The sequence below is a fragment of the Xenopus laevis genome, chromosome 2L, assembly GCF_017654675.1.
Source record: "Xenopus laevis strain J_2021 chromosome 2L, Xenopus_laevis_v10.1, whole genome shotgun sequence".
NCBI classification, from domain to species: domain Eukaryota; kingdom Metazoa; phylum Chordata; class Amphibia; order Anura; family Pipidae; genus Xenopus; species Xenopus laevis.
This window is the reverse complement of record NC_054373.1, coordinates 160,936,999-161,198,692: the sequence shown is the minus strand read 5'-3', so window position 1 is coordinate 161,198,692 and position 261,694 is coordinate 160,936,999. Positions and strand designations below refer to the sequence as shown.

Below are 261,694 nucleotides of genomic sequence, written 5' to 3'. Positions count from 1 at the left end.
ATATATATATATATATATATATATATATATATATATCAATAGTGACAGGGTAAATAGTGTAAGTGTGTCCTGTCATAACCTTTTAGCAATTGATTCAGAAACACCTACTCAGAATTTTGAAGTGCCTTCATTATGAGCTTTGTAATTAGATATGGGTCCATCCTTCTGATGAAACAAATAAAAGACAGGGCAGCGGAGATGAAAAGAAACGAAAAACGAAAAGAAGTCAAACACAGATACTAGAACAAATATGGAATCTCTTAGAATGAAGAGAAACTCCACAGGTTACTTATCTATCCTAAAATGCCCAGATTTTTTTGGAGGGTCACAATGGCCCAGTGCTTATAGAAGTCTTGTATCACTAGTATTAGAAACAATAAGGTTGGGAGTGAGGTCACAGGGGTGGGGCAGTGACATCAGTGCACAGGGAATGGGCAGATCACAGGTGACAACCCTAACTGTCATAGTCAGTGGATCCGTGCATAGCGATAACTACATGTTTTGGATCACAAGGGTACACAGGATTTCCTGCGTAATTGTCACAAATGAACCTGATGCATCAAAATGACTGCATTGATGTGCTTACATTTTTGAAAATTGAGTGCACATTGTAGCTAATGCTGTTTCTGGTGCTTGGGCAAGGGCACACGGGCAGATTCAGAGAGATTTTGTCGCCTGGCGACTAATCGCCTCTTCTTCCCCCATCCCCCTGCCTTCCGTCTGCTAAAATAAAAAATCACCTGCGGTAATGCACTTGCGGCGCTTCGATTTCCGAAGTAACCCGAAGTTTCCTCGTGGGGCGACTTTGAATTTCCCCGAATCTGCCTGTGTGCCCCTGCCATAAAAAGGGCAATTCACCTTCATTAGCAAAACTGTAATAACTGGAAAAAAAAACACAGAAATGTGTTCAAACTTTCATAACCTGCCAAAGTTTGTAAAATGAACATGGTAATTAGGGGGTGTGTGGCCACAAAATGGGCATGGTCCAAAAATTGTCACGACAACTCTTTTTGTCCCTCTTTCTATTTCCAATGGTCATTATTTTCCTTTTTATTCACACTACCATATATTTTATTTCTTTATGCAATTGAGAGATTTTGGGTGTTGGATTAGGGCAGTGATCCCTAACCAGTAGCTTGTGAGTAACATGTTGCTCTCCAACCCCTTGGAAGTTGCTTTCAGGGTCCTCAAAGCAGTGTTTTATTTTTGAATTCCAAGCTTGAAAGCAGGTTTTAATTGAATAAAATTAAGTATAGTGCCAAGTGGAGCCTCCTGGAGGCTGCCAGTCCACATAGGGGCTACCAAATAGCCAATCACAGACCTTATTTGGCACCCCAAGGGAGTTTTTGTGTTTGTGTTGCTCCCCAACTGTTTTTATATTTGAAAGTGGCTCACAGGTAAAAAAAGGTTGGGGACCTCTGGATTAGGGTGTCTGGAGATCCCCGACCCAGTCGCAAGCTCCTCAGAGAGGTAAACCAGATGCTAACCCCCCCATCTACCATGTCCCACATACCTGTGGCTTCCTATTTGCATCCATAATTGGGGAGGGGAGTGGGCCCACAGTATCACAGGAGTAGGTCTGGGTCATTGGAACCCACTGGGTGTTTTCCAGCTGGTCCAGTCCGACGCTTGATTTGGAGCTTCAGTGTCAGCTACTCATGTTTCTGTATGTTTCAATGGTTACAGTTATAGGCTCCCTATGACTGGTCTCCAATTTAGTGTATTAGAACCATAAATATATGAAACATTTTGTCTATGTGCTGTACATAACACACAGTGAGTTTGGAGTCTATTTACAGTAAAGAATGTGAGCAGCTATACACAGAATTTGGCTTAAAGGAATGTCAGTGTTATTGTCAAATGTAACCTCAGGGTTAGCTGTAAATGCTAGCGCTTATATTTACCATGGATACCCTATGACCATTGCAACATAGAAATATGTCAGCCTAGAATATTTTTCTGTGCACTCAAAAAAAAAAAAAAAGGAAAGTGTCATTCAGAATGTGCAGAGAAACGAAATGCTGTTCTCTATAGCGAGCATAACAGATCTACCCCAAAGGCACAGCTGATATTTACAGTGTTGCTGCCCAGAGCTGGGGAAAAGGTTTAAGAGCCATAAACATATGCCCCATCCGAGTCCGTGGCTCTGTTTTCTTTTTGCTAAATATTTATAATATATTCCTATTGTTCTGGTTTTTGCTATTTATTTAATGTTAGCCTCAAACAGGAAACTGGTGCCATTGAGAGGATTGGACCACGGAATTCTAACAACACAGGCTGAATATTAAGGACGATAAACACCATGTTCTGCATTGGGAAAATAAATCGGGCTTTTGTTGAAAATGTTTCCTGCTTATTGCCTCTATGCCAAATCCATCATTGTTTTCTTGTTAATATCTCTCCCTCCCACTTCCCCATAGCAAAATGAGTCTGTATAAAAATCCCCTTCTTGCCCTCAGCTACTGCCTGTGTCTCAGCTTAAAAGATAAGGAAGAGTTCTTTATTCAAGGGGGAGGTGGATAGGGAAATATGATTAACCAGCTTCTTTTCTTCCTACAACTGACCTGAAGAACCAAGGAGGTGGGAAGAAGTGAACATGAAAGTGCTTTTAGCTTCACTGTTCTGCCCTGTTCAGAAAAGCCATAGATGTTGATAATGAAGACAATGGGTAGAACGTAAGGATGCATGGAATACAGGATTCAGTTTGGGATTCGGCCATTTTTAGCAGGATTCGGATTCGGCTGAATCCTGGGGGCAAATTCACTAAGATTGGAAGTTGCGCCAGGCGCAACTTCGCCGCACTTCGCCGCACTTCGCCAGGCGTAGTTTCGCCAGCGCTCCGCAAATTCACTAAAATACGAAGTTGCGCACAGGGGTAGCATAAGTTTGCGAAGTTGCGCTAGCGTTGATTTGCCAAGCGAAGCGAAGTTTCACTAGCGATGGTTCATTTGCATACGGCGCCAAATTCAAATTTCAATGGAGGAATACGTATCAGCACTACAAATGCCTGGGAAACATTCAAAACATCAAATAAAATTTTTATTTTGCCCTACACATGTGCCCACTGTATAGTTAAGTTGCCATGAGTCAGGAAATGTAGGGGGGAAGGAGGGGAGCCCCAAAAAATTTTTCGATCTTTTTCAGCCTATCACCCATAATGTAGAAAACACGCCAGCGTTTTTTGGGACTTAGAAAAAATTTTGACTTTTTTTGAAGCAATCCCTATCTACTCTATTGCGCTTCGCCTGGTCTGAGGTGGCGAAGGAAGTCTAGCGTAAAAGGTAGCGTTCAGTACACTGCACGCGTTAGTGAATTTGCGTAGTTACGTCCGTAGCGAAAATTCGCCAGGCGTAAGGGTGCGAAGTAACACTAGCGAATCTACGCCAGCGTTCGTTAGTGAATTTGCGAAGTAACGAAGATGCCCAACGCTAGCGAATTGACGCTAGCGTTCGGCGCTTCGGCGCTTAGTGAATTTGCCCCCAAGTCTCTGGCTGAACCGAATCCAAAAATGAATGTGATTTTTCATCACATCAACAAGGAAGTCAAACATTTCTTTAACCATGCACTGCACATCAGGTTCTCTTTCCCCCTCGTTTGCCTACTTTACATATGCAAATTAGGGTTCAGATTTGGTTCAGTATTCAGCCTAATCGTTCACCAGGGATTCAGCCAAATTCTTAAATAGTGGATTTGGTGCATCCCTAGTAGAATGCACATCCGACACAACCAGGGTCGGACTGGCCTGCCGGGGCATCGAGAAAAGACCCGGGGGGCCCCGGCATTGGCGGGCCTTAGGCTTTGTACTGACTTTTTTTCTCGCTCCCTTGGAGCTTTTCTTGTCTGCAGCCGGACTTTTTTTTACAGCTCCCCTGGTGCTCGCTCCTTCATAGTCACGTGCCCTGCAGCTGGATCACATGACTCTGGCTGGCTGTGACAAGGAGAGAGCTAGCAGGGGCTCATTAGCCAGCATTGAAAATACAAGCCTCCTTTGGTTATTTGATTTCAGTGCGGGAGAAAGGGAACCAAGGTAGGAACTACAACTACAGATCATACTATAGGCCGATAAAAGCTGCAGACAGACCGAGACGACCGTTTAATGGTCCGTATGCAGGGCCATCCCACGGGCTTTCCCGATCGATATCTGCCCAAAAGTCGCCCAGATCTCAACCGGGCAGGTGAAAAAATCCAGTCGGATCGAGCCCGCATCTGTGCATTTTTGCCCGCCTGTTTTGGATGCATTATGATTCAATCGTTGGGCCCTTGGGCTCACGATTGGATCAGCCAAATATCGCCCACTTCAATGTGGGCATATCAGGGAGATATATCGCTCATTTAGCGACATCACCGAATGAGCAGATCTCTACGTCTAAAGCCACCTTAAAGCCCTGCAGTCTGCTCACCACCCTTCCAACCACATGTTGGAAGCTCTAGATGGGGGTTTCACAGCAGGTTTCACTTAGGCAAAAAAGGTTGAACTAGATGGACACGTTTTTTTTTCAACCTCATCTTGTTACAGGCATGGGATCCATTATTCAGAAACCCGTTATCCAGAGAGCTCCGAATAATGGGAAGGCCATCTCCCATAGACTCCATTTTATCCAAATAATTGAATTTTTTTTAAAAATGATTTCCTTTTTCTCTGTAATAATAAAACAGTACATTGTAATGGATATAGTCTGACGTATGATGATTTTAAGTGTTAAGAGTTTGGCGGAATATGAGTGAGTGGTATAGTTCTCCCTAAGCATCTATCTTATTGTATTTAAACATTTTCACGGATATTTACTTTCCTTGAGCTATTAGCATTGTTTATTTCTGGAATAATAAATGTATTGTAAAGCCTTTTCAGTGTTGCACCTCTCTTGCTACTATGGGATAAAGCACCCCCTGCTGTTAGACAAAAGCATGACAGAATTCGCAAAGTTCAGTTACCATATTAAAGTGGATGTAAACCCAAAAATAACGATTGCCGTATAAAAGAATGATGTAATTCTAAAGGTACAATCACTAAGTATATTTGTTTTAAAGGTAAATATAAATGGTACAAATGTAAACAGCAATTTTCTCCCTTTCTGCACTGCTGGTTCTGAAACTGAGACTTGCATGCTTCTTCACAGGTCAGTTAATTAGCTGGCTTCAGCTACATTGTTTCAAGAGTCAGAACCACCAGTGCAGAAAATAGAAAGGGACAGACAGTTCCTGCTTTCAGCTGTGATTACTTTTATACATAACTGTTTTTCCATCATTGGAATCACCATACCACAAAGCCTTCCAAACAACATTAAACATTAAATTAACCCAAAAGGACAGTTTTGCCACCAATATGGATTCATGCCGCTTAGTTACTATCAAGAACAAACTATTGTTTTATAATTATAGAGAAAAAGGAAATCATTTCTTACAATTAGAATGGACTCTATGGGAGATGGCCCATTGCAGTTTTTTGGATAACTGTTTGCGGATATGGGATGATGCCATACCTGAGTGTGTGTTAGCAGGATGATAGTTTATTGTGTCTGTAGAGAGGAGAGTTATATAAAGAGGCAGAAGAAGTGGAGGCAGAAAAAGATCGTATTCATATCATATTCATGTATAAGGAAGGTGTTCCCAAACTAACCTCCAAATCAAAGACAAGACATTCTTATTTGAAGCAGTCTGTACTATTTTTATGTGAATAGTAGCCAGTTCTTAAGGTGGTTGTACATGAGCTGCTGTCTTGACCCCTTCGAAGTCAGCAGCTTATTGGCCCACGTAAGGAGCCTTCCCAATGGCCTGCTGGATTAATACAGCAGACGCATAGAAAAGGCCTCATCAAGTGTCATCACTATTAGTAACCAAATCAGGTAAAGATCCCAAACAAGCAGATCTTATAGTATATGCCCAGCCATACCCAAATTATTGCCTAAAGTGAGTCTACCTTATATGGCAGCAAGGCACTGACCAATGGAGCTTAGTTTAGGCTATGGACACACATATGTTTAACTGTGGCACCGCGGTCCGTGCATAGATTTTTAAAAAAGCCGACCACTGCGTAGCTGTTTCAAGGTTATGGCACTTCCACTAGAGTATTCACGCAGTAGTCGGCTTTTTTAAAAACCGTAGTGCTAACTGCCATGGTTAAACATTACACAGTGACAAATGTAAGGATACACTGTGTGTCTAAAAAACTTATATCTTAATATAAATACCTAACAGTGCCAGGCTAGCCAGGTGCTGTAGGCAACATGCTGGCCACCTTACTCCACCACAGCCCCTCCAAGCACTTATGGTGATGATAACAGGTCAGTTATGAGCAAGCATTGGGAATTGGTTGGAAGTGGGGGGATGGGGATCATGAGTGGAACTGGAGACCCTAGACTAGGGTTAGGCAGAAAAGAGGTACATGTCTAGCTCCCCCACAGCACCCTAGGCACATGCTTCTTCTGCCTACCCCTACTTCCTGCCCTGCTACCGACCTTCCTACATAAAAAAAGCAACTCGTAAGGTGACCATACACAAGCGGATTTCATCTTGTGAAACAACCCGATTTAGGGCCATCTGATAAAATTGTCTACTTTGCATGACGTTGATGATTTGTAAACGATTGTTTCGATTTACCGCTCGGACCACATCGAATCAACAGGGTCTGTCTCATCACCCGGGTCTTCGTGTCCTCGGCACTTTGTGAAAAGAGCTGACCGATATCGGCAGAAGACTTGATAGGGTACCAAGACACAAGACCCCAGGCTGAGAATCCCTATGAGCAGCACTGCCCAGGAGCGTGGTAATTTATATGCTGTTTATTTACCCCTGAGAGGGATTGGGATTTCTACATTTGACTTTGCTGTACCTGAAGCGAATGAGAATATTTTTACTATCTTGTTCCTGTTAATTAACCAGTTATTTTGCTGTAAGAAAACCTTTCTGTGACTGGATCCTTTGCTACATGGATTTTTCTACGACCCAAGGTACTGGGAGTTGCTGGGAGTTACTTAAGTACAGCTGTAGTCCTGACCACACTCTATTATTCGCACAGCTAAAGTGCACTCAAGGGTGTGCTACATAACTCTCCGCTTTTTTCATCTGTCCGCCTCCCTTAACCCAGTTTATCTAAAACTTCAGGGAAAAGGAAATGCAAATTTCCATGTTCTAAGAGATTATAAATATTTAGTTATTGAATTAGTCTCTAGGAAATTAAGCCTCAATCAGTGTCCTTTTAATCAAAAGCTAATTGTGAGGTCTGATCTTTAAAAAAAAAAAAGAATTTTGCCTTAGACAATGGCGAGTCCACTGAGAAACACGCTTCAATCCCATACGATCCTCGGCCGTCTCTTCGGCTTGCAAGAAGAAAGTGTCGTTTAATTTCACACTCAAGTAATCCTTTAACAGTTTTCTTTCAAACTGAATATAAAAGGCTAACATTATTAATTCCCTAATTAAATAAAATAAGTCATAAAGAGATGTCTTCAGCCGCTGACAGTTAGAAATAAGATTTTTTTTTCCAGAGCAGACAAAGCCAAATTCTAATCAGAAATGATAAATTACCCTTTATTTTATTTTATTTTTTTTCCTTTTCATTTTTGTACTCTCAAAGTCTGTTTTGTTTGGACTTGAAACAAGTTTTGAGGAATGCAATTTGTCCATCAGAGCTTGCAATATATTTTAAAGCAATAAAACAGAACAATTAGCGGCACAACTAGTATTTAAAGGGCCACTTAACCAAAAAAAAAAATCTAATTTAAACACATTGCTCTATTAAGACTCAATTGTTCTTGGTGCTCTAAAATCCCTGTGTTGTAAGTATAAGACTTTCCCACAAAGTCTGTAGAACTGTGATCTCCAACCAGTGGCTCATGAACAACATGTTGCTCACCAAGTCCTTGGATGTTGCTCCCAGTGGCCTCAAAGCAGGTGTTTATTTTTAATTTCCTGGCTTGGAGACAAGTTTTGGTTGCATAAAAAACATTTATATAGCCCTCTGTAGGTTGCCAGTCCACATATGAGCTACCAAATAGCCAGTCACAGCCCTTACATTATTTGGCACCACCCAGGAACTTATTTCATGCTTGTGTTGCTCCCCAACTGTTTTTTGAATGTGGCTCATGGGTAAAAAAGATTGGGGTGCCCCGTTGTAGAGAATATGCATTTATTTCTTTTTTGCCATGTATAGCAAGACCCCCTTCATCACCTCGGGTTTCCTTTCACTTTATCATCTGTCAAATTACTATGCACTGGCAACATGGCGCCCCAGCAGATGAAACATACAGACCTGCCTAATCCCCAATCCAACATCCAAAGTACAGTGATATCAGTGGGTATTGATGGGCATGCTCAACAATCTGATCCTTCTCTTAAAGTTTTAGAGAACAATGATGGAAGATATTGTAATGTCCTGCCTCTGAATCTGCCTCTGCACTGTGTAAGCAGACTGCAAAGAGTCTAGTTCCTTTTCTATCCTGGCCTTTCAAGTATTCATGGCTTGTTTCAGCTGCTATTAATCTGGCCACATATGCTCAGCTATCAGTCTGCCTTTAAAACTCCCTGACACTTTCCTGGTCCTGCCACTTGTGTTGACTTTCTGGTGTTGACCCGAGCTTGTTCCTGACTTTGAGGTTGGTTTTCATCAGGTTCTGAAATTGCTACGTCCAGGTCTGTCCTTACCGGCTCCTTCGCTGCAGTATATGTTTGGCCTGTTCCTGTGGAAGTACTGGATTCTTGTATGGTAAATCCTGATGGCACCCGAGTAACTGAGGGCCAGACTCGAAGCCAAAGGTGGCTGTTATAGGCAGAAGACCAGTGATCCCCAACCAGTAGCTCATGAGCAACATATTACTCACCAGCCCCTTGGATGTTGCTCTCTGTGGCCTCAAAGCTGGTGCTTATTTTTGAATTCCTGGTTTTTAGGCAATTTTGGTTGTATAAAAACCAGGTGTACTGCCAAACAGAGCCTCCTTTGGGCTGTCAGTCCACATAGGGGCTACCGAATAGCCAATCACAGCCCTTACTTGGCATTCGCTGGAACTTTTTCATGCTTGTGTTGCTCCCCAACTCTTTTTGCATTTGAATGTGGCTCACGGGTAAAAAAGGTTGGGGACCCCTGCAGAAGAGCATGCCAAGACAGGAATCCAGTTACTCCCTGGGGTTTGGGTTTGCCATAAATGGTATGTATGTATAGTATATAAACGTTTCCAACGCTTGAGGAAAGTTTACAGTTATTTGCTTTGCTACAAACCAATGCTTTCTGTAGGGTCAGGAAACCTCATTTATGTTTGGTAAAGTCATATGTGCATGGAAAAAATGGCCCCATCTATGATCATTTCATTATTTGAGATATTATTTGGGTAAGCTCCTAAACTTTACGTCCTCTAGCCATGAATATTACTGCATTTGCTGAGCAGTGAGGAATCATGGCCTGTGTGCTAAATGTCTCATAATGATATTGACTGATCACTAAGGAGATGTGCATTTGTAATCATTTGTAACCCTTAGTTTTCTAGAACTTGGATCTGGAATCCTTAATCTGTAGAGTAAATGAGGACACCTTACTTATATTTAGGTGTGTTTCACATCTTGGGTAACTACATAATGATAGTGCTAAACATAACATTTTGCCCATTGAAAGAACTTGTTATTTTTAAGCAACTTTCCAGTATGCACCAACTACATATTTTCAGTTATTTGATATATAAATGCTGCTTATTTCATGAAGTAAGCGATGTATCGGTACAGCGAATGTGCCAAAAGTCACTGAAATTGCAGAAGCGTCAGAAGAAGACCCAAAGATTAATGCAGAGAAGAAGATGGCGCACGTGAACTCTGATGTGCTGAATCTGCAACGAGGGGTAAGTAAAGATTTAGGGGGATTTACCAAGGGTAACACCTAGGCTGGGGGTGTGAGCGGGGAGGCGGGTCTATGTAGGGTAGGGGATTTTAATATAAAGAGTTTGGTTCTCTTTTAAGACTGGCAGTTGGAAACAGGTTATAAGATTGTGTGGCGAGCAAGCTAGCGCTAAGACTATACTTGAATACAACTGTACCAAGTTGAGGATGCAGTATACTCTGTGTACATTCCTGGCTGTCAATTAAAGGTTCCTTCCCATGTTATTAATTGAAGAGGTGTCTCGGATATAATAGCGCATTTGCTTCTAGTATGTAGGAAGAACTAGGTGTGTTAATGAAAGTTAAATCACATCGTTTAATGTTGTTTATCTGGCTTCATGCCTACCTTCGCTGTTTTGCACCCTTGTGCTCTTGTAGCTCTCACTAGGGATGTCGCGGACTGTTCGCCCGCGAACTAATTCGCGCGAACATCGACTATTCGCGTTCGGCGAATGTTCGCGAACGTCGCGCGACGTTCGCCAATTTGGGTTCGCCTTAGCTGGCGCTTATTTTTGCCCTCTCACCCCAGACCAGCAGATACATGGCAGCCAATCAGGAAGCTCTCCCTCCTGGACCACCCCCACACCCCCTGGACCACTCCCCTTCCATATATAAACTGAAGCCCTGCAGCGTTTTTTCATTCTGCCTGTGTGTGCTTGGAAGAGCTAGTGTAGGGAGAGAGCTGTTAGTGATTTGAGGGACAGTTGCTAGTAACTTTGCTGGCTAGTAATCTACTTGATACTGCTCTGTATTGTAGGGACAGAACTCTGCAGGGATTTGAGGGACATTTTAGGTTAGGTAGCTTTGCTGGCTAGTAATCTACCTTCTACTGCAGTGCTCTGTATGTAGCTGCTGTGGGCAGCTGTCCTGCTGCTGATCTCTCATCTGCATCTGTTCTTCAAACAACTGCCACCTAGCTGTCTAAATATCAATAATAATACCGTCTCCAGAAACACCACCCGAGTGACGTTTTTCAAGCAGCAATAATATATTCCGTATCCAACGGCTGTAGTGTATACGTTGACCTTGCAGGCATTATTTGCCCAGTCTTTAACCAAGTGCCACCTAGCTGTGTGAGCTTTTTCACATTCCGTGTCCAGAAACATCACCTGAGTGACGTAGTGTGATTTCTGCCCTTTACAGCACAAAACGCAGCGCTGTGTCAACAATGGATTTTTCAGATACATTTTTGCCCTTGATCCCCCTCTGGCATGCCACTGTCCAGGTCGTTGCACCCTTTAAACAACTTTAAAATCATTTTTCTGGCCAGAAATGTCTTTTCTAGCTTTTAAAATTCGCCTTCCCATTGAAGTCTATGGGGTTCGCGACGTTCGCGAACTATTCGCATGTTTTGTCGCAAGTTCGCGAATATGTTCGCGAACATTTTTTCCGCCGTTCGCTACATCCCTAGCTCTCACACTGTGCAAGCATTAAGAGGAGAGGCTGCAATCAGCAGTATCAGATCAGTGTTGAGGTTTTGTTTTAAACAACCAACCTCTCAACCTTTTTTTAAATGTTATGTCAAGAAACCCTTCATTAAGAGGCTCATAGCTGCTCAGGCTTGCACCAACAGTCCCATTTATGTGGAGGATGTCAATATAATGGATGGCAGAACCCCTAATATGAGCTGCCCACTCCCTGGTGTAGATTCATGTTGGCAGTGGGCACAATTATACTGGGAAAACAAAGTTCATTGTGGATTAAAATGCTTGGTGGTTTAAGCAAGGTTTTTGCATTCTGAATGATTAATGAGCCCTATAATCTTCACAATCCCTCTTTATTGGAGGCAAAACAATCCTATTGGGTTTATTTAATGTTTAAATTATGTTTTTGTAGACGTTAGGCATGAAGATCCAAATTATGGAAAGATCCGTTATCTGAAAAACCCCAGGTCCCGTGCATTCTGGATAACAGGCCCCATAATAACTGGTCCCATACCTGTATAAGGTGTTCCACCTTCATTGAATTCCTCATCAGGAGTTTTTATAGGAGAAATTATAAGGCTGCTTTTTTATTTTTTTTTTTTTTTTTTTTCGGCCAGGTCTTGTTGTAGAAGTGAAGTTTTTTTTAATTTTGCCATTGTTTGCATAAGTAAAATGTCTATGGCACTTTCTTATCTAGCGTTTGACTAAAAACACAATTTATGTAATATTGACTGACACAATAGTGCTGCCTCTAAATGTAGGGATTTTTGACATAACATTTCCAATAGTTCGTTAATTACTGATCTGATACTACTGATTGAACTTGTTCTTCTCTGTGCTCTTTAGAGTATGAGAGGGTGAGACACAAGGAAGCCTCACCCCCTGCTACTTTGAAGCATATAAAAGAGATTGCAGGCAAAAACTGTTTGCCAATCTAAAATCCTTTTATTTTAAAGGAAATGTAAAACTTCTAAACAAATGAATGTAAAATTCTTCTAATCACTTTAGCAATTTACATTTTTTTCTGGTTTATAAGATGTTTTTAAACTGCTATTGTAACGAATTTGAGACAACAGCACCACCTGCTGTTCATTTTGGCCAACTAGCTACAGTGTGCTGAAAATTAATTTCATGAGAAAAGAGACGTCTTGTGATGTTTACTTAAAACTGACAAACACTTTTCTGCTCACTAACTTCTTTTTCTTAGCAGAGCAACACAAGACATGATCACGTGTACACTGTACAAACTGCAACTTGATTAACACAATCAATGTGACCTTGATAATTACATTGTGTCGAAGTGTCCCCAATTTTACTGATGGTCGGGTAATCTGAAACGATTAATCTCAATGGGTGACACTAGCCTAATGGGAGAGATCTCAGATTTCTATACAAGATCAATCTGCTTGCTTAGAAACCAGATCCAGCTGCTGGAGAAGGCCCATAAAGATTGCATCAGTTGACTAATTTCTTTGAAGGGAAACTAGACAGTTCCATTTTTTTGCAGAATAATTGATTAGTAAATTATGGCATTTCCTGTTCTCTAGAAGAGAACCCTTTTAATCTATTACTTGTCAAAGACCCCAGCACCCTATCTGCAAACAGCTGAGTGAGGTATTGCAACTCTCTGTTTAAGTCTCTGGGACTCATTTCCAAAAAAGGGGTATTTCTCATTGGTCCATGTACTTTCTGCCCAACACAGTTGCCTGATGTCTTGGTGCAATAACTGTTGCAATTTGCAGTAACGTTGACTGTTATACTCTATTCGAATTACTAGTTGCTATGTGGGGTAGTGATGGGCGAATTTGGGCGGTTTTGCCTGAAAATTTGCGAATTTCCCATGAAATTTGTGAAACAGCGAAAAATTTGCGAAACGGCTCTGGCGTCTCGTTTATGATGCCGGCATCCGAAAAATGGATGCCAGCGTCAAAAACGAGACGCCGAAGCAATTTCGTGAATTTTTCGATGTTTTGCAAATTTCACAGGAATTTTTTATTTGCACATTCCCCGGGAAAATGCACCGGTGTCCAAAAAACTTTTCGCCAGTGAATTTTCGCAGCCATTTTGCAAATTTATGGGAATTCACCGAAAATGTGGAGGCCTATTTGTCAAAGGTTGGATTTTAGTGGTTTCTTAAACCACAACTAAACTCAGTTTCTCTAAAACTACGTATGTCATGAAATTCTTTTGGAAAACCGAACCTGGTTAGGGTAAGAAGGGCTGAAAGAAGTCAAAAAGCCTTTCACAAGCAATTGCATGCAGAGTGACGCCTCAGAAGGGATTTAATTGTCCCATGCCATATACACAGCGCTGCCTAGATACCAAAAATGAGAGATTTCACTCTGCATGAAATTTATTAAAAGAGCAAAATAAAAAAAGTACGAATGGAAAATAACCTTGAACAATGTGCTAAAAAAAAATTGAAAACCTCGAAAACTTTGATTTTGTCGGACAATTCCTAGCAAATAAAAATGAAAACCCTCGAAAGGTCTGAATTGATATAAAATGGTCCAATAGCATAAGTGCAGCTCCCATTGACTTCTATAAGACCTCAATGACTTTTACCTGGCAAAATTTTGTATTAGTGTTTTTTTGCGGGTTTTTAAACTTAATGAATGTCACATTTTTAGAGATTTTAATTTTTTTTAGAAATTGGTGGAAAAAACCTAAATTAGATTGCTAGTAAATGGGCCTCCGAGTGTTCTATGGGCTATGGGCATATACTGTAGGTCTCACCACCTTCTTTGTGATGTTATAGACCATTGTGGTCTTCTCTTACACTTTTAACATTACCACACTTTTAATAGGGCAAAATCACAGAACTCTTTACATCATCCTTAGTGAGTTCTTATATTATGGGAAAGAGCAATATGTTTCAATGTAAACGTTTTTCCTAATTAGTGTTTAGGTTTCAAACTGTTGCCGAATGGTTGGTTTTAAACTGCACTTTCCTGTTTGACAAAATTATGATCTGGTCCTACATGTCCACAGTATTTTGACTTATATTCCTGATGATATTGAATCATCCTTCCAAGTCCTACCCGAAGGCATGGGCTCCATTGCCCAAGTGTCCCAGGCACCGCCCGCGGTCCTGATGCATCACTAGTGGCCATGTGGAGAGATGTAACAAACTTGCCAGGGTTACAATTGCTCTTTACAAATGGGTAAAGCTTGGAGCAACATTGTAGAACACTAACTTACCTTAGTAGGTGCCCCAGATTTGCTGGTGGAATTCCCGTTGACTTGCAAGGACCATTTGATCTTGGACACAAAAGTACCAGTGACCAATGTTCCCTCTAAGATGTGAGTTCATTTGCATGCATACAAATTTTGAGACCAGCGAACACAACAAATTGTGCACAAAATTATGTATCAATGACCTGAGCACACAGTCTTTAAAAACTGTGCACACAAAGTTTAAAATGTTTGCACAAAATAATTTTTTATACACACAACTGAGCAGGAATTAGAGGGAACATTACCAGTGATATAGGCAAAGATCTGTTAAAAGCCAGAATGCCTTGTGCATATTGCAGAACTATGAGAATCAACATGGAATGTGCAAAAAATAGTGGGGGCATGGCAATTGGCACTGTGCATTTTTGACTTCCATCAGTTGATCTTATTCACTTGAACATCTTCATTGAACACTCTGAATGAGGAAAGTCCTATGATTCTATGTGTATCACTTTATGGGCCAGATTCAATCCAATTAGAAAAAGTTATCTCATGATTTATTACATGAAAAGTCAGGGATGAGATTCAATTTGAGGAGTATAAAAGTTGTCTCCTAATTCAGTTCCATTTTTTCCCCATAGACTTCAATGGAGTTTTCATGTGATAAACCGTAAGATAAGTTTTTCTGAATAGAATCTCATCCATGGCTTTTCACATGAACATCTTTTTCTCTCTGAATTGAATCTGGCCCAATATTGGATTCCATGAAGTCAGAGTCTCAAGCAGGGGACTAGTCTAAAAAAATAAATGGTAATTGACATTCCGGGAGGGCATATTTTCCTTAAAAGGCAACAATTCCTATAAGCATTGAATTATGCACATCATAAACAATCTCATCTATACTGTTATGTTAATTGGTCAGTGTCTAGGAAACTATTTGGTGTCACCTCCCTCTTCTGATCGTTTGTTTTGGGCTGATTAAACACATGACCACAACCTCTTTAGGTCTGTCTATACTGTTGCCCTCATTTGGCACATGACTAACAAGATCTTTGGAGGCAAGAGTGGCCTTTATATCATGAACAAAATCCACAAGACCAATTTCTGACTTGAGGAACTTATAGACACCCAAAACAAAACCCAGAAGACCAATTTCTGACTTGAGGAACTACCTGAGAAACCAATAGACAACCAGGTTAACCTCAGTGGCTATTAGTTCCGCAAGTCAGATGTTGGTCTTGTGGTTTTGTTCATGAAATACCATCATAAAGTAAACTCATACATCAATCCCAGAAGTTCCTGTCACTCTTCAGTGTTCAGTTCTTCTACTGAAACTATCTTAATACTACTAATTATTAAAGGATAACTAAACCCCAAACTAATGAAAACCCCTACCCTCCATAGTCCCCCTCCCTGTTCCCATAGTCTAATTACACCTCGATGCAGAGTAAGCCCAGCGGAGCGCACGGGCGCCATCTTCACCACTTTGTGAATCTTCAGGTCCCTTCGGCAATTTCCGTGGCTGTCGGCGCATGTGTAGTTGTTCGGGACCGAAAAATTGCTGCAACTGTGCATGTGCCTATACCCGCTTACTTACTGAAGACTCCCGCAGCGGTGAAAATGGCGCCCATGAGCTCTGCTGCGCTGAATCTGCATCGAGGGGTAATTAAAGACTTAGGGGCATTTACAGGTATTAACACCTGTGCAGGGGGGACAGGGAGGGGGGATTTTGGAGGGTAGGGGGTTTTCATTAGTTTGGGGGTTTAGTTCTCCTTTAAGTTACAGCTTTGGATTTTTGGCCAAGAGAAATGATTTCAGACTGAAGAAACAATACACAAGGTACATTTTCAGTAAAGTTTATTCACAGGTTTGGCTTTGTTGAATGTAGTATGCACCACATATACTTTAAGATGAGGTCTACCGTAAAGTAATGACATTTCCTATAATGAAAACCTCACTCTCCCCTCTAACAGTCTGAAGCAAGAAATGTATTGGTTGATTACCAATCTTTGCTACAGTTTCAAGATTTAAGTTCATTGGCGTGAACTTTTTTTCTTGTTTTTTTTTTTTTTTTAAATGGCTTACACAATGGAAGTAAATGAGCTTTTTTTTCTCAACTAGTGCACTACTGAAAAGCTAAATTTTATTGATGCTCTCTTGAGAAAATGGTGTTTGGAGTTTGAGCAAAACAAAGACATTATCAGTCACCTATGTCACCATCTACGCAGAAGGAAACCGCGGAATCAATTCAGAGAATGCCCTATGCAAAATATTTGTACATAGATCCCCGTCATAAAGAAAACTTTAAATCAGATTTATATTTATTTGGTTATAGAAATCCCTTAAACATCAACACTTGAAATATTTTATTTCAATTTATTTTTTTTGTCTGAAAAAATTGAACACTTTCCTATAAAGCAATGCAATTCTTAAACACCAGCATGCCTTGTGCTTTACTGTTAACCCTCTGAGTGTTTCCCCTGTTGCCCAGGCAAAATGGTATTATGTAATATAATGAAAACACCTTACAGAATTATAATATTGTATTTTCTTACACTGAAAATCTTACTTTTTTTTTGAAAAAAAAAATTAAGGTTTCTTAATATATTATTGCAAAAACGTCAGGTTTATGGCATTCTGCAAAACAGTTTATAGACTATAATTTGTTGAACTAAACTTGAGGCCATCATGTCTCTGCCAGGTCCTCCCATCAAACTAAGTCCTCCCCTCTAGTACATGTGGGGCCATTAAACACACTATAAATCTTGAGGATTGGGCTCTTATTAGTAGTGATGGGCGAATTTATTCGCCAGGTGTGAATTTGCGGCGAATTCCTGCGTTTCGCCGCCAGCGAATAAATTCACAAAACTGCAGCGAAAATTCGTCGGCGACCAAAAAACGGATGCTGTCGTCCAAAATGAGACGCCAGAGGTGTTTCATGAATTTTTCACCGTTTTGCGGATTTTTTGGGAAATTTGCAAATTTTTCTGCGAAACGGGACAAATTCGCCCATAACTGCTTAACGGGACAAATTCGCCCATAACTGCTTATTATGTCCGCTCTTCATTTAAGCTCTTTCCAAGAACTATAAGGTCTGCCCCCCTTATTGTTACACCACACTTCGGTTCGTTCCCACAACCTACCCTATATAAAATGAACTGGCTAAAGAATTTACATGGAAGAAATATACTGTGAGTATCAAAATCCCTAATACCAAATTAAATGAAAACCCCATGTCTTTCAAAAGTGATACTGTAATAACGTATGGATAGGGAGATAATTTCTTCAGCCATTGACTCAACCAGTCATCAGGTCCCAAAGCCCAATTTTTTAAGAGTCATGGTCAGGCCAGTTTTAGAGAAGAGACGATCTGTACATCAGTCAGGAACCCCAGTGGGAATTCTTCACTGTAAGGCAGTGGTCCCTAACTAGTGGTTCATGAGCAACATGTTGCTAACCAAACCCTGGGATGTAGCTCCGAGTGGCCTCAAGACAGGAGCTTATTTTTTAATTCCAGGCTTGGAGGCAAGTTGTGGTTAAATCAAAACAGATGTATTGTCAAACAGAGCCTCCTGTAGGATGTCAGTCCTCATAGGGGCTACCAATAGTCAGTCACAGCCCATAATTGGTATCCCCAGGAACTTTTTGCATGCTTGTGTTGCTCCCCAACTTTTATTTACATTTGAATGTTGGGGGATCCCTGTTCAAAGGCCTCCAAAAGTCACTAGGTCTGCAGTATTGCTAAACCTTAATTCTCAGAAAGACAGAAGCCTAGGCTGTTCATTTCCACACTTGAGGAGTTTAGACATTTGAAAAGAAAAAGGACACAAAGTATTGCTTTCAAATGAAACTGATAATTTCCAACATGCTTTTCTAGTAGAACATTACATTTTATTTCACGGATATCAGAAATAAATATGAATTCATGATAATAATGACAAAATATGTCAAAGGCAATATCTTCCTTAGAATTAAAGGTTTATTCATTCTTTATCTTGAATAACTGGAAGGACATACAGTACCTTATAATCAAGGGCGGATTTACATAGCGGGCACTCCTAGGACCGCTGATGTTCATCACCCCGTCCCCTCCCTTTTATTCGTGCACATTTTCATCATCAGGACCGGAGCAATAGGGATTGGCGCACAGGAAATTAAAAAACTATTGTATCTTCTGTGCATATCTAGGGGCTCATTTACTTTGCCCGAGTGAAGGAATAGAGGGGGAAAAATACGAATTTCGAATGTTTTTTTTGGCCACTTCGACCATCGAATGGGCTACTTCGACCTTCGACTACGACCTTCGACTTAGAATCGAACAATTCGAACTAAAAATCGTTTGACTATTCAAAGTACTGCCTCTTTAAAAAATTCTTCGACCCCCTAGTTCGCCACCTAAAACCTACCGAGGCCAATGTTAGCCTATGGGGAAGGTCCCCATAGGCTTTCTAACAATTTTCTGATCGAAGGAACATCCTTCTATCGAAGGAACATCCTTCGATCGATGGATTAAAATCCTTCGAATCATTCGATCGAACGATTATTCCTTCGATCGTTTGATCGTAGGAATAGCGGTAAATCCTTTGACTTCGATATTCAAAGTCGAAGGATTTTACTTCGACCCTAGGTAAATGTGCCCCCAAGTGTTTCTGAACCAATGTGGGTGTGGTTGGGCAACATGCCGCCCCCTAAAATCCTGCCGCCCTAGGCCCGGGCCATGGTGGCTTTTCCACAAATCCAGGCCTGATTATAATGCTCTGCTTTATGTATAAATGAGGATACCTTGAGTCTTAGAAGACTTTGGTAGAACCTCACCATCTAGTAGCCATAAACTGAAGGTACTGTTCCTAGCAGAGGCAAGCAGTTTAAGTCTATATGTAAAGGCAATACGTTGTGCATTAGTTAAGCCATGCTCTAATACTTTACTGTCTATTAGAGGGAATTATTATAAAGTACATTTTGTAAAAAAAAAAATTGGTAAAATTTTGCCTTAACTTTACAACATTTGCAAAGTGCTCGTGTGGTTCCTTCCTACCCCATCTCAATTTCCAGTCCTGCAAATGAACTTCTCGTGTTTTCTGTAAAATTGAAAATGGTCTTCAAAAATGAGGCGCAACATCTAATCAGTCATTCAGGAATGTCCAAGTTTCCTGAAAACACTCAGAGGGCTAACATTTGCTAACATGAATGTCGCATACCCGAGCTCAACAGATGAAATAAACATTCATTGCCCATGTTTTCCTTTTTTTTTTTTGTTGTACAAAAATCAAAAATAGGCTTAACCCTTCAAGGATCACGTAAGCAGTTGCTTGTCAACTGAACAGAGAACATGGGTCACTTTTGTCTTTGATCTTCAGCATTATCATGTTCTACATACTGTACACTGAAAATCAATACAACATAAACCTTTTTGTGAAAAATGATGGAATGTTTTGCAGGTCTAAGAACCATGTATATATATATATATATGTATATGTTATTGTGCACTTTTGTACTTTCCTTACACTCTTGCACAAAGCAATTGTGTATTGAATTGTCAATCTAGAAATACTGTATAAAATTATCCTTAAATTAAAATTTAATTTAATCTAATCTAATTTTCATAGATAAAAAGTAGTCATTTTAGAAGAGTCTTCTAAATGTGGTCATCAGAAACCCATATTGGCCTGTAACTCTACTTAATTCACTGTTAACTAAGGAACTAAATGAAACTCTCAAGATATTTTGTACCTCCCATAAAAGGTCGTTGCAAATCACATGATGCAGGATGTTTGCATAATGCCCCTTTTAGAGATGTAATTCATGAGTCTCAGGCCCTTGGAAATAAATCTTAAAACGCCACTTGAATGCCTGTATGTACATTATGACATGTATTTACAAACTAGATTAATCAACAATGTGCCCAATATTATAATTAAAAGACTCTTTTGCACATATTTTTTTTTTAAATTGTGTACCCTTTTAGTATAACAGACTTTTCTTTACAATTCATTCACAATATGTTCTCTTAATCACACCTAAAAACATTAGCGGATTTTTTATTTCCCCCAAATGTCCATGTTCGATATCTAGATGGTTGTCATTCTTGGAGGCTTGGAGGGTTAAGCCCATACGTATATACTTTTATACTATACAATTTTCTTAAAAGGGTGAATTAGGTGAGCGAACAGTCTCAGATGAGCTTGGTGAATAGTCCTCCGACTCTGAATTGAATTCCGGTGCAGCTTGCTGTGACCCATATCTGTACCTCACATCCTGGTTGCGTCTTCGTCTGAAAATCTGCCTCTCCTTATCAAGAGCGGTGGTCTGGCAGGGGCATAAAATAAAAAACGAGTTCAGTAAATTTTTGATTTTCATCTTTCACAATTAAAGAGCACAGCAGAAAATACTTTGTTTGGAAAGTACATGTCCGCTAAACTTGACTTTTCCTGTGTCAGTGAGTGTGATGCCATCTGGATACTAACCATTCAAATTCAAAAGTTTATCAGAAATATAACCATAAAATATACAAAGCACAAACAATGTATTTTCAAATATAATGTTTTTCACATGTGATGATGAAGGGTACAATCTGGTTAACTGAATTATGAAAGATGACAACTGAATAAAGGGCCGAAGCACATGCTTAGACAACATATGGTAAGCATGATATTGACAGTCACAATGGCTTCAAGCAGCAATTTTTTTTTTATTCTTATTATTAAATAAGGAAAAACAAAACAAAAAACCAAGGTTACAACAAAAATGACTAAACTAGGGGTTCAATATCTGGCTATGCAGAATTAATAATACTAGTGTTTGTGCTATTACCAAAACCCATATAATGTTAATCTATATTTCATAATTTATAATCACAGTATTTATAGTTATTAACATTTATTTTCTGTGCAGATTTTACTGGTACATATTATGGTTTATTCCAAGTATACAAGTCTGGTCACATAAAGTCTAGATGCTTCCCATTTATGAAGCATCTAGAAGGTAACACCAATACAGAAGGTGATAATGCATCTTAGAGCAGGTGTTAAGTTCAGGGCTCCCTTGTGCCCATAAAAACTAAATAAGCCCTAAGGTGTTATGGGAAAGATTGCTAAAGAAGCAGCAGCCTGGTTTTTAGAGAAGTGGGGGTATATACTGTATATTAGAAAGAGTTTATAAGAGTTGTTGGACAACCATCTGAGCAACCAGCAACTGAAAGTTTACACTGATATTAACATGTTGGCAGATGTATCAAGGGTCGAATTTCGAGGGGTTAAATCCCTCGAAATTCGACTGGGGAATAGAATCGAATAGAGAATTCTGGCACATTTACGCGCTGGCGAATAGTCGAATTAGCGAATAGTCGCACGATCAAATATTCGATCGAAGGATTTTCATTCGATCGAATGCCTTTTTATTCGATCAAAAACGTAGAAAAAAAGCCTATGGGACTTTCCCATAGGCTTTTAAAGCAATTCGGTAGGTTTAATCTGGCGAAGTAGACAGTCAAAGTAATTTTAAAAGAGACAGTACTTCGACTATCGAATGGGCGGATAGTCGCAGCATTTTTTCGCTCTATCTATTCGAATCATTCTACTCAGGCGAATTTACGCCAATGCGATAGTTTGGCTGTGGCCCTATACTGGTAATTTAAGTGCTTGTTTTAATACCTTATCAAAATATTTTTATTCAAGAGCATTTAAAAACTATTAAAGGGGAACTATCGCAAAAATGGAAATTTAATATAAGCTTCAGCATACTGAAATACGACGTTTTCTAAATATAATGAATTAAAAATTCTGTAACGTTTCTGAAATAATCAAGTTGTTCTCCACTATACCACTCTGTTTCTACTCATTCTCTCTTCATTCAGAAGTTGGGACCCAGATATTCATTGACAGTTGGATCCAAAATATCTTATAGGGGGGCTCCTTTTGCCTTAAAGATATATTAGAGCTCAATCTATTAAAATCACCAGATATCATGTCTCTCTACATGCAGGAGTTGTGAAAAATGCAGTTATTTTATTAGAATTTCTTTGTACTGGAATCAAATATTTGAGTGAGCTCTAATTCATCTGCTAGGAAAGGGAGCCCCCCGGCCCCCTATAATGTATATTGGATCTTACTGTCAATGAAAATCTGACACCCAAATGCTGCATGAAGAGAGAATGAAGAGAAACAGATGCTGAGAGAGGGATAGTGAAGATAAACTTGATTATTTCAGAAACGGTGCAAAATATTTAATTGATTGTATTTAGATAATAATATAAGTATAAGTTTCTTTTATTGGTATGATGAAGCTTATATCAAAGAAGAAGGAAAGTCTGTTTGCACTTGGGGGTGCCAAATGTTAGGCACCCCCAAGTGATTGTATTGACTTACCTGAAAACCCTGGCCGGTGCTCCTATCGGCAAAAACTGCTATGGCTCGGGGTTATTCCAGCAAGTACCACGGAGAGATCTTCTTCCTGCTTACTCTTTCATCAGGCAGTTGTACATGCGCAGTAGAACGAAAAGCCGAACTTTAACTAAAAAGTCGGCTATTTCGTTCTACTGTGCAAGCGTTTGCCCGGGGAAATATGAAGAAAGATCACGCCTGAAGAGGATTGCTCTGTGGTGCTCACTGGAATAACCCCAGGCCGGCCAATAGGAGCACCGGCTCGAGGTTTCAGGTAAGTCAATACAATCACTTGGGGGTGCAAACAGACTTTCTTTCTCCTTTAAATTTTAATTTCCACGATAGTTCCCCTTTAAAGACCATTTCAAATACAGACTGCTGCTCCATCTGAGGACAATGCAGAAGTAAATTTCCCTTAGAAAAAAAAAATGATCGTGCAAGAGGTGTTAGGAAATGGCTGGTCTGTTGAGAGGCTTCATTCCATAACCATATACTAATCAGAGATTTTATGGGTAATCCTAATAAACTTTTTCAGCAATACACAACCATCTACACTATGTTAAATCAGATATTGATAAACTTGATAAGACATTCAAAGGAATTTTAACTGAAAGGGCAAAATACAGAGTCACTAATGCTGAATACATATGATATTCTTTAGTACGAGACATATCCTGTATAGTTTTTTTCCACTGTAACAAAGCAAATGCCGGTTACTTAATATGTATTATTATCCATGTATTCACCATGTGGAAAAGATTGGTGTGTATTTATCAAAAAATGAAAATAACAAGTGCTGTTTATACCCTTTATCAAGTGCTGACTGATCCCCAAAACATGACGTATGTAAAGATGAGAGTGTGTATATAAAGGATTTGTAGTGTAAGTCTTCCTGCCACATTTTCATTTTGGGATTTCTATGCATATAATTCCCTACTCAACTCTCAGGTTGTTCCCCAGATCTCCTTTCAACGGCGAGTGCTAGCTTTCTAGAGTGCATTCAGGCACTGGCACTCACAGAGTGGTCATAATAAGCGCTGATCATTCTTGACTTGATGACTCTGAATAAATGCCAGTGCTAAAAATAAAAGTAAGTGAAATCTCAATTTTATAGGAACATAATAAGGAATTTGTTAATATTAACATAATAAGTTGGGTTGAAAAAAGACCAAAGTCCATACATATATATATACTCACACCGACCCCTCCATACACCAATATCTATACTAATTGTACATTTTAGTATCAGAATAGCTTTGGATACTATGTTTGCCCAAAAAACCATCCAAGCCAAGAATCAGCCATCATAATATCACCCAGCACCAGGGAATTCCACAACCTCACTGTCCTCACTGCTTCACATTAAAGTTATGTCCCTCTAGAGTTGGCCTCTTTGTAATTATTTATACGTTTTCTCTCATGTTACACAGTATTTTTGTTGCCCCGTCATAATGCTTTTTCCAGTAATCTGCCCTAATAATAATAAATACTCACTAAAAATAACAACAAAGGGTATTGAAATAACAGATAAGTGCTTCTCCTCTTACCAGTTGATGAAAAAGGCTCCAAATCTTTATAGAAACAATGAGTTGTATCTGTAAGTTAATTCTACAGTTCTATGTGCTTTATTCTAAAATTTGAAAGTAAATAGGATACCAGAGAAATCATTGACTTCAAACATATTAACACAATATAATCATGTTAAACCATGCACAACATTTCCCCAATGAAAACTACAGTAACCCAACTTGGACAACCTGCCTTTCTCTTTCATGTCCATATTCATTTACTCAACCTTCTCTGGACTCTTTGGTTCCAATATGTACAAATTGACAACTAAACCTCGAGAGGCCCATTTGTCAACATATCGATTTTAGTGGTTTTAGAGAAATCCCAATGTTAGTACTATGTTACTATGTTACTATGTTACTTACAAAGTAGACAAAGCCTTTGGCTTCTCTTTGATTACATGTATGTCTGGCTATCTTTTACCCTAAATAATAACTGAGTAACTTCCTAGTTATTAAGTCTAGTACTCATACTCCCACTAGCAGCTAATATGTGAATTGTAGTTCTATGGTATGTAAGTGACAAATGCCTAGCCACCAATGTAATAAACTCAATTACATTATCCTTCTCTAGCAAGATCCAATTTAGATCGTTAAAATCCTTGAGAATTACTCAAGCCATATTTCTTTGGTTTAACATAACTGACATATAATTAGTATTATTAATGTACGATACCCAAGCTTCTTGAATACATTTGCTCTTGATGCTACAACTTAAAGTAACTTTTTAAACTAACTCAGCCTGTTGGAACAATTTCATATGGTCTCTCTAGTAACTTGCTTGTGTGGACATTTTGGTTAAGGGCATTCCTGTGGTTTTGCCATCGCCTGTTTCCTCCTTCTGTCTAAGCTGAGAGCAAGAATTGAGCAGGCCGGTCTTACCTGCCATGTTGTAATAAATGTACCAGAAGCTCCTGTGTTTGTCTAACTGCTTCACCTGAACTAACACAGTAGAATCATTTAACCCACTGCTAGCCAGGCAGTTTATCATAGTCTCCATGTTGACCCAACAAGGAATTTGGGCATTCAACTCTTTTGTGATCACTGTGATGAGACAAAAAAACAAAGCAGGCTAACTGGTGACCAAATTTAGTGATTATATTGGGACAACTGCTGGCCTGAAACTGCCAGGCACTTTGACATAACGATACAGCTATGGGATCCAGAATGCTCTGAACCTGGAGTTTAACGGTTAAGGGATAGTTCTGTAATTTGAATCTCCATACCTCAAGTCTACTAAAAAAAACTTTAAAATAAACCCAATAGGATTGTTTTACCTCCAGTAAGGATTAAAGAGCAAGTAAAGTCTAAAATAGAATAAGGCTAGAAATGCTGAATTTTGTATACTAAACATAAACATGAACTTACTGCACCACAAGCCTAATCAAACAAATGATTTATGCTTTCAAAGTTGGCTACAGGGGGTCACCATCTGGTAACTTTGTTAAACATCTTTGCAAGACTAAGACTGTGCACATGCTCAGTGTGGTCTGGGCTGCTTAGGGATCATCATAAACGAAGCTGCTTGAGTTCTGCATGGCTGGGAAGTAAGGCGGGGGCTCCCCCTGCTGTTCATAAGTATGATGGTTTCCCTGCAGAGCAGTAAGGGACCGTCTGACAATTCCTATCCACAGCAGTAAATGAAGGGAAAATTTCACTGCATACAGTCAGGTTTCTTATAAAAATGGTACACATTTTTTAATTAAAGTATATTGGAGATAGGTTTCTTTTTCATTAAAGAAAGTAAAAATGGGATTTTATTTTTTTGACTTTACATGCCCTTTAATGATATCTTAGCTGGGGTTATGTACAAGTAACAGAGAAAAAGTAATTGTTAAAAAAAATAATTTGATCAAAACAGAGTCTATGATAGATGGCCTTCCCCTAATTTAGAACTTTCTGGATAACAGGTTTCTATCCTATAACTGTAAAAGCCAAAGACTGTATCCATTTGGTTCATTGCAATGTGTATAATATATCTTGAAATTTGGAAAAGGAGGCAGCTTTACTGACAGCACACTATTTAGAGGACAGTCTCCAGAGTGTTAAAAGCATTATTGTTCATAAACAGTAAGGGTAGTGAAGGGATAAATAGAAGGGATTATGACTAGGTCACTTATATAAAGCCTCTGCCAGCATTGTTCTTTCATGCTACATTGAGTTAACAGGTCATGGCAGTATCATCTCTATGTCGGGCAAAAGTTGAAAATGGTTATTTCAAGAGTTAAAATCCCAGCAAACCCAACCATTTAAATAGCTCATTTGTATTTTTCTCCGAATATTGACATGGGATCTCAATGCGAGGCTCAGTTTTCATATAAATCCAGGCGTGAACTGGGATGAGCCAAATCCCTTCTGGCTGTTTGGATTCAGATTTAAATCAGATCCTTTGGGGTCACCGTACATCTCTTTGCTATTGCTGGGAGCGGAGCTGGACTCAGAAACGAGCCGTTGTTTTCTTCACCACGTTAACCCTGAGAGGCTGAAATTTACTGCTAGGTTGTTATAGAAAAAAGCAACATTTTTCCTGTGTGCATGTTAATTCTACTAACACGGGCTCTGCTTTGAATGGCATGTCCAGCAGGATTTGCGGCTGCTAAATATTACATTCACCACATTCTTTTCTCACAAAGCGGCCCTGAATATGATTTTATTCCATGAAATGGCAATGCCTGCTAAAGGGACAGATGCACAAGCGCCGAACAGCATTAATGCACCATTTGCAACTAAACCCATCAATCCAATGGCTGTTAATAGAGAATTCACATATTCCCACTGTGTCACTGCTGTGAAAAATAACACCAAAAAATGTGCTAATTAAAAATCGTAAGCGTTGCAGCCTCTAAAGCACAAGCACATCCATTAATGTATTATTTATGAAAGAGTAAACTATGGCATGCATGCAGGTGCAGAAAGTATATTCTCCTGGTGCCTCGGCGCTGTTCAGAATCATTTTCATCAACATTACAGCAAGCACAAACATGCCCTACATCTATCTATCGTCTGGGTATTTATAAAAGAGATATAGGTAACCTTCATCCCTTCAGGTGTTGTGGGTAATGCAAATCCTAGCATCCCCCTGACAGCCAAGCAATGTTATACGTCCCTGATAAAAAGGTTTCATAGAAGAACACAGCTTTTGTAGGAGAATATTGTTCCCACAGAGCAACTTACTGCTTGATACTTAAGGTTATAGCCAGCAGAACATTATCTAATCACACAGCAAAACTGTATAATCTGGCAATACGCTAGAAGGTGACAGACTTTAGTTCAGGCCCCATGGGCCTTACTATCAATGAAGATGGCACAATGATTGTGGACAATGTGAAGCATGAACCAAATAGTCTGAAGGCTGAAGCCAACTTGCTGGTTCCACACTTGTTAGAGGCAGTGGCGGGCCCACGTGGGCAGGCGCCCTAGGCAGCCTGGCCGGGCAAAGCAATCAATACGCGAGAAAAAACTAACGTGCGCATGCGCAAAACAAAGATACACGCTAGAGAGATTGCACACATTGGCCACAGCAGGGACTGGACTAGGGGATAGGAGAGGCAGAGAAGGTGTGTGCCTGGCGCCCCTCCAGCTTTGCGCCCTAGGCACATGCCTTTTCTGCCTACCCCTAGTTCCAGCCCTGGTTAGAGGGTCTGGACAGTCTGTGGGCAAAAAAGGGTGGAGCCTTTCATTAGGGATGCAGCAATCCAGGATTCGGTTCGGGATTTGGCCAAGATTCGGTCTTTTTAAGCAGGATTTGAATTCGGCTGAATCCTTGTGCCTGGCCGAACTGAATCCGAATCCTAATTTGCATATGTAAATTAGGGTTGGGTAGGAAAATCACCTGACTTTTCACCACTTTTTCCTTTCCTGCACCTAATTTGAATATGCAAACTAGGATTCGGATTTGGTTCGGTATTCACCAAGGATTCGGCCAAATCCAAAATAGTGGATTCGGTGCATCCCTACCTTTCATACTGTAGAAGAATTAGCAGTAGTAAGAGCCAAATATCTTGCTTACAAAAAAAGTTTGACTCTTAAATTTACAGAAAAAACTGTTCTCCAAATTCATTTCCAGTTTTTTCCCATAGACTTCAATTGAGTTTTTACGTGATTGAATCTTAAATTGAATCTCAAATTGAATCTCAAATTAAATCGCAAATTGAATCCCAAATTGAATCTCGTTCATGACTTTATGTGATAAACCCTTTTCTCACTCAATTGAAACTGGTCCTTTATCACTTGAAAACTTGATTGAAGTCTATGGGAAAAAACTGGAACTGAATTTGGAAGTTTTTCTCCTTGAATTGAATCTCGTCCATGAGTTTTCATGTGATAAATCATGAGATAACTTTTTCTCACTGAATCTGGCCATTTATTAGCTGGGTCAGTATCAGCACCACACTATTTAAACAGTCAACCCCTATTCAAAATGTATTAAAAGGCTGGGGATGTTATACTACTTAAAATCTGCCCATGTAAGAAATATGTAAAGGACTCTATGAATCCCCAACTTGTTTTGTAGAAGGGTGTATAAGGGAGTGTGTATAAGCCCCTTGAAAATCCCCATTTCAATGCTTGTGCAGACTATAAAGTGTAACAGACTACGGATAAATAATTGTCAGTAAACACAACTGTGACAATTTTTCAGTGCAGTCTCTAATACAAGAGAGAGCTCGGATAGAGTGCTGAGTACGCACATTAGGCATTCCCTCTGAATGGCGAGGAAAGGGCTCTGTTTATGTTGACAACAACGTTCCTTTGTGATGACTATGAATAGGAATGTCTGAGTCCCTGGCAGGGTAATCTGTTTTAATGCAGACATTATTATCCATCTGCTATTTTTCTATTTGTAGCTGTATCTCTCTGTACACAAACAGCACTAATGTGTCAGTCTTCTGCCCGTGAGTACTGTCACCTGGTACATAATCTCTGCGTGTCTTGCTTGTCACACTGACTGCCGGATGCCTAAATTGCCAAGGAAATGCCACCTTTTTAGGATCTGTTTAGTTCCACGTTCTGCACGAGTGTTGAAATTATTCATTTTTATTTGTGCCTCCTGCGAATAACATGCAAATTGTTACAAGTCGTAAAAAACAAAAACAATGCAGTTTGATCGCTCTGTGTTACTGAACAGCTTTCTCTGTGCTTTTATAAATCCAGGTTTTATTTACTGGCTCTCTATCAACATTTGCAGAACAACAGGATTGTTTTATAGGCGGAAACTGTTTATGCAATTGCAATGAATTTTCCTACAGTATTCCACTGTAATTGCGGCTGTGATATGGAGTAGTTGTGGCCAAAGCATCAAAACTGGCACAGTTGCACTTTGATGCAAATCAGGCATTGAAAGTCCAGTTAGTGTATTCCTGGTGTTTGCTGTGAGTGACACAAGCTTGATTCTTGAGGTGCAACTGTGCTGCTGCTATTGAAGCAGGCTTCTGTGTTAACCCTAAAGCTACCTCCTGGTTTGGAGGTGGTGGAATCTTTCCGGTTCCCTGATTAAATAGGCACACTTGCACTTTATTCAGAACAGGAGACAAGAGGAATGCAGCACATTGATGTTGAAGCACTTTAAATGAATGGGTTTTTTCATGCAAATAACTACGGGGGCAAATTTACTGCCCCACAATTGAGGTCACCTCTGTTGTGTTGCCAGATGTAGGCCAGGGGAATTTTATTTTACAAGATAATGGTTAAGTATTACAAGATACAGATTGAGTTTTATACTGATCACTTTTGTTGTCAGCCTTCTCAATATTGTAAAACCATATCTTCACAAAAAGTAGATAACTGGATTGATCCGTGCATTCAAAGCTTTCATTGCAGATGGAACATGCCTCCATGAGAAGGTTTAAGTTGGGCCAAAACTTCAGGTATAAGTGTCTTTTTTGCACAGAGAGAGACTATTGTTACGTTGCATCTGTTTGGCAAGATAAGTCATCAAGTTTCGGGTACTTCGACCATTGAATAGGCTACTACAACCTTAGACTTCGTTTCAAACTAAAAATCGTTTGACTATTCGACCATTCAATAGTCGAAGTACCGTCTCTTTAAAAAATACTTCGGCTACATACTTCGGCAGTTTAAACCTACCGAGGTTGAATGTTAGCCTATGGGAACCTTCCCCAGCACTTTTCTAAGTTTTTTATGATCGAAGAAAAACACTGGGCCAGATTCAACTGAGTGAGAAAAGGGGTTATCACGTGAAATTCAGAAAAACTTATCTCACTGTTTATCACATGAAAACTTTATTGAAGTCATATAGGAAAAAAACTGAAACTGAATTTTGGGAAAAGTTTTTTCTCCTTATAGAAAAAAAGAGAGATAGCAACTTCCCTTGACTTTTTTTTGGGTCAAACTAAATCAAACCTAAGAGTTTTGTGAGCAAGATAAAGGCACTTGGCCTGCAGACACACACACACACACACACATATATATATATATATATATATATATATATATATATATATATATATATATATATGTATATATATATATATATATATGTATATATATATATATATATATATATATATATATATATATATATATATATATATATTTATTTATGGAGCACCATTGCAGTTTGTAACACCCAGGCAATTTTATAGTATGTTATACAAAACTCCCAAATCAACTGTATTGTAATGGCATTGGTCCAGATTCCATTCAGTGAGAAAAGGGTTCATCAACGTGTCATGGACGAGATTCAATTTGAGATGCAATTCAATTCAGAAAAACTTTTTTATCACGTGAAAACTATTAAAATCAACGGGAAAAAAAAAATGGAACTGAATTAGGAGAAAGGTTTTCTCCTCGAATTTGAATCTCGTGAACCATGAGATAACTTTTTCTATCTGAACTGAATCTGGCCCATTATGTGTAAAGATAGTGATGTCATCAGTTATAATGAGTATTTAGAGATAATGTGACTTTTGATAAAATGTATCAAAGGGCAGCTTGATGTTCTTCAAACCATATAAAAGCACATTTAATAGCGATAAAGCACCGCAGTGAAGTTTGATATCTTTAACATTGAGGGTTATTATTCTTGTTTCCACCAGCTGCAATTACATTTTTCTTAGCCTCCAAAGGTTAATTAGCAAGTCTACCCATCTTGTGTCCTGTGCTACTAATGCAGTCTGTATTAACCTGTTATCTGTTAACCTGCTCCATGAATAAAGCACTGGCTGCTCCCAGCAGCACTGTATTCATGGGAGTTGGGTGATGGAAGGCACATAGGCGCCCCCTCCTCTCCCTTACTCATCTTCTAATGTGCACGTCTACATAACTTGCAAGTCAGGGAGCACCAATGGGCACAGGCCACAACGGAGCCTTGTACTTACCATCTGAGATATGGCAGGCGGTGAGGACAGGGCCACCTTAAAGGGGACCCATCACCCCAAAAAATTATTCCAAATCCTATTTTATCATGTTCGTTAAGAAAAATGAACTTTAATTACACTATATAAATTATATGAATCTTGTTTCCATCAGTCTGGGAATTCATAATTATAACAAGCAGGCAGGAGCCATTTTGTGGACACTTATTAAGACAAGCCTTGCATAATCTCAGAATCTTATTTGTGCACCAGAATGGGGGACCTGATGTCCATCCCCATGTCCTGGTTACACAATTAAATGATTAAGAGAACTGGGGGATAAGGATGGGTGAATTTGACCTGTTTTGTTTCGCAAAAAATTTGCCGCCGGAGAAATGTCGCCAACATTTTTTTTTTTTTTACGCACAACGCCATACAAGTCTATGGCCACCATTTCCGCGGCCAAACAAGGTGAAACAATTCACCCATCCCTACTGGGGGAATGTGTGGAGAGCAGTGACATGTAGGAAGTGCTGAATGGAAAGTGAAAGTAATTGCTTGCCCCGCCTCAAAGAGGAGGGGCAGGCAATATTTGATTGACAGCTGAGATTTTTAAACAAGTTTACAACAGCTACGAACGCTTTAATAAAAGAAAGAATTTGGATTTCATGTTTAATATGAAAGGACTTTTATTATCCAGCTTTTTATGTCTGGGTGACAGCTCCACTTTGAGGACCATGGTGCTTTCTAACTTGCATTGAGCTGTGTAAATGAACACAAAGGAGCTCATTTTAGCACTCCTCTTGCACTTGTATCCGGGGGTCTCAGTAAATTACCCCTACAGTCTATTCACTCAGACTTTAAGAAGAGTTCTTTATGGTATGAAATCTCTGTGCATTTTTGTACTAGAAAATTGCTTTCAAAATAGGAAATAACATCTATTTCATTTAAATGCCTTTATAGGTGCATCTTGTTGTACCTTCTACACAATGTACCGGTATTGCATCGTTGTTTAATAAAAATATACTATACGGCCAAGAAATGTGTATTCATTTACATAGTCCAGATGTTTAATCTCAGTTTATCATAGGTCAACAAGTATTAAATAATATTTTGGGTGTGAGGCTCAAATCAAGTACAGTAAAAGAAATGCACGTTCAGATTTTACAGAATAATATGACAGTATGGGAGAAAACAGGCCAAATTTAACACCGGTTAGGTAACCCAAGTCAGGATGGACCAGGAAAAAATGTACTCTACATTAGTGCATTAACCCTATAGTATATTAGTCATAGAGACATTTTATTTAAAAAAATCATCTTTTTTGTAAAGAGGTACTATCTCCAAAATGAAAATTTATTATAAGCTTCATCATACTTGAAATGTTCTAAATATAAACAATTAAATTAATTTCTGTGACCATGTCTGAAATAATCAAATTTCTGACTACCCCCCCATCTGTCTCTCTTCATGCAGGAGTTGGGTGTCAGATATTGATTGACAGTTAGATCTATTATCTTTGGGGGGCTTCCCTTCCTAGCAGATGTATTAGAGCTAAATTAAACAACAAATCTAAAAAACAACTGACTTTGGCACCAATCCTGCATGTAGAGAGACATTATTTTGGTGATTTTAAAACATTGAGCTTTAGTGTATCTTCTAAGCAACAATATTAGATACAACTGTCAGAAAAGCAGACTTCCATTGCCTACAGGAAGAGAGAACGAAGAGAGACAGATGCTGAGAGGGAAATAATAAAGACTAACTTGATTATTTCAGAAACGGGTCTGAATTTTTGATTTATCATTTAAAAAATATCTTATTTCAGTGAGATGAAGCTTGTATTATATTTTCATTTTCACAATTGTTCCCCTATAATATTATGTATATTTAATCACTGCCAAATGCTGTGTATTGTGGGATGCTATGTAAAGAAAGGCGTGCATTGATCCCGCTCACAAATATACTACTGCAATATATGAAACATTGTTAATATAAACACTGTTTAAAATACAATGCATTTATATTGTTTTAAAATGGTACTTACATATTAAAGGGAGGTGTGAAGAATGTTAAACTGACCAATAGAATGGCAGCTTAGGAGCTTGCATTGATACAATGGTCCAGTGGTTTAGCAGTTTATCATTATTATGTTAATATAAATGCATCCAATTGGTCTCCCTCTACTACCTAAGTACCTTTGTATAGAAAATAAACTTGGAAACAAAGCAAAATACAGGTATAGGATCTATTATCCTAAATGCTTGGGACCTAGGTTTGCAGATAAGAGGTCTTTCCGTTATTTGTATCACAACACCTTAAAGGCAAAGACACACATGAAGATTCGGGGAGATTTAGTCGTCCGGTGACAAATTGTCTCTTTTTCAGGCGACCGAATAAATCCTTCCCTCTGGCTAGAATCTAAATCACCGGCCGGATGGCACTTGGAGCGCTCACGAGGCATCTTTGGGTAACTTTGAAAAACAAAACATTCCGAGCCATTTAGTTTCTAGCCGGCAGGAAGGCAGTTCGGGAAGATTACCCGCCCGAAGAAGAGGTGATTTGTTGCCGGGCGACTAAATCTCCCCGAATCTTTGCGTGTGTCTCTGCCCTTAGTCTGATAAAAATCATTTGAACATTAAATAAAGCCAATAGGATTTTTTTGCCACCAATATGGACTTATGCAGTTTAGTTACCAGCAAGTACAAGATAACAGGAAATTAGTAAAATGAAGAATTAATAGTTTGATACTGATTCATTTGGAAGTTTTGCGGGAGAATGGATTTCCGGATAATGGATCCCATACCTGTACATGCAACAAAAAAATAAATATTGACAATAATAAAAGAAAAATTTAAACACACATTACATTTTTATATAGCACATCGTCACTAAAGCAATCGTAATGTTCAATGCATTGTTCTCCTATGCATTGCCAATTGGTATAAGGTAAGGGTTGTTCCACAGAGATTTAAAGGACAGTATATATATTTACGCTTGTATTTTTTTTTGGTACAATTCCCGTGCATACCAAAGCAAAAGCACTCGATATTTGGCAAGTATAATGGTCTAAATAGAAGAGATTTACATCCAAACGTATTTAAATCAAATAAATAAATAAAAAATATATACTGTCTTTTAAACTAGAGAAAAAATTGTAAGCAATGTACGATGAAGAAAAGCCGGAAACGTTAGCGTGGATAATGGACATATAAAGGAATAATGGTGAGGGTGTTGCATAATCTCAACAAAGAACAAGATTAAACTCATAAAGCAGCATATGGACTGGTTGACGGTTCAGAGGAGGCATGTGTATCCACTGAAGGGGGGGACGGGACTGGTTGATGGAGGCAGGCAGCACGTTGCCATGGAAACACTGACTGTTGCTGCTGAAACCATCTCATACCTTATCCAATACATTCCTGGTTGTTGGTAGTAGTCCAAAGACCCTGATCTCTTGATGGTAAACCCGTGGTCCAGCTGAGCAGAGAGAAATGGGGCAACTCAGTGGATCAACATTTTGCTAAAGATCGAAGACCTTTCCAAAATAGCATTGTTTCTGCTAGAGGGCCAACAATAAACATGTATTCCCAGCCAGGAATGGAGGTGCTCTACAATACAAATGGTGCCATCCTGTATCTTGTGTGTATTCATTTCATGAACTAAATAAAATACAGATGAAATACCTTTTATCCATGTGGACTGAATTAGAGTGAAAAATAACTTATTTTCAGTCTATGTGGACATGATTTTAAGCATAAAAGTAAAGGGGTTTTCTTTTGTTCCAGACAAATAATTTCAGTTGTTTATCTTCTACTTCTGAATTGAGAATAATAGCGTATTAGGGGTTTTCTATGGACAAATGAGTAATCTCTTATTTAAACCGTACAGTTCTTTGTCTACAAATGAAATTTCGTGGAGGTTTTTCCCATCATCTAAAATGGTACAATGCTGCCATCCGCTGGTTAACTGTGCAGACCGCCAATGTACGCAGAAATGCTTCAATTTATTAAAAATGAATAAAAAAGAATCTGATTTACGTAGACACAAAGAGGTGAAATCCCTAATTGGCTGAAATATGTTATTATATAGACGTTTTCCTTTTTAATTACTTATCAATAGACATTATTAACTCTCACATGTAGCAGAAATTCTGAGTTTTCAACAATTGCATTTAGACTCTGGACACATCAGTGGTGTTAAAATACCAATTGCTCTGTAAATACTTACCCAACTGTCTGCTATTGCAATACATGACTATATATACTGGTATAAAATAACTGTATTCAAACCATATTGTACTTGGCAAATATTAATAGTAAGTAGATGTATCTATACCTGAGGTCAGTCAGCTGTGTAGAGTGTGAGTTCAAATACACAATACAAAAATCACCATAATGCAGTGGTTGTGTCATAACAGGTCCCTGCTTTTCCCTAATTGACAATGGGGCGGGGGGGATTTAGGTTGCAAAAACACATGTAAACAAAAGTGTAAAGGCCATAAACAGTAAACCAGTGGACTGTGCCCTCTTAATAATGTAATAAATGGATTCAAAGCTACTCATTGGGTCTTAAAATGATAAGGGGCAATCTGAAGGCCACATTAAGCCTTTTTTTCCTGAACCTTCTGCAAAGGTGCCAATTACAACATTAAATTAAAATAAAATGTTTGAACAAAACTGGAAAATGTAGACTAAGTTATACCTTTTATTGGCTAACTTGGTAAATAAGAGAACTAATCTGCAGCAGGAACTAATGAAGTCCAGAAAGCTTGCATTTCCTAATCTACTAAATTAGCCAATAACAGGTATCACTGACTGTATATATCCTCATAGGGGGTTATTTATTAAACTTTCGAATGCCAAAAACTCAAAAAATTTTATAGTTTTTTTTACTTTAAAAGAAGTCCTGATTTTTTGTAGGATTTATTATATCTCGAGAATGGAAAAAGTCAGAATACAAAAATCTGGCATCTCAGACCTGCCGAGGTTGTATATAAGTCAATTGGAGAAGTCCTGAAGATATCCTGATCTGGGCTGGGTTTCGTGCAATAATCTTAAGATTTCGTAGTTTTCGTGCAAAAATCCCAAAAAAAAATCATATTTTTCAGACGGAAAATCCAAAAAATGTATATGATTTGAATTTTTATATGATTTTCACTCATTTTTTTTCCAGTTTTTTCCAGAACTGGAATTTTTCGGGAAAAAGTATTGATAAGTAAGGGGAAATAACCTGTGCAGATTTGATCGGAGTATATTTTAGAAAATAATGAGATAAATTCGGATTTTGATAAATAACCCCCATAGTTTTTGTTTGTAAGTGTGTCTCATGTAGAATTTTCTTTGAATTGCCAGCAGTGGATCTTTCCCAAAGTTAGGTGATAATGGCTAATGGACATCAGTGAACCAAAAGACAGCATGAAAACATGCAATGGCGTATGCCGAGGAGGAAGCAATGGGCCAGGTATGTTACCATGTTTTAGCAGAAGCAAGTCAATGAAAATAAATGTAGATTGCCTTAACACTGCATTAAATACTATACATTTATCTTTTTATTAAGTAAATAGTTGGAGGGTTGGAGCTATCTACTATATAATAAGAGCGCCTCTCGTGCTGAGCACATTCTGTATTCCAACAAGTCAGTGGGTGCATAAAATGCAGGGTACTGTGCTAGGTGCATTTCAGGTACCCAGAGGTCCCAACAGGCCACAAAGAGTCCCAAACAGCCCCCCACCAGCCCACTAAATAGTGAGTGTCTATGGCATAACCAGAACCCACAGATTGCCAGTCCGGGCCTAGCTAGGTGGCACAAGACAAGACCATAATCTACCCAGGAGACATGTCATTTAAGGGCCACTCTACCTTTTTGTATATGTTCAACCGAAATATTAAGAAGGGAGAATTTCTATATTGTTATTATTTTCCCCAAGCTTCTATAAATGTGTTACTGCCATTTTAACCATGCCTAAGTCACCCAGGCAGGTTTAATGTTTCTTATCCCCTCTCTCAACTCTCCTATTGTGTTCTCATTTCCAAACAAGATGCCAGAAAGCAACATAGCCAGCCAAATAGGGCCATACGTGGACTACTCCACAGCATAGACAATATCCTATGCCAGCATGAATATTCCCTACTATTATGCTTAATTCTACAAAATATCTTAGTGACCTAAGTGACCGTAGTGATCTAATGCCTATTATACAGTAGGGCAGGGATCCCCAACCTTTTGAACCCTTGAGCAACATTCAGAAGTAAAAGGAGTTGGGGAGCAACACTAGCATGAAAAATGTTCTTGGGGTGCCAAATAAGGGCTGTTAATGGCCATTTGGTAGGCCCTATGTGGATTCTCAACATACATTGAGGCTCTGTTTGGCAGTACACTGGTTTTTATCCAACTAAAACTTGCCTCCAAGCCAGGAATTCAAATATAAGCACCTGCTTTGAGGCCATTGGGAGCAACATCCAAGGGGTTGGAGAGCAACATGTTGCTCACGAGCTACTGGTTGTGGATCACCGCAGTAGGGTGTAGTTGCAAGAGCCAATGAGCAGTTTTATTAAACCTGTGCTTATTATTAGACCTGCCACCATTAATAAGATGACCTCCAAGGTTTCTTAAGTAGCCATGGAATGTGAGTTTTGAGAGACTCCTCTTGGAATACAAAAGTACATTTTCATTGAACAGATTGAATGATCTGTAATCAACCCACATAAACATCAGCCAGTTTAATATTTACAGCTATAAGAGCATTAATCACATCGGGGCCAGCAATGTCAAGCACACACTTGGGAAAATCTTAAGAGGATCACAATCACTGCTGACTTGGGATTACTTGACTGCAACAGGAGATTCAAAATGTCATTAACTGTATCTAACTCTTTAGAATTCAGGGAAATAAGGATAGGTAACATTTAGAAATGCTAATGTTTAGGACCGATGTATGAGCTGCTACAAGCTGAACATTCTATCAACTGGCTTTCATTTCTGGGTACAAGTGCCTAATTTACAAATCCATCTTTCTTTCTATATGTACATTAAACATGACTGATATACTGTATATATATACTGGTGTCCTTTCTGTCCTTTCATACCGAGGAATATTTGACGTAAAAAAGAGGCTACACAACACACATCTCTTGCCTTGTCATCACAGGCTTAAGTGAGACAACTTATACCCTCCCCCTTTTATAGTTCCACCTATATATTATGCATAATAAGTACATTTCCTGGATTTTACACTACTTTTTTCTGGTCCCCTGAAAATGTAAAATGGAGGTTCTACTGTGTATATACAGTAAAAGCATCTAAAACTTGCACACCTTAATGTTACTAATAAATATAAAATATAGTAAACAGCAAAAAACCTGAAAATCACTACCAGGAACAAGACACAACCCAACAGCAAAATACAAATAGGGGACCTGTTATGCAGAATGCTTGTGACCTGGGGTTTTCTGGTTAATAATTTGTATCTCTGGCTACTAAAAAATAATTTAAACATGAATTGAACCCAATAGGGTTGTTTGTCTCCAGCAAGAATTAAATAAATCTTAGTTGGGATCAAACACAAGGTACTGTTTTATTATTAATTATTGTTTTTATTATTATTATTATTAATAAAAAAAATAGAATAATTTGATTAGAATGGAGTCTACGAAGTCTATGGAGTCCTGTATTCAGAGCTGATAATGGGTTTCTGGATCCCGCTCTAATACCGGTACATCAACTAAAGGCATTGTTTTCAAGTACCTTTCTAGGGAGGTCTGCTCCTCTTTTATCCAACCCTACTTTTTCAGTGCTAAAGGAATTTTAATACAGGCGAAGCTCCTGATCTCTTTGTAGGAACATAAGAATTAGGCATGGAGAGATGATATTGGAAGCAATCTCAGAAGGTCTCAGATTTCTGTATTATGAGACATTGGAAGCTAAGATAGAATACAATACTTGATCATAGCTACAATGTAAATTTATATAATCTTTATAATATTTGGATGTAATGTTTGACATGAGAACACATTCATTTTATATGATGATTTTATTATTCGTGATCCCTGTCTAAGAACTAGACAGCCCTGACCCTCACTTTATGAACAGGACATAATGCTTGCGGTTTTCACCTTATGTGTACAAGGAGTACAATTTATGCTGCAATGTATAAAACATAGAATAGCTTTTTAGATTTCCCTTCCTGCAGAAAAACTCTAACTGGTAAAAGACAGGAGATGGTTTTCACATTGTAATGATAATCCATCCAGGCATGTCGGTGTATTGTTCTCAGAGTAAATATGATGCAAGCCTTGTGCAGGGAAGGGATGTTCTTGTTTAGCCAAGATTTCAGACCTCACATAACCTTAGCAGAATGCTTCTATTAGTATATTCTTAAAGGAGAAACAAACCCTTAATAAAAAAAACCCTACCCCCCTACCCTACATAGACCCCCTCCCTCCTCCCCAGCCTAGCTGCCCCCCCAGACAAATGATTATTCAAAATATTAATGTATATCAAAAGTTGCCTATAGGTCATGTCAATTGTTTTTCACTCATTATCTGGATGAAATGAAGTCTATGGGAGATGACCATTCTGTAATTCGGAGCTTTCTAGATAATGGGTTTCTGGATAACAGATCCCATACATGTATACACACACATCTTTAAATTATCTTTAAAAATAGCCCCATTATTGAAGCTCCCTATAGAGGTTCACTGGTCCCTGTCCCTGTTTTAAATGAGGGGTGGGTGTGTCCTAATGGTCCCTGCCAGAAGCACAGTAGGAGGGGGGCAGCCAATCACAGCACTGCAGTCACATAAGCAAAGACAGGCTTTAGTTCCCTATCAGGTCCTGCTAGCTGCTGATTGGTTCCTGTCCTGCATGAAGTGGAAGAGAAGGGAGGAATTATTAGGGTTTTTGCAGAAATATTCAATAAATCAAGCCGAAACACTACTTCTTTAAGCACAATTCTTCTATATCTAAATAAGTATTACGCACTGGTACATTCTTATTTTTTGCACAAAATGTCTCCTTTAAATTCAATTATCCTGCGTTAAGAATATATTCACTCTACCCAGGTTGCAGGCACTGTTTGTGCAAGGGAAAAAAAGATAAATCCTTTGAGCTTTTTCTTTTAAAAGAAATTTAAAGTAAAAAATACATACAAAATAAATGAAGACAATGCAGGCAATACAGCTGATGGGGGGCTGCCATTTCCCATGTCCCCTTTTTCTTTGTTAAATAGAAATATTAGAAGCTGAAAATATTTTTTGGTTTGTTTTCCCAAGCCTCAATAACAGTTGAACTGACTTAAATCATGCATAAGCTGCCATTCTGGCTGCTGTCTTGCACACCCTTCCTTATCACCCCCACAGCCCTCCTATGGTGCTCTAACCCTATGCCAAATTTGTAACCATCCCCTTTGATTTTTGAACCAATATAGTAATGTCTGAGACATTGCAGGATAGAGCTCTACTGTGAGCACTCACCCTGGTGGTCTAGCAGGCCAGCAGGGACACCCGCCGCATTGATCCTCTCTCCTCTGTTGCTGGCTCTCTATGGCACGCGAGGCGCGCACTTCCGGGTTTTAGTGCGTTGCGAGCATCATGATGTCATCGCCCTTGAGCGAAATTCAGATATTTAAAGGGGCTCTGTACACAAACTCATTGCCGTTGTTAGGTCTAACTTGTTAGTATCTGCGTGTGATTCTTCTACTGTTTCCTATTTTGACCCTTGCCTGCCTGACCATTCTGAATTCTGCCAAATCTGACCCTTGCCTGCCTGACTACTCGTACCTCTGATTATCCTGACCTGTGCCTGCTGACTATTCTGTTTCTACCTATATTGACCCTTGCCTGCCTGACTATCCGTAAATGCTGCCTATACGGACCCTTACCTGCCTAACAATCAGTGAACGCTGCCTGTATCGCCCCCAGCCTGATTGACTTTGCTTGTATTCTGCCAGCACCGACCCCGACCTGTCCGACTACGCTTTTGTCTGCTCCTTGAACTGTATCTCCCGTCCAAAACCTTGCTAACGACCGTGCCCCTTTGCTCGTCCATAACCTTTACTTGGCTCATTTCTTATTAAGACCTGGCGGCATCCAATTAGCTGAGGACTCCTCCCAAAGTGAAAGGCGGCTGTTAAAGGCAGAAGCAAGAGCCGAGACCAGGGAGCCTAGCACTGGTTCTGGATTTAGGGTGCCGGTCATGACATCTACGTTCAATACTGGTGCTTCTACCAACAAAAGGCTGTTGGGCAAAACTGAGTCCATGTGGACATTATGTTTGTGCATCTTCATTACAGTGATCATACTAAAGGCTGTAACCAATTCCAGTACAGAAATTAAAAATACCCCTATCATATAATTAAACTTAACCGGTTTGAAGAGAATATGGGATTAATACAAAGAAGTGCTAGAATATCAAATGTGCAGCAGAATATCACAACTCAAAACGGGACCAAGAGCAGAAGAAGCGCATAACATCAACAAGCCCTATACATATATTTTATGACTCAAGTCTACACTTGCTAATCAAGTACCACCATCAATATACTAGCTGGCATAGCTAAACCAAAAATCAAAGCCCTCAGCAGTCTTTAGAGCTAGAGTCAAATGTGCTTTTAGAATAGGTCAAAAATATATCCTTGATTCCTTGAGAAGCATCAAATTTTGTCAACTATTTTTGCATTCTTTTTTCCTTCTCCTCTTTATCTGCCAGCACAATCTCACCAGACAGAGCATTCAACATCCTCGCTGGCATCACAGTAAAGAAACCAATTGCATTGCCTTTGATAAAAATGTCTTTGCTCCAACAGGAAGGGGTTACCTCATGCCCTTCGCACGTCTCCACATTCAATATTTTGTGATGTCACAGATCTCACTATTATTCTTGTGCTTCATTCACAGTCTTCCCCTGCAATATACCCATTATTTTTTAAATTTCTGGTCAGTGACCCAATTTAACACTGAAGGTCAGCTTTGCAACCCATTGAACATTTCAGAAGAGGGGGTTCATTAGCCTAACTATTTGTGGGGGCTTTGATTTATTTACCCTTAAACTAACATTCCTTTATAATATATGCCTATTTCCTTTTGAGACTTTGTACATTATTTCAAACTCTTTTTTAATTCTTCTGGTACAGTGTACACATGCACACAGTAATACCCCACAAGCCCTTTGCCTACAAACCATGTTCTTTGACAGCTCCAGCTATAATCTGATGGCATAGTTGGTAATTGTTACTCCCTGATCATTTACCTGAGCTGGACTTGGTTCTAAGAAGGCCTCACACTAGGATTTCAAATGAAAATGAAATAAACAAATACACAGATAACACCCCTTTCAATATAGACTTTTCTAATAAATGATGGGTCAACTTTGCATTCTCAACATGGACACATCTTATACTATCAATTATATAACACAAATCACAGTGACTTGAATTTTATCCAGGCATAAGGTTAAAGGGACTTCTCGTTGACTTTTTAATACCCTTATGGTTTGCATTATCCACTTAATTTCAGACCTGAGTTTATGCAAGAACGCATGCCATAATGTATACAGCATAGTCACCCAGAAGAAGGACATTGGTCTATTTGGAATCAGAATAAGTAAAAAGTATTACTGTATAATTAAGCCATTAACTAAAGTACAGCCAAGCAAGATGGAAGCTACGATGCCTGCTACACTAGATACTGTGAGATTGGGAGCAGTAACAGATGACAACAAAAATGTCATTATAAGAGGTTGGTGTCATTTAAGATTAGCCTCTCCATGTCAGTTAATTGGGTTAGGGGAAGAGCGCACCGTGTTTTCTTGTGATCCAATTTAATGCAACTATTTTTAAGCATAGGAGATTAATCACATAAAACAAAATCTATAGAATAAAGTGGTTGTTTGCATGACACTTATATATAAATAATTCATAAGCTTGCCTGGATTCATAGCTAAACCCAACTTATGCAAAATCAACTCTAAGGGCTACTTTATATCTACATAACAATAGCGGGACATTTTGTCCACTGAAGTGTGTGGTGTCTGGGCCCAGTATCCTGAAAAGTCTAGTTATTATCGGGGCTACATAAACAGTAAAGCAGGCGGCATCCTGACTTCTGGCATCTTGTAGTTACACTGGCCTAGAATTTCACAGGATATAAAGTCATGGGAATGTCACAATTCAATAATACATTTCAACATAAAGAGGTAGAAGCCAAGGGGCCGATTCATGAAGCTCGAGTGAAGGATTCGAATTAAAAAAACTTCGAATTTCGAAGTGTTTTTTGGGCTACTTCGACCATCGAATGGGCTTTTCGACCTTCGACTACGACTACGACTACGAATCGAACGATTCGAACTAAAAACCGTTCGACTATTCGACCATTCGATAGTCGAAGTACTGTCTCTTTAAAAAAAACTTCGACCCCCTAGTTCGCCAGATAAAAGCTACCGAAGTCAATGTTAGCCTATGGGGAAGGTCCCCATAGGCTTGCCTAAGTTTTTTTGATCGAAGGATATTCCTTCGATCGTTGGATTAAAATCCTTCGAATCGTTCGATTCGAAGGATTTAATCGTTCAATCGAAGGAATAATCCTTCGATCGTTCGATCGTAGGATTTGCGCTAAATCCTTCGACTTCGATATTCGAAGTCGAAGGATTTTAGTTCCTAGTCGAATATCGAGGGTTAATTAACCCTCGATATTCGACCCTTCATACATCTGCCCCCAAATGTGTTTTTGTTCCTTACGAATACATAAACAACGAATGTTACATTATAGGCTAGATTAAGCTGCAAGAATTTCTTCACAGAATTCAGGGTTTTCAAGAGATAATTTTACCATGGGCCTTTGTCTCCTACAAGTGACCCTAATTCTTAGATGAATTACTGTACAGTAAAGATAATTCAGTTAATCAGGATTTAGTTAATACTGATTTCCTTTAAAACTTGAAAGGAATGGTCTCAGACAAATGTGCTGCAGCCATGTTGCCCTTTATTATAACATAGGTTTCCTGGCAAGCAATGGAAACACAGTGCATATGAACGATGCATATTTTTATTAGAATAACTGAATATTCAAAAGACTAAGGGGTATATTTATCAAAGAGTGAAGTTAATAGTGAAGTTCCGCCACTAGAGTGAAATTCCGCCACTCTCCATTCATTTCTATGGGATTTTTATAGGCGTATTTATAAAAGGGTGAACTTTCACTTTCCCCCATTGATAAATACGCCTTTCAAAATCCCATAGAAATGAATTGAAAACTGCGGAATTTCACTCTAGTGGCGGAACTTCACTCTTTGATAAATCTACCCCTATTATGCATGATAAAAAGGGTGAATATAAAGCCACTAAAAGGAGAAAACAATATTTGCCTTTACATGGACCTGGACCAGACTTTTCAAAAGCTGCACTGAGGGCCACAAAGTGACTTCTGCTTCTGCCATTACTCGGACTTGGAGTAGTGCAAAGAGAATTGCAGGAGCACTCCAAGGTTTATTAAAATATAAGCAAACTATATGACAAACAACACCCTGTCTTGTCATGGTAAATAATGCCTTGAAGTAAATGCATCATATGTAGCTTATCTATTTATTAGGAATCCCACACCCTGTAAAAGTGCCCTTCTTCTCCAAAGCAAGGTTCTCACCTATCCTCACCTCATGGGACATTACCAGAGGTGGCAATAAGCCACACAAGGAAATCCTCCCTTTCTCTCACTGTGGTGAAAATGTAGGAGGTAAGTCCTGGGGGTAGGAGGTGGTATTCTCAGGTCTGTATTAATAGCTACACTTCCCTAGGTTCTAGGACCCAGAAGTTGGCTTGCTGCTTGGTTTTACCTATGAAATCAAGCAACATACCAACTTACAAAAGTCATACCAGACCTTCAGGCTGCTGTAGCTCTGAAAATACAGCAATTGATTTGAAAGAAAAAGTACAAACAAGGATATCTTGCTGCAATAATGGCATAAGAGGAATTTTGAAATTGTGTAGGTATACCCTTAATCTGCATGATTTAAAATCAGTTCTATTTAGGGATGCACCGAATCCAGGATTCGGTTCGGGATTCGGCCAGGATTCGGCCTTTTTCCGCAGGATTCGGCCGAATCCTTCTGTCCGGCCGAACCGAATCCGAATCCTAATTTGCATATGCAAATTAGGGGCGGGGAGGGAAATTGCGTAACTTTTTGTCAGAAAACAAGGAAGTAAAAAATGTTTTCCCCTTCCCACCCCTAATTGCATATGCAAATTAGGGTTCGGATTCGGTTCGGTATTCGGCCGAATCCTTCGTGAAGGATTTGGGGGTTCGGCCGAATCCAAAAAAGTGGATTCGGTGCATCCCTAGTTCGATTAGGGATGCACTCAAAACTCAAATTTTGGCTCATTGCCCATCCTCCCCAAAACATGAATACAAAACCACGGCATCACTATGAGCTCTATGTTTTTGCCCCAAAACCGGCCTGCACCAGTTTGCTGCTCCACATCAGAAAGCTTTCACTTTACCCCCAGACATTAAGCCTAAAAAAGTGTATGTTAAATATTCTAACACAACACTGTCCAACATTTCCCATGTCATAGGCCAGTTAGCTGTTAAGTTACATGTTTGTGGTCCAGGTTATATCAAAATAATAATGCCATATACAACAATCTCTGCATCCCATAGAAATACATTGGAGGGCTACATCCAATCAGTGTCTCACCATTTGGACTGAATGGCTTTAACAGGATTTCAGGTAAATCAGGCCCTGCTGGACCTATCAGTATTACTTTGAGCTCAGTCAGTTAGTAGCACATGTAGATTAGTCATAAGCATATATGGTTTAATTAGTAACAAGCGGCTGAGTTTGCAGCATGGTGGGTTTAAGAAATAGGTGGCTCATTAGTAACATGGGTGGCACAATTAACAGTTATTAGTGCAAGAATATCAATTAGGAACACAAGTCATTACATCAGCAGAGGAGGTGGGTGCTTCAGCGACTTGGATAATTCAATGAGTGCAGCAGCCCTGGTGGTTGGGTTAGTGGCAGTAGTGGATATACCAGTAGCAGAAGTGGACCTGCCATTGGAACAATGGATGCACCAGTGGAATACTTCAATTAGTAAGAAACAGCTGAGTTATCGACCAGTACATCTGAATGCCTAAACACTATACCGTAGTTGCATGGCTAATATGTAATTTGCAAGGCAGAGTGTGTATGAGGCCATGTTTGGAAATTACTTTTATACTTTTTACATTTCCACTTCATGTCTGCATTCTAGTTTCTTACTGGGCCAGTAAGATTATAGCACTTTAGCAGTAATAAGTCAATGGAGCCTTTACTTGTTACTGGTCATTCACGGCTGGGATAGTACATTTGGCAATAAAAAGATGGTAAAACAGCTCGCTGGAGTGCCATATTATACAAAATGTGTTAAAGCTGGTGATGAAGCTGCTTGACTGGTTTCTCTAACCCTGCTGGAATTGATGTGTAGAGTGCTTAACATAAGCATGAAAATAATGTATTTATAATAATCACAGGCAGAGTAGAATTCATAACTGTATATACAATAAAGCTGAAGTCATAATGATTATGTTGTTATACTTTAATTCCCTAGAGTAGTATTAATGATCACCCTCATGTGTGTGTATGTGTGTGTATGTTTGTGTGTGTATCAGACAATGGGGTCACAGTAATGGTACAAATTTCTATAGGAAACCAAATACCTAAAAGTAGAATGTGTAAATAATGTCTATGCTTACTGCTATCACGTTGACACCAGCAGAGGTGCAGTTTGGTTTAGGGCCTGTGTTGAAATGTTTCTTGATTTTTCCAGCCACTGAAAGGGGGTACTCGTTCTCTGGTAACCCATCATCCTGCAAGCCAAAACAAAAAAAAAGATCATGATTGATGGAGGCAACAGTACAAAGATGGAGATAGAAGTAGAAACTCGTTGTTTTCAATTAATAAATGCTCCTTTTTGCTGTTGTGCTAACCAGAGTACAAATACCACATGGCCACGTGCAAATATATTTGCAGCTTGAATGATAATGCTATCTATACTAAACACTACTCCTCTGTGCATTCAATGGAGAACACTCAGCTTATTTCAAGAAGCTTTAGATTTGCAAACCTTGTTTAGTAACACTTTCTAATTCCACATCAATTTAAATTTTGGTACAGAAGCATATCCATCCCGCATCACTCTAGCGAGCACACTGAGCACTGGGGAGCTGAGCGTCCCCAGTGCTTCTCAGCAAGCGTCTGGGCAGCCTGCCGCCCCTAATAATTTGCTGTCCTAGGCCCGGGCCTTTGTAGCCTAGCCAAAAAATTTGAGTCTGTACAGAAGTACTGTAATTGTAAGCATGGTAGGACCAAGTCTCAGGCTTTAGCGGCTGTGACAGCCTTTAATGTCTTCTACAGCCTCAACTCTCTCCAGTGTTGACAGAGTAGGACTTGCCAACCATTTATACCCGTGAGCCACATTCAATTGTAAAAAGAGTTGGGGAGCAACACAAGCATGAAAGAAGTTACCGGGGAAGGCAAGTATGGGCTGTTATTGGTGATTTGGTAGCTCCTATGTGGGCTGGCAGCCTATGGGAGGCTCTGTTTGGCAGTACATCTGGTTTTTATGCAACTAAAAGTTGCTTCCAAGCCTGGAATTCAAAATTAAGCACCTGCTTTGAGGCCACTTTAACCCCTCTGTCAGGATTGCATACATCAGTGACCCCAACCTTTTGAACCCGTAAGCAACATGCAGAAGAAAAAGGAGTTGGGGAGCAACACTAGAATGAAAAATGTTCCTGGAGTGCCAAATAAGTGCTGTGATCGACCATCTGGTAGCCCCTATGTGGATTATCAACCTACATTGAGGCTCTGTTTGGCAGTACACCTGGTTTTTATACAACCAAAACTTGCCTCCAAGCCTGGAATTCAAAAATAATCATCTGCTTTGAGGCCACTAGGAGCAACACCCAAGGGGTTGGAGAGTAACATGTTGCTCACAAGCTACTGGTTGGGGATCACTGGCATATATATTATCTTGCCATGTCATCTTTCACTGCGAACTAAACACTTACATTGACCCAGGGATGTTCAAGAACTTTCAGAGCAGAAAATCGCTGGTCCACGTCTACTTGAAGCATCATAGTGATAAGTTCCTGTAACAGATACGGGCAGAGTTTATTCCAGAGCAAGGTAGTGATCTCTCATGTATATTGTTCCATGTTAACAAGGGACCTTTAAAGCCATGCAAAATAAACTCTATGAGCTGAAACAAATGACTTGTGGACAAAGTGCAAACCTATACTTATACTGCAGATGACTATAGCCAGATACAGCATTTTTTTATTCAAATTGGTAATTTCTAATAGAAGAGCATGCTCAAAGTTCATGGGTTCAATATGATAACACCACAGTTGATTAGCTAGCAGTAAAAACCAAGCTGGCCTCCATCAGAATATTAATGATCAGGCAACCCAAAAATGAGAGGTCAGTGCTACTATGTAGAGTTCCAACTGATCAACACTTGGGTCAATCAAACAGTAAGCCAGCCCTTGTGTGACCAACTTTACAAATACAATGATGTTAGGACCTAGGGATGCAATAAATATATCATTTTAAAATTCAACTATATTTTGTATGTTTTGTAATAAATTAAGAAACCAAATCCAACCCCTAATTTTCACAATGAATCATTTGGAAGGAAGAAACTGGTAAAAGCCAGCTCTGATCTTTTATCGCTTATCTCATATGAGCAACAATTCGTTTGCTTGTATGCCAAGCAATGTGCATTCATGTTGCAATATCCTATCTGCAAAAATGGGGCAGATCTTTTCAGTGAATTGGCATTAAAATGGAGAAATTCTAGAACAAAGCATTCTGATCATAAGTTTCATATTTTATAAAGTCCATTTAATTAAAGGAAAGTAAACCTTTGAAAAAGTAAATGTAAAGTTGATGAGGGTGCTATTCTAAGCACCTTTGCAATGTACATTAATAATTGAGTTTTTTAATTCCAAGATATTAAGGGATACATGTACTCTTAACAAAGATTTGAGAAAGATTTCTCTTTTTTTTTCCTAACCAGAAGAACATAAGATCAACCCTACTTCTTTCTCCTGACAACTTCCTGGTGGTCAGAATGGTTGGAAAATGACCAGCAGGTGGTGCTGTTGTAACAAAATTCATAAACGTTAACATTACATGTATCCCTTGTAGTGATGGGCGAATTTTTCGCGAATTCGCCACAAATTCGTGCCTGGCGAATAAATTCGCCCATCATTAATCCCTTAATATCTTGGAATTAAAAAAATATAAATAATGAACGCACATTGTAAAACTTCTTAGAATAACACCCTCATCAATTTTACATTCACTTATTTTAACGGTTTATTTATCCTTAAATCTTTTTTCTTCTGCCATTTCAAAATTTGCAATCATTTTGCTATGTGACTTTTCTAATTCTGCTTATGACTATTTAAATGCTGCTTAAACAAAGGCTCAATTTGAAACAGTCTCTGAGTCTCATTTCTGAAAGAAGAGCAGAGTAATTAAATTGCCAGCAGCAGAACCTTTCCTTGTGTTCTTTACAGTATACCGGATATAGTGCCAATCATAATTTCCTATGGCGCACTTAAAGGATAAGTAAACCTTTAAGTGAATGTAAAATTGATAAGAGTGCTATTATAAGCTCTTTTGTCATTTACATTCATTATTTATTTTAATATGTTAATATGCTGTTAATAAGGGGTAAGGGGTCATGGGGGAGGAGTGAGGGGGGCATACAGTTTACCAGCTAAGGAGGTCCCTCTGTTACAAGGAAAACAGAATAATACTAACTTAACGTATAATTCTTCACTAAGTAATGCACATTTCAAAAGTAAAAGTAGTAACCTCCGCTGTATGCTGGCAAATGCACGGAGTTTGTCAGGTAAAATGGGAGACCTAGAATTAATTGCATGCTCTAAAAATTATGATATAATTGGTATCACTGAGACCTGGTGGGATGAAACATGTGACTGGATTGTGAATTTAAATGGTTACACCCTTTTTAGGAGGGACAGAGGGATTAAAAAGGGTGGAGGAGTGGGTTTGTATGTAAAGCCTGAATTAAAGCCATGCGCTAAAGAAATAAAAATAGCTGGCACTGGTGAGGGTGTAGAATCACTCTGGGTAGAGATTTCGACTGGGCAAAAGGTATCAAAAAGAATTATCATTGGTGTATGCTATAAACCACCTCGTATAAGTGTCGAGTATGAAGCCCAGCTACTCTTGCAGATACAAGCGGCTTCACAGCTGGGTCAAGTTGTTGCTATGGGTGACTTCAATTATCCAGACATTGACTGGGGTAATGGGGTTGCTAAGACAGAAAAAGCTAGTAGGTTTGTAAATATGCTGAATGACAACTTTTTATTCCAGCTCGTTCAAGAACCTACTAGGAATAACTCTCTTTTGGACCTTGTAATAACTAACAATACTGAACTCATCTCTAACATTTGTGTGGGTGAGCATTTAGGGAATAGTGATCATAACATGGTCTCCTTTGAGATTCTGTTGCAGAAGCAATTCTATAAGGGAGTAACTAAAACACTAAATTTCAGACGTGCAAACTTTGACAGTATAAGGGCATCTCTGCAACATATTAAGTGGGAAATGCTTTTCACAGGGTTAAACACAGAACAAAAATGGGAAGTCTTTAAAATGCTGCTTAATAAATATACTTGTCAGTATATTCCACTTGTAAGCAAGGAACGTCGTTGCAAAGCAAACCTTTTTGGTTCAATAGAAGCGTTGGTGTTGAGGTGGGTAAGAAAAGACGTGCTTTTAAGGCTTTCAAGTTAGCTGGTACAGCCGAAACATTTATAAGGTACAAGGAGGCCAATAAATCATGCAAAGAAGCTATAAGGCAAGCTAAAATTGCTATAGAAAAGGATATTGCAGCAAGCAGTAAAAAAAATCCCAAATTATTTTTTAAATATGTCAATAGTAAAAAAATGAAGCAGGAAGGGGTGGGACCCTTACTATCAGAGGGGGATCAGCTGGTTGATGAAAACAAAATAAAAGCGCAGATTCTGAACTCGTATTTTTCATCTGTTTACACAAATGAAGAACCAGTAAGTGAAGGTTTCCTTCTTAACACTCCCAATTCTAGTAATACAACTAATGATGCATGGTTCACACAAGAAGAAATTCAAAAGAGACTTGAACAGGTTAAGATTAACAAAGGTCCAGGGCCAGATGGTATTCATCCCAGGGTAATTAGCGAGCTTAGCTCTGTGATTGCCAAACCTCTTTACTTAATTTTTCAGGATTCATTGAGATCTGGTATTGTGCCAAGAGACTGGCGAATTGCTAATGTGGTGCCTCTATTCAAAAAAGGATCCCGTTCTCAGCCTCAAAACTATAGGCCAGTTAGTCTGACGTCAGTATTAGGAAAGCTTTTCGAAGGGTTAATAAAGGATAAGATACTGGACTTCATAGCAAATCATAATACTATGAGTTTGTGCCAGCATGGTTTTATGCGTAATAGATCTTGCCAGACTAACTTAATTTCTTTTTACGAGAATGTAAGTAGAGACCTCGATTCTGGGATGGCAGTGGATGTGATTTACTTAGACTTTGCTAAAGCATTTGATACAGTGCCACACAAAAGGTTACTGGTTAAATTAAGGAATGTTGGCCTGGAACATAGTATTTGTACCTGGATAGCGAACTGGCTAAAAGATAGACTACAAAGAGTGGTGGTAAATGGAACATTTTCTAATTGGACCAGTGTTGTTAGTGGAGTACCGCAGGGCTCTGTACTAGGTCCCTTGCTTTTCAACTTGTTTATTAATGACCTGGAGGTGGGCATTGAAAGTACTGTTTCTATTTTTGCAGATGATACTAAATTGTGCAGAACTATAGGTTCCATGCAGGATGCTGCCACTTTGCAAAGTGATCTGTCTAAACTGGAAAACTGGGCAGCAAACTGGAAAATGAGGTTCAATGTTGATAAATGCAAGGTTATGCACTTTGGCAAAAATAATATAAATGCAAGTTATACACTAAATGGCAATGTGTTGGGAGTTTCCTTAAATGAAAAGGATCTAGGGGTCTTTGTAGATAACACGTTGTCTAATTCTGGGCAGTGTCATTCTGTGGCTACTAAAGCAAATAAAGTTCTGTCTTGCATAAAAAAGGGCATTAACTCAAGGGATGAAAACATAATTATGCCTCTTTATAGGTCCCTGGTAAGGCCTCATCTGGAGTATGCAGTTCAGTTTTGGACTCCAGTCCTTAAGAGGGATATAAATGAGCTGGAGAGAGTGCAGAGACGTGCAACTAAATTGGTTAGAGGGACGGAAGACTTAAATTATGAGGGTAGACTGTCAAGGTTGGGGTTGTTTTCTCTGGAAAAAAGGCGCTTGCGAGGGGACATGATTACACTTTACAAGTACATTAGAGGACATTATAGACAAATGGCAGGGGACCTTTTTACCCATAAAGTGGATCACCGTACCAGAGGCCACCCCTTTAGACTAGAAGAAAAGAACTTTCATTTGAAGCAACGTAGAGGGTTCTTCACAGTCAGGACAGTGAGGTTGTGGAATGCACTGCCGGGTGATGTTGTGATGGCTGATTCAGTTAATGCCTTTAAGAATGGCTTGGATGATTTTTTGGACAGACATAATATTAAAGGCTATTGTGATACTAAACTCTATAGTTAATATAGGTATGGGTATATAGAATTTTAATTAAAAGTAGGGAGGGGTGTGTGTATGGATGCTGGGTTTTCATTTGGAGGGGTTGAACTTGATGGACTTTGTCTTTTTTCAACCCAATTTAACTATGTAACTATGTAACTATGTAATATGAACTAATTTTGTTCCAACAGCTCCACCTACTGGTCAGTTTCTGACTAGTCTCACCACCAAGTAATCAAGAAAGAAGTCAGGAGAAAGAAAGAGGCTACTCTGATGTTCTTCTGCTAAGGAAAGATTTGAGAAAGGTTTTCATTTTTTTTCCTAATAAGAAGAACATCAGAGCAGCCTCTTTCTTTCTCTTGACAACTTCCTTGACTACTTGGTGGTCAGACTGGTCAGAAACTGTCCAGCAGGTGGTGCTGTTGGAACAAAATTCATTCATATGAACAGCACATGTATCCCTTAATATCTTGGAATAACAAGAAAATAAATAATGAATGTTAATAACAAAAGTGCTTAGAATAGCACCCTCATCAATTTTACATTCACTTATTTTAAAGGTGTACTTATCCTTTAAAAGGAAACTTTACCCCCAAAATGAGTACTTAAGCAACAGATAGTTTATATCATATTGTGACATTTTGAAGAATCTTACCAAACGTATATAAATATTGCCCTTTTACATCTCTTGTCTTGAACCACCATTTTGTAATGGTCTCTGTGCTGCCTCAGAGATCACCTGAGAGAACTCTGTCTTTTAATTGGCTCATGTGACCTAACATGTATGGTTTGTTTGTGTGCACCGTGAATCCTACGATCCCAGTGGGCAGCCTTAATTTTTAAAATGACAATTTTCTATTTAGGATTACCCAATGGCACATACTACTAAGAAAGTATATTATTATGGAAATGGTTTATTTACATGAAGCAGGGTTTTACATATGCGTTGTTTTATGCAATATATTTTTATAGAGATATACATTAACAGATGGTATAGTTTTCCTTTAAGAATGGGCACAGCCTGCAGCCACCTCAAGGGGTAGTTACATGGTTCTTTGGCAAACTAATTGTACCGTATATACTCGAGTATAAGCCGACCCGAGTATAAGCCGAGGTACCTAATTTTACCTACGAAAACTGGGAAAACTTATTGACTCTAGTATAAGCCTAGACACAACTACAGCTCTGTCTCCCAGCAGCGCACATTCTGCCAAAGCGACCCCCCAGCGATCAACCGGACTTCTTTGCAAAGTTGATGGTGACAGAGAATTGCCAAACGGATTACTGTGTGCATTGTACCACTGTCCCACTACCATGTGCAGAGGGTGCTGTTTGATATTGCCATCACTGTTAATCTTTCGTATAACCAACAGAGGGCGCTGTGTGATATTGCAGTCACTGTTATTCTTTCATATAACCAACAGAGGGTGCTGTGTGATATTGCAGTCACTGTTAATCTTTCATATAACCAACAGAGGGCGCTGTGATATTGCCGTCACTGTTATTCTTTCATACAACCAACAGATGGCGCTGTGTGATATTGCAGTCACTGTTATTCTTTCATACAACCAACAGATGGCGCTGTGTGATATTGCAGTCACTGTTATTCTTTCATATAACCAACAGATGGCGCTGTGTGATATTGCAGTTACTGTTATTCTTTCATACAACCAACAGATGGCGCTGTGTGATATTGCAGTCACTGTTATTCTTTCATATAACCAACAGAGGGTGCACTGTTATTCTTTCATATAACCAACATAGGGCATTGTGGGATATTGCAGTCTCTCCCCAAGTGTACTGTTGGTATAGGAATGATTAAAAGTGACTGCAATCTCAGCTACTCGGGTCGGGTACCGCTGTATAAGCCGACGTAGACTTTTTCAGCTCATTTTGGATGCTGAAAAACTCGGCTTATACACGGGTATATATGGTATCTCACTGAGCATTGTACTGTAACTTACCTGCATTAAATGGATTTCATATAAACAGAAATATAGTAATATAATAAGTAATATATTTATAATGTATGATGATTATTATAAAAAATATTATTAATGTATTATACAGAAAATATCCATCTTGTGAATTGCAGTCAGACAGTGAAAGCTAAGTGCTAACAGGTTTCTTTAATTTCCTTTTATGAAGGAATGTAATAACAGTCCTAATGTAATGAAAATTTGCAAGTATCAACAAAAAAAGTTCAGCAAATTTTAATTGGGCATATTGTTTGTATTAAAGGGGTGGTTCACCTTTAAGTTAAGTTTTAGTATTTTATAATTGCTAATTGTAAGTAACTTTTCAATTAACCTGCATTTTTTTTTATAGTTAATTAATTTTTTGCCCTTTTCTTCTGACTCTTTCTGGCTTTCTAATGGGGGGTCACTGACCCCATCTAAAAACAAATGCTCTGTAAGGCTACACACATAGGGCGTTATTTACTAAAATCAGAATTTATCTAATGTTTTTTATTAAACAAAGCTCAACCAAACTCCCATCCACGATTTTGCCTTATTTATCATTAAAATAACTTGAGTAAATCGTATAAAGGCTCGATAAAATCGAGCGAAACCCTGAATCATATGATTTTTTCTGACTTTTCTCCCGAATTACTAGATTTTTTCATGTTATTGCCAAAAAACCACACATTTTTCAGACAACATCCAGCACAGACCACGATATCTTCAAATTGGGATAGGGACATCTGCCATTGACCTCAACAGGTTGGAGATACCGGATCGGGGTATAATATATCTTTAAAAATGTGAGGTTTTTTTTCCACAAAAAAAAAAAATTCAAGTTTTAATAAATAACCCCCTTATTGTTATTCCAGTCGCCCATACATGATTGCTAGAATAAATTGGTCCTTAGCAACCAGATTGCAGAAATGGCAAACCGGGGAGCTGCTGAATAAAAAGCAAAATAACTTAATATATACATAAAAAATAATATAATCAAATAATAAAATATGAAAACCAATTGCAAATTATCTAAAACCATACTAAAGGTGAACAAGCCTTTTAAGGCATGCTTGAAGGTGGAATTGGCAATGGCATTCTATTAAAGGGGACCCGTCACCCAAAAAAAAACATTCCAAATCCTATTTTATCACATTATTCAAGCAAAATGAACTTTAATTACACTATATAAATTATTTGAATCTGTTTTCCTTCAGTCTGGGAATTCATAATTATAGCAAGCAGGCAGGAGCCATTTTGTGGACACTGTTATTAAGACAAGCCTTGTATCATCTCAGAATCTTGTTTGTGCACCAGAATGGAGGACCTGATGTCCATCCCCATGCCCTGGCTACACAATTAAACAGTAAAGAGAACGGGGGAATGTGGGGAGAGCAGTGACATCTAGGAAGTGCTGAATGGAAAGTGAAAGTAATTGTCTGCCCCACCTCTATGCCACTGGCATAGAGGAGGGGCAAACAATATTTGATTGACAGCTGAGATTTTTAAATGAGCTTACAACAGCTATGAATGCTTTAATAAAAAATAGAAATTGGATTTCATGTTTAATTTGAAAAGGACTTTTATTATACAGATTTTTGTGTCTGGATGACAGGTCCACTTTAAGAAGTATATGTAGGGACCCTGAGGCGTAAGTTCCCCTTTTCGTTTGGAGCCTAATCGTGTATACAGGGTTTCCTAATTGGTGCAGCATGGCTGATCACAAAAGCAGCCACAAGGTGTCACTGCTGTGCTATATAAAAGGAGATTGCCATGTGCTCGCAGCCATTACTGCTGGAGGATTCCTATTTTTACTTTCATGGAGAAGGTGGACAGAACTCATGCAAAGATGTAAGGGGCTAAAAGGGAGTTCGATAGCACTGCGGGCTGATGCAGGGTACTCCAAAAACCTGGAAAGCTCACACCATTCAGGTTTGGAGTTTTGCTGGACATCTTTTGTGCTTGCACTATGGATAGTGCTGGGAGCTGTAGTTCTGCAGAGAAAGATATTTGAGTGCTCGCGATAAAGCAAGATGCTTGTCCTTGGATAAAAGGATTCATCGCTGTGGATGCCCATTTCAGCTCTAGGTGAGCCTGCCGGCTCTGTGTGTGAGCCCTCGGGTGAGTTGTGCCTTAGGGAAGGTAGAAGAGAATAAGGATCCAGCGTATCTCCTGTTTGTGAAACAGGCTGGTTGTGTGCCTGCCACGTGGAAGCCAATATCTTGTCCAGTGGGAAAGGTATTTGCGGCAGGTAGCGCTACCCGGGGACAAATGTACTCTTTGGGGAAAAGGGACTGAGACTCTTTGTCTGCCAAAGGAGTTGTGGGACTTTGCCTGGCATTGAGGGCCAGGAAATGGACTGCCACAGGTTCCCATGGGAGTGGGTTATATTTTGATATGATGTAAATATGTTTTACTTCTCCTTTAAATTACACTTTCCTTATATAAAGTTATTGTTTTTATATAATAAAGTGTGTGTTTCACGTTATTCCTAATGGGGCCATCTGCAGGTGCATTCCCGGATCCCATTAAGTGGAGGCACTGCCAGAGAGAAGAATTCCCAGTACCCTTTCACCTAGCAAAGGGGACTCAGGACCTGTAAGTCAGTAAATATTGTGATGTACCACTTTGGCACCAGGGGGGTGGCCAAAAATGGGTTACATATACTATATGGTGCATTGATGCAAATATCTTTACTTTAATGGAGGATTGCTATATACCTTGGAAAAACACATATGAATTCTACAAAAAGGAAAAATATGCTTGCATAGAGAAAATATAATTTGCACAGCATAATATTGTCTGTTCCCCTATTAGTATCATATTGCAAGTCTAACAACCATTGTTAAAATTGTTGCATTGAGCTAAATATAAAAGTTCCTTAAACGTATCCGACCACTGTCCACAAATATAACTAATAATATATCTCAGTGGAACTGCAAGAAGGACATCCATGTGTTGCAGAACAAAAAAGGAATATTCACCTTTGCTGAATCAGAAACATTATCCCAATACGGTGATGGGAAATCCATGTGTCCCATTAAAATCTGATCAAAAAGTACTTCCTGGTCATCCCCGCTTCTACAGAATATAGAGAGGAAATAACTGGTTATCGAATTTAACATCCCAAATATACAGAAGTGTTTTCCACTGTGAAAGCATTTCAATACACATTTATCTACGGCTTACGCACAACTATCCCAACCCAAGAGGCTTCTGTAATATTGGCTGTTCCTGAGTGAAGTTGAAATAAAATTGTACATCAGTTTCAAGCTGCGTTCAGCAGATACGACTGTTGTGGCTTCTCATTAGTCTTGTGGGATTGAAGAGGAACAACAAGGGCAAAGTACTTTGGCAGCAGGAGAAATTAGAAACTTCTTCCTCCACCTGCCCTTCGGCTCAGCCAATTAGAAGCAACAACCAACGTGACCAATGTTTGTAGCATGAACATAAATGTCCCAGAAAAAAGCAACATGCAAATATCTTGGTGGATAGAATTTGTTGTTTTTTTTTTAATGTATTTTTTATATATACCAAAATATAAAAACATTACAATACCCTTTTTAATCTTGGTGAACCAGAGTATCCATTTACTAATATAATTTCAAACTATATGGATAATAAAAAAAAATATTAAAAAAGCTACTTACAGAACTACTATATGCAACATACTGCAAAGCTTATTTTCATGTGAAATTGGCTTAGGCTAACAGGAAAAGTGGATAAGAAAATATGAATTGGATCTTTGGAAGTTACATTCCTATAGGAAGTTTTCTTGAACTTTTGCCATTTTGTCAAATTGGACCGTTTTAGTCCAATTAAATGTCAATCAAGAAAATAATGCAGATGGTGAATTCATGCTGTCAGTTAAACAGATGTCTGCCTGGCCGTGTATGGAATGCAAATACATATTGCATTTTTTTTTGTACATACCCACGGAAAGGAGGGAAGCCACAAAGCAGTATATATGTGATAACACCAGCTGCCCATATATCCACTTTCAGGCCGTACCTAAATAAAAAGAAGATAGAATAATATATTAAACAATGCCTACCCACACACATGCCTGTATACTGACCAACTTTATTACATAATGGGACCCATCTAATGTCTCCCCTTAAAAAAAGAAACCATTTCTAGTGATGGGCGGATTTATTCGCCAGGCAAACAAATTGCGCGATTCGCCACCGGCGAATAAATTCGCGAAACCACTTTGAAAATTCGTCAGCGAAAAAATGGACTCCAGCGTCAAAAAGGAGACGCCGGCGCTGTTTTGCAAATTTGAGGAATTTCGCGGGAAAATTCGCCTATCAGTAACCATTTCTACAGTGTCACATTTTCCCCTAAGTTTTTCCTATAGGTTCCAGTAATTTCTTAGTCAACGATGCTCACTCACATAAAATTCCTCACCGAATTCAAGGTTCATTTGGCCCCCGAGGTTAATACTGGATGGCACACTATTCCCATATTTTTCGCTTAAAGGTCAATTCGCAGCAACATCACCTATTTACTAAAAATCGAGCAACACCCTTTGCTAGCGAAATACCTTGTTGTTGGAGAACTTCTGCTGCGTTTCGCCAGTCGAATTTTCGCTCAGGGGAATGATTGCTCTTTTATCAAATCGATTCATTATACTTTTTCCAAAATCTATTTTGCCAAGCTACATCCTCAAAATTATTATGTCATTGATATCATATCCTGTATTCAAAAAGCCATAAGCCAAAACGCTGGTATTTTTTCATATCTATAGTAGAATTATTTTTACAAGTTGTAACTGTTAAAAATATCTTATTTACACTTTTTTTTTAACATTTGAAGCTCATGCCACAGGGTGGGCTAACGTCTAGAACAATAGAGGATCTCTGTCTTCCTTTTACTTCCTTGGACATTTTTAATAAGAAGTGGCCAATTCCAGCAATTTCCCCAACATCACTTATACTTTATACACCCACTGAATTTAAAATGACGTAAGCATAAATTAACAAAGTTTCGCTAGGAAGAAAGTAACGCTAGAGAAAATTTGTTGTGAAATTTTCATGCCAATGAATCATTACTGATGGAAGTACGCCAATATTCTTTTGCCGAGAGTTAATTGCACATTTTGATGAATACATGTATTTGTTACGAAATAACGTCTGACGTATTCAGACTTCCAAAGCAAAAATTCACAGGTCAGTAAATATACCACATAGTGGGTTTGGCCACAGACCACAAAATGTATTTTACCCAGTTTCAGCAATGATTTCTGGAGCTACATATGTTGGGGTTCCACACACAGTGTAAAGAGGCCCGTCAACCACAGTTGCAAGTCCAAAGTCTCCAAGTTTCAGCGATTTACTACCATCCTGGTGTTCATAAACCTAGAATAACATAGAAGGAACACATTTACTATCAGTATTTTTTTCTAACAGAATTTCACAGATTTGTAGTCAGACCCCACTTAAGACATTTTGTTCAGTTCTAGTGAGTTAGTAAAGTAGTGTAAAAATGTACAAGAAAGATTATAGTTATGAGTCATTTTTTTTATAAAGGGTTGTCTCAACATGTTATTTCATGCTTGACTTCCTGTACTATTGGAGGGGCCTAAGAATGTTTGGTATTAGTCCATCTATAATTAGAATAATTTTTTCCCTTCATAGCAAATCAATACAGTCTAATCAAAAGCACAATTTCATAGGGCAATCAGCCATCACCCAAATGAACCACTGCTGAAAGACTTCAAAGTGTTTGATATGCCTCATTATTGTTCATTCTTAGATATAAATACACAGAGAAACATATGTCAAGCAGACCGCTCAAAAATACACTGAAAAGCATTTTTTAACTACATATAAAGGTAACTTCATTTGCAGGAGGAGGACTTGGTTCTGGGGAGGGACACTCTGCTGTATGAATATTTCAGCCAATGGAAATTGACAACAGAATGGAACCAATTGATGACGTGCAGTCTCATCATTTTTCAGTCCAATGGGTTTTCATTTGTTTTGATACAACTTAAATGTTCATGGTTATTGTAATAGGAGGGGGCAAGGTCCTTAAAGCTATATACATTTCCACACAGGGCTGAGGTTGCAATAAAAAAACATGGATCTAACAGTCTCCTAAAGTAACGTCTAGCTTCTCAAGATGGTACATGGAAGGCAGGCAGCATGTTTTTGCACTTCAGATGGTCATCACTCACTAATTTATTCATCTGTAATATCTCTAGGATCGCTTCTCGGCCTTTTGGCTAAGATCAAGTGTAGTACCTTTGGAACCACTTGGTCCTCTGGCTGGCAAGACCAAAGAGGAGTATCTGTTCTAATGATCCTATCTGAAGAACGGAGAAACCATTGGTCCTCTGGACTAGGCTGACAAGCAGAAGCTTGATGAAAGCTGGGCCGCTGTGCTCCCATGAGGGTGGCCCCTGACTTGCATTTTGAGTCGGGGGAGATGCACATGCACCCATGCTTAATCAAGCTTCACTTCCTTTGCCCTTGCCATTAGGTGGGCGGGAAGTCTTTTCTTTTTCTGGCTGCCAACCAGAGCCTTGCAAAAGGCAACCAATGGCCTTGCACCGCCCACTCCAGCACCTTTTTTGTGCCTGGTTTGAGCACCCTGGATGGGGTCACGGTCTTTTGGCTGGACTCGCAGGCCATGACACGCCCTGGGGGAAGCTTCGGCAGAACCCAGGGTAGACGGGACTCCCCCTAGCTTCGGCGAAGGGGAGTCCAAACGTCCCCAAACCCCTTCGGGGGGGCGGGGTGGTGGGCCCTCCCTAGCTTCGGCGAAGGGGGACCCACCCGTTCGAGCTGTTCGCTGGCGGTAGCTGGGAACAGCTTGGGCAACGGAGCCCATGCCTTCGGGTAGGACTCGGAAGGATGATTCAATATCATCTCTAGGAATGTTGAGCCACAGTTATCACTCAATAGCCCCCTTTTATGCCTGGCACTATCCAACACTGTTACTATTCTAAGGGGTTTGTGTAATAAAAGACACTAAGTTAGTCCAGGAGCATTAACACTTAGGGGCAGTTTTATCAAGGGTTGAAGTGAAAATTCAAATTTTCAAGTTTATTTTAGTATAATTTGACTAGGGAATAGTTAAAATTAGTTTCGAGTTTTTTTAGAAAAAAAAAATCGAATTTAAATTTTGAAATTTATTATGTACTTCGACAAAATCGTCATCTATTCGCCACTTTAAACCTGCCGAATTGCTGTTTTAGGCTATGGGGGATGTCCTGGAATCAATTTGGAGTTGTTTGGTGGCATCTGGAAAATCGAGTATTTGGGTCGATCCTATTCACCAGAATTGAAAAAATTTGATTTTTAATTCAAAATCGCATGCGATGGAAATAAGGTAAGTAATGGAAATGTCGGAAATGCAGCTTCTGCATCCGACAGTCGTGTCACATCGGATAAACGCTGCGACACCATCCGTCAATGCATTCACTTACCTTATTTCCGTTGCATGAGATTTGACGCGGGCAATTTTGTTGCAGTGCGTCGGATCGCGTTGAAAACGTACATGTAGTCCTACCCTTTAAGCAAACATCTCATTGGTTTCCATGGGCTACTGCTCCTGGGCAAACTTAGTTCCTGTTTTATTACATATGAGGGTAAGTGTCTTAAATAGAGGGACATTCACAGCTATATCCTCTACTATGTTTAATGCACTTCTATTTTACGCATGGTGCAAAGTGAGTGAAAACTTCCAGAAATCTTTGTGAGGATACTATCAATATGCATATATTCTAATGGGTTTGAGTCTATAATTCCAATAAACCAGCAAGTGAAGAGGATGCAGAGCTCATACAGAATCCTCTATTACAGAGTACAAAGTAAAGTGTATGGGTACAAAATTTAAGCCAATAGAATATTCCTATTATGTAAAATAAAATGATCAAGGGGTTACCACCTCTTCTCTAGCTTGGACCCTCCATTAATTGTACCTTTATATAAACTTTCACATGGATCAGGGAGCATAGTGCAAGCTGCTTGTTTTTCGCACCCCTGGGCACCCAATAACGCAGGTCCTGGGGCTCCAAATCATTACACAGAATTATAAACACACGCAATTTTACTGTACAATGGTGTTTTGTGTATTGATTTTACACATCATTAAAAATATGCCCCTTTGAGGGCATTAAACGGTTTCTGTATTTGAACTTATCTTGAATCATTAAGAGGGATGAACGCAGAGTCCAAAGATGAGCCGTACAACTGGTGTGATAATATAACACAGTACTTCATCCACCTTCATTTCACCTAATTATGAGACTCAAGTATCTGGGCACATGCGTTTGTAACAGGGTTACATAACCACTATTAAGTCCCACTAATTAGATTGCAAATTGCATATCTGGCAAAGGGATTGAAATGATTGAAATAGATACGCTCTGAATGAAGTAAATTTGTACAAATAATGTTTGTCAGTAGATAGGATATATGAATGTCAAGGCTGCTGGAACATTCAATATGAATCTTATGATGTATAATTTTAGAAACTGTATATCATTAATAGGGACCATCTGTGCTGCTGGGACATTTTTTCTGAATTCAGAACCGTACTTTTAGGAACTAAACAATATATTTACTTTATAAATATATATATATTGCAAAAAGGGGATCAGCACTACTCAGGTCTTAAAAATGAAATAGAATTTATTTAATAATAACTCAGTAGTCTGCTGCTATTTTATTGAATAAATTCTGTTTTTGCGATTGTATGGAGATGTTTGCTGATCGTGCACCCAGGCAACTTACTGCATCTTATCGAGAGTGCCGGCTCCACATGGCTTGGTTTTTATATAAATAAATAAATATATATATATATATATATATATATATATATATATATATATATATATATATATATATATATATATACTGTGTATATGTGTATATATGTGTATATGTGCCTACCTCAGTCCGGTCTGCTGATTCCGGCTTGTTGCGTTTGTTTGCACGGTGACGCTGCCGGTTATCGTGTATGCATGCTCATGTACGTGTGGGCGGCAGAGGGGAGATGCTGCCGGCCAGGTCGCGTGGGGTGCCCAGCCTGTCCCGGCCCTGATCACAATAAGGACCAAAATACTGGACAGTTTTTTGGTAAGCCTGAAATGCACCCACGCAGCTACACCCCCAGTCCTTGTTAAAATTGTCTTGCTTGAAACTAGTCCGTGGTGCAAAAACGGTTGGAGACCACTTTCTAGTTACTTAACAAATTGATTAATGCAAATCTCACTTTTTGACCTTCTGCTCTACAATCAATAATCCAGTCCATCATGAATGCCACCACCAGACTTATACACCTCACCAACTGCTTCTTCATTGCCAAGCCCTACACTGGGTTTCACTGCCATTCAGTGCATTCCATGTCAGTGCAGATTTGTACACAGGCATGGGCAACTACAATATAGAAGCTCTCCAGATGTTGGTCTATTCTTAATCCTATCAGCACCTGAAATGCCACATATTGTCCATCACTTTTGTATAAGGTCCAGATATTTGTAGCACTCATTTATTTAAGACCAGCTCTGCTTATATATACTCCTATATAATTTTGCCTTGCTCTTATATTGACACAGGGTGAACATGCCATTTCACTATCAGCAAACTCCCGACTGAGAATCTATTTCTGCTGGTGGACTTTGCATAGCACATATTCACCGACAGAAACAAAATGTTGATACCAGAATAGAATAGAGTAATCTAATCAAGACATGGGATTGCCATTGATTCTGTATGATGTATTGATTTTTATACAAAATTTGGGTAGACTATGGGAGGATCATGGTGACATGTAAGTTATGTTTCACTACAATTGGGACTTTCTTGGCCTCCAGTAGGAGTAAATTCATAATTTTTACAATTTCAGATGAGCAAATGTCGAAGAGGTGCATACATACTATTTGAACCATTATACTCGTAAAAACTTTTTGCAAACCCCAATTATTCAACCCTTCCTTTACTTTATTCTGCTGTCCAGAGTGGACGGGGCACAGATTATTTGTGAAGCAGAGGGACATCAAGTCCTTGAATCCGTTCACTTCACAATGAAACAAGGTCAAGGAGGGGTAGCATGACACTGTGAGCCTAAGGGAGGTTTGGAAATTGTCCCTCTGAGCACAGATATACTATCATGGCTTCCCTTCATAATAGTGGAATTATATAAACCATTCCTTTAAATACACTCTAACCAGGGTTATTATACTAGTTTTATTGCATGCTTTCTTTCTGTACATATTCCACTTGCAGCCTAGAGAGCAAACCAGTTCATGTATGCCTGATGCAGTTCTTGGCATGCCAAAATTTCCTTTAATGAGCGACTACAACTGGATCCCATCAAATCTATTAGACTGATTTCTGGCATGATCCACAGTTGTCTGTTTTAATGCCAATGTTGGGTGGGGGTGTCTGCAAAAATGACACTTAACAAAGTAAGACCAATTACAATTCTTTTGAAATTTCATACAGTTTGCTAGCTGTGCCAAAAGAGACAATTGCAACGCTCGCCATGAAATTTCCCTTTGAAAACTGAAAATTCTTTTGGCAGCACTACTCTGGGCTGTACGGAACATATGGATCTGTTTCTGTGCATTGTCAGGAAAGAAGCTTCTTTATTTTCAGTTGTGGAGACAAGGGAAATGTTTATAGAGGGGCTTTTGTTTGCCAGAAAGAAAGAAAACAAGCTGAAAAAAATTCAAGGAAATTGCATATGTAACTTTGGAATTTTACTATGCACAGAAGCTCACTAGGATTGTTCGGCTGAGGAGCTTAGTCTTGACAGAACAGTTTTACAACCAAAGGAAGAACGTGAAGTAGTAGAAAGCACTGCGAGGAGAGAACATACTCTTTACTAGCAGATGACATGTTAATGCAACAATCATATAGTATACAGGTATGGGACCTGTGATCCAGAATGATCGGGACCAGGGGTTTTCCGGAAAATGGATCTTTCTGTAATTTCATGCCTTCATATATTCAAACCTTAAATCTACTAGAAAACCATGTAAACATTAAATAAACCCAATAGGCTGGTTTTGCTTCCAATAAGGATTATTTCTTAGTTGGGATCAAGTGCAAGTTGGGATCAAGAAAAAAAGCAATCATTTTAAAAAATGTGGATTATTTGGATAAAATGGAGTCTATGGGAGAGAGCCATTCCGAGCTTTCTGAATAACGGGTTTCCGGATAATAGATCCTATACCTGTTTATGAAGCTTGCATATCCAACAGAATTTATTGTCGGCATCGTTCTTGCTGTATGCATGTCAATATTTGGACATTTACAGGACACAAATGAAAAGAAGGCCATAAGGAATTCAAATATATGTGACAGTGGTGGGCACATCGATGATCTTGTCCCCAGCAATAACAGGTCCTAGCCCTTCGCTACATACTGAGGACACCCCTGACCCTGATGTAGAGAGTGATAGTCTGAGACAATTTGCATTTTTTTTTTAATTATTTGTGGTTTTTGGATTATTTAGCTTTTCATGCAGCAGATCTCCAATTTGCAATTTCAGCAACTGGGTGGCTAGGGTCCAACTTACCCTAGCAACCATGCACTGATTTGAATGAGAGAATAAGAAGAGGAGAGGGCTGTATAGAACAATAGCAATAACAGTACATTTGTAGCCTTGCAGATCATTTGTTTTTAGATGGGGCCAGTGACCCCATTTGAAATTTGGAAAGAGTCAGTAGAAAAAGGCAAATAATTAAAAAATAATTAAAAAAGGAAAAACGAAAGCCAATTGAAAAGTTGCTTAGAAGTAGGTATTCAATAACATACTAAAAGTTAACTTAAAGGAGAGCCACTCTTTTAATAAGCGAGGAAAACAAATAAAGTTGTCGAGTTGAGAATATTCCCATTCATTTCTAAACAACAGCTTTTACTTGCAGAGTTTTTCCTGGTGACTTTTTGCAGTTTGTCCTTTAATAAATCCCAAACTATTCAGAATTTACTTCAGTATATTTTTGGTGTCTACATTTTTTTTTGCAACGTTTTTCTCAAAAAAGCGAACCCGATTCTTAAAAAAACAGTCCCATAGTGTCCAGTGTACTGTATATACCTATTTGTCATCTTACAGGTGGTAAATCCCAGCCAGTGGTCTGGTTTTGTTTTTTTTTGTTTTTTTTTACAGATGCCAGAATATAAAGGTTAATGCAGCATTGTTACTTTAACAAATAAACCAATGTCAGTCAATGTCTGCCATCTGAGGAGCAAAAATAATTCCAAATTAGCAAAAGTCATGCCCATCACCAGAACAGCAGAAATCCTGCCCATCACCATAATAGATGAAATGAAAACATTTATTTTAAGTTTACTAAGTAGTAAACTGAGCTATAGAGAAATACTTTCCCAGTGTTTTAGCGTCTTAGAGGGGAAAAACGTCCAATGGGGCATCATGACTTTTTAAATGGGCTTTCGCCAAAGGCAACAAATGCTTCAGTTTAATGAACCATTTTGATAATTAGCACCTAAATAACTCAGCAGATGAACAAGACCAAATGTCATGTCTAGCAATGTGTTCCCAATAAACACCCCTGTGTATCTTTAATTTTACACTGCAGTAAGCCCCATAAAGCAAAAAAGAAATTCATTTAAGTGACTTACCGGGTAGCGAGTGCTCTGACCTCACACAGCAATAAAACGGCATAACGGCACAACAATAATTGATGGCAACTCTATATAATTGGGCTCGGCCATATGTGAACTATTACTCAGAAGACTTTAAAGGTTTCATAACATTTTGTACTGATGGAAACAGATGGGAATCTGGCTGCTGCAGGTTTTTGTACAGCTATAAAAATATTCTGCTATTAAACCAAACGGATGTGCTTTTAGTGAACAAGACAAACACCAAATAAATACCGTTTGATTATATATTGCAGAGAAACAAAGGGAACAAAAAGGAATATTTACATGTAGGAGTAAATAATGATTACTGCCACCTGCATAAAACAAAATGGCCAGGTTGGCTTCTGGGATGAATCAGATTTCAGCATTCAAAAAAGGCATTGGAGGGAAATCTAGAAAACCCGCTCCAATTAAAGATGGCAAGCGGAGATAGGTATTTCAAGTCTTTTATCATAAGAAGTAATTTACTATTAATAGAGTGGATCAGCTTTAAGTTAACATTTAGTAAGTTATAGAATGGCTAATTCTAAGCAATTTTTCAATTGGTCTTCATTTTTTCTTTTTTATAGTTTTTAATTATTTGCCTTCTTCTTCTGACTCCTTCCAGCTTTCAAATGGGGGGGGTCACTGACCCCATCTAAAAAATAAATGCTCTGTAAGGCTACAAATGTAGTGTTATTGCTACTTTTTATTACTCATGTTTATATTTTTATTACTTATCTTTATAAAAATCGTGAAATTAGAAGGATTCCACTCAAAAATCATGAAATTTGAAGGATTTCACTCAAAAGTCATGAAATTTTAAGGTTTTCACTAAAAAATCATGAAAATCGGACGTTTCACTCAAAAATCTGGAAATTTTAAGGTTTTCACTAAAGGTTATCAATCTACGTCATATTAAAAATTAATTCAAAGGTGAACAACCCCTTTAAGAAGGAAGTGTGCAAAAACAGGGAACACTATGCCAATAAGATGTAATTATTTGCCTTCTTCTTCTGAGGGGGGGGGTCACTGACCCCATCTAAAGAACAAATGCTCTGTAAGGCTACAAATGTATTGTTATTGCTACTTTTTATTACTCATTTTTATCTTTAGGTCTAGTGATGGGCGAATTTCTCCCGTTTGAAAATATTGAAATCTAAAAGTTCCCGAAATCGAACGTTTTCACGAAAAAATCGTGAAATTAGAAGGATTCCACTCAAAAATCATGACATATGAAGGATCGTGAAATTTTCACAAGAGATTCACAAATTTATTAGGGTCTACAATGCAAGAAGAAGTTTGGATATACGGGATTCAGAAAGCACAGGAGGGATGCTCTAGAGCTGTGATCTCCAACCAGTAAGTAACATGTTGCTCACCGACCGCTTGGATGTTGCTCCCATTGTCCCCAAAGCAGCTGCTTAATTTATTTTCCTGGCTTGGTGGCAAGTTTTGGTTGAGCAAAAACAAGATGTAATGCCAAACAGAGCCTCCTGTAGACTTACAATTTCCACAAAGGCTACCAAATAGCTAATCACAGCCCTTATTTGATACCTCCTGGAACTTCTTGGATGCATGTGTTGCTCCCCAACTCTTTTTACAATTTAACTGTGGCTCATGAATAGTGATGGGCGAATTTGTCCCGTTTTGCCATGAATTTCACGAATTTCCCGTGAAATTAGCATAAGTGGTGAAATATTTGCGAGACTGTGATGTCGCCCCCTCCCAGCAGCGTAACAACAGAACAATGGGAAGGTAACCAGATAACAGCTCCCTAACACAAGATAACAGCTGCCTGCTAAATCTAAGAACAACACTCAATAGTAAAAACCCATGTCTCACTGAGACACATTCAGTTACATTGAGTAGAAGAAACAAAAGCCTGCCAGAAAGCAGTTCCATCCTAAAGTGCTGGCTCTTTCTGAAAGCACATGACCAGGCAAAATGACCTGAGATGGCTCACACGCCCCAATATTACAACTAAAAAAAATACACTTGCTGGTTCAGAAATGAAATTTTATATTGTAGAGTGAATTATTTGCAGTGTAAACAGTGTAATTTTGAAATAAAAAATACATCATAAAAATTATGACAGAATACCTAGTAGTAGTTCTGTGATAATTATATAATCTCAAGCACTTTCCATACACTTCCCAATAGTATGTCATTCTTGGTCCACTTATCAGAACATGACTTTAGTCGGAATACAGTCACTTGTCCGTCAGAAGTGATTTTTTTAAATTTGCTACTTCCCTACATAATCTGCGGCTAATATATATGATTCTCTGCTTAGTGGTTGTACCTAAATCTGTGAATATTTAGAAATGGCTTGAATACAATTGTGTGTGAGTGGCTGCTGGCCAGCTATTTGTCAGTGCATTAAAACACGCTGCAGGCACAGGCTGTCAATGCTGGATACCGTGGGACGGCTGCCTCCGAGCTCCTGCTCTATGGAGAATATGTTTCACATTCCGACCAATGACGGTAATGAATCCTGACGTTAGTGCTACAGTTCTACCATAAGTCCCGCTATCAGCAATCCCACAGGGATAGAAATATACAATTGACGGGGAGGGCTGGGAGAGTTCTCTAAAGCTCAATGTCATATGAGAGTCAGAGCTTAGTTATTATGCTTTGCTACAAACCAGTCCTGGTGAGATTTGTTATTTAAGTCTTATATATTCTCCAGCCTCAAATTATAGGTCATATCCCACCTTCAATAGATGAGAACATAAATCGGTGATAATGTGAGTTTCACAAGCACAACATACTCAGTGATCCTATGGTTACCGGTGTATTATGGAAATGATTAGTGTTGAGAAGCAGTATGTGCTTTCTGCTTGTATAATTCCTTAGCTGTGCATGGGGTGGGTATATTAATATCCTTCTCATTAAGAATTCACAGTATCTTAAGCATTTCACTGTACAGCCCTGACTACAGCTATTTTAATAGTGGAACAATAAACTTTATGGGGTCCCATTGTTAACGTGAAAAAGGACTGTCTCCTGTTATTAAGATACTCTTTCCAGCACCAAACTGGTAAAGGCTGGAGACTAGTGATGGGCAAATTTGCAGCGTTTGGCTTCGCCGAAAAATTCTCGAATTTCCTGCGAAATGGCAAAAAATTTGCGAAACGGCGCCGGCGGCTTGTTTTTGAATTTTTTTACGCCAGCGAATATTCGCTGTGGTTTAGCGAATGTATTCGCCGGTGGCGAATCATGGGAATTCACCACGAATTTGCGCCTGCCGAATAAATTCGCCCATCACTACTGGAGACATGATTTAAAGTATTAAAGCCCACATACACGGGTGATAAAAGCTGCCAACAGACAGCTTATTGGCCTATATGTCGGTCCATCTGACGGGAATCCCCGATCGATATCTGGCAGAAAGTCTGATAATTATTATCCCCCTCTCCAGGGAGGGAGGTTATATGCAGCCTGGGACAGGGTAGATGTGACTGTGCCAGGCCCCTTCAAATATTTTTCTTGTGGGGGGTCTAGTCCTCTATTTACTCTCCCCTTTACTCTCCCCTTTACCTTCTGCCCTGTAGGATTCTAATGTGTTTAGGGGCCTAGACAGTTGCCACTTTTTGTAACCCCCTAAAGACAACTCTTATCCTGGCAAAAAAAATGTATTATTGGCAATGCAATCTGGGCAAGTTTAAGTTTCTATTAAAACAGCAGAGGATGTTTCTTTTTTATCCTTGCAAATTGTGGTGCTGGCTCCCCTAGTTTAGGGCTGGAGCAGTGGATGGGGGGGGGGCAGGGGCTTAGCCTGAAGCCAAATTAGGATGAGATTTGAGTAGATAATCTATTTAGTCTCAAAGGGGCAGATTCACTAACTCATGTATTTTCGCCAGCGTCATCTTTGCACCCGTCACACCACTTTGCCGGGAGCAAAAGCGCTACGAATACGATAACTCACTAAAATGTGAAGTTTGGTCCCAAGCATTGAACACTAGCGACTTTTTGCTAGTGTTTCTTCGGCTGTGCGAGCATTTCATAGTGAAGGTGCAATAGCATTCATTTGCGCCTATCGAAACTTCGCTAGTGTTCTTGCACTTAGTTAAATTTGCACAGGGTGGGAAATTTAAAGTTGTATAGACGTCTTTATTATAAATGTTGCTGCAAATGGTTTGTTATCCTTTTTTATTACATATTGTCCAGGGAACCTTAATAAAGACAAGAGAGTTAATATATTGCCCTACACAATATGTAATAAAATGTGTTAGGACTTTTGCAGCCAACCCCGCTTAAAAAAAGGAAAAGTCGCCAGCGTATTTTGAACTTTAATGCATTTTTGGCACACAAGATATGATGTAAGTGACAGAAGATTCAGGAAGATCTAGCTTCTTTTTAGCTTCTGGTCTGAGGTGGTGAAGTCAACTTTAGTTAATTAGCGGAGTAGCGCCCATTCCCTGGAGCAAAAATACGCCTGGCAATAGGGTCTGAAATTGCTCTAGCAATGGTCTGGTTCGCTAGTGAATTGGCGCTGTCCCTGCAGGTGGCAATTTAGCCACTTCGATCTTAGTTAATCTGCCCCCTAAACTGGAATATTAACATCAAGGTCAACATATATTTATTGTTCTGTATATTGATGGAACCACGGTTGAATGGCTAATATAGCTATTGAAAAGAATATAAGGTGCTGCAAGTTTGTGGGACGGGAGTTCCAGCCATTTTGTGCATGAGCATATTAATGGGCACATTTCCGACACTGATACATGATTGCCGGTACCAGCACCCACTTGCTATCAGTTTGTATTAATCTCTGAATATGGTGTTTTCTTACCAGTAGGTTCTCCGGCTTGATATCCCTGTGGACTATGTTGAGGCTGTGCAGATATTTGATAGCACTCATGAGGTTATACAGCATCCCATTGGCATCACGCTCGGTGTACTTGTTGGTAGAAGTGATGGCATCGAATAAATCTCCTCCCTGGATGCAAAAAGCACAGATTACTGTTAGAACTTGTTGTTTGTAAATTCTCTTCTGACTTTCTAACTCCTTTATTCATATGTAGCCTATTAATACATTGTTGATATATTTGCCTCGTTCCTTTGTGCTCCCTAAATAGCCACCTCCTCCCGTGCTAATAATTCTAGTGCTAATAATTCTAGCGTGACTGTTATTAGACATTGTTAGATGGACTTATCTCCATGAAGAAAGCTTGGTCGAGTGCCACCAGATGATGGAAATCCTTCCGCCCCTACTCACTCTGTGTTCATGTTGGTTTATGGCCGCTAATTAACCCGCAGCTATTCAGATGCCCCCATAGGGTGCACAGCCTACAAGTTTATATTAAAACATGTCTAGAGTACAATGGCAGTTTTATATTAGTCAACTTTAAACACTATGGAGGGCATTTAACCTTGTGCCAACATCAGTCTTCTCAACTTTTTTAGACTGGAGAACATTGGGCTGACAGCTGTTTTAGTCTGTAAGCTCAATGTGGCAGGCAGGTGACACCACAAGCTCAGACCTAAGTAAGGCTTGAAGCATTGCCAGCTTTCATTTTAATATTAGGGTGATGGGAAGAAATATATCATTTAGAACATTTAAAACATAGGTGGGTTTCTTAACCTTTTCTCATGGAATCAAATGAAGTTGCAGATTTTTTGGCCCAAATTGATTTACATGTACCTTGTTTCAATTACTATCTTCAACCAAAGGAAAAAGAATAAAATACATATACTGCACAGGTATAGGATCTGTTATCTGGAAACCTGTTAGCCAGAAAGGTCCGAATTACAGGAAGGTCATCTCCCATAGATCCTTTGTAAAAATTTTTTTAAAGGATTTCCTTTTCTCTGTAATACTAAAACAGTAGCTTGTACTTGATCCCAACTAAGTTACAATTAATCTTTATTGGCAAAACTATCCTATTGGGTTTATTTAATGTTCACATGATTTTTTAGTAGACTTAAAGTAAGAAGATCCAAATCCCAAAAGATCCCTTATCCGGAAAACTCCAGGTCCCGAGCATTTTGGACAACAGATTCCATAACTGAATATAATTATGATATAAATCATAGCCATGGTCAAGTTGAAATAACAGGGTTTCTTAAAATCGTGTGCAAGTTGTAGCTCTGTAAGCGAATGCCAACCAGACTGTGTGACTTCATGAACCACGTCTAGAATTGGCCACTAGATGGCAGCAGTTACTATCTATACATTTGTAATTGTTGTTCAAAGATGCATTATGAGTGGGAATAAAAAGTAATGAAATATTAATCTCTGAGGGTGAAGGTGATTCCACTCAATTAAATTGTGATTCCTACACTATTCCAGGGACACTGAGATTCTCTTTTGCAAGAGTAATATTCACATGGGCATCCTAGTTGTTCAACTTTCTGAATCCCACCATAGTCTTGGGCTGCTGGTGCACTTCTGGGAGTTTTAGTACAACAACATCATCATCTGAAATAATGTCAGAAGAAGAAGGATATACAGTACCTCTTACCGCAGTCATGCCAAGCTTTTCCTTCAACTAGCAGAGGATGCTGGGAGTAAGTAGGTGGAGTGCCACAGTTTAGGGTCACTGTCAGGAGGTATATAAATAAAGCACTTACTTTCACAAGTTCCATGACAAGGTAGAGTTCACTGGGCATGTCCATCTCTTCGATAAGCAGAACGATATTGGGATGTTTCACCCTCCTCAGTATAGAAACCTCATTCTGAATCATATGCTCCTGTTATAGGACAAATAGAATGTTGCACTTAATTCCTGATAGGGAGAAGACATTGACAGATTGATTGACTGGACCATGTCGCAAGGAAGACCATAAACTGTAAGTACTGAATAACATGGAGACAGTGACATGTATACCAGGGCAAGGAATGACTCCAGTTGATATGTTAGGGTAACTAACATCAGAGAAGACTAAGGCAATGCTTCTGATATTGCCATCTTTGGGCCAGATTCAATTCAGTGAGAAAAAGTTATCTCATGGTTTATCACGTAAAAAGTAATGGACGAGATTCAATTCGAGGTGAAAAAAACTTTTCTCTAAATTCAGTTACAGTTTTTCCCCATAGACTTGAATAGAGTTTTCATGTGATAAACTGTGAGATAAGCTTTTCTGAATTGAATTGCATCTCAAATTGAATTCCGCCCATATGACGTGATAAAACCCTTTTTCACTGAATTGAATCTGGGCATGTATCTCTTTTCTGCATTTGCATGGCTTCTCCCCAAATTGGATTCTAACTTGGTCATCCCACTGTCGGACTGGGGGGCCCAACGGGACTCCTGTACAGGGCCCCCCTCCGGCAAAAGGAGCCATGTGTATGCGTGAACATTTTTTTTATAGGGCCAGGAGATCGGGAGAAGGGGGTCTGGCCCGGCGGGGGCCCATGAGGGCCAGGGCCCAACAGGTTTTTTTTTTACCCTGGGGTCAACCCAGTACACACCAGTCAGAGAACTTTGGTTGGCATGGTGCAGCTTATTGACCTCTGCTCTCTGGGGCGTCTCTGATCAAGTCAGATATTAACTGGGAAGGTTTGAAAACCCCATCAGGCCAGGGCCGCATTAGTCCAGTATCCAGTACTATACTAGCGGCTCTGTATGGGTCCCTCATGCCATTCACTCATTGATCCAAAGGCCAAATGATTGCAAATGATAAGGCAAATATCTACTTATTTGAAGACCGCACCGCATAAATGCTTAGGAATGGAATGGGATCTGAGATGGGTTGAAAACTCATCCTGGAAGCAAGGGTGCAGGAGCCAGAATGGATGCTGGTTGCTGTGCCTCCATTCACATACAGCAGCCCAATGACAAAGGTAAAAAACTTAATTTGTAAGAAGCTTGTACAGAAAGTGAAAAGGCACCTATCCTGCATGTGCTTTTGGTAGGGCAAATGGTAAGTTCAAGTGCAGGGGACCCAACACTGTTAGGGAACTACTGAAGGCTGACCATGTTAATATTCAGCCAAATGCACTTGATGCATTTGTGGAAGCAACTCCTGTGGGGTTATCAATGGTAAGGTGATGGTCAGACAATATTCCTGCACAATAGGCCCCTTGCTGCCCTGTTATACCTATTGTAATAAAGGGTTATCAGTTATTAAATATCAACTAAGCATGAAATAGTGTGACATTTCTCATCTTTAAGGGTTCTGACATGGCTTTATGGAACTGCCCTTGGAGACAAAAACTTACTTTTCCTCTGCATTTGCTTTTATTAATGATTTTCAGTGCATATTCTCTACCAGTGGATCTAAAGAAGAAAGCAGAAGAAATAAAAGAGAGAGTCATCATTTTAATATGAAGGAGCAAATCAGCAGCACATCCCACAAGCCTCTGAGCAACAAGCAAGAAGCTCGGCTCTGCAGGGAAAAGGTGAAAAAAAATATAATAATGGGGCAAGTGTTATTAAGGTTCCTATGCTCTTCATAAATATCCTTTATCACTTTATATGGCTTTATTCAGTTAATTAAAGGATTAGGGCCAGCTGTCCCCAAACCTCATGGAACATAATCTCTTTTGCAAATATAAATATATTGAGACTGCACCCCGGCAAAGACTCTCTGTGGTTCCCTATACTATGGGGCCCTCTAGAATCTGTTGGGTCTGATGTTGCTGTTGTTACACCAATGGTCAAGAAGTTCAGCAAAAGGAAGGAAGATCCTTCTTCTTGCCCCCTTATTTGTATACAATGAATCACACCTTTATCAGCCTTCCTCCATTATCTCCTTACAGCACGTAAGCCCAGTAAACAATATAAACCAGTACCAAGCTAATGAACTAAATTAAGATGAAGCTGGATGTGAAATCAGAGACTAATTACAAATTGCCCATATATTTCCACTCGTGCAGTGATTAAAAAGTAATGTAATTAAATCACAGCTTGAACATGCAGTCAGACTGGCAAAAGCTGGTTTTGTCTCTCAGGATTCTTGCTTTATGCGAGAATATAAATGTACCAGAAATAATCTGTTGTGTCTCTCCAAAGCTCAAGTTTCAGTTGGACGGAGAAGCAATGGGAACCAAGCAAAAGAAATAACTCAATAATCAACTGCATCATTTCTCATTTTTACTCTGATTTTCCCAGTCCCATCCCTGTCCCCTTTCCTTAGTGCCACAGAATGGGAACTGTATTGTGCCACATTTTGTGTCCATCCTGCTGCAAAGTGTCACAGCCACAGGCTCCATCACAGCATTGTCAAAAAGGTCAATATGGCTGATTTATGTCCATACCATCAGCGCGCCACTACTAGGGTACAAACATAGGTGCTCATGGAAGTGTGACAGGTCTGGATTATCAAAAATAGCCCCTCCCCAAGCAGTAACAATGCCATTGCAATAACTACTCACCTCTCTATACACTCTTTCACAATGGCGAAATTTCCATCTCCTATGGTCCTTCCAACCTTATACCGTTCGGATATGGAAACTGGTACTTGGAAACCTTCATCCATAATATCTGTATAGTTCATGGTGGTACAGTTCCAAATTAGAGTCATTTTAGAGAAACACATCAGCTGTGTTATTACTGCATGGGAAACTTAAGGTACTGAAGACCCCTTACTCCAGGTCCTGAGCATTCTGGATAACAGGTCCTATAACTGTATATGTAACCTCTTGGATCTCTATTTAGCAGTCAACTTATCAGGGTTGACTATTGTGTGTTTAAATCCTGAATATAACCTGCGTTTTATTGCACCCTGCTAATGCAGAAGACTTTATGCCAGGAAATAAAAAGATATATCTGGTGATATCTTACCTTCTACTACAATATCACTTTCATCCATGGAGCTGCAGACTTTGGTGGATGCTAATGAGGTAGAGGAGCCGCTGTGCTGAGAGCCCTGAGAATTGCACAAAAACACACAGCACCTTATAAGAAGGCAACATAGCAAGTGATGGGCCGAGATACAAAATATATTAGTATTCACTAGGAGAGGTTTGCGAGAATCATTTCCTGCATGCAGGGAGGTGCGACTGAACATGATAATCATTGCTGGAAGGTGAAAGTGACTGGCGTTTTAAAAGCCTCCTTTCTACCAATGCAGGACAATTGCAGGCTAAGAGGACAAGTAATTCCTGACTGCTGTCATATACAATGGTGCTACATTTCCATTGTGATGGATATACTATAAATGTGTTTATAGAAAATAAATATGTATGGTTTAACATGTTATATATTCCAGGTTACAAAAAAAGTGAAGTGGCCTTTAGACAGTAGCGTAACTAGATGTGACTGGGCCCTACAGCAAATTATATTGAGGGCCCTGCCTTAGGCATGCATTGGCCTGATCACAAATGGAATCACTGTGAAGTATATCCCACTAATAAGGCCACAAGGCTATGTTACATACAGTTTGTGACTTTTCTTATTAAGGCTCCTTGTGCTAAAGGAGATGTTTAAATGTAAATAAAGCAGGACAGATAATTTAAAGGGAAATTAGAACTTTCTAAAGATTGTATATTTCCTGAAGAATGAAAATTAATATGGCCAAGCAGAATGTAAAATACATATTTAGATCTGGGACAAAGCAAATGTATAATGCATGTATAAGTCATCTGTAGATGCAGGAAAGGCAGTTGGACCTATAGGTCACATTACAATGAGGGGAACTGAAATGTCAGCTATATAGAACATTTTCAAATTGTACTTTACTGTAAATGTCAGGCATCTAATACTGAAACACATATTGATCCTAACAAAGGAAACATGAAGTATATATACATTATCCAAGCTTTTACAGTTTTAAAGTATACATACGTTACCATCTTCAATTACTGTAATCCTTTACCCAGAGAACCAAGGGGATTTTTGTATTAGAGTAATGCAGTTGCAAGGATTTGAAGAAGCACGCCAAGGGATTATAACGTCAGAGGGACTAAGTGCTTGAGTATAGGCTTAGAGCATCATTTCTTATGTAAAAGAATCAGGATATCTACACAGGTAGTCTCTTCCTTCATCCACTCTAGAAGGTCAGTGAGAAACCAGTTAATATTTCAGGTTGGGCTCTTCCCACCGAGAGTAAGGCTCTTCTACAGACACCTCCTCCTGAAATGATCTCTTCTTTCTATATTCAAAGCCGAATCAGTCAAATCTGTATTTAATTCAGACTTTTCAATCCCTGTCATATACAGTATGTCTTTAAGAGAAAGAGCATTGGCTGTCTTCAGCTTTACTTCTTCTTTTCTTGATTGGAACTACAAAACATCGGAGATGACAATACTGTACGTGGGCAATTTAAAAAAGGCCTAATTTTAGACCTTATCTCAGAATGCCTTTATCTTTTATTTTTATTTATTTGTCTGATGAAAAAGAGAGAAACCTCCATTATTGTCAGATCTTTTTCTGTACTTCTTTGTCAATTCTGTAGTATTATAATCCCATCACAAGTAGGAGACATAGCCAGTTGAAATGGTCAATTAACAATATATAGATATATAGATATCTATAGTCATAGCTTCTCATAGCTTAGCTAGAGATATCAGAAAATGTTGCCAGTGTACCTTTACAATCACAATATTTCCGGATTATCTAAGAATACAATGGTCCTTTAATCCACACAATGTGGAAGGCTACATGTTTAGACTCGACCCCATCTCCCCACACTGAACTAGAAATATTGAACACAGGATAGCAAAGCAGAGAAGATATGGACAAAAGTTAAGAGAAGGTGAAAGAGCACTCACTAGAGTAGTACAGCTGAGTGGGAGCAGAAGAAGAAAAAGGAATATGGGTGAAATAGAAACTCTTCTCAATAAAGGGTTGTAAGAGGGCAGAAGAGAAAAATAAATAAGGAAGAACATAGCAATGGCTGGCTACATGAGAAAGCAAAATGGTGGAAATTGTTAACAGTTGAAAAGAATGAATAGAAGAACCCTAGTATATGTATAGGTTATAGTTAAGCTGTTTAAGAAGGGAAGAAAGGGTGACAAATGACTTACTGTATTGAGAGGATTACCCCCTTAACATTGCACAAATGCTAGGGGCTTGCTCAGCCTGGATCCTTTCACGGATTGCAAAACTAGTTCCAACCCCCTCCCCCAAATGTAAATTTCATACACAAACTTCAGAAATAGGGAACAACAGCCTTGTGCCATAAAACTAAGGAAAATAGGGTTGGGTGTGGGCTTTACTTGGACTTTAAAGGGGTACTTCTATAGGGGTTTTTGTATATCCTTATTCCTTAATAAGGTAAGCCAAAGTCTCAAAATATATATTTACAAACATGGAGAGCTCAACCTAACCCCAACACACTTGTTGTAAGTGTAGGGTGCTTATCCGGAAGACCCTTCCCTCGCTTAAGGGTCAATGGGTAAATGACAAAAGAAATTCGGATGCACACCTATTAGTTTCAATTGTATCCAAATGGTGATTTATTTGAAGCCCAAAGTATACATCACAAAAGGGCAACGTTTCGGACCCCGCCGGGTCCTTTATCATGCCTTGATAAAGGACCCGGAGGGGTCCGAAACGTTGCCCCTTTGTGATGTATACTTTGGGCTTCAAATAAATCACCGTTCAAATAAATCACAGGTGTGCATCCGAATTTCTTTTGTCAAAATATATATTTGTCTTATATCTAACAAAATGTTTTGTTTTTTTCTACAAAAGTTGATCAGAATAAGTTTGTAAAGAAAAATAAATACCATACTTATTTCCATGTTGTGGATAATGAAGATGCGTTACCTTTTGTTAGATTCAGAAACCTCTCCTTTGTTCTGCTTAATGCTGGAGATGTAATTGCACAGTCAATGACGGTACTAGGCAAACCAGCCATTAATGGGCTCCCGCGTAATTAGAGGGACATTAGAAATGACATTAGTACAATGGGATGTTTTCATTATGCAAGAAAATTACTCTATTCAACAAAATTACTCTAAAAATGTTATAGATACTGCCGGAGTTCTGTTATTGCTTGAGTTAGGCAAAGCTTGTATATATAGAAGCAGAACAATGTATTAATTTATGTAAATTACATAATACAAATCATCCTTAGCTGTGTCCAGACTGGGACTCATAATAGGCCCCACCAGGCCAATAGCCCCCCCAGCCCACTACATGACTATCAATGGCATCTTACAACAGACCCTCTGGCATTTGCCAGAATCCAAAGATTGCCGGTCTGGTGCCTGGCCTCTGGAAATCTGAGCAAAACCGAATATACTGATTGAAGAACAATCTTTTCTCCATTGTTGAGGAGAAGAATTTACTAGAGAGAACGCTATATTAGGAGCATTCAGGATTCTGTATTCTAGGGGCTGTCCAACTTGAGACCTGCAGGCCAGAGATGGCTCCAGTGATTTCCAGTGCCGGATTTCAATGTGGGGCGCCCCTAGGCCGCGCGGTCCGACCAGGCGGCCGCGCGGTCCTAGCGCCCACCTCACCTCCCCTTCCCAGCGCACCGACGAAAAAACGCCAGCGCAGCTGCTGTAATTGAATGGGGACGCACACGTCCCCATAGTGCGGCTGGGCGGCATGCCGCCCCTATTTTTTTGCCGCAAATCCGGGCCTGGTGATTTCTGTAATAGACCCCATGAAACAGACTCATTTTAATAACATTATTTTGCATGGAGGTTAGATATAACAATCCCCTCCTTCACCTTATAGAGATCTACTTCAGTCAGTCAGTAAACACTTTTATTGTGGTTATGGGCTACCTTATTTTCCCAACAGAGCAATCATACCCAAGCACCAGATTTCTGTCCCTTAGGTTAATGAAAAATACTGCACATGGACCACAGTGTGGCCTTTGTTTAACACAATAGACTATAAAAAGTCTATTGCTTTCTCCTTTTTTCCCCCTTTTGCTAAGATCTACATAACATTATTTTTTATTTTTATTTATTTTCTAATATAGACACGCATACTGCTTTTATGTTTTAGATTCCCTTTGATATAAGGAGGCAAGATGAGAATCTAGGGCTATGGTTATACTTTTATAGAATAGTTACATAAAAGTTATTTACTCACAGGATGTAATCACACTATGGTCACTGGACAAAACCATTGGCCTCTTACTCTATTACTCTATTTGCAAGGTAAGGAGGATCTTATAGTTTTATCTCTCAACCCACCTGCTCATCGTCTACTCACACAAGATGGGAGGGTGAAGTGAACTTAGTACAAAACATATCTAACATACCATAGGTTATAGGCCTAGTAAGTGCTCCTGGAGCATGAAATGCGTAAGGCCTAGCCTATGGCAAAGTGCTCCTGGAGCACAAAATGTGTAAGGCAGTTGAGATATTGTATTAATAAGATTTTTGTTTTAATATACTTTTTGGAGACCCATATGGTTTTCTTACCTACCCTCCTTTGTGGTATATATGGTTTTCCCCTTCCCTTGCTGGGGGGTTTGGGGTTGATGCACCTGGACCATGTTTTAGATGAGTTTTAACTTATTTTTAATGCGAAAAACATATTATTGCATATGAATTTTAAAAAAACATCTAAGTCACATTGTAATAACTGAATTACAAAAAATATCTCCTTCTCACACAAAAAGTTTCTGTAGCAGATTTGAACACAGAGTAAAAAAAGATCTGACTTTTAGAATCTTACTTTTAACATATAAGTCTGCTATCAAGCCTCACAGCCAATCTCAAACTGGGACACTGATGCTTTAAGCTGTTTTAATGTAGAGCTGCACTTTTCTGCTGCCGTCTTAACTTTCATAACCTACTTTACCAGCAGTTCTCTAGAAATGCTTCAGGCAGAATGTATTATGGAGATTTGACTTTAATCACATACATGAATGAATGCAATTTGGTTTGTAAGTACAACAAAAAAGATGTGAATTTGGGCATGACAAAACATCCAAAAATATGGTAAGGTGTCTGACTGCAAAATGTCTGCACACAGAGTTCCTACCATCCAATTGAAAATTTAGGAAGTATACACATATCTGTGTATTCTTTCTATAAAACATGTATAAAAAAATGTATTTTCATTCCATAATTAAACATTATCAGTCGGAGTCTGATAACATGCATTTAGGAAATTTAGATGATTCAGAACCTCAATATACAATCTAGTTGAGAAGGGTGGCCTCTTGTCCTTTTGTGAAAAATCCCCCACTATTTGTCTGTATTGTCATCTAATGCATTTGTAAAGAGCATTCATTTCCCCTCACAAGCATATCTTATCCAGACAAAACAAACACAAATTTGATTTGTTTGTTCCCTTCACTTTTCCACTAAGGGTATGGACACACAAATGTTTTTTCCACGGTGGTTTTTAATAAAGCTGACCGCTGCGTTAATACGCTAGCGTAAGTACCATTGCCTAAACTTGAAACTGCTAAGCGTATTTACACAGCAGCCGGCTTTTCTAAAAACCGCAGCGGTGACCATGCCGAAAATGTTGTGGATAAACGTATGTGTGTCCATACCCTTAATTTGCCTGCCTCTACACTAATTCATGTTAATTAATATCCTTACTATGCACAGGTACCTAAACTGCACTGCATACTCACGGTCTTAGAAAAAATCTATAAAGGAGTAAAATTCAGTTTTAACCCTGTAGTCAATGAACTTCTGTATAGAAGAAAGAGTTGCATTAACACTAGCAGACACTGACACTGCCTAGAGTTGCACAGTCTGTTATCCACACTCACCCCATTAGTATTATCAATTAAGAAAGACACTAACAACTCCATTTGGTGCATAACAAGCATTCATGTTGTTTTTGTATAAATGTAACTCTGCAAAGTGGATGTATTTTGGAACGAATCTATGGAACAAATCTATTTTATTTTGCACAATTTAGTATAATCCATCTAGTACATCACCTAACAGAGACAGTACTTACAATTCCAGCCTCAAGGTCACTTATGAATACATTAAAAACAAAGTATCAAGGAAAGAGTTCTCGGGTACTCCTCTTACAACACAGGTTCCTTTAGTAAACATTTCACTGATCACCACTGCTTGCAATCTTTCTTTCAGGCAATTCTCTGTTAGTAAAATAAAATTCAAGGCCGATATTCCTTAATTTAATCAGTTACCCTCTGTACAGTACCTTTCTGTATTTAAAGGGGACCTGTCATCAAACACATAAAAAGCTGTATAATAAAAGTCCTTTGAGAATTATACATAAAACCCATTAAGTCTTCATTAATATTCAATGCAACCTTTGTCTTTTCCCTGTTTCATTGCCAAGTTCACAAATACACTGCATCCCAGACCTCTTTTGGTTTTTTCCCAAAATTTTATTGGTTATATAAAATAAAATAATTCGGAACTTGCTTTTCTCTTCCCAGTTGTACCCTATTCATTTTTGACTTGCCTTACTGGCTTTTTTCCATACTGGGTTGGAGGCGGCACCATCCTTCCATAGGCTGGACATATCAGTGTTCCTTTAAATACACATTTTATTATTACCAAGATATGCTTGGTTAACAAAAACAAATCAAACATAGAGTAAATTATATTAAAGGGAAATATATATATATATATATATATATATATATATATATATATATATATATATATATATATATATATATATATATCAGGTCTTGATAAAGGTCTTAGGAGGAGACCAAAACGTTGGCCTGTTTTTAAATGGATCAATAAAAGTAATATGTTTTAACTTTGTTTAGAATACCGGTGTGCTCCAACTCTTTTGATATATATATAACAGTGACTTTATTTTTCAATAAATGTTCATAAAAGCACATTATCTTTTTCTACCTGAACTCATGGAGTGATTTAAATGTGGATATTTTTGTTGTCATACTTTTTCTCCCCAGAGAAGTCATTGAAATTTCAAGAAAGGATTCCATGGAACAATGGCATATAGTGGGAAATTTGTTGCTTAAATGTTTTAGTGGACCATTTTTAGAATATGGGGACATTCTTGATTCCCTTTGCAAGATGTATGATGAAATGATTGATTATTATCACTTTCAATGAAGTTGACCTAGTAAAATGTTTCCAAAAAAAAGAAAACCAGCAAAATTATCCTTGCATGTCCAGGCTGGGAAGGTCTGCATTCGAAAACAGCAACTGACGAATGGTATTAACCACCATGTATAAATTTAAATTCCATATTCGTTTCTATGGGTTTTTCAAAGACCTATAAATCACAATGTGAACTCTTACTTTTACCCCTTGATCAATATGTCTTAAAAATCCAATAGCCAATAATGCAGAGCGTCAGTTAATGATAGATTACAGTGGTAATAGGCTTCATTATTTACAATTTCTTTAATCTACACTAATGTCTACTTTATATACCCTGAGAACGCTGTTTCTTGGATCGAAGTTCTTACAATGGTGTAACTCAAGCATTAATAAGTACTTATTATAATCCATTAGAAGAGCATTAAGTGGAGCGTTAAGTGGTGTTTTTAAAATATGTAATCTTCTAGACAAAAAAACAGCAAAATACAGTCTTATGGCATTACTACAAGTAACATTTTGTAGTTATTTTTCTAATTATAATAATGACAAATAATGGTGCCAATAAACAAATAGCATCAGACATAGTATATTTACAGACATTTCAGTGAACACGCAATCATGTAGAACAAAGGTTGGCACAAACTGAACCTCAGTCAAAAAATTGCTGCTTTAAACAGTTTTATTAACAAAAAATTATTACATCTTATTGTGTTGCAAAAAACTTATTTCATGCCCCTCCAGGGCACTTACTCATAGGCATTTCAGTGAAACCAACTGACAAAAAGAGAGGAGGAAACAACCTTGGGAGTAGTGATGGGTGAATTTGCGCCGTTTCGCTGAAAAATTCGCGAATTTCGTGCGAAATTCTTGAAATGGCGAGAAATTCTTGAAACTGCGCTGGCGTCTCGTTTTTGATGCGGCGTCTCGTTTTTGACTCCGGCGCCCGTTTTTTGACGCCGGCGAATTTTTGCAGCGAATTTTCACTGGCGTTTTGCGAATTTATTCGCTGGCGGCGAATCACACAAATTCACCGCGAATTCGCGCCTGGCGAATAAATTCGCCCATCACTACTTGGGAGAGTTGACACAGGGACAAGGAAGCCATGAAAACAGAACGAGACACCAAGTTACCTTTCATTCCACGTAACATTTTGGTTTTTCAGTTCAAAATATGTATAATGCATCTAGGCTGAACAAACGGGGCAATGATTTCATAATGTTTCAATTGGGGTCATTCCAACAAAAAACTTCTTGGGGTAAGAATTCTCAGGTTTATTTCAAATTCCTCCTATCCCTCCAGCAATTGTATGGAGAATGAGTGTACTACATGATCCTCTATGGATAGTGGGAAATATTAATTTAATCTGTGTAAATAATTATTATGTTTTCTGGGGAGAAGATTGTTGCTGTGAAAATGTACTTCCTGAAATAACAATGGATTGATACTCTAACTTTGCAATGGTTATTTAGCAGAAAGATAAAATGTAATCATGTGAGATGGAAACTGAAGGTTACATGATTTTTAAGGTGAATCCACCTGCAGTAGAACTTGCAGTCTCCTAATTCCTGTTCAATATATTCTAATACAGGTATGAGATCTGTTATCTAAAATGCTTGGGACCTGGGGTTTTCCGGATAAGGGATCATTCCGTAATTTGGATCTTCATACCTTAGAGGGGTTATTTATCAAAGTCCGATTTTATCTCAACATTCTCTGCTACAAACTCCGATCAAATTTGCTCGGGTTTTTTTATGCTAATTTATTATTGCATTTTCCCGAAAATTTGCTTTCGGTAAAAAAGACGATTTTCAAGATTTTTTGGATTTTTCACCCGAAAACTCAAATTTCTTATGCTTTTGGCCGAAAACTTCAGGGTATTGCACAAAACCCAGCGCACATCAAAAAAATCATTAGGACTTCTCCCATTGACTTATTTGCAACCTCAACAGGTCTGAGATGCAAGATTTTCTGATTCAGAAAAATTTGTGATTTTTTAAAAGTCCGATTTTTTATACAAAAAAATCACAAATTTTTCAGGATTTTTGCAGTCAGAGTTTAGTGAATAACCCCTAAGTCTACTAAAAAATCATTTAAACATTAATTAAATCTAAAAGGATTGTTGTGCCTCCAATGAGGGTTAATTATATGTTAGTTAGGGTCAAGTAGAATATACTGTTTTATTATTGTAGAGAAAAAGGGAATCATTTAAAAAATGATTTGATTAAAATGGAGTCCATGGGAGATGGCCATCCTGTAATTCTGGATAACAGGTTTCCGGATCATGAATCCCATACCTGAACTGTCAATGCAGCTGTGTCAAGGGCCACATTTTTAAAATAAATTAACAGGGATTGTATGATAACCAAACAGAACACAATAGTGATATCATTTCAGAGCTTTTCAGAAATAAAGATGCCCAAACCCAGCATATCTCTTCAAAAGAAAACACCTGCCAGCATGTGGTGTGATGATAGACCTTTGATGATAGAGCTTTTCCTGACAATTTCTCATTATAGCAGTGACCCCCAACAAGTGGCTTGTGAGCAACATGTTTCTCACCAACCCCTTGGATGTTGCTCTCAGTGTCCTCAATGCAGGTGCTTTATTTTTGAATTCCAAGCTTGGAGACAAGTTTAAAACCCAAATGAGGAGGAGGGGGCAAGAATACAGAAAGCCCAGTGGAGATCGTGACAACATTTTCTGTAAAATAAATCATCTTTCCCAAAGAAAGGGGATTCTACAAAGAAGTGATAAAGGGCTGTCTTTTTGTATGTTCAATTGAATTGCATTGTTTTGTATTGTTTAATTTTATCTTTAATTGTTTACTTTCTATTGATGCATGAAGCAATTTATTGTATTTGATTTGTTTATTATACCCCTAACCTTCTGCAGTTTATGGAAAACGAATCCAAACAATATTGGTGTAGTTTCACCCCTGTCATTACACAGCAGAACAAATTAGAAGATGTGGGGGAATTTATTTTAAGTATTTATGTTATATATATATTATGTATATTATTATATTAAATATAAGACATTGGGGGTCATTTATAAACTTCGCGCAGGGCAGATTGGTTCGCAAAGTGAATATATTTGCCCTGCGCATGGTTATATTTATAAAGCTGAATAAGAGGCTGCATACAGAATTGCGATTTTTTTATTCACAATGCGAATGTCTTAAAGGGGCTTTATAAATATGTCACAATTCGCAAAGTGCGAATCGTTATGCGCACACTCTGCGACTCAATTACGCCACAACTTTGGTGGCGGATAAAATATTCGCAAAACAGTTTTGCAAACTGCGAATTTAACGCTATTTTCGCGCACAACAACCTCGCACATTGGGTGCGCTCGCGCAAACTCCTGTCTCATTTGCGCGCCATTTGCGAAAATTTATTCACACTGCGAATTCGCAAAAACCGGAAAGACGGGCAGAGCAGTGCAATATATTAGCGCTCAGCAAAAAACATGTGCAATACAACCATTTGCGAAAAATATGCACTGCGCAAACTTTATAAATGACCCCCACTATCTTCTAAAAACACAAAAAAGCAGTGTACGTTAGAGAGAGTTTGAATGCTGAAGGCTGAAAGTTATATTGGGGCACAAGATTAGAGATTAGAGATTTCCAGCCTGAACTGGTTCTCTACAGGCCAAGACAAAGTGAGGCTGAAATGTTTTATTTTAATCAGTGCCATTTCAAATGGGGGAGCTATATTGGCTGCAAAGGGGTCCCATGGGGAGAAGTTGAGTGAGCCCAAGAAATGTTTTTTTGCTGGGGTATCTGGGCACATTAAGGGGCAGATTTATCAAGGGTCGAATTTCTAAGTGGAAAATACTTCGAAATTCAACCATCGAATAGAATCCTCCACCATTTGAAGTCGGAGGATTTTATACATCGTACAATCATACTCCAATCGTACTTCAAATCGTACGATTCGAACGATTTTATCGTACGATCATACGATTTTCCTTCGAATGCAAAAAACTTAGCAGGTCCCCATAGGCTAACATAGCACTTCAGCAGGTTTAAGTTGGCGAAGTATTGAAGTCAAAGTTTTTTTAAAGAGACAGAACTTCGATTATCAAATGGTCGAATAGTCGAACGATTTTTACTTCGAATCGTAGTCGAAGTAAATTCAAAGTCGTAGTATCCTATTCGATGGTCGAAGTAGCCAAAAAATTACTTTGAATTTGCCCCTAAGATACACCACTAGTAACTGTATATTATGTACCTATAAAATATACAATTTTACCATCTACTCAACTGTGCCTCAATTTCATTTAATGATATTCTTAAAGCACTTCTTTACACTAAGTGGGTGATTAATCAATGTTCGAATTTGCATTTTAGTAGTAATTCTAATTATTTTGTGCTAAAACTCAAATTATAATTTTGACAAACATGTTATCCCAGTCTTTGTATATTACCCCCCATTTCTCTTATTCTCATTTTTTGTTCCTCATCATTTATTAAGTATTATAAATAATCAAATGGTCCTTAAACATATATAAACAAATATCGGTAAAACTCCATAATAAAATGAAAGCATTTCCATTTTGCTTTATATCTTTATTATTCAATATCTTTCAATCATTTTCCATGTGACCCAAATAAAAACAGACTTGTAATAGAGCATAAGCAAATACATTTGGGTACAAAATTCAACTATAAAGCTCAATAAAGTAAACAGGATGTCCCACACTGCATTGCACATCTCTCAGCAGTCACAGAGTTAACAAATTACATTGGCATCTCCATATTGTCTCTATTTTTCTATAACAAAGGTCCAGAATTTTCTCTCTTTTACTGCAATACTATTTTCCATGATGGGCAGCCTGACATTAAGGGGCCGATTCATCAAGCTCGAGTGAAGGACTCGAAGTAAAAAAACTTCGAATTTCGAAGTATTTTTTGGGCTACTTCGACCATCGAATGGGCTACTTCGACCTTCAAATACGACTTCGAATCGAAGGATTCAAACTAAAAATCGTTCGACTATTCGACCATTCGATAATCGAAGTACTGTCTCTTTAAAAAAAACTTCGACCCCCTAGTTCGGCAGCTAAAAGCTACCGAAGTCAATGTTAGCCTATGGGGAAGGTCCCCATAGGCTTGCCTAAGTTTTTTTCATCGAAGGATATTCCTTCGATCGTTGGATTAAAATCCTTCGAATCGTTCGATTCGAAGGATTTAATCGTTCGATCGAAGGAATAATCCTTCGATCATACGATCGAATTTTCTGCGCTAAATCCTTCGACTTCGATATTCGAAGTCGAAGGATTTCAATTCCTAGTCGAATATCGAGGGTTAATTAACCCTCGATATTCGACCCTTGATGAATCGGCCCCTAAATGTATATATTACATGACACATCTTACTTATAGGGGAATAGGGAATGTAATATGTGCAAATATAGTAAAGAACAGATGTGCAACTAAATTGTAAAATTACAAATCTCATTTAATAATAAGAATTACAGGATTGGCCAAGTCATTTTACACTAAGGGGGTCATTTATCGCATTGTTTTCTGAAATATACTCCAACCAAATCCACACGGGCTATTTCCCCCTTATTTGTCAATACAAAATTTCTAGTTTGGGAAAAAACTAAAAAAAATGTGAAAATTGTCCGAAAATTCGAATTGTACAAACTTTTCAAAAAACCATGAAATTTTGGATTTTTGCAAGAAACACAGTGCAGATCAGAATATCTTCGGGACTTCTTCCATTAACTTATATCCAACCTCGGCAGGTCTGAGATGCCGGATTTTCAGATTCAAACTTTTTCCATCCTCAGGGTATAATAAACAACAAAAAAATTGTTTTTCACTAAAAATTCGGGTTTTATAGTAAAAAAAAACTATTATTTCAGGATTTTGACATTCAGTTGGCTGTAACTGCACTTATTTAATATAATATTATGCACTAAAAATCCTGGAGTTGCTGGTCATTTGGAACATTATACGAAATTTTACCGTGCACCCGGGTGACATGAAAGGAACGGATATACAAGTATGGGATCCGTTATCCGGAAACCCATTATCGAGAAAGGCCGTCTCTCATAGACTCCATTATAATCAGATAATCCAAAACTTTGAAGATGATTTCCTTTTTTTCTGTAGTAAGAAAACAGTTGCTTGTACTTGATCCCAACTAAGATATAATTAATCCTTGTTGGAAGTAAAACAAGCCTATTGGGTTTATTTGGGGGCAGATGCATCAAGGGTCGAATATCAAGGGTTAATTAACCCTCGATATTCGACTGGGAATGAAAATCCTTCGACTTCGAATATCGAAGTCGAAGGATTTTGCGCAAAAACTGAGATCGAACGATCATAGGAATAATCCTTCGATCGACCGATTAATTCCTTCGTATCGAACGATTCGAAGGATTTTAATCCAACGATCAAAGGATTATCCTTCGACCAAAAAAACTTAGCCAAGCCTATGGGGACCTTCCCCATAGGCTAACATTGGGTTTGGTAGCTTTTAGGTGGCGAACTAGGGGTTCGAAGTTTTTTCTTAAAGAGACAGTACTTCGAATATCGAATGGTCGAATAGTCGAACGATTTTTAGTTCGAATTCTTCGATTTGAAGTCGTAGTCGAAGGTCGAAGTAGCCCATTCGATGGTCGAAGTAGCCAAAAAAACACTTCAAAATTTGAAGTTTTTTTACTTCGAATCCTTCACTCGAAGTTAATGAATTGGCCCCCTAATGTTTACATGATTTTCAAGTAGACTTAAGGTGTGAAGATCCAAATTACGGAAATACCCATTATCCGGAAAGCTCCAGGTCCCGATGATTCTGGATAATAGGTCCAATACCTGTTCATATATATCCCTCTAAAAGATTATGTTTATTTGGAATTGAATATGAGATAAATTCGGACTTTGATAAATAACCCCCTAAGTATAATGCCCAGGATGAATAGCTGGTTGAAGATTAAAGTTAAAATGCAAGAATAACCAGCCTTATTATCGCCTCCTCAGCAGACAGAAGAACAATGACTTGACTGAGCAGGCATATGGAATACCACCAGATTGCACCAATGTAAATGAATACGTTTATAAAGGCAGAAAATTTATGAATGATGAGCAGAATGAGATACCATACACCCTATGAATCTCCTTGTCCTTGGCATGGCAAGTCTAGAAATATAAACATATGAACCATTTGTTACCAGAGGGATGTACAACCCATTACAAAACTCTGAAAAGTGACTTTTATTTTAAAGAAAAGATTGGTTCAATCGTACTGCCACCTGGTCTCAATGTAAGTCATACACAGACAAAGAGAAATGAAAGTCACATTCACAAGGACATCACATTATTTATTTAACATTTCCATTATGGTCATTGTAAGACATAACAAATATGGTCATTCACATTTATTTTAAATGCATTTTTTTTAAAGATTTTAAAACTTGAGTTTTTCATCAAGGCACCATGTCCCCCCCCCACTACTAGTCTCAAAATATGCATTAAAAATTATGTTATTGTGAGATCTTCCTGGTTGCCAGATGTGGTCATGAGACAATTTATAAGCTCTACAAATTCATACTTTCAGTCTTAATTGCATAAGTATGATTAGTTTGAAGAAGTTTATTGCAACATTAGGGTAACAACATGGCCTTCTGCGTTTCGGAAAACATTCCCTTAATCATAGGCATGTAATTATATTGATCAACAAATTTAGAAGCATTCAAAAGAAGAGACAATATTTGCATACTCATGTTAATAGGTCATTGTCCCACCAGGTTTTTTTGGGAGGATAAATTATGAATTGAATTAGACTTTGACATTAGACATTGGTGGCCAAAGCCATGTACTTTCAAATGGGTAAAAAATTAACTGTAAGTTCTGTTTGGTTCATGTGTGGCTGCAACTATGGCCAGCTTTAAGAAGATGGTGTCCACCAATCTTACTCCAACTGCCATATAGTTACCAAGCAGTGCTTAGTAGTGCAAAAGTTATGATAGCATGCATCTTCCAGGGGGAGCAGAAGGGTAACTAACCAGGGTGTCACCCACCAACATACGTGAATTGGCTTGGGGAGGGACAGAGCCAAAGAGGTGCACCAAATTGAGGGCGTGTCCCCTCTTCAGCAGGGAATAAAATACATTATATTAAGACAATTTAGGAAGTGAATATACACTGTAAGATAACCTGTTGAAATGGTATATTGTGAAGTACCAGCAATAGAGAACTGTGCTTTTAAGAACTACTGGGGCTCAAGCTATTGAATAAATGCCTTACATATTAGATAGGAGGCAGGTCTGGACTGGGATTCAAAATAGGCCCTGGCATTTCACTATCCACAGGCCCATATAGCCTCCCCACCAGCCCAATTAATAATGACTGTCTATGGCACCTTACAGCAGCCCCTCTGGCATTTGCCAGAACCCACAGATTGCCAGTCCAAGACTGATAAGAAGGTTTTAATGACAACAAGGGCGTTGTAATGATAATATAACGTTTATCTCTAGATAATTTGGTGATTTTTGGTTACATTAAATGGATGGAACTTGGTCGTTGCAAAGAACCCTGGTGCAAGGTCCACAGTGTTGTAATGGTGCATTAGAACCTCAATCAGCTGTAAAAAAAAAATGACCAATTGCACTGAGAGTCAAGCACCAGGGAATCTGCATATCTCTGTGCTCTAATTAGACATATTCTGCAAAAGTGTTATATTATTTTAAGGGTAAGTAGTTGTCTCATAGTCGCCCTGGCACATCAGGAAGATATCAGAACTGGGAAAATGAGGAAATATATGTAGCATGTAGTTCTTTATTAGAAAACTTGTATTACATAATATCAGCATAATGAATTAACACTTTCATCATAGAACTGCTTGCTTTTTGAATAACCCTAAATGGTTTCATTTTTTTGTGTTCTCAATTCAGTAAATGACATGTACATGTAGCAGGAGTCATATAAACATATAAAGGTGTTCTGTTTGTCTCATGAATTAGACCAGATCTTTGCTGGTGATTCTATCTAGAATGTCAGCTTGATGGTGATAGACCACAAGCCTTGTGCATCATTAATACATTGACAACAGGTTTCAGTGATGTTGTTTCATGTATACAGGTATGGGATCTTACTGACAGGCTCAGCTTAGCCCATGCCTTAAGGCCACTAAAAACACTTAAAAATATAAGTAATGCAAAAGACGTGTTTGGCCACCACGATGGATTTATACATCTTAGATAGCATCAAGTATAAAATGCTTTTTTATTATTTGAGAAAAAGGTAAATCAGGGAAAAATAAAGAATATCTTGTTTAAATAGGGCTGTATGGGAAATTGCATTGCTGTATTTCAGATCCTATACATGTATTCAATAAAAGCTAACATTCTATTGATGACATATTCTCCAAAATAATAGCACATATCCTCTGTGGAAGATTTACAAGCAGGTAAAGGACTATGGGACACTAATTACCGCATAGCCCTATTATAACTATAGCCAGTCTTCAGTGTTCCATATGCTGAATGCATACAATTCCCAGCAACCACTGCTGGTAAAACACAGATCTATGAATACCAAAAATTTGCACTTCTCTCTGGCAAAGAACATATCTCCACTTTTACATTTCATCCCCGCGTGAGCAAGATAACACACAGATATATGTATTGCCATAAAACAAAGGTCACAACAATATTCAGAGCAAATGCAGTAAGTAATTTAGTGGATCAGTAACTCAGCAACTGTAACATTCAAGATGATTTTGAACATGACTGGTTGTCACAATGCACTACAATGACAAATCTGGTAATAGTTTTTTTAAGTTTACATATTGTTATTCAATGCAAAAGAAATACCAGAGACGTTAGATAAAAGAGAAAAAAAAAAGACATAAGCTGCCTGTCTGGTCCATAAAGTATTGGTTTATGGGTGAAAAGGCTTATAGGTAGAGTATCACTTGGAAAGAATGGCTCCTCCCAAATCAATTGATGTCAAACTAGTCATTTTTGTACTTTAGCTCCCAGCCAGATATTAGCTAAAAAAGAGCTGAACACTGTATTTAGCAACTGATGGAAATGACAAATGTAATATCCCTTTCTTTGGGCATCACTTGGTGCATGGCAGAGAAAAGGCTCGGGAAAGACAAATAAGGTTTGTAAATAGAGAAAGACTTGAGATCTACACTATATGGCCAATGGTATGTGTACACCTGTTTATTCCTTATCTTCTTCTAAGATAAAGGGTATCATTAAAAATCGATCATCTATTTGATCCTAATCTATTTTCCACTAGATGTTGGAAGGTTGGTGGCATTTGCTTCCATTAACAAATAAGAGTTTGGTTACTTATGTTGGGAATCAAGATTGACTCACATTGGCATTCCTGTTCATCCACAGGTATTCAGTTTGGTAGAGGTCAGGACTCTGAGCAGCCCAGTCAAGTTCTTCTACTCACATCACTTCAAATCTATCCTGTCCATACAATGAACTTTACTTTGTGCAGGGTCATCATTTTGCTGAAATATTATTTTCCATAATTCCAGGTGAGGTCTACATAGTTTTTAGGGGAAGAAAGGTTTTTAGGTTGGCATGACTTTATTCAATATGTCTCCAACCTTTCAAAGCAGAATGTTAAGATAGCTCCCTGCTTAACAGTGGAATTTATTTTTTATATTGCTTTTTCAAAAGATTAGGTGGGCAAGTCCTGATCATTAATGGCATGTTGGGACACTGGGAGGAAAAGTCTACTTTCTGGACCTACCAACTTTGTCAATGCAATGATTTATAAATTGACTGCATCATGACTAGTCAGGGGTTTCATGGTCAAACCTACCCAATAGCCCACCAGTATTTCTAATATAATCCTGGTGTGGTATTGAACTAATGGCCGGAGCATCAGCTCTGTCATCATGAATGTATAGAGGAAAGAAGAGACCATAAATTGTAAATTATGGCTAGTAATTTGACAGTTGTTTCCAAGTGATACTAACCCATTATATAATCTTCATGAAATCATTCCACTGCATGGGTGTGTCTTATCCTCATCTTAAAATAAGTCTATACAATAAAATATGCTAAAGAACCTATTTACCAGTTATTAGATCACATAACACCTCTTTTAGCATAAGTTGAGCGACTCATATCTGGTCGAATTTTTGCTCAAACTTCTGCTTCCCAAATGTGCTTTCCAGCTGCCCCAGCATGCACCTCTGCATGAGTATCCACATGGTAGAAGCTTTATAAGGGCTGCACTGAGGGTTCAGGCAATGAAAAGCTAAGTATACTCACTGAGGAATTTCCTGAGTATAGTGTTTTCTTGGTATTTATGTGGCTAATCAATAAGCACTGTTTTTGCAGATGGGCTTTGTGAAAGCTTGCCCTTCAATTCTTCCTGGCGGGTGATTTATGCAGTTTTTATGATCCAGACTGCAGAAAACTGCATATATTAATAAGGACACAATCCCTGATTTTAAGAGTCCTGGACAAGAGCCTGAACATTACCAAATAAGTCTGCAGACTTAAATGCTGTCATGATGAGATCATCTTTGGAAACTCTGCTCAAAATGCGGTTTTATTTGGGCGCTCACTTTATTTATAGCCATACATTTAACATTGCTGCAATGGCACTAAGAAGGTCCTTAATGGAACGCTAATCTTAAAGGGAAAGTATACCCCCAATTCTACAACAGCATTTGCTTTGAGAACTAAGCACATCATGATTTCATGCCTTGGTGCCATGTCAATACCAACTTCTATAGCCTTCCAGCACTTCCATCTGTATAAATTTCTATCTTACAATAATCTTCCTTTATAAAGGCAGTGAATTATGCAGCATTCAGATTAATTATGGCCTCTTTACACATATTCTGTCTGTACCTAGGCACCACAAGGGGTGATATTGCTATTTATGCAATGGGAAAATCTCCCAGTGAGTAGTAGCGACATGACAGATCAAACCTAAATGTACAGTAAAAATATAAACATCAACAATATTCTGTACTTATAATAGGCTATGCTCTCACAATTCATTATTTTACTCTACGGTTTGGAAAATAAATAGAATATGGTAGATACATGTACAGAAGATATGTGCTTCCAAACCTTGACTAGATATAAAGTCTATGGTACAAATTCACTAAAGGGCAAATTTTTACCAGCAACCGCTTCGCCACACTTCGCCAGACACAAATTCGTTACGACCACGCTAATTCACTAAAATGCAAAGTTGTGTCTCAGCAGCCGAACGCTGGCAAATTTTTGCTAGCGTTACATTGGCTGGGTGAGCATTTCATATTGAATTTTCTCTAGCTTTAATTTCTACCTAGCGAAACTTTGCTAGCACTCTTGCGCTTGGGTTAATTTGAATAGGGCTGGGTATCTAAAAGTGGTCTTGTTCGCTAGTGATTCGTCCTCTACACCTGTTGGTGAATTGCAGATGTCCCTGCAGGTGAGATTTCTGGTGAATTGTCGCTAGCGACGGCCACTTCGCCCTTTAGTGAATCTGCCCCTATGAGTGCAAGTAAATTAAATGCATGGTAATTTAATATATTGTATCTTATAGTCTATAAAGAGAATGTCTCACACTTATATCTACAAAACATTACACAATACTTTTAATTACAGCATTCCCATTAACACAACAACACAGTTTGTGAACCCCCAAAATAGTTTATGGACCAAAGGCACCTTCTGCTTTACTTTTTTTTTTTTTAACGCTTAAGATGAAATCAGTTGGAATGAACTATCACCGACTCACAAACCATAAACACTGCTCCATTTTCTCTTTTAAACTGAGTCTCCTACTGAATCCAAAGCATCCGATGACAGGTGACGATACAGGTCCTGTAAGATGAAGTGCATTATAGATTTGTTTACCTGTGATGCTTTCATGTCTTACTTGTACAAACAAAAACAATTAGTGGTTACACATTGCAGGGGGGGTGCAGACATTACTGCGCAGATGTTATCTAGTGGAATGACATATGGCAGACATGGTAACAACAGACAGACAAAGAGATGGGGTATAGTTATGCCCATATATTTAGATCTATTTCATTAACATTTATACTCTAAAGCTGGCCATACACATGAAAGAACAATAGGAAGATGGCTATAAAATATTGTACAGTATATTGTAAGGTATCCATCTGTTTGCTTTCAGCCCAATCAGCCAGACATTGTTGACCAGTGTATGGTCACATTAATGTCTATGGAGCTTGCAGACTATAAAGTAGTGATGAAAATCTGTAAATGGCTGTGGGGGTGCTTCCCAGTCACAGTACTGGTGCACATATTTGGGTAGTAGTCTCAGGTTGAGGGCTATTTACAGGATTTGCCAATCCCACTTTCAATAGGAAGCAATCCATGGGGGTCTACAGCATTGATTCCTTAGCAGGAGAAATAATATGTCTACAAGAACCATAGTCTTGAAAAAGGAAGTCTGCTCATACATAGAAAAAGTACAATTTTGCATAATGAAAATAAGATGTAATTCTGCACAACTTTATATACATTTATTACAATTGTCAGTGAGTTCATAATGATTGTGTTGTTATTTCTATTAAACGCACTTTCGATTCCCTGCACTGCTTTTCCTGACTCAATTTTTAGCAGAGCAAAAGCACAGTAGAGTCCTGCGCAGGTATTGGGCAAACCAGTGCCCGACCTGGACCCGAAAACCTGCAAGCCGACTAGCACCCGCCACCCACTAGGCTCTGCTACCCAGACCCACTTCCTGACCAACCTGGCACCCGCAAAACTGGAAGTGACATCACACCAGAGCATATTCCGCTAGGTAGGGTAAAAAATTTACCCACAAACGCAGGGGAAACAACCAGTCCTGCAACTTAGCCAGGTGCCCAGATGGTTTTCCTGCGAACTACCCGCTCAGGCAATCAGAGATTTTTGCCCAAAACCTGACCATATTGTGGATATTTCGTGAGTACCAGACCCTATGCAGGACTCTACAGCACAGGACCTTCTTCCAACTTCGAATAATAAGTACAGCTACTATGGTGACCTTCATTTAGAAATGTGAAAGGTACAATGTGAGTGAAACCTTTATTCTGTTCAATGACTCAATAAAAGAAGTTAAAAAAAAATAAAGATATGTTGACTTGTATTACTGGTCAGTGAATGCTTGTATAGTTTGGCTAAACTCCTGTGCTGAGCTGATGTCAGAGACATCTTAATTTTTGTTTAGGGAGGGAGGTGTTTTGCAGAGAAAGAGACGGGTCAGTCAAGTGGAGGAATAAAAGGCTGATATTTCTCAGACAGTAAAGAAGCAGGAAGCCCAGGGGGTCCGCTCACCATAGAAACATGGAAGTACAAGAAATCCTCAGACAAACACAAGGCTAAAAACCGTAAAAATGTGAAACATTCCAAAAGTACCCCAATTCCTCAGAACACAACTAACACTTAACCCCCCCCCCGATCTGCCTAACCTTTTAGCCATTTCAGGTCATTGTGCCTGATCCTGTGCTTTCAGAAAAAGCCAGAACTTCACAATGTAACTGCTTTTAGATAAACTATTGTATCTCCAACTCACTCATGTAACTGAAGGAGTTGCAGTGGGACTTGGATTTTTACTATTGACTGCTATTCTCATGTGTACCAAGAAGCTGTTATCCTGTGTTAGGGAGCTGTTATCTAGTTGCCATCTCATTGTTATGCTGATGGCCTGCTTGGGGGGGGGGTAAGGGAGGAGTGTGATATCACTCTAACTTGCAGAGCAGCAGTAAAGCGTAAACTTAAGTTTAATCACAGCACATGACTGACAATATGTCTAGCCCCATGTCAGATTTCAAAATTAAATATAAAAAATCTGATTTCAGTGCAGAATTCTACTGGAGCAGCTTTATTAACAGTTGCATTTTGGGAAAAAAACACGTTTTCCCATGATAGAATCCTTTTAAGTCACTAAAGCCATTTTCTTTGCCCGCTGCAGCCATAATAGTAGACAACTGGGTCTTCATTGCATTTTATTAAAGAACCTTAAGCAAGATGGGAAAATAACTGCCTAATTACTTGTAGATAATGTTGGGTACTATATAGTACATTTTCAAGTTAATATTCATTCAGTGCACATATGATATAATGAAGGAATATATAGGGAAGTATTTATCCTGTATTATAAAATGTAAGAATAGCAGAACTCATTGACGAGTTCCATGACCATATAATGGCACAAGGCCAAAGTTCAAGTGCTTTTATACAGGTCACAGAATGCCAACAGGGAGTACTTTATTATTTATTTTATATGAAGGCCATCTCTTAATAGACTTTTTTAAAAATGATTTCCATTTTCTCTGTAATAATAAAACAGTAACTTGTACTTAATCCCAACTAAGATATAATTAATCCTTATTGGAGACAAAAACAGCCTATTGGGTTCAATTAATGTTTAAAAGATGTTTTAGTAGACTTAAGGTATAAAGATCCAAATTATGGAAATACCCTTCTGGAATACCCCAGGTCCAAAGCATTCTGGATAATAGGTCCAATACCTGTATTATAATATTTATGATAAAATTAAATGGAGTTATATTCATGATATCATTTTCACGTCTGAAGCAAAAACATGTTCATGATTAAAAAAATCTGTCTATATGAAAATATATACAAGTTCTACAGGGAAGAGGTGCATTACTTCCCAGATTAAATATAAATTTGGATTACTGCTGTGTAGCAACATGATGGAACATTTCAGAGCAGGTTGTTTAGCTCAGCTCAGTATGTCCTGTACATCTTATTGCTATCAGCAGGAAAAGGTTGCCTACAGAGGAAAAATATTATACAGTAGAGCTGAATTAATTATTTTATCTTGAAACTTTCCAAGTGTGTAATTACTTGAGTACATTAAAGAAAGCAAACTAATGCTAGAGGGGACCGAAGCTGCTTAATATTCCCATGTGGATCCAGCGCATGTGCAACTGTCATTAAAGCAGCCCTGACATCAAAGTCTGGCAAGAGGATTTCTTTTGAGTTGTAGCTTTCACTGCGTCAAAGCAAATCAGCTGAGACTTCTTTTTACAATACAGCAGCAAAGTAAACCATGGTCGGAAAAAAAATCCTGCTCAAAATTGGGGCACACGTTGTTTAATAAAGGCCACAGATTTCTCCCTGGCAGCTCGAGTTGCTAAGCAACCTGGCGGAATGCATACATTTTTCACAGCATTCGCATTGGGTTTTTTTTTCATGCTATAATAAGCTAATGATGGCAAGTTCTCTGGACATCGTGGTCTCTACTGGATAGGTAGATGTCTGGAAAAATATAATACTCTCATATTTATTTAGCAGTTTCATATACTGCAGTCGAATTGACTTATAGACATACTGTATGTATAGTCCCAGGAAATACACTCCTTCGCCCAAAACATCTCCAAGACATTCTGGGAGATGACTTGACCATTTTGCTATTGTTCACCACTGGACATGTGGTAGATGGTCCCAAGTAAACATGTTCACCAAAGGTAATTATGGGCAGGAGGGATAATTTGGCAAACCCTCCAAACTGGATCTTCCATGATAGGCAAGGGAGTATTAACAGCATATAATGAGTTTCACCAGTCTATAACCTTCAGATCATTAGAAGGTAGAGATGTATCCAATCCATCATATTGGGATTCAGGTGAATCCCGATTGTTCGTGAATGATTCGGTCGAATGCCAACTTAATCTAAACCATAATTTACATAGGGCTAGGAAAGTTGAAAGGGAACTGTGTGCACAGTAATTTTTTTTTTAATTAGTTATTTTATACAGGGCTCCTAAAAATACAAGACATTTTAAGTAAAAATCATGTACAAATTTTAATTCTCCTCATTCCATTTTGCTTTTGCTAGAAAAACCTGCCTTTTCACGTAGACATGAGTAATATGTCTGAAGAGACAAGCAAATGATATATATGTATATAGATACACCAGTAGCCTTTATCTTATGCGGATAAAAAGGCAACTTGGCGGAGAGGGACATTTGGATAATCCATTAAGGGAGAAGATGGAAACTTATACCCCTTTTCCTTGAATTTGAAATTCGAAGTCATTTTTTGGTTACTTTGACCATCGAATATGATACTACGACTTCGAATTTACTTCGAATTTGATTCGAAGTAAAATAGTTTGAATATTCGACCATTCGATAATCGAAGTACTGTCTCTTTAAAAAAACTTCGACTTCAATACTTCGCCAAATTAAACCTGCCGAAGTGCTATGTTAGCCTATGGGGACCTTCTAGACCAGTTTTCTAAGTCTTTACACATTGAAGTAAAATTGTTAGATCATGCGCTAAAATAGTTAGAATCATTCGATCGAATGATTTTACTTCGATCATTCGATTGCCAAATTCAGTGAAAAATCCTTCGACTTCGATATTCGAAGTATTTTAATTCGATGGTTGAATTTCGAAGTATTTTTTACTTCCAAATTCGACCCTTGTCTGAAATGGCAATCTCTATTTTAAATGAGCTGTAACCCATAAATAAAATAAAAATGTGCCAAATAAAAAAATGTGATTCTTACCAATTTTACAATATAAACTCTAAACATATTTTCAATGTTTTTTTTTAAATGTGTAAATATAATTGCAATTCAAATTAGTATATGACTGTCCCATGCAATTTTGGCACTGGGTTCTGACGACTGAATGATTACGGATACACTGAATCTAGGATTTGGTTAGGGATTTGGCCTTTCTCAGCAGAATTTGGCCAAATGCAAGTGCTTGGCTGAACTAAATCTGAATCCTTAAAGGGATACTGTCATGAGAAAACATGTTTTTTCAAAACACATCAGTTAATAGTGCTACTCCAGCAGAATTCTGCACTGAAATCCATTTCTCAAAAGAGCAAACAGTTTTTTTTATATTCAATTTTGAAATCTGACATGGGGCTAGACATATTGTCAGTTTCCCAGCTGCCCCCAGCCATGTGACTCTGAAAAACTTTAATCACTCTTTACTGCTGTACTGCAAGTTGGACTGATATCACCAGAAGCCTAACAAAAGAACAATGGGAAGGTAACCAGATAGCAGCTCCCTAACACAAGATAACAGCTCCCTGGTAGATCTAAAAACAACACTCAATAGTAAAAGCCATGTCCCACTGAGACTGATTCAGTTACATTAAGTAGGAGAAATAAAGCCTGCCAGAAAGTAATTCCATCCTAAAGTGCAGGCACAAGTCACATGACTGGGGGCAGCTGTGTGACTTTTTGTCACACAAACAAGGAAGTTGAAAATCGCTGTTCTCTTACAGTTTGTATTCTGTTTCAGGATTTGATTGAATCTTTCATGAAGGATTCAGGATTTGGCCAAAATAGTGGATTCAGTGCAACCCTACTTAAAACTGTGCTGTAAACCATTTGATTAACATGCCTGAGCAAGGAGGGAATTTGAGCCTTGACCGGATAAGAGTTGCCTTCTTCTACAATTTCAGAACCAGCAGTTCAGAAAGGAATGCAGAAATACTGTTTTCATGGTAATTATATTTACGAAAAAAAAATAGAAAATAATTTAACATTAAATAAACCCGATAGGATTGTTTTGCTTCCAATAAGGATTAATTATATATTAGTTTGGATCAAATACAAGTTACTGTTTTATTATTCGAGAGAAAAAGGAAACCTTTTTTAAAAATTTTAATTCTTTGGAAGGAAGTGTCCTTTCCAAAATGCAGAGCTTTTTTTGATAATGGGTTTCTGGATCCCCTACCTGTACTGGAAAGTTGCTTAAAATTACATTTCTTTTGTTATGCAAATATTTATTTTTGGGGTTACATCCTCTTTAATTTGAGTATCCACTTTCAAATAAGCAAGTCTCCATCTCCAATTTGCAGCCAATCAGAGCATTAGAATATTTGTAACTGAAATGTGAACAAATACCCATATTGGAAAGATCCTTAGAATGATATTGTGCAAAAAACAGGGTTTAAGTTGGTTATTCAATTTAAGTTGGGCACATTTGAAGGTATTTTTATACAGATTGATTTCCATTATCTGTTTCATTAAAGGAATAGTCACAACATGTCGTGGGCCAAATAATTAAATTAGTAGATCAAATTCTAAAGCTGATCTAAAGACTCAAATATAAAATAAAATTTAAGAACTTTAGAAGACAATTTGAACATTTAAAACTCTGTTTTTTGACAACTCTATTGCTGCTGGAATTTTTCTTTTAAATAGTTACTATTCGTATGCTCTGATTGGCTACAGAGTGCAACAAGCTTATCCAAATAAAACTTACTGACATTAAGGGGCAGATTTATTAAGGTTTGAGTTGTTTTTTTCACAAAAATTTTTTGGTCAAAATGGACATTTTCGGGTTAAAAAAACTTGGATTTTTCAAGTTATTTTTTTTAAAAAAAAGCTGCAACCCAAAAATATACCATCTAATACCTGTCGAGGTCATGTAGGACTCAATGGCAGAGGTCACTTGAAACATTCGAAGATGTTAATAGCCTTCATGATGTTCGAGGTTTTTTGGAGGGTTTTGCCTGAAAACGTTAATGATTCAAGCGATTCGAGATTTTTTTGCCAAAAACTCAATCAATTTGAGTTTATGGCTTTCGTGACTTAAACTCGCAGAATTGGGTTTTTGCAACTGGAGTTTTTTCTTAAATACAATACCATTCAAGTTTCTAGTGAATAAAAAGCTCTAACATTTTACTTTTGATAAATAACCCCCTTAAACTAATAAGGCCTTTAGGCACCAACATGTAGGTTAGCAACTCAGTCCTTTAATTAGTGCACGTGCATAATAAGTAAATTAATTGTGATTAGAAGTTCTCAGGCAACTGAGTCATGGTGAATAAAAGAGTATTTAATTTCACCAAATAGAACACTATCAAAAAAATAATAATAATAAACATTTGGGCAAAAAAACTACTGTATATAAAGAGTATTTCCAGAGTACAAATAAGTATCACATTCAGAGAATTGCATATTAATACATTTAAATGTATATACTGTATGCTTCTATAATAGGTGGGGACAGGAGACTAGACAACACACAGAATTTTTGGCAATAACAGAGGATAAACTGAACAGATTTCAGCAGGATGAGTCTGGCTGTTTGAGGGGAGACAAGAGGAGAGAAATATGTTTCCTTCTATGATAGTTATAATAACAATTATATATTAGAACCAATAATGCCATATTATACTGTACAAACATACTAAATTGACTATTCAAATGCCTTTATTATTTATAGTGATGCACAAGCCCCTCAATCGCCAAGTAGAAAACAAATAAAAGGAGAAGAGAAGGATAGCATATTGGGAATTATAAAATGGCAAACGAACTCCTAAGAGATACATTTAAACAAACACATTATTAGACCATAATTGTTGGCCTAGTGGATTTTCTGAAATGAGAAACTGTATATGTCTTTGTTCTTATAATTCTCTTTGAAGTGTAGGCGCCCTGCTGTTCTGGCTCCTCATTTGACTGCCTACAAACAACGAAGGAAATAGGAATGGCAAGTTGTTACACGTAGATGAGTTGCTAAGGGAAACGCAGACGAAAGGTCAAAAAGTCTCCATTCACTTAGCAACTTGTAACTTATCAGTTAAGAAATATTCCAAAGCTTTCATACTTGGAGTGCCTTAGGTATTGTTTGTTGCAGTTTCTGGTTTATTACAAATTATTTTTGTGTTTTATCACAGCCAACGCTCTTCTAGCTCAGAATTCTTCAAATGTAGTCCCTTGAGGTGCTTGTACTAAATTCTGCCCCATAAATTTGTGGTTATAATAGATTACTCAAGATTTCAAGATTTCTTCTCTGTTTCTACTCTATAGGATATTGCTTCCTCATATTTGATAGGGACATCTAAATAATTTTGATTAGTGATAGGCGAATTTGGGGAGACACGGTGCAGGCGTTCGGTTTTTGGATGCCGCCGTCTGTTTTATGGACGCTGGCGCACATTCGCTGACAAAAAAGTGCCTGCATCCAAAAAAAATGGACGCCGGCATCCATTTTTTTTACGTTGCCGAATTTGTGCGGCGGTTTCGCAAATTTATTCGCCAGCGGCGAAACGCTGGAATTCGCCTCAAAATTGGTGTATCATATAGAAGGGTGCTGTAAGTGAGGATGAAAAATGAAACACATTTTCAAGTTTGATCAATCTAAAACGTGAACTAGATCTCAATTGATTTTTAACCAAACCATTGTTTTTTTTTTTAAAGAAAATTCCATAACTTGGCTACTTTGTGCTGGTGTAAAAGCTACACTGGCCTCACTGTGTGCCTCCCTCTCCTTTGCAGGCAATATATTTGAAACTACCATATACTTATCTTCAAAATGGCTAAATAATTTTAGTGCTATATTTTATGGTCTTACCATACATTTTTCAGTTTGGTTTGTACATACTCCATACTTTTCTGGCAGATTTGGATTTACCTTGTTGTACCAGGGATCTCATAGGCTTTGGTCCTCAGGAGTACATATATATTTATTTATAATACACAAACGCCATGAATATCCTGTAAATTATATCCTTATAAACGGTGAGTAGTGATGTCATCAGTTATAAACGGTGAGTAGTGATGTCATTTCTGTCACATGACTTACTAAAATTTGTGTATTATAATAAATAAAGTACCCCCAGTTGTAAAATATGAGGATATTAGAAGTTACCTCGGAGTTCCATGACCTGTATAAAAACACTCGGCCTTCGGCCTCGTGTTTTTATATGGTCATGAAACTCCTCGGTAACTTATAATATCCTTATATTTTACAAGAGGGGGTACTTTATTCACTATATAAACTGAAAAAAGGTCAGCACTCACAATTTAAAAAATTAAGCAGTGTTTTATTAGATGGTGACTGAAGTTTTGCTTGCAACCTAGCCTTTTTTAAAGTGTTCAAGCATCTAACACAAATCATAATAAACCCCAAGTGGCAGGAAGGATCATAAGTAACGCCATGATACTCCACTAGTGAGGGACTACCCACGTATTATGACATCACTTATAATCCTCCCACCACTTGGGGCTTATTAGGCTTTGTGTTACATGCTTGAACACTTTGAAAAAGTCTAGATTGCTAGCCGAAATGTCAGTCATTATCTACTAAAACACTGCTTTACTATAGTGACACTGCACCCAGGCAAAATGTTTTTATATATATTACACAAACGCCATGAATATCTTGTAAATTATATCCTTATAAACCGTGAGTTCTGATGTCATCAGTTATAAACCGTGAGTTCTGATGTCATTTCTGTCACATGACTCACTGGCCTTCAGCCTCGTGTTTTTATATGGTCATGAAACTCCTCGGTAACTTATAACATCCTTATATTTTACAAGAGGGGGTACTTTATTCACTATATATATATATATATATATATATATATATATATATATATATATATATATATTTATTTTTTCAACAAAAAAGCGGCAGCAGCAGGACTTTATCTCAACAAACAAAATCAGGTTTTATTCAATGTTTCGGCTCTAACATTGAGCCGTCTTCAGCAAATGAAACACTATGCACAAAATACAAACTATTTAAGCACAAAGCAAAAGGCGCCAAAAATGTTGTGATGTGAGTGGGCGTGATCTCCTATTGTGTAACATCATACCCTTATTCAACCGAAAAACTAAGTATACATAGTAGCCCATAAGAACATTTTGCTCATGTGTTTCCAAGTGTAGCAGTGAATATTAAACGCATGTGATGGAGATTATAACCCCCATTCTTTGTAACTGTAAAAATACAAAACATCCGTCCTCCTAACAAAGAGAACGAAGAAGCACTCAATATACCCCGCTGGGAAGCACACTCAGTCTTATCATACCTGCATCTTTGTAGCCATCAATCCGAGTAATGGATTAAGCAGTAGATCTGTCAAGACGGCTCAAGTGTTAGAGCAGAAACATTGAATAAAACCTGATTTTGTTTATTGAGATAAAATCCTGCTGGTGCGGTTTCTTTATACAAGTGGCTAACAATTTATACCAATTAACTAGAAAATGGTTAAAGGGGAACTATAGCGAGAATGAAAATGTAATATAAGCTTCCTCATACTGAAGTAAGAAACTTACTATTACATCAATTAAATATTCAGCATTGTTTCTGAAATAATTACGTTTATATTCACTATTCCTATATATATTCCCCCCCCCTATATCTTATAGGGGGGGCTTCCTTTCCTAGCAGATGTATTAGAGCTCACTCAAATAACTGATTCCAGTACACACAACATCTAACAAAATTATTGCCTTTTGCACAAATTCTGCATGTAGAGAGACATGATGTGGCAGATTTAATAAGCTCGAGTGAATAGTTCGAATCCAAAAATATTTGAATTTTGAAGGAATTTTTTGGGTACTTACACCATCGAATTGGTCAAATTCGATCGAATTTGTTTGAATAGAACAATTCAAAGTAAAAGCGTTCGCCCATTTGTCCATTCGATAATCAAAGTACTGTCAAATCCTTCGACTGAATACTTCGCCAAATAAAAGCTACTGAATTGAATGTTAGCCTATGGGGACATTGTACTTTTTATGATCGAATAAAAATCATTCGATCGATCGCTTAAAATCGTTCGAATCATCTGATTCGATCGATTTTTATCGTTCGATCAAACAATTTTTATTCGATCAAACATTTTGCGTTCGAATTCTATGGATTTTACTTTGAGGGTCGAATTTGAGGGTTTTTTAACCCTTGAAATTCGACCCTTGATAAATCTGCTCCATGGTGTCTCTAATACATCATCTAGGCAAAAGGAGCCCCCTATAAGATATATTTGGTCTAACTGTCAATTAATATCTGACACCCAACTGCTGAATTAAAAGAGAATAAAGAGAAACAGATGCTGAGAGAGGGCTAGTGAATATTAACGTGATTATTTCAGAAATGATACAAAATTTTTAATTTCTTATTGGAGTATGCTAAAGCTAATATTACATTTTTGCGATAGTTCCCCTTTAAGTAACACAGCTTGCAAATTAATTTGAGTTATGTCCTAGGGTAAAAACAGTTTTAGCTTTATTATTCTGACACTGAATGTGGCGGGGAAGCAATGTGTTCATGCCTTGGGCGGATACATTATATGCTGAGTTAAGATCTGAAGCCTTCTTGCTGGTCATGGCTCTCAGCGGGAACAAGCAAGAAATGGAATGCGTCTATTCTCCAACTGGGTTATCTCAAGAACATTTTTTATGAACCACGTTATATGCGACTTCAAACAACATCTCTTGGATGCTCAGTAGGTCACTTGGCACTTGAGGGTAAGTTTAACTAATGTAAGAATTAAAAAGCATAACCTGGCGTTAAATTTGGCTGTGATACTACCTGTTATGTTAAGCTACTGCAATTGATCGATTGGTTTTAAAGAACGTGTAGACCATTCCTTCAACAATCCCAACTGACTCTGTAATAATAATATCATGTTCTTTCATTGTCACATTATTTCTTATTTTACCAAATCTCCAACAGATATTCAGACATATTCTAATTAAACCCAAGATGGCAGCTGAGATAAGAAACCACAATTGGTCTCTATGAGTCACACTGCAGTGTTTTTTTACAGTTTAATTCCATGGAATAATATAATCTAGAAAGAGGGCCCTCACAAAAAGATCTTTATTTATCCCAATATTGAACACCCAGATCCTATAAACTATTACAGTTTATTTCTGCAATAAATACAAGAAGTTTCCCAATGCTTTATATTTTGACCAAGTCCAACATTTCCTTGAAAAGGATTTAACATTATTTTTTCTGAGTATAAATGATAGGGATACCTATCCAGCCTGGTTCTACAAGCACAGAGTGGAGTTCAACTGCTCAACGCCTAAGGAGTTGACATATCCACCTGCTTTGATAAATGTGTCAGCTGATTAACCACTTTCCTGACTTTCGGGAAAACTAAAAATCCTTTAAATTGCCTTTTTCAAAATATTGACGGCACAAAAAAATGCAATCTCCAAATGCTTAAAATTCAAATCCCAGCTGTTGAGCTTCTATAGAAGTCAGTGGGAGGTAGATTTCCAACTTTTGGGCAATTTTAAGCTTCAACTTCAAGATCTTTTTAAACAGTGAAATCTTTACAGACAGGTTTTTGATTTCCAATTTTTTTCTTCTTTTTTCTGATTCAAGTTGTGAAAAAATTCAATTGAGTAATCTCCAATCTTGAACTTGAAAATTGATAAATAGCCCACCAGTCTAAAATCTAAATCCCTGTAGTTCTTCGTTTTTCATGCATTTATCTTTACTGAAGTTTTATATAAATAACAATGATAATCCATGCAGACTTTCAGGGGCAAAAATGTTGATACCATGCCAGCCAAAGAAATATCTGACATATCTTATCTGTTCAGTATTTTTTCCTAAACTGTGGAATTTGGGGGGGGGGGGAGCCAGAAAGTCAAATATAAGTGCATGAGTTTTTATGTATATTTATGTAAATAAATTATTTTATGTAAAATAATGTTTTTTCTCTGTTTAAAAAGAGGTTACAAGGCAGGGTGACCTGTTGAAATATATGGGCTCATAAATACAGGCTTGTACACAAAAAGTCTGCAATTCACTGTGATAAAGCATACTCACAATTCTGCTCATCGACAGAAAGAATTATAAGAAATTTAACATACGGTAGTAAAGATATTACCTTGTTGGGGATATACAGTCCATTAATCTACGTTTGCTAAAAATCAATACTTAGTACTAAGCAAGAAAAGAATGTATCATGGGTCTCTAAAGATCAATACTGACTTCTGATGATAGACCTGGAAACTGAAAAAACCCAAAGTATTTTTAAGAACATTGTTCACTGGCTACTCATCCTGAAATGGCTTTTACTACACTTATTCCTTCGCATGGACATGTACAGCATTACTTCACTTCATTACTACATTGAAACCTTTGGTTATTTTCTATGATAATTAACTAAACTATTTCTCTGGTACAGGTATGGGATCTGTTATCCAGAAACCTGTTATCGAGAAAGCGCTAAATTATGTAAAAACTCCATTTTATCCAAAAAAAATCCAAATTTCTAAAAATTTGTTTCTTTTTCTATGTAATAATAAAACAGTACACTGTACTTGATCCAAACTAAGATATACTCTAGTAGAGATAAGATATGGAGACATAAGGAAGTAGACATAACGTATGAGGATCCAAATTACAGAAAGCTTCCTTATCTGGGAAAACCCCAGGTCCCGAGCATTCTGGATAACAGGTCCCATACCTGTTCCACTATCCATAAGACACATATTTGGACTGATTTTGAATGACAGGAGTAGTTCCACAAGATTAATAAGAATCACACATCTCAGTTGTTCAGAGTCCTTTAATCACTTAGGCATGGGGACATCATTGACCTAATCTCTCTCCAACACAAGTTCATATTCTCTATGCTTTGCTTAGACCTTCCAAGGTCAGCACTCTTTTATTGTCTGTCAGTATATACCCAGAATCATGTCCTCGCACTTGGTGGGGCATCTTGCTTTCAAACCACAATTCTTTTGTATTGAAGAAAGCTGCTTCACTTGAATAATCTAATTTTTTTTGCAAGCTTTCTGTTGTTTTTATGTTGCTGAACTTGTATTTATTAATTTTACTCTAGCTGTTTACTACTTTTGTGTTAGTGAAGTATCTCCCTTCACATCTAAAACAGTATTGTCATACAAATAGATTTGCACACATAAAATACGTACCTACTTGCATAAACTGTAAGTTACAACTATAACTGGCAAAACTATAACATAAACATTCAGGCACAAGTATCATTTTCTATTTTGCTAATGCCTAGACTAAGCAAAAATATCATAACCCATTTGGGTTTAGTTATATATACATATTTATTTATAAAGACATGGGTAGGGATAAACAATTTTCCTACAGTAAAGCTGGGCATGAATGAATCTGTAAAATATTCCAAATTGACCATCGACAGCTTATTGGCATGTATGGGGCCCAACCAGTACCAGCTATCTGTCAGTCAAGTTAGAAAATTGCATTCAGTGACGGCCATTTCAGTCCCATTATGATCCCGTTGTTGGCACATGGGCCAAACATGCGGTTCTTATACTATATTCCCACATTAGCAGAAGCCAATGAAACAACTTTTCTCATCTTCAGAGAATGACTGAAGTGTTGGAGGCACTTTATTGAAGTTATTGAGAGCACAGTGGTTATTTGTAAAACCACTGGAAGACATCACGTCAAGCATCCAGATGGCTTGAATGGCCTTGGCCACGTGGCCAGCACAAATGAATATTAAATTGCAAATCGATTCACAAATTACTGCAGAAAAATTGTGAGACTTGTAATTTATGACCCATATGTCGATTTGTGAAATGTATTCCAGTCCAGTTCATAGAAAAATGGATGTTCAACTGACAAATACAAAGAACTCCACACACTTTCCTTCCACCAGTGGCAATTAAGATGGACCATAATGCACTTTGGGAGCAGAGAAATTCAAGCAGATATACATAACCCTAAACTGGCACATCATTAACAGATATGGTCAGGAAATAAGGTCAATATCTGTTTGAAATATCTATAATGTCCAGCTTTGGGCTGGGTATACCTGCCTGAATTTCTGATGTGAATCTATGCACATTTTGCAAAGCTTCCAAAGCTTAGATAAGCACTTCTATGGGAACAATGCTGTTGCCCTACACATAATCTGATCTGCTCATATATGTTCTTGGTGAATCTATGAGGCATTGGCAGAGATGGAAATGACATGGCCAGGGTCTTCTTACTTTCATCAAAATCTGTTTTTTGGGTTTTGGCTCTGTCCATATGGACAGTACAAAAATACATTGAGACTTTTATGGGTCACATCAGAGTAAAAACTGCAACATTATTCTTCTGATGAAAAATATGCAACTTGGCTTCCATAAATATATATACTAGCAAAACGGACTCAATTTTTGTCCAGCTTGAAATGTAATTTAGGGGATTTGAAATGTGAATGTTACTGGTACAGTATTGGTGCTAAAGCTGGGACCTTATGATGCTCTTGCAATAGAAAGTATACAAAGTAATTTCAAAACGAATGCCTGTGGCCTATCATAAACAACTTTTCCTAAGTGTTGAGTTTCAGCTTGAGCCAGGGCCGGGGCAAGCTGACTGGGAACCCTAGGAAACCCGGTCGGTTAACTCCGCCCCACTGGCATGTGTGCACGTGCCATAACATAGGGGAGGGAAACGAAGGGGAAGCATAAGGGCAGGGGAGGGAGAGAAGGGGGAAGGCGAGATCTGCAGAAGGGAGCAAATCTAGACTAGGGGTAGGCAGAAGAATCTTAAACAGGCACCTGCCCAGCACCACCACATAGTTGCACCCTAGGCAAACTCCATACAAGTTATTAGTTATGGGTGAAATGGGAGACAAAATAATTATGACGCCCGACAATTTTCGTTACTACTGAAATTTTTATACGTGCGACTATTTTGTCCAAATGCATTAGTCAATGGGCGTCCGAATAATTTTGACGCGACACAGTTTTTTTTTGCAAATTTTCATCGCAGTTTCACAAAAACATTTGTAGGCAGTGAAACGTGGAAATCCGTGCCTGGCGAATTTATTCTCCAATCACTACAAGTTATCTATACTGCTTCCCAACATGCTCTCAGCAAAAAGCCAACCAAACTTTCCAACTTGTGACATTTACCAAACTTGAATCACGATAGAAAAGAGGTAATATTAATGATGCTTAGTTACACCAATATTGACAGAAGACAAACATCGCCCACCACTACTGCCTAAAAGGTGCATTTCATTGGGTATAAAAGATTATGCCATGCTGCACAGGTATATATGAAAAAGTACAAAACCTTGAGTTATATGATTGTGGATAGTTTGCTTTTCAGATAAAATGCTATGGCAAGCTAGGTGTATTAACGGGGAATTCAAACAGCTATGACATGCCATGGTTTAATTCCCAATGACATCATCATAGCTTTGCACTGGAAGTATCCTTGCACATGGAATTACTGCATGTTAATGTGCATATTGATATGGCTAAGGTGCCACAGCCAACAGCTGTCACTCATTTCCAATCTTGTCTTTGCCATTTGGCCAGACATATTTAACGGAGCTACATCTGGCTAGACATTTGAGGTGGGAAGCGACGAGGAGCCCCAGTTATGTCATTGGAGAATGCTCTTGATGGTTGTTACATGCAGTCACAGAGGATCTCTACAGGGCACTTAGAGAGACACGGGGGTTTTTAATTGCTTCTCAGTCGAATGAAGGTACAGAACCTTTTGAATATTTCATCATTCTGATTTGCATATTTGATCATTGCAGAACTGATATGTGTTGAAATCTTCTTCGCCTACTGTCCTCTGAACTGTCATTATTTACCAAGGTGATGGGAGATGAATAATTTAAGCCATCCTTTTTCTCTCCGACACAATACAATTTTCTGACTGACAGAACTGTGACAGGATGGGAAGCATAGGACTAGCACTCAGCCGAACAGCATAGATACATGATCACTTGCAATGTACCTTATACATTATATTATACTTATATTAAGAAGAGAAATAAAATAAAAGTGTACCCTCTGTTTCCTCAGGCTCCCCGGACTGGTGGGTGATGGACTTGGCGACTTTCCAGAGCGAGGGGTAGACAGCTGACTCCCTGGGGTGCCATTGACTGGGAAACAAAAAAAACAACAAAATATATAAATCATAAAAGAGAACTAGTATCAGCTGCACAATTTAGCCATGATGCCCAACATGCAGTTTAAAGTACAGCATATATTGCATTCTGGGAGTTGTAGTTTGACAACAAATTTTACTAACAAATACCATTACATTGCTAAATAACAGAATATATATATATATATATATATATATATATATATATATATATATATATATATATATATATATATATATATATATATATATTTAAATTAAGAATCATAAAAGCTTGTTTGTGTAGTTATCAATACTTTTTAACTTATCTGGAAAACTGAGTCCATTCAAAGCAGATAATTCGAAATTACAGGTATATCCGTCTCCTATAGACTCCATTTTTCCAAATAATCCAAATTTTTAAAAATGATTTCCTTTTTCTCTGTAATAATAAGACAGTATCTTGTACATGATCCAAACTAAGATATAATTAATCCTTACTGGAAGCAGAACCAGCCTATTGGGTTTATTTAATGTTTACATTATTTTCTAGTAGACTTCAGGTATGAAGATCCAAATTATGGAAAGATCCATTATTTGAAAAACCCCAGGTACCGAGCATTCTGGATACCTGTATTAAAAATGATTTCCTTCTTTAATAACAAAACAGTAAAACAGTAGCTTTTCTTGATCCTAATAAAGCTGCATGAATCCATATTGGTGTCAAATCAATCATATTGAGTTTATTTAATGTTTAAATGTTTTATAGCAGACCCCTTATCCAGAAAACCCCAGGTCCCAAGCATTCTGGATAATAGATCCCATACCTGTATAGCAATTATCTATAAAGTACAATTATGCAAACAGCTAACATTCCTTACAGGAAAGAGCTAGAGACATGGACATATTAATAGCAAATACATTTGTACTGGTAGGTAACAGGAACCTATAAGCAGGAACCTGTCGGGGAACCAGAAACCTGTCCTGCAGGGCTTACAATCTAATATTAGTTAAAATACATACATACAGTAGTGGGGGATTTCTAGCACAGTGGACAATAGCTGAGCTATAGCTGGAATACACAAGCTTTTTTTATTGATGCTTTACTTATACAAAACTAACACCCAAAGATGCCTTTTCAATTCCTGACCCATTATTGCATTATAACTGGGTACCATTAGAGTGCATTTTTTATTTTGATTGCAATTGACAGCATTATAGTCACTATAAAAAACATGTGCAAAGGAAAACGTTACATGCCACTCGGTTGATCCTAAGATAACAAAGGCAGCAGAGTATCTCATTACCACTCGGACTGAATAAGACGAAACAAAATCTGCTTGGGGGATAACTGTATAGGAAATAAGGCACGACTTACCTTCTATAAGTTCTAACATGGATGAGGTGTTGGTGGATGCACAGGTTATAAGAGAGAAAACAATGAAACGTCAGTCCTGCTTTGTGATTATATATGTCTCAGAGCCCAGAGGAGGCAGAGCTATGATGAGAAAGCTTGGGAACCAGCCCGTTTCACACAGAGAGCTGAATGAGAAGCTGGATTCATAAGCAGATGTCTTTTATGCGTAAGTTTGACGTCTGTTCCAACAGCAGTGGGAGGTGCAGGTGCTGTCTTAATGCTACATCAGAGGTGCCACTTAAGCAACATACTGCTGCCATATAGAGAATAAACCCCCAAACAAAAACATACCCAACCCCAAAGCCTCTAGAACTTCATATTCCACGTGGTGAATCATGATCGGGCCCTTTGGGGAGGACAAATATGAAATGACTCATCATTAAACAAGGGAAAAGCAATAATCATAAAGAGCCACCGGTAACAGCTAGTACAACCATAGCAAAAGCTTGCAGAGTTGTTTTCTTTATTTTAAAGAAATACTTAACCTAAAATGCTAATGGTTTATATAACAGTTCGTATAAGGTTCAGGAAGCTAGTCAATATATATTAATATTATTTGTATTTGGTTAAAAAAATTTGTATATGGAGAACATTTTTTATATTAAAATTGATATATTGACTAATTCACTTTTCCTTCTAAAAGGGCCTTAAGTGTTAGGGGCAGGAGAATGGTGAATTCTAATTTGTGTCCTCAGTATACATAGAACTATAGGAGGGGAAAGGATCTTTTCTTTCATACTCTAGAACAGGGTTCCCCAACCTTTCTTAAATGGATACTGTCATGGGAAAAAAATTTTTTTCCAAAATGTATCAGTTAATAGTGCTGCTCCAGCAGAATTCTGCACTGAAATTAATTTCTCAAAAGAGCAAACAGATTTTTTAATATTCAATTTTGAAATCTGACATGGGGCTAGACATTTTGTCAATTTCCCAGCTGCCCCTGGTCATGTGACTTGTGCCTGCACTTTAGGAGAGAAATGCTTTCTGGCAGGCTACTGTTTTTCCTTCTCAATGTAACTGAATGTGACATGGGTTTTTACAATTAGTGCTGTTCTTAGATCTACCAGGCAGCTGTTATCTTGTGTTAGGGAGCTGTTATCTGTTTACCTCCCCATTGTTCTTTTGTTTGGCTGCTGGGGGGGGGTGGTAGGGGGTGATATCACTCCAACTTGCAGTACAGCAGTAAAGAGTGATTGAAGTTTATCAGAGCACAAGTCACATGACTTGGGGCAGCTGGGAAATTGACAATATGTCTAGCCCCATGTCAGATTTCAAAATTGAATATAAAAAAATCTGTTTACTCTTTTGAGAAATGGATTTCAGTGGAGCAGCACTATTAACTGATTCATTATCGAAAATATTTTTTTTTTCCATGACAGTATCCCTTAACCGTGAGCAACAGCTGTAAAAAGTTGGGGAGCAGCACAAGCATGAAAAATGTTCCTGGGTGGTACAAAAAAGTGATCTGACTGGCAGCCTACAGTTGGTTTTTTTTTGGCTGTATATCTGGTTTTATGCAACAAAAACTTGCCTCCAAGTCAGAAATTCAAATATAAGCACCTGCTTTGAGGCCAGTAGGAGCAACAACCAAGGGGTTGGTGGGCAACAGGTTTCTCAAGAGCCACTGGTTGAGGATCACTGATCTAGAAGACTGCTACATGCTAATAAGTTTAGACCAAGGTTGACTCAAAATTGTAAAGACTTCTGGTATAGAGTATTGATCCGGGATTCTAACAACCAGGATGGTTTGGAACTATGGATGCACCGAATCTACAATTTTGGATTCGTGCCGACTCCTTTGTGAAAGATTATCAAATTCTAATTTGCATATGGGAAAGGGGAACCATTTTTTACTTCCTTGTTTTGTGACAAAAAGTCACGCCATTTCCATATGCATATGCAAATTAGGATTCGGATTTGGTTAGACTGGGCAGAAGGATTCGGTCGAATCCGAATCCTGCTGAAAAAGGCAGAATCCTGGCTGAATCGAACAGAATCCTGGATTCGGTTCCTATTTGGAACAGTGCTATAATGCGTACAGGAAGCACAAAAAAGAAATTTCCAGCACTTGGTCTAACCCATGGCGTGGCGTTGACCAGAAGTGCCAGTGCTCACTCTGGTATTGATCAGCTGCTAGACATGATAAAAAACCATCATTTATACACAAAAAGAAGGAAAAAGATTGATTGGCACACCAGTTTACACATTTTGACCAAAGTGTGGTACTAACACCTAATTTTTTGTAATAATTAATGTTTAGGGCAAACTGTGCACTGGCAATCTTTCTCCTTCTATTTGGAGCAGTGCTATGAATGGTACATGGGGTAATACAGTATATATGTGTGTGTGTGGTGCATTGATGCATTACGATCAGATATGACTATGGCAGTAACCTTCTGAAATTACAGTTTATTATGTGAGTCAGATGTCATTAGCGCAGCATTTGCAAGAGTGAAATTGCTGCCTTTAAAAGTCGATTTGCTTCGAAAAAACCGAATAATGTAGTTCTTCAAACTGGTAAACTAAAATTATAAAATCTAAGATGCATGTCAGTAGGGAGGGTACTAAATGTGGTTCCTTGGTTAAAGTGTAGTTAGTGAATCAATGTGATAAAAGGATAAAATATCTTTCTAGCAAAGGATCAACTCCTTTCCTCGAATGTCCCATTCTGTCATTTATCAGGCAGTCACAATATTTATTCCTAGTATTTATATAAAGTATAATAATAATACTCCTTTACTGTCTTTGGCTGCTGCTTGTTATCTGACAGTAACAACTATGCTTCAAACATCAGGACATCATCTTTTCTTTACTCAGCTCCTTCAAACGTTTACTCCTCCTCAATTCTGAATTTGTTACAGGGACCTCAGCTGTTACGACCAACTATCCCTGTCTCCCTTACATTCTTGAATTCTGATTTATTTTAATATCCAGTTATTCGCTCTACCAGTGTACTGTATGTATTTTCTAGTTCCATTTATGTGTAATTGTGCTAATAAAACCTTTTCTAATTAGGACCACCCTCTATATGTCCTCTACATATAGCATCCATCCTTTTCTTCTCTTCTTTATTGTTGTTTGTCTTGTAACCTTTCTTCTCTTGCCTTCCATAATTCTTTTTTACCCGTGAGCCACATTTAAATGTAAAAGAAGTTGGAGAGCAACATAAAAATGCATGAAGTTCCTGGGGATGTCAAATATAGGTTGTGAATGGCTATTGGTTGCCCTTATTTGAACTGACAGTCTACAGGAGACTCTGTTTGGCAGTACACCTGGTTTTTATGCAACCAAAACTTGTCTCCAAGCCTGGAATTCAAAAATAAGCACCTGCTTTAAGGGCACTGACAGCAACATCCAATGGGTTGGTGTTGGTGAGAAACATGTTTGGGAGCTACTGGTTGGGGATCACTGGTCTAAAAGCAGATATAGTCCCATTTAAGTGAAGATTAAGTAGCTTCTGGTGGAAATGATTGTGGATCTCCCTGAGAAATTTTGATACAGAAATCCAAATATTACCATTACTATGCACCTATCAGGGGCGCTCCGCCAATGAGGCGAGTTGAGCAGATTGGTTTCAAGGGGCAGAAAAAAGCCGCTCCTGGTACCTTAAAGAGCCGAATTTCCAGTTTTGAAACCGGGAATTCGGATTTACTAGAGCAAGAGAACACAATTGCACTCTTCGCACTAGTGTTCCTGCCGGCGAGGGGGGCGGCATTTGAGGAGCCGCCTCAGGCATCTTCTTCATAAGAATCAGCGCTGGCACCTATAGTTAATCCTGCTAAGGCATTGCATCAGTCAGGAGTGTAACATCGCATCCTAACAACCCCCATCCTTCCCCCAGCCATATATTTTTGGGACCTACCACCACTTGTGTTTTTACAGGAAAGAGGGCAATCTCCATGTGAGAAAATTGTCAAAAAATTTTGAAATGTAAATAAGTTTATTGCTTGATTTAATTCACAACTCTATTGCACACTATTGTAAAGGACAGGATCTTATTTTGAAAATTATTTCCATAGGAAAAAACGCAAATACATTTCATTGTGTGCGGTCTATGAATACACCCCCAGGATTTCCTTGCCTTAACCATGTTTAACACCATAAACAAAACATTCTTAAAACAGACCTCAGGCACCAACAACTTTATATTCCTTCAAAAGTGTCTGATTCACTTGATCTGATTAGGCCTATTTTGTCTTGTGTTATATTTATATTCGGCACATTCCCTACTCCCTCCAGCCACTCAGCTATCACTCAACTGTACAAGCTGTTCATATGCTCTCTACTAGAATGACCTGTATGGTTTCATCATTACCAATTAGCATTAGCAATTTCAGTTTAATTTCTTCATAAACCTTGCAAGTTTAAGTCAAATCTGGCACGCCTGAATCCGGTCATTTTTTAAAAGCCATAATCTAGACCCCTTGATCCTTGATCCTCCAATCACTTTCTTGTCTTCTTTGTACATCCTACTTTAACAACTCTTATATGCCTTTTCTTTCACTGAATTTTCCAATACATTGCTATAATGCAACCCAATGTATTATATTTCATACTGTTCTAAAACAGCTGAAGTCTAAACTATAAAAGTTTCAAAGTAGTTAAAGGAAAACTTTAACACTGAAATGAATACTTAAGCAACAGATAGTTTATATTGTATTAAGTTGCTAATAATTATTAGTAATTATTTCTTTTTTACCTTGAGCCCCCATTTTGTGATGGTCTGTGTGTTCCCATCACCTGACCAGAAATAATATATGTGTGTGTGTTGGTTTGTTCCCATAGACCAATATCCTATTGACTCAGTTAGTAAGGGGGAAGTTGGAAGTTAAAGGAGAAGAAAGTGCATAATCACTGTGGGTTGCTATAATATTAGGCACCCCAAGTAAATATAATCACCTACTTAAGGGCCAGTGCTTCTATTCACTGAAAACTGTATCACTTCAGGGTATTTCTGTAGGAGCTCATCATAACTATCTTCTTCTTCTTGGATCCTGTCTACAGCCCAGTCAGGGTGCTCAGTAGATTAAAAAAGCTGAACTCACAAGCAAATATCCACCACTCTATTGTACATGCACCCAAGCCCAGGGTCATAGAGAAAGAACAAGAGGAGGAAGAAGAAGGCAATGTGATGCTTCTACAATAGTACCCTAGGCCCTTGCAGCTTTCAGAAGCACTGATCTGGGGTCTCAGGCAGTCACTATGTTTTTCTTGGCCATGGTCAAGGAATAAAAGTGAATGCCATCATTACAGAAAAAAGACTGAGGTTAATCAGCCTTTTCCTTATTTAGAATTCTAAATAGCAGTTCATACTGAGTCATGAGCTGTTTAATTGAGCTAACATTTCTGTAATAAACTCTAATCAATGCAAGAGCTGCCTGCAGAGATAAGTGTCATCAATAAAATGTTGAGTATTGCTGTTTTGCATAACAAAAAAAAAGTCCTGCAGATGAAGTAAGAGGCATTATTGAGTGTATTATGCATAATTTATGTCTGGTGACAACGTCCCTGTCCCTTGTTCGTTGTATCAAAGAAAGTGAGAATGAGAACAACATAATTACAAGTGAGTGAGCTGGGGGGGGGGCATTTATCAACTTCACACTAAAGTTGGCCATAGACGCAATGATCGTACGAATCATGTATTCGTACGATTTTCGGAACGTGTGTTGAGAGTCCCGTGATTTTTCGTCCAGCGGAGATCGATCGTTTGGTCAATCGGACAGGTTACAAAATTTCTGTCGGCTGCCGATAATATCTCTGCGTGTATTGCCGATCGTACGATTTTCAGTGGGAGACTGTCACTAGCTTTGTCAGACATAACTTTCATACGATTGCTGTCAGAGGTAGAACATTGTCTGATCTGTTCTTTTACTACTTTATTTGGTCGGAATGGTAAGACTTTGATCTGAATGGTTAGTGGAAGGTCGGGAGATGGGAAAGTCCTATCATACATTGATTCGTACAATCGGATCTTTGCGTCTATGGCCAGCTTAAGGCAGGTTAACTGAAAACAGAGCTCCGTTATTGCTGCTAGTGGTGAATATGATATGAGAGTATAAATCACAGACTGGAGGGATAGTCCAACCCTAGAATGGCTCCACTCCAAACTTTGGTGTCTATGTTAAAAGCAGTAATAAGACATCATACTTCAGTAGGGTGTAAGGGCTTGATGGGAAACCCAGCATTATGGTAACAAAGGCATGATGCCCCAAACCCTACCACACAGAACTCTCCTGTCTCTTCAAAAAGCTCTTTTATCCAAGTGAAAATGTTGGGCTACCAGAACCAGCAGTAACCAGCAAAATGCAACATTTGGGCACAGATCACCAAGATTCCTATCCACAGTACAGCATTTGCACAGAATTCCATGTAAAAGCGAGTGCCCACCAAGGACAGTTAGCTGCCACTATAACTTTTTCGCAATGCACCAATGCACCATGGAAGTTACCATCCATGTTTTTATTACTGCCTTTGTGTAATTTCATTAAAGGAGAAGGAAAGTTACCAAGGCAGTTTATTGCCAATAGATTAACCACAATAGTGCAAGCTTGAATGCTATATCTATTCTGTAGAAAGCTTTACCATACCTCTCTCTAGTAGCACTCTCTGTTTGTTTAGGTTAGCAGCTGAGCTGCCATATTAGCTTGTGACATCCCTTCCTGCCTGAGTCTCCATCTGCTGACTCATAGCTCTGGGCTCTACAACAGGGAGGGGAGGAGGGAGAAGGGAGGGGGAGGGGAAGTGAAAGAGAGAGAGGAGTAAACTGAGCATGCTCAGGTCCGTGCCCTGGAGGTTTAAGCTGAAAGAAGGAAGTCTGATACAGAAGCCCATGTGTACACAATAGAAGGAAGGAAGTGCTGTGCTTCTTTAGACAGAGGACTCAGAGCAGCATTACTTTGAGGGTTTACTGTTTTAATTATATAACCCTTTCTGACAAAACTTACTTACTGTAGTTTTAACCTTTCTTTCTCCTTTAAGTCAGTTGTAGCCACTGAGACAACTAATTAAGGAACCCTGAAATTACCTTCTGGTCAAGGCTGCAAGGGAGCATTAGCCTCAGTGCAATTTGCAAAAAAATACCCTTTATTTTAGTGTTTGAGTTTATAAATGTGCCTAATTGAGCAGTCTGCGAATAAAGAACCCTAATTATCTACACTAGGGTATTTCTATAAATTGGACACATGCGCGTGTATAATATAAAGTCATATTTTTAAATGCTAAATAAAAATAAAATTTCACATAATAATCTAGCAAAAAGGTTATGATCTACTTGTAAGAAAGAACTCCCAGAATGCTCAGTTGCCTTTCAACCTTGTGTATTCATGTCCCTCTTGTAGGACATTGTTAATGAAGTTCAACAGCCTAAAAATCTAAACTGTTCTGTCCTCCTTTGGTCATAGTTGTCATAGCCAAGTGTTTGCTGCCCACATTCTGATATGAGGGGATTAATGAAACCTCCAGAGGATTTCATGATGAACTTATTAAGAAAGTGTAAAGAGCAGGAAAGTGTAAAATTAATTCCTCAGAAATACCAACAGCAGAGGTGGAATGATTGTCTGCTAGAAATACAGAAAAGGTCATTCAACAGGAGGGGAGGCAGCACAGAGAAACTGATTATCTCGGTACAGGACTTCATGGGAACAAGTACAATTAATAGAAAACATAGCAAACCTTTAGTCTTAAATTCTTCTTAGACACTGCACTTTTTTAGGGCACACAAACCTGCTATGGCATGGACTCTTTCCTACTGTCAAATAAGTCTTTTTACATTATAGCAAAAGTAGCATAAGCTGGGTATATTCACTGGGTGCCATGCAGGAGTAGACTCTGTATGTTACAGGCTTGTAATTAGAAACCTACGAAGGAAGGCCTGTGTAGCACTCCTGGAAAAGGAATGTTCATTCCAATCAGCATTGGACATTGTTAAGCATTGTTAGGCATCAGCCGGCTGTCACTAGGAGAAGAATAAGTGCCTACAAAAAGAACATTCTCAAATACAATTCTGAAGTGGCCAAGAGAACAGCAGCTGAAGGAAGTGAACAGCACATAGGTGGGATAAGGCTGCAAAGGTAGCCAAACAGAAGGGACAATGTGAGCCCCTGAACACCCTATGTTATCTGCCCAATTTCTTTAGGAATGAGATGCCAAGTTGTTGTAGCCTGTAAGTGCATACCTATGGGAAAGAATGAGAGAGTTTTGTGATGTTTAAAGGGGTAGTGCACCTTTAAGTTAACTTTTAGTATGTTATAGAATGACCAGTTCTAAGCAACAAAAACACTGAACTGAACAAAGCGTATATGTTAAATTATATTTGTATACTTCACAAGTTAAAGGGATAGTAACAATTGAGCAGTCAGGAAACTATATCCTGAGAGGGTGCTTTCATTTCAGATTGCTTTATATTTTTGGGTGCAGCAACCTGAAAATGCAAGTCTAACTTCCTAAGGTCCTGGGAAGCTGCATGTGTCTACAGAGGTCAATGAGCAGCAACGCAAATTCCAGTTCTCCATAGTCAAATCAGAGTGACTATGGTCTACATGTTTGAGTGGTGCTACATACCTCCCGATAGTCCAAACGTAGTTTGCACAGTCTCCAATAATTGAGCCCAAAAGTGGTGAGACCACTGGGGTCTCATCCTGGGATGAAACTGAACATTTTTTTGTATAACCCTTAAAATGAACAATAAATGTCCCCTTTAATTTAAGTTTCCTAAACAAAAAAGAAAATACAGAAATACTAAAAGCAAGTACAGTGCCTCGGGTGATATACATAACGACCTACTTATGACATAAGCAGCCAGTGTACCACATAACTCTTCCAAAGACACCGGTTTGTTGCTTATCCAGACATTACTGTGCCTCAGGCACCTCATTATTAATTAAAGATCAGTTGGAGAAATAGGGTTACGCTACGTCACTTCTTCACTAAGCCTTCAAACAGTGACATGGATACGGGCTCGCTCCAGCAGAACCTTTCCATTCGCTGCTGATTCAGAAGCCAGTCAACGAATAATTACAGTGAAAATCACAATTTTTCATCTCCAGATTATAAATTGTCCTGAATTTTGTGGTCCCAAAAATATATACTGCATAATGCATTTCCTTGATTTTACAGTTTCCATAATTTTACACCATTTTTCTCTGGCCCAATGAAAAATGTAAAATGGGAGTTCTACGGTAGTACAAAAACAAAAATTCATATAAATATATTGAATATTTTTGAAAAGTTGCCTCATCTGCCTATCCCTTAGTTCCCCTTGGCCAGCAGTACAGAGAATAGCAGATATTGGGCCAGAGAAAATGATTTATCCTGTGATACCCATGGAGGAGATTCAATTTGAGATGAAATTCAATTCAGAAAAACTTCTCACTGTTTATCAAGTGAAAACTCCATTGAAGCCTGTGTGAAAAAACTGGAACTGAATTTGGAGAGAAGATTTTATCCTTGAATTGAATCTCATCCATTACTTTTCAAGAGATAAACCATGAGATAACTTTTTCTCACTGAATTGAATCTGGCCTACTGTTGGAAAAAAAAAACATTTATAATGAGAATATATTTGAAAGTTCCTTAGAATTTTTTATTTTATTTATAAAGCAAAATATTATCTTTGGGTTTACAACCCCATACATTTTTCTTATGCTAAATGAATTAGCGCAAAGAAATCCTATTCTGATTCTTTATTAATAATTACTGTATTCCACCCCATTAAGACATATAAAACAAATAAAGCAAAAAAAAAAAAAAAAGAAAAAGAAAAGCAGTGAAGCTTATGCCAGAGGCAGAAATTTCCCTAACTGTCGGCTTGCTGGCACATACACAGCTACAGCCGCATCTAATGGATTATGATTAATACCTGAGCTGGGACACAACTTGAGAAATACATTTTCAGTGACAGGAATAAAGCACAGAGAGAAAATATTATTCAGCCGGAATAGGAAATCCAGTCATTAAGGCAAAACTAAATTCTATACTCGTGGTCTATTAAGTGAAAGGAATAGTCACACTCACACTTTCACTCACAGACTGGGGTCTAAACACTCTTCCCTGTTGGCATCACTTCCCAATCAAATGACTAGCAAATGTGCTGCCTAGAGGAAATACTGGCAATGTCAAGGGAATTATTCTCAATAACATTTGCTCAGGACCCCTTGAATCAGATGCAGCCTGGGGGTGATGCTGTACATAGGGAATAGCAAACTGTTTTTGAGAGGGTTATAAAGTAAAGTATATGCTTATATGATCTTCTGCTTCAAGGAACTGGGGCTTCTACAATTTCCACCTTACTGCCTGGCCTTTGGGACTTGTAAAGTAAAGGGTGGGCAGTTAAGACAAACAATCCCCTCGATCCTATTGGATCCCGGCATGTCTATACAGAATGAAAATATCTACTGATACACACTCTTGCTGGGTACGGCTGGGTATCAGTTGGATTGCCCATGATTAAGTACCCTAGAGGTAGGAAACACATGGGGGTGATTCACTAAGCAGCAAAAATGCGCCAGCGACGCCTTCGCCGCACTTCGCCGCACTTTGCCAGGCGTATTTTTGCCAGCGCTACGCAAATTCACTAAAATCCGAAGTTGCGCTCAGGGGTAGCGAAAGGTTGCGAAAGGTTGCGAAGTTGCGCAAGCGTTAATTGGCAAAGTTACGCTAGCGATGGTTAATTTGCATACGGCGCCAAATTCAAATTACAAAGGAGGTATATGTAGAATCACTACAAAAGCCTGGGAAACCTTAAAAACAGCAAATAAAATTTTTATTTTGCCCTACACATGTGCCCACTGTATAGTTAAGTTGCCATGAGTTAGGAAATGTAGGGCGGAAAGAGGGGAGGCCCAAAAAATTTTTCGATCTTTTTCAGCCTATCACCCATAAAAAATGAAGAAACCCCAGTGTTTTTTGGGACTTAGAAAAACTTCCTGTGTAAAATTACAATGTAAGTAAGTGAAGATTGAGGCAAAGGAAGTAACGTTCAGTAAAATTTGCATCTTAATGAATTTGCGGAGTTACGTTTATTCGCCAGTGCGCAAATTCACCAGAGTTTAGTGCGAAACAACGCTAGCGTCCCCTCTGAATTAGCGAAGTTATGTCCTTTCGATAGGGCGTTCTTGCGCCTGGCAATAGCGTGCGAATCATCGCTAGCGTTCTCTCTTTCGCTAGCGTTAGTACTGCTGCGCACATTAGTGAATATGCGAATCTCCGAAATGACGTCACGCTGGCGAAATTACGCCAGCGCTAGTCACTTCGAACTTCAGTGAATTTGGGCCACTGGGTCCTAGGAGATGTATGTACATTTTTAACTTTGATTAATATATACCTATTTTGCTGGATAGCCCTGCTTTTCCTGTTGTACAATAGGGATGTCGCGGACTGTTCGCCCGCGAACTAATTCGCGCGAACATCGACCGTTCGCGTCCGCCGAATGTTCGTGAACGTTGCGCAACGTTCGCCAATTTGGGTTCGCCTTAGCTGGCGCTTTTTTTTGCCATTTCTCCCCCAGACCAGCAGATACATGGCAGCCAATCAGGAAGCTCTCCCTCCTGGACCACCCCCACACCCCCTGGACCACTCCCCTTCCATATATAAACTGAAGCCCTGTAGCGTTTTTTCATTCTGCCTGTGTGTGCTTGGAAGAGCTAGTGTAGGGAGAGAGCTGTTTGTGATTTGAGGGACAGTTGATAGTAAGTTTGCTGGCTAGTAATCTACTTGATACTGCTCTGTATTGTAGGGACAGAAGTCTGCAGGGATTTGAGGGACATTTTAGGTTAGGTAGCTTTGCTGGCTAGTAATGCCACCTAGCTGTGTGAGTTTGTTCACATTCTGTCTAAATAATAACAATAATAATTCCGTGTCCGTAAACACCACCTGAGTGACGTTTTTCAAGCAGCAATAATATATTCCGTATCCACTACTGTATACGTTGACCTTGCAGGCATTGTTTGCCCAGTCTTTAACCAAGTGCCACCTAGCTGTGTGAGCTTTTTCACATTCCGTGTCCAGAAACACCACCTGAGTGACGTAGTGTGATTTCTGCCCTTTACAGCACAAAACGCAGCGCTGTGTCAACAATGAATTTTTCAGAAACATTTTTGCCCATGATCCCCCTCTGGCATGCCACTGTCCAGGTCGTTGCACCCTTTAAACAACTTTAAAATCATTTTTCTGGCCAGAAATGTCTTTTCTAGCTTTTAAAATTCGCCTTCCCATTGAAGTCTATGGGGTTCGCAACGTTCGCGAACCGTTCGCATTTTTGTCCGGACGTTCGCGAACATGTTCGCGAACATTTTTTCCGACGTTCGCTACATCCCTATTGTACAATCAGTTGGATAACACAAAGGTAGGTGTGTATGGCCACCTTAAAATTTGATAAAGATTTGCTGCTCTGAATTCACCTACACCTAGTACTCAATTGGCTCATACCAAGAGGAATAATGTAGGGAGAAACCTGTAGAATAACAAAAGCGCAACAGCAGTTATAGGACTCTGCTCATAGCATGCTACTTGATACAATTGTGATTTTTTTTCAACTCCTAAGAAGGGGAACAAAGAGGAGGAATGAAGTGCTGCCTGTTGATTATACTGTGTGCCACAGTATACACATTTTGGGCCCGGTCCACAATGGATTATTTAGTCAAAAATACACGAGGACCATACATCTTCTGTCTACCCCTTAGTTTCCCTCTAACCAACAACACATATAATAACAAGATACTATGAGTCATTTACAATACCCCTGTGCAAAAGGGCTAGAGCTCTAAGGGTGGCACATGCACAGTTTTTAATAACAAGTATAAAGTGACTGTATCATTTTGGCTTAATGCTGTTTGAAGAAGGAAAAGGAGAATCTTGGCCATTGTTCATTCCAGTCCATTAGAGATGTGAGGGACAATATTTCAACTGCAACCAGACTGCACATACTGATATAGATGCCACATTGTAACTATGTTACTGTTATAAATCTTCATGAGCAAACTATTCCCTACCCCATGTTCATTTGATTTAGATTGGGGTAGGAATATTGGTGCATCCAGATCGCTCAAATAACTGGGGTTTTCGGGATAACAGATCTTTGCATAATTTGGATCTTCATACCTTGTCTACTAGAAAATCATGTAAACACAAAATAAACCCAACAGGCTGCTTTTGCTTCCAATTAGGATTAATTATATCTTAGTTGGGATCAAGTACAAGCTACTGTTTTATTATAACAGAGAAAAAGGAAATTATTTTTCAAAACGAGGATTATTCAGATAAAATGGAGTCTATGGGAGATGGCCTTTCCGTAATTCAGAGCTTTCTGGATAACGGGTTTCCGTATAATGGATCCCATACTGTACTTAGAATGAAGAGATCTGCACATAGAAGTTCAGAAGTTATAGCTGCCCTGTAGATATGAATATTAGATATTGAAACTACATATGTTAAATGGTTTTATTTCCTGGAAGCCTGTATTTTCCTTTTTTTCAAGAAAATTCCCATTATTAGGTCATGTTGTTTGCGAGATCCATCTACAATCCAACTCAATGACAACTGATTGCGGCATATTTAAGGGCATTTACTATTCTGCATCAGCTCTGGAGTTTAGTGCATGGACCACCACAATGATTGGTTTGGAAATTATTAACATTATATTCTTTTCATCTGGGATATAAAATATTCCATCCAGCTCACTACCGGCATTAAGCTCAATATTCAAGCGTAGAAAGCGATTTTCCAATCTGATTTTCTTCTACAATCAATTTATTCTCACTCAGGCTTTAAATCCACAGGGCAAGCGTACAATCCAGAATGTGCTGATGATAAATGAGGTTTGTAGATTGTTTGGGGGTATGTCAGCAGTTCTCAACTTGTGGGTCGCGACCCCTTTGGAGGTCGAACGACACTTTCACAGGGGTCGCCAGAGTAGGTGCCCGCCTGGGGCGCAGTCATAGGGGGCACACTTTTAAAAGGAAAGAATTTTTTTATTTCTTTCTTTATGTTTGAAGGTTCTCCCATGCTCCAGCAGAGTTCCACTCTGCTCCCTACTTCCCTCTTACTTTCCCTTTGCCCTGGGTCTGATTGCGCCTCTCTGGCTCTCTCCCTCCAGTTCGTTAAGACAGTTCTCCAACGAAGTGGTCCTTATGCACATTCGCATGCGCTGTATGAAGTGGCGCATGGTGACGTCACTCTGCATAGAGAGCTGTACTGGCCTGGCGCGTTGGTGTGCAGTTGTGCGCATTGAAGAGAGCCAGCTCAGCCAGGCGGTAACGGTGCAATTCTTAGTTCTGAAACTGGCAGCCTGGTGTTGTTGGAGAATAGTGAGCACTGAGCAGAGAGGTACACAGGCTTTTATCTGACACAGGTACAGATTGGGGGCAATATTTTGACTGGAAATGGTCCTACAGAACAGGGAGGGGGCACTGATTGAAGCTTGCCTAGGGTGCCAAACTACCTTGGCCCGGCTCTGCGCCCACATACGAGTACCCGGTGTGATGACATCATTGCGCCAACCCCATCACATACACCCAGTACAAATACAGGTGTATGTGACAGGCTTGACACCATAATGTACTTATGTGAACCAGTCGCACATGTGTAGAGAGCAGCTACTGCAAAATTACAGTTATGAAGTAGCAACGAAAATTATTTTATGATTGGGGGTTACCACAACACGAGGAACTGTATTAATGGGTCACTGCATTAGGAAGGTTGAGAACCACTGGGGTATGTGTTCGGGCCTACCAGAAATACATTTGGTTGAAAAATACAAGTAAAATGACAAACGTCACATTATATTGTGTAACAAGCTAGATATGTTCAGTATTGACCCCTGCCTTCCTGCATTGGGACTTCTTTAACTGACCCTGGTTTTAGCTTCCCCTAACACACCACCAGGGCCTATCACCCAATCAGTTTACCTACTGAACACCTAGCAGTAGCAACCAATCAGTTCTCTGATTCATTTTGCACCCCTATAGCTCCCCTATGTTAAATAGAAATACGATTACCCATTTAACTCCGGGAGACTGCAGCTGTATTCAAGCTTGTGCAGATGGAGCAAACTTCGTTTTACATTCACACTGGTATTAAATGGTATTAAATGTGACATCAGGCATTCTGAAGGGGAAAGGGTAACCATTCATAAGAAAGGTTTTCGCACAGAGCACCAGCGTAGCCTTTAAAATTATTCCTTTATTTCATTTTCTTAAAAAGAAACTCACGTACACACTATGCTTTACACGTTTCTCCACAGGAGAGACCATCCTCAGAAGAGCCAGACAATACTGATCCAGACCAGGTGGGTACCAGACCCTTGCTAGAAATGGATAGTAAGGTAGCGGATGATAAGTAGCTCTCTAGGGGGCAGATTTACTTGAGGGCAAAGAGGCTAACGCTAGCGTTACCACCTGCAGGGACATCGCCAATTTACTAACGGGCGCAGGCATCACTTCACTAGCGAAAGAGAGACGCTAGCGGTCATTCGCACTCTATCGCCAGGGGACAATTCGATCTGGCAAATAGACGTTACTCCGCAAATTCAATGAAATGAGGATTTTACTAAAGGTTGCCTATTTCGCCAGACTTGCCTTCGACAGACCAGGCAAAGTGCACTTGAGTGCATAGATCTTCCTCATTCTTCTGTTGCTTACATCATATTTTTTAATGGAAAAAGTCCAAAAAATGGAACGTTAACTATACAGTGGGCTCATGTGTACGGCATTATAACAACTCTATTTTCTTTATTAAGGTTCCCTGGACTTGTGTAATGTAATGTATGTGCTGCAACATATACGTTAATTCAACATTAAATTAACCTGAGCACAAGACCTCTAGTGAATTTTCGCTAGGCAAAAATGAACGAATAAGCAAAACGTCGCCAGTGGGGCCCATGACGAAACTCCGCATTCCAGTGAATTAGCATTGTTTTCGCCTGGCGAAGTGTATTGATGGGTGCGAAGCAGTCGCTTGCATATTTTTGCCCTTGAGTAGATCTGTTTCTAGGAGTGAGAGTTAGACAGGGCTAGCGATCCTGCATCCCGACAAGCAGTATAGATTTTAGGCACGGCCCCAGGGCAATTGTACGCCAGACAAGGAAGAGAGCATGTAAGGACAGCAGAGAAGGGGGGTGGGGATATTGAAAGAGGAGGCCATCCTTTAATGGCTTCACTGCCTGTGAAAGTGTATGTGATAGTAGGATCGTGAGAGGTTCTCCTGAGAAACATATGTGAATAACAACTAGGGTTGCCACCCGGCCGGTATTTTACCGGCCTAGCCGGTAAAATACCTGCCAAGGCCGGGGCCGGTATTACAAATTTAACGGCAATGTAACTGCCGGTAAATTTGTAATACGATCAAAAGGAGCCCTCAGCCTGCCCCCAATCCCATGCAACTTACCTTTTCTTTTGCCTCTTCTATTGTCCGTGGTGTCCGTGGCCCCACCCCTTTTGATGTCACGTCCCGCCCCCTTTGACGTCACGTCCCGCCCCTTTTGACGTCACGTCCCGCCCCCCCAGCAGCCGGTAAATTTTTTATAAAAGGTGGCAAACCTAATAACAACTCATTGACTAATAAGTTCCTGGTCATCTGTGCCCCTGGTCTGCCCCTGTAAACCTGTGAGAAGCTGCTAAATAAACATTTGCCTTGGTTCATGGCTACATGCATCATACTTTATTCACAACCTAAATGCCCAGCGGGTGGCCTGGCTATGAGCATACCAGTTATGGGTGACAATGTTACAACTTCTAGGGGAATATGGTGAACAAATAGTGGAAGCAAAAAGCAACCAACTGCCAAAGACCACTATGTGCACAGACATAGTGGAAAATGCCAACCAACACCTTATCAATCCAGGCCTGGACTGGCAATTTGTAGCTTCTGGCAAATGGCAGTGGGGATGATGTAAAATGCTATAGACAGTCACTATTTATTGCGCCTGTGGGGGGGCTGTTGGGATGCACCATGGAAATGCCAGGGTCTATGTTGAATCTCAGTGTGGATGTGTAACAGTGTGATGCCTGCAGTGTTTCAGATTGCCTGGAAAGGGAACAAATGTCATGCTTGTGGTGATTACCATGGTGACCATGGCATGGTCTAGGATGGGAACAAATAATTCTTTGGGTTCTCTTGATGCTAATTTTCTGGAGAAAAGTTCTGGTTTCTTGGTGTTCAGTTACCCTTAGATTTGCTCTGTTATAAAGAAAGCTAGAATGTGAGTCAAAATACATGACATGTCTGTAGGGTTTTCTTACAGGGAAAACATAGAACAGCACTGTACCCAGTGAGTCTTAATAATTAAAGGAGAGCTAAACCCTAAAAATGAATATGGCCTAAAGTTTCAGCTTCTCAATAGCAGCAATGATCCAGAACTTGTCACAGGGGGTCACCATCTTGGAAAGTGTCTGTGACACTCACATGCTCAGTGGGCTCTGTTGAGAAGCTAAAATTAGGGATTGAGATTGGCCTGTAATATAAAATGATGCTATTAATTCTGATTCTAGTTGCACTGGTTTCTGTGCTGCCATGAATTAGCTTTATATTGTGACATTTCTATTCTATGTGTATTGTATATTTTGAGTCAGTCCCTAAGCTCAGTAAGTGACAGCAGCACAGAGCATGTGCAGTGAATCAGCAGAAAAGAAGAAAGGGAGCTACTGGGGCATCTTTGGAGGTGCAGATCTTTACTGCTAAAGGGTTTTGGTTGCCTAGGGCTGGCACAGAAGCCCAAAACATAATGTACGACATTTCTAGCTACTTCTTTAGTTAAGCTTTAGTTCTCCTTTGACAAAATGCACACATAAAACTTTTAGGAACCCTTTATGAAAGTATCTTCCTGCTCCAAAACCCCTTACACAGTCATTCAGTTGCTTCCTACAAAAGCACACAAAGCCACATGCAGAATGAAAGCAAGTGAGAATGAATCAGTGCTAGTCTTTACAAAACTCCTGGTACAAATGGTGGGGGAGTTTTCACTCTCCATTTGTTTGTTCTGCCATTGGCCTTTACTTTGTCGCATTCAGTCATAACAATTCCACACATTGCCACTCATACTGTAAATACATACTGGAACTTGGTGGTGCTCTAAATTTCTCCGCAAGCGTGGGGGTGGGGGGGTCTGTGCTGCATCCGTGGTGGTGGAAATGCAGTTGAAATGAGAAGACCTCATGAAAGTACTGCTCAGAAACATAACATTTCATTTAGTTAAATGGTAACAGGCGGCAAAATAAAAGTCACTGTCAAAGTCCATTTTAATCAATAATAGAATAATGTTTCAATTCATATTTTTGACGTATTGTGCAGAGCAGGTTTTATTACTGATAAAGTAATGCAGTATATTGATTACATGTTTACTACAGACACTGACAGGGCTGAATGTAGGGGGGCACCTGTCTATGGTACAAACACTTTGGGAAAAGGAAGGGAGTGCACATGGTCTACACATTGTGGATCTTCTGCCACTGGAAGTTTCTTCTAAATCTGGTCTGTCAAGATTTGATTGATACAGGATCTTTGGGTTTAACCTGGCTTTCATGGAAATCTGGTCATTGGGTCCCTGTGCTATTTAGAGTGGGTCTCCATGATCCCCTTTAATAGCGTGAAGTTTCCTTCTGCAATAATTGGAAAGGGTTAATTACTGGGGAGTGCAAATAGTACCATTACTAACATTAAAACACAGGCTGGTGTGATATTCAATGAAAAGCAACACTGGGTTGGCAGTTAAATTGCCACCCACCACCAGTAATTTACACTTCCCTTGTCCTTTAAAAGAAGGTAGAAAACTCTATTCTGAATCTTGGATTCTGAGATGAAAGGACAAAAATCATTTGGATCCAAAGCAAAATAGGAGAAGAAACCCAGGCTTATTATCTACCGAGGAGCAGTAGTAGGGCCTGCTGGAGTCTCCACATACACCTACAGGACATATATTTCGGCACATGTTCCAGGTGTGGTGGGGGTGATAGACTGATGGGGCCCATATACAGTTTTTGCACCAAGGCCTAGTTACTCCACTGGTTTCACAGCTGCATATATGTTTCAGTGAGATATAGGCAGAGATATATCAGTGCACAGTGCCCTTTCATTTTAAATCAGAGGCCCAGTACAGATACTGATATGGAATATCACCTTCTGTTGATATTGCAGAGCCATTTAGGAACAATGCATGCCTTGGCACTTGTGTTGTCTGCCTTTTGTTCTTTGCTTGCCAACCACTGATTATTTGTATTGCTTACTTTTGTCAACAAAGGTGGGCATGACTCACATCATAGCACTCCTGCACACTCAGCCATGATATTCCACTTTTGCTTCTCATTGTTGTTAGAAGGTCACACAGTAGCTCATCCTTACTCAACATGTTTGTTCTATTGTATCCCATGTTCTAGGCTACAAAGATGACTTTTTTTAATCTCATCTATTGGGCATTTGTCTCATCTATTGGGCATTTGTCGTAATCTGTTAACACATCACAAATATGATGGTAAACTGCAGAGCAGTAGGCTGAAAAGAGATACACAGAGAGAGAACATCGGCTCAGTCCCCAAAATCTAAAATAAGGTTAAAGGCTCACCCAGCGCAGAGTAGGACCCAGGTGTACAAACCCTGGGTCTATCGTAGCGGGGTGTAGCTTAGACCAGTATATAGCATTCAAATCATGAATATCCACAGTAATCTTGTATACGTGGAAACTCACAGAAGATGTTGGGTGGCCCGGGTGCAGCGCCCAAACCCGTAGCTGGGGGAGTAACTCAATGTAGATAGCGAAGACGCACGCACTCCATGGGCCAGTCGATGTGATTAAAAGTCTTTATTCAAAAAACAATGGAACCTTACGCGTTTCGTATCCGAGGATACTTGCTCATAGGCATGATTGGAAACAGCCGTGAACAGAATTTAAACAGGTAAAAGGGATATGACGTACAAAGTCAGTGATCCTAAACATTAACCCTAAAATATAAATTATTTTAGCTGAGATGAAACATTTGTTTTTATCCTTTTAAATCATATTAAATCATTTCAAATCATTTCAAATTATTTCAAATCATAATGGAATGCTGAAAACCAGTAAAGTTAATGCTGGCTTTATCGTAAAAAAGATACACATTAAGATTCTGGATGAGTTTTAATGAGTGATTTTCAACTACGTTTTTCTTTCGGTTCAGTAAAAAGTTTAAAAGTTAAAAAGTTTTATCTACTATTTTTTTAAAGATGGGCAGTAGTTTTTTTGTGCAGTATCAGATTGTACAGACAATAATGCAGAGGCACCTGTGTAGTAGTTGTAATGGCTAAGACCGCGAGCACTCACACACCTCTATCCCACGGGTCCAAAACAACACCTGTGCTGCAACATGAATCACGTCCCTGGATCCAGATGAACTTAGTATAAGTGACAGTTGTAGTATGGAGCACTCGGTGGTTGGAGGAATTAAAACTATATTTATTGAATGTCCATTAAAAACATAAGTACATTATATGGATATAACATCTCCCCCACGCTTGACGCGTTTCGTGGCGTCTCGCCACTTCCTCAGAAGCATAGGGAAAACACACCCCAACACCATTAATAAAACCTCATCAGCCCCACCTAGTAAAACCATTTAACCATTTAGCCCACAAGGGGTAACGTTTTCTAAGTATACTAGTAGGGATGCAACGAATCCGGGATTCGGTTCAGGATTCGGCCAGGACTCGGCCGAACCGAATTCAAATCCTAATTTGCATATGCAAATTAGGAGTGGGGAGGGAAATCGCTTGGCTTTTTGTCAGAAAAAAATGTTTTTCCCTTCCCACCCCTAATTTGCATATGCAAATTAGGATTCGGATTCGGTTCAGTATTCTCTCGCAAAGGATTCTGGGGTTCGACTGAATCCAAAATAGTGGATTCGGTGCATCCTTATATATTAGTAACACCTGGTATCTCAGTTACTCCACTAATATCCAGGTTTAAGATAATCTGCAGAAGTATAACAAATGCCACTAACTCAGCCAAGACAAATAAAGATACAGATACAAATATCGATATGTTATTCCATAATCCCTTATCGGTTGTACTACCACATCTATTACTTTAAATTACCCAGTATAGATCACAAAAAATCAATATTGTAACATTTGGTAAATAAAAAAAAGGTCAGCGCTTGACCTCAAATTGCCGGATGGCATTCAGTATAGGAGTTAAATTAACAAGTATAAATTAAATGTAAAGGTTATATTAACTAAAATAAAAATAAATATAAATTCTGTAACAAAGTACTCTATCGCAAAATTAATAAAATACATCAGTAAAGTACAAAAACGATATCATGTGCGAAGGTACATTGGTAAACACATAAACAGGGAATGCATCAGTTGCAAGAGCAAGTTAACTCCCACTCTCTGTTGAGGCCCCCATAATTCTCAGTGGTCTTTAGTTGGTATATCCAATAAGCCTCCAATCTCCGAAGTTTCTGATCCAAATCCCCCTTCCTCACATCTCTAGGGGGTTTATCTATAATTTCAGGGTCGGACTGGGGGGACCGGGGCCCACCGGGACTGCTGGTCCAGGGCCCCCCGCCCCCCTACTGCGCCGCTCGAACGCCACCATGCGCATGCGCGAGCACACTTCTCGGCGCGCATGCGCAAGCGGCGATGCGATGTGCATCGCCGAAAACTTTTTAAAATTTTTTATACTATTAGAGGGGGTCTGGCCCGGCGGGGGCCCACGAGGGTCGGGCCCACCGGGTTTTTTCGGGGTGTCTCGCCGGGCCAGTCCGACACTGTATAATTTGAAAGGTCATACATTTGCCACCCTGATGCTTTTCAAGTAAATGTTTTGCTATAGCCGATTGCGTGTCTGCACGATCAATCGCTGACATATGCTCTAAAATGCGGGTACTCACCATTCTAATGGTTTTGCCCACATATTAGGCCCTGTATCTACAAGTCGCCAGGTAGATCACTCCTTTTGACATACAGTTAAAGTATTGCTTGATATTATACGTAATCCCTGCCACTGAACTTTGGAACTTATTCGATACTTTTATCAATGAGCATGTCTTACACCTTGTACGTCCACATTTATATACACCCTTATATTTTAACCATGCCTTGCTATCACTCTGTCCTTTGGTGGTAAATAAACTTCTGGAAATATGGGATGCCAAATTCTTTCCTCTCTTGTACACAAAAGAGGGTGTTTTATCAATGTACAGGTACAGGGTCCTGTAAGAGTATCCCCCCAGTATTTATTAATACTCCTCCTGATAGAGTAAGCATCACGGCTATAGGTGGTACAAAAACGAACACCTGACTGCCCTTTATTATCAAATGGCCTACGCAATCTATTGTTAGGCTTAGACTTAGGAAGCAAAAGTTTCTCTCTGTCAGCTTGGACCGTCTTCTCATAGGCAATTTTTATATCATGAACACTGTAGCCCCTTTCCGGTCCCACAGCAACATTCATTGAAGCTATCCCAGGAGGAACATACACGGCGCAACCTTAAAAATTGCCCCATTGGGATGCCCCTCAAGCATGTGTAGTATTTGGAATGTAGAATGTAGATACAGTTGCACTGTGTATTCCCCCTCACTTCAGATAAAAACATCACTTTCCATGCACAGCAGTCTCCAAGAGCAATGGACAACTTAATCCAAGAGCAATGGACAACTTAATCAATAAAAAAACACACTGTAGCAGATGTTTAGTATTAGTGATAAATGGCAATTATCTTATATATGTACAACTGGTTCTGTCAGCACTTGAGTATTTCAGCTATTTAAATATACAGGTACAGGTATGGGATCCCTTATCTGGGATATCAAGAAATCTCTGAATTACGGGAAGGTCATCTCCCATAGACTCAATTTTTAGCAAATAACAATGGCTCCCTTTTTCTCTGCAATAATAAAACAGTAGCTTGTACTTGATGGTAAGCTGCATGAATCCATATTGGTGACAAAACATTCCTATTGGATTTATTTATGGGAATATTTATCATGCTGTGTAAAAAGTGAAGTGGAACACTACCAGTGATATTACCCAGAGTAACCAACCAGCAATTAGATTCAGCAGTTAGTTAGTTAGAGTCGTTCGTGTAAAATGACTTTTACAGATTTTCGTATCCACAATTTGACACAGAACAGGAATTTTTAAAAGTTATTTACATGATTAAAAAATGGTATGTTGCTGAAAGCACTGTACAGAGATTATACATTATTAACATCAGTCCCTGCCCAGGGCTTACAAGGTCCCTTTTACATTTACATACACTATTATTACTTTGATTAAGAGACAGTTAATCTGCCTGTATGTTTTTGGAGTTTAGGGGGAAACCAGAGTATCCAATGCAATAAACAACCCATTGTATATGCTACAGCTCTACTGATACAGGGCTCACAGACATGTATCACCACTGTGTGACAATAGTAAAGAGACACTAAAGTAGCAATATAATAAAAGGGCACAGTTTGCTACTGATTTAGTAACCCCTAGTAACAGTAGAGTTGCATTTACTGCTCAGGTTTCATTGCTATGGGTTACTAGAGCTGCGCAGATTTTATTTGAGAAGGCAAAAAAATATTCTATTGATATAAGTAAAGCTCAACAGAAAGATCAGACAGAAATATAAAAGGGACGGCATTTGCTTTTAAATAATAAATTAAGTTATTTATACAAATTTTTAACATGAGATACAGATGGCTCAATGTTTCTGGAGAGGAACAAGTTCTAGATTCTTGGCAGACAGTTGTTACTAGATATATATATATATTACAGGTATAGGATCCCTTATCCGGAAACCTGATATCCAGAAAGTTCCGAATTATGGAATGGCTGTCTCCCATAGACTCCATACAGCAAAAACGAAAAACTGCAGCACCTCTTGTTTGCAAAATGTGAAAAATGTATTACAATTGGTCAGTAACAGGCAAAGTTTCGGGCCTTGTCTTGCCCTTTCTCAAATTTTTCACATTTTGCAAACAAGAGGTGCTGCAGTTTTTTCGTTTTTGCTGTATATTTGGCCCATGGCAAGGGCCTGTACACTGCTTTGCACTCTGACCGAAAGGAACTTATGTGAGGTGGTTGAAGCACACACAACTGTATACTTCCCATAGACTCCATAGACTCCATTTTATCCAAATAATCCAAATTTTTAAAAATGATTTCCTTTTTCTCTGTAATAATAAAACAGTGTCTTGTACTTGATCCCAACTAAGACATAATTAATCCTTATTGGAAGCAACACCAGCCTATTGGGTTTATTTAATATTTAAATTAATTTCTACTAGATTTAAGGCATGAAGACCCAAATTACAGAAAGATCCGTTATCCAGAAAACCCCAGGTCCCGAGCATTCTGGATAACAGGTCCCATAGTTTAACTATCTCACACATGGAGATCATGTCATACCTGAGCTGGTTGATGCAGGGGATTTGCTGCGTCGGGATGGCCCAGGACTCTTGGTTGTACTCCTCCTTGGCACACCGGGAAGCTTTGTGTATGATGTTGATTTTAAAACCCGGCATTCTGAAAAAGAAAATGTGAAAGTTATAAGCGTATTCTACATCAGCATCCCCAACCTTTTTTACCCGTGAGCCACATTCAGATGTTAAGAGAGTCGGGGAGCAACACAACCACGAAAAATGTTCCTGGGTGGTGCAAAATAAAGGCTGTGATTGGCTATTTGGTAGTTTGTATGTGGACTGGCAGTTTACAGGAGGCTGTTTGGCAGTGCATCTTGTTTTTATGCAACCAAAACTTGCATGATGTATTTAAATACCCTCTCTTGACGATGTTTCCAAAATAACTTTAGAGGAATAAGAAGACTAGCAGGCACAGGTTATGTACCATTAATAAAAGTACAAATTCCAGAACCCACCAGCACACCCTGGCCTCTCCAGCATAAGTTGGCCCGGTGCACAGTCAGAAGGGATCGGCAACCCCAATTGTAGTAAGCGTAATAAAAGAAGAACTGGCACTCAGAGCTCGATGCATTCGGTCTGACGAAGGGGCCCGCCCCCGAAACGTTACATTGTAATAAACACGCAGGGCTTTGCCCGCATGCATCGAGCTCTGAGTGCCAGTTCTTCTTTTATTACCATTAATAAAAGTACACATTTTGGGAAAGGTAACAAACAATGAGTTTCTCAAATGGCAAATGGTCATCAAGATGCCCCAGTGCATTAAAATGGAAGACACTCCAAGGATCCATAAAACACAGGCTAATAGATTTGTATGTAGATCTAATCAACGTTTATTGAAAAGTACAAAATTTGTGACGCAAATGAAAGTAATTTATCTTTTCAAATCCCCTCCTACAGTTCTACCAGGAAAGTGACCAATAGTATGCCTATGAACCACTACGTTGCCAGCCGCATGGCATTCTGCATACTTTTCATTTTAAGGTACACTATTCATTCAATTTTTACTTTTGCTCTAACTTTGTCTAATGTAAATATTAAAGTGGTAGTATATAATTATTTTTTTGATTTGACTGCTAGCTTTTTTGTTAATGGTTTTGACTGAAGTATTTGCATTGTTTAAGATGCCATTGTGTCATGGGCTGGCTGTCCACAAGCTCTTTATGACTTCCTAACCCTATTGTATAATAATCCTCTTACAAGAAGTCAGAAAGAGCATGGCCTAGAACCCAAGGGATGGGGCTATATGAAATTGGCTGTAAACTCCCAAGTTTATCACAACCTGTTCACAGGTTATATAGTTTAAGTTAGGTTGAAAAAAGACCAAAGTCCAAGTTCAACCCCTCCAAATGAAACCCCACGTCCATATATATACACACACACACCAACACCTCCATACACTCAGTATGCATAGGGTTGATCCTGCCCCCTCTGCTGACTAGAGGCGATTTTCATGCTGCCATCCCCCTTTCCCCCCACAATTACCTTTTCAAACCCGTAGGGGGTCCGGGGGGGGGGGGTCAGTGAAGAGAGACACATTTCCATTTGGCTCTTTTTGCCTACCCTGGTAACTTATTCGGCACTGTCACCTAAGGTGAGTTTTTCAACGTTCCTCATTGGGGCAGCAACCCTAAGTATACAGAATTTTTCTAAGTAAATCTTACAGCAAATAATGCCATTTTACACCTTAAATGACAAGGAAAATGGGGGGGGGGGGTTGCCAAGGGATGTCCTTGTGTCCTCTGGGAAAATATACTGGTAAATAAGGCATTAGGAAGCTTAATGCATGTTCCCCTAATACAGCATATTTATCCGTGATATCTCTACTTACAGATACAGGTCAAGTGGCATCAACTACCATTTATATGAAAGGCTTAGTAACACTGACATTACAGCTACTTGGAATGGTTGTGGCTGAATTAATAATGAAAGATTTAAAGGTTAGTAAAATGGTAAAATAATACAAATGTTTAATGCAACTCCAGGCAGCAGGGAACAGGCTAAGGGGCAGATTCACTAAAGGGCGAAGTGGCTAACACTAGCGACTTATCAAATTTGCAAAAAATAGTGGGAGCACTTACCAGGTACTAAGGATTCACTTGTGCATGTCACAAAACCGAAGATCCCAACGGTTGCTTCCAATAAGTTAAATGAGTCAACGCGTTTCATGGCTCTCGCCACTTCCTCACTTCCTGAGGAAGTGGCGAGAGCCATGAAACGCGTTGAGTGAACAGCCCAATATGCAGTGTGGGCATGCTTTTTTAAAATGCTGGAATAAAGGTTTATATTTTTAATCTTTCTACTTCCTGGATTCCTTGGTGCTGCACTTACGGACTCATTTAACTTACTAGCGACTTATCGCCAGTATTACCATACGTATCGGCATCATCAATTCCCTAACAGGCGCAGGCGACAATTTGCTAACGAAAGAGACCGTCGCTAGCGTTCGTTCGCACATTCGCAGGCGATTTTTCGATCTGGCGAAAGGTTGTTACTTCACAAATTCAGTAAAGTGAGGATTTTACTGAACGCGACTTCTTTCGCCAGAGTTGACTTCGCCACCTCAGACCAGGCAAAGTGTTAAGAAGTAGCTAGATCTTCCTCAATCTTCTGTCACTTACTGTACATCATATCCTGTCTGCCGAAAATGCTTCAAAGTTCCAAAAACTTTTCGTTTTTTGAAACGGAATTGCCTGCAAAAGTCCCGACAAACTTTTTTGGGAAACCGGGTTTTCTCCAGACATCTTCATTAAGGTTCCATGGACATTTGTAAGAAAAAGAGGTAACTTCAAGCATTTGCACCAACATTTATAATAAAGACCTCCATACAACTTATTATTAAATTACCCGCTGTATGCAAATTGACCTAAGCTCTAAGATCACTAGCGAATTTCTGCCAGGCACAAATGAACGAAAAGTCACCATCGTTCGGCACACAGGGCGCAACTTTGCATATTAGAGAATTAGCGTAGTGGTAGCGAATATGTGCCTGGCGAAGTGGTGTGAGGTGTGCAAAGCGGTCGCTGGCTATAATTCGCACTTTAGTGAATCTGCCCCTTAAGTGTTCAGCCTTTCCTTAACGAAGGCCTAGTGGGAAATGGTCAAGCTGTTACCTCAATACAGAGATATTTTTAAACCCTGTCTATGTAGCCCCTTGGGCTACTTCCTACTAAGTTCCTACTGCACGCAGTTATATGCTATTAGTATTATAGCAGATTATGTTACTGGATAGCCTTGTGCCTAAGTTTTCATAAAGTCCAGTGTCCTCTACAAATCATACTTCTTCTAACCAGCAAAAATCTGTTATGCACATTAATTATACAAAATAATAATTACAGGCCCAGCTTTGTATTTTCCTGGCAGGAGAAAGTAATTATAGATGGTGCACAAGACATGGAAGATAATTGGATAAAGTTGGCTCCAAATAAAAAATATAGCAACGGCTATGCCAAGAGAGGCTGAATAAACTAGAAACACTTCTTTGCTAAATGCACTAGCTAATTTATTCTGATTGCGCTTTTTTCTTTAATCCATTAGCTGACATCTGTAATGACAGATGAAAATCACAGGCCAGAACACTGGTCCATTCCACTTCATCACCCTAAGATTTTATTATCCTAAATAAATAATAAAAGCTTCTGAATTCATGAGACAGTTATTCATTTTACACTGTATTGTATTTTGCTGTATCATTCATGGCAGGGAATAAATGATGTCTCAATGATATATGATGACATTACAAAACAAAGCCTTGTAATTGACACAAAATGGCAATTTGTGAAGGCCAAATTTATTAGCTTTCTTTCAGATTGCCTGACATTGGTTCTTTCAGATGAGCATTATTGAAAATAAGTTCTGGAACAGCAGTATGGCTAAACCACTGTTGGATGGGTAATGGTTGTAGTTCTGCTATTCATATGCCACAACTCAATGTGGTGATTCACTGCACAATTTACCAATTTCTTGGTATAGATGTCATGATTGTGCTCCCTATGCCACACAGAGAGGGATAAAGAGTCAGAGGATAAACTTTACCTAATTCAGTGTCCAGCTTGTCATGCTTAAAGGAGACCTAAAACCTAAAAATGAATGTGGCTTAAAATGACATATTTTATATACTGAATTTACTGCAAGAGCTTAAAATTTCAGTTTCTCAGGACTCTAAACGGACTTCAAACTTGTCACGGGCGTCACCATCTTGGAAAGGGTCAGTGACACTCACATGCTCAGTGGACTCTGAGCAGCTGTTGAGAAGCTAAGCTTAGGGGTGATTTTAAATATAAAGCATAAGATGAGTTTGTCTGTGTAACACTTTCAACACTCAGTTTGTTGGTGTTAGACTCCACGTGTGGCCCTAACCTGATGACTGAGTCACTCCGCAGTGGTATTGGGAGAGACTGGGTACCTGGTACTTACTAGCACAGTGCCTCCACCAAGGGATCCGGGAATGCACCTTTGGGTGACCCCACTAGGAATACAGAAATAAAACACACAGTATTTGTTAAATTGTATAACTGTTTATCTAAAATTAAATGGGCAACTAGTACAAATAGGAGTCATAACCAGATGGGAGAAGGGCCTCACTAACTAATTTGCTTTTTATCCTTTAATGTCCTTCCACAAAAGAGTCTCTGTATCTTCAAGTGCTTCTTTAGGGTAGTGTCCCTTTAACCGGGATACTCACTTCAAATACTCTTCGAATGCTTTACAGATTTCTCTTCCAGCACATTCAGACATACAATGCAGTCACTGTTAATCTTTCATATAACCAACAGAGGGCACTGTGTGATATTGCAGTCACTGTTATTCTTCCATATAACCAACAGATGGCGCTGTGTGATATTGCAGTCACTGTTATTCTTTCATATAACCAACAGAGGGTGCTGTGTGATATTGCAGTCACTGTTATTCTTTCATATAACCAACAGAGGGCACACTGTTATTCTTTCATATAACCAACAGAGGGCACACTGTTATTCTTTCATATAACCAACAGAGGGTGCTGTGTGATATTGCAGTCACTGTTATTCTTTAATATAACCAACAGAGGGCGCACTGTTATTCTTTCATACAACCAACAGATGGCGCTGTGTGATATTGCAGTCACTGTTATTCTTTCATATAACCAACAGAGGGCGCACTGTTATTCTTTCATATAACCAACAGAGGGCATTGTGGGATATTACAGTCTCTCCCCAAGTGTACTGTTGGTATAGGAATGATTAAAAGTGACTGCAATCTCAGCTACTCGGGTCGGGTACCGCTGACCCCAGTATAAGCTGAGGTAGACTTTTTTAGCACATTTTGGATGCTGAAAAACTCGGCTTATATTCGGGTATATAGGTACATTGTTCAGGGGGTATAGTTTTCATTTAATACAGAAAGATAAAGCAACAACCAATTGTGTGTGAGATGGAAAATGTACAGTTGTGGGCATAAGGGAGCCCCATACTTAATAATTATACATAAATATATATATTTTTTCAAAGATGATCTGTTTGACTCAAATTCTGTTGAGAGTCAACTGATTTACGTTCTTATAAGCAGCAGCACGTATTATTACCAGTGCAAGAAAATCCACAGAATATAGGACTAAAAGCACCAAAATACTGGTTAAATGTAAAAACAGGACTGTTGCTTCGAAAAAAAAAAAACATTTGCACTCAAAGGAAACAGCTGCTAAAGTCAATTAAAATGGCTCATTTACATTTTTAGTGTTCCTGGGTTTTTTTCGTACCATTTAAGGCCATACATGTGACATTCTTTTTTTTTCAATAATTTATAAAATTGGCATTTTAAATATCTCATACAGTTATTCATAGGAGGCATAACCTTGCTGGCTATGATTATAGGAATCACATTGTATTCATTTCTAGCCCCCTCAAGAACAGTTATTCATGCTCAAAGACGCTAGGGTATTTTTTCATACATATTTATCATGCTGCCGGCTAGCTGAAATCTGATGTAAAACATGCGGCTGATATCTGTTCCTTTAAGAGTTCCAGTTCTTTCTGATTTAGATTAAAAGATGGTGTGACTAAAGCAAGTCATTCGATCCCTCCCTTGGGCACGGCAAAACAAAATAAATGCATTCAAATAATGAAATATCAGCGTAAGATACTTTATCTTAATTTTGGAGCTAGTGTCCGTATTGTTGCAAAGTTAAAAGCCCCAAGAGCTGGAATACATTACTGATAAGATTTGGGCTGTGCTAAAACCATTTATATTGTGATTCTGATGCAGACGACTGGGAGAAGAGATGAAAAAACAATGACCTTGAAGAAAGTAAGCAAATTAAATATAAAACTTAAAGGAACAGTAACACCAAAAAAAGTGTATAAAAGTAATGAAAACATAATGTACTGTTGTCCTGCACTGGTAAAACTGACCTGTTTGCTTCAGAAACTCTACTACAGTTCATATAAACAAGCTGCTGTGTAGCAATGGTGGAAAATTGAAAAAAGACTATATGGCACAGGTTAAATAGTGGATAACAGATAACACCATTATGTCCTACAGAGCTTATCTGCTGTGTAACCTGAGCCCTTTCTCCTTTGAATGGCTGCCCCCATTGCTACACAGCAGCTTATTTATATAAACAATAGTAGTGTTTCTGAAGCAAACACAACAGCTTTACCAGTGCAGGACAACACTGCATTATATTTTTATTACTTTAAAACACTTTTATTTTTTGATTGAAAGGGTGTTCCTAGTCCCTGTAATTCTGGGCAGATGCAGAAGAAGAAGAAGGTGATGAAGTCAAACTATAAAGGATGTAGATCCATGTCTCCCACACTATTGTCTTTGATTAATTTAACTCAACTGATACAGAAAGCAAATAGGGTAGTAGTAATAATAATAATTCTGTAATTCTGGGCAGAGGCAGAATAAGAGGGTAACAAAGTCCAACTATGAATGATGTAGACCCAAGTCTCCTCCACTCTCTTCTCTGATTAGTTTTAGTCAGCCTACACTACATTTATTATTTACATTTTGTTTCCTTCAGTCTTGGTATGCAGGCAGAAGCCATTTTGTGGACACGGTAAGTTGTATATCACTTTAAAATCTGTGTATGCGCCCAAATGGGGGACCTAATGTCCATACACATTCCCCTACACAATTATACAGTGTGAGGAGGGAGGGGAATGTGGGGAGAGCAGTGACATGTAGGAAGTGCTGAAAGGAAAGTGAAAGTAACTGACTGCCCCGCCTCTATGCCTCTAGCATAGAGGCAGGGCAGATAATATTTGATTGACAGCTCAGATATTTAAATTCTTTTACAACAGGTATGGATGCTTTAATGAAAAAAAATAATTTGGGTTCTATGTTTAATTTGCAAATGACTTTTGTTATACAGCTTTTTATGTGTAGGTGACAGGTCCACTTTAAAGTAGGAATTACTGAACGAAGGTTGAAAATTGTTTCTTTTTGCAACTACTTAATTGTGATAAGATGGTAGTAGGAACAATTTTTGAGGGGTTATTTGTGAGTTATGTTCATTAAATTAGCTGACAGAGCACAATATAATTACTTTAGCCAAAATCACATGTGACAGTAATTGTCTTCCTGTAACCCTTCAACACAGATATTAGAATATATTGTCATAAACAGGCATGGGATCCATTATACAGAAACCCCTTATCCAGAAAGTTTAAATTTATGGGATGGCTGTCTCCATTTTATCCAAGTAAAACGTTACCTTGTACTTGACTCAACTTAGATATAATTAATTCTTATTGGAAGCAAACCCAGCGCATTGGTTTTCTTGAATGTTTACATGATTTTCTAGTAGACGTAAGGTATGAAGATCCAAAGTAGGGAAACATCCGTTATCATGCCCGTGGTTATGCACTATACATATTATAATTCAATAAATCAGCATTACACCCAAACGTCACCCCCCCCATCTAGTGCTTTGAGCTCCCTTTGGGGAGGTTGCTGAATAGTTTAGGAACTTCTTGTCTACGGATGAGAAAAGTTTTAGGCATTTGTAGATCATAATGGCTTCAATGTGACCAAACAACCTCTTCTACGATTTCCTTAAAATACAATTTATTAGAAAGAATGCCTACATAAAAGACAAGCTGGTATTAGGTATTAAAATATGTCTTTAGGTGCCTGATATAACATTATGTGTTGTACATATGTTTTAATATTATCATTTTCGTCCATTTTTTCAAACTACATAGAGAGGGCTGTGAATGGAAGTTTATACCATTTGACATATGGCACCCTTGTCCTTGTATGTCATAGAAACTGCATTTTTGTGCAAGGGAACCCACATTTCTCCCAGTTTTGCCTCATTCTACCTTTTTATTAAGGTTGCGGAATATGTTGTGGCATGTATTTGTGTTTTTACAATATTTTAACTGTATTTACAGTTTTAATATTTTAAAGCTCCGCATTACAGGAAGGTCATTCCCACAGACTCCATTTTATCCAAATTATTAAAATTTTTAAAAATGATTTCCTTTTTCTATGTAATAATAAAACAGTAGCTTGTACTTTATCCAAACTAAGATATAATTAATCCTTATTGGAAGCAAACCCAGCCTATTGGTTTTATTTAATGTTTACATGACTTTCGATCCAAATTACAGAAAGATCCCTTATCTGGAAGCCCCCTGGGGCCGAGGTCCCATACCTATATTCTGAATGCACAGTAGCAATTTTTTTGTAAATTAAGCACATGTTGATTGCACATATATGTTGTCAAGTGAAGTGAACTTTCTTGTCCCTCCTCTTTTTTTCCATTTTTTCACACTTTTTTACTTTCCCTTTTTCTTTTTTATAACTTGCAAGTTTATTGTGAAACAGCAAGAGTCAAAATGTACATACTGTGAAAGTATAAACAGGTCAGTAACGCAAATGACACAAGCATCGAGTATCATCATAAGCAAATTACACAATCAACAAGCAGAGTGAGAGGAGATATCAGAAAAGAGAAAACATAATAGAACAACAGAAAAGAAAAGAAAATGGATCGTACATGGTATACGGAAAGTTTCCCAGTGCATGAAGGGACAAAATGAGGACTACAAACCGTCACGATAGCAAATAGGCTAAATGCATAATTCACAAACATCACTACTGGAGTTGTACAGAGTGCCAACCATCCCAGATTTGCGCACATTTAGTTCTAGCTTCCAGTGACCCCGCTGCCAACCGCTCCATAGACTCTCTAGAATCTAGCTGTTTAAGCAGATGCTGAATGTTAGGAGTCTCTGATTGCTTCCAAGATTGTGCTATCAGGTTAGCTGCAGCATTGAATACATGAAACAGAAGCTTACGGTTTAATCCAGCAAGATGTGGAGGGTAAAGTTGAAGAAGGGCCACCTGGGGCTGAAAAGGTAGCGTGTATCCCAGTCGAGTCGTCAGGAGACCAAAAACAGCAGTCCAAAAAGGTCTAATAACGGGGCAATGCCACCACATGTGCAAGAACGTCCCAAGTTGCCCATATTGTCGCCAGCATTGTGGGGAATACTGTGGATTCATAGAGGCAATACGTTGTGGGGTAAGGTACCATCTGTGCGTAATTTTGGTGTGCGTTTCAACATGGTTGGTACAACTGGTAGCACCTCTGGTAGCAGCTAAAACCTTGCACCATTGTTGCGGAGAGATCTGGAGTTGGAGCTCATCCTCCCATTTCAGCATATATGAAAATTTAAAATCCTCAGGCAGCTGAAGTTGTTGCCGATAGCAGTCCGAGATGATGCCCTTACCATTCCACACTTTACCACACAGGTGCGTCATCCCAGTATTGTAGCTTGCATCAGCAGCTGTCGAAGAATGGGATCTCAGCAGATGAGATATTTGCAGGTATGTATAATGCTGGGAGTGTGGCAGACCAAAACTTGCAACCAGATCCTCAAACCTCTTCATAGTAGAGGCAACGTACAACTGACCAACGTTATATATCCCACAAAGCTCCCAAGAATGGAGATTAACATTTGGAATAAGATATTTCAAAGCTGCAATAGGGGTCAAAGAAGACGGGAACGTTTTAATCCTGAGCTTGGTAGTCATAGTGTCCCAAACATGCAAGGAGAGCTGAGTGGTTGGCAGCAGGGTCAAAGTGGAAGGCCTATTGCGCCTAGGAAGCCAAAACAGCTGAACCAAATTCTTATCCACGGCAAAGCCGGCTTCCAAATCCATCCAATTTCGGAAACCAGGGGGGGAGTGTGCGCGGACCACCGTTTCTAGTATGGTAGCTATATAGTACATTTTGATGTTAGGAATGCCCAAACCTCCAAGATTTCTAGCATACTGGGAGCAACGAAAAGCTATACGCGGGGGCTTATTAGCCCAGATATATTTGTTAATGGTGCGTTGCAGAGCAGGGCTAAAATGTGGGGGAAGTGCTATGTGAAGGGTCCGGAACAGATAAAGTATTTTAGGGAGGATGTTCATCTTTATTGATACGATCCTACCTAGCCAAGACACAGATTCCCCCTTCCACCGAAGACATTCAGCTTCCACCAATCTAAGAAGTGGCTGATAATTCAATTTATAAATGTTAGCGGGGTCCCTGGGCAGTTTCAAGCCTAGATATTGCAAATAGGAATCTCTCCATTCAAAATCGTACTCTTGTTGAAACCTTTGCAAGGAAAGATGCGGGATGTTAAATGGAAGAGCCTGGGATTTAGATTGATTAATTTTAAACCAGGAAACCGATTGGAACTCCAGAAGTTCCTTGAATACATTAGGAAGTGAAATCGGGATATTCCTAAGAGTGAGTAAAATATCGTCCGCGAAGAGCCCTATTTTATGTTGTTCGGCAAGGGTGGATATTCCCATGATGTCTGGGTTATCTCTAATTTTAGAAGCCAATGGTTCGACCATCAATGCAAATATGAGGGGGGACAAGGGACAACCCTGCCTCGTACCATTCGATATCTGGAAGGCGTCCGATAGGGCCCCTGCCGTGGATACTCTAGCAGAGGGATTGGTGTATAAAGGATGTACTGCTTTTAAGAACGTTGGACCTAATTGAAAATGTCTAAGAGTTTCAGCCATATAGTCCCAGTTGACCCTATCGAACGCCTTCTCCGCATCAAGCGATAAAACCAAGGCTGGGGTCTTCTGAGTTTTCAGTATGTGTATGATATTATGGAATCTACGGGTGCTATCAGAGCCCTGTCTACTTAAAATAAAGCCAACTTGGTTAGGATTAATTAGCGACGGGAGAACCTGGTTTAGGCGAAGAGCTAAAATTTTGGCATAGAGCTTCAGATCTGTGTTCAGGAGAGCAATCGGGCGATAACTCTGACACAAGTCTTGAGGTTTCCCAGGTTTGGGGATCGTTACTATATGAGCTTGTAAGTATTCTGGAGCGATCGACCCAGTGTCCATAATGTTCTGGTAGACGAGGAGTAAAGATGGTGTGAGTATAGTCGAGAACAATTTATAATAAATGTTAGAAAAACCATCGGGGCCAGGGGATTTGTTGGTTTTGAGGTTCTTAATCGCCGCAGCAATCTCTTCCCCCGAAATCGGTGCGTTCAGGATGTCTATGTGCGATTGGGAGGGGGGAGGGAGTGTCAAATCCTTTAAATACGCTTTAATAACGTCCAGGGTGGGCTTCACCATGGCAGCATCTGTTCCTAAGTTATAAAGACCCGAATAATATTTAGCGAACTGATCCGCAATCGCTTTGGGATCTGTTATATTGCCCTGGATGGAAGCCAAGTGGCTAATTCTAGATTGGGCTTGCTGTTTCTTTAATTGTGCTGCAAGCAATTTGTCCGCTTTGTTGCCTTTAGTGTAGAATAACTTTTTAAGCAATTTCAGCCTATAGGAGGTTTTTGCAGACAGAATGTCATTCAGTTTTTGTCTTGTTTCAGCTAATTCCGGCAGAGATGGGGAGATTTTACGTTGAAATACTAGTTTTTCAAGATCTCTAAGCTTCGTTTCCAATTGCAACTGAGTCTCCTCCCTAGATTTTTTAAGAGTCTTCGCAAGAGAGATAAATTCCCCACGAAGGACTGCTTTATGAGCCAGCCAAACTGTTTGCGGGTTGACTTCCCCTCCGGAATTTTCGGCAAAATATTGTGTAATAGTCTGTTCTATATGCTTTTTGTGCTCTTCTCTAAGTAACAAGCCACCGTTCAAGCGCCACGGCAGTTTGTCCCCAAGAGAGGTGTAATTTGGGATCTCAAGACCTATGGGGGCATGATCAGACCATGTCCGTAACCCTATCCAAGCTTTGGTAGTTTGAGTACAGGTTTGGGGATCTGCCAAAAACGCATCAATTCTCGTGTGGGTAAGGAAGCGGGGAGAAAAATATGTAAAATCTCTGGCTCCAGGATGTTTAGCCCTCCACACATCAATCAACCCTTGCGCGTGTAACAAACTAGTGAAGGCTTTAGAGTGACTGCTCTGCGACTTAGAGATAGGGCCCCTGTTACCCTTAAGACAATCTACAGTTGGGTCAGAGATCATGTTAAAACCTCCAACTACGACACATTTCCCCACTCTATACTGGAGAAGTTTGGACAAAACCTTATTCAGAAAAACAGTTTGATTGTCATTGGGGGCATAGATGTTAATCAGGGAAAATGTGGTGCCAGCAAGTTCACAAATTAACATCAAGTATCTACCTGCAGGGTCAGCATGCATGCCCTTGAAAACGAACGGTGTCCTGGACGAAATAAGAATCGAAACCCCTTTAGACTTGTTGCTGGAATAGGCGTGGAAATTATGGGGAAATCTCTTATTATGGAATTTGGGAGGGGCCGATTTACAGAAATGTGTCTCCTGGCAAAACAGTACATCCGTGTTCGATTTGCAGGCATCGTGAAGGAGTTGGTTACGCTTGTTGGGGGAATTCAGCCCCCTGCAATTTAAAGAATAAAAACGTACCATTTGTATTCAGGGCATGCACACTCACCCAAGAGGGAAACAAGACATATTAGCATAGTAAGTAGACAATACCATGTACGTAAGAACAAAAATCTCAAAACAACTCTAACTAACAGTAAAGAAACAATACGCAAATAATGCATAAGTAGAACAGAAAACCTATGAAATGTGGTTTTCAGTAGGTAACCACTGGACGACTCCTAAAGAAAAGTTCTGGAGCCTGTGGGGTAAGAGAACGATGATCAGACCTTGTCGTCAAAGGAGTTAACACTTCCAGTAGAGCTAGACATCCATGAGAGAAAGCTCTTAAACTCAAGAAGAGCGTGACGCTTTGTGCCAATCCTGCTGCAATTTCCGCGGTGGCTGTGGGGATGATGGCTTCCGCGTAGGAGACCCAGGGTCGGCAGCCGGAGTAAGACCCCACCTCTCGAGAGCTTTCTTAGCGTCGCTCACTGTGGAAAGAGTGGTGGGCGTCCCATTTCGTTGTACGATCAACTTGACTGGGTATCCCCAGCGATACGGGATGTCATGGTGCCGCAGGAGTTTGGTAATATCTATGAAAGCCTTGCGCCGCACCAGGGTTGCAGGGGACAAATCCATATAAATTTCAAGCTGTTGATATTGCGCAGGCCAATTTTCCTTCTTGCGTGCAAGAGAGAGCAATTTGTCCCTTGTTTGATAAAAGACAAACTTGGCGAGCACATCGCGGGGTACATTATCCGGCGCTGCCCTAGGTTTGGGGACTCTGTGTATACGGTCCATAGCCAATTCCAAAGTATGGAGGTCGGGCAGGGTCAATTTGAGCAAATCAGTAACATACTGCTCCAAGTCCCTGGGAAGCACGGACTCTGGTATGCCCCGAAAACGCAGGTTGTTCCTGCGGGACCTATCCTCCAGATCAATGACTTTATCAGAAAGGCGCTCTAGCTCAGCTTGGGCCTTGGTGTGTACGTCTGCCAGCTCATTGTGCGCTTCCGCAAACTCACCCATCCTGTCTTCCAGATGCGCCGTGCGCTCACCTAGATCTCTGATGTCTTTCTTGAGATCGTCGGTAAGTAGTTTAATGTCGCTCCGCAATGTCTGCTGCATGTCCTGGAGCATATCCTTGATCTGTGCAGCTGTAGCTGGAGAATGGTCCGCAGTGCCGTCTGCCATGCTCGCCGCTTGTGAAGCTTTGGCGGTGAGTGGCGGATCCAAGATGGCGCTGGAGTCCGCGTCCTCGCATGTGGCTTTGGAAGAGGCAGCAGTAAAAAAAGCAGTGACCGCTTTTTGGCTCTTCTTCTGAGCTTTCTTATTCCCCCTCATTTACTCGATGATTAGCTGTAGGTTTGAGGTCGCTGGGGGAAGCCGTTCTGTATCATTCCCTCATTCCGTTCTCCTCACAGACGGAGCGCTCGCATCAAGCGTCCATCTTAGTTAGCAGGCAAACTCCGCCCCCTTTACTTTCCCTTTTTCATCTTCTGTTTTTCCTCCGTTTCTGTTTTTTTTTTCTTCTATTGACTTTTTTTAACAATACTTACCCTTTTTTAAAACGTTTATTCTTTTTTCATTTAGGCTATATTTTATTTTCTTATTCCTGTCATTTCTATATTCTATTTTTCTGACCTTAGATACTGGATGAGACCCAGTCTGACAGTCCATTCAGAAGGGATCCCTCCAATCAATTTGAAAATCCAGGTTGTATAAGTTTTTGTTAGGTGTGAGTTATTTGTACTACTATTGCAAATATATTTTCTAATTGATATGTTGAAGCATATTATATAAACATTATCATCTGGGGGGATGAGGCGATGACTATGCTGATCTGCATTCGCAGAAAAATTAGGAAGGCACATGGGTGGAATCTGCTAATATAATAATCTACAAGTGCTTTTCTTCCCTCCGACACTAAGGGGCCCATTTAGTAAGGGTCGAAGTGAATTCGCAGTGAATTTTTGAACTCAAAAACTTTGAATTTCGACGTAATTTTTGGGTACTTCGACCATCGAATAGGCCAAAATTAGATTCTAATTGAAAAAACTTTGAATATTCGACCATAAGAAAATCGAATTACTGTCTCTTTAAAAAACTTCGACTTCGACACCTTAAACCTGCCAAATTGCTATGTTAGGCTATGGGGACTTCCTAGAACCTTTAGCCAGTATTTGGCTAAGTTTTTGGAAGTCAAAGTTTTTTTTTGAAAATCGTTCGATTCGATCGAATGATTTGAATTCGATCGAAACAGCTAAATTCACTCAAAAAAACCCTTTGACTATGAAATTTCTACAATTCGATGGTCGAATTTCGAATTTCTACCACTTCGAAATTCGACCCTTAGTAAATGTGCCCCTATATCCATGAAGCTGCGTCAGTAGCAAACCTACTTATAAGGGAATGAAAGACAAAGGGAAAACTAAAGAGATGCAACGCCAGTGTTCGTGTACTATTGGGCTAGTTGTTTCAAAGAATTTATCATATCATTATTAATAAAAAGGGGTGGGCAAATTAGACCTGTTTCGCTTCGCCAAAAATTTGCTCCCAGCTAAATGTCACCGATTCCCATTAAAGTCTATGGGCGTCAACATTTTTTTGTTGCGTGGTGAATTTTTTTGTTTCACGTAATTTTTTTATTTTGACGCACACCGCCATACAAGTCTATGGGCGTCATTTTCACGGCGAAACTAGGCGAAACAATTCGCCCATCCCTATTAATAAACACTGCCTTTCACTTCAATTTGTTTTTGTTATAAACAATCACAAGTTTTGCATAGTTTTACAAACATGAATATATTAAATGCGTGTAAAATGCAAGAATATAAATTGTGCATAGACTGAATAAGATTTAAGCAAATGTAATGAAAAATTCTTACTAGTCCCCCAAAGGTTTATTATTCCCCAACAACTATTGCAATTTTCTAAAATTTCAAATAATGGATTCCAATTGTTTCCTCATATAAGTGGCCATTGACAAATGCAGTACAAGCGAGGTTGTGCTAAAAAGGTTGCAAATGTTGTGCTTATTGATGCCATTTATTATACATATTTGCATCCAAACAGGCTCAAAGCGCCACTGCATCTGCTCTGCATCTTCTACTCAGTCATTGAATGTGTCTGTGTTTCACCCTTTGGTGGTTGCTGGCAAATCACAGTACAACACTGAGCTCTGAACATTGAGTCCTTTTAACAAATATATTTAATTAACCTCTCACTTCACAAATGTATTTATTCATGCTGATTTACTTCTATACATTAATTTTTTATTCAACTTTTATCAATTAATTATTAATTCGCCCACTTAAAAGGCCTCATTTACTAAAGGGGAGAAAAGCAAAAATCGATCGTCATAGTTTTATACCTAAATAAAGTTAATGGCTTAGGCATGTTAGATGCAACAAGACTGATGCTAAGCACTAACTGTGCCAAAGGAATGGACGGCACTCCACTTGAAGAGGGAAAAAGTCTTTATTGCAAGCTAATACAGGGATCAAAGGCCCTATGCGTTTCGAGGTACAATCCCTTAATCGTTGCCTATGATTAAGGGATTGTATCCCGAAACGCGTAGGGCCTTTGATCCCTGTATTAGCTTGCAATAAAGACTTTTTCCCTCTTCAAGTGGAGTGCCGTCCATTCCTTTGGCACAGTTCGAGTAAAGCGGTGGGGACGCTGCGGACAGAGCACCCCTGAAGAGGGGTTGGAGCTGCTATAGGAGGGGAGGCTGAGCGGTCTCCTAGGAGAGACAGTGATGCTAAGCACTGTTTGGTGTCTTATATGAGTACTCATTATCTTAAAGGGATTCTGGCATGGGAAAACAAGTTTTGCCCCCAAAATACATCAATTAATAGTACTGCGCATCAGAACTCTATATTGAAATCCATTTTTTCAAAAGAGTAAACAGATTTTTTTATATTAAATTTTGAAATCTGAAATGGAGACATGCTGTTAGTTTCCCATTGCCCCCAAGTCATGTGACTTGTGCTCTACTTTTTACTGCTGCACTGCAAGTTGATGTTATATCACTCCCCTCCCTTTTCCCCACAGCAGCCTAACAACAGAACAATGAGAAGGTAACCAGATAACAACTCCCTGGTAGAGAAGAGATTAGCCCTCAATTGTAAAAATCCAAGTCCCACAGCGAATTCTCTGTTTACAATGAGTATGAAAAACAATAACTTATCTGAAAGCAGTTCCATAGTGAAGTGCTGGCTTTTTATGAAAGCACAGGATCAGGCACAATGACCTGAGATGGCTGCCTACACAGACACAAAAATGTACCTTGAATCCCTTTAATAAAACTTTTGATCCTGCAGATTGATGTCACCCTGCCCTATGAACCTTGCTCTTGGGTGAAGAAAGCAACATGTACATGCTAACAGCAGCTTGTAGGTATTCTGAAACTGACCCAGAAGAAGCATCCAGAACATTACTGATCAGTATGTGATTGGCTGCTGGCAGCATCACAAATGTTTCATTTTGCAGCTTGATCTACAGTCCCAAAATATCCATTAGGTCAACGAGGCATCCAACTAGGGCCTGCATTGAGTAGACTCAAATTCGCCAGAACACAAACATCCAGTTCTGTTAGCAAAGCATTGTGTACATTTTAATGCTATATAAATAAGTACATACATACAATACATATATACAAAAGAGGTAAGAAGAAATTAAAATGTAAGGATTGGAAGCAGAAGTGAAAGGGTAAGTGGAGAAGGAAATGGAATATACTTTTTGGGGGACATGACAGTACACCCAAAGCACTTGACAAATGAATTGAAGTCATTTAACCCTGGTTCCATGCCCTCCGGTAAACTAGCAGCTCTTTAATAATACTGCCAGAGGTTTTCAAAGTTTGAAAGTGGGTTGGATGTCACAGTGTTTATAATCAAAAGCATCATTTTTACAGTTAAAGTGAGATTTCCTAGGTGATGAGGCATTAAACCTCAGGGAAAGTAATTGGTTCATGACTGCGTCACTAGCACTTTGCTAAAGGATCCAAAGATCGTCAGCAGTCATACCAGGGATTAGACTGATTCAGAGGATGGCTTGTGTGCTATTGCAGCCTCCTCTCACAGTCAGCATCAGAAGCCAAGCAATATTAAATACATCTATTATCCACATGCAGGATTATTTTTTAATTAGGACTTGGAAGAGTAATCACCAGAACTATGGTAAAATAAAATTACCAAATTATATCGACAGCTACAAAATGCATTTACAAAATGAAATAGGCCAGAAGGCCTTAGACTTTTCAGGAGCCGGTCTTTATGGTCAAACATTTGGTTGCTTATAACAAGATAAAAATATGACAATATGGTTGTACCAATCACTCTAATATAGTTTCACAGATATATAAAACATTATGCCCAAATTTCACCCTAAGTACCCTCCATCCTGGGAGGCTCCTTTCCAGTGTTTGGGTTGCTCCTTAGGGACATCTGGGAAGCCAGTTAAGCTTTTTCAATATTCCAAATCTGTATACGACCAGAATTCATGAAGCTGCTATATGTATTTTGATTTATTTTGCAATACCTCCAACTCTCTTGTTTTTATTATTCTGAAAGTAGGTCAAACACTACGCTGCCTCTGGGCCCCAGCAGATGCTGTTTTTGGTTAGAAAACTAGATCAGATGGTCATATGTGGGACAGGCAGACTAGAGAGAAACTCTGTTTGATGATATTAGTTTGTTTTTAAAGGACCACTGAACAGCTATTTTTTCAACAGATAAATATCTGTAATTGATCTGAAATCAATTTTAGAAAGAGCTGATTTGGGAGAAGGGGAGAGTCATTTTACAAATTTTAAACATATGTACAATGCAGCATTCTACATTCTGCCACTGGTGGGCTAATCTCTAACTCACTGGAAGCAGAGGATTATATGCTCTATCATGATACTGATGGAAGACATTAATGTCTGATCAGCTCTGAGAGTGCAAACGACACAACAGGTACAGGTATAAGACCCGTTATGCAGAATGCACAGGTCCTGGGGTTTTCCGGATAACAAATCTTTTCGTAATTTGCATCTTCATACCTTAAGTCTACGAGAAAATCATATAAACATTAACTAAACCCAGAAGGCTGGTTTTGCTTCCAATAAAGATTAATTATATCTTAGTTTTGATCATGTACAACTACTGTTTTATTATTACAGAGAAAAGGGTAATGTTAAATTTGTATTGTTTGGATAAAATGGAATCTATGTGAGATTGTCTTTCCATAATTTGGAGCTTTCTGGGTAACAGGTTTCTGAATAATGGATCCCATACTTGTACCTTGAAGGGATATGAGGGGGGCCCTTGCAAATTGTACATATGCCACTAAACACAAAGAGGTGAAACAATTCATTATAAACCATTGATTTCTCATGTATTGATTGTGCATTCCTCCTTTGATAACATTGTCTAGTTTTTCATACTATTGTGCCTTTAAATTCTTTTGAAATGTCTCATCAAAGTTGTTCTTTCCCAAATACATTTCTGTAGCAAAAGCAATTATTGAATAGTATTTTTTCATGAAAGTTACCACAGGTGCAAAGATTGTCAGAGAAAACAGAAACAGTAACACAAAAAATGTAAGTGTTTTAAAGGAATTACAATATAATGTAGAGTTGTGCTGCACTGGTAAAACTGGTGTGTTTGCTTCAGAAACACAACTATAGTTTATATAAACAAGCTGCTTTGTAGCCATGGGAGCAGCCATTCTTACCTGAAAAAGGAGAAAAGGCACAGGATACACAGCAGATAACAGATAAGCTCTGTAGTATGCAATGGGATTCTTCAGAAATTATCTGGTATCTACTGTGTATCCTGTGCTTGAATGGCTGCCCCCATGACTACACAGCAGCTTGTTTATATGAATTATAGTAGTGTTTCTGAAGTAATCTCACCAGTTTTACCAGTGCAGGGCAACACTAAATTTTATTGCGATTCCATTAAAACACTTTCAGTTTTTGGTGTTACTATTCCTATAAGAATCTTCTGTAAAGGACTGCATGGCATATGCGCTACTGCACATGTCTGAGCTACACTCATCCGTTTGACTCTCAGGCATTGATTAATGGACTGGGCATGATCAGTAGCACTTAAAGCTGCGCTTTCTTTACAGAAGTTCTGTACCAGCTACCAATCTCTGCATTTACACTGTAGCAGAGGGAGTCGGTGACCCCTTCTCCAGAGGGGATAGCTCAAAGGCGCATTTAATTCTTAATATTTTTCATATGATCCAAAACACTTCCATTGCAAAGTCCTACCAAAGGTGTAAATACCCTTTAAAAGACGTCTCTGTTAGGTCAGCAATACGGTTGTGTTATCTCAAGCAGAAAAATATTGCTTCAGATGGAACATTTGAGCCTTGGCAGAATGTTATGAGAAGTGCAACATGTTGGATACAAACAAGTCAAACTCATGAATTTGTATCTGTTAAAAACCCAAGATAGGGATTGACTGAATTCCCTGTCTTCTGCTGTCTTCCTCTAGTTATATCTCCGAACAGGGTGAATGGATATTGATGTCAAGCCAGTCTTGTTAGTCACAGGGACAGTATCCTAATGGCAAAGTCCAGTTACTCAAAACATTATATTGGCTGCTTATTCCGTTTTTTAGCCAGTTATTCACTGGCTAACCAATGGTTACATACCTTCCTTCACTTAGTCATTTTCAGCCCATTAGGCACAGAATCATCTCAGCAAATGACATGGTTTGTGCCGACCACAATATTTAGCTCAATGCGCTACCTTGTAAATTGAAGCAATTTGCTTTTTAATTTTTTTTTTATACAATTACACATACGAGTCAGTAAAAGTGATATATATATATATATATCAGTGATTAGAACATTCAGTGCATTTCCAAGGCTAGAACACAGATACAATTCAGCACTTGGACAGCTCCTATGCTTTGTGGAACTGGTGTGGTCTCCTTCCAATGAGAGGAGGCAGAGGCTATTTAGGATTAAGGGAGGCACTGCTTGTTGTACCCTGTTGTGTGGCTTATCATTAAAGGAACAGTAACACCAACAAAAAAATGAAAGTGTTTTAAAGTAATGGAAATATCATGCACTGTTGCCCTGCACTGGTAAAACTGATGTGTTTGTTTCAGAAACACTACTATAGCTCATATAAACAAGCTAGTGTTTCTGAAGCAAACAGCAGTTTTACCAGTGCAAGGCAATACTGCACTATATTTTTATTAGCTTTAGAACATTTGCATGTCAAGCGGTTTTGTAGCTTTATCCGTGCAGTGGCCTCCCGCTGACTGGACTCCGCTGACGTTCAATAGAGTAGGAGATGAACGAGAGCTACTGGATACCAAGCCACGGGTGAAATTCAAAGAAAAAAATGTATTGCCAAGTTTGCATAAAAAACATGAACAGGTACCCATCTTGAGACCTTTAGTTAAACTATATACACTATATTTTTATTACTTTAAAACACTTTCATTTTTTGATGTTACTGTTCCTTTAAAGATATAAATATTTGTTGTTCTGAAAACAAAAACAATACTTTTATTTTACAATCTGGAACCAGGGTATTCAACAGTTTGGCCTGAAAGTCAAATAGATACATGTACAGTATGATTGGTTATATTTTATTTTGCTTTGGACCTGCAGAAAGTTGAGGCTTCTCTCCATTTGCTTATCTGCCAGTGAAATCCTTTACATGCAAAATCAGCAGATAACAAGCCAGGGAGACAATCTGATCACAGGATGGTCTGTTGCAACTAACCAACCAACATCAACCTGACATACACGGTAGAAACTGCTCAAACAATATCTTAGCTTTCTTCTTCATGAGCAGCCATCCATTTCAGTACTCACAATGCTATGCTCTCGTAAATGCAATTGACTGTGACTGCATACAAATCAGTCTACCACTTAAACGAACAGTAACAACAACAAAGTGAAAGTGTTTTAAAGCAATTAAAATATAATGTACTGTTCCCTGCACTGCCAAAACAGGTTTGTTTGCTTCAGAAACTCTGCTATAATTTATATAAATAAGCTGCTGTGTAGCCATGGGGGCAGCCATTCAAAGTAGAAAAAGGAGAAAAGGCACAGGTTACACAGCAGATAAGCCTTGTAGTTTACAATGGGAGTCTACATAGCTTATCTGTTATCTACCATGTATCCTGTGCTTGAATAGCTCCACAGCAGCTTGTTTATATAAACTATAGTTGTCTTTCTGAAGCAAACACACCAGTTTTACCAATGTAGGGCAACACTACATTATCTATTCATTCTATAAAAACATTTTCATTTTATGATGTTACTGTTCCTTTAAGGCAAGTCCCCTTAAACAAGATAGAGATAGTGTTATTTGGACTCACATTTGATCTGTGCTACAAAAGCACAAAATATGTATCAAGATAGGAATGTAAGCATCAGACATAGGATACAAGTATGGTATTTATTATCTGGAATTCTGGCCTCTTATTGCTGGTTGTTTCCACAATGTGGATTTATGCTTCTGTTATCATAAAGTACAAGTTTCTAAAAGCAAATAAATCCAAAATAAGTATATGTGTTTAGCCAGGGCACCATGTAGAACATTGCCTTATTAAGGTGTATAACAGATTTATTGACAATTGATCCCATTGCAGTACTAAACATTCCAGCCCCACTATAAACACTTCCCTAGAATTCAACAGCTGCAAATTCCACAGCAAGGCACCGTCGATTTAATATAGTACGTGTCCTAAATGGCTCCAATTGAGAGGGGTTGAATGGGAGGCTTGAAAGAATAAAGGGAGCAGATGCAATGTAAATTACATTAAAACACTGAAACAATTTAGGGCAATGGCACACCAAGAAATTAATCGCCAGCCATAAATCTCTGCTTCTGTGGGCAACTAATCTCCTGTAAAAGCTTTGCCATAGGCAATAATGAGAATCAGTGGTGGAAAAACCCATGTGTCGCTTCAGTCTTCCAAAGCAGAGATTTATCTCTGGCTATTAATCTCCTGGTGTGACATTGCCCTTTAACGTATAAACTCACCCTTGGCAAAAAAATCTAAATTATCTGCTAATGCTTTGTGTGAATGTTAGATGGACAAGCAGGAAGAAATAAGCAACCATCATTAATAGGCTGCTCTGTGACATTTACTTCTCAGATGTACTGTACCTTCCTTTTCTGTTAATAATTGTCTTCTTTGTGTTTCTTAAAGCACAACATAGCAGTGAGGATAAAAATATACACTATCAAACACAACCCTGTGCTACATACCTTCCAGCAGATCTAGAGGAAGGCAAAAAGAATACTCTTTTTTTGAAGCTGAGTCCAAATTTTCCAAAGAATTGGGTGGAAATCCTTCTTTTCAAGATAGAAATCAGCCTACCTATTCTTTTCAGCCTGTAGCATATATCAAGGCAATAAAGACTTTGCTGTGTCATAGAAATTGATGTTTTATGTCTTGAGTATGACTTTGAGATGCAGCTAAGTGTCAAGCAATTACAAGCAATATCTATCCATTTAGCTATCATATATCTGTTTGTCTATATCTATCTATCTATCTATCTATCTATCTATATACAAATACAAGAGGACTCATGTATGTGTATATTTATATATAAATATATATATATATATATATATATATATATATATATATATATATATATATTCATATTATCTACACAAGGAAACCCAGTGTACTGTAACCCTGTGTACTGTATGTAAAGAATGGAGCAGACTGTTGCAGACAAAATGTTCCTTTGTCATTGTCTCACTTTGGTATGTAACAATTTTTGGGTATGGGGACTTTAAGAATTGCACTGTTGTGAAGACAAACCTTAAAGGTTTCACCACTCCTTTCAAGCCCACATGAAAATTGCAGGTAGGGCTGGTTGAAAACGTTGCCATAAAAGGAGGCATAATGACTGATAAACCCACTGGTGGTAGAGATTAAAGGCAAAGTATCAACAGTAAAGCTTGCCTGTGGTTGATAAAAGCTACCAAATCAGTCTGTGTATTGGTTGCTTGGCCCACCAATATCTTGTAAAAAATGGGCAGATATTTACTGGACAGGTTTGAAAATCCTAAAGGGGAAGAACTGCATCAGTTTGTTGATGTGGTCCTCATCTGATGGGTCCCCATAGGCCTACACTATGATCCAACTGTTGGGCCTTTTAGGACAGATCAGGCAAAGATCTTTTCATTTTATGCCTCACCAAACAAGTGTATCTTTACATGTATGGCTATCTTAAGCAGGGCTGCCATCGGGGACACTGCAGTCAGGGGCCCTGTGACAAAGGGGGGTCCAGAGATGGAAAAGTAAGGTTCACATGTTGCAAAGGGCAGGATTTGGGTGGATCATGAGCAGATTTTTGACTTGCATCGAGAGCTAGACCAACCATCAGAACTTATATAAATTATTAGAGGAAAACGTCACTAAGAGCAAAAGAAGATTGTGGTATGTGGGTGTAAATTGAGAGTTAGCCTATCCTTCCAACCAATATCTCTTGGGGTAATCTGAGGGCAGAAACGGATATCCATTTTCAAATATGACTGTAATCAACATAATGATGTGTAATAAATTAGTTTTTGTTTGTTTTTTTGACATTATAAAGACCTTTTCTCTCATTTTGATGAAACTAACCTTGACAGCCAGCTGCTCGGCAAGGAGTTTATTATATGACTCTTCAAATTAGAACCCTTGAAAAGTGTTACCCATAACACTTCGTTCCTTTATCTGGCAGAGGGATTATAACCCAAACCGCAGTTTTCAGATACGGATTCTGCTGTTAATTTATCATTTCCAATTTAACTGATGTAATGAAAACATGATGATGATATTATCTTTGAGGAGATACAGGGCCCATTTAATACAGAAGGGGGAGCTGTTTTTGGTCACAACGCACCTGCCTCCCTGGGAATTTGACTTTTATCTGTGTACAGCGCTACATACTGTTTGGGAGGGGGGCACACAGGGATCTGTGGCCATTCAACCCCATGCCCAAAGGATGGAACAGGGGGACAGAGGATGCCAATCTGTGAGCTCTGTGCAATGGAAGGTGCAGCCAGCACAACAACATAGACCGGAGCCATGATGTGTATGATCACTCATAATACTTACACCGGAATTTGTATATGAACTCCTTATCTTAAATCCTCTGATGCGCAGTATGTATATTCTGTGCTACAACCCTTCTAAGAAAAAATATTTGTATATTATTTTATCTTCTGAAAGGTACGATACATTTGCACACAGATAACAGTTCCATATTATCCCTGGAATACATAATTATATTAGCCAATCACAGATGTTTCAGAGAGGCAGCTCTTGGTTACAATGTGCATTTCTAAATCAGAATTAAAAAAAAATACCATCATGAAAAATGTACCTCAATCAATGAGCGGCTTGTACAGTAGAGATAATATAAGCCCATGCCATTGTGAATTATTTGCACCCAGGGACGTTGTGCATCCCAGACACAGGGTGCATTAAAGGGGTGATTCACCTTTAAGTTAACTTTTAGTATGTTATTGAATGGCCAATTCTCAATCGGTCTTCATTATTTATTTATTTTTTTAGTTTTTTTATAGCTTTCAAATGGGGGTAACTGAGCCCATGTAAAAAACAAATGCTCTCTAAGGCTACAAATGTATTTCTATTGCACTTTTTACTAATTATCTTTCTATTCAGGCTTCTCCTATTCATATTCCAGTCTCTTATTCAAATCAATGCATGGTTGCTAGGGTCATATGGACCTTAGCAACCAAATTGCTGAAAGCTGCTGAATAAAAAGCTAAATGACACAAAAACCACAAATAACCACAAATAATAAAAAATAAAAACCCAATTACAAATGGTCTCAGAATATCACTCTCTATATCATATTAAACATTAACACAAAGGTGACTAACCTTTGATAACAAATGATACAGCACATCCAGTTTCCCTACAGGTATAATGATAATTGGATAGCAACTGTATTATTAACTGTTTATATTAAGATCTGCTCAGAATTAGTATTTTTCAAGGACGTCATTTAGTTGTTTTGTATTTCAGTTATGAATGCACTGCATGTAATGCTGATGGTATCAACAGTGCCTGCAAACCTCATTCCATCTTGTCACACCAATGGCAAACAGTAGTAGAATTTCTGCCGTTTAGAGGAATACAATTCTTGTATTCCATTCATTAACAGGCATGCCTGGTTTATCTTTGGGCACACTATTCTTTCTGAAAGCTCTTGATAAGATCTCAGATAGCAGAAACAACGTGCGGAGTATCAGAGCCCGGCAACAATTCCCATCTGGCTACTCTCAAATATCTGGAGCTATTTCGTTCCCCAGACTTAGCCGATAATGTCGATATGTGCAAAGACAGACAACTTCATATTAACAAAATAATATATTTGTGGGTCTACTGATAACAAACTACTGGGGATAAACGAGGGAGAACAATTTATTCTTATATTAGTCATACAGATACATTGCTATATGCTTCCATAACTGGATTACAGAAGAAAATATATTTTGCTATATAATAATGCAATATATCTTACTATGTGTGAGCCCCAAGCCATTAAGAATCCAAGGCTTTAAAATATATTCACAATCTTCTACAAGTTAGCAAATTAAGTATTTTACTGTTGCTTCTCCTTGAAATCCAAAATAGCCACCCCCTGAAACCGTTTCAGCAGTGTGGAAGGAGGAATCATTGCCTGGGAATATGTAGGCACCGCGAAGGGAAATGTTTGCACCTTAGGGTACATCTATTAAAATGGCTTTGTATTAGTGATGTTTTCCCTTGGCAGTTTGCTAGACAGACCCGCTATAGGCTTCTGGGCTGGAAAAGCTATTTTTTTCTCTTTGTACTCTAGCTTAGTGAGGCTCTGCTACTCACATGAACTATCCTTGAGTCTGTTTTATACACTGTATATATATATATATATGTGTGTGTGTGTGTGTGTGTGTGTGTGTGTGTGTGTGTGTGTGTGTGTGTGTGTGTGTGTGTGTGTGTGTGTGTGTGTGTGTGTGTGTGTGTGTGTGTGTGTGTGTGTGTGTGTGTGTGTGTGTGTGTGTGTGTGTGTGTGTGTGTGTGTGTGTGTGTGTGTGTGTGTGTGTGTGTGTGTGTGTGTGTGTGTGTGTGTGTGTGTGTGTGTGTGTGTGTTGAAAGATGTCTCTGCAAAGCACCAGGGCCAGATCTAGAGGTAGGCAGAAGAAGCACGTGCCTAGGGTGCAGCGGTGTGGGCATTAGGCAGATACCTCCTCTGTTGCCTACCCCTAGACCAGGCCCCTGTCCACCAACTGCCCACACATCTTTCTGAATCAACCCCCCCCCCCCGCTTGGTTGCACGTGTGTTTTCAGGGAGGGGGTCGAGGTGGATGGCCGTTGCCTAAAAAACATAGCCCCAGGTTGAACGAATACAAACATTTATGAGCACCTCATTGTAGTTAACGTTTCATTCAACCTTGTGATGTTCATCAGGGATCTCAAACATGACATATATTTGTTAACTGCACACAGTCTCTCAGATTCAGTATATTCATTTCATAGAGCTCACTCTTTCTGCTTCTTTGGGTCCAAGCCAGGGATGTAACAAGAGTGTACCAGGCCCCCCATCAGAAAATTTTTTGGAGGGCCATAGTCGCTCCTGCTCGCACCTGCCCACAAACCCACTTCCCCTGCCTGGTGTTTGCTCAGGCGCAAGCACATCAATTTAAAGAAGAAAGCATCCAGGAGGGGGATTTGAACACTATAGAGGAAACAGACTGGGCAGTCTGGGCCCCGTTTTCCTCTGGCCCCCTGCGACCACGGGGTCTGCTTCCTCTATAGTTACACCAGTGGTCCAAGCTTACACCTTGCCTGGAGTTTATTTCCAGTATTATGTCCTGTCCTAAAGTCTTCCTTCCCACGCTCCTTATTTTTCTACATTCTTCATAATGTGATTTTTACTGTTTTGGTCAAACAAGCTGATTATTTTATCATCTTGGGCTTTCTGGACTCCTAACATACATTACTGTATTCTGCAATGTCCATCTTAACTCCAACATCCAGTCCCTCAGGAGCTCAGCAAGCTCTACTATCTGTCTTTTGGTTTGCCACCTTGATAGTCTGTGATCTTGTACATTGAGATTTATAGCAGGGGGTCAGAGTGGGGTACATTTCTCCATGCAAAGAACACTTGGCAGATGAAGAGGCTGGCTGCACTGATTAGTCTACAGCTACATGTTCTCACATGCGCATCCATTGCATCTGCTGCACAGTGAAAGAGAGGCAACAGCAAACCCCACGTGTCCTTTACCCCTTGTATGTTAAGTGGGCTTTTTATAATAAAATCAAAAGATCGGGCCCTTTAAATGCAAAACCGAAATGATAATTAAAGAAGGTTGCTTTCATTTAAAAGTGCTACAGCTAGAGAATGTAGTAGATATTATGTCATTGTATTTTAGCAGTAGAGGTGGGAGCCATTCCCAAGGGCTGTGTGTGAGACACAGGGTGAAAGTCACAAGGTTTGTGATACAGGCAGAGAGGGATCATTTCCACAGTATGTTACTGCCTGCGCTGGTGAGGAAGTGGAGGAGGTGAGGTACAATGGGTGCCAGTGAGGGGGCTGCAATGCAAATAGAATTCAGTGTGAAACATAGAATGGAGGCTGGAGAGGAGCACCTATACCCAGAAACAATGTAAAGGGTCCCACTTAATCAGAGTAAACAAGGCCCCAGGAACCGTGCCTTCTCTGTGTTACTCTATATAACACCTGTTATTTAAAGTAGCATCTTCATCCTCACACCAACATTCTCAGCACCTCCATAAAGGAACTGTGTCTATAAGCAGGGCCAGATTTACATAGCAAGTGCCCCTAAGCCCACTGCCAGTCGCTATTCCAAAGTTATCCATTGACACCATCCTGCCTTACTATACACAGTATAACACAGCCCCTTCATCTGACATCTCCATTCCCTTATCTCACACAATATCCTAACCTTATACCTTTTCCATTGACACTAGTATGTCTTCTTCTAATGTCAACTTGACTTACTTTACAAACTATCACAAAATTACAGCCCCTTCCCCTAAAATCATTCCCAACTTAAAACACAATAATCCACAGTTAAAACCCCTTCTCCTTACAAAATTATGACTTAAAACTTACACTATCCCATAGATACAGCACTTTACCTTAGCAACATATTGCCTTATAGTCCTCACTATCCCATAAGTAATGCCTACTACACTGACAGCATCTTGACACACTGTATACACGTTCCCATGGGTTAAGACAATAGAAAAATCTGAAATCCCTTTAAACAGCAAGAGTATAATATGTGCCCCGTGCTTTTATTATGTCGTAATAGCTTTGTGTCAGTTGACAGGCACTTCCTTACACTGTATGGAAAGAATAAGATTTCTCAGCGCATTTATTGGATTGCATTTGACAAAACATTCCGTTGCTTTCTCTTTGCACCCAGCTCATGTCAGACAATGAGAAAGACTAGACTGTGCGGTTGCTTCCAAGTCTGGGAATGTTTTTATAATTCAGAATATCTGCAGTTGCCATGGTGCATAAGACACATGGGTGGGGTCAGGCAGAGCTAGCAATAATTACTTGTAATTACCTATATCCTCCTCTGCTCCCAGCTCAGCAATGGCACATGCATTTTCAGAATACAGATGTGATATTATTTTTAATTCCATATATCAGATTTTTGTGTTCTCGTTTATTCTTCACAGGGCAACAAGTCTGCTTTCCAATATACAAGGATAAAATAAATGCCCTCCTTGGTTTTTACTTCCATTTATTAGCAGCTATTAGGTACAGCCACCATCAAAGGGTACACGGGTGTTAAAGACAGGAAGGTGCACTATGCGGGGCAAGGTTTATGTTGGAGTGGGCGGGGTTTGTATATAATACGGCATGTGGCCCAGACAGACAGCATGGGAAATATTTTTTTAGATGCCTCATTTTACTTGTTAGCAGGGTCCACTGCCCAGGGTGCCCAGGTGAATGGTGGGCTAATAATTGGGGCTTCCTCAGGGGAGGGCCCTGTTAACTCCCATGATTACCAATGATCAAGCTCTCAACCTCTCATGGCCAGAGAAACCTTTATTTTATGAACATTTCCATAAATATAGAGACATGGGATGGTCTGAAATTGGTGTTTTTGCTGTTCATATTTGGAGAACTGCCTGGCTTTCCATGTTTGCAGTTTGTTACTTTTACAGGTTCTCACTCAGCATTTGCCCCTCTCTATATCTTAGCAAGTGAATGTGGGTCGTTAAGCCTTGCAGACCTTCAAGGAGTGAATGGAAAGTTGGCTTGTCCATATAATGCAGTCAGCATCATTTTCAGCTAACTGGTACCATTCCCATTCTTTTCTAAGTTAGTGGTTTGACTCTTAATTCCATTACAGGAATCTCATCTGCTTTCAATACAGAAAAAGGAATAATTTGTTTTTGTAAAGACCTGTTGATCTTGGATGTGAGGCTCATCTATAAGGCTCCGTTGACATAAACTTGGACAGACGTTGCATGCCTTGAAACAATTATTTAATTCTGCACTTAAGCTTTGAAACATATTTTTAATTCTTTTCTTACCGCTCTCATCTAGCAAGAAATCATCCTGGTAACGGAACTTTTCTGGTCCGCAAGCAATAAAAATGTCATCGTCTCCAAAGAAATCCTGGAGGCACAACACCTGCAAGAGAAGTTACATTTTATCATGGAATTGTGTTCTGTAATAACTCAAATCCATTACAAAAACCCATGGCCTGAATAAAATATCACACTTAATGAAATCAACAGGGGTTCCTCTCCAGAGACCTTCATAGAGCCTTTAAGCCAAGCATCTGTTTAACATCAAAAAAAGTATTTCTTTGCGTGGAAGAAGGGAGCAACATGTAATCCATTAGTGCCTGTATGTGTCAGTCACAAAGATGTTTGCTAAGCCAACAAGGTGAGTCTCAGCCTACTCTAGGCATGTTGAGTTAAATAAGGTCAAAATTGCAGAAATAATATTCTTCTAAACACATTCCATTAGTTCAACACGTTCCATTAAGTTAAACTTAACAAATCTGGGCTGAAGTTAAGGAGAGGGGCCATTGACCAGTGGAAAAAATAGGGGTTCATCTTGATAAATAAGTTAGATGAAGCAGGGCTACTCAACCAATGGCAGTAGTGAGTAGTAGTAATTCCAGACACCCAAGACTCATTGATAGATGGTGGCCAGTGGTTGGACAACATTGATGTTGAGCCCTTGTTGCATAATAAAATCTTCTTTGCCCTTTCACCATTGAGGACATGGGTCAAATGCTCTTCTAGAACCAGCCCTAGACATGAAGCTTCAAAGAATTGATTTTATTATTGACAAAGTAACAATAAGATGGTTCACACGCATCAAAATATTGTCATCTAGTGATCTATGGTACCCCACTGTATGGTCCCTCTAGAAAGCCTCTTCTCTCTCCTTCAAAAACGGCTCTTTCTGCACATGTAACATGATGTGATTTGGCCAGTAGAATATTCACCATTTACTAAATGTGGAGTCAAAGCTAATGGGTACCCACATCCTTAAAGAAAAACAAATGGGGCTGATGGAGATCTAACGTTACATACATACAGGAAAATATTTGGCCTGATTTCAATACATGAGAAAAGCTTATTTCCTCATTCAATTCCAGATTTTCACACATCCAGGTGCAATTCAATGATAAAACATGTCTTGATTACATGAAAACTCTATTGAAGTCTTTGGGGAAAAACTGGAACTGAATTAGGAGAAAGTTTTTTTTCTCCTGAAATTGAATCTTGCCAGTAAGTTTTCACATGATAAACCATAAAAATAATGTTTTCTCAAGGATCTGGCCCATAGTTGGAAGATATAAGCAATTTTCATTGAATTGCCTGATGCTGGCCATTGTCTGAGCGCCAAATGAGCTGCCACTGCTCTAGGAATTAGCTTGTAATTGAACAGACACGTTGGTAATGGCAATGGTCTTGTTTGTAGATATGCCACAATGGTTGAAATGTTCCACTCAGGGATCAAGCCATTGGTGTACCTGCTAAAATTCAGATTTATACCAATATTGATCTCTAAGTCTACAGTAGAGTCCTGGGCAGGTCCAGTTGGGCAGACCCATGCTCAAATCAGGCCTACTATTCGGACCCTCATCCGCTACCCACTATGTTGCCCAACCTAGACCTGGTTCCTGACCCAGCCTTCAAATAGCTCATTACCCCCTGACTTCAGTAAAACTGAAGTAGTGCCACTCCAGAGCCTATTCCTTTAGGTAGGGCAAGACATTTTACCACAGACTCAGGAGCGGGACCAGTCCTGCAAATTAGACGGGTACCCAGATGGGTTACCCGAAGACTACTTGCACAATCAGGCAATCAGAAATTTCTGCCCAAAACCCAACCACCTTGCAGGCATTCCGCAGATACCTGACCCTATGCAGGACTCTAGTCTACAGTCAAATCCCTGCATATCTAGTTATCTGGGTTGACCATCCAGCATTATCCATGAGTGGCCAGACCAATAATCACCAGATCACAGCAACAATAAGTAAAATCTCTTCCTGTGCAATCGACACCCGGTGAATTTGCAGATTCCAGCAATGATGGTTAAATACAAACAAAGCTGATGTTTTCACACTTCCAAGAGTGATTCATTTATGCCTGGAGCTCTGAAACATCACCTTGTTGTTGAGATACTTCCTGAATCATCAGATGTGCAGAGGGTTCTATTTATAATGAACCCCAGTATTGCAAATTGCTCTTTTTAAATACAGTCAGAAATTGACTAATGATGGTCGAATAAATTCGCCAGATGTGAATTCGGTGTCAAAAAATTTTGGACGCGCGTCGGAAAAGTCGATTGCGCCAAAACCGTCGCACGTCAACATTGTTTGGACACCGTTGACTTTAACGCCAGCGTAACAAAATTGACGCAGGCATCAAAATTCAAGTTTTGCATTTTTTTTGCCGTTTCGCTCATTTCGTGGGACAAATTCACCCATCACTAAAATTGACATACTGATTAACACATAATTAATTTCAAATAAATACAGTTCACAGTCTGGTCTTTTTTGTAAATCATATAAAAGATCTCATTTGTCAACCTTTTCTGGTACTGTATGACAGTATCCGGTACCTACAGCCCAGAAAGGTCATTAGACAAAGAGATGAAATAGCACCTTCTTTCTGAGGGGAGGAGTGGGGAAAGTCAATGAAGAAGCTACGGGCAAAATAAATTGTAAAGTCAATGGAGATTTCAAACCCCCTTAAGCCCAGAGTCAGTATAAAGCAGTCATATCTAGAAACCCATTAACAAGAAAGCTTTACACATACAGCATTGCCACATATGTTAAATAGGTATTGGTTGGGATCAAGGGGTTGTTCACCTTTAAATACATTTTAGTATGATGTAGAGAGTGAGACAATTTGCAAGTGGCTTTCATTTTTTATTATTTGTGTGTTTTGAGTTATTCAGCTTTGTATTTAGCAGCTCTCCAATTAGCAATTTCAGCAATCTGGTTGTTAGAGTTCAAATTACCCTAGCAACCATACATTGATATGAATAAGGGACTGGAATACGAATAGAAGAGGACCTGAATAGAAAGAAAAGAGTAGAATAAAAAAAGAGAAAGAGAAAGAATAAAAAGTAGCAATAACAATAAATGTGTAACCATAAGATGAAGGCAAATAATTAAAAAAAATAAATAATGAAAACCAGTTGAAAAGTTGATTAGAATTGGCCATTTTATAACATGCTAAAATTTAACTTAAAGGTGAACCACCTCTTTAAGATAAATCAGGTGTAGAACAGGGGTGGGTGACACATTTTAAAGCGTCCCCAACTCCCCTTAATAGCTCAGCTAAGGTATGGCTGCTGTTTCTCTACAACTTGAATCTCTGCTGCTTTCCAATCCATGATTCAGAGCTGTAATGTTAAATTAATAAAAAAAAAAAATGTCTGCTAAACATTATGTTCTAGCACAATAATCCTTAACCTGTGATTCCCCAGCTATTTGTCTATTTGTCCAAGACTCCCAAGCATCCAGTGGGAGCTAAAGACAATTTCATAGAAATCTCGATCCTGGACATTTACCAGTTTATATTTATACTGGAATGGTTTCTATGCACAAGTATTTCAGATTAAGGCAGAATTAGGGTGTGTTTTAGTAGAGCTCCCTGCACTAGATAAATTATGGTATATGCTTTGGCACTTTCAATTTCATGTGTGTAAATAACCTCACTTTATAGCTTTTTCTCTTCTCCTTGTTTACCTTGTCTCGTTAAATAATACAAATATTCTATTGCACATAAGAGCAGCATAGAAATATAATGGTTAGAGTTTTGGGGTCCTAGATATGATTTCAGCAGGGGCACTACCTGCACGGAATGCTCTATATCTGATTCTATGGGTTTCCTTCCACACTCCAGAAACAGGTAAGAAAAACAGGTAAATTGGCTCCTAATAAAATTGATTCTACTGTATGTGAATGTGATAGGGACCTTAGACTGTGAGCTCCACTGGGGCAGGGACTGATGTGAATGACGTAAGTCATCTGTAAGGGGAAATATGTCTGCACTATATAAATAAAGGCAGGGCCGGGTCAAGCTGAATGGGCACCCTAGGCAACCTAGTCGGCCACCTTGCCCCAGGGTGGGGAGAAAAGCAGAGGGGAGTGCAGGGGTGGGGAGAGAGACACAGAAGAGGGCCGGGTGGGAAGAGAGGCAGACGGGGAGGATCGGGTGGGGAGAGGGGCAGAAGGGGAGGGTTGGATGGGGAAAGAGAGGCAGAGGGGAGGGCTGGTGCGGGCAGAGGGGCAGAGGGGCAGAAGGGGAGGGCTGGGGTGAGGAGAGGGGCAGAGGGTAGGGCTGGGGTGGGGAGAGAGACAGAGGAGAGGGCCCGGGGTTGGGAGAGGGGCAGAAGGGGAGGGCTGTGTGGGGAGAGAGGCAAAGGGGAGGGCCGGTGCGGGCAGACAGAGAGGGCTAGGGTGGAGAGAGGGGCAGAGGGGAGGGCCGAGGTGGGGATAGAGGCAGAGTGGAGGGCCGGGGTGGGCAAAAGGGCAGACCGGGAAGGCCAGGGTGGGCAGACGGGCAAAGGCCGAGGTGGGCAGAGGGGTAGATGGGGAGGGCCATGGTGGGCAGAAGGGCAGACGGGGAGGACCAGGGTGGGGAGAGCGGGAGAGAAGATGGCTGGGGTGGGGAGAGTGGCAGAGGGGAGGGGAAAGAAGAACTAGGGTTTGGCAGGAGACCCTTTAACAAGTACTTCCTCAATGCCCCTCTATCATTGCGCCCTAGGCATGTGCTTTTTCTGCCTACTCCTAGTTCTGGCCCTGAATGAAAGATTCTGATATAAAAGATGTTAATTGAAATATCACCTTTTAGGTCAGAGGAACCCCCAAATGTTCCATCCCCTATTGTTATAGCAGCTATACAGCATCAAAATCAGCTTTGGTCCCAAATGATGGTTCTACAGCTCATTCATACTTATTTCTATCAAACCATAGCATCTTCACATAATGCTCCAGGAAAAGCAATTTCAGGCCAGAAAGCAGTCTGTGCAATAATAATGAGTAAGTGGAATGCTCTGGCACAGTCAATTCCAAATAAATACTTCCTGTCACTTCCGGCCGGTACCACAGCAGCATACAAATCCACACTCTTTAGTAGAAATCAAATTTCCATGGCAACCGTTACCTCATAGTGATGCTCAGCGTGTGTCAATTATGTGTACAACATAATAATAATGTTTCCCTTAAACCAGTGACCTCAATAAATGGCATTAAAAGCTCAGTGGAAACAGGTAAACATCCTGCCGGAGCGAGACGACGGAACTGAGCCTCAGAGAGTCATAAAATAACAGACAACTTGGACCTGTCAGAAGTGATTTTTTTGTGTTGCTGCTGAAAACAATAAGAATCTTTTACTAGCCGGAGGGGGGTATTTTATCAGACATAAACGAGGGAATGTAATAAAAGTCGCAATGAGAAAAACAATTTGCACTAATAAGAATAAAAATCCACATCTCGCCATGTAATATTGTTCCTTTAACTGTTATTGCATTGCGAATTTTAATTCTTAAGAAGTGCTTGAAGGTGTCCTAATCTTATGGAGCAAACATAACAACTTTTTCAGTAAGAAGTTTTAATACATTGACTGCGCATTGGCGCAAACTATACATTTTGCAAACGGTCTTCCACTGTCGGAAGTGGTTGCTAAATAGTTTCAGGGTTTGCAAAAGCTTTATTAAATTTACGCAAAGCAATATTTGTTTGCGCAAAGGCATAACTTTTCGCACTGCGAATAGTTTTTCCGTTACCGACTTTAATTACATTCCCCCGAAAGAGCCTTTGCCTCTGTGGAGAAATGATAAACTGACCAGTGTGGTGTTGGACAGAGGGAGAAAATGGGGCTCCCCAGAGGATCCCTAGAGCAGGGGGTCCCCAAACTTCTTTACCCGTGAGCAACATTCAAATGTAAAAAGAGTGGGGAGCAGCACAAGCATGAAAAAATGTTCCTGGAGGTGCCAATGATTTTGGTAGGTCCTTTATGGACTGGCAGCCTACAGGAGGCTCTGTCTGGCAGCACATCTGGTCTTTATGCACCTTAATCTTTCTGGTTCCCGTCCTTTCATCAATATGTAAGAGATTTTACATAAATGCAGGATCCCAACACAGTTACTGGAAATATGGTTTATTAGCAGCAAAATTGTACTCACATGCAGGTTATCACTAGGTTTGCCACCTGTCCGGTTTCAAGGAGGGCTGTAACGGTGAACACTGCCTGTCCAGATTTCCAAATTAGGAAATCTGAACAGGGCTTTAAAGGGGAAGTAAAGTCTAAAATAGAATAAGGCTGGAAATGCTGTGATTTGTATACTAAACATGAACTTACTGCACCACAAGCCTAATCAAATAAATGATTTATGCTTTCAAAGTTGGCCACAGGGGGTCACCATCTTGTAACTTTGTTAAACATCTTTGCAAGACCAAGACTGTGCACATGCTCAGTGTGGTCTGGGCTGCTTAGGGATAAATCAAAACAGCATAAGTCAAATAAGAGCTGCCAGAAGACGATACAGAAAGACTGATCAATAATCAGAATAGGCAGATCTCTACACAGTCGCCGACTGCTCTACAGGGAAACATGCAAAGCTGCTTGAGTTCTGCATGGCTGAGAAGTAAGGTGTGGGCTCCCCCTGCTGTTCATAAGTATGATTGTTTCCCTGCAGATCATTTAGGGACCGTCCAACAAATCCACAGCAGTAAATGAAGGGACAATTTCACTGCATACAGTCAGGTTTCTTATAAAAATGGTACACATTTTTTAATTAAAGTATATTGAACATAGGTTTATTTTTCATTAAAGAAAGTAAAAATAGGATTTTATTTTTTTGCCTTTACATGCCCTTTAAAGTGAATGGCGCATTGATCAGACAATCAACGATTGCCACGGCATCAGACCCACCCCTGATGTAACCGGACTGCACCTGACATCATTGGACCCGTCCTGACATCTTCGGACCTGCCCTTCAAACCAACCCCTGGCCTGCTCTGCCACTTAGCAAAAGTTGGTAAACATTTTAACACAAACACAATTTTAACACAGACTTACCGTTCAGGCAGATTCACTGACAGGCAGAACATTCCTCTAGTGCAGACACAACCCCAGTTGCCATGGATACACATTCCTTTCCAGGAACTTGCACCACCTTCTGGTCCTAGTAGTCCGGTGTATGCTCTATGCCCCTCTACTCTATTCCAGGTAGAAATTTATTTGTCCCTGCTTCAGATGTACCCACTGGCCCTACAACAATCACTTCGTCTTTATCTCTGGCTTAGCCACAAGCTCTAAGCCACTGCTTCCACATTGGGGTCTGGGCTACCCATACTAACTAACTTGTCTAACTGAAGTACCTGCTACTTCTCACTAGGAGACCCCATACCTCCTAACATTTTGGAAATAAAAAGAGGGACAAAAAAGATGGCGGCAAAATTATTTTGACCACTCCCATTTTTGTGGCCACACCCCCAAATTACCATGTTCATTTTACAAAATTTGGCAGGTTAAGAAAGTTTGAACATATTTATGTGTTTTTTTCAGTTATTACAGTTTTGCTAATGAAGATGAATTGCCCTTTAAGCTGTGAGTCTAACTTCTCCCAGGGGACCTGTTATCTTATAGTGTTACAATTACTTATTTCCTTATCTTGGAATTGTTACAAAAGTATCTTATCTGCTGCTGTGGCTGTTCTGGGCTCTCTGCCAAAAGCCAATTAAGTTAGAAAAGTTGTTTCTTTTTCTGCCTGTTCAGTGCAGAGAAAAACAGGACTTTCAAGTACAAACGAGGGACTGCGGGTTGAGCTGTCAAAAGAGGGACTGTCCCTCTGAAAACGGGACTGTTGGGAGGTATGAGACCCTCTCTCTCTACCTGTACCTGTCCAGCTGATGTCAGGAAGAAGAAGAACCCCACCCTGGGTGTGTCCTTCCCTAAAATACCCTTTGCACTCTATCCCTCTCTAGTGGCTGGGGTCTGAATTACAGTTAAACTTACATTACCTTAAAACATAGTGGCCACTTAAGCACTTTAAATATATTCCCACTTCTTTTGTTTACATAAAATTAAACATGTTCCCGTCACGTAATTCTCAATTTACAGTCATGATCATATAAATTGCCCAGTCTACCCCCTTACAAATATGTTACCATTTCATTAACAAAGCTGCATCAAAAAAACATTTACAGCTTGTGCATGAATCCTGCTAACACTTCTATATGTAAATATCCTCATGAACATAAGCTGCATCAAAGTGATCCTGGCCCCTCCGCCGCCTGAGGCAGCTTGGTGTTGCTGCCGCCCCCTCCCCGGTGCGCTCACCTTTTTGTTCTGGGGGGCCGCTAAAGCCTCCTGATTGGTCACAAACCCTATAAAAGACATTTTCAGGGATGTGCCCATTAACCTATGAGTAAGTGCCCCAACAGGCACGAAATGCATTAGGCCATCTTTTTGTGACCTAAAGATTTTGTACTTTTAATTCACTCTGTTTTGAATTTTTTGGAGGAATCTCACTATATATTTATAAAAAAGTAGAAAAGTGAAGCAGCACATGATTCTTTGCAAAAAGTGTATATTATATATCAAAACATCAGTACAGCGACGTTTCGGGCAAGCTATATGCCCTTTATCAAGCCATATGAAAAAATCTGCCTTGTACACTTCATAATTTGCATAATGATTGATCCACATCCATCACTACACTGGTTTAACCCTATATATGCATTCAATGGATTAGAGAAACAGAAATAGATCATAGTCTTTGTTGAGACCTGAAGGATATAATGATCCAAGTTGTTTAATCAACCACTACTCTCTCTGTTTTAATTTTAATTCCCTATCTCTCCCTCTTTTTAAAGGAGGTATAGTTTCTTACACCATAAATTTCAGTTGGTCTCCAGTGTGTCTTTTTTCCAAGAAATGTTTGGATACAGGCAAAGTCATGTTACCCAGATTAATACTGGACCGGTGTTGGGAAATACGTGATTTTACCATCTGTGTGGTCTCACCTATATAGATGAGACCACACGGACATATCAACACAAATATCGCAAATTTGGATATGCATGTAAAATAACCCCGTAGTTGTACAGTATATAGCCAGTGTAGGGATGTATGAACTCCTTACTTTTCAAAACAAAGGGACATTGTTTAGATCCTAGACAGGAGAACATACACTTGGACCTACAACCCCAAAATGTTTTATCAATAGTTCTAGTTTTAGCTTTCATCTGGGTTGAGGTCACCTGTGCTCCTATGGTTCTGGTATATATATATACTATATATTTATATATATTCTTATTTATCTGTTGTTCAGTGTGAACCCTTAGACTGGGGTGACAATGGGATTTCCTGCAACTGTACTTTATAATTGGACTTCTGAATGTATAATGTGTTATGCATAAGATTTTCACCATGCCCCATGTCAGGAGCTGTTCCAGTATATATATATATATATATATATATATATATATATATATATATATATATATATATATATATATATATATATATATATATATATATATATATATATATATATATATATATATATATATATATATATAAAAACAAAAATAGTCCGCACTCAGTAGGTCTTGCGAAGTGAAAAAATATTATTGATTCAACGTTTCGGCTCACGTACATAGCCGTGTATATATATATATATATATATATATATATATATATATATACACACCAGTCTTTCCAATTAATTCTCAATTACATATCTACATCCACAGCAAGTACAGGTATGGGAGCTGTTATCCAGAAAACTCAGGGGTATAAGGGGTATTTCTGTAATTTGAATATCTATACCTCAAGTCTGCTAAAACAAATTATGTAAACATTAAATAAACCCAATAGGCTGGTTTTGCTTCCAATAAGGATTAATTATATCTTAGTTTGGATCAAGGACAAGCTACTGTTTTATTATTACAGAGAATACACACACAGGTATTTACAAGTTTACTATGAGCAAAGAACAATAGCAGCAGGTATAGAGGTTTCAGTAGCTTAATAGAGTTTGAGATCTTTATATTGCAGCATGAGGCCAATTTTTTGTTTAAGTTTCTTTTGTCTGTTATGGAAATGCACAGCAGCGTGATATTGAGCTAAACCGCTTTCGGTAAGAAGCCAATCTTACAAAAACCCTCAGCTAGTTGCAGGCTATGGCAGTGTTTACAATAATCTGTGAAAATCTTTAAAAAATTATTTTTTTTACTCTCTCTCTCGCCCACTCAGTAAGGAGAGGATGGGACAGCAGTGTGGAAGTATTTACTGTATAAATAAAACACTTGGTTATATTCATTTTCTGATGGAAACACATACAGGTAACTGTCTTGTTCAATATGGAACGACAGCGCCACCTTCCGGCCAAGGCTTTGTACTGTTTGCTGAGCATTTATATGGCTGTAATACAAGAAAAGTATGAAAGAAACATATTAACGGTCATGTACCACACATGGGACAGGGTGCAGAGTAAAAAAAAAGCACATGTTTTTTGCATTTTGCACCTTGCCCGGTGAACACCCAAAGGCACAGGACTTCCCTGATAAATATAGTTCTGCCCCATGAACAGAACATTATTACAGAGGGGTAGTTGGGGGGTGTATGTATTGTAGGCATTCCCTCTCCTGCCTCCCACCAAACTTATGGCAGGCCATTAATATAGAGCTGCCTCGTGATTTTGCACCCCTCCATGCTCTTGTACTTGTGTCTGAAGAGTTAATTAATGACCTGTACTGGATTAAAACTCAAAGATTACCTCTGGGAGCACCTGGATAACACCTGAACTGGCACTTATATAACGGTGTAACAAACTGTAACCCACAGCACCTTAATACCCCTCTGAATTGTGTTTGTATGTTACCCTCCCATTTAGACTGTAAGCCCTACGGGGTAGGGTCCTCTAGCCTTTTGTTTCCTTGACACGGAGCACTTTATCTGTATTGTAATTATATTTTATATTTATGTGAATTGTATTTCTAATATTGCACTTGTACTTTTTATTCCAAACACCCCTTGTTTGTTACTACTAATTTATTGTTTTGTTGTAAAGTGCTTTGCCCTCAAGGAGCGCTACACAAATAAAAATATACCTACATTAAAGGGGTTGTTCACCTTTAAATTAGTAGGATGTATGATGTAGAGTAAAAAACAAGTGCTCTGTAAGGCTACACATTTATTGTTATTGCTACTTTTTATTGCTTATCTTTTTATTCATCTCTCTCCTATTCATATTGTAATTTAGGACCTATACTATACTATAACCCCAATTCAACCCATAGCCTCAGCCTCTTGGCACTGGCACAGCTGCCCAAATAATAAAAACGCCATCTCTAACTGAAATCTTATCCCCGTACAGAATAAGTTAACCACTCGCATGCTGCCCTTTCTTGCAGGTGCAAGTTGCACCCATTTAGCCTAATCAACTAATCAGGACACATTTTGACTGTATCTGGCAAAGACTCTGGGCCTAATTACAGTGTCACAGATACCTGGAATTCTAGGATAATTTGGGCTTTTATTTTGCACTCCTTTAGTAAATGAGTCCTAATATGTCTAACGTAGAACTGAATAGATGTGGGACTTTTTAGTATAGGCAGATGGTGGGGTTCTGAATTTTAAAGAAAAGGGCCTATTTATTAAACTGTTTAAAAAAATGGGACAGAGATACAACACCCATCTCAACACCAATCATTGCAACATGAAATCCAGCACATTTCTCAACCTGAACACTATCCCTTTATTTCAGGAGTGCAATACTATATATACACATATGGTGGCGCTGTGACACCACATATCTTTAGTTACTATCCCTGTAATAATCATTTTTTAATGCTAGCTGTGGTTCAGGGCATTCCAGCTTATGTAATTCTGTATACAATCATATTCAGCAGTGTAACACAGACAGACTGATTGAATTTAGGAATATAGAGAATTGTTTTATTTATTTTCTATGATAGGGGTAACCTTGCCATCTCTAATTGATCAGTGTTGTTACATTTCACATATAATGTCACAGATGCCCAATAGAACAGGGTTACCTAAGCTGACACAATCCGATATTTGCTTTTGTTACATAGTTACATAGTTAAATTGGGTTGAAAAAAGACAAAGTCCATCAAGTTCAACCCTTCCAAATGAAAACTCAGCATCCATACACACACCCTGCCCTACTCTCAGATAAATTCTATATACCCCTACCTATACTAACTATAGAGTTTAGTATCACAATAGCCTTTGACATTATGTCTGTCCAAAAAATCATCCAAGCCATTCTTAAAGGCATTAACTGAATCAGCATCACAACATCACCCGGCAGTGCATTCCATAACCTCACTGTCCTAACTGTGAAGAACCCCCTACATTGCTTCAAATGAAAGTTCTTTTCTTCTAGTCTAAAGGGGTGGCCTCTGGTACGTTGATCCACTTTATGGGTAAAAAGGTCCCCTGCCATTTGTCTATAATGTCCTCTAATGTACTTTTAAAGTGTAATCATGTCCCCTCGCAAGCGCCTTTTTTCCAGAGAAAACAACCCCAACCTTGACAGTCTACCCTCATAATTTAAGTCTTCCGTCCCTCTAACCAATTTAGTTGCACTTAGTCTCTGCACTCTCTCCAGCTCATTTATATCCCTCTTAAGGACTGGAGTCCAAAACTGCACTGCATACTCCAGATGAGGCCTCACCAGGGACCTATAAAGAGGCATAATTATGTTTTCATCCCTTGAGTTAATGCCTTTTTTATGCAAGACAGAACTTTATTTGCTTTAGTAGCCACAGAATGACACTGCCCAGAATTAGACAACTTGTTATCTACAAAAACCCTGAGATCCTTCTCAATTAAGGAAACTCCCAACACACTGCCATTTAGTGTATAACTTGCATTTATATTATTTTTGCCAAATTGCATAACCTTACATTTATCAACATTGAACCTCATTTTCCAGTTTGCTGCCCAGTTTTCCAGTTTAGACAAATCACTCTGCAAAGTAGCAGCATCCTGCATGGAACCTATAGTTCTGCACAATTTAGTATCATCTGCAAAAATAGAAACAGTACTTTCAATGCCCACCTCCAGGTCATTAATAAACAAGTTGAAAAGCAAGGGATCTAGTACAGAGCCCTGCGGTACTCCACTAACAACACTGGTCCAATTAGAAAATGTTCCATTTACCACCACTCTTTGTAGTCTATCTTTTAGCCAGTTCTCTATCCAGGTACAAATACTATGTTCCAGGCCAACATTCCTTAATTTAACCAGTAACCTTTTGTGTGGCACTGTATCAAATACTTTAGCAAAGTCTAAGTAAATCACATCCACTGCCATCCTTGAATCGTGGTCTCTACTTTTCTTCTCATAAAAAGAAATTAGGTTAGTCTGGCAAGTTATATTACGCATAAAACCATGCTGGCAAAAACTCATAGTATTATGATTTGCTATGAAGTCCAGTATCTTATCCTTTATTAACCCTTTGAAAAGCTTTCCTACCACTGATGTCAGACTAACTGGCCTATAGTTTTGAGGCTGAGAACGGGATCCCTTTTTGAATAGCGGCAGTCTCTCGGCACTATGCCAGACCTCAATGAATCCTGAAAAATTAAGTAAAGAGGTTTGGCAATCACAGAGCTAAGCTCGCTAAAGTACCCCTGTGATGAATACCATCTGGCCCGGACCTTTGTTTATCTTAACATGTTCTAGTCTCTTTTAATTTTCTCCTTTGTGAACCATGCATCATTAGTTGTATTACTAGAATTGGGACTATTAAGAAGGAAACCTTTATTAACTGGTTCCTCATTTGTGTAGACAGAGGAAAAAATATGTGTTCAGAATGTGCGCTTTTTTTTGTTTTTATCAACCTGCTGACCCCCCTCTGATTTAAAGGTCCTACCCCTTCCTGCTTCATTTTTTTACTATTAGCATATTTAAAAAATAATTTGGGATTCTTTTTACTGCTTGCTGCAATATCCTTTTCCATATCAATTTTAGCTTCCCTTGTAGCTTTTTTGCATGATTTATTGGTCTCCTTGTACCTTACAAATGATTCGGCTGTCCCACTAACTCGAAAGCCTTAAAATCACATCTTCTCTTACCCATCTTGATATGTGTTATGTTGTTTTATAATTTATGAGATTATTTACTTGGACACAGACACAGAGATCCTTAAAAAGTATTTATTGAATATTTATATTTTTATAACACATATCAAGATGTTGGTTACATCATTTGCACATAATCTTTTTAATGTTTTTAATACTTGAAATGTCTAAGGATTTGGTATGGAACCAATTAACCAATTATGAGTAGATTGAACACATGGACACGGATTGGTTTGGTATGAAGCACATGGTTATTTAATGTTTGGTTTTATCACATTTTGTATCATCCCTGAAAAAGGTCCCAACAGGGACCGAAACGTTGGATAATGATGCAATAATAAAAGATTATTTGTTTTACATAAAAGGGAGTGCTGGTCTGGAAACTATTGGTGTATACAAGATTTACCGTGCACCCCTGTTTCTATTAAGATTGACCTTGGAGTGCGGATACTCGCCTGGAAGTTATATATATATAATACACAAAAGCCATGAATATCTTGTAAATTATATCCTTATAAACGGTGAGTAGTGATGTCATCAGTTATAAACGGTGAGTAGTGATGTCATTTCTGTCACATGACTCACTAAAATTTGTGTATTATAATTAATAAAGTACCCCCAGTTGTAAAATATGAGGATATTAGAAGTTACCTCGGAGTTCCATGACCTGTATAAAAACACTCGGCCTTCGGCCTCGTGTTTTTATATGGTCATGAAACTCCTCGGTAACTTATAATATCCTTATATTTTACAAGAGGGGGTACTTTATTCACTATATATATATATTGGGTTCATTATAAATAATAACTGCACTAGACTGATTGGTTGCAATGGGCTGCCGCAGGGGGAAAGTTTGCAAAATAATGATAATGAAGTATGAGGAGCAGTTCCTCTGCCCTTAATTTGCATATGCAAATATTTTTTTGGTTCGGTATTTGGCCTAATCTTTCACAAAGGATTTGGGGATTCAGCCAAACCCCAAATTGTGGATTCAGTGCATCCCTAATCTGTATCTCTGCCCCCCACCAAATCCTGCAGCTTTCCTTCTTGTGTTTATGTCATTGTACAGTGTGTGTGTGTGTGTGTATATATATATATATATATATGTGTGTGTGTGTATGGGCCCCTATGGATTAATCTGCCCTGCAGCTTTAAGGCCCCCACCTTTTTTTCTTAGAGTGATCTGCCAGGAGAGAATGACACTCCCCTGCTACACTGCTATATAGTGTGTGTAGGGAGTGGCCACTTCCTCTTTGGCCTGTGGATGGTGATCCAGCTGGGTGTGCTCAGGGGAGCCTGGGCACAGCTAGGCCCAGAAAGGCCCATGTGCTTTGGAAGAAGAAGTCGGGGACCAGGTAACCCCGTGAATGAGGAACAGATATACTAGGGCAGACTTGTCATAGTCTCTCTAGGAGAGAAAGGCAGAGAGGTGAGAGAGAAAGAGCAGCTGAAGCTCCAACAAGGATTTGCAGTAAGGGAGTAGCTTCCCAGAGGCTTTATGTGTTGCCTCCAGTCAGGGACCTCAGTGAAGAGGGACTGTAGGGTAGAAGCTGCTTTCCTGACAACTTCCAGGAGGGAATGTGTGTGAATACTGCAAATGCCTAATGGAGACCTTTCCTCTGTGAGAAATGCCTAATGCCTGCAGCTCTGTGTGAGAAATGTGCTATTGCCTCAGCTCCTGTGTGACTACTAAACCTGTGGTCACTTGCCTCGTGCATAGTAAATAAACCGTTTTCTGTTTTACTGCAAGAACCTCCTGGCGCCCATCTTTTGTTGTATGCACAGTAGCCTGGGGGGATGTAGTTGCACTACACCATAGAGGGAACACTTCCACATGGCGAAGGCCCTGACCCTGTTGTGTGAGTCGCAGTGTAACCCATGCTTCTACTGCTAGCTGGACAGTTTAACTATTTGTGTGCTATGCAGCCCAAATAGGTGTTACATATACATATATATATATATATATATATATATAGTGAATAAAGTACCCCCTCTTGTAAAATATATATATATAGTGAATAAAGTACCCCCTCTTGTAAAATATAAGGATATTATAAGTTACCGAGGAGTTTCATGACCATATAAAAACACGAGGCCGAAGGCCTCGTGTTTTTATACAGGTCATGGAACTCCGAGGTAACTTATAATATCCTCATATTTTGCAACTGGGGGTACTTTATTTATTATAATACACAAGTTTTAGTCAGTCATGTGACAGAAATTACATCAGAACTCACCGTTTATAACTGATGACATCAGAACTCACCGTTTATAAGGATATAATTTACAAGATATTCATGGCTTTTGTGTATTATTTATATATATATATATATAGTAAGCTTAGACACTGTGCACACGGACAAACAAAAGGCAATGCCTGTGTGCTTGTTAAAGACAACAATCTTAATAATCAAAAGGAAAACCGCACCAACAGGTCTTTGTATGAAATAAACAAAAAAGTTTTATTTGATCAACGTTTCGGCAGCTAGAGCTGTCTTCTTTTTAGTTCCTGAAGACGGCTCTAGCTGTTGAGCCGAAATGCACCGAATCCAGGATTCGGTTTGAGATTTGGCTACGATTCGGCCTTTTACAGCAGGATTTCGATTCGGCTGAATCCTTCGGCCCGGCCGAACCGAATATGCATATGCTTGCAGTGGCTTAGACAGAAATATCAAAGGCTATTGTGATACTAAGCTCTACAGTTAGTATAGGTATGGGTATATAGAATTTAATTAAAATTAGGGAGGGGTGTGTGTATGGATGCTGGGTTTTCATTTGGAGGGGTTGAACTTGATGGACTTTGTCTTTTTTCAACCCAATTTAACTATGTAACTATGTGCAAATTAGGGCAGGGAGGGAAATCGCGTGACTTTTTGTCACAAAACAAGGGGATAAAAAATGTTTTCCCCTTCCCACCCCTAATTTGCATATGCAAATTATGATTTGTATTCAGTTCGGTATTCGGCAAAATCTTTTGCGAAGGATTCGGGGGTTCGGCCGAATCCAAAATAGTGGATTCGGTGCATATATATATATATATATATATATATATATATATATATATATATTCATCCAAAAACGAGCTGCACTCAATAATAATAATAATAATAATATAGAGTTAATAAAGAGTTATATTCTGCACAAGACCTATTCACTGAACTCCTGTTGGAAGAGAGAATATACTGCCCCTTTAATTGAACTGAAATGTACTTGGAATACAAAACACGAGTACTGTTACTTATAATCATCAGAAATAAAATAAGAACAGATGGATCAAGGTGCAGGGGATTGGAACGGCTAAGTGGATGCAATGTGCAGTGGGACTGACAGCCCAATGGAACCACCCACACACCACATGGAGAGATACATCATTAGAAAAAAAAGAACACTGGGAAAAAGCAGAATTTGTGTCTCGCATCAGTATATTTGGTTGGCTTCTTGGGAGCTCAACGATAGACCCCGCAGAGGAAAATTGCATGTAAACGGGAGAGCGTGAATAATTGTGTGGGACTGTGTTATACTACAAAGCAACGTGCACGTGAGCAGCTTCCCAGAGTGTTGACTTGGAGCTCTGACTCATTTGTTATTCATGATTTATTTTTCTTTTGTTTAAAGGCATTTAACTAATCTGCATCCCAGTGTGCCCACGGCCGGAATATTTTAAGGCCTAATGCAAAGATACATTTTGCACAGACTCTATTGCTCTGAATCATATGCCCCCCAAACGTGCCAAAATGATTTCTTCTTTATTTCTAAGGGGGCATGATTGTACTTGCAGGAATAAGGCACTTTCAATGCGTTTCCAAACAAAGGAATCTTTCGGGCAGTTTGGTGCCTGCTGGAGAGGTGATTTTCTCATGGGTGACAAAAAATCCAAGGGTCATTTACCAAGTGCAGAGTATGATGCAAAGTGCAAAAAACAGCTGCAGGTATGAATTTGGCATTGCTGTAGTATGTGGGGCAGGCAATGGAAGGAATGTAGTCTTCTCACCCTGTTCCAGCCCCTACCTGTCATTCAGACATGCACGTTTGGGAGTGCAATTGGGCGTAACCTCAACGGAGCCCTGTCCTTACACAACCATAGTACATCATTTTTAAGCCTTAAAGGAGAACTAAACCCTAAAAATGTATATGGCTAGCCCTATTATATATAATCAACTTACTGAACTAGCCTAAAGGTCGAGCATCTCTACAATAGTAATTCTCCATGGATTCAGAGTTGTCATAGGAGACTCCCATCTCGGATTTTGTTAGGAGAGTCAGTGACACTGCACATGCTCAGTGTGCTTTCAGCAGCTGAGAAGCTAAGCGTAGGGATCAGCGCAAATCATTATGAAGAATATTAAGTTATCCTGTTATATAAGCTGATGCTATAAGGCTGATTGATTCTGATAGTTAGTTGCATTGGTTTCCGAGCTGCCGTGTCCGAATAATCTAAATTATTTACCAAAAAGCCTTATATTGTGACATTAATATTATAAATATTTGGTATATTGTGCATCAGCTCCTAAGCTCAGTAAGTGACAGCAACACAGAGCATGTGCAGTGAATCAGCAGAAAAGAAGATGGGGAGCTACTGGGGCATCTTTACTGCTAAAGGGCTGTGGTTGCCGTGGGCTGGTACAGAAGCCCAAAACATAATGTACAACATTTCTAGCTACTTGTTTAGCTAAGCTCTAGTTCTCCTTTCAGCCCCCTCCATCTGATTATACAATTAATGAGTAGAAGGTTATGAGAAGCAAGTTATCAGTTAGCACTAAAGGTGGTTTACTGTACTAATGCCCATGCTTGGGGATGGCCAATTTTTCCAGGCCAATGGCCCTAATGTTTGTATCTGCAGGAGGGGAAGAGGGCAGGGCATAACATGAAGTCCCTAGGGGCCCTCCTGCAGTAAATATTTGTAACCCACTTTAAACCTCTTCCTGCTTGATTCATATTACTATTTTTGTTTGGTTTGATTGAATTACCTGGCAGCATTCAACCACTGATATCCTTGACCTTGTCGACGGAGAAAAAAATACACTGACAGACAATGCTAACGGGAACCTGTCAACTTGAATTCCCTTCTGGATCATGTCCCTGTCTCTTCAATGTATCATACAAGGATATTGTGCTTTAATACTGTATGAACGGCTGCTCTTTCTGTATGTCATTAGTAAGCGTTTAGGGCTCTGTTTATCTAGAGAATAATTGGTTTATAGCCGAGTTTTTTGTCCTTTGCTGCCTGGCCACATTTAAAAGGGACATGATTGTACTGGATATACAGTAGTCATTGGAAAGGACAGGGCTATATATCAAGCAGTAGGGTGAAGGTTTCTCCTGACACTTTCATGCTCTTTCCCTAAAGACATCAAGAAACGTTCCTCAGCCATAAGGGAATATGACTTGTCTAGACAAACACACTGATACATCACTAACAGGAACATCTACCTTGAGGCTAAGACATGATAAAGAAATACAGTGTCTGTCGAGCTACAGTCAACTTGGTTTCAAGGTTCTCTACATATCCAATGCCTTCCATTTAATTTAGAAACCCGCTTAATCACTCTCAAGGTTTTCAAGGGGTTGTTCAGCTTTAAATTCACTTTTAGAGAGTGTAATTCGGAGGCCCTTTGCAGTTGGTTTTCATAATTTGTTATTTGTGGTTTTTGAGTTATTTAGCTTTTTATTCAGCAGCTCTTTAGTTTCAAACTCAGCAATCTGGTTGCTAGGCACCAATTCCCCTAGCAACCACGCATCGATTTGAATAAGAGACTGGAATATGAATAGGAGAGGACCTGAATAGAAAGATGAGTCATAAAAAGTAGCAATAACAATCCATTCGTAGCCTTGCAGAGCATTTGCTTTTTAAGATGGAGTCAGTGACCCTCATTTAAAAGCTTGAAAGAGTCAGAAAAAGAAGGCAAATAATTTAAAAAAACTATAAAAAAAAAGAAAAAATGAAGGTTAATTGACAAGTTGCTTACAATTAGCCATTCTATAACATACTAAGGGGCAGATTTATCAAGGGTCGACGTGAATTCGAGGGAATTTTCGAATTAAAAAAATTAATTTTGTGGATACTTCGACCATTGAATAGGATACTACGACTTCGAATTCGATTAGAAGTAAAATAGTATGAATATTCGACCATTCGATAATAGAAGTACTGTCTCTTTAAAAAAACTTCGACTTCAATACTTCGCCAAATTAAACCTGCCGAAGTGCTATGTTAGCCTATGGGGACCTTCTAGAGCAGTTCTCTAAGTTTTTCAAAGTCGAAGAAAAAATCGATCGCTGAAATCCTTCGATTCGAACTATTTTACTTCGACCGCAGAACGGTCAAATTCGGTAAAAAAAACTTCGACTTCGATATTCGACGTTGAAGAATTCCAATTCGATGGTCGAATTTCGAAGTATTTTTACCTTCGAAAATCTGCCCCTAAAAGTTAATTTAAAGTTCTGTTATTGTTACTTTGATGAATCTTTCTTCTACCCCTCCCCCCCCCCCAAAACTCTCTCATTTCCTTCCCTTTGTTCTCTTTCTTATAAGTTATACACGAGGTGTATGATGTCATATATGATAAAAATCTCAGTTTAAAAAAAAAAAGTTAACTTAAAGGTGAACCACCTCTTGATATATTTATAGAAACTGTAGAGAGGATTCCTAGAAAGCAGAATAGTCGTACTGGGAGTCATTGTGTCTTTGCTTTGTAATTAAGTGAGGGACCCAGAAATAGGGAAAGCCAATTGGTCTTGTTTTGGTTTTACTAAATTCTAAATCACTTTATAATCACTAATTAATGTATATATACGTTGCTTAGAATTACATTTTCTCTCATTATTCAACAATAAAAAAAAAACTGGGTGGACATCCCTTATGAAGCAGCTGTAATTCTGGCTCCGTATATGTAATTACTCCATCCAGATGAGGTGCCGCTGAGCAATGCAGCAGAGAGGAGACTGCAGTGAGTCTACGCTGCTAATAAATCCTGTTAATATCATGTACAGCTGTGAAACAGAAGGGAACAAGATGACTGATGGGATGTACCTGACAATTATCTGATGGATGCAAGGATGCCAAGATGGTCATTAAAAGGCGACAAAATGAAATCCCTCAATATAATGAAGACGCCGTTCCCTATTTAGCAGCTCAGCATTCTCATTCTTTCCTTACTGGGCTACGGTGCACGATGCACTGCTCAAGCCCGACTGCTGCATTGCAGACTTTTTTTTTTTTTTTGAGGATTAAAGGCACACTGAGAGAATAAACTAAAGAGGGGCCATAATACTAAATAGGGATGCATCAAATACAGGATTCGGCCTTTTCCAGCAAGATTCTGCTGAATCCTTGTGCCTGGCCGAACCTATCTAGAATCTAGAATTTCACTCAGTATTTGGCAAGGACTCAGCGTTTATGAGCAGGATTCAGATTTGTCTGAATCCTTGTGCCTGGCCGAACAGAATCCTTTTTGACACGAGCGACGCGCAAATTTTTTTGACTCGCGTAAAAAAATTTTGCCGCAGCTAATTTTCACAAAAACATTCGCAGTTGGCAAATGTGGAAATTTAGCACGAATCCACGCCTGGCGAATACATTCGCCCATCACTCATCTCCAATGTGCCAGAGATCCCTGCACCTTACACCCTGCTCTTGCTATTTTTAAAGGGGTGGCTCAACTTTAAGTTAACTTTTCATATGTCATTTTATGGCTAATTCTAAGAACCCTTTCAATTGGTCTTCATTATTTAGTTTTTGGATTTTTTTTAACTATTTGCATTATTGGGAAATCTAAAAACAAATGCTCTGTAAGGCTATAAATTAACTGATATTGCTACTTTTTATTACTCGTCGTTCTATTCAGGCCTCTCCTATTCATATTCCAGTCTCTTATTTAAATGAATGCATGGTTGCTAGGATAATTTGGACCCTAGCCACCAGATTGTTGAATTTGCAAACTGGAGATCTGGTGACTAAAACCTCACAAATAATAAAAAATTAAAACCAGTTGCAAAGTATCTCAAAATATCACTCTCTACATCATAATAAAAGTTCATTTAAACAAACCCTATTATAAAAATAACAATTTTTTTAAAAATAATATCCTTTTTCTCTGTAATAACAAAACAATACCTTGTACGTCATCCCAACTAAGATATAATTAATGTTTATTGGAAGCAAAACAATCCAATTGGGTTTATTTATTATCTACATTATTTTTAAGAACACTTAAGATCCAAATTACAGAAAGATCCTTTATCTGAAAAACCCAAGTCCCATACCTGTATTGTGTTTCAGAAACTCATAATAATCAATAATTCTAGTTAAAGGAAACTCCTTTATTTCTAAGTACACCTATTACAGGTATGGGGCCTGTTATCCATTATGCTTGGGACCTGGGGTTTTCCAAATAAGAGATCCTTCCGTAATTTGGATCTCCATACTTTAATAAGTCCACAAAGAAATTGTTCAAACATGAAATAATGCCAATAAGATTGTTCTGCTTCTAATAAGGATTAATTATATCTTCGTTGGGATCAAGTACAAGCTACTGTTTTATTATTACAGAGACAAAGAAAATCAGTTTGAAATGATTTGATTAAAATGGAGTGTATGCGAGACGGCCTTCCCGTAATTCAGAGCTTTCTGGTTGATGGGTTTCCAGATAATGGATGCCATATCTGTATTTGGAATGCTTGGTACCAATGATTTTGCAGATAACACTGGCAAATTAGATTTTCAACCGCGTCTGATCGATGAACCAACAAATATCCATTACAGAGAGATATCAATTGCTGGACAGCACTCACATACCGAAAACGTATTAAGTACAATTTTATCCGTAGGCGCATGGGCAGTTTTATAGCCACAGGCTTTTCATCGCTTTTTTATTCACACTGAACTATAAATACACTTGCGCTCGTCTGATATGATCTTACATTTCTATAGTCGTACTGACCTAAGTTGTACAGGTATGGGACCTGTTATCCAAAATGTTCAGGACCTTGGGTTTTTCCGGATCAGTGATCTTTCCGTAATTTGGATCAATTTAACTTAAAATGATAATGACATTAAAAAATTTATTTTCAAAATATTAATCTACATTAAGGGGCAGATTTACATAGGGTCAAATATCGAGGGTTAATTAACCCTCGATATTCGACTGCCGAATGTAAATCCTTCGACTTCAAATATTGAAGTCGAAGGATTTACCGCAAACAGTTCGATCGAACGAAAAATCATTCGATCGAACGATTAAATCCTTTGAATAGTTCGATTCGAAGGATTTTAATCCATCGATCAACGATTTTTCTTCGACCTAAAAATTCCCCATAGGCTAACATGGCACCTTGGTAGGATTTAGGTGGCGAAGTAGGGGGTCGAAGTTTTTTTTTAAAGAGACAGTACTTCGACTATCAAATGGTCGATAGTCGAACGATTTTTAGTTCGAACCGTTCCATTGGAAGTCGTATTCGAAGGTCGAAGTAGCCAATTTGATGGTCGAAGTAGCCAAAAAAATCATTCGAAATTCAAAGTTTTTTGTATTCTATTCCTTCACTCGAGCTAAGTAAATGGGCCCCTAAAAGTCCCCTATAGATCATGTTGATTGTTTTTTACTGAGAGGTTTGCTTTTGTAAGTAATTGTTACTTGAAGTTCCTAAACCTGACTGTTTTGCCAACCTGACTGTCCCTTCTCAACCTGTCTACCTCCCAAATGTCCCGTTTTTAGAGGGACAGTCCCTCTTTTGACAGCTCAACCAGCAGTCCCTCATTTGTACTGGAAAGTCCAGTTTTCCTCTGCACTGAACAGCCAGAAAAAGAAACAGTTTCTTAATTGGCTTTTGGCAGAGAGCCCAGAACAGCCCCAGCTGCAGATACTTTTGTAACAATTTCGAGATAAGCAAATAAGTAATTGTAACAATATAAGATAACAGGTCTCTTGGGAAAAGTTAGACTTACAGCTTTAAGGGTAATTCACATTCATTAGCAAAACTGTAATTGAAAAAAAACACAGAAATATGTTCAAACTTTCATAACCTGCCAATTTTTTTTAAATGAACATGGTATTAGGCGATGTGGCCACAAAAATGGGCGTAGTCACTACGCGCCACAACCTTTTCTCCCTCACTTCATCTCCAAAATGTTGGGAGGTATAAATTTAGAGATTCTAATGTTAAGCGACATAGTGCTGCACAAATATGGCAGCCCCCACATAAAGGAACATGGGGGTAAGAAAGGTAATGTAAAAGCATCAGGCAAATACTTATATGGCAAAATTCTAAACAGCATTCAAAGACAATGTTATGATAGATATGAAAAAAGGTTATTTTTTTGGTGTGGTACTAAAAATCATTTAAATATGAATTAAACCCAACAGGATTGTTTTGCTTCCAATAAAGATTAATTATATCTTAATTGGGATCAAGTACAAGCTACTGTTTTATTATTACAGAGAAAAAGGAAATCGTTTTTAAAAATGTTGATTATTTGATTATAATGGAGTCTATGGGAGACAGCCTGAGCCTTCCTGTAATAAAGGAAAGGGGGGAAAGGGTTTCCGGAAAACTGATCCTATACTGTACTTTGTACATTATGTTTCCGTCCCATACATTTATATGGCTTTGTTCCATATAAAGGACATTCCTCTGCTTTAATGGTTTTTTATTTCAATCGGCTAATTGACCTAAAGTGCTCTGAAGTCTACACGCCCATTCCAGTATTTAAATACTGCTAGAATCTTAGAAAAAAAACCAATAGGGCTACTGTTTTTTTTTTTAGGAAGAATCCACATAAAATCCAGGAATGATTATGTAAGTGTAGAAGATCAATATAAATCTTAGGGAATTGTGTGTAAGTCATTTTGTCCTTATTTTCTACAGTTTTCTGGTTTGATCTTGCATACTTATCTAGAAGCTTTGCCTGAAAAAGCACATTTTAGAAGTTCAACTATGCTTCTACCAAAAATAAAAACAGTTTTAACCAATAATAGCGATGGGCGAATTTGGGGCGTTTTGCCGAAAAATTAGCAAATTTCCTGTGAAATTCGCAAAACGTCGAAAAATTTGTGAAACGGACGACGGCGTCCATTTTTTTTTGACGCCGGCAAATTTTCGTGGCGGTTTCGCGGGAATTAGCTGCAAATTTGCTCCTGCCAAATAAATTCGCCCATCAGTAATCAATAACAATATTATAGGTATGGGACCCGTTATCCAGAAACCCATTATTCAGAAAGTTCTGAACGGAAAGCCCGTCTCCCATAGACTCCATTTCAATTCAAATCTTTAAAAATGACTTTTCTCTGTAAAAATAAAACAGTACCTTGTACTTGATCCCAACTAAGATATGATTAATCCAGGGGCGTAACTACAGAGGAAGCAGACCCTGCGGCTGTAGGGGGGCCCAGCAGGGATAGGGGGCCCCATGAGGTCCTAATTAATGAGCAATTTCAAAATTTATTGGTAAAACAGGACAAACTTTGGATACGATGGGGGTCCTAAAAGGAATTTTCTGTGGGGCTCAATATCATCTAGTTACACCACTGATTTAATCCTTATTGGAAGCAAAACCAGCCTATTGAGGTGCAAACTACCTTAGCCACCATGCATTGAATGAGAGACTGGAATATGAAAGGAGAGGCCTGAATGAGTAATAAAAAGTAGCAATAACAATACATTTGTAGCCTTAAAGAGCATTTGTTTTTTAGATGGGGTCAGTGACCCCCAATGCAAGCTGAAAAGAGTTATAAGAAGATGACAAATAATGCAAAAACTATAAAAATAAATAAATAATGAAAACCAGTTGAAAAGCTGCTTAGCATTAACCATTCTATAACATACTTAAAGCTAACTTAAATGGGAATCTCCCCTTTTGGGGAGATTTAGTCGCCTGGCGACTAATCGCCGCGACATTCCACGACCAATCTTCCCCGAATGCCTCCCCTCACTCTGCGCCTGGATAAAATGAAAAATCGCCTGCGCTAATCACACGCGGCGATTTGTTTTCCGAAGTCGCCCGAAGTTTCCTCATGAGGCAACTTCGGGCGATTTCGGAAAACGAATCGCCGTGTGTGATTAGCGCCGGCGACTTTTCATTTTATCCAGGCGCAGAGTGAGGGGAGGCATTCGGGGAGAAAAGTCGCTGCGATTAGTCGCCAGGCGACTAAATCTCCCCAAATCACCCAGTGTGTCCCTACCCTTAAACTTCTATCCTCATGTCCATTTTGCAGTGACAGAACTAGGAGTTTCAAATATATTAAGGTGCAAACCCTATACCAAATTTGTTGTACATATTTGTACAGGTATGGGATCCATTATCCAGAAAGCTCCAAATTACTGCAAGGCCATCTCCCATAGACTCCATTATAATCAAATAACTCAAACTTTTAAAAATTGTTTATTTTTTCTCTGTAATAATAAAACAGTACATTGTACTTGATCCCAACTAAGATATAATTAATCCTTATGGGAAGCAGAACCAGTATATTGGATTTATATGGGGGCACATTTACGATGGGTCGAATATCAAGGGTTAATTAACCCTCGATATTCGACCATCGAAGTTAAATCCTTTGACATCGAAGTCGAAAGGATTTACCGCAATTCGTTCGATGGAACGATCGAAGGATTTTAATCCATCGATCGAATGATTTTTCTTCGATCAGAAATTGCTTGGAAAGCCTTTGGGGACCTTCCCCATAGGCTAACATTGGTGCTCGGTAGGTTTTAGGTGGCGAAGTAGGTGGTCGAAGTATTTTTAAAGAGACAGTACTTCGACTATCGAATGGTCGAATAGTCGAACGATTTTTATTTTGAATCGTTCGATTCAAAGTCGTAGTCGAAGTAGCCAATTCGATGGTCGAAGTAGCCAAAATAATACTTCGAAATTCAAAGTATTTTTCATTCTAATCCTTCACTCGAGCTAAGTAAATGTGCCCCTTAATGTTTACATGATTTTCTAGCAGAAATTAGGTATGAAGATGCAAATTACAGAAAGATCCGTTATCCAGAGAACACCAGGTCCCGATCATTCTGGATAACAAGTCCCATTCCGAAGAGCCTAAATATAAGTTTAGTTCTTAGAAACATACAGACATAACCAAGAGTTGTCCAATAATGATATATCGGGCTAGGCAAGATAATTGTGCGGTAATGATCTAAATTTCATTCAAAAGTATAATTAGGAGAAGATGGTGCAATGGAGGATATTATTGTCTGCATCTACAGTGATGAAATAACTCAGCTTTCATACAGGCCATCCATAAAGAACAAATACATCCCCCAGAATTGCTCATGTCGGATAGAATTTAGCAACAGTTGGTGGGGCACATAGTAAATGATCCCTTCCCAAAAATAAAAAAAGGACATATTTCCTATAATAAAGGGAAGGCTTGCATTACAATGTGATTGGGTTTCTGCCAGCAACATGAAGGGCAATCTCTCGGGAATCGTTGAAATGATTTTGATCTAAATACATTTTGGGAGGCGAGGTTCTGGAAGGATGATAGTGTGATAAAATGGAATGCTGTGTCCTGAGCAAAGAGCAGCCTGTGTTCTGTCAGACACATCTGATTGAGGAAAGAAACTACTGTACTGGAAGGCAGCCAAGATGTTGAGTGGGAAAGGGATAAACACACAAATAGCAGGGTGCTGACATGTTGTAAGGGTACACTTCACAATCAGCACCATCCAGGCCCATGTTGGAAACACATCAGAAAGACTTCCCGTCCCCATGATTAGGATCCGGCTCCATGACTAGTGTCCACCTCCTGACACAGGACTAAGGGCAGGCCATTAAGCTTGTGGTATGTTCCAGGAACACTGAACATTTTAAATAACATTATAAACTCCTTACAGACACTCTATTCCACATCATACACACACTGGCATTTTTGGTGTTACTATTTGTGTATTTTTAAAACACACTAACTAATCCACATGATAATTTCTTTGTAAGTCGCCGCACTTGCTTTGTGTTTGTGAAGATGAAGGATTTTAGTATAATCAGTGTCAGATCATTTTATGTTTCTCTATATTGGATGTGCTGGATAGATTAACAAAAAAAAAAAGTGTCACATTGATGTGTTATATTTTGCAATATTTTTCAAAATGTGACTAAACAGCCTTTAGCAGAAAAATACAAATCTTGTTGCCATCCCTCTAATTTGTCTTTATTAAGATGAGGGAGGGAGCTGACAGGGACATCAGCAACCAGGAAAAGAAAAGTACAGCTATAGGATCCGTTATCTGGAAATCCATTATCTACAAAGCTCCTAATTACAGAAAAGCCATCTCCCACAGATTCCATTTTATCCAAATAGTCCACATTTTTTAAAAAACGATTCCTTTTTCTCTGTAATAATAAAACAGTAGCTTGTACTTGATCCAAACTAAGATATAATTAATCCTTATTGGAAGCAAAACCAGCCTATTGGGTTTATTTAATATTTATATGATTTTCTAGTAGACTTAAGGTATGAAGATTCAAATTATGTAAAGATTCATTATCCAAAAAACACCAGGTCCCGAGCAGGTCCCATACCTGTACTGGATTTGTTGTGAATTCAAATCCCTCTTTGCTTTTTCATTATCTTACCAGATCTTTTGCTGCCTCACAAACCTCAACCCAGTTTCTCATTCCCATACCGTGTCCCCTACATTTCCATCACCCCCATATGCTTTGATTACCATAAGCAATCTCCATTTCTCCCATCTGTTATCCGGAAACCTGTTTTCCAGAAAGTTCCAAATTAGACTGCATTTTAATCAAATAGTTAACATTTTTAAAAATGATTTCCCTTTTCTCAGTAATAATAGCATGTACTAAGATACAGTATAATTAATCCTTACTGATGGCAAAACACTCCTATTTACTTAGGGTTTATTTCAGGGGTCCCCAACCTTTTTTACCCATGAGCCACATTCAAATGTAAAAATAGTTGGGGAGCAACACAAGCATGAAATCCCTGTGGATGTCAAATAAATGATATAATTGGCTATTTAGTAGCCCTATGTGGACTGGCAGCCTACATAAGACTCTGTTTGGCCATAAATCAGTTTTTTATACAACCAAACCTTGCCTTCAAGCCTGAAATTAAAAAATAAGCCCCTGCCTTGAGACCACTAGGAGCAACATCCAAGGGTTTGGTGAGTAACATGTTGCTCACAGGCCACTGGTTGGGGATCACTGGTTTATTTAATATATATTATAATTATTTAATTCATTTGAATTTCTTTTTAGTAGACAAAGTATGGAGATCCATACTTGGGAAAACCCAGGTCCCGAGCATTCTGGATAACAGCTTGTTTCTCATTTAAAAATGATTTCTGTTTTCTCTGTAATTATAAAACAGTACCTTGTACTTGATCCCAATTAATATATACAGTAATTAATCCTTTTTGGAAGCAAAACAATCCTATGAGGATTTTTTAATGTTTAAATGATTTTTTATCCAAATTACAGAAAGATACCGTACTTTATCCGGAAAAACCTCAGGTCCCAAGCATTCTGGATAACAGGCCCCATACTTGTACTTAAAGGGCATGTAAAGTCTAAAATAGAATAAGGCTAGAAATGCTGTATTTTGTATACTCAATATAAACATGAACTTACTGCACCACAAGCCTAATCAAACAAATAATTTATGCTTTCAAAGTTGGCTACAGAGGGTCGCCATCTTGTAACTTTGTTAAACATCTTTGCAAGACTAAGACTGTGCACATGCTCAGTGTGGTCTGGGCTGCTTAGGGATCGTCATAAACAAAGCTGCTTGAGTTCTGCATGGCTGGGAAGTAAAGCGGGGGCTCCCCCTGCTGTTCATAAGTATGATTGTTTCCCTGCAGAGCAGTTAGGGACCATCTGACAATTCCTATCCACAGCAGTAAATGAAGGGAGAATTTCACTGCATACAGTCAGGTTTCTTATAAAAACGGTACACATTTTTTAATTAAAGTATATTGGAGATAGGCTTCATTTTCATTAAAGAAAGTAAAAATGGGATTTTATTTTTTTGCCTTTACATGCCTTTTAAGAATGACAGTAAGATAGTAAATAAGTGTTCACCCATAATCTCACCCTGACCTTCAAGCTGAGGTTCTGGAATATCCCAAAGACCAAACAGACATTTTACTAACTGGCCTTCAGGCTAGGCCTCCCAGCTCCTGCCCTATGTCCCACTTTAGGGGCCAGTTATACAGATTGGGAATCAACAAATACAACTAGAGTACAGTCTGCTGTAGGCCGAACATCTCCCAAGCAACACTGCAATGTTTGATTGGCAAGAACACTGATGGTACAAACGAAGGAGCATAAAAACTGCACAGTAGGAATAATTACACATTGCAGAGCATTTCACACCAGCCAAGGCAACATCTTGGCAAATGTTCACATCCGCACGGGAACAATTCATTCCCTCCACTAATTGCAAAATATGTCACAGAAGAAATCTCTGATAAAAGTAAGACTCAAACTTTTATTTCAGCATTTTCCCTTCACTGTATGTGCCTGTCAGTATCTGTAAGTTACATTTCTTTCTGGTTTTGACAGCAAATATATTTTCCCATGACAGTATCCCTTTAAGTTAACTTTTAGTATTTTATAGAATGACCAATTCTAAACAACTTTTCAACTGGTTTTATTATTTGCCATCTTCTTCTTCTGACTCTTTTCAACTTTCAAATGGGAGTCACTGCCCCCATCTAAACAAATACTCTGTAAGGCTGCACATTTATTGTTATTGCTACTTTTTATTGCTCTTTCTATTCAGGCCTCTCCTGTTCATATACCAGTCTTTTAATTTAAATTGCTGCATGGTTGCTAGGATAATTTGGACCCCAGCAACCAGATTGCTGAAACTGCAAACTGGAGAGCTGTTGGATGAAAAAAATAAATAACCCAGAAAACACAATTAATAAAAAATGAAAACCAATTATAGATAATATAACTCTCTACATCATACTAAAAGTTAATTTAAAGGTGAACAACCCCTTTTAGAGTCTACATAATCCACAGAAAAAGTTCATAATCACTGTCCTGTGACATCACCCCTTGGCAGACTTTGGTGGAAGAGAGATGCTGGGAGTTGTGTTTCAAACCTGCACGCCGACACCTGAGTCGTCCCCTAAGCTCAGGTATCTGACAGCAGCCCAGAGTACATTATGGGGCAGATTTATCAAAGGTCGAAGTGAAAATTAGATTTTTTTTTTCGTGTACTTTGGGGCCGATTCACTAAGCTCGAGTGAAGGATTCGAATGAAAAAAATTAGAATTTCGAAGTATTTTTTGGGTACTTCGACCATCGAATTGGTTAAATTAGTTCAAATTCGAACGAAATCGAACGAATCGAACGAAAAATCGTTCGACTATTCGACCATTCGATAGTCAAAGTACTTTCCCTTTAAAAAAAACTTCGACCCCCTACTTCGGCAGATAAAACCTACCGAAGTCAATGTTAGCCTATGGGGAAGGTCCCCATAGGCTTGCCTGTGATTTTTTGATCGAAGGATTTTCCTTAGATCGTTGGATTAAAATCCTTCGAATCGTTCGATTCGAAGGATTTAATCATTCGATCGAACGAAAAATCCTTCGATAGATCGAACGAACGTTTAGCGCTAAATCCTTCGACTTCGATATTCGAAGTCGAAGGATTTCAATTCGAGGGTCGAATTTCGAAGTATTTTTAACTTCGAAATTCGACCCTTAGTGAATCTGCCCCTTGACTAGGGAATAGTTCAAACTCAATTTCGAATTTCAAAATGTATCATATACTGTCTCTTTAAAGATTCGACTTTCGACCATTCACCATCTAAAGCCTGTCTAATTGCTGTTTTAGCTTATGGGGGACCTACTAGAAAATATTTGGAGTCAATTGGTGGACTTTGACAAGTCAAAGTTTTTTTTGGGAATTCGATCGAAAATTTACCTATTCGATCGAAAACTGACCTATTTGGCCAAGAAAACCCTTTGATTTCATTTCGGTTGGTCTTTTTGAATTCTAATTTTGAAGTTTTTCAAATTTAGTAATTCGACCCTTGATAAATCTGCCCCTATGTGTTATCACTCCACAGAGAAGACAATGGGGATCTACTGGGGGACAGAGACACTGCTAAAGAGCTATGGTGGATTTGGACAGAGTTTCAAGACAGAAAGTGTCACATTGAGAGCGTAATTCATTGTTGAGCTTTAGTTCTCCTTTAAGACTGAAAATATCTTGAAAGCACAGAGGAAAAGTGAACACATATGTTTTCAACATATTAAAGGGGTAGTTCACTTTAGGTTAACTTTTAGTATGTTATAGAACATTCAAAGCAACTTTTCAATTGGTCTTTATTAATTTTTTTTTTATAGTTTTTGAATTATTGGCCTTCTACTTTCGACTCTTTCCAGCTTTCAAATGGTGGGCACTGATAAAAACAAATGCTCTGTTAGGCTACAAGTTCATTGTTATTGATACTTTTTATTACTCATCTTTCTATTCAGTCTCTCTCCTTTTCACATTCCATTTTCGTATTCAAATCAACGCATGGTTGCTAGAGTAATTTCGGCCCTAGCAACCAGATTGCTGAAACTGCAAAACTGGAGAGCTGCTGGAAAAAAAGCTAAAAAATTCAAAAAATACAATTAATAAAAAATAAAAGCCAATTGCAAATTGTTTCAGAATATCACTCACTACATCATACTAATAGTTAATTCAAAGGTGAGCAATAGTTAATTTTCATGTGGCAACTAAAAAGAAATAATCTAAGCTCTCGGCCTTTGGCTTTGTGCCTATATATGGTCATGGAACTCTTATACTATCCCTGTATTTTACAACAGGGGATACAAAATTCCCAATATACTGTAATGCTGGAATTGCTGTATATTGTTATTTATGCAAAGTCAAGCGTTGACAATTAGTAATGGGCGAATAAATTCGACAAACAGAAATTTGTGGTGAATTCGGTGCAAGCGAATGAATTCACGAAACTGCGGCGACAAGTTGCTGCTGAAAAATCAGCTGCGTCCAAAAAAATTTCCGCCCCTCAAAATTATTTAGACACCCATTGACTTCGATGAGTTTCGTGATTTTTACACTGTTTCACGAATTTCGCACAAATTCGCCCATCGCTACTGACAATCAATGGGAAAAGGAGTTCATAGCAAGTAATTAGGTGTAATGCTTCCAACAGAAATGCTAATGTCGTTTGAACTACATCCTGTTTTTTGCCTGGGGTGGAATCCACAAAAAATGAAGGTATTTCTGTTGAGTTATGAGCGTTAAATGAATTTTAATGTCTTTCTCAAATGTTAAAGTAATTAAGATATGGGATGATTTTGCTGTGTAAGCTGGTGCCTCTACAGCCTAAAGATCCTCCTTTGACTTGATTTTCCCTTTTTCATCATTAAAGAGTCCCGTGTAAAGCTGTTCAGCATTTTTGTACTTCTTGTCGCCTTAGTATTACTGTATAAATTATAATAAAATAAGCTTTGATTATACAGAACATACAGAGAATCTCTGCTGCTCTACAAGTGATAACGCTCAGATGAAAAGAGTAGAAGGACAGCGTGAGACCTGCCATTGGCTCTTCCCCAAAAGGACTTTGATACTCAGCAGCAAAACTTAGTCCCAATGCTAATTAAAATGGAAACGGCTGGATGTTAACACAAAGTCTGCTGTTAGAGGGCTGCCTAGATTTTTAACACTCCTCCTGCTTTTTTTGTTTTTGTTTCCTTTGATTATTATCCCCCAGAAGAGTATTATTTGTACAGCAGAGGTGCACACATATTCAGCTGTTTCTATGTACCTGTACTTCTGATTTTGGATGGTCTTTAGTTTAGGAGATGTTAATGCAAACATTATCTGGCTACCGACATGCATCAGGATTATAAATGTCCTCATGCTATGACCTGTTGTAATATACCAGTGTTACCATACAAGGTTGAGGTCAGATTGATGACTTTTTCTGCAGTGATAAAAAACTCACCAAAAATCCATCCAACTGGGACAATTGCCCCCTATGAGGCAACAAACATGGATATGTTGCATGAGAGACTGGATGAGTAAAGCAAACTTGGGCTGCCATAGTGATATCACTTGAAGATATATATATATACATATATATTGCCTCGTCTGGTGCACAACGAAAAACATCTTGGTAATGCCTGGGTGCTGGTCATTGACATGTCATACTGCCTTCAAAGAATAGACAGCACTCAACGGACTTATTAGATAAGAAACAGTGATTTATTCAACGTTTCAGCCCTAAACTTGGGTCGCACTTTTTTAGGACTGCCCGAGTTCAGGGCTGAAATGTTGAATAAATCATTGTTTCTTATCTAATAAGTCCTTTGAGTGTGGTGTATTCTTTGATAGATATATATACAGGATCTGATCAGGATCTGTGTTTATTAACCACTCTGCCATTGACCAATCAAGAATAAATACTCATTCTACTTTAATGATTGTCAGAAGTGCTCTTCCTAAAACAACTAAAGCAGGTACATTTCCCTGCAACAGCAACAGATGCGAAACCTGCAAATACATCCTGCGCAAAGATCAAGTTGCAATTCCGAATACACAAAAACTCTACACCATTCTGGACCACTATTCGTGTGCTTCATCCAATGTGGTATACATGATTACATGTACTAGGTGCTCTACAAGAGGCATATACATTGGTGAAACAGGACAAAAATTGCGCACAAGGATGAACCATCACAGACATAAAATCAACACCAAATCATGTGATACACCAGTTAGGCAACACTTCTGCAGTCAAAATCACAGTCTTCAGGACATGAAGGTCTTAATTCTAAAAGGGAACTTTAAAACTGAACCGGAAAGGAAGATTTATGATTTCAAATGTATGGAGTTATCTAACACATTAAGACAGGGCCTTAATTTTAATTAAACCTCGATATTTAACCGTCAAAGTAAAATCCTTCGACTTCGAATATCGAAGTCGAAGGAGTTACCGCATTTCCTGTGATCGAACGAACGATTCGAAGGATTTTAATCCATCGATCAAATGATTTCCCTTCGATCCCAAATTGGCTAGAAAGCCTATGGGGACCTTTCCCATAGGCTAACATTGATGCTCGGTAGGTTTTAGGTGGCGAAGTAGGTGGTCGAAGTTTTTTTAAAGAGACAGTACTTCGACTATCGAATGGTCGAATAGTCGAACGTTTTTTAGTTCGAATCATTCGATTCAAAGTCATAGTCGAATATCGAAGTAGCCATTCTAATCCTTCACTCGAACTAAGTAAATGTGCCCCTATGTGACCTGACTGAATCCAGACTCCTGGACTATTTACAACCCACCCTAAATCATTGAATTATCTCTACAATTGATCTCTATCTATCTGTAACTTCCTAATTTATTGGCCATGAATAGTGATGGGCGAATTTATTCAGCAGGCGCATATTTGCGGTGAATTTCCACGTCCAAATATTTTTGCCACCAGCAGCAATTCTAGGCGTCAGAATTGTCGCCAGCGTCAAAAATATTTGGAAGCCGGCGTCAAAATATTCATTTTGAAAATTTTTCACCGTTTCACGGATTTCGCGGGAAATTCGCCCATCACTACCCATGAATACCTTTCACTGATCCAACAGTATATTTGCTGTGCCTTTCTAGCTTTCGTTTGTATTTTGCCTGACGAAGGGGCCTTGGTGCTCTGAAAGCTTGCAGTCTATTTTTATTGTTAATATAGGTATCACTTCTACGATACTTTTTGTATTTGTTTGTTTTTTTATTTGTTACTTTAGAGTAAACAGATGTGCCAAACTATATATAAAGTGATCTGGGGGCACCTTTACTATCACACCCTTGAACCAATATTCTCCCTGCTCCACTAATTTTGGATGTCAGGTGACTTCAGGTGATGATTCTATGTATTTTATATTATTCATATTAGGTAAGGCTTTGGGGGAAATGATCTGACAACAGGAGATGTTTTTTTTCACTTGGAGAGCCCGGGGGAGAGGGGCTGAAATCTGGGAGAATCCTGGCAAATATGGGGGAGCTTATAGATCAAAATACCCAATTACCTAAAATACCTAAATGTTTAAATTCCTAGCCTAGTTTAAATGCCAAGCCAGTTGGGTACCCTAGACTACCTGGCAGGCAATGTTGCTGCCCCTCCTCCATGTGCAGGAGCAGTTGAGTGTTGGAGATGGAACTAAGTTAAACGAAGGAGATGTACGTGCCTATTATCTGCCCTAGTATTTCCTATTTCCACCTACTATATTTGCAATGCTCCTTATTTTGCTTTTTTAGGGCAACAAGGAAGGAACCTGCAATGGAAGTCCAAGAAGTAATATCTGCTCAAGGCTGGTACTAATTCCAGGGCCTTGTATAAATACTCCCTGAACTTTGCACCGTATTCAGTAAAATTCAGCTGGCATTCCAAGGCAAAGTGAAAGAATAGAAGAGTCACTATTGTGGAGTTGGCCAAGGACATGCTGGTTGTCACTTGTGCCTCTGATATGAGCACTTACACAGTTCTAGGGAGTATGTGCTAGACCCTTACAAATAAGTTGATTTTATATCACGCCAAGAGAGGGTACAGGCTAAATTTCTGGAGTATGAGGTCAATAGTAATATGTACCTGTGGGACCACTTCTTAATTCATTTGAGAGTACAGCAAACACTAGGGGAGTGTTGGAATAATGCAGATCTGGGGGCATACACTGATATAAACATCTTTTTAATTAAGATCAAATCTTACAATAGTTTCTATTTGTGTCACTGAGGACAAGCGTTTCCAATGAAAGCTCTTAAGAACATTGTCTGGTACGTCGCAATTAAACAAGGGTGTATCCAGCCTTCATCAGCCTACGTGTGCCAAGAATTAAATCAGCTCTGTTCTTGTACTCCGTGGCTGTTCCTTGGCAACCAACAGACAATTGGGTTACCACGGAGATTTGATAGCGCTGACAGGCTCAAAAATGTAGGGAGCGGAGCCGGCAACAACCTCTCCAACAGAAAAAAAAAACATGTAACCTTTCGCAGAGACGAGAAACTGGCTAAAAGGCAAAAGGGAATTGCAGGAGAAAATGAGTTTGATATGTAATTCTGATTTCCTTTGTTAGTTAAGCTAAATGTCATTTTTTAGTCAATTTTAATGAGTCTTGAGGGCTTATTTACTATGGGTACAAGCGCAAGTGAATGAAATAGCAACTCCTGGAGCCCATACAATAGAGACCCATGCACCCAATGCCTTGCACCATATTGAAAATCCAATCTTATAGTTACAAGGGGCCCTGTATTTAATGGCTCTGCTGGGCAAGCAAGAAATAAAGGGCAGCAGGTCGCTGGATAAAGGATATTGCTATAATTTGGATCTTCATACCTTAAGTCTACTAGAAAATCATATAAACATTTTAAAAAAAAAACAATACGCTGGTTTTGCTTCCAATAAGGATTAATTATATCTTACTTGGGATCAAGTACAAGATACTGTTTTTTTATTACAGAGAAAAGAGAAATCATTTTTAAAAATTTGGATTATTCGGATAAAATGGAATCTATGGGAGACGACCTTCCCCTAATTTGGAGCTTTCTGGATAACTGGTTTCCAGATAACGGATCCCATGCCTGTATATAATTTCAATAAATATTGGTAAAACAATATTGGGGGCGTGAAAAATAATGTCGTTGGGCACGTAATATCTAATTACGCAACTGGAGGGCAAAATACATGGTGCTTTGTGTGAGCTTTTTTTACCCTTTGTACATGACTTGTACATGAGCCCTCTTGAAAGAGAACTTTCTTTTGAATATTAAAAATATACATGTGGGTGTGCATTTAAATGATTTGCCCCAGCAAAAGGAAACTCAGTTCTCTGTGTGTGAATAGCTAAACAAATTGATCACGTTTGTTAGGATTTCCATGTCTGCAAGTGAAAAAGTAAGGAGAATTAATTAGAATAAATACATAGGCTCTTCTTTTAATGTTGCCACTCTGTGAACAACTGCTAAATCAGCAGTGAAGAAAGTAATTGGGGTTTTTTTTTGATAGTGCGCCTTACAGTGTCTGCTACGGACCTGACAAGAGTACTAATCCAGATAATATATCACTGTGCCACTGCCCATTCTGGAGAATCAGCCTACATTCTTTTGCCGGAACAGAGGGAGGAAGGGTAAGAAAAGCCCATTTTTGGCAGTGAAAATAAACTCTCAAAAAGCTGATATTTGCCATCATCAAGAACTTCACCATTGAATGCTTATACAGGTATGGGATCCGTTATTCTGAAACCCAGTATGCAGAATGCTCCGAATTACGGAAAGGCCATCCATAGACTCCATTTCATCCAAATAATCCAAGTTTTTAAAAAATGATTTCCTTTTTCTCTGTAATAATAAAACAGTACCTTGTACTTGATCCCAACTAAGACATAATTAATCCATATTGGATAATAATAATTAACTCAGCAGTGTCTAATTAACCTGGGCACTGTCATTTGTGTTTACACTCTTAAATTAATTTTCAGCTTCCAAGGTCACAGAAACAGTAACGTTTTTGACTTCCCATCTGGTGCCCCGAAATGTCATTGGGGAGTCGCTTTCTGCCGTGCCATTACAGAACATGAGCACAGAAGCAGAATTAGGGAAAGATTTAAGACCATTGAAGTGAGACATGAAATACATTCCCAGTTTTCCTAATGTTTCCTTTGAATATTTAGTTTATAAACTAATTTGCCTTTCATCCTGCTTTTATTTTACACTGTTTCCTTCCTTTATTTTACACGTTTGCCTTCCAACTAGTCACCTAACTGGGCCATTAACTCATTACTGTGTCTAGTTGGTTATTCTGGACTATGCTGGTGAAAAATTTCAATCCAGTCTCAATCTAGTTTCTTGCAGGGTTGCAGATTAAAGGGATCCTGTCATCGGAAAACATGTTTTTTTCAAAATGAATCAGTTAATAGTGCTGCTCTAGCAGAATTCTGCACTGAAATTCATTTCTCAAAAGAGCAAACAGATTTTTTTATATTCAATTTTGAAATCTGACATGGGGCTAGACATTTTGTCAATTTCCCAGCTGCCCCTGGTCATGTGACTTGTGCCTGCACTTTAGGAGAGAAATGCTTTCTGGCAGGCTGCTGTTTTTCCTTCTCAATGTAACTGAATGTGTCTCAGTGGGACATGGGTTTTTACTATTGAGTGTTGTTCTTAGATTTACCAGCCTGTTGTTATCTTGTGTTAGGGAGCTGTTATCTGATTACCTCTGAAGTTTATCAGAGCACAAGTCACATGACTTGGGGCAGCTGGGAAAATTGACAATATGTCTAGCCCCATGTCAGATTTCAAAACTGAATATAAAAAAATCTCTTTGCTCTTTTGAGAAATTCATTTTGAAAAAATGTTTTTTTTCCCATGACAGTATCCCTTTAAGTTAAGGTTTTTAAAGGCAAAATAAAAGAGTAAATGTGACAGATGGAACTACTGCCTGTGCAGCTGCACTTGAGCCAAAAATGATTTATGCTGATATCTATTGATCTAATGAAGCTTCATTCTGCTTTTCAGCTGGCCTTTATGGAACACTAGGGTTGTCATCACCATGCTCAGGTACCAAGGTAAATAGGGGGTGATAGGGAAGTATATGGGAGCCCCAGTTTCAAATAAAGAACTGGCTAAGCAGCACAGTGTATCTATAATTTAAGTTATTCTGAGCATGCTACAAATAATTGCAGTTCATAACTTAAAGACTCATCTCCTTTCTTTTGCCATCCATACACCGCAGGCCATTATGCTCAGCCAAACGGAATAAGTGCTTGACATTTTTCACACATACACTGACCAGCCAGGCATGATAAAAAGGGGAAGACAGCATAATACATATGGTGGGAACACCTGTCATATTATTAACATCCTACACAATATGATGGTTAGTTTAGAAAACTCTTTTATTAGTCTTTTTAAGCAAAATCCAAACCATCAATGTGCTTGTACAAAAAAAAACCTGTCGTGCAAAGAAGAGCTGTACCACAGAGTATGTCCATGGCACATTCGGCACCAACATTACCAAAACAAATTTGATCCTGAAAACAGATATTTAATAAATACATCTATCGGCTGATATTTTCATAAAGTTATCATCACTTTTATGGTAATGGTAAATTGGGGAATTTTTAAGCACTATGCTTTTATGCAGCTTTCATGCTTTATGGCTGAGATTCTACCAATCCGATTTTTACTAGAGAAGAACACTGAGGAAACTAGGGAAGAACATTGAGGGAAATGTTTGGGACCTGGGGGTTTCTGAATAAGGGATCTTTATATAATTTGGTTACCCATACCATACATCTATTAAAATTAATTTAAATCTTAAATAAACCTAATAGGATTGTTCTGCCACCAATATGGATTCATGCAGCTTAGCTACCTTCATGTACAAGTAAATGTTGTATTATTATAGAGAACAAGGGAATCGTTAAAAAAAATTTAATTATTTGCTATGGTCTTTGCGTAATTCAGAGATTTTTCAGATATGGGATCCCATACGTGCTATGTGTATGTCACAATAGTCATAATAAAAAATGCTAGGATGATAGCCAACCTTTGCACTTGCTCTGTGCCCAATTTGGTGCCGCGGGGTTGGCAAGTACCACTTTGGCTGGCAGTGAACGGCAAACAGAGGAATGAACACCAAAAAGCCAGTTGGGTGTTGGCTTCCAGTGTCCATGTTCCTGGTCGGCAATTACTCATAGGGAATCTAAGGCTCAGGGCACACAGGCAGATTCGGGGAGATTAGTCGCCCAGCAACAAATCTCCTCATCGCCGGTTGGATGACACTTGGAGTGATTCATTTTCCGAAGTCGTCCGACGAGGAAACTTTGGGCGACTTTGTAAAACAAATCACTCCGAGTGCCCATCCCAATGGCGATTTACATTTTAGCAGGCGGGAAGGCAGGGGAGGCAGTTCGAGGAGATTAGTTGCCCCAGAGAAATTTGTCCCCTGGCAACTAATCTCCGTGAATCTGCATGTGTGCCCTGACCCTAAAAGTGTATGTGACGTAGCCAAAGTTCCTGCCTTCCCAGGGGTCTAGATGCAACATTAGTACTGGGGGCTCATAGAGATTTAATTACTTGACTATTTAAACAACCTTACACAAAGGGCCTCATATGTACTCGCAGCTGAACAGCAAATAAGATCACAGAAAACAAATATATATTGGATGCATAGTGGATTATGCATCAGAGTCAAAATGGGAGGTAAAACTGATTGGAAACACATCTATAATGACACGTGTGCCTGTTATCTATGGGCATGTTACTGAATTAAGTAAGGGTGCAGAGTTGTTTACGCCACATTGATCCCTTTAATTATCCATGTTAATCAACTAATCTCATTATAATGCAGAGCTAAACAAATCACTGCGGATGTCAAGGCTATGAATGAGCATTAAGCCTTGCGTTCACTTGTTCAAAGCTTCCCCTGTACATGTGCTCATCCGATTGTCATGTTTAGGGGGGATTTGCTCATCTGGTTGAAACCTATACAGCTTCAATTCAAATAAAAAAAAAAAAAACAAATATACATTAACTTTCATTTTCTGTGTTTTCAGCAGCAGATTGTTATATGGTTTTTTTTTGGGCAGCCAACCAGAGTGAATTGCTCAAGAAGGGCTTAAAGGAACAGTAACACCTAAAAATGTGTTTAAAAAAAGTGTTTTAAAGGAATACAAATATCATGTAGTGTTGCCCTGCACTGGTAAAACTGGTGTGTTTGCTTCAGAAACACTACTATAGTTCATATAAACAAGCTGCTGTGTAGCAATGGTGGAAATTATAAAAAGTCTATGGGGCAAATTCACTAAGACTCGTAGTTGCACCAGCGTCCGATTTGGCGCACTTCGACAGGCGAATTTTCGCCAGTGCTACTAAATCTGAAGTTGCGCTCAGGGGAAGCGTAAGGTTGCGAAGTTGCACTAGCGTTAATTCGCCAAGCAAAGCAAAGTTACGCTAGCGATGCTTAATTTGCATACGGCGCCAAATTGAATTTACAATGGAAGTACACGTAGCAGCACTACACAAGCCTGGGAAACCTTCAAAACATCAAATAAAATTTTTATTTTGCCCTACACATGTGCCCACTGTATAGTTAAGGTGCCATGAGTTAGGAAACGTAGGGGGGAAGGAGGGTAGCCCCAAAAAAAATTTCGATTTTTTTTCAGCCTATCACCCATAAAAAAAGAAAAACGCCAGCGTTTTTTGGGACTTTGAAAAGATTTCAACTTTTTTTGAAGCAATCCCTATCTACTCCATTGCACTTCGCCTGGTCTGAGGTGGCAAAGGAAATCTAGCGTAAAAGATAGCGTTCAGAAAAATGCGCGCGTCAGTGAATTTGCGTAGTTACCTCCATTGTGCAAATTCGCCAGGCGTAAGGGTGCGAAGTAACACTAGCGATTTTACACAAATGTCCGTTAGTGAATCGGCAAATTAACGAAAATGCGCTACGCTAGCGAATTAACGCTAGCGTTAGGCGCTTCGTCCTTTAGTGAATTTGCCCCTATATGGCACAGGTTGTGGATAACAGAAAACACCATTATGTTCTACAGAGCTTATCTGCTGTGTAACCTGAGCCCTTTCTCCTTTGAATGGCTGCCCCCATTGCTACACAGCAGCTTATTTACATAAACAGTAGTCGTGTTTCTGAAGCAAATACAGCAGTTTTACCAGTGCAGACAAACGATACATTATATTTTTATTACTTTAAACAAGTTTTTTTTTTATGTTACTATTCCATTAAATCTTACCACCTACAAGAAACTGCCAAAGGCCCATTGCCCATAGGCAGTGGGTATAAGCAAAGATGCCTAGTGCAGATCCTGGTGGATGTGTTTGTACATATTAAAATATATTAAGCTACTCGCCAGCTCATGCCATCACAAATGATGTATAAATAAGGAGATATGTATGTGGGTGTCCATGGGTCACCCATATGCTACATCTTATTTGTCATGTGCAGGGTTGCCATCAATAATGCCGGACCCTTCTCTTACAGAGGCTTCTCTTACATTAGCCCACGGGTCCCCTGGGGTCCCTGGGTGGTGGCCTTTGCCAACAAGTAAAATAAAAATGCTCATTGCATGCACAATTAAACCCCTATTCGGTCCTGACTATGCCAAAACCCCTCCTATCCCCTCAGGTCACACCCCTTTTGCAACCAGTAAATCATGCCTTTCCATCTAAGGGTCCTCATTTGCAACAGGGCCCCTGAATGCAGTAGCCGCTGTACCCTCCTGATGTTGGCCCTGATGTTACCAGCTGTCTGTTAGGCACAAATATTTGCACTGCACACTGTAGGCTCTGTGGAGCACATCTATTATTGAGTTTTACAGGTCCAGTCTTCAACATAAAATTCAAGATGTTAATTAATTTTTAACCACCCCAAGAGATGGCAAAGCATGCCTCAATAGATGAGCTACATCATTTTCATTTTACAGGCATGCAAGCAGACAGAAAGAAATCACTTTATAAAAGCAAGGGAAAGGACTGCAACAGGAATAATATTGTGTCCCTTCTTATTTTCATTAGATAAATGTAAAGACAATACAAAAAAAGGAATATCTTGTCTTCAGTAAATTGTATGCGGGCATGTCTTGAATGTGGTTAGAATATTATCATCTGCAAATAAGGCAACTAAGAAATACTTCTGATGACATGAAATATAGGTGCTATTCTATTGCAACGTGAAGAATGTTTTCAAGCAAACATGTAAAGGAGCTGACCCACATGTGTAAATGAAAATAATACAATAATGAATGTTCTTTACAGTGAACAAACTGAGGCCTCATCCATAGGGATGTAGCGAACCGGCGATAATGTGTTTGCGAACGCCGTTCGCGAACACCGGCAAAAAATGCGAACAGTTCGCGAACTTCGAACATCCGAAAATCGTTCGATTCGAACGATCGAAGGATTTTAATCGTTCGATCGAACGATTTTCGTTCGAATCGAATGAAAATCGTTCGATTTTAGCGACCGAATGGTCGAATGGTCGAACGATTTTGACGCGAACGCCTATTGGCGAACGTCGCGCGACGTTCGCGAACTTGCGGCGGACGCGAACAGCCGATGTTCGCCGCAGAACAGTCCGCGACATCCCTACTCATCCATTCTGAACCCAAGTTATACTATAAAATTGGATATTTTAGTTTAATATCCTAATACCATAGGTTGGCAACCAATACAACAGCCCATATTCAGAAAAGCAATGAAGGGCATTTCTCTTGATTTACCATTGTAGGCATACCTGTTTTCCATCCAGTGTGTACAGTCTCTTCACAACTCCGGAATCCAGCTTTATGGCATCAGTGATATCGGTAAGGACCTGCTCAAAGGAATGAGCTGTCTTCTTGTTCAGTAGAATCCGAACAGCTTTTCGGGGCTTCACCCCGCTCCTGATGATGGTTAAAAGCTTTGGCCTAATGAAATCCTTGCTCTCTCTTGCATCAGAGATGTTCGGTTTGGGAGCAGCGAGTGGTTGCCCAGAACGAGAGGCAGTGGTGGTCTTCACATTCACCGACCAGTTCGGGTTTACATTCTTTGTGTATTCAAGTTTTTTGAAAGGTTCAATAGAGCCACATACATAACTTTCCCCTGAAAAATAGGAGGGGCAGTTAATATGTTAATTAAAACAAGCCAATGAAATAAATTCATATTATAGTAATAACACTGGCATACAGACCATGGGTGCATCTAAATAGTATATTGTTACCAACATGAAGCACACTAAGAAAAGTTTGGCATATGATAGACATGCAGTGTATGTCATTGGGATCCCAACTGGGATTTTTTTTTCTGACTACCGTCAACTTTTAAATATTTGTTACAATTTTTTCATTTCTGAATTTTTTTGTTGTTGTAGAGACATCAACCTTTAATTTATACACATTTTCTAATTACATTTGACTCTTCAGAAGCTCAGTCTTGTTAACTGACCACTTATAGATTTTCAAGATGGCAGGACCATGGCTACATCCATCTCTTACTCAAGGATAAACCCTTCACTTCCATGAGCTTCAGCTGACACAACCTGCAAAGGAAAACCTTGAACTTACTTCCTGGTCAAGTTGGGTGTTAGATACGGGATTCCATTGGGCTGAAATAGACTGCACCATGCACCTCATGAGCTAAAGTTGGCAGAACCAGCAAACTGGTACACAATGGCAGTATAGAAGAGCACAAGCAGGTGCAAGTGATTTGAGCAACATTCACCCACCGGTGGGGTGAAATAGGGTCATTATCTTCCAAATGATCTTCCTATTTTATTGCCTAAGAATGTGGCATTGCTAACTTCAGCAAGAAATACGTTTATAATAAAATATGATCATGATATGATGCAGCCTACAACTAATGTTCCAAATAATCCTCATAGGAAACTGGTTAAAACAGCAGATAAACCAGTGGCTCCTCATACAGTACACAATCTGGAAGGCTACCATCCTCTCCAGGAATAAATGCATCTCTAAAAAACCAAATTCAACACAAGATCAGAGACCTTTAAGATTATGGCCCCTGATATACATGTTCAGTGATTGAGCTTGTCTGTGAACAAAGTGACCCTTAAGGTGGCCATAGACACACAGATAATATCGTACGAAACTAATTTTCGTCCGATATTCGTTGCGTGTATGGTGGAAAAAGAGCCGACTGATATCGGCAGAAGACTTGGATATCGGTCGACTCGTCGATCGGGCCGGACAGAAAATTTTGATCGGGTGCCTTTGAAGGAACCCAAACATCGCCCATTGTTAGTGCTGAATCGTCAGATACAGGTAGAATTCTATTGTTTCTTCCCGTATATCTACCTGTATATCTGACGATTCAGCTCTACACGTGTGTATTGAAACGAACGATCTTTCTTGGAAAGATCTTTTCCAAGAAAGATCGTAATTGTTACATCTATTGCCACCTTTAGAAAACTGACAAATCACCAGTAGTTGGAAACTAAAAGGCAGTGGGTCTGAATTGTAATATTCTGCATCTTTGGTCCAAAGCTCTTGTTTTTAGCTAAGATTCTTATCCAAGTTTTACATTGATTGAAAATTTATAGTATCATATTGTAACTGGCAGAAGGTCTGTGGTGTGAATGGAGATGAGATTTTGTAGACTTAATTTTGCTTTTAAAACTGATTAGTTATGTTTTTTTTAGGGATGCACCGAATCCACGATTCAGCATTTTTCAGCAGGATTCGGATTCGGCCGAATCCTTCTGCCTGGTCGAACCGAATCCGAATCCAAATTTGCATAAGCAAATTAGGGGCGGGGAAGGAAATCACGTGACTTTTTGTCACAAAACAAGTAAAAAATGTTTTTCCCTTCCCACCCCTAATTGCATTTGCATTCCCAATAAAACATCTTACTTATTGTTCAATACAGGATGATGTATCATTCCAATGACTACCTCCTCTCCAAATACATCCTAAACAATTGAAGTGGACTTTTTACTACAAACTATACTTTCTTATATTACAGCTCACCTATAAACACCTAGGCTGTGCCTCCTAGGCCCCACCAGAGCCTGTAATAGCTAGGGCCTGCAATATGCTCCACTAAATATTAAAAGTAATAAATAGTATCTGTATAACCCAGTTCTCTGGTAGAAATGAATGAGTTGATGGAATGTGTCATACAATGGGGCCCACATGCAGATTCACATTTCCCTATGTAGTTGCATATCTTATACACCTTTTAAAACCTTCTAAACCTTTTTTACCCTTGAGCAAAATTCAGATTTTAAAAGAGTTGGGAGCAACTCAAGCATAAATAATATTCCTAGGTGGTTCAAAATAAGTGTTGTGATTGGCCATTTGGTAGCCTTTATGTGGCCTGGCAGCCTATAGGAGGCTCTGTTTGGTAGAACAACTAGTTTTATGCAACTAAAACTTGCCTCCAAACCAGAATTAAAAAACAAGAACCTGCTTTGAGGCTACTGGGAGCAACATCCAATGAGGAACATATTGCTCACAACCCACTGGTTGGGGATCACTGTTCTACACCCATCAGGTCATATATGTCAGACCCTTGCATGATTAATGGTCATTTATCTCTAACAACATCATGTCATTCATACCTTCAGAACTCGTTAGCACAACATCTATGGAGGCCCTAACAAGGTTTTTTTGATGTTAGTTGCTTAAAAGTAGGGATGCACCGAATCCAGGATTCGGTTCAGGATTCGGCCAGGATTCGGCATTTTACAGCAGGATTCGGATTCGGCCAAATCCTTCTGCCCAGCCGAACCGAATCCGATATACAAATTAGGGGCGGGAAGGGAAATTGCGTGAATTTTAGTCACAAAACAAGTAAGTAAAACATGTTTTCCCCTTCCCACCCCTAATTTGCATATGCAAATTAGGATTCTGATTCAGTTCGGTATTCAGTGAATCTTTCGCAAAGGATTCTGGGGTTCGGCCGAATTCAAAATAGTGGATTCGGTGCATCCCTACTTAAAAGCTGTTTAGTAGAAAAAATTTCCACTATGCACTCCAATGCACTTCGCCTGGTCCGAGCTGGCGAAAGCAAGTCTGGCGGAACAGGTAACGTTAAGTAAAATCCGCATCTTAGTGAATTTGCAGAGTTACGTCCATTCGCCAGAGCGAAAATTCGCCTTGAGTTAGAGTGAGAAGTAACACTAGTGTCTATCTCCTTCACTAGTGAAGTGACGCCTGCAGACGTAAATCGGTGAAGCCCCTGTGACCTTTAGTAAATCTGCCCCATGGTGTAAGGTACATATATTTGCCTATAACTGTATGTACTTTGCTCAATGTGTGTTCATGCCTGTAATGTCTCTAGTCCATGTGCACCATGTGGTCTACAGTCCTGAATCCTTATTGGACGTTCATATCTACAACAATTGTGCCTGCTGCTTCGCACAAGGGTGTTCCAACTGTTGTACTATTTTTGTGGCTATGACACCATCATTAGTAAGTTCCTATTTTATTTTTAGGCTTCTCTTAAGCTCAGCTCATTATACATGTAATTACAATGAAAGAACAGAATGAGGAACAATGACATTTTGTGTATAATTTACATGAAAATGAATATTTACCAAAAGTCAAGCTTTTTGACAAATAATGGAAAAGAAACTGTGCTCAGTATTTAAATTAACGGAATAGTCATGGAGGAAAGAGTGGTTTGATTTTCCAGTTGTTTAAACACAAAGTGCAGCTGCGAGCTAATTATTACTGGTCTAATTTAGCAAAAGAGCGTAAATGAACTGAGGATTCAGAGCTGATTCCATTTGAGAGGAAAACTAGAGGAGGCACTTTCACCAGTCAATTGATGTTCTTCATACAGCCCAAAATATGGGTGATACAGATAATGTAATTATTGTTTGTACTGCAAAGCTGTCCCCATATATAGACGCTAATATGGGTTTCTCAAGCGTTGTATGATGTTTGACTCAGTGCCTTCAAAGCATTTTGTCATAAATGTTGCGATTCTCATAACAATTGAAAGGGCCTACATGGTGGAAGGCCAATAATGGAAGCCAGTGTTGACCACTCCCTGTTTTAAACCACACGCATCTTACCACAATCATTTTTAAGGCCATGTCCACATTAATGGTGGCAGTACACCAAAAAACCAAATGGTTGGTGCTCACTGCAGGGATTTCACCCATATGTGAAAATTGTAATTCATATTAAAACATACCCTTACATTTATATGCCTCCACCTCCCCTGTATATAATACAGCACCCCCAGCACATGATTTAATACCTTGGGGGGCCATTTCTAAAAAAAACCAGAACAAACCCTACCAGGCTCACATCTCACAGACAAGTATGACACACACAGGGGGCATAGGGAATGCAGAGTATGGCACACACAGGGAGCACAGGGAAGGCGAGTATGGCACACACAGGGAAATAATGCAATTTATAGAATTAATTTTTGCATTGACTTGTTTTAGGACACACTCTTGGTGGTCAACCCACATAACTGCCCAATAACATACATCTTAAGAAGTGTATTCTGCACATAACTGAAAGCATTGGAGTAAGGGAACTGCTAATCAGTAAATCTCAGCCTACAGTACCCACACTGAACAGGGGGATGCAGCAAGGAGAAAAGTTGTAGATCATGAATGGATGGTGGGAAAAGGCTTTATATTGTGTCACTTAGCCACACAATTCCTTACAGTAGAGTGCAGTCACTTTTAAGTTCAACTATTAGGTATTTTAAATCATGTACTAAGGTGATTATTTTAAACAAGAAGATAATTATGATAACTTTAATCTAAAATAAATGTTTGATTATATAAGCCATCTAATGGAATGTCTGACTGTCCACCATTTATCCCCAGGAAATAAGGATAAAGTAATAACATCAAGGAAGCAAAATGAATAATTGTAATAATTATGAAAGCAAGCACACTGACCTTCCACCAGCTGATCCAAAGAAGCTATCTTCCTACATCCATCCACGGTGTAGATAGTTCTCACCCCTTGGGGTAGGTTAACATTATCAGACAAAGTCCTGGTCAGATCAGCCAGAAGAGCTTCAAAGGATCTAAATCGATCGGAGGAAATTGCATATGCGATGCCTTTGAAATATCGATCCCCGTTACGATAGAATCTGACTTTCTTGGCTTTCTTCTCATTACTCAGGGCCTGAAGAGTGCGAGTTCTGTAGAAACTGCAGTGGGCACTATGGGTAGGACTTGGCAAGCCATTAGCCCGGGACCCTTTGCTGTACCTTTGAGCTTTATCACGCTCATCAAAATGCTCAAGTTCCATATCTCTCCCCAAGGACATTTTAAGGATTCTTAAGAAAGAAAATGGAAAAAGATTGCAATTATTATTCAATGGCAAGAGGTTACTTTAGACATACAATATAGTAGCTGTCATATAACTCGTTTAAACGTTTCTTGTGAATTGTAATGAAAAGCTGCTTTCTTCTAAATGTTGCTATTTAAAAACCACTGTGTGACTAACACACCTTTCGGTGCTGATGTGTCATCCCATACGGAATAACTTTCTCATTAAAATCAAACGAATCGTGAGCTCCTCCGCACATTTCTAGTTTCCTGGAATGTTTTGTAGCTTGGAGTGAGCTTTTAGGGCAGAGATGTCAAGTTCAGCCTTTGTGAACTAAATCTACCAGCAGCCTGTAGCCTGAAGTTTGTATTTTATTAGATCTATAGGGCAAGGTTATGATCTCTAGTGGCATTCGGTGGTTTATTCAGTAGTTACTGGGTCCAAGAACTTGCCCATCATTCAGAACTCCACTGGGTCATCTATAGTTCTGCCCTGCCACGACATCTATTGGCGCTTATATTTGCTGTCTCGGAACTACCCATATTCATCAGGCTGTTGGACAGTCAATTGAAAGAAGTGGTATTTTAGAAACAATGATTAAATGGGTTGTTCACCTTTAAATGAACTGTTAGTATGACGGAGAGAGCGATATTCTGGGACATTTTGCAATTGGGTTTCATTTTTTATTACTTGTGGTTTTTGAGTTATTTAGCTTTTTATTCAGAGACTCTCCAGTTTGCATCTTCTGCAATCCGGTTGCTAGGGTTCAAATTACTCTAGCAACCATGCATTGATATGAATAAGACTGCACTATAGTGGAGTGCTCTACCTGGTTGATGATCACTTGTTGAAAGTGCTGGGTACTTTACCGGAAGACTTTTCCCTTGTATGGTTCATGGATACATATCAATGAAAAATCCAGAAGCACACCAATAAATTGCTTAGTGAAATAGGTGTTTTATTAAGCCCATATGTATCCGCAAAAGGCCCTTTTTGCGGATACACATGGTCTTACTAAAACACTGATTTTACTAAGTAATTTATTGGTGTGTTTCTGGATTTTTCATTGATATGAATAAGAGACAGGAATATGAATAGGAGAGGCCTGAATAGAAAGATGAGTAATAAAAAGTAGCAAGAACAATACATTTGTAGCCCGACAGAGCATTTGTTTTTTAGATGGGGTCAGTGACCCCCACTTTAAAACTGTAAAGAGACAGCAGGAAAAGACAAATAATTAATAAACTTTTTTAAAAACAATAATGAAGACCAACAGAAAATGTGCTCAGAATTATCCAGTAGTAGTATCCTACAACATACTAAAAGTTAACTTGAAGGTGTTTGAGGTCAACCTTGTACGTAGACAGACAGGGAAGGAAACACAGGGCATTTAACCAAAAGGATTGTTTGGCACCAATAAGGATTAATTATATCTCAGCTGGGATCAAGTACAAGGTCCTGTTTTATTATAAAAGAGAAAAAGAAATAATTTTTAAAAATTTGAATTATTTGGATAAAGTGGGAAATGGCTTCCTGTAATTTGGCGCTTTCTGGAAAATGGGTTTCCAGATGATAGATCCTATACCTGTACTCTATTTATAAATACCAAAACACAAAAGGCGATGAGCCATAATCTAAGTATTTTCTCATATTTCCTAGAACTGAAACTGCTTTTAGCTTCTGGACTAATGGCAAATAAGAATATAGTGCCACACTATTTACATTTAATTTAGGTGTCAGCGTAAAAAGGCATGGGAAGTGCAACCTAATGTGTTATACATATTCATTAAATAGTATCTCAAAGGGGTGGTTCACCTTTAAGTTAACTTTTAGAATGTTTAGAATGGCCAATTGTAAGCAACTTCTCAATTGGTTGTCGTTTATTTTTTTATAGTTTCTAAATGATTTACCTAATCCTTCTGACTCTTTCCAGCTTTGCAAAGGGGTCACTGTCCCCATTTAAAAACAAATGCTCTGTATGACTACACATTTATTGTTATGGCTACTTTTTATTACTCATCTTTCTATTCAGGCCTCTCCTATTCATATTACAGTCTCTTATTCAAATCAATGCATGGTTGCAAGGGTGAATTGGACCCTAGTAACCAGATTGCTGAAATTACAAATTGGAGAGCTGCTGAATAAAAAGCTAAATAACTAAAACCCCACAAATAATAAACAATTAAAACCAATGGCAAATTGTCTCAGAATATCACTCTCTTCATCATACTTAAAGTCATCTCAAAGGTAAACAACACCTTTAAAAAAGATCAATATCAGGCACAAAGGTTTAAGTTATTTTTTTACTGAATATCTCCAATATATTAGTTTGCACTTCCCACACCTTTTAAATAGTGATGGGCGAATTTGCGCCGTTTCGCTTCGCCGAAAAATTTTCGAATTTCGCGCGAAATTCGCGAAACGACGAAAAATTCGCGAAACGGCGCCGGCGTCTCGTTTTTGACGCCGGCGCCCGTTTTTGACGCCGGCGCACGTTTTTCCGACGCTGGCGCCCGTTTTTTACGCCGGCGTCCGTTTTTCGAAAAAAAAAATTTGACGCCGGCGAATTTTTTCCGCGAATTTTCGCGGGAGTTTTGCGAATTTATTCGCTGGCGGCGAATCGTGCAAATTCGCCGCGAATTCGCGCCTGGCGAATAAATTCGCCCATCACTACTTTTAAAAGTTGCACCAAAGCATGCTTTGCCTTACCCCTGATGCAACTAGGGTGCAACAAGCAGAATATCTGCATGCTCAGCTAGTATGAGTAAGTACAAGTAGGCTAAAGCTGACCATAGACGCAAAAATCCGATCGTACGAATAATCGTACGATCGGTAGAAATATTATCGGCAGCCAACAGAAATCTTTTAAGCTGTCCGATCGACTAAACGACCGATCTCCGAAAGAAGAAAAATGTTGGGACTCTCCACACATGGTCTGAAAAGCGTAAGAATCTTTGATTCGTACAATCAGATCTTTGTGTCTATGGCCAGCTAAAAGCATGTTGTGTGTACTATATTTAATGCAACTTTGTGATCCTTTTTCCACCTAGTTATGTATTTAGTAATAATCATCAATGAACCCCCTAATCTCATACAAAGTGCCATATTGCTTCTGATCAATACACTGTATATCAGATTTTGGGTGTTTGGAGAAGCAGATGAGTGGATTGCAGCTTGGATCCAGCAACACATTTGTTAATGTTGAACTAAGGATGAGTACGCAGCATTCCTATACAAAAGTAAAATGCAATTATGTGAATCACTAGATTGCAGAAAATTAAGCTAAAGTAAGTTAAGACATTAAAGCAAGTGAACTGTGCAGCTTCTCCGGTTCCCTGTGCTTTTACGTTCCAGGAGAGCAAATCCATGCTTCATGCAAATCCTTTCCAATTACAGCAATTTACATTATTCAGGCAAAATCGAGTTTCCAGTTTACATATATCTAGGAAATTCTATATTTGAGGCCAAATTATTTTACTTCTCTGGTTCTTTGATCCTCTGCTCTCTGTCTATAAGGTCCTCTAAAGTACTCAGAGGTTATGATATACATAAAGAAAACAAAAAGTCTAATCAAGCTTAAATGTACTTGTGTCCTAGCACACTCCTTGCACTTTGTTGCATCCATTCTTCCTTTCTGCTGAATCAAGAATGCCTATTGACTCTGTAGAACCCTCATGCTACCACCTCCCTGAACACAGAACTAATCCCAGTGGGTTGCATCAAAAGGTGCAGCAGAGTTGTGCCAAAAGAATCACATGTAAATCTCTTTTTGACATACGACAATATGTCTGAACTTGCATCTGATTCCCACCTGCATGCATGTTTTGATGCATTGTGTACAATGGTGGCAGATGCAACTCCCCATGCAGTGCACTGCAAGTATGGGAGAATGCTGCATTATGGGTAAATAAACAGTGATTTGCATTCAAACTTGCACTTTCACGCTGCACTTGCAGCCATGAATGGACCTTACAATTTTCTACCTCTTAAAGGAGAAATAATCCTCCCCAGTGATGTCCTGGACTTGATTATAAAGCAGGAGATTATGAAGGTGGGTGGGTGAGTCTCTAGCAAGTTAACTGACAAACATTGTATTTTCAGAAGCAAAAGAAAGGAATGGACAGTATATAGTAGGTAGTTCATAGATACTTTATAAAATAAAATCAACTCTATCATGCATATGTATGATGCTTGACTTGTTGTTAGCCCTGAATAGTCTTTAAAAGGGTTGTTCCCCTTCCATACACAGTTCTGTTGCTTTCAGATTGTTCAGAAATATAGCCTTTTTCAGTTGCTTACCATGTTTTATTTGTGACCATTTTCCCAAATTGAAGTTTAAAGGATAAATAAATCCTTAAAATAAGTGAATGTAAAAATGATGAGGGTGTTATTCTAAGAACTCTTGCCATTTGCATTCATTATTTTTTTTTTTTGCAATTCCAAGATATTAAGGAATACATGTACTGTTAACATGAATGTGCTACATTAGTTGATACATTTCTCAGCAGCGTCTATGGAATATTAGCAACTATTGTATCAATTCTAACAGCTGTCTGTAATGAAATTCAGGGATTCTGCTCAGCAGGGACAAAGATAAGAAATGTATCAACTAAATGTATCAATTGTATATATTATATTCCCAATGTGATGGTGAATTTCAATTGCAGAATCGCAAAATCGCAACAAATTTAGTTCATTTGGTGCTTTCTTTCTTGCTTCAGAATTGGGTTTTCTTTCTTTGTAATTTGAACAGAGAGTGAAATAATAGCTCAGCGCGACTCCTAGAATGAGAACATGGATTAGAGCACCTGAACACATTAAAATGCTAATGGATGTTTAGCAGGGCATTGATTGGGTGACACGACAAGGCGCCTGTGTAAATGAAGCGGGGATAAAAACAATAAAACAGGGGACAACAACCTCCCCCCAAAACACACACACACACAAAGGATATATTTTTATATAGTGTGACCCCTGTGACATCAGCACACAATGCCTCATTCCTCTTGACTGGCCCTTGCAGAATGGATGTAGTCTTTATTAGAGGCTCACATCTGTGCAACTGCCATATGTTCTATTCAGCCATTATATGAGCCTGCAGCCCTCTACGCTACCTGCCCTCACATCAATCCCCGATAAGGCTTTCAACAAGCGCAAGGCCTACTGCAAGATTTATTATCCACTAAATCCCTACACCAATCACACACGCCCCTCTCAAAGCAATTTGTTTCCTATTTACATACATTTTCTTTTTTACTTTTACATTTGTATTTTGTGCTTTAGTCTTATTTCACCTATTCGCGTGTCTCAGTCTATGTTTAAACCTTTTCAAATATTATAAGATATTTTCACCTAAACAGCTAGACTGTCATCATTTTCTGAATTTCGTGTGAAAATGCTGAAAATTATAGATTTTAATATATATACAAAAGCCATGAATATCCTGTCAAAGTGTAACTGCTACCAATCCTATGGGTTTTGTTTTTTTTTGCAAAAATATGCAATGTATGTGTATAACATAAGGATAAGTTTATGTTTGCCTCTTATTTAATAATGACATTTCATGGTCTTGGATTGTAACTAGGGATGCACTGAATTTAAGATTTGGTTCTGGATTGGGCCAGGATTTTCAGAAGGATTTGGTAGAATCCTAATTTGGGCAGGGGGGGGGAAGACTTTTTGTCAACCCTAATTTACATATGCATATTAGGATTCGGTTTGTTATTCGGTCGAATGTTCCGCGAAGGATTCGGGGATTCGGCTGAATCCAAAACAGTGAATTCGGTGCATCCCTACCATTTTAGTGACTGTTACAATGTACTACAGGTATAGGACTTGTTATCCAAAATGCTCGGGACCTGGGGTTTTCCGGATAAGGGGTCTTTCCGTAATTTCATTCTATAAGTCTACTTCAAAACCACTTAAAGATTAAATAAACCCACTAGGCTGGTTTTGCTACCAATAAGGATTGGACCGATAAATAATAGAATAATAAAGTAATTTACTAAAAGTCCAAAAGTCTGCACCACATTTAGAAACGTATACTAACCAATCAAATGTTTATTTTCAACAGGGGACCAGGAAATGTTGCTTGCTGCTTGGTTGATATGGGTTACTAAACCTGCTGCAAACTTTGTGACTTATTTTACATTATCCATAAGAGTTTGTAAAATGTGTAGTCTTCCCTAAAATTAGGGTGATTCAAATTACAGAAAGATCCTTAATCCAGAAACCCCCAGGTCCCAAGAATTTTGGTTAATAGATTCTATACCTTTAGTACTGTATAAGAATAGAGATGAGGAAAATAGTCGATGTGGAGGGCAGAGCCACAGTAAGGTAGGCAAAAATGTGAATAAATGAATGACACCTTATGGTGCCCATCAGCAGGAGGAAATAATATATAGGTAAGGGACCTGTTATCCAGAATGCTTGGGACCTGGAGTTTTCTGGATGATGGATCTTTCTGTAATTCGGATCTTTATACCTTAAGTCTACTAGAAAATCATGTAAACATTAAATAAACCCAATAGGCTGGTTTTGCTTCCAATAAAGATTAATTATATCTTAGTTGGGATCAAGTACAATATACTGTTTTATTATTACAGAGAAAAAGGAAATCATTTTTAAAAATTTTGATTCCTTAGATAAAATGGAGTCTATGGGAGATGGCCTTTCTGTAATTTGGAGCTTTCTGGATAATGAGTTTCCGGATAATGGATCTCATACCCCATAATATTATATATATATATATATATATATATATATATACACTTTTATGGAAGACAACAAGATTTACAAACTCATGGATAAAGTAAAAGATTATATACAGTAAATAGATTATATATATAGAATAATTGTTAGATGGGAAGGGCCATAGATTGGACCTCCATGATTTTTTCTCCAAAGCTGGGGCCCCAGGTTTGTGCACTATGAGGGCCCCCTACAACTATACCTGATCCCCGTGTGAGAGGTGAAGCACATTTAAGTGCATGAGCATAATACAAGTGAGGTATATTTTTAGATGAGCAGTGAATTTCATTGTTCGTTATCATGACTTCAGGCTGTGGAGTGGATGGATTTTCCTAATAAACTGGGACACTGTGTAGCATTGATAAAAGCAGCAATTGCACAGCTAATCCATTTAGATAAGACAAAACTGCTATCTGCATTATATGCCCATAATGGATTTTCTATGCTGAATTATAAACATGGGAGGAAGATCTCAGGGGCACGTCCTTTCAACCAAGGTGGTACAAATCATGAACAAACTATATTACTATGTTACTGTCCCTCAGCAGAAGATTTCTAGGGCCAAGATTAGTTTGGCACCAAGGCAAATACCTGCACTGTCTCTTCCCTCTCCACCTGCCGAGTGAACTAAATGTTAAATCCCTTTGTTTGGCTCCCCCCAGTGAGGCAAAACTATTAACTGTCTTGCCATTGCCAGTGCGCCTTTTCCATAGAAACTGAACCAGACTTGTGCACTTTCTTGTACAGTAATGCCCCACCATGTTCTTTTCCCGAGTATCTCCTACAGTACCCTTGGCTAATGCACTTTAGTACTTTTGGTGATTTAATCGCAGGGCAAACATGGGAAGAGGATCAAACATGACAGCACCCTAAAAATATGATTTTTCTTAGTCATTTTGCAAAGCAATAACCTGGAGAATATCAAAATCAGAATTAGTTAATTAGGTTGTGTCTCTATGTAAACCAGGCAAGGCATTTGGCTTAGTTAGAATGTTTGTGATATACCAAGGGGCGATCCTGCCCAATTTGCCGCCCGAGGTGGCCTTTGTTTTTGCCGCCCCCCGCCTCCCCCATGGCACTCACCTTCAGCGCTGGACGGGGGTCGGGGGGGTCCACGTCGCTAGTGCAGAGAGCGCAATTGTGCTCTCTGCACTAGAAGAGTTGAATTTCCGGGTTGAAAACTGGAAATTCGGCTCTTAGTTACCAGGAGCAGCATTTTTGCTGCCCCGGCGACCAGGGGGGCGCCGCAACTTGAGGCGAGTGCCTCAACTCGCCTTATACAACCTCAGCAAGCCTGGATATACCAATACTCAGGGGGTTATTTATGAAAGTGTGAATGCTAAAAACTCAAAAGAAATTTTTTTTTACTGTAAAATCAGAATTTGTAGTGGGAAAAAAACTTGAATTTTTCGAGATTTATTCTACCCCGATGCTGCAAAAAGTCTGAATCCGAAAATCCATCCCAGACTTGCTGAGGTTGTATATAAGTCAATGGAAGAGGTCCCTAGCCTATTTGGAAGTTCCTGTGGTCTGCGGTGGAATTAGCCTGAAAATCTGACTATTTCAGGCTTTTCAGGAAAAAAGCCCAAAAAAATTTGGGCTGTTCAGGAAAAAGCCTGAAAAAATCGAGTGCTTCTAGAAACCGTTCAGGTTTTCCCTCGATTTTATCGCGTTTTCCACCGATCCGATTAAATCATGATTTTTTTTAATAATAATAAGGTCATTGTTGATTCTAGTTTGGTTGGACTTTTTTATTTGAAGAAATCAGAAAAATTCAGATTTTGATAAATAACGCCCTTAATCATGTGCATATTTCTAGTTATTTTAAAAAAGCCCCATGGTTATTTTCAGTACAACGTGGTCAAATAATGGGGGGAGCTCATCACGAAAGTCTGCTGGAACTCACCACCAATCCCAGATAGATACTGGGACAACACTGCAGTTTCTTATATTTGTCCCAGTTATTGTTCCTTGTAATGTCCCATGCGACTAACTGCATACATGTAAATGGGCCTATGATTATATATTTTTAGGAGCTAATAGCAAATTTTATTATAGTTTTATAGTTTTTTGCTTTTTTCTTCTGACTCATGGCAAGTTTCAAATGGGCGTCGCTGACCCCTTCTAAAAAACAAATGCTCTGTAAGGCTACAAATGTATTGTTATTGTTACTTTTTATTACTCGTCTTTCTATTCAGCCCCTCTCCTATTCATATTCCAGTCTTTTATTCAGATCAATGCATGGTTGCTAGGGTAATTTAGACCTTACAAACCAATTGCAATAATTGCAAACTGTAGAGCTGCTGAATATAAAGCTGTGTAACTAAAAAAACACAAATAATAAAAAATGAAATTACAAATTGTCTCCATATCCCTCTCTACATCGAACTAAAAGTTATCTCAAAGGCGAACAACCCATTTAAATTGTACAGTAAAGAGCCTATCCCATATATAAAATGTAACTGCTGCGTTGGCGCCGGCCCTGCCTGGCTGATTTACAACAGTGCGGGTTTATGAGGATCAGATTGCCGTCCCTTGATACATAACAAGTATGCACTCACCCGCTGCCTCATTGTTTATTCACGAGTTATAATTCTTTTATGAATGAGTTGTAACTGAAGGCTTTTAAACTCTATTAGACTCTATTAGAAGGCCCTGCAAATGCTTAGTTTATTTATGTACCTACAATTCTCATCTTTTGCCTTGTAACTTGAAGGTGCACAAATCTGGACTTTTGTTTGTTTAATGGGGGTGACAGTTAGGGATTTCCTCTTAATTTTTAGTGTAGCACCGCCATGTTTAACCTAATTCCACAGAGTAAACTGGAAAATAAAAATAAAGAAAGTGATAGTTTCCCTTCCACACATGGGGCTGGGGGATTATATTGGACCCTAAACCCTTGGCATCATAGCAAGTAGGTCTAAAAAGGAAAGGCCCCCAGTTACCCCAAAGGGCATAAAGGCTGTATATACATAATATGACATTTGCCCTTTTAGAAATGTTTTAATCTTCTTTCCCTATAACAACCAAAGCTCTTCCAGGATATTATAGCGTTAACAATAATGTACCGTATATTTATAGAATATTGCGAGCGAGAGCAGAGAGCTAAGGAACACTGTAAACTAGTAAAGTGAAGATGGGGAAAGTTATTTATAACTGACATTATGTGCAACTGTCATTTTCCTCTTTCACACTACAAGCTGTACCGCTGCCTACACAACTTTCTATCTGTTGATTTTGTGCAACAACAACCACTGGATTGTTATCATATTGCCACCCTATCTATCCTGATGAGTGTGTACTCCCTGCACACTCAGGTTAGACACACTTTGGGGCACATTTACTCAGTTCGAGTGAAAGAATAGAATAAAAAAAACTTCCAATTTCGAATGTTTTTTTGGCCACTTCGACCATCGAATTGGCTACTTCGACCTTCGACATCGAAATCTAACGATTCAAACTAAAAATCGTTCGACTATTCAACCATTCGATAGTCAAAGTACTGTCTCTTTAAAAAAAACTTTGACCCCCTACTTCGCCATCTAAAACCTACTGAACCTCAATGTTAGCCTATGGGGAAGGTCCCCATAAGCTTTGCAAGCTTTTTTTGGTTGATGAAAAAACGTTCGATCGATGGATTAAAATCCTTTGAATCAAACGATTCGAAGGATTAAACCGTTCGATCGAACGATATTTTGTCAATCGTTCAATCCAACGAATTGCGGTAAATCCTTCGACTTCGATATTCGAAGTCGAAGGATTTACCTTCGGCAGTCGAATATCAAGGGTTAATTAACCCTCGATATTCAACCATATGTAAATCTGCCCCTATGTATAAAGAAGGGGGATTCTGATCTGTTTAATCTCCCTTTCCTCCGACACTGCAGAGTTGCATAGAATTGTCCATTATTATAGAATGGACAATTCTAAGCAACTTTTCAATTGGTCCTCATTATTTATTTATAGTTTTTAAAATGTTTTGCCTTTTTCTTCTTACTCTTTCCAACTTGTTTTCCTACTTTTTATTACTGATCTTTCTATTCAGGCCTCTTCTATTCATATCCCAGTCTCTTATTCAAATGAATGCATGGTTGCTAGGGTAATTTGGACCCTGGCAACCAGATTATTGAAATTGCAAACTGGAGAGATGCTGAATAAAAAACTCAAAAACCACAAATAATAAAAAATGAAAACCAATTGCAAATCGTCTCCGAATACCACTCTCTACGTCATACTAAAAGTTAATTTAAAGGTGAATAACCCTTTTAATTTAAAACAGACTAGAGCTCATTTATAAACACTGGGCAAATTTGCACCTGGGCAGTAACCCATAGCAACCAATCAGGGATTAGCTTTTTTAAGCAGGCTGCAGGTTGAACAATGAAAGCAAACATTTGACTAGTTGCTGTGGGAGTGTTTATAAATGAGCCCAGTTCTATATGCAGCACTAGTTACATTCAAAAAATACTCATTAACGTTGAGTTTTTGAAGAATGACGGCATTTATGCCCTACAAATACTTCTCTGTTGATCTAACTGGAGCTATCACATGACCCTGCAAAGTAAAGTTGGCCATGCATCTGGCCTAACAGTCATAGGCTCATTAGAAAAAGACAAAACTGATCAGTCAACTAATTATGTAATCAGCCAATTGAATGGAGAGTTTTGCATTGCTGCTCTATAGATTCATTTTATAAATACCTTTCAGTAGTTTGGGTAGTAGTAACTAGTATCTAGTAACTAGGGGCATCGCAGTGCAGCTGGAATGGTAACACACAGGTGTCCTTTACATACACAAAATCCACTGGGTCTCTTCAGGGACAGAAATAATATAGAATGAAGATATATGATGCCTGTGGGAGTCTAAACATTAATTAGATTATATGTGCAGATTGATGTATCAATGGGGAAAAGCTGCACATGTATTAATGTTGTCTATTCAAGTCCATTCCTTCGGCCAGCTGACATCTCCTCCAGTGTGGCCAGTCCCATATGGATTAGTTATTCAGTCCAAAGTGTTTATATATTTATATGTCTGTGAATATGGTCTATGTGACAATAGGTAATACAATGAATGAAATAAATATAAATGTGGATATCACAGATTTATTTGTTTTCTGCAACTGTGGCATGATAGGTGTAGTAAGGCAATATGATGTCAAGTGTAGGCTGGGAGAGCTTCACAATAAATCAAAAACAAGTGGGGCACAAAGGTTATTTTGCTTGAGACCCAGTTCCTAACCTTCACATAATCTTGATACATAGCGTGCTATGTGAATAATGTGCAATGCACGAGCAGCAGGAAAAGCAGAGAGAGAGAGAGAAAGGAATGTAAAATATGACAGAAGAAGCTGAGGGAGGTTTAGAGCTGAAAGTGCAGCCAGAATAGGAGAGCATAAGGGGATCCACATTGTGGGAAAACTGTACAAAGGGTTAATGAATCCTATTAATGTGGTCAGAAATTAAATTATGAAAAAATTGTAACCAGGCAAGGACAATATAGCATTTGCTGGAGTGCTAAATTTTACCCATTTCACAATATACATATTAATAAGGTAGAATGAAAGCGTTATATCATTTGCAGATGTAACTCTGCAGAACTTGCAGAACAATGTGCATCATGTGTGCGGAAAAGAAATTTGTGTGTCCTGCAGAATATAGGATACATGGTGGAACATGTTGGAGCTTTCTGATTGGTGAAGCTTCCTATATGTTAAAGGAGACATTTAGTGTAAAAAATACAAAAGTACCCGTGCGTAATACTCATGTAGATATAGAAGAATTGTGCTTAAAAAAAGTAGTGTTTCAGGCTCATTTATTTAATATTTCTGCAAGAACCCTAATAATCCCTCCCTTCTCTTTCACTTCACTGCACTGTAGAGCAGGAACCAATCAGCAGCTAGGCTGACCTGATAGGGAACTGAAGCCTGTCTTTGTTTGTGTGACTGCAGGGCTGTGATTGGCTGCCCCCCTCCTACTGTGCTTCTGGCAAGGACCGTTAGGACACGCCCACCCCTCATTTGAAACCGGAACCAGGGAACATCTATAGGGAGCTCTAATAAAGGGGCTATTTTTTAAAGATAATATTCATTTTTAGCACCATAGGGAGCTCTAATAAAGGGGCTATTTTTTAAAGATCATATTCATTTTTAGCACCATGTAAAAGCAACGCCATATATTACTCATAATTGTCTACAAAATTAGGGTTTTTTTCATGTATCCTATATGTCTCCTTTAACACTTAGTTGCTTGCCTGCAGAATATACAGAGCTCTGGAACGCACTGTGCCATTTGCGCATCTGCATCTTTGAAACACAAAAGTGCTCACGGGAGCACTCAGAGCAAATACATTAGGAGAGATTAGAATTCCTCTTCAGATCATCTCTGGGCACCATGAGGATACCTGGCGCAACAGGGGAATATAACCAGGTGCTTTCATGATGCCATATGGGATGGAAAGGAAAACCGAGGTAAGGATGGAAACAAAGAAAATAAAGATAAGTGCACAGATTTATAATAGCCCTGCAGCCAAAACTTCTGTTCCCACAGTGCCTTGCATGTTCTGTGATAAATTGACCTGTAAAGAAGGATCATCAGAGAAGCAAGGCACTGTGGGACCTAGAATCTTGGCTGGAAAGGGGTTGCCTGCTGCTACAATGTTCCAGTGGGAAATGTAATCAGAACCAGCAATGAAGGGAACAACAAATGGACAGACAGGTATTGCTTTTAATAGCAAGTACTTTATAAGCATTACATTTGTCTTATTTGTGCTATTTATCTATCTATATATCTATTTATCTATCGCTTTATCTATCTATCTATCTATCATCTATCTATCTATCATATATCTATTTATTAATAATCTATTTATTTATATATCATCTATTGATTTATCTGTCTATCTATTTATCATCTATTTATCTATCATCTATTGATTTATCTATCTATTATCTATTTATTTATCATCTATCTATCTATTATCTATCTATCTATTAATTATCTATCTATCTATCTATGATCTATCAATCTATTCATCTATCTATTTATTTGTTTATCTATTTATTTATCTATCATCTATGGTCTATTGATCTATCTATCTGTGTATTAAAACAAACATTAAAATGAATGTGTGTGTCTGTATGTGCATGAAGGGTTTGTCCTGTCATCTGAAAATATTTGAAGTGACAATACTGCCTTTACACCTCTGTTGTATTGTGTGTGTGTGTGTGTGTGTGTGTGTGTGTGTGTGTGTGTGTGTGTGTGTGTGTGTGTGTGTGTGTGTGTGTGTGTGTGTGTGTGTGTGTGTGTGTGTGTGTGTGTGTGTGTGTGTGTGTGTGTGTGTGTGTGTGTGTGTGTGTGTGTGTGTGTGTGTGTGTGTGTGTGTACCATAAAGATGCATCTGTAAGCAAACCAGTATTCAAAGTTATACAAAATACAAAAGTAAATGCAGAAGATGTGAAATGCAATTCCAAATAGCCTTTATGTAGTTCTTCTTGGATTGTGACTGTAATACTAATATAGCAATATGTACCGTGGACTCACACAGCACTCTATTCTACAGAAAATAATAAATACATAAGGCACACCCCAAACCAGCATAAGTTTAACAGGACTCATGCTAAATATTGGAAGGAAATTGAAACCTCTTTTGTATATATTTTATTAATACCTATACTGACCAAGCTTTGCTGTACATGTATGTTGAGTGTAGTGTTTGTTTCTCTGGGGCTATAAATCCATCAGTTTTAGGGTGATGTATAAAAAAGCTGATTAAACTCTTATCTATTGTGATCTCCATTTCTCACCTTTGTTCTCATACGGAACTGGGGAATGTATAGGCAAATAAGGCCAAATGTTTGGGTGAGAAGTAGGACCCACTGAGACCTGGGCCGACCAGGAGTGTTGCTTGGGGGGCCTGTCCAACAGTGATTCCATGTATTGCAAAAGTACAATTCCCAGTATCACTTTAGAGCTGCTATTCACACAGAACAGCTGGCATGCTAAAGGCTGCTATCTCTCCAGTACCAATTCCCTAAATTTCAAGGTCAATTGATCCGTAAAGGAAGCAAGTGTTGAAGTGTCGTATGCCTCATTGAAGACCAACTAAAGGAGCTTTATTGTCAGTGAACTGACAGACTTGATTGACATGTCTTTTATTTTCAGCCTATTGACCAGTAACTACTTAACAAAACAAGGATGCATTTTGAGGGATCCATTTGCTAAATAAAGGTATTAAAATGATCTTTAGATGGTGGCCCATAAATGTTATGAATTACTAACACCAATTGCACATTTAAGCTAAAGTGTTTCATGTGTATTGCAATAACTGGAGTTATTCACACAAATGTTGAAAAGTCACGTGGATTTTGGCAAGTTGTTGATTTTTTTAAGGGAAATAATTAAAGGCCAATTTTTTTTGCTGTCAATAACATGACAAAACGGATTAGCAAATTAGAGCAACCACAGCATCAGGTATGTAGGCCCATAATAAAATATAAATATGAACAGAAAAAAATGCTAGTGGCAGCCATAGACAAGCTTGTACATTTAATCACAGCAAGCAATTATTTATTATTTATGTTCAGTTAATATATGGTTCTTCCACCATCAGACCAACCAATCGACACGTGCCAGTTTAATACTGACATCACATCCTGCCCATTAGTGGCATTTAACATTGATGGCACTCTATTTATGGTGAGGAAACATAGATTCCACATAGGCTTTACTTGGTGATAAGTAATAGGGTATAGATTTCTACTAAACATCTTTATTGACGGGGCGAATATATTAGCCAGGCGAATTTCCGCGTTTCTGAAAAATTTGGACGCACGTCGGAAAAGTCACTTGCGTCAAAACCGCAGCACATCAACATTTTTCAGACGCACTTTGACTTGAAAGCCGGCGTCAAAATTTACACAAATTGATCACTGATCATATTATCATAAGGGTGATAATGATACACCCTGGCCATATGTGATACATTATTTCATGTTACTATTACAGTGATGAGGACTTAGGTTTATAAAAATCAAAAGGCTACACCATTATTTCCATAATGCAATGGTTCCCAAACTGTGGTTTTCTGCCCCCTAAGGGAGTCTGAAGCAGTAGCCTGGGGGACTCAAACTAAAGCCCAGTTAAATTGAAATATAGGTAGAATGACTATTTGACATGCTAGATTGACTGGAAAGTCCATCTTGAAGATCAGTTAGGGTACGATTTTGGGTTATATTCTTGGGAATATAGCTAAACGCTGATATACATGCCTTTATAGTAGGGATGCACCGAATCCAGGATTGGGCCTTTTTCAGCAGGATTCGGCCTAATCCAAGTGCCTGGCTCAACTGAATCCAAATCCTTAAAGTCAAGTGACTTTTCATCACAAAAAAAAAAATTTAACCAGGCACTCTGCACTCTTTTGCGCTTCCTAACCCTAACTTGCATATGTAAATTAGGGTTTTGGGATTTGGTTCAATATTTGGCCAAATACCAAAATAGCATCCTTGCTATATACACTATATACATATCTGTAAACTTAATATAAGCTATATGCATGTGCTGTTATTGTACCTTTTAATGTATCTTCAGTCCCTTCTTGTACGAGTATGGGATCCGTTATCTTAAACCTGTTATCCAGAAAGCGCTGAATTACAGAAAGGCCATCTCCCATAGACTCCATTATAATCAAATAATTCAAATTTTTTAAAATGATTTCCTATTTGTCATGGTTTAATGAAGCAGTACCTTGTACCTGATTCCAATTAATATATAATGAATCTTAACTGGATTCAAAACCAGCCTATTGGATTTAATCAATGTTTAAATTATTGTTTAGTAGACTTTAGGTATGGAGATACAAATTACGGAAAGATCTCTTACCCGGAAATCTCCAGGTCCCGAGCATTCTAGATAACAGGACCCATCCAATGTACTTTGCTTAATAGATTTCATGCAGCATCTATCCATAATTCCCTTTGCAGTATTGCATGAAAAGCAGTTAAATGTCTGGCTGTAAGTTTTACAAGGGCAGATTCCTGTATGATAATTGCAGCAAGTAAAAGGGTACTATGCTCTTATTTGTCTAAAACGTATCTGCAGCACAAATCTGGTGTCTAGAGTCTGCTGCTTTTTGTTGCAGTCCTACGAAAATAACTGGTAGCATAAGTGGTGAAAAGAAGTAAAGGTATGGGATTCGGTATCCAGAAAGCTCTGAATTACAGGTAGGCCAATACAGGTAGGCCATTGCCCATAGACTCCACTTTAATCAAATAATGCAAGTTTTTTAAAACCATTTTTCTCTGTAGTAGTGATGGGCGAATTTGTCCTTTTTCACTTTGCCGAAAAATTTGAATTTTCAGCGAAATTTGTGAAACGGCTATAAAATCACTAAACACATTGAAGTTAATGGGCATCAAAATTTTTATGCTCGTGACTATTCTTACCCGCACCCAAATGTTTTTGCCAATTTTTCGCAGGTGAATTTCCTCTGCAATTTCGTGATTTTATTTGCCGGAACTCGGAAATTCGCTGCAAATTCGCGCCTGCCAAATTTAATCGCCTATCGCTACTCTGTAGTAATAAAACAGTATTTGATCCAAACTAAGATGTAATTCATCCTTATTGAAATCAAAGCCATTCTGTTATCCAATGTTTAAATATTTTTTAGCAGATTTAAGGTTTGGTGATCCAAATTATGGAAAGATCATTTATCCAGAAAACCCCAGGTCCCGAGTATTCTGGATATCAGGTCCCATATTTGCACTACAACTAATAATCTACAGACCTACATTTTTTAAAAATGTGCTCTACATTAACAGGTGTGCTTTTAACCAGCCAACCGAGATTTATGACCTATAAAGTGGAAAAAATATTGATTTTTAAATAAGAGACAAAGATATACAATGAATTTACTGCAGGAGAAGACATACTAGTCACAAGAATTGAATGATATATAAAGATATTGACATTTTTGAACTCCAAATGCCCAGATCAGGAATACAAGCATAATGTAGAACGGCTGTTAGCACAATTCTGTGAACTACTACTCTTAATTGCTACCTGGAGAACTGAAGGTGCAGATGAGGAATAGGCAAGGTGCCATGCCATCTGTTTCAGAAATACAATCTACATCATCCTGCCAGGTATATGAGCAAAGAGGGGCTGGTAATGGCACATCTGCAATGAACTAAAGGTGCCAAGAGATATTAAGATTTTTAAAAGATCTTTTTTGTCCATCAACAAAAACCACCATTTCAAGTAAGCAAGTTGAAGCTAGGAAACTGTGGGTAGCTGCCTGATTGTCCTTGCAAACAATTGGACAATGGATACATTTCACTGTGACCAGCCAATCGGTTTCCTGACTGATGTCGGATGAAAATCGTTAGATGCAGGATCGTTCGGTGCCCCACTAACCTCATGATAATTTGACAGATTTGTGAGATTCTTTTGGTCAAAGAATCTTAATGTCTATGGCCACCTTAAGTGTTCTGAATAAATATGATCAACATCTGGGTTGTCCACCAGGAGGCTCATGGGTCAGATATGACAGTCCAATGTATTTTATAGTCCTCAGTCTCCCCATAAACTACACTGGATTATTTGAAAGATTTTATATGAATTAGCCTATGGACAGCGTATCAGAATATTGGCCAATTGCACCATTGGGGGAATTGGGATGGCACACTTTAAAGGGGTTGTTTACCTTTGAATTAATGTTGAATATGATGTAGAGACAATTTGCCATTGGTTTCCATTTTTTATCATTTGTGTTATTTAGCTTTTTATTCAGCGGCTCTCCGGTTTGCAGTTGCAGCAATCTGGTTTCCAGGGTCCATATTACCCTAGCAACCAGGCATTGGTCGGAATAAGAGACTGGAATATGAATAGGAGAGGCCTGCTATAGATACAGGTAACACAAAGTACCAATAGCAATACATTTGTAGCCTTACAGAGCATTTGTTTGTAGTTGGGGTCACTGACCCAAATTTGAAAGCTGGCAGAGTCAGAAGAAGAAGGCAAATAATCCGAAAACTATATATAAGAAAAAATGAAGACCAATTGAAAAGTTGCTTAGAATTAGCCATTCTATAACATACTAAAGGTTAATTTAAAGGTGAACCAGCCCTTTAATATACTATAAAAGAATGAGCTTAGACCCCCTCCCCATGTCCCGCTGTTGTCTTTAAAACTGTTTTGCTAACAGAATACTTATTCATACGTAGACTATCCATTTCCACTGGAGGGGTTTATCTGGTCCAAGGATTTGGGGGTTACATTTTTGGGAATATAGCTAAATAGATGATGCAGCAGATGTAAATACCTATATACTAGGGATGCAGTGAATCCAGGATTCGGCCAGGATTAGACTTTTTTCAGCAGGATTCGGATTTGGCCAAATTCAAGTGCCTAAAGCTAAACTCTAAGCAACATGAAGTCATGGCAGAACACACCAGAGGTGAACCTATTGCCCTCCAGCTGCTGCTGATCTGCAGATCCCAAAGGTCTTGCCCCAACCAACAGTTGCCAAGATGATACTGGAAGTTATAGTTGAACTATACATGCCCATGCCTGCATAATTAGGAGAATTGTGGGCACAGATCCTAGAGCCAATCACTGCAGAAAATGAGTCCTTATAATAAACACTCGTTTATTCCACCAGACAAGTTTCCTCTACAAATCCTATTGTCTGTGACAGAACAACTTAAAGACCTCACGTCTAACCCAAGGACAGAATAATGGACATGCAGCCCGGCACTGCAATTGATTTCCAATGGACAGCACGCATTAATTGTCAGTTTCACAGCCTTTATTACATTTAACCTAGACCATGGATGCACAATCTTTGACACTCTGGTTGTTAAAGAACTACAAACTGCATAATTCCCTTGTCAGGTCAGGAGAGGCTTCTGGGAGTTGTAGTTCCTATTATAAATAGATAATTTAGCAACATAGATTGCTAAAACTAGGCAAATCAGCTGGTGTTATGCAATCTTATATGTATATAGAATGTAAATCCTAGATATTTTACATGAATAATGCCTAATTCCACCCATACATATCCAAGGTTAACAGCCTTTAGAATAATAAGCAGGAAACATGACACAGAGGGAATAAAACAGAGCAAATGAAGTGTGTTGAATTCATTATAAAGGCGGCAGCACCTGCTCTATACAGATTTATTTTCAATGGAATATGCTGAGCCTGCAGCAGCCAATATGCCAGAATGGAAATTCTGCAAAAAACTTAAGCAGGATGAATAGGGCTCCCTTGTTATAAGAGAGTCTCCCTCCATTGGAATTAGTACAGAGCCAGTATACAGTGCATGGTACGGGTGCAGAGAATATAGACCGGCTTAACAGGACAACTCCCTTTTTTCCTTGCTCACTTGCCATCCCCAGGTAGATTCCAGACCCAACAACAGCTAAAAGCTCAGTCCATCAAACCGCAGATATTCCCAGTGCTCCTATATACCATCATGATCTACATTTAGAAAGTGTGCCAAAATATGGAATATTGTAACAGCAGTGATCTCATTCTCCCACTCCTCGAGGTAACAGGACCTGTTATGAAGTCACTTGAAGCATATTTGACACAGGAAGGACTGTTACTGTTCTCCTTTTGTCTCAATAGCCCCCTAGGCGGCACATTGCTCTAAATAAAGCCCCGTTAGGGAGAAATAAGGTGTCAGCATTTTGCACCCATCAGGTTTATTTCCCACCATGTAGGCTCACTGATAGCATGATGCTCACCCTGGCGTGCAAGGGTTAAAGTCTGCAGGAGCTACAGACACACCGGATGCACCTAATATTTAGCACAGACCACTACAGTATTTTTTTTTTTTTACCATAGTTGTGCATTAGGGTGACTATGAATTCAATGTCATTTAACTACTTTGTACCATTATCTATCTGGTCAATCGCTAACCCATCAGGACCAATTACTCCCCAGAGATTCACAGGGATGGGGATGGGGGGCTGGATAGAATAAGCCCACATCCTGGATACATTGTCACTGTGATGGGAGATGCACTAAAGATATATGGCCACCACAAATGGAACCTCCATATGGCTGTGCTATAATAAAGCACTCGTGCCTATGGAATGAGCAGACACATGCAGTGCAATGCATGATCCCTCTGCCATAACAGACACGACTCACTGTATTGCTGTAAATCAGGGAGACATGCTGGCGGAATGAATGAATGAACGGATGAAATCGGGAAGGAGAGTAGCCCATTAGATGGTGAGCTCCTGGCTGCTTTGGTGCAATCGCCAATGTGTAGAATGAGACAAGGAGGAAAGTATCCAGCCCCATTCATTTTATACAGTGTCTGTACCAATTAGGGCAATCCCAATAGAGTGCATGTTATATGGTCTGCTTATATATATATAGAGAGAGAGAGAAATGGCTGGTAACACTCCCATCCCCAACTGGTTAATAGAAAAAAGACTTACCAATTCGCTTTGCTAGGGATCCCTCAGTCAGCGTGTTCTTGATTGGATTTCTGAGTATATTAAAGGTTCAGGCAGTAAATGTCTCCTGTGTGATTGTGGTTAATGGTATTGTGCTGGCAGACAGGCTGGAGGGTCTTTGTTGTGTATCTCCCGGCCCCCTGACTGGATGAGCTGCCGCTGATCTTGCTGAGTGGAGGCTGCAGCTGCTTTCCTTCTGCTGCTATTGCAGTGATTTGCATTAGCCCGGCCCTCATTGAAATGCTGCTGCTCTCCTCCTCACACCAGCACCATCCACCATGTCCTCTGTGAGACACCCATCCCACCCCCTTACTATCTCCTGCATCACATATGTGCTCTGCCTTCAGCCTATGGGGAATTGGCTGGAGCCTTTGCAGATCTGCACAGCACTCAGCTTTGTCCCAAGCACTCATCCAAACAGCAATTATTATTTTACATTTATAAATTGCCAACATATTCCATAGCCCTGCACATTCATGGTACATAATTAACATATGGACAAACCCATACAATACTAATTCCAACATAGTACCCACGGATCTACTATTTCCCTTAAATGGAAAAATGGGGATCTGCATGTTTTATGTGGTCCCCAAATATGCATGAAGAGGGAGAGTAAATAAATTCAGGCTGGGAATGAGCTGTAATTGCTAAGGCTATATATATATATATATATATATATATATATATATATATATATATATATATATATATATATATATATATATATATATATATATATATATATATATATATAGAAGTGAAGAAGCTCGCACTCACAGGACTTATCAAAATCAAAAATGGTGTTTATTTCAATATAAGTAACAATAATATTAGTTACTTATATTGAAATAAACACCATTTTTGATTTTGATAAGTCCTGTGAGTGCGAGCTTCTTCACTTCTCTACTTAATTTTTGGGCATATTGCACCCAGGCAGCGATGACTTTTTGACGTGCTGTGCCGGCTTCCTGATTATCTTATATATATATATATATATATATATATATATATATATATATATATATATATATATATATATATATATATATATATATATATATATATATATATATATATTGTATCCGGCAATCCAAGACGAAGCCAGAGGTGCACGATCAAATATGTAGTAGTATATGAATAGAAGATCAGCACTCTCTGTATGGTTTGGTGAAAAAACGTGTCAATTTATTCACACACTTTTACATTTTATCCGACGTTTCAGTCCCACATCAGGGGGACGGAAACCAGAGAGTGCTGATCTTATATATATATATATATATATATATATATATATATATATATTATGATTTTATAAGCTGCTGTTACCAGCGTTTTATTAAACTACAACACCCAGAATCCTCTAAAAATCCTCTAAAAGCCAAAGAACTGCAGGTTGGATTATAAGTAACTGGGACCCATGTGGTGTATTTTGCCCCAAGCCACACAAGCAGGACAGGTGCACTTAAAGGGGTTTGATATAATAATCATATAATACACAGAAGCCATGAATATCCTGTAAATTATATCCTTATAAACGGTGACAAGTGATGTCATCAATTATAAACGGTGAGTGGTTATAAACATGACTCATTAAAATTTGTGTATAATAATAAATAAAGTACCTCTTGTTGGAAAATATGAACATATTCGGCCTTGTGCTTTTATATGGTCATGGAATTCCTTGGTGACTTATAATATCCTTATATTTTACAATAGGGGGGTACTTTATTCACTATATAATTTGATTTGGGACTTGGCTACATTGCAGGGTTAAAGAAAGTACAATTATATAATCCCAGCTCTGCTTATATTATGTAAGTTCCACCAGATGAAACACAAAAGTAACGCAGACAGAGAAAATCCCAGATCACATGTTTGACTTGCCAGACAGCCTGTAGCTCAGAGAGAGAGAGACTGATTAGGGGTAAATAAGCACCGTGGGGCCATATTCTTTATGATCCAATCTTCCGGCCTTTATTTGCCCCAGCATCGTGCAAAAGGCAGCTATTGGTGGATGCAGGTTCAGAGTTTCAGTCCTTGTTTGTCTGTCTGAAAACAACTGGGCACGGAGCAAGTCTGCCACTTAACAGAGCTACGCCTGACTGCCACCATTTAACTGGACTCCATAGTGACGCAAACCCCCTTTGTAAAACTGCTGGACACGGATTGCACACAATAGTGTCCATTTGGCACAACAGACACAATTAGTGCCCTGCAGTTATGTTGGAATTGTGGGTAAAACACTGTATTATGGGTAAAACATAGCAATTTGCATCCAAAACTGTACTTTGCACTTGTGTTTGTAAAAGACCCCCTAGTGTCCATTTTCTTTAAGGGCATTGTTGTGCCAGCAGGAAATCTCTCCATGCCATTGCTGATGCCTGTGTGCATTATGTTGCTGAAATCAGCCCAGTCACAGGCAGTCAATTGGTACCTTCACCAGTAGGAAAATGCTGCTGCACCCCCCCCCCCCATACAGATTCCAAATGACTTTTAAAAAAGGCAACTGCCTGTCACTTTACACACTGGGTGTTGTCAGACCAAAAATGCTACAATGTGTTCCTGTAATATTATAGTGACAACTTCATTGCTGCTAACAATCTGAATAAATCCGGGGTCATGGCTGCTGTAATACTAAAACATATGTACAGAGCTCTGGTACCATTATATATTTAAAAGAAAGCCATTCCATGTATTTCTATGGATAATTTCTTATGCAGAGCATATGGTGCAATCACCTGGTGCCACACTATCACATATTATCAGACCCACTGTTATGCCTGGCTTCATTACAACTCAGAAACAGAAGCCCTGAAACAAAGATCTGCCAATGGGTCAACATCAGATTTATGCTGGGCTAGTGCTGTCCAACTGGCGGCCGCAAATCACCCTTTGTGTGGCCCCCCACATGAAGGTCTGGCTGCTTTGACTGATTGCCTTGGGTTCACCCATGTGGTAACATAGGTGTGGTTTAAAAACAAGGAGTGGTCAACACTGGCTTCCATCAGCCCTCCACCATGTAGTTCATAAAAATTCTGGCCCTCAGTACCACAGAAGTTGGTCAGCACTATGCAGGGCCATTGCAGGTAAGCAGGGGTGGGTAGCAAACCAAATGAATGAGCAGAACAAGGAAAGGTGAACATGGAAGTACAGTCAGGACCTTTGGAAGGAGTGATACCCCTTGTATCCAAGAGCAATGTTGCCAGCTATTTACTGACAGTTCTCCTTGTTAAGCATCCCATTATCTAATGATAATTAAAAAACTAAGCAGAACTGGCAGGTGTTGTTGACCAAGTCAATATTATAAGTCTCCTTCACTGAGTGCAAAAAGGATGTACCATGTATAAAGCCGCAATGCACTCTTTGGGGTATATTTATCAAAGAGTGAAGTTCCGCCACTAGAGTGAAATTCCGCCACTCTCCATTCATTTCTATGGGATTTTTATAGGCGTATTTATCAAAGGGTGAACTTTCACTTTCACCCATTGATAAATACGCCTTTCAAAATCCCATAGAAATGAATTGAGAGCTGCGGAATTTCACTCTAGTGGCGGAACTTCACTCTTTGATAAATGTACCCCTTTATCTCCCAGAATTCCAGCATCTATTGCACCACCCACAATATTCAAGCTTTGCATCCATGCTTCAGGAAAATATGCACCATGCTGGAAAATTGTACAATGTGGGGGTTCTCTGACACACCTTACATGTGCACCCTATTTAGTCAATTTGTGTGTTGAGGGGGGCAGAGAACCCCTGAAATTACTGGGTACTCAAAGGCAGGTGTTAAAGCAGAAGGAAAGTAAAGAATCAATGAGGGGGGTGACAAACAATAGGCATCCCCCAGTGATTGTATTTACTTACCTTGACTGGTGCTCTTGTTAGCAGAAAATTGCCCCAGCTCGGGGTTCTTCCAGTGAGCACCATGGAGCGATCCTCATTCATCAAACTGTTTCTTTCTTCAATCTTTAACAAAATAGCCAGCTTTTTCACTATAATGCACATTGATCGGTCCAAGCTGGCATAGTAGAAGCAGAAGACGAGGATGGCTGGCTCCATGGAGCTTTCTGAGAAGAGCCTTGGGCTGGGGCAGTTTTTTACTAACTGTAGCACAGGCCCAGTATCAGGTGATTATAATCACTGGGGGGGCCTAACTTTTGGCATCCCCAAGTGATTATGACTTTACTTCTTCTTTAAAGGGCACCTATCAGAATACCCTAATGGAGCCCACACTCTGGTTGGGGGAAACAATTTTACTTGGGAGCATGTGAATAATAAGGTTGCTCATTATGCAAATACAAGTGACTTGGGATTGAAAGTGTCTCACTCAATATGAGCATGTATCTAAACATGGGATGCACTGGGAACTACCTCCAGTGTGGCATGCCCGCCAGATAGTATTGTTTTTAGAGTGTAAGCGCATTTGGCCAAGGATGTTTTTACTTCTTGTTTCGGTTATTGGTTGTTTTTGCATGTGGTCTGTATGTTCAATGTTCAGTGGGGGGAACAATTTTACAAAGATATGTGCCCTTTAAATATAGGGCTCCCTGGTGTCTGTCGCATTGCACATGCATCAAATTAATGCATAAAACAGATACACTTGAATGCTAAATTTTTTTTTTTTATTAAAATACATACAATTAGATATAGTAATGTGGAACAATATACATAAAAAATTAGCCCAATATGTCCATATAGTAAAGTGGGACTGAGCATATCATTAATTGTAACACCTATTTGCTTTTGGTTTGCCTTAGGGGCTCATTTAATCAGCAATTTTGCAACCAATTTGTTTTCATAATTTGGCCTGATCAAAACTAATTGCTGATTGGATGCTATGGGTTTAAACATGGTTGTCCTGACTGCAGGTTTATTTTGTGTGATATTGCACATTTATGATTTAATTGAAGTCTGGAGTTTCCAAATGGAGATTAAACTCACCTGCTCTCATAAGAAAGTGTATCATTAAATGTGCATTCAACATGCCGAATAACATTTGTCGCTATGTAGTCAACATCCTAAGCGCTCTTACACATGGCCGTTTTTGCCAGCACTCCCCTGCATTGCGCTTTCTTCCGTTCAGCCGCAGGGGGGCGCAGGAGTAGACGCAGTCAATTATTTTGAAGGGGGCTGTACTCACAGTCGCCTGTATACACCGAACACAAGTGAAATGCAACATGCTGCAGCTCAACCTACATTTGTCGCTTACATGCGTCTGCATGAGGGCAGCCCTCTTCAAAATAATTTACTGCGTCTACTCCTGCGCTCCCGTGCGGCTAAATGGAAGAAAGCGAAATGCAGGGAGCACAGGCAAAAACGGCCGTGTGTAGGAGCCCTAAGAGACGCTGGGTGTAGGCCAGCTTGTACTGTAGATATATTAATGTGGTGATCTTGTCTGTGCACCAGGTGGATGAATATCTATTATATCTCATCCCCGTTATATGAACCAAGGTGGTTTGGCCTCAAGCTGTAGATATAATAAAAAGCTGCTCTTCACATTTTCAAATGCCACTTCATCTGCAGAGGAATCAATACTAATAATTCAAATTACACTGTAATGCAAAAATGTATCAAACATGTTCCTAAGCTCATGGCAATAGTATCTAGTCCCAGTAAGAAATTCAGAACTAATAACGGCTAACTGCTGCGTATATAAGGCCAGTCCTATGGGCCAAAGTTTTTTGGAATACAGCCCCCAGTCCAAAAGGGCCCAAATGTCAGTTACAAAAATGAAACTCCAAAAATGTTTCGTTCAGTATTAGAAATCAATATTTATTCAATACAAAATTTAAAAAAGTAGGCATACTGACCCATTGTCAGTGGGTATGAAACGCGTAAGGCGGAGCATCAATGGGTCAGTATGCCTACTTTTTTAAATTTTGTATTGAATAAATATTGATTTTTAATACTGAACAAAACATTTTTGGAGTATAATTTTTGTAACTAGTCCCAGTATTGAACATTATTTGCGTTGGTATCCCAAAGCTTGTTTAGGCTTCTAGCCAATTTAGTTCACAGACAACAGCAAAATTAGATTACTTCAGGCACAACTGGCTAGATTGGATTTAGATCTGGCTGAAAATTCATGGATGATAATGTGCTTGCTTGTACTGTATGGCTGTTAATTACTTCCACCCAGATGGCTTATTACATAAGAGCTAATTACCCTTTCCCTTGAAGTTCATCACAATGATACAAGAATGCAGGAAACTATTGTGCGGTATGTACTATTTACAACTACAAGCTATCTCTCATAGACTCCATTTTATCCAAATAATCCAAATATTTAAAAATGATTTCCTTTTTCTCTGTAATGATAAAACAGTAGCTTGTAATTGATCCAAACTAAGATATAATTAATCCTTATTGGAAGCAAAACAAAAGTATTGGGTTAAGTTAAAGTTTAAATGATTTTCTAGTAGACTTAAGGTATGAAGCTCCAAATTGCAGAAAGATCGGTTATCCAGAAAACCCCAGGACTCGAGCATTCTGGAGCAGATCCCGTACCTGTATCTGAATTCAGTTCCCTTTGAATATCTTGATGGATTCAAGGACATCATGGCTGTGGAATGTATTGTGAAGGTGTGCTGTTGGGAACTAGGGATACAACACTGTGGGGCTCATTTATAAACATTGGGTAAATTTGCACTTGGGCAGTAACCTATGGCAGATGATTGCATTCACTGGTTAACCTGCAGCTGGCTGAAAAAAGCTAATCGCTGATTGGAGGCTATGGATTACTGCTCCGGTGCAAATTTGCTCAGTGTTTATAAATGATCTCCTGTGTTTATGTGTTGTACTGATCCAGGTCTCTCTATAAAATTACAGGGCTCAATGACTTCTAGATGCATACATAGACACAGTTTTGGACAGTAGACTTTTCCTTAAGATTGAATTTTTTATTGTTGTTGAAAGAACAAGTTTAAGCTTTTCTCACCCACATCTTATCATAATGAGATCACAGGAACAAAAAATATGTGACAGCTTATAATTGTGTATTGTTCTTGCGTGTGCTCCACCTAAAGGACATTCTGCATTTCAAAGTTTTGGTTCCTGGATCAAATTCCAAAATGGATGCATCCATGACATAGTATAACAATGACATATATTTATATTTTCTTATATATGACACCAGGAAATGTTACCACTGCCGTATTCTCAGGTGGAGCCGCACTGGTCAGGACACCGTCTCCTGTCAGTTATTGCTTCTCATTCAAAAGAACAGGAAATGTTCTGCCTATGGCAGACGCTGGGCATGAGACGGGAGTTAGGAACACCCCTGCGTGTTGCCCTCAGTCAGGGTTGGACTGGTCCAGCGGGACACCGGGAGAAAACATGGTGGGCAGGCATGGCGGGGGGGCGAAGGGGAGCCTTGAGGATGCAGCCCCAATGGGCCCCAGGCTCTCAGTCCCTCAGTATCTGCCATGGGCACTTTTTTAGCATTCACTTCTCACTGTAGCACCAGAGAGGTCTAAGGGAGACTTTTCGTCCGCTGTAGCGCAGATATAAATGCAGGGGAATACATGGGAGATCATAGTACAAGTTGATCCAGGGACAAGTCCGATTGCCATCTTAGAGTCAGGAAGGAATTTCTTCCCTCTGAGGCAAATTGGAGAGGCTTCAGATGGGTTTTTTTCCTTTCCTCTGGATCAACTAGCAGTTAGGCAGATTAAAATAGTGTTAAAAGGTTTAACTTGATGGATGTGTGTCTTTTTTTAACCTAACTTACCATGTTACTATGAATCTCCTCATGTACCAGTACCCTAAGAGGAAGATTTATCAAAATGTGAGTTTAGAGTTTAATAAATAAAAACTCACCCACGTTCTACTCATTCCTATGGGATTTTTAGAAGTGTATTTCTCATTGGGTAAAAATCCCATAGGAATTAATAGAATGAGTTTTTATTTAATTTTGATTTAATTTTAATTTTGAAATCTGCTCCTATAGGTAATTTAAATCCCGGGAGAGGCCTATAAGTAATTTAAATCCCGGGAGAGAATCAGAACCCATATGTATAAAAACATAGACTTTATTGCATTATTCCGTCCATCAAGGTCACATCTTCAGATCTTCTAATTACAGAGCCAGGGACACATCAACTGAATTGTGCACCAGGAGAAAATGGCCATATATTATCATTGCTTCTCAAACTTAGAAGGCAGCAACCTGGATCTACAGAGGAAATAGGAGTTTATTATAGTGTCATCACCAACAAAACATTTCAGCTGGCACAGAGTTTGCTTTATTCTTTTTTTTAGCTGATTTGGCAGGAGGTAGAGATCGGTGGCCAGTCACTCATACAGTATATCTTTTCCCAGTAACCTTTATTCTCTCCTCCTTTCCACCCACTCTAATTCATCCTAAGAAGCTGAAGACTTTTTCATTAGTGTTTTCCTTTTATTGCATTCAGCCTTTTGAATCTTCAAGCTTCTGCCAGATGGCATCTACTTTATTGAAATCAGTTGCGACTGAGTAATTGTATTGAAAAGGCAATATGTATTTTTATCCTGTGTATGACAGAAATACACGGAGTCATTTATACTGTATATTTCTCTACAGTAATAATAAATGTACATGAACAGGAGAAACTGTGAAGTATTGCATAAGGGCGCCCATCAAACTGCCATCTGCTGGAGGGTGTTTTTTTGTTTTTTTGTTTGGGGAGGTTAAAGGTGGCACATGTGGTATTACCAACTGACGAAGGCTGAATGCTTAAAAGTGGATTTTTTTAGTACAATATATTGTTTTCCAGTGAAAAAAAGGACTTTTCCCAATTTTTGCTAGCCACATTTTCTGGAAAAAAAACACCAGCCGGTCTATGTGTTTACATTTGATTAGGGATGCACCGAATCCAGGATTCGGTTCGGGATTCCGCCAGGATGCGGCCTTTTTCAGCAGGATTCGGATTCGGCCGAATCCTTCTGCCCAGCCGAAACGATTCCGAATCCTAATTTGCATATGGAAATTAGGGGCGGGAGGGAAATTGCATGACTTTTTGTCAGAAAACAAGGAAGTAAAAAATTTTTCCCCTTACCACCCCTAATTTGCATATGCAAATTAGGGTTCGGATTCGGTTCAGTATTCGGCCGAATCTTTCACGAAGGATTCGGGGGTTCGGCCGAATCCAAAAAAGTGGATTCGGTGCATCCCTACATTTGATCATTTCCAAACAAAGGGAATTTGCGCATGCACATGAGTCTGAAGGGGGTATCAAGTGGGGGCGGGCCTAGGGGCACCCGCTATGTAAATTCAGCCCTGACAACAAGCAGCATTTTTGTACATTTTTTTGTAATTTGTAACATATAATTCCATGACACTGGCAGTGCCACCTTTTCTGCCCCCAAACCATCCAGCTGGGGGTATGCATTTGTACCAAGTGTTGTATATATTTTTTGCATGCCTGTAATTTATATACAGTTGCTTTAATAAGAGGAAAGTGTGCATATTGCCTATATCATTCTGTATGTGGGGAAACTGTGGCCGTGGCACATTACTCCCAAAAATATGATGTTATGGGGTTCATCTCTTGGCTCTCCATATCCCACTTGAAAGGCTGCCCATCCAGTGCTGCAAAAGAACAATAATTGTCTCTGCCATCCACTCAGCATTTGTCAGAAGAAATATCTTCCATGTTTGTTATGTGGCATCCTCCATTAGGTACAGAACTGTTGGCTCTTGCCTGTACAGTTACATTGGCATCTGCGGTAACAGGTTAGAGATTTTTTTTTCCCTTTTCCCCCAATTTTTCAAATGATTGTCAGCTTTGGCAAGGCTTATCATCCCTATATGTGCTCCTCTATACTTGAGCCTCATGGAGATTTGTTGGGTGCATCTGCTTTGATGGATAAGGAGCAGCATTAAGCTGTAGACCAAAATACAACCTCAAACTGTGATGCTTCAGCAGAGGGAATCCACCATATTTAGTAATGTACTTGTTCAAGATGGCACTTACAACATACGGAGAACATGCACAAATCTACAGCCATGTTGATTTATCTGATGTTTCTACATTTCAGCAGGTCGGGAACTAATATTGGTTCCATATTGTGCATCAGGGGCATGTAACCCTTCTATCAAAGAATCATACAAAATTCAAAGGCAGTCATTCCCTCCTTTCCCTTCCTACTAACCAGAAAGCCACCAATGTTCAGAAATGTCTTTAGCCTCTGGGGGTTAGGAAAAAATATCTTGGATGATCATATGCAGCCAGTTGGACGGCATTGATATAGTTACCCGAAGACAAAATAAATTAAATGCTCATTTTACACACACGGGAGGTTTTGCCTTGCATTCAAAATCTAGCATTCAGTATACATCCAATATACCATGGACTATATTAGCCAATCAAAACCACCCATGTTCATGTGATTTACAGACAACACATTTTGTATATAATACAGCACATTGGCCTATTAGAATCAAATTCTGCTGTATTGTAATGGAAAATAATTGTATGCTAACCATTGCCACTTCTCCTTGGTTTTGGGCAATGTTTCCTAAGTGAAAATAATAATAATTGCAGTGGGGGACAGAAGTAGCTGATTGTATAAATAGGATCCCACAATAAACTTCTAATCTAACATGCATCACACATTGTAGATATAATAGTGATTTTAGAACACATCAAAACCAAGATATAAATGTGAGCACAATACAAAACTAAAGTCAATCTGGGATGGCAAATTACAGAGAGCAGTGCCTCAGCATGCAGAAAATGTCAATCAAGGACACGTTAAATCTGAATAAGTAAATGAGCTGTGGACAATTTCAGACAGAACAATACAGTTCATTGCACAGATTATGCTGAGCTTGAAATAATGTCAGCTAGTACTAATCTGCGATTTTGAATTTAGCTCCATGGGAAGGGGACAGAACACACAAAATCACCCAATTCACTTTCCAAAAGGACATGCCTGCAGGAGCCAACTGCTTATCACTTAAAATGTCCTCTGATGTTCTTCTGGTTAGGAAAGTGAAAAAGGTTTCTAGTTTTTTTTCCTAACCAAAAGAACATCAGAGCAGCCTCTTTCTTTCTCCTAACAACTCCCTTGACTACTTGATTGTCAGAATGGTTGGAAATTGACAAGCAGGTGGTGGTGTTGTAACAAAATTCATTGATATGAGCAGTACATGTATCCCTTAATATCTTGGAATAAAAAAAAAATGAATGTACAAAAGTTCTTAGAATAGCACAATCAACAATTATATTATATTATATTCACTTGTTTTTCTTCCATAGGAATATACTGTATTTCATATTTATCTCCTCAGTCACTTTAAGGGAAGTGGCAGACGGGGAAATTATTTATGAGGAATCTTCGGGCGACTTCAGAAAACCATATCGATTTGCATGCAATCCCACCAGCAATTCTTATTTTTGCCAGCAGGAAGGCATTTGGGGAGATAAGTCTCATGAAGTAGGGGTGATTTGACACTGGGCGACTAATCTCCCCTTCTGCCATTACCCTAAAGGGGCTACCTCCTGACCTTTGGGGTCTATTCCTAGCTTGGCCCCCCTTTATGCACCCTTTCCCTCCTCCATAATTAATATGGGTTTTTCTATTATAATCTGGCGTATTCTGTTTAGCAACAAGAATCCAATGTCTGCACCCACTGGAATTCCCATGCAAGTTACATACTGAGACTGGTAAGATATGTTTAGGGTAAGTACAGGTGGCTCCCAGCAGCTCTTTGCAGTGGTTTGCCAACGTAATGTCACACAGGGCAGATTCTCCAATAGCGTTTTTCAACCTGTGACTATTTTCAGACATAAAATGACTCCTTTACGTTTTCTTACAGGCAGCCATGGGAGGGAGTCAAAGCCGTTTTTTCTACTGGGCCTAAAGTAAATCTGACTGCCTCAATTATCTCTGAAAACTTCTAAATGTGTTTATCAGTGTTTTGTGTCAGCCAAGTTTCTGTTGGGTCTAGGGATGCACCGAATCCACTATTTTGGATTCGGCCGAACCCCCGAATCCTTCGTGAAAGATTCGGCCGAATACCGAACCGAATCCGAACCCTAATTTGCATATGCAAATTATGGGGTTGAAAGGGGAAAATATTTTTTACTTCCTTGTTTTGTGACAAAAAGTCACGCGATTTCCCTCCCCGCCCCTAATTTGCATATGCAAATTAGGATTCGGTTCGGTCGGGCAGAAGGATTCGGCCGAATCCGAATCCTGCTGAAAAAGGCCGAATCCTGGCTGAATCCCGAACCGAATCCTGGATTCGGTGCATCCCTAGTTGGGTCTAATGCTATCTCCCAAACTTTCTCGTACCCTTTCTAGTCCCTCTTCCCCATCTAATTATTACCTTTTCTCTCCTCTTCCCAACCACCTTCTTCATCATCTTCTCCCCTACCTGTTCTCCTCCATTATCTAAATCCTTCAGGATTTGTTCTGGCTGTATTTGTAGCTTTTCTTAAAACCGTGTGTGATGAGCAATATGATGTTTCTGCTATTGCTATTATTCACATGCCAGACCACTCAATGCTAAGAGTTATACCCTGCCCACAGAGATAAGATACTTTGTAAAATTGGAGGTGTAAATCATTGTGTCAAATACAACAAAGTACAGGTATGACAGACTGCAGAGATTAGTTTTAAGACTAAAACCTTATGGGTAAGATTTACACAAAATGTGTTCTGTGCATGTATCACAGCCGGCGGTTAAATCATTCACCCAGGGTAAAGCAATTATTTTCCTCTCTATAGTACTTTTGATATTGTTGATAGAGAATGCAGTCATGTAGATGAATCACTTATTTTAGTTGCCCTCTTGTTTTCTCGAAATCATCCACGGCTGTCATTATACGGGTATGGGAAAGATCAGCAAACAGATGATTGTGTAATGGGGATTTAACTTTAACCTATTACGATTATGTCAGTGTCACTGTAGTGTGCACAGTTGTCACATTCTGTTATTGCTGATGTTCCACTCTGTTCATAGAATATAAACAATCTGAACTTAGTTAATGAGAAAAGACCTCTTGCTTAAAGTTTTTGGAATAAGAGTTTTCCTAAATAAAGGGTACTAGATACGGAGCTAGTTTAATCTAGGTAGGAAGATTACAATCAGTTATTTTATCTGAGGAGGGAAAATGTAATCACTGGAGTGTAATTCTCAGCGTGATCCTCTTGTTGACAAACAGTTCTCATGTTTACATCAAACTCTCTTGAGTGCAGAAGTTGGTCTTAGAGAGTTGAGCAATAACCAAGCAGATCTCTGCCCCATAAGGACAGTTTCCACCCATATATTGAGTAAACTGACCATCAGCAGGTCCATATTCAAATTCCAGTAAGCTGCTTACTTGGTGTGGATGAGGCAAATCAGAATAGAGTTCTGCACTGGGTTGGTTGGGCAGACTGGCAACCTGTCCCAATCCTGTAGACCTGCTATGTGCCTGCCCTGTCCCCGCTACCCGACCTTACCTCCACCTTTAACCTGAACCAGAGATCTGTGAAACCAAAAGTGACGTCACTCTGGAGGTTGCTCAACCAGGTCAGGGGGGATAATACTTTTTTTACTCCTAGAGGTGGGAGATTGCGAGCTTGCAATCAACTTGGGAACCCAGGCAGGCCTGATAGTTAGGGAAATGGGTAGAAATTAGAAAAGATGGTGCATACCCTTAAAAATATATAGTGCGAGGTGCTAATCCATAGGGAGGCTCCCCATGTGGGTCTCCAAATCTCACATGTAACCAATCAGGAAAGTATTGCACACTAAATTTACAAAAATTAAATAATATATTTATTACATAAGGAAATATATACAAAAATTACAGAAATAAAAAGTAAGCCCAACGCGTTTCAGCCACATTGGTCTTCCTCAGGGGCACAAATAACAAAAAACAAACAAACAGAAAGAAAAAGGCCTTTTTCATTTTTTGTTATTTGTGCCCCTGAGGAAGACCAATGTGGCTGAAACGCGTTGGGCTTACTTTTTATTTCTGTAATTTTTGTATATTTTTCTTTTTTCCTTATGTAATAAATATATTATTTATTTTTTGTAAATTGAGTGTGCAAACCTTTCCTGATTACTGTAGTTATTGAAATGGGGACTTTCTGCCCATCAACCTTATCGCATTGCAGGTACCCAACCCGGAGCAAAACTCGCTTTACTCCCACTGTCACTTAAGGCAGTATTAGAGATTATGTCTATCTGAAGATGTCCCTGACCCACAGCAAATGTATGAAAGTTCATACATTTTAAACAGTGTAGTAGCTTGGCCAACTCTACTTCAATTTTTTGCACCAGAGGAAGGACCTATGTGGTCTGAAACATGTAGTGCTAAGCATCTCAAATAAAACTAAAACTATTCTTATAGGGGGCCCATCACCCAAAAAATTATTCAAAATCCTATTTTATCACATTTGTCAAGCAAAATGAACTTTAATTACACTGTTTAAATGATTTGAATCTTGTTTCCTTCAGTCTGGGAATTCATAATTATAGCAAGTGGGCAGGAGCCATTTTGTGGACACTGTTATTAAGACAAGTCTTGTATCATCTCAGAATCTTGTTTGTGCACCAGAATGGGGTACCCAATGTCCATCCCCATGCCCTGGCTGCACAACTAAATGGAGAACTGGGGAATGTGGGGAGAGCAGTGAAATCTAGGAAGTGCTTAATGGAAAGTGAAAGTAATTGTCTGCCCCGCTTCTATGCATAAGGCATAGAGGAGGGGCAGACAATATTTGATTGACAGCTGAGATTTTTAAATGAGCTTACAACAGTTATGAATGCTTTAATAAAAAATAGAAATTGGATTTCATGTTTAATTTGAAAAGGACTTTTATTATACAGATTTTTGTGTCTGGGTGACAGGTCCACTTTAACTAATTTGCTGTCCAGTGGACAGTTTATGTATTAGAGATGAGTTAAATTACGCAGGATCTTTTCAAAGCTTTTTGTAAGTTGTAACCCAAAATAACGTCTGCCATTTGGCTCTCTCGATGTTGTGTTCTTCTGAGCACTAGGACCACAATTTCTAAAAAATCTGAGTCTCATTTCATTTAAGGATGCTATTTAAGGCATCTACTTTACTGGCCAACTAAACAACCATGTCAAAATATTAAAGAAATTGGCGTGCAATGCCTATAATTATACCATTATTAATCAGAAGAATAGTATCAAAAAAGAAAAATGAATGAGGGGAGAAAAATACTCACAGTTCACCTCAGTCCACGGGTGCAAAAATCCAAAACAGCTAGAAATTGTGAGTTTTCTCCAAAAGTAAAGACCAAAGTTAAGATAAAAAATTCAAATCATTTATTGGGACATACAGATGACCACCTAACGCATTTTGTGCCTACTGGGGCACTTACTCACAGCCTATGAGTTAGGTTTTCTCCAAAAGTAAAGACCAAAGTTAAGATAAAAAATTCAAATCATTAATTGGGACATACAGATGACCGCCTAATGCGTTTCGTGCCTACTGGGGCACTTACTCACAGCCTACGCTGTTAAGCAAACAACCATAATAGACACACATTTTCTTGTACTTCTTTCTTCAAAAAATAGATGTGGGCCCCAGCTCACATCACATTCTGACACTCAACATACAGGTATTTACATCTTGGGCAGTTGAGTCAAGCAGCCAAACGCTATTCTGTTCTATGGGGTGTTAGAGCTCGTTAATAACAGATGAAAATTAATTTCGTGATTATTGTTTCAGATACCCTTGTATGACCTTTGATTTGTTCCGTATGGAAAAGAGATAGCTAAATTTAAAGCAATCTGTTTTATGTCATTTAAAATAACCAAATTTTAGATTTCGATCTTTTCAGGTTCCACTTGCCATGCTCCAGTCCACATTTTATCTTTCTGTTGTTTGCACCTTTAACTTTTTTATCACAATGAGTAGCTGGAAGCTGGTAATGAAAAAAGTTAAAATTTCCCCAAATGGCTTCGCTAATGGAATCCAACTCATAAACTGCGAATGCTGGCTTCCAGCAAAGTCATAAATAATACACAGAGCCAGAGAACCTTCACCAGGAAAGTCAGGATCACCGAGAAAGACAATCTAAAATAAACACTAGCAAATATAATCATTTGACAGTATATGTAGGCAGCAGACGGTAATAGCTAATAATAGGAAAACTTAAAATTAAAAAAAAATGCTGGCTGAATGCTGAGAATTCATGAGAATGATTTAAATATCTTCATCAGCAAATGCCGGTCACATTTTGGCTGCAATCTGCATTTTAACAGTCACTGTTCACTGTTTTTAAGTTAATATATACCTGATGAGATCATAAGACAAACCGCTTAGCAACAGGGCCAGTGATTTCGAGAAGAAGATGGTCCCCAGGCAATGCAGGAACACTAGTTTTTCAGTTACATGATAAATGTTTTTTAGTTTATCCATCAGAGATATTTTACAACTGTATCATAAAATATGTCCTTCGTACCTTTGTCACATACACTTCCAGAATGGCGCGCACTCCAAGGACAATCAGGCAGCGGTGAATTTAAAAGCAGCTTTATTTTCCAAATATCTTTCCTAACGTGTTTCGTGTGATCCCATAGGCACCCGAACCAACCCAGTGATTGGGTGAGCGTTGTAGGGAATTGAGCTTGTATTACGTATAGATAAAATTGTGACTGTGCTTATGACGGTAGTTGGGTTTCAGCATATCAGATTTAGTTTTTCTTGTTAATGAACGTTGTACTTTTGTGTCTGTTACGCTCCTCCTAATGCTAAAGCCAATGACAAATACACCAACCGCAGAGCTGGACCAGAAGCTTTGAAATCCAAGGCAATGATGGTTATCTGCTCCCTCTCAGGGCAGGTGCGTGTGAAACCACTGGGTGGAACATCTTTGTTTTGTTAAATTAGATATTTTATACAGGTTATTGTTGGACTGGGACAACACAAACATTTCTGGAACTGCACCACCCAAGATGGTTCCACCCTAGGCATGTGCCACTGCTGCCTTCCCCTGTCCGTCAGCCTCATCCTATTAGCCAACACTGAGCAGATTATGCAGGAAGAGGCCTTCTGAGATATCAACACTACAGCAAGGGAAATAGTTTTTACAGCCTCTTTTTCTGTAAAACGGAATAAAATTATCAAGGTAAATTTCAAAACTGTTGCTTTTGACGTGTGCTGTGAAAATGTAAAATTGCAGATCCCCTAAAGATCAAAGTATAATGCACCCTAGCACATATCAGCCAGCATTCAACTGTCTACACTGTCTGTTCCTAACATGGTCGAACTCACCAGCTCCTGTCACTCTTCCCTCAAATGGTGGCATTAATTGCTTGTCTTTTTGAGCTATATTACTGATCAGTGTGGTTGTTCCATTTAGAGTCCTGCGCGGAACCAATTTGTTAAACCAGACCCGCGACCCGCATACTTACCTGCTTGGACCCGCTACCTGACCCGCAAGTACCTTATCCTTAACCCGATCCGCTGACTATCAAGAAACAGGAAGTGCTGTCATTTTCAAAACGGAAGTGACATCATTAGAACTAGACATGATCAGAAAAAAAGGAGTAAAACAGGAAGTGCTCAGAAGAAAAGCAGTAAAACTCGCTATTGAGAAGACCCGCGACCCGAGCAGCGACCCGCAAACCCTGAGAACCGCCAACCTGCGTCTATACCCGCAACTCACGTCTCAACCCGCAGGGTACCGCATGATTGTGCGGGTAACCCGCAGGTAGCGGGTACCCAACTCGCTGCAGGACTCTAGTTCCACTGCCATCAAATATTTTACGCATTCATTTACCTGCTCAAATGAGAAGTGATACATTTCAGTACAGTAGGTGTCCTCCCTTCTTGTAGAAAAGTCACTGCGTTTCAGAAATCAGTTATTTCTCTGGCAGCACAAATTACAGCTGGTCATGCCTTTCAATTGCAAAATATGGCAAAACGATAAAAAATTTTATATTTCAAGGATGACTTTATTGATAAAAAAGGAACCCATTAGCAACGAGCTGGAAAATCCATGTGGTTTAGATTTCTTACCTTATAGGAATCTGACAATTCCTTCATTCCTTCATTTGTTTCATGGGAAACAGTTATGGAAATCTGAAATTTAACCAATGATGTTGTTTTTAATATTCACAGAAAAGTCACCGAAAATAAATACATTCTGGGAAATATTTACAATTGAGAGCTTTTTTCTTCATATTTGAGGGGTGGTATCCTTTATTCATTCCCCCCCCCCTTCTTTTAGTCATTGTCCTCCGTTTAGCCAGGACCATTATATATTGCTCTGCAAATAAACAGAAAAAACAGCTTCTGTTGAAAATATATATAGATAAACATTTTAGCTAAATTCAAAATATTCTGCCATTTCTCCTAGCTAGAATTCTGTGTAGATGATAGAAATGGAAAGGAAGACTAATACATTGCAATATAAGCTTATTTAGATTGTTATTAGAGAAATGTAGGCAAAGCTATATGTTGAGGTTACTGGATTAGTCAGCAGTGGATATTTGCCTGATTTTTCCACACAACTGGTGAGTCTAAATGGGCTTATATGAATGTTTGGGTTTGGCTGGATTCCCAGAAGGATCCATACAGGATGACAGGCTGGGCCAGCTTGCTTGTAGGCAGACAATATTAGGTGATTTGGAAAAGTCAAGTTAACAGAGACAGGCTAAAGGTGGCAGCACTTTGTAGGTCATCCTGTTGTAAGGAATGCTCCTTCAATTGACCCTTATACAAGAAAAGTGGTTGTGCCACTCTTTGGTATAACTGGACACTCACAAGGTTCTAATAAGAAATACAAAAACAGAATGCAGTATTTCTATCATTTACAAATACTTAACTAAGGAAGTACTGTACAGGGAGAGATATGAATTGTACAGCTTGCTTCTTGCCTCTTTCATTAGTGTTCCAAGATGGCTGGAGAGAAGAATGATATGAAACCACTGGAATCTTTAAATCCTGTTGCTGTATGCCAATGCACCTGTTCAACCATCTCTGGTGAAATTCACATAATGGTGTGGAAGTGCAAAGTACAGGCCACACATAAGGACATAATGCCCTATAAGTAAAACCAGCAACTGACTTGCATGTGATGTGAGCTCTTCTTAAAGTTGTGCAGGGGATGTGATGCCATATGCTCACAAATTCATTCAGAATTACTTGATCTTGATTTACCAAAGCAGATGCTAATTTGTGTCCACTGGTAAATCACTGACAAGCTGTGGGATACACTATTTAATAGGTGCCAAGTGATGCTGAAATTCTTGTAAAAACACTTGGGATGCACTGAATATGATTTGGCCAAGATTCAGCTTTTTTAGCAGGATTTGGACAAATCCAAGAGCCAAATCCAAATCCTTAAAATCACGTAACTCCGGAACTACGAGATTGCAATTGCAACACTAGGGAGCAGATTTACATAGGGTCGAATATCGAGGGTTAATTAACCCTCAATATTCGACTGCCGAATGTAAATCTTTCAACTTCGAATATCAAAGTCGAAGGATTTACCGCAAATAGTTAGATCGAATGATTAAATCCTTCAAATCGTTCGACTCGAAGGATTTTAATCGATCGAACGATTTTTCTTCGAACCTAAAAAACATTAGAAAGCCTATGGGGACCTTCCCCATAGGCTAACATTGCACTTCGGTAGGTTTTAGGTGGCGAAGTAGGGGGTCGAAGTTTTTTTTAAAGAGACAGTACTTCGACTTTCGAATGGTCGAATAGTCGAACGATTTTTAGTTTGAATCATTCGATTCGAAGTCGTAGTCGAATTTCGAAGTAGCCAATTCGATGGTCGAAGTAGCCAAAATAAACACTTCGAAATTCGAAGTTTTTTTTATTCTATTCCTTCACTCGAGCTAAGTAAATGGGCCCCTAAAGGTCGAGTTGTATTTTACCTGAAAAATTCGAGTTTTACAGGGTATTTTTCAGTCAAAACTTGAATGTTCGGGTTTTTTAGATTTATTATACCCCAAAGCTGGAAATAGCTTGAAGCCTAAAATAGTGGATTCGGTGCATCCCTAGAAAACACCGAGTAACATTATTGGTAAGACACGTTCATAATTTTTTAAATTTTTTTTTGCACTCGTGTTCCTGAGACAATTTAAATTTTGTCTTCACTTTTGATTATTCGTGGTCTTTTAATTATTTAGCCTTTTGTT

At 38.9% G+C, this 261,694-nt stretch overlaps 1 protein-coding gene and 1 pseudogene across 4 annotated transcripts; one reads left to right on the top strand and one right to left on the bottom strand.

Moving 5' to 3' along the window:
* Positions 1 to 18,855: 18,855 nt before the first annotated feature.
* Positions 18,856 to 241,874, bottom strand: dclk1.L (doublecortin like kinase 1 L homeolog). 4 transcript variants are annotated; one of them, XM_018247681.2, is made up of 18 exons: positions 241,567 to 241,872; positions 219,983 to 220,368; positions 214,850 to 215,196; positions 170,565 to 170,664; positions 140,174 to 140,290; positions 114,317 to 114,411; positions 77,663 to 77,747; positions 77,254 to 77,362; positions 76,099 to 76,156; positions 74,508 to 74,627; positions 72,727 to 72,873; positions 60,553 to 60,686; positions 59,260 to 59,337; positions 58,311 to 58,407; positions 48,761 to 48,841; positions 47,444 to 47,557; positions 35,125 to 35,198; positions 20,610 to 20,765 (listed from the first exon to the last, which is right to left on the bottom strand). In XM_018247681.2, the coding sequence occupies exons 2-18, from the start codon at positions 220,356 to 220,358 to the stop codon at positions 20,708 to 20,710; spliced, it is 2,190 nt and encodes a 729-aa protein (XP_018103170.1). In that variant the 5' UTR covers positions 220,359 to 220,368; positions 241,567 to 241,872; the 3' UTR covers positions 20,610 to 20,707. The 4 variants fall into 4 exon arrangements, with proteins under 4 accessions (XP_018103169.1, XP_041438573.1, XP_018103170.1 ...); XM_018247680.2 differs by lacking the exon at positions 35,125 to 35,198 and having other exon boundaries at positions 18,856 to 20,765; positions 241,567 to 241,871; XM_041582639.1 differs by lacking the exons at positions 35,125 to 35,198; positions 140,174 to 140,290; positions 170,565 to 170,664; ... (1 more) ...; positions 219,983 to 220,368; positions 241,567 to 241,872 and adding an exon at positions 115,774 to 115,970 and having other exon boundaries at positions 18,856 to 20,765.
* On the top strand, positions 61,536 to 61,660 carry LOC121400138 (annotated as a pseudogene).
* Positions 241,875 to 261,694: the final 19,820 nt, after the last annotated feature.

Bases quoted from the DNA above. Each gene is read 5' to 3' on its own strand.
- dclk1.L (XM_018247680.2), bottom strand. From the start codon at position 220,358: ATGTCCTTGGGGAGAGATATGGAACTTGAGCATTTTGATGAGCGTGAT. The intron at 48,842-58,310 runs GTGAATATTCCT...TATCTGTTACAG, and splicing joins ATGTTTCTGATTCAGCAAAG to GAACTTATCACTATGATGCT. The intron at 20,766-47,443 runs GTAAGCATAGAC...TGCCCCTGCCAG, and splicing joins CTGGTGTCAACGTGATAGCA to ACCACCGCTCTTGATAAGGA.